This window comes from Strongylocentrotus purpuratus, unplaced genomic scaffold (assembly GCF_000002235.5).
Source record: "Strongylocentrotus purpuratus isolate Spur 01 unplaced genomic scaffold, Spur_5.0 spur5_scaffold_4, whole genome shotgun sequence".
Taxonomy (NCBI): Eukaryota; Metazoa; Echinodermata; class Echinoidea; order Camarodonta; family Strongylocentrotidae; genus Strongylocentrotus; species Strongylocentrotus purpuratus.
This window is the reverse complement of record NW_022145610.1, coordinates 35,278,601-35,566,958: the sequence shown is the minus strand read 5'-3', so window position 1 is coordinate 35,566,958 and position 288,358 is coordinate 35,278,601. Positions and strand designations below refer to the sequence as shown.

General features: G+C 37.6%; 9 protein-coding genes and 1 long non-coding RNA gene across 11 annotated transcripts; 5 read left to right on the top strand and 5 right to left on the bottom strand.

Annotated features, from left to right (window-relative positions):
• The first annotated feature begins 13,643 nt into the window (after positions 1-13,643).
• Positions 13,644-79,105, top strand: LOC105445661 (collagen alpha-1(I) chain). The gene is made up of 63 exons (XM_011681462.2): positions 13,644-14,309; positions 27,621-27,712; positions 29,720-30,339; positions 31,512-31,565; positions 32,941-32,994; positions 33,613-33,666; positions 34,220-34,273; positions 35,306-35,359; positions 36,111-36,164; positions 37,636-37,680; positions 38,695-38,748; positions 39,264-39,308; positions 39,941-39,994; positions 40,837-40,881; positions 41,207-41,260; positions 41,784-41,828; positions 42,105-42,158; positions 42,701-42,745; positions 43,909-43,962; positions 45,247-45,300; positions 46,127-46,180; positions 46,664-46,717; positions 47,306-47,359; positions 47,543-47,587; positions 49,059-49,112; positions 49,529-49,573; positions 49,856-49,909; positions 50,103-50,156; positions 50,686-50,739; positions 53,810-53,863; positions 54,113-54,166; positions 54,625-54,669; positions 55,204-55,248; positions 55,800-55,853; positions 56,154-56,207; positions 56,932-56,985; positions 57,294-57,347; positions 57,881-57,934; positions 58,510-58,563; positions 59,602-59,709; positions 61,700-61,807; positions 62,434-62,487; positions 63,780-63,833; positions 64,266-64,319; positions 64,704-64,757; positions 65,162-65,215; positions 65,777-65,884; positions 66,555-66,608; positions 66,976-67,029; positions 67,576-67,629; positions 67,828-67,881; positions 68,179-68,286; positions 69,227-69,280; positions 69,750-69,812; positions 70,280-70,351; positions 70,720-70,755; positions 71,437-71,463; positions 72,039-72,059; positions 72,512-72,592; positions 73,055-73,187; positions 74,034-74,143; positions 75,375-75,584; positions 76,057-79,105. Exons 1-63 carry the CDS (start codon positions 14,296-14,298, stop codon positions 76,210-76,212), a joined length of 4,470 nt encoding a protein of 1,489 aa, XP_011679764.2. The 5' UTR covers positions 13,644-14,295; the 3' UTR covers positions 76,213-79,105.
• Positions 79,106-115,492: 36,387 nt separating this feature from the next.
• LOC576824 lies at positions 115,493-128,499 on the bottom strand. Its single transcript, XM_777092.5, has 13 exons — positions 128,265-128,499; positions 126,661-126,771; positions 124,769-125,389; positions 123,836-124,086; positions 122,921-123,072; positions 122,414-122,583; positions 121,581-121,714; positions 121,098-121,256; positions 120,231-120,379; positions 119,346-119,529; positions 118,545-118,932; positions 117,112-117,162; positions 115,493-116,339 (listed from the first exon to the last, which is right to left on the bottom strand). The coding sequence occupies exons 2-13, from the start codon at positions 126,744-126,746 to the stop codon at positions 116,330-116,332; spliced, it is 2,355 nt and encodes a 784-aa protein (XP_782185.3). The 5' UTR covers positions 126,747-126,771; positions 128,265-128,499; the 3' UTR covers positions 115,493-116,329.
• A 1,733-nt stretch (positions 128,500-130,232) lies between these two features.
• Positions 130,233-133,833, bottom strand: LOC576887 (heme-binding protein 2-like). The gene is made up of 4 exons (XM_030997100.1): positions 133,667-133,833; positions 133,004-133,173; positions 132,320-132,492; positions 130,233-131,619 (listed from the first exon to the last, which is right to left on the bottom strand). The coding sequence occupies exons 2-4, from the start codon at positions 133,157-133,159 to the stop codon at positions 131,517-131,519; spliced, it is 432 nt and encodes a 143-aa protein (XP_030852960.1). The 5' UTR covers positions 133,160-133,173; positions 133,667-133,833; the 3' UTR covers positions 130,233-131,516.
• Positions 133,834-140,279: 6,446 nt separating this feature from the next.
• On the top strand, positions 140,280-146,213 carry LOC115929120. The gene has a single exon (XM_030997341.1). It carries the CDS (start codon positions 140,280-140,282, stop codon positions 146,211-146,213), a length of 5,934 nt encoding a protein of 1,977 aa, XP_030853201.1.
• Positions 146,214-149,393: 3,180 nt separating this feature from the next.
• On the bottom strand, positions 149,394-161,675 carry LOC577020 (delta-aminolevulinic acid dehydratase). The gene is made up of 10 exons (XM_030997751.1): positions 160,701-161,675; positions 158,795-158,988; positions 158,034-158,181; positions 157,015-157,150; positions 156,185-156,268; positions 155,420-155,508; positions 154,673-154,816; positions 153,182-153,268; positions 151,823-151,952; positions 149,394-151,282 (listed from the first exon to the last, which is right to left on the bottom strand). The coding sequence occupies exons 1-10, from the start codon at positions 161,583-161,585 to the stop codon at positions 151,221-151,223; spliced, it is 1,959 nt and encodes a 652-aa protein (XP_030853611.1). The 5' UTR covers positions 161,586-161,675; the 3' UTR covers positions 149,394-151,220.
• A 3,855-nt stretch (positions 161,676-165,530) lies between these two features.
• On the top strand, positions 165,531-200,574 carry LOC588833 (helicase SKI2W). Its single transcript, XM_030997512.1, has 24 exons — positions 165,531-165,732; positions 169,842-169,945; positions 170,969-171,075; positions 171,999-172,116; positions 172,627-173,061; positions 173,834-173,890; positions 174,911-175,036; positions 176,419-176,564; positions 178,200-178,346; positions 179,002-179,086; positions 179,805-179,911; positions 181,142-181,288; positions 182,608-182,701; positions 183,237-183,449; positions 184,218-184,328; positions 190,868-191,098; positions 191,523-191,705; positions 193,020-193,109; positions 193,792-194,180; positions 195,047-195,257; positions 196,482-196,592; positions 197,475-197,693; positions 198,024-198,164; positions 199,204-200,574. The coding sequence occupies exons 1-24, from the start codon at positions 165,675-165,677 to the stop codon at positions 199,402-199,404; spliced, it is 3,831 nt and encodes a 1,276-aa protein (XP_030853372.1). The 5' UTR covers positions 165,531-165,674; the 3' UTR covers positions 199,405-200,574.
• Positions 200,575-202,999: 2,425 nt separating this feature from the next.
• Positions 203,000-227,126, top strand: LOC588790 (whirlin). 2 transcript variants are annotated; one of them, XM_011678351.2, is made up of 15 exons: positions 203,000-204,373; positions 214,366-214,581; positions 216,419-216,544; positions 218,603-218,869; positions 219,493-219,708; positions 220,307-220,402; positions 220,993-221,142; positions 222,344-222,433; positions 222,829-223,151; positions 223,657-223,673; positions 223,707-223,915; positions 224,144-224,218; positions 224,595-225,149; positions 225,610-225,780; positions 226,425-227,126. In XM_011678351.2, exons 1-15 carry the CDS (start codon positions 203,498-203,500, stop codon positions 226,614-226,616), a joined length of 3,579 nt encoding a protein of 1,192 aa, XP_011676653.2. In that variant the 5' UTR covers positions 203,000-203,497; the 3' UTR covers positions 226,617-227,126. The 2 variants fall into 2 exon arrangements, with proteins under 2 accessions (XP_011676653.2, XP_793549.4); XM_788456.5 differs by having other exon boundaries at positions 203,002-204,373; positions 223,657-223,915; positions 226,425-227,125.
• A 4,805-nt stretch (positions 227,127-231,931) lies between these two features.
• Positions 231,932-255,986, bottom strand: LOC100894087 (nuclear receptor subfamily 2 group E member 1). Its single transcript, XM_030997920.1, has 6 exons — positions 255,121-255,986; positions 249,249-249,623; positions 248,461-248,721; positions 247,260-247,427; positions 246,946-247,102; positions 231,932-232,353 (listed from the first exon to the last, which is right to left on the bottom strand). The coding sequence occupies exons 1-6, from the start codon at positions 255,911-255,913 to the stop codon at positions 232,269-232,271; spliced, it is 1,839 nt and encodes a 612-aa protein (XP_030853780.1). The 5' UTR covers positions 255,914-255,986; the 3' UTR covers positions 231,932-232,268.
• Positions 236,600-246,355, top strand: LOC100894010. Its single transcript, XR_004066403.1, has 3 exons — positions 236,600-238,157; positions 238,636-238,933; positions 245,387-246,355. It is a non-coding gene; the product is annotated as an uncharacterized LOC100894010 (long non-coding RNA).
• Positions 255,987-258,873: 2,887 nt separating the features above from the next.
• On the bottom strand, positions 258,874-283,287 carry LOC586240 (dimethylaniline monooxygenase [N-oxide-forming] 2). The gene is made up of 8 exons (XM_030997919.1): positions 283,158-283,287; positions 278,658-278,887; positions 276,787-277,245; positions 275,040-275,095; positions 274,394-274,626; positions 266,000-266,160; positions 261,956-262,200; positions 258,874-261,007 (listed from the first exon to the last, which is right to left on the bottom strand). The coding sequence occupies exons 2-8, from the start codon at positions 278,770-278,772 to the stop codon at positions 260,690-260,692; spliced, it is 1,587 nt and encodes a 528-aa protein (XP_030853779.1). The 5' UTR covers positions 278,773-278,887; positions 283,158-283,287; the 3' UTR covers positions 258,874-260,689.
• Between the last annotated feature and the right edge of the window lie 5,071 nt (positions 283,288-288,358).

The window sequence follows — 288,358 nt, the reverse complement described above, 5'->3', positions numbered from 1 at the left end:
GACTACTAACAAATCAGGTATTTTCAACTTAAAACAAGATGCACACAAAATGAGACCAGTAATTTCCAACATGAATTGTACAAAATTCCGGGGTACTCTTCTGCAGAAATCCTCGGCCTTAATCCATGAGCTTAAGTCGGGTCAGAGGAAAGTCATTACAGGTGACTCAGTCTAGGTCTAAGCACGGATTAGCTGAGGACATGATCTCACAATGGCGTCCTGGTGAGAAACGTGTGGTACGAATCCGTCCTCTCACTCCCCTTTCCTAGTTTGATCTTTACTCATATTCTCATTAACCTTTTTTTTCCTTCTTTACAATTACTCTCATCTGCTATCAATCAAACCACAATGGAGTAAAGATGTCGTATTCGAGGCTTTGAGCCCTAGAGTGGTGATGCGACGGTCGTGGATTCGATTCCCTCCACGGCACTTGTGTCCTTGATAAAGACATTTCATCTGCATTGCTCCTCTCCACTAAGGGTAACAGGGCCCCGTTGCATAAAACTTACCATTGATGGTAACTTTGCCATCAATGGTGACTAACATGGAAACCTTGATTTTGATTGGCTGTTGAGCCCTGTTACCATGGAAGTTGTCATTGATGGCAAAGTTACCATCAATGGTAAGTTTTATGCAACGGGGCCCTGGTAGAATATGTACGTCAGTCTTGACGTATCACGTATGCCCTTGTAAAATGGCGCCTTGCAGTAATGCTTCCTAGTGGGGAGCGTGTAGTGTGTGCAGAATAGCAATTCAATCCAATGACCAAAGACTAATGTAACAATATCACATCACCATTCCCTTCCAAGCCATCTCAAAGTACAAGGCACTTACAGAGGATTGTAATTAATTTAACTGTAGCCGAGCTACCATATAAGGCGCTGAAAGCATTCAAGAAATTGCATGGTACAATACACCATTTAGGCTTTACTTCTCCTGGGTTAACCCTTTGCTAACGGGAACCTGGTGGTCCCCATGCTAAGCCTATGGGACCTATACAATTCAGAAGTCAACGGGTTAAGAGTGGCAAAATAGTCTTTAATGAAAATCTGGCTTCATGATAACAGCAATGTTACCAATACAACATCACCATCCCTATCAAAGCCAGCTCAATATTCAAGGCTTTTACAGAGGACAGTAATGAACTTAAATGCAGACGAGCTGCCAACCAAGGCGCTGGAAGCATTCAAGGAATTGCATGCTTCCAGGCACCATATACACCATAATAGTAATACTCCAGGGTAAAGAGTAACCACGCCGTAGTAAGGGTAATCTAAATGATCACGTTCGACAGGGTCTGTATCAAAAACTATATTATCGCTGAGTCTGTGCCATGTGCCCTCCTCACGTTCACAACATAGCTTATATCTGTCAAAGATAAAACATTCTGCTACATTACTTTCACCCCCCAAAAAACGAGTTTTTTTTGAAAATCCTCTGTTGGATTGGACGAAATACAATATGTGCCAGGAAAGCAATGACACGAACAATTCGAACAGCGTCAATCAACATATCTATTCTTAATTATTCAGTCGCGTCAAAGGCTTATAGCGAGCTTTAGATTCTGAAACCGAACGACCTGGTATCTCATTTTTCATTTTAGAAAAACAGTGAGGCTTATAATTTGTCCAGAGTATGCGATTGCGAACGATACGAGTATTTATTTTATACATTTGCACGCCACGAGTGATACAAAATATATTCAGTATCACGTTAGAGAATGTGGGTCATTCATCAGACGGTAAAAGATAATCGTGTAACATCTCAGAATCCTGCTCATAACATCATCCTGTTACTCTCTATTGTGAATTGATGATGATGATAGGTGATATTTTACACTTCATTGCTAAAAAAAACAAGCATTATTTTTTAAGATAGAGTAGTTACTGAATAAACGGCTTATTTCTTATGCGATGGATTTCGTAATTTAGGATAAATGCCTGGCCCCCCCCCCAAAAAAAAAAACTGCTACAAAGTAAGTATATGTACTATGCTGGAAGATAAAATGGCAGCTAGATATACGGCTTGAAGTCCTATCCATGGGACTTGGAAAATAAGGGTTAATGCCTTACCAAAGGAACTAACGCATCAACTTGGTTATGGCCCATGGACTGCTATACCATTCTCTCAATGGAGGAATCTGTTTGCATGGGGGTATAAACTGTGATCACGAAGCTTTGATGTAAGCTCTAAGATGTGCCATAGGACAGGTACCTAGGATCAGCGCTTGTTATGATAGACTAGGGGAGATCAGACGGACTTACCTCCCACCAGCCCCAGAGTGAGACGTTTTTTTCGGTATGAGACGGGCTTGCGTTTTTTGAGGCCCCATCTTCGGTCAGTGAATCTGTTTGTTGGGATAATAAATATGCATCTTTCTGACATGATAACGGTGACGTAGGTCAGCTGCGGAATGATAACTCTCTCGTATAATATTTAGGACTTGAGTAGCAGTAAAGGATGATAGCCGCAAATGGCACTACCGACTGGCGAATAAAAGTTAGATGTAAAGAATTTTGACGTATTTCAGTTTCAAAAAGTATTTTACCCGCTACCAAATCAAACAAGGAGGTCTACATAAATAGAATGACTGCTTTCCTTTCCTAGGTAATCGGTTCATAGACTTTATAAATGTTATTTGGAAGTAGATAAAAGCACTGGTAACTGAATACAATTGATTTTTATTTGAAACATGGCTCAAATAAGTATAATTTTGAATGAGAATAAACATTATGATTCTTGATTGCCAATTTGCATGAAAAAAGGCGAGCAAATGCCTTTTCCATAATTCATTTTTCGGTTACCTTTATATTAGACGATATTACTGTTCAATCATTCCTTGTCAAATCTAGCTTTTCCGAGTTATTTCACATCATTATGAATAGACCAAGGGATATGACTAACTGATTTATAATTGCTATTGGAAGAAATATGGTGAGCCGGTGTGCAAGTCCATAATACAGTTGTCGGTTAAGCCCACTTATCTCTTTGATGAACTCTCTATTGAAGATCAGAGGGTCATATTTTCCTTCTGCGACATGATTATAAACAGATCGAGGGATGTGAACATTACTGAGGGTTGACAACAACACCAACCCGATTGGGAACGCTTTCAGAATGTCATATATCAAGGAATGGAAGCTGATATTCTGAAACCGGTTTCATGCTAACCCAACTGCTACTGTTGTAAAGAGGGACAAGTCACTTGGACCATCTGTTGGGCAGTGATAATTGTCTGTTGTGCCCGGATAGTGTTTCATCCCGTTGTGGTAGGCACGTGAGTTTAGTTTAAGAAAGTTCATCTCTCGGAAGATGAGGTTCACCCGAAAGGTCAAGTGCATCTGAAGAGAACATGGAGTCTACCAGACCCAACATGGGAATTCTTTCCAACCCTTGCACATGATCAAAATATTTACCCATCGTTCATCTAAACGGGGCGAGGTGAGATTCACTGGAATATCGGAGATGGTTGGCTAGAGTTTTCTTTAAAAATGTGTGGTAGCAGAGGTTGGAACATCGGCTAACAAGTAAATCACGAAAGACTTGAAGAGAATCAGCACCGTGTCGATCGGATCCAACAATGGGATGGAAAAGAAAAGCGAGTATACAGTGCCTCCCAGAAAAAAAACGAAACCGAGATTTGTCGACGTTTTATCATAACTTAATCACCATTATAATTAATAAATGACACATATTTGCTTAGATCCTCCTCTTTTATTTCACGCATGAGTGATGAAAGACAATTTGAAGAAAGGGTACCAAAAAGTCATTTAGCGAACGGTATCAGAAAGAAAAGAAAAATCACATTTCCAGAAAGGTACTTTTCTATCCTTTCATATGACACCTCAATCAGGAAAAATGAGCCAGGAAAAACAAAGTTCTTTTTCTTTAAAGTAATGTTTGCATTTCCATAATTTTATCTAACGAATTCGTTTTCACTGGCTGCCTGCCGTAGCAAAAAACAACAAATTTCGTTTCGTTGACGATCAACCATGCATGAAGTCTTTCGTTTTCTTTGTTGTTGAATTATTTACGTATTTTCTGCAGGAAGTATTGCAGGAAACGGTGATGCTGTTGTAGACAGATATCGCTACAAATTGGGCTTTATCTACTAATTGATTGTTATGTTGATTCCTTGATTTAGAAGTAGCATGCATGGGGGGCATCGAACTGTCTGGCTATGGCATTCAATCAAATATGTTAAATGTATGCAAAGAATCACCGGTATACTATGACACAGGTAAAGAAAATCGATTTCTTACTTTTAAAAAAAAGTTAGTTTTCAATTAATTTTCATATACTAGCAACACAAAGAAATTGTAAAGAACTTCACTGTTTGATATTTGCGATAATAAATCCTTCTTCATATATTCATAAATATAAGATATTCCGGTTTTGATGTGTATTGACCATGTCCTTGGGAAGTTCCAGGGTTGGGATGGGATTCAGAAAAGCCAATCGAGATTTATTTAAGGGAGATCTGCTTCATCAGCACTCAGTGACAGGCAACTCTTTGAGCCGCTATATCCTAAAACGCATGAATCATTCTTCTTCTGCCTGAATTTAAAAGATCGTTGCGGTGAGACGAATCAATATCAGGGACAATATATCTTCCCATTCTCAGTTTTGAATGAAAGGCATTCCTGGTGAAAAGTTGAGTCAACCATCAATTTCCCCACAAATTACGGGTAGCACATCTGACAGAGACAATATTCATCTCGCATCCCGATCCTGCCTTGACAAAAATACTTGTTTAATTTGAATACTGCTCCTTATCTCTGTCATGATTGTAGACAAAACTTTTCTTTTAATCAGACACTGGAAACACTGATCAAAGGATAGAAAACAAAATAATATTGTTTGTGCAGTTTTGTAAACAGTTATATTTTGCTCGTATCGGGTGATATATGAAGCTCATTAAAGGTGGTTATTGAAATAAGATTAGAATATGGGGAACGATAGCCACAAAACAGCAGTGGGGAAAAGTGTACATTTTTATTTTTAATTAAAAACTGTTTCCGTAATTTCTTAGTGATGTCACAACATGAGATACTAAATATCCATCACTGTGTTCAGTGATTTCAATTATATCTATTTTACAATTGTGTAATCATTTAGGAAACACATTGGTATAACGTTGACAGCAGTATTATTGGATGAGCTCATAATGTCACAATTTGCCCCTCCCATTCTCTTCGTTCCCTGCTTGTCAACTTGATCTAGTTTTGGGCTCGTGTTTCCCCTTTTTAAAAGTTAACGCTCTTACCATTTTTTTCCTATCTATCTTTTCTCTCCGATACCATTTTTAAAGATAGAATTCTGTTGCCCTATCATTGCAACTCTCCTCATCCCTTTGCTCTCATTCTTAGACAATGCACCTTCGCGTATTTTTAAGATGAAAGCTCGTACATCCGAAGTTAGAACCCCCCCCCCCATGCCTTCACCCTTCACACTACCTATTTCCTTTTCTGTACTTGGTTGACCGATCCTTATGTCATCTCTTATCATCCTGATTGGGTTGCCTGGTCCACTAATCTCAAACATTCCATGACAAGGCAATTGCGTTTCATACGTGGTAACATCATCAAAAAGCCATTCTGTGCCTTTGCGGTCTTATTAGAGGGTCTAACTGTTGATGGCATTGTCGGGGACAACGTCAGGAAGTGCGAAGTGGAGGGCATTGCGCCGGTTAACCTCCCCCTGACACTATACAACACACTGCAGTGATTTCCTTTTCTTCTTCTGGATACACATATTCACACATCTGCACAAATTTAAATGCAAGGTGGATTGCGAATGGCCGCAAGTTAAACGATATAACGATATCTTAATTCAAAAGTTTAGTTCCCCATTTCTACGTGTGAATGAAACGTATTCGTACACATTTTATCTTTAAGAACCAAAGCCTCATGGACAAACTGTACTAAAACTTGAGAAGATAGACATGTATCATTTCAAGCTGATACACCTTCTTAAGACAGGGCAGTTTTAATAGAGCATTTTAAATGTTTTTCTTACCCCCCCCCCCTCCCGATAAAGAGTAGGAGGATGGAGTGCCTTTTATACCCGATGATATGAGAACCCAAATCCACCAAACAAGTCAGCAATGCTGAATCCACTTGATCTTTGTGCTCCACATGCACATGTCATGAACAAATGGGACGTTGATGCTTACAAGATGTGGGCATATTGTTTGACTCTGTAAAAATCTCTGGTAGCCATCATATTACACACGCAATTATAAAAGAGTTTCTCTTGTCCAACATTTATTGCAAACTAAAGGAAAACAGTTGGGGCCTGCAAAGCATTGCCAAGGAAGACGTTTCGCAACCCGAGGGAATGCAGGAATGTATTAATGCTTCCGATGGGAAGCTCATTCGGAATACTTTTAGTTTTATGAGCCTGAATCACATTTTGTTCAAGGCACTGCTTTGAAATTGAATCACATTTCTTTCCCAAGATTTAAAAGGACGCCCACCCTGCTTGCCCCTAGTTATACTGGGGGTCACATTGGTCATACTGAGTACCCCAAGTAAGTGTAATGTTGTGATTTACCTGAAGGGGATAACTGCTTTCATTGCAAAACTCCCACAAACTCTTTTACTTGTTTTTATGACAATTTTTTTCTTCTTCAGTGAAATGATTCCTTCGGGGAACGACTTGTATCTTGTTATATACACATGTACTTCAATATACATTTACGGTGTAGGCTTATCTGTTTTCTTGTACTAGGAGTTTGTAGTAGGCTATTCCATTGACAACATACCATGTAATAGGCATGTGCTCATACACAGTAACACATCTGACAGTTGCATTTGTGGTCTATTGAAGTATCATGTGCGTAACCCATTAATTAATGGAAAAACATCCACTCGCCCATGCATGCATGTATAACTCGCGCGCCACTCCCACACGCACCCGCCCAAATGCACGCGCGCACACCCCACCCACTGACGAACAAACCCAAAACAGTCAAGAAACAGGTCTTGAAATGACTCGCAAATGAAGGATTTTACCAAACTGAGAAAGAATTATCTCGAATTGCCTACTTCCTAAAGGAACTTCCCTCTTTGTGTCTGTAAACTCTAAGGCCCGAATTCACAAAGGAGGTTTGTAGACAAACCTTGGTTTTCGTACGTCATATGACGCGTTTTTACGCGTTTTTTACAAACCTGGTTTGTAAAAAACAAAAGGAGGTTTGACGAAACAAAAGGACGTTTGTCGACAAACCTCCTTTGTGAATTCGGGCCTAAATGGACAGGTGACCACACGTATTCAAATACACACTCACGCGGTGTGCCACCAATACTCACCATTCTCCTAAATAAAAGACCCGAAACTAAGATTTTTAAATTTCAAAAATTCCTTGAAATATTTTACAGCTACCAGTGCTATAAAGAGCACTAGAGCTTTTCTTTGATTTCGAACCCGGGATCTTCCGGATGCAAGCCCTCTGCTCTACTCCTGAACCATCGGTATCCATTTTGTAAGAATGTTATTTGATGTTCAACCTATATTTGTAAGACGTATAGAAATCTTCCATGTCTAGTATTTGAAATGAAAATATTTGATATAAAAACTAGAGTATTATTAAGACGTATATGAGACTTCCATACTAATTATTTGATATTTCAAACGGCTTTGGTAGAATATCTGTTTGAAATCTTTAAACCTGGGAAATGATGATGACATTGTGTGTAACCTTCGCCCCGTGAACAGCTGCGGGGATTAGGTTCATCCCCTGGTCAAAACGAGACAACTTCAGCGAAACCGAACTGTAAAGTGACGCCCTTCAGCACAGACGGTCTCGATCAATGATATATTAACTGGGTAATATGCCAATCCTTTGGGTAGCCCTTTAATTTAAAAGTTATTCAGTTGTGTTGTAATTGTTTATGATAGTCGATATCAAACGTGTCATCTTAATTTGTAAAAGGTTTATTAGTCATTTGGTAATTAAGACTCAATCATACTACGTATATGACGTGAATATCATCAAGGGACCACCACCATAGAAGTAGCCATGTAACGATGTAACAAATAAACGAACAAAAAAATCAATTGAAAAAAGCTCTCTTCAATCATGGAATAAGGAATCATAAGGAATTAAGTTTTTAGGGAGTTCCTGCTTTATTGGCTTTTTCTAGATCTTAAAACTTTGTACAAACCACAATATTATATCACGGTAGCTAATAATACTTATTTCCAACTGCTGTTCTTATGGACATAGATAAGATTTTGTTCATTAAGGCTAGACTAAAGAAGTGTAGTGTCTAAGAGTGACGATATGGTATGTCTTTAATACTACCGACAATAATTATCTGCAAGTTTGGTGGTGACTGCATGGCGCATCGGCAGCTCTAATGCTCATCATTAATATACTCTATCCATGTTATAATGCACCGTGTTTCAAAGTTTATGGAATGCAGAGAGACAAGTGTTGCGTCAAAAACTTTAAATAGCAATTCATCTTTCTATTGCAGACTTTAAAGGTGGAATATTGTTGTAAATATAACGAATAATGTTTCAGGAAGTTTTCCTTCATGAAAAAAAAACTTAGTTATCTGAAAGATGTCCCCGTCACGGCTTATTGAAATCTTTAATAACGTAAATACGAGAAGTAAATCTGACTCTATAACAATACCGTAGCAAGCACTGTAGCTAGGCATCGTTTATAAAATTGCGCCTTAACTTAATATTAGCATCGTCAGTAGACTAAAGTGAGAAGAAGTGACGTCATGGAGTCCTATAACCATGAAAATGTATGGGAAAGCAGGTGATCGGGCATTTTGATATTTACAATTGGAAACTTTGAAACGTATCCATATTTAATGAAATGGAAATCGTAAGATATTATCAGTATTAAAGGAATTTGTCATGAATAACATGTCTTGAGCCTACTAGTACTACGTCGCATTACATTTATACATGTGCATGTAAAAGTTTTATCTGAAAGTTTTACTTCTCTCTTTTACCCATGTCTTATGGCGTCTGTCCCCTGTTTGTTTACTTACAAACATATACGTGCTTTCTTTATAGCAGTCAGGTAAAGCAGTCATTGATCATGTGTTCTGTGTTTTTCGTATTTGTAAATCTATAATGTATATATTAAATTGGGAAAATAACGTTTCGAAAGTAATAATAGGCTAACGGAAACAACAACAACAAGTCTTTTTTTAATGGATTTGTCTACTTCTGCATGTTTTTGATCAATGCGTAGTCTTACTACCTCGGTCAAATATCTCGAGACTTACTCATGTTATTTCATCGTCATACATTCAAGGACACTATTACATCTCGAAATCATTTACGTGGGTTAACCTGTTATGACATGCTGTGATCTGCAGACTATTTCGGATACAATATCCCATCCTGAATATAGGCTCCATTATGAACTATTTTCTTAACAATGTTTTCAAGATCCCCGGCAAAATTTAAAGGTCAAAAAAGTGTCAAAAGTACACCGACATAAAGGAAAACTTGTGAATCGAACGTTAAAGAGAATAATAACACCGATATCTTCCATATTATAGTGCAAGATTTGTATATGTTTTAAATGTATAACGTGCACTGCTCATTGTATTACAGAAGTACAGATAATAATATTAATAATAATATATATTTTCCGAGAAGTAATAAGACGACATACAAAATAAAAAGTAAATGAAAATTGCCTGGAGAAGTAAACAATCTAATATGAAAACTTTAAGCTTTAATTTACAATTGACTATTATTATACCTGCAAACCCTCGCATATACTGACGATACATACATGGTGAGAAACGTGACGTCACATGTCGGTCGTGAATTCAAGCGTAAATTGTTAAAAAGTTTGGCTTCTACTCTCATGGATTCCTCTCAAACAGGTGTCACACCTTTAAAATGCACCACCCTTCACAGCCCTGCATGCATTCCCTACAGATACGGGGATTCCAAATGAAAGTGGCGACTTTCTGTGAGCATTTCGTTGGATGCCACTGCGAGGACGCCGAGAGGGTGTCAACCGAGTCCAAGTGTCCCTTGATGCCAGACGGAACGAATGCCAAAGATCACTGGCACATATAATTCGCTCGTTTTAAGAGGATAGCGCCCCGCCTTTTGTAGCCCTTTCCAGGGTATATCTCAATTTGATACTCGTCTTTTCACCTCCTCCTCTAATAACAGCCTTCATTTTCGGGTCGAGGGCTGTACCATAATCGTGTATGTTGGGTAAAGAAGAAGATACGAACCACTTTGCTGTTTTACAATAATTCCATCCAAACTGTTCCTCGATTCTTAAAGGGAATTTGTAACATTGTTCAGATGAGAGATAGTGGTGCTAAGGTAGTGACTTCAATGTTAGATGTACAATTAAAGATAATCTGAAAATTTGAGTGAAAACGGATCATTATTCATGGTACAAATTGGGAAAAACTGATCTGATCGATTCCTTAATTCTCCCAACTATATTTTTCTACTTCTATTCTGCTACTTGCCAAAGCCTGTTCAGCATCAAGACAAGGACAATTTAACTACATTTTAGGTGAATGTAAATCGTCACAAAGCAATAAAATGGCTCTATATTCCATTCCAGACAGTTGAGTGTCGACAGATTTTTATAGCCTGTTTTATATATTTTTCTCATGGAAAAACGGTTGGGAAAATTCAAAAATGGTTTGGGAGAATTTACTGTTAATCACTGTTAGAGGGTGCCTCACATCGACGCCTTCAAAGAAAACCGTAGATATCTTTGAGGTTTTAGAATTTGTTCAGGATTTTTTGCATGTCAGAGGGTTAGTATAGTAGAAGGAATATAGTAAGTAACATTTTATACCAAAATTAAGCAATTTTTTTCATAAACCTTCAACGATGTTACCGAGTCACTTTAACAGCATTCTGTCCTACCGGTCGTTATGGATGTCTCTTGTCCTATCTTTGCCCTTGTTTCCATTTCATCTCGCCTACGGTCTCAATGTCCCTCTTCATGGCAATCACAATTGCAGCTTCAGACAGGGTTGGTTAATGCAAAAAAAAAAAAAAAAAAGCGATGATCTGAATAACTTGCAACCCAGGCCATTTTATTACCATATTTTGTATTCTAATTAGGACCAAAATACTCTAATGGTATTATGTGTTTAAGCATTATATTGAGTCAGTGGTACGACACGTGTTTTTATATTTATTTGTCTAAAAGTAAAGTTCTATCGATTAGTTGAAGATGTACTCTCTCAACTTTCCCAAGGGGAGAAAAGGGATATCGTGAACTCCTTTTCGCTCTCTCAAACATGATCATCAAAGGAATCCGTCCAAAGTGTTTGCCAAGAGATATCTGAACAATTCTGACCCCTCGCTCAAAGGCACAACGAAGTATGATTATGAATATGTTGCCCAGATGGGGAGACACTTTTGCTTATCCCTAAATGCCATAAGGAATTCAGATAAGGGAGCATGCCATGACTTTTTGTGATTTCATATTTGGAGCACACCGGGGGAAAAAAAACTTTCTTTATACGATAAAATAAATACAAGGTTTGGGATAATTTCCCAGTTATTGAAGCCTAAAGCTAGAAGATCATTTACCAAACATGTCAGATCTGTGCTGAATAAAGAAGAAAACTGTTGGATTCGTTTTGTTAAGTGGAGGACATACCCACGTGGTCGGCACCTGAGTATTCGTTGAACGGTTTTCCCGGGCTATGAAGACTGCGGCTACAAGTGTTCTCTGATCTTGTACAAATTGGATTCAATGGATTTCTCACCGTCTGGAGGTTAATTGGAGTAAAGTCGGAGCAAACCAAGAAAGATCATGCGTTCAGGTACCTCATGGGTCGATACCCGGATACCATCTCGTAGAATAACTATGTAGAATTGTGGAACACATATGTGAGTACGGGTTTTTGTCAATGGAGATGCATTACTGTAGTTAAGAATGTTGACGTTAGTAATCAAGATATATGACATTCTAATCCTGTTTGAATGAATCGTTAACAAAGATTATTTTGGTGGGATGACAATTTAAGAGGAACCGTCAAGTCAAAGGCAAAAGCGTGTTCGTAAATAGCTTCGGAACGCATGACCCAAAAATATCGACAGATCTTTTACATTATTGATATGTGCCACTTGTGCATTTTAGAATAATCACTGTCGAAGTGATGGAGGTGCTTCATGAATACCTTTTGTTTGCCTCTTGAAAAGAATACTTCCACCTGTGTATCAGATAAATGTACTGTCGGTGAATAAATGAATACTGATTACATTACTTCCATGAGCACGGTACCAGTATTCGTCTCGGTGGGTTTTACAATTTGGGAACAAATGACCTTTATCTGCCCATGCGCAGATAATATTTATAAACTGGCTTATTGTACCTGATGAATTATAGACATTAGGGACTTTTAGATTTGCGTGGACTGATACGTGTGACGTCTATTCAAGGCAGTGCATTAAAAGGACGTCGACCGTAGCAATCCACGTTGTTGTTGTGCAAATCTAAAAGTCCCTATTACTTGGCCTAAGAATACCTGATTTGGAGTAATGTTACAAATGAGAAAATATTATAAAAAAGTGTGCTGACTATCTTCATGAGACGTGAACCTCGTATTGACGTAAGAAGTAGAAGAAGAAGAAGGGGGAAAGTTTTAGAAAATAAAGAAATATTGATTACACATGTTAGAGTAGTCCTTATGTCTGCATGTGTATTTTATATGAAGTCTGACCAAGAGCATACATGCGTACGATCACATGGACTCTTTGGACTGGTTTTACGATACACCACGTACCAATGTGGACCTAGAGGACCACCGACCTTGAAGTAGATGTGATACTAATCTGAATGCGAGTTGATTTGAGTGAATCACCACTACATTAAGTTCAACGTCATGTCAAGGGCATACCATACAACTTGGCCTTCTCCAGTGGCACGCGCAGTAATTCGAAATATGACGTTTTATTCGGAGTGGCGCGAAAACAAAAGATGCATGGCATTTCGACTTTCTAACCGTCTTTATCCATGGAGGTAGTTCGGCTCGTTGAATTTAGGTTATTCTGTTGATTCAAGGAAATGTTCGTTATATGATCCTTGTAAATAAATCATGCGAATTTAACTAATTATGTTTGATATGATTCGGCAATCTACTGGCGTATCCAGCATTAAATAGACCCGGTGAAGGAATGATTCCACCCCCCCCCCCCGCTCAACCGCCATTGGTATCTTACCCCTCGTTAACATTGCTTACATACAATTACATTTTGGACACATTTGGAAAACCCAGGAGTTGCTTCGTTCAGAAAGTGTATCTCAAGATTTATTTAGCGGTCTTCAGTTTGATTTTTCTTTTAGTATAATACCTTGATGTACAACATTTGTTCGCGCTTAATCTACCCATTGACCTAGGTCTATGATCTAACCACATACACATTTATATGAGACGAATAAGGAAGTCCACGGACCCTTTCATTTTTTAAAGCGCCGTTTGCCTTCGGAGTTGGGACAACTGTTGGTCTCGATCCTAGGGTAAGTAAGACCAGGGAATACTCTCCCTGGTAAGACCACGAATAATCAGGGGTTTCGCTTGTAGGTCAGTCTGTAAACAACATAATCAGTGCCACGTGCCTGTGTGTTACATCATGCTTCCAGTTAGGCTTCTAATCCTATAACGAGTTACTAATACGTTGTCTATTAGCAGCTCGTTCTCTCTTCCTTATATACACGGACGGTGAATCACTTCATGAGAGCCGTCTGTGATGCTATCCGCTGATTATGATAGCGTTATTGCATCTGAAGATAGTCATGTGAGCCGCGCATTGCACCAAATCAAGACAAAAGTGCTGGACCAGGTATCTCCTTGGACAAACTACGCGCCTATGGATGCAGTGTTAACGTTCCCTCTTGTTCTTCTTTCACCGTCATGCACACGCTGGCCTGGTCGTCTTTAAACGCCTGTCTGCATGGCTGATCAAGCGGGTATAATTACGGGAAGTTATTGGTTACAGTGTTCCGCATGTATCACCCTTACTGAACTCAAAAGTCACTTTGACTTTGAGGCATAAACTGTTCTTTGGAGAATAAGAACAGTAGATTGTGATGTGTGAAACAAGGGCTACCAATACAACTGGAAGAATCTATTGAAAGCAGTCGCATCGCAAAAATCAAATCATCTTTTGATACACGACGTTGATGGAATCGGAAAAGTAATAATGAAAGTTGGATATCTACATGTCACATGGAAATAATACGACGGATGTTTGCTTATCTTGAAGCCGGAGAGAAGATAATCTACCTCAAAGCGTCGGAATCAATCTCAATTGTGATAAAACATGGCAAAAAGCAGGTAAAATTAATGTTATACTTCTTCCTTCATTTGGACTTAAAGATAGAAACTAGATATAATTATACACGTGATAAGTACCGGAGATCTCACTCTTGTCAAGGTTCATCTATTGTGTAACCAACCATGTCATTCATATAAAACTGTATTTCAAATTGTAAATCAAATCGCTAATCAAATCTTGTTGTAATAATGATTTGATACATTAAATTTAAAGGATAAATATATGCCAACGGGGGCAGTCATCTTTAGATAATTATAATGAAACTTTCACATCGTCTTTTCATGTGATTAAAAGAAAGTTGAGTTTTTCTGGCATGTCGCTAGATTGGAGGGTTTCTTTTGAAAGATGTCCGCTCAGTAAATATCAGAAAAGGTTAAGAGATTGAGAGAAAAGGAGAGCATTAATCTTCTAAAGCAGGGCTCCCACTTAGCCGAGTTGGAGCCTCGAGTTGTGGCGAGCTGGCGCGATCTTATGGCAATTCTCACAGGTTCGTAAATCTTAGCACACTCGATCTTCCTAAGACACATTTCTCCGACTTTATACATATGGTCCAGGTCACCAAGCCCAAGCCCAGTAAATGGGGATGAAATTGCACCCCATACCCACCCTTCTCTCTCTCTCTTACTCTATGCCCTACTTCACCCTTATAAATAATGGTTTATTTATTCACAATATAACATTGCAGCCCAAAGGCTGAATAGCACTATTTTTTAAACAATTCTTTGACTTACAAACATTGTTAAAAGCATTACACAAAATAATAACTGCATATAAAATGTGTAGTATAAGATTTTCAACAAATATTTGTTTACATTTAAACCGAAATAGCTCGAATTATCAGATGATATAAAGGCACACAGATTAATAATGGATGATCAGATTGAGAGAGGGAGAGAGAGAGAGAGAGAATCAAGAAGGGAGAGAGAAAAGGTGGGAGTCGTAGAGAAGGTGGAGAGAGAAAGAGAAAGATATACAATGTAGAAAGGAAGAGGGAACTATGAAGATAGAGAAAGAGAGAGCGGGAGAGAGAGAGAGAGATGAAGAGATAGAAAAAGAGAGGGAAAGATGAAGATAGTATCTTTGTCTCTATCTTTGTTCTTCTTTTTTCCTCTATTTATATTTTGGACTACCCTGTCCAGAGGTCATGAAATTTCGTGAAATGCACTGGCACAAATAAGACCTTCATACTTCCGGGTAGGAGACCAATTTCTGTATTTTATTGCGTAACATGCAATAACCATTTCCTGACATATTACGTCGTTTAAATATCCACGATGTTGTACGGAATAGTTTAGTAGCTCCTCTACTGCATCCTCTGTAAACAACTAACTGGAGGTCCGACCTTGTTGGAAAATACAGAAACAGTATTCTACCTGGCTTTATTAGAGGAAAATTGTACTCAAGGGTATATCGCTATGTTAATAGTGACATTGAAAACGGTAGAAAAATGTGCTGATGTTTGAGTAAATGTTCATGTTTTAGGGGTAACAAAAGGGCAAATAAATGCATCTGTTCGGAAGCCCCATCTTGATTTCCTTGACATCCCGTCAACCCCTACCCCTCCCCGAAGATCCTTCATCCTTCATGTTGTTTTAAGATTTTCAATGTACATATTATACGCAGCAACAAATAAGAGATGCCTTGAAACTTTTTTGTTTGTAATACTATAGAATAATCACTGTTTAGGTATCTGCCTGAGAGGAATTTTTTGCAATTCCAATTATAGAATTTATTCCCCTATGCTGTGGAAGGAAACATTAAATCACGGAATTTGCACAATTATTATAAGGAGAATGCACTAAATAGTATAAAAGAGATCATTCAGAGCCTAACAGTTACTTCGTGGAGATGATGTATTTAAAAATAATGTAAAGGCTTGTTGAGAGTTGCATTACGTATGTCAAGTAGCGACCTATTTTAAAGGGATCGTTTAACATTGTTAAATCTGAGATACACGGCCCTACGTGTTATTAGTGTCTGTGATATGGTGTAAAATTGAAGCCCTAAAAAAAATCGCGCTTCAAAATGATCAAGAAGTGCCTCAAAAAAGTAAAAATCTTTGAGTGACCGGTTTTACCATACTCGTTTTCCCTAATAGACTGTAGTGTTATGAAAACCGTCAGGCGAACGGTTTTCAAAATTTGTAATTCCAATCATAAATATCTTGATAATAAGACAGGCGTTCGGCTTGTAAAAGTCATGGGGTTACCGGATCCCTTTAATATGCAGGTTTTTTATATCTGCATCTTCCCATGCAGACTTTGACTATCAAAACCGTTAAAGTGACTCGGTAACATTGTTGAAGGTTGATGACAAAAATTGCTTAATTTTTGTATAAAATGTTACTTACTATATTACTTCTACTTTACTAACCCTCTGACATGCAAAAATTCCTGAACAAATTCTAAAACCACAAAGATATCTATGGTTTTCTTTGAAGGCGTCATTGTGAGGCACCCTCTAACAGTGATTAACAGTAAATTCTCCCAACCATTTTTGAATTTTCCCAACCGTTTTTCCTGACAAAAATACATAAAACAGTCCTTGTCTTGATGCTGAACAGGCTTTGACAAGTAGCAGAATAGAAGTAGAATAATATAGTTGGGAGAATTAAGGAATCAATCAGATCAGTTTTTCCCAATTTGTACCATGAATAATGATCCGTTTTCACTCAAATTTTCAGATTATCTTTAATTGTACATCTAGCATTTAAGTCACTACCTTAGCACCACTATCTCTCATCTGAACAATGTTACAAAGTCCTTTAAGGAGACGAGACGGGCGGCCGCTGAAAGTTGTACTGATAATATGCCAATATTTCTATATAGTTTCGAGAAATAGACTACCGTTAGTCGGGTAGGCAACATTTGGATTTCGACGCGACAGGGCATAGCCTGCTCGCTCAGGTTTTTAAATCACGATATACTGAACATATTTCCCCGCGAAACCGATTTCCGATTTTCCCCAAGTGATGACATCAGAGCTCAAAGTTGAGAGGTGAATTTAATTCACCTCCTCCAAACATTGGCATTATAAAGTCTTGAAGTGCATCGTGTACGGTTAACTTTGTTAATACCATTGTCACTTCAATCTGATCATTCTTACGTGTGTCTCACTTGAGATCTCAGAACTGAGATCTCAAAAGTCAGCCGTGATCGTTATGATTGGTGACGTGGCATCTTCAATCACCCTTAATTGTCGAAACGAAGTGCGCATAGCGTGTATTCGAAAGTCAAGTCACGTGGGTTAGCTCAGAGGTGCAAGGATGGAATGTCTATGTACCTGTATGTCACAAACCTTTTTCCTTCTTGGCCCAAAACTAGACGCAGTCTAGATTTTCGCGCTCTTTTAAACTCAATCTTCTAGTTCTCTCTAGAGAGCGATCAGACACGGGAAGAGGTGATTTATCTTTTGGGTAATTTCTTCTCCACGTGGGACGAACTAGAAGTAGCCACACACGCATACGTCGAAGGAAAAGAACGTGTTTATATACAACGTGTACTTTACGTAATTTGAAACAATGAATTCTCAACAGCGAAGGAAGTCATGAATAATGACGCACAGGCGGTCGAATTTAGTAGGTCCATGGTTAAATCAATCCAGACTGCTCACTAATTAATCAGGTATATTTTATAATGCAACATATGTATTGTGCTTTGTCATGTCAAAACATTTTGAAGGATGCGGTTATAATGTATGGATGGAAGTTAGCAACAAACAGCCGAAAAATGTGTTTTCGGTTTCGAGATTATCTCGATAAAAAGTATGAATTTCCGGACTGCTTGTAATTATTATTTGATTGTCTGGTTTCAGTCTACCGTTGTATACGTTTTTTTTCTTAGGGTCTATCATAAGGTTACTATCGTAATTACATAATTCATGACGGGTGGTAGCGCACGCTGGATAGATCTTGGATTCATGAATATATATTATCTAGAAAGGAAGAATCAGTTTGTACATATAATTAAGATATACATGTTTTTGGGGAAAGGGACGTAATAGAAAAGAAAGTAGATTAGCGTTTAGAAAAAGATGACTAAAATGTAACAGATCTAGTCAAGTAGCACTCAACATATTTCTCGTTCCATGATCACTCGCCTATTTTTACTCTATAACCCTCTTTAGTCTCTCGGTTTTTGTCATTCGAATCGAGGGGGCTGGGGGGGGGGGGGGGTACAGAGGCCGCTCTATCACCGGCAGTCCGGTGCTTTCAAAATGCTACGTTATATCAGGGAGGTGAGCCCTGGTTATATCACTTCTTGGTTATATGTAGGTCGTGTTACGGACTGCATTTATGTAAGGGAACATCTTTAGGAGTCAAGAAATTCACCAAAAATTCGTTTGACAGATCGACAGGACTAAGGTTGTTTGAGGAAATTAGATTTACTTACTCTTACCATTTGGGATGCATTTAAATGTACTCTAAGTGACATTTTCACACCCTTTTTCTTCCCCAGTTCTGGCTGGGGTACTAAGCTGTCCAAATAATTTTCATTGGCGATTGTCGGATCAAAGCTAATCAAGGAAAAATTGTGAAGAAATGGAAAACAAGCAACTAAGTGAGAGAGGTCAATTAAAGTTTACGTGAACTCGAGACAGTACACATTATACTTTCATAATCAAAAGGTTGTTGTGTTGACAACGAATCTAGATTATTAGTGATTCTTTTTTGTTAACATATGAATCTTCTGGGTTGTCCATAACTTTTCTAGACAAAATTATGGAACAATTTCAGAAAAAAGTAGAGGGTGTTGTTTCGATATTCAAGAAGAAAATGTACTAGTTGTCTATTTCCATGCTGTGTGAGGAAACCCCAACTTGTAGAAACGTTGCATGAAGATAGTTCCAAAACAAAAATCGTTTTGGAGAACGTATCTTTAATGCTATGTTTTTATATTTGTGTTCTTAGCATACGATGGTACGCGTTCTTCTTCTTCTTCAGTAGCAGTACAGGCCACCGTCAGGTGTATTTTCGTACTGTTCGTGAGGCAAATAATGAAATTTCATATTCCCCTTGATATTAAAGAATTGTCAACGTATGTATGATAATTATATCAAAATAAAAGTGCAACAACTTTTTTCAAGGACATGACAGATATGCTGATTGTAACAGGACTGATATTTGAAGTCTTGGAGCATCGGGCAGATTTGATTATTGTAAGCAGCTCTGCAGTAGCATGCGAGGCTCTAGACCGAAGTCTGCAAACTCGCTTCTTGAACTTGAACCGTAGGCTAATTTATCATCATCAAATTTGGGCGCAATCCCCGCGTAACCCAACAAATCACTATGCGTTTGTTCTGCTGGCTAGAGATCCTTGACTCTTGACCAAACCCCGTTGCCCAGGTCAATTGACCAGCCACCGAACAGTAGGGTCCGAATTACCGAGGGAACTCCTTGGTATTACTCCCAAGAGAATGAGGAGAAACCCCTGTGTTGTAAGTAATCCACAATTTGTTACTGAAGCTCTCCTCATCAAGCCTTCAAGGGGGACGATCAGCGTTCCAGATAAACCTATAATTTTCCCCTTCGAATCAAACGAGACGGAGAAGAAGAGTCAAGCCTCAAGGTACATCCGAATAGTCGGTCCCGATAAGGAATCAGGAAACACGGAAATGAAGGACATTCCCAACAATTATCCATCATTTTATCATTTCAATAAAAAAAGGAACATTTAAAAGTAGTGTAAGAGATAAAATAAGATCCATGCCATACTTGTATTTGTTACAGTTACTATTTGTTAGTCTCTTCTCTCTATAAATATTAATTTCACATCATTTGGTTTTCACTTACATATTCATTTACTTTAATTACTCAACCCGATTCCTTTCTCCATTTATCTCATCTAAATACCAAGTCTTCTAGCTCCTGGAATCTTCCTTTGTTCTCTTCCCATTCTTTATTCATGGTAGTTTCACTCCTTACTGATCATTGGTTCTCTTCTCTTTTTCCTTTTGAATATTTAGTCTTTCTCTTGAATCCTATAATTTCGTACGAATCTCCCTGTTTTTCCATTGTCTTCCCAAATTTCGACTGTCTGAAAATCGTTCGTACGGCGTTCGTAGTAGTTCGTAATGGCATTTTTGACCGAGGCTTGCATAACAGCAGGACACGGTCTTCATACGTGTGTAATAGGGACTTTTAGATTTGCACAACGACAACGTGGATTGCTACGATCGACGTCCTTTTAATGCACTGCCTTGAATGGACGTAACACGTAGCACTAGCAGTCCACGCAAATCTAAAAGTCCCTAATGTCTACCGAAAATGCCATTCGGGTGATGGGTTTCTGGTGCAAGGGCAGGTAGGGGGGGGGGTATTGTTGCAACTACGATTTTTCTTTGTACAAGAACAGAACATTTGACGTTTGATATTCGTATAGAGGATATAGGCGTATATCATCATCAAAGAATTGTAACATCAGAATTACACACGTTGACATAACCTATAGGTTTTTATTGAAGCTTTAAGCCTTTATATAATATGAATCAATTTTTTTCAAACTTCTTTCGACTACTCACGATTAGTCACTGAATAATAATTGGTGTACAGCTTTGTACGAAACATGGCTACGAGTAATGAGGAGGTGGATGACCGGAAAGCCAATCGCATAAGGTCATATAAATATAAAATATCCTTCATATGTTATATTAAATCATACTTCTTCCTATCATATCCTACCTTTCAGAGCATTTTAACCTCGTACCAAAGAGATACCAGCATCAACTAGCATGATCCTACAATTTAGACCTGATCCTTCCAACTAACTGAGAGGGGGGGGGGGGGTATGAATTGAAAATTGTGAGGTGCGCATTATCTCATTTAAAGAGAAGGTTGAGTTCAGGAAAGAGGTGGAAAAAATTTATGAGCGTTATCATTGTTATTATGCAAGTGTGGAAGAACATCATATTAAAAATGTTCCCTGAAAAGCATTTTCATAGTTCTATAGTGAGTGATAACAAGTATAGTTCAAACTCTAAGTAATATATAGTGCGTCGACTGAACATGCAGAAAGGTATTTATTTGATAAACAGTATGCAAATGAAATTACTGTTCAGCACAGGGGCTTAAAGGTATAGACCAGTTCTGGTTATGCGATTGCATTGTGAAAGAAACGTTGTGGAATCGATCAGAAAAGGTTGAGCATCTAGCATTGGTGTTTATTGCAAGGTTCTGGAATCATCGAAATGATAAAATATTTGGCCCAGTCTTGGTAAAGTTACAAGCAATGTACACAGAAAGATGTATATGGGACTACTCTATAGATATAAAAACTTACCAAATATATCAATTAGTAGGCGGTTTCCTGGCAAAATTTGTATCACGTATTAGTCAAAACATATTCTTTCACATGATTGGTAATAAGAGCTTCCATTTCATTTTTTGAAAGGGGGGGGGGGGCGTTTCCAAAAATGGTCTATACCTTTAAGCACTACCAATAATAACGATATCATTTAGGAACATATGTCTGTTGGTATTAAGTCTAAATTCAATTTGAAAGTTTTTGTATCAATCCATGTTATCCTGCTGCACCTGAAAATTCTTTTCAATAAAAGTCTAACGAGACCGAGGGTCCCTTTTTCCAATCTTCCCCTTGACTCTAATGTTTGCGCCAATCGGATGATGGAAAATCTATTTTCCAGATTTCTTTTAGAGAGGGAATATTTTAAGAATGAACTCGTTGCAGACTTGAGGCATGCGGAAAATGGCCAAACCATTCTTGCCGGCAAACTTCGACCTATAGTTCCCTGACCCCAAAGTGACGAGAGCTCTTGAACAAAATTCATCTGGGATTTCATTTATTTTCGTAGTCTGCACATCCTTGAATTCTATGGATATTTTTAATACTTCCTCAAGATCTCCCCTTTCTGTTTGCGGTTATTGATATGCTCCATGAAAGAAATATGATTGCAAGAGCAAAAAATACCATTTAAACAATGGGTTGTGATGCTTAACCACGTCTGTGTGTATCCTGTCTAGGACCGACAGTAGCTAGTACCTAGCTCCACAGATTTCACCCCGAATACTTGGCCTTGATGCTTTATTCAATGCACATAATAAACTACATCCATTCCAGTTCGAAGGAGGATTGCATGTAGAGAAGGTGTATGTGCCAAGCACCTAAAGCCTATCATTTTCATTTCAAGAGGTTTAATAGACTGCTGTTTTCATTGCGTTTATATTTCCGAAGTCCCCATTACAGTTGCGACTGATCAAAATTGATCGCAAGTCCTCCAATCGGTCGTACATTTACAAGCTCTTAACAAAAATAGTCAACAACAAGTGCTAATATCTTAAATTGAGAAAGAGGAGTTTCTTGGGTTCTTGTGAGCTTATATTTGTCATCCACTGACGTCCAGAAATAAAGTAAAATTTCATAGGAACGTTCTATAACTACGGCTAATGGTTTTATACCTTTGTTGGCATTCCCCCAAATTGGTGTCATTGTACATAAATGAAGTGTTGAGATTATTGGTCATAATACTCGGTGGTCTATCGTGTAGTGTAGGCTAGCTTTAACATTAAAGCCTTTAGGAATCATTGCGTGAAATGAGGTTTTCTGAAATCATTACGATTGGTTTAAAACTTGTCACAATCTTATAGAATATCACAATATTAAATGCAGGGAATGCACATAGATGGAACCATACAAAGATTTGGCATCAGACATTTTGTCCAAAGTCAACTGGTAAATGTGAGAGCATTTTGCAATTCTCTTCATTTAATTTTGCTACTTGGCATCCTTCCACTTAGAAATTAAACGAATGAAAAGCTCTGTATCCCCACCCCCTTAAAAAAATATACTTAAACTTTTCATGTAATGTATAACATACAGCATCAAGATCATCTCCTTGTAACTCACACAGTGTTTGTAGATATCGTTCTCTGTCTGTTAGGCACGTGGCCGCAGGGAAAACAGATAAATTGAATTATGAATGACATTACTACCGCACCAAGGAAAAGGAGAACGGGAACACGCAACACGACGAATACTAGTGTTAGAATTGATGTGACGTGTGCCAAAGCAATCGGCAAAGATATTTGACAGATATATGTAATCTTCGCGATGAGAGCAACCCCGAACGTCACTGTGGTTTGTGAGCCTCCCTCGACAACGCTCCCAGATCTGGCCGTGATGGTGAACTCCGGTAGCCAATTGACCTTAACCCTCTCATCGTAACAATTCACTAATAGTTTCGCTACATGGGCGATAAGTTGTGAAAATTACTGGAGAAATAATCCAGGGGCTGTCAGCTGGGTTTAGTGCTAAGAAGTTACCACTTTAAAAGAAAGGGTGTTCGGGAATGATGTGTCTCCCGGGATGGGTTAAGGTTAAAGTAGTCTGATGAACTTGATTTTATACTGTTATATGTTACCCCAGGTCAAATGCGAGGTTACTGACCCAAGAATTGTTACTTTCCATATGTGACTGTACTATTACTTCAGCCGCTTGTACTTTTATATATCATTTTAAAGCTAATAATAGAGGCTTGGTCACACGGATGCTATCTATTAACATCACCAAATTTGGTAGATTATGGAGGAAATAATCTTTCTATCATCATTTATTATTTATAACGAATCCCGACATTGTTATTAGCGTTAAACAATGGCAACTATGTCTTTGAAAGTGTGGTATTAGTTCCTCCCCTGAAGCGCTGATACATTTTACAAACTTTTCTCATTTCTTTATAACACAAAAGACTATGAAATATTTTGTTTAGGGTGAATTTAATTTGGCAAGAGAAATATTTAACATTTCAAGCTTTTATAGATATAAAAAAAACACTTGTAGTTCACTTGTAGTCATACCACTGGGATCAGAGGGTACAATTTTAGTATGTTTAACGCTTAAAGAGATAGTGGAATATATCAGTTTGGCATAAGAAGTGTCGAAATACAGGAGTGAGAGATATTATTGCCGCTGGACATTGTCAAACGTATTTAAGAGCAAGATACATATTGACGCAAACCAGGATGAAGGTATCTTACTTTGTGTTGTATCCCTTTCACAATGCAGAAAGATTAGTTGTTAGTTGTAAACATAATCCTGTATCACAGCAGAAACAGAAATGAGAAAAGAGATGCCATTATAAGATTGTTACATATTGTTTTGCGGAAAAGTAATACGGGGACTTCCCAATTGACTAGCAGCCTTCGAGGCCGACAACATATATACACATTTTGTTCTTGATTTCATTTCTGTATTGATATTTTCGAGATTGTAGGAGAGGGTGGGTGTGTACGCGCACATGTATTTCGGGATATTCTTCAATCTGTACATTCTAAGTTAATTTTGCATTTCTACTTTGAATTAATTTAAAAACACGCAAATTACTCTGGACCCCCTCCCCCTACCCCCATTTTTTCTTTCACTCTTGAACCCATGGTACAGCTACTTTCTTTTTAAATTCTTTTTAACGACTTTCGCTTATTATGTACAGTTTGAAACAAAGTTCATACACCATGGATATTTCCCCGTTGCTTGACGGTTATCATTTAAGATTCTTTCCCACGTTCAAATAATTTTATTGTATTGTATTTATTTTCCGTCATTTGAAAATACATCAACATATATATATATATATATATACAATTATAAACACACACTTATAAAAAAGGAAGATGGAGGGATGGCCCTACTCAGCGTTGTTAGCATAGCAATGCTGGTTTACAAAGGGGTCCCTATGGACATAAAAAACATGAAAATAAATATTACAAAAGTAATAATGGACAGATGAATAGAAATAAAACACGGTGTAAGAATCAAGTACAACTTTATACTAGTAATCTTTAAAAAAAAATTATATTCATGTATTGTGAGTGCAAGTATGTATATTTTTCAGTCCCAATATTTGTTAGTTAATTCGCCGATCTCCACTGCTTCATGTAGGTTTATTTGGCAAGGTTGTAGTAAATCATATACGTTTTGTGCGAGATTCACACTAATGAACAAACTGGTAACAAATGATACGAGCTCGTGCGTTTCTGCATAATGATATTCCTTATCTTTGATCGACCTTTGATATCTAAAAACCAGAATTTACCGGGCAAGTATTAACATTTTATGAATTTGTGGGCGGGGATGGAAAATATGTGCGAGCATTTGTATGGTATACACGTCATTACCTTTATTCTATTTAAGAATATCATTTTTGATGAAATAAAACACGTAGTAATAATGGACAGATGAATAGAAATAAAACACGGTATAAGGATCAAGTACAACTTTAAACTAGTAATCTTCATTTTTTTTTTAAATAGTTTAAATTATTCCTATCGAAAAAATAAACCCTCCCTATCAAAGATGAGTACGGGAGTGTAGTAAAAATACATCGAGTGTTGAAGAGTTTTTGGTCTCTTGGGGTACCGCAGACCACATGGAAATCACCTTTGTAAACATGAACTTTGGGATTTGTCCAAACATACCGCGACCCCCTCTATCACCACTTACTACACTCTGGGGAAATTGCTCCAAAATATTGGAAGTAATGGGAAGTAAACAGCCGAGGGGGAAAGCCTGGTGGTGTTGAGGTCGCTGAAAACGAAGAAAGTTCAAAATCAATTTCTCATTTTCCTCAGATATCATGCTGAATATGCCCCGAGGTATGTCTGGCATGAGAACAGAAGTACGTCCATTGTAATTAGGATTCATCAAAGATATACTCAGTTGTTTTCATACGCTGCGCGCAATTGGAAACATTTTCAACCAGTTGGATACAAAACGATTTGTTATTTGTTGCTATTCAGACATCCCAAACACCACTTTGAAAAATTGTAGATTTTATTTCTACCATTTACCAATACAATACTGGAAAAAGCCGTCGAAGTTTGCTCACACCGATTTTTTTTTTTTTTTTGGGGGGGGGGGGGGGGGGGGGAGTAGGGCGCATGCGCACTATTCAAAAATCGGTATCTTACCGCAGTTTGCTATTACACTGCACACAAATCTGTGAAATTTCGGCAGGCGTTTAAAAAAAAAAACACTCTCCAGAGATGGATTTTCTGATTTCGATTTTTCAAGCCGGCAAACCCTCGGAATGCCAGAAAAATGTGTGATTTGTGGTTGCAGTGTAAAATGTAGCCATCATAATATTAAAAAATGTCAATACTCTCAAGATCGGGTAATCTCGGACTTAAAGGCCTACTGCACTACTTGTAGCTGCTTGCGCCCTCTATACAACAAACAATGCCTAATCGGTGACCATTGGTCCCCCATGATCCTCTTTTTCTTATGTTAACTGAGAGCTGAGTTGATGAGATAACCACCTGTCCAGTGACCTTGTAGGGCTGTCTAATCCCTCCTGTGATCTATGGTAGATAAGCTTTGATATACATCGAGTTAATGCTAAAAAGTACCTCTTGCGGATTACATTTTGATCTGAAACTGATACTTGTGAGCTGTAGTAAGTTTGTGCTTCATCAATAGTTTATTAATGAGCAGATGATATTGAATGGGAAGAGTTAAGAAGTACTCTATCGTGCTATTGAATGCAGCTGTATGCACTCCCAAAATTGGTTTAGAATTCGGCACATGGTCCAATTACGTGGAATTCGTACTGTGAATTTGTGCAAAAGAAGATTTATGTGTCTCGAATTCGAGTTTCGGAACTATCTTTGTTACGGAGCTCAGGTATCATAAATATATCAATTTATTCGTGGTTAAAGGACAGCTTTCAGCATTGGCAAATCATGAAATACCAAAGGAAAGAAATATTGGCCCCTGTTCGTACCTGTATACAGATATGTGTTAAGTAATTCACTTCGAATATATTGTTTAGGGATTCGAAATATATAATAACGAAAAATCGAAAAATATAATAACATGGACAAATCAGAAGTTAATTTATTCAGTATTCTCTCAGTACTGCATTCAAGGATTCCTTTTAAAAAGGATTATTTAAAAATTATTTATAATTACTTGTATTATACTTAATTATATTCATCACTTTAAATCATTGGGGTTTATCAGGGCTTACCTTAATGTAGGCCTGTGACTTAATTCATCAACATTAAGTTGTCCGGTTGGAAAAAAAACACAAAAACAATCAAACAAACAAAACATCCATGTGACAGGTGACGAACAGATCATTAAAACATGAGAACATTTGTCCCTTTTCCTTTTTGTTGACTTTACAATGACTGTAAAAACGTTTGTGTTTTTTTCATTAGTAAAGTATATGAACATATTATTATGCCTTTTACAGCCTGTGGTAAACTCTTTATGTGTATCCTGGTTTTTAATTTCATTTTAATGATGGTGACCTTTCAGCTAATGATATTTTTATTATTTCTTTTTCCACTTTCACAGGTTTCCGTGGTTGACGTGTGGCTTATTTTTCTTACTTGTACTTATAAGAAAAGTTCATCTTTCAGCAATATACCCCAATAATACTACAGAATGTAAGTATAATTTATTTTTGTTACCATTTGAAATGTAATGAATATTTGGGATATACTTTAAATAATTAATAGTATATTAAAGTTATCTCATTTCCCACTTCTGGTGAGTTATGTCTAGGTTAAGGCACTATTTCAGTTGCGGTGTAAATCGTAGATTTTGTGCTGAGAAGCATATGACATCTCTATGAAGTAATTTGCCTGTAAAGAAGGGACATTTACTACCTGATAAATACAATTGACAAGAAGGCCACTTTGGCATTTCCTGTTCATACATTTCGACTCTTGTTAATGCAATCTGATTTCAGAAACGTCATACTCGATAAACAGGAAACTGACCTATGGACCAAAAACTTGTCTTCTAATTGTTTATGTGTATGTGTAAAAGTACATTACATAATTAGGAAGCAAGTTGCCTGTAAAGAAAGAAATTTAGGTCATTTTAGCTTGAAACACTTTTCAGTCGATTGTTTACTACATGATAGAAACAGTAGTCAACAGGACCATTTTGGCATCTCGTATTAATACATTACTTTCCTAAAATGAAATCTGTTTTCAGAAACCTCACACTCGGCGGAGAGTAAAATTGACCTTACGACCAAACAGTTCAAAATTAAATTCAACCAGCCCGACGAGTGTGTTAACTGACATGTACATCCGAAAGTTACCTCTCTTTTTGTTTTACCCGCGTTCACAATCATGAACTCAAAGCTTTAAAGGTTATTGAACCAGCTGTATTTTTCCTCATCAGTTTTGGATATTGCACTGTAATTAGTTGATCCAATTAAGGAGGCTCCCCTTAATTTATTGGTTGATATATTATGTTTGCCAAACGCTCAATAGCCCAGTAAATCTAAACGATTGAAGGTAGATGTTATTGTTTTAATTATCGATGTCTTCAATTTACCATTGCTATTTCCATAAGAGTTTCTAGAACTTAGAAGCTCTTAATAATTGCTCATGTTAAGAACGTGTCAAACACACGGGACTCTTGTGGTTGTTCGTGGCCCATCTCTTTCACGAAGATTCAAACATATTCAATTTCAGACACACAAACAATCAAAACTTAGTAATTTCAAAGGTTATTGTAGTGATGGTGATATATAAGATTAAATTGGGAGTACATGTATTTATAATACACAGGGTGATATTTTATGGAAGGTCATGATTTTTTTTAGAAAGTTTATGTTCTGTGTTGCGATCTTGTTTACAGCTGCACTCATAACTTTATCCACACATGAAATACTTTATACGAATTTGTGAACACATAGAGAACCCTTTGACCATTTCTCACACAATATTTAAAGAGCTAATCAACAAATTTTTCATCAAAACTAAAAGAGGAAATCAACCCGCAAATTAGATAGATGAAACCTTTCCAACAAGTCTGTGTTTCTGTTGAGAGTCTTCCTTTAAACTAATGAGTCGTAGGCTAGTCAATCAGCAGAGCCGCGAGGGGTGAAACAAATTGCCAATCACGCCCCAGTAAATCCACTCGCCTAGGGGAATCTCTTTTCCCCCCATAATCATACCCGCTAGATTGATTTTCATCGCGGAAATCAAAACTTTCCGTACACAGCAGCGATGGATGGGAATGATGCATTCGGTCGATCCAGACAAAAACTACTTTATATCACAGTTCTGAGTCATAGAAAGTGAAATTAGGTTTAGCATCGTCTGAAAGCAGTCTGGATTCTGATTTGGTCGCAAATACGTTGCAGGAGTCACAAGTAATATTTGCGATTTGATGAATAAATTTAAGTTTCTGTTCCTATCGTAAAAATAGATTCGAAATATGTTTGTCTTATTCCCTACCTCCCTCTTAAAGTAGTTTTATGAATCTATATTACCCTAAACTCTCTTGACGCCAAGGATACATTCTGTCATTATAAAATCTGGACTTGTATTTTGATGTGAGAGACAGAACAAATCCTATTCTCTATTTAAGGTTACGACTTCTTTTTGAGTGAACCCGTGTCATAATTATCCAATTTGAAATCTATTTTCCAGATGAAGCAGCAACAAAATCCCACAAATATGAAACGTTCACGGCGGCTCCTTTCACGGCGGCTCCTGACGTCACAGAAAGTTCATCATCATCCACGAGAAGGAAAGATGTTACCACCAGCTCCCCTTCACCGTCCACGCAGTTGCCAACATCAAATACACCCTACGCTAATGCAACAGAAACGTATTGGGAGGAGTTACCCACAATTGAGGTGGAATTCACCACGGAACTCACTTTTACAGAAACAGTAACAGAAATTGTAGTGGAGGGAGAAGAAAGTTATGATATACGAACTCATGCGCCGGCTTCGGGCGGCTTAAAACAGTATACAGCTAACAGTAATGTATCACTTTCTCAGGGTGTAGATAAAGGCAGGACTTTACAAAATGGTAGTGGGTTGTTCTTGTCGGAGGATGTCCTTAGCACGGACGCCACTCCAACACTCGCAACACGTCGGCCGTCCCTTCCGAAGGATAGCCCCGAGACGTTAATCGCACTCACTGAGGCGGCGTGGGGGCGGTTAGGGTTCACCAGGGAGGCCATGGATTCACCTCTAGGCGAGTTCTTCAAATACTATAGTGTATTCCCGTACGCGGATGAGAAAGGATTCACAAGAACGTGGGTAAGTCAGGTGTATCAGTCGGTAAATGACTGACACCGATGTTGGGAAAAACATGATTCATCACATGTCCGCTACCAACCAATCATTCTATTTGGATCTACATCATCATATTATAAACATTCTTTAAGATTGAGAGATACTTTGATCTTCGCTGTACCATTAAGTAACTCTGAGTTAATGGTGGAGGTTGAAGTCATCTTGAAAGGTTCTTTTCATTATGTATATTATAGTGATATTGTTAGAAAGTGTTCTTAAGTCATAAAATCATCAGTTCATAGCGCACTTCTCTCTGAGAGGACACAAGTCCTAGGAACTTTCAAATCTCATCCCATTTCAGTCATTTCGATATGATTTATGACACATTATCGTAATATCAATCATCACATACATAGATAAAGAGGTAGACCACTCTTGCCTATCATAAACTAGTCATTGAACTTCCCGCCAAGTTTTAGGCTATGACATTTGTGGCTCCCTTAGTACTACTTTGCGTTGATACCCATGCGTGTCCCAACTGTAGGTGAGCACCAACAAAGCTTGGTTACGTGATAATGGAACTGGGGAGCTATTACAATATTGTTAATGTGTCTCAAGTTGATTGACATTGTAAAAGGCTTATGGTACGATTCCAAGGTGGTTAAATTGTTCGTCTGGAGCAGATGAATATGAGGAACGAATCATCAGGCGAAATCATTTTTCCCATTGCGAGCACCAGTAATTTAAAAAGATGGGGAGGAAGGCGGGCGAGCAAATTGTTTGGGGATGGGCAAAGTAATGTAGGCAACCTCTCAAGACTTTTTTTTCAGGAGATAGATAGGTGGGTGCTGTAACAGTATATAACTCGTGTTGAGCCTAATCGCTTCTCCTATCATCACTATTCGATGAATATTTTAATGTCTAATATAAATTGGCAGTTGTTTTTTGTAGTACAATATAAGGAAAAGAACTTGAAAGATGTTTAAGGTTTAAAGGTTTTAAGGTTTCCAAAATGTGTTGTAAAGGTAATACAAAGGGACACTACTAATAAACTGAATTCCTTAAGCGGTACCCATGTTAATTAGCTTACTAGTACACGCCTTTATTCATGAACTTCTGCTCACTTACTATTTATTTCAATGGCACTCCATTGTAATGACACATGTAATGACACTAACTATTTCAATTGTTTTCAGAATATTCGAGGAGACCAAGGTCCAAGAGGGCATCCTGGGAGAAGAGGGCCAATGGTAAGCTCTCATTTTCATACCCCAGTCACGCCCCCAGACTGACTCCAAACCCGCCGATGAACGACATGATCTTGGCCATGTGATGTAATGTAGATTGTGGTCAAGCTAGTGAAGCTCTGGGCCCTTCTTACAGATAGTTGCGATTAATCGCAACTTATTTACGATTTATATCAATCGCAACTATGTACTTAAGAGATAGGAGACTGTTATCTTACGATAGACGTACGATTTTGCAATTGATTCGGATCAATCGCAACTCTTCATAGAGATGGGGCCCCAGGCGTCGATCCTTCGGTGAAACTGGGTGTTACTTATTATTTAAGATTACGCACACATTATATGACAAATGGTCTGACGTATTTAACATAGAAGTTGTTTTTTGTCTCTTTTCTTTTTCTTTTATTCTTGGCAATTCAATCCAAAGCTGAAACGACTACTTCCGAACTCTGTTCTATCAATATCATCGGATCCTGGAAAACTGTTAAATTCGAACTATGCGACATCTTTAATGGCTCAAATACAATAGATCAAACATAATTCACCTAATAAGAAGCTGTTTAAAGAATGTTCTTCACGAACTAAGATCTTGTACACAGATATCTCGGACGAAATCAAATTAAATGCGCCTTCATACCAACCTAATTAGGTCATATTTTTAAAAGCTATTTGTTGATATGAAGCATACTTGGAATCCTGCCTAAAACTTCATAGACGTTTTAGCAACGAAATCTTTCAAGGCCCCATGCTGCCTTTCTAGTGTTTCTATTTTTGAATGTTTTATTTTTGGAAGACGAAATGAACTGGGTCATCATCGTGATACATGAATGCGAGATATTAAAGGTACTATGTCCTACTTGCAGGCCAAATATATGAAAAGGTTAAATTCCAACGGCATTTGAAAGATAATACTAATTTAGAACTTCCCTCAAAACGAAAGGGCTTGAAACTGTAGACAATTGCTCATGTACCGTTTACAGCGCATTTTATGTATGTAATTACCAAACAAACAAAAAGAAGTCAGTCTGTCACTCAATAGAGTGTGACGGTGAAATCTAAAAAGGAAACGGGCTTCCTTGCATAATTTGAATATTTGGACACTGCTAACATAAATTTCACAGATGGGATATACGTGACACGTTCATAATTCCTGCGAAGTTCTACAGAATTTGATGTTGGCTGCATATGGGACATAGTACCTTTAAGTTTTGTCACGATAAGACCCATTATAGAGAACAAGTGAATGGGACTTGTCTCCGGCTACTCATCAATGCATGGAACTTGACGTGTCCATCCCATTCTACCACAGTCTAATCAAACATTTCCTCGCAGATATCTTATCACCTCCCATCTTTCTTCTCTCATTGCTTCACCACAGGGAAGCATGGGGTATTATGGCAACAGGGGACCTCCGGGTGAAAAGGGGAGACAGGTAAGAAGCCTAAGTTTCCGTCCTCAATTAAAGCTTTAAAATCATTTGCATTATGGGCCATTCCCAAACACGTTGTAGTGACACACTACACAACCTTGAAACAGGTAGGTAGTGAAAGTTTTAAGCTCATTAAATAATTTGTGAAGAGGAAGTCCAACTTATTGGAACTTATAGATCTTGGGGGATGAGTCGGAAGGTAAGTGCATATTCCCTCTTCTTAGAAGATGTTTCTAGACTCGTTTATAATCTTAGTATTTTGTTTGTAAAAAGATGTGACACAGGATGGGACATTGCTCTCTTACAGAATTTTCATTTCAACGAATCACACCATATTTATCTCTTTTTTAAAGCAATAGATTAGTGTTACCTGACGTTTGTAATTTTAGATTATATCATGGTATTTTGAAAGGATTTTGGTATTCAAATTCTAGACAAAATGTATTGTATTGCTATTATTTGCGCGCTTGTAATTCTAATTCATATGGTATTTCAAATTGAGTTTCATATTAAAACAAAAAAAATGTCGCACTGTATGATATTACGTTTGATCAATCTTCGATGTTGAATGTTTTCTATAAATTGCATATACCAATAGTCTCATTTACGCTCTCTTTCCAGGGTTCACCGGGCCCAGACGGTGAAACAGGAAGGAGGGGGTATAGGGGTGAAACGGTAAGTTCCTTTTATGGAAATTATTTATGAATTGAACGATGAATAATAAGATACCCAGTTATAGATTGGTAGACTGAATAATCTGTAATCAAACTTACATGGGTAAATCGCTTATGTTGTCAAGTGTTTTGTCATTGAACTTTCTGGGATTTAATAGTATATACCAGCTGATCAACTAAGAATATATATATATATATTTGTTAATGTTTCATTTTGAATTGCCTTTCAAATTTTAATTATAGATATGAATGGGTCCGAAAAATATGACTTCACGACGACCTTTCATGTTCTAATTTCAGAGCGCCTCAATTTATTGTGTGGTTGACGATTTTAATGTTCATGTAATTGACCAAAACACGTCTTGAATTTGTTGAAGAAAGATTAAAAAGTATACTCCAATAATTGCTTCATATAATTAAATACTGTTAATAAGCCATGTTTCCCGCCCCTTTCTCTATGTGTAATATTTTATTTTCTGACTTTGAATAAGATGGTAAGCATGGTATGTAGATATGAACCGGCTTCATGTAATTTTCTTTCTCACAATTTGCAGGGCCCGCTTGGTTATCACGGTAACCACGGTCAACCAGGGTTTCCAGGCATTAAGGTAAATAAATATAACAGTGTCACGTGGCTTCCCCACATATTGAAAATCCATTTTTGTTTACTCCATATTTTGCATCGCATAAATAGATTATTAACAATGCAACATTATTTGAATAGTGTTGGAAACATACTTAATCTACTTATTCAATGTCAAGTCATAAAAGTTATTATTTAGACTTCGATTGACGATGAAATTCAGAATATAGCCCTTAGGACAAATAGGAATAAACGCCAATATTAAGGAGATGCTTTTCTGATGCCGCCTTCGGCTTATGTTCATCTATTCAGAACCTCCAATTTCCTAAACAGTGACTTGTTGAAACGCTTACTATGTTCCCTTAAGAGTGTCAAAAACTTGATTTAATTTGTAAACCCTATCTTGTACACTTATCAAGGAAATTCGCCATGATTGGCACTCGGCTAGAACACGAGGACCTTTATCGTATCCATATGTGAAGTTTGTTTATCTGTCTCTGTCCAAAGGAAATCTTATTGAAGTAGATTTCCACATAGTGGCAGGTTCATCCTATGCTATTGATTGTGATTCACTAATTGTAAAAAACAGCAGCTGCTGTCGAGTCCATCCTCCTAAATAGTAAACATCCTCGTCTCTAATTTAACCGGATTCATGATCAAGTTGATGTGTCACATCATTCGAGGACCAAAGTGTTTCAAAGATCCATTCTTATAAACCAACTAGACATGCATCACCTCCCAACAAGATAGGAGAGAAGGGGGACAGGGGATAGAGAGGCACAGGGATAAAGAGAGAGAGAAAAAGTGAAGAAACAAGTTAACATGTTATTCTTGGCTCACGAGTCCGCCCCTTTATACAACGATAACAAGTCAAAACCGGAGTCCACACCATTTACTAACGGACTTTTAGCCATTAGGGGTAATAAAGTTATTTTGTTCAGTCTATTATCGATTTGATGTTTGTCTCGTCAGTTTGATTTGGGTTATTATTACTTAGAAAAGTTCAGTATTTCTTTTCCTATGATGTTTGGTTAACAATGATGATTTTTTTTTCCAGGGTGAAAGGGGACATCCAGGGATTCATGGCTACAGCCCGAAGGAAGGACCCAAAGTGAGTTTTGACTTTTGTCTTCACTAAAAACGGGGTCATATCTTTAAGTCAATAAAATATACTTATACTTCATCTTTTGCAAATTGAACCAATTTAGAGGTTCATTTGCTTGTCCAATACTATATACAAACAGGAACAGCAAGGAGATTCTAGTCAGAGTGTAAAAAGCATTCTCATCCACAAACCTGAAACAAGTCAGGGAATGAAGCTGAAGGGGCTCTGAGGCACAAAATTATAATGGATGATGCATTGATAAAAATAATACCGGAGATCAGTAACAGCAACAAGCCATTAAAAGTACATCACGTTTTATATTTGTATTATAATATGATGACGTTGATCCTAATCAAATGATTGGTTGAAAGCGTACACGTGACCATTTATTTTGCCTAACGCGCAATTTGGATAATAGCCGGTCATTATCCAATTCTAATGGCCGGTCATTAGTAAAATCATGTTATGAAACATCATTTTGTAAAACAAATAAAACATAATCTAATGAAACAAATAACACACAGCATTTTGTTCGAGCATTAGTAAAATTACCCACACTCGGTACCTTCAAAACATTCCAAACGCCCTCACCTACCGTCGCGGGCGTGTTAGACTGTTCCAAAGGTACCTTGTGTGGGTAATTCTTACTAATGCCCTCACTGCTGTGTATTATTTGTTTACTATATCACCGTCGGTCAGACTTTTTGATCCACCCCCATTTTATTTACTTTATTTGATTTTCCTGTTTTCTTCCTAGGGTCATGCAGGTATCCCAGGCCCACAAGGTCTTCTTGGACCACCAGGGGAAAAGGTAAGTTCACATGAACCACATTCCACCTTAACCCTTACTGTACTGGGCTATTTCGAGCACTCTCTGACTGGGGGGGGGGGGGGGCCTGGGAGGCCCCCCCCCCCTATGATCTCGGTCGTCGAATGTCCGATGAACGCGAAAATGTGCATGTTTGTAGATATTTACGTAAGGAACAAGATGGTATTATTAGTTTTTTCCTAATATGCAAATTTTTGTCGTTATAGCCTTATTAATTATGCAAAATGCTAATTTTATGCATTTTACAGAAAACTCTACATATTTGTCCGTAGACTTGTGAAGAATCTTGAAAATGTATTGAATAAATGTTTCCTTCATCTCAAATTCATGAGGTTTCATTATTTTTATGATATTTGAAAATGCATAGGTTTATTTGCATAAATTATGAATACGCAAATTACGCATTCATGAATATCTAATCTAGAAATATACAGGGAACTAGAATCATTACAAAAATTGTCAGACTCCACTTTTGTAATGTTGAAACTCATTATTCATATGAAACTTCTTTTCTAACAAAAAATAGTTATTTGATGTAATTAATAATGATAATTTATGCAAATTTGATGCGATTTTCAACTATTTATTTTCTTATGTATTTCATTGTTTTTATTTCTTATTATATCTATTGTTTTATTTCTAATGTATTCTTTTGTTCTGAAATACATCAAGTTACTTTGAGAAACATATAAAAGCAATTTGATATCAATTCATATCTTCACATTTCTGCTTGTACATGAATATATGCAATTATAGCACTTTTTTGATGACATGCGTATACTAATTATTATGGAACACCTTACAGGTATATCCGATTTTGACGAAAATGGTATCAAAATGTGCGTAAGACTTGAGGGAAAAAAGTCATGAAACGACAATTCAAAATTCCGAGCGGTTGCGGCGCGATCTCCGAAAACGTCGAGAGCGGGGGGGGGGGGGGCCTCCCAGGCCCCCCCCCCCTCCCCCCAGTACAGTAAGGGTTAAAGAGTATAGATATATCGAAAATCGTCCACCCACATAACAATAAAAAGTAGCATGTCCCCTGAGTTGTTTGTACAAACACGGAAACTTAGCGACGGTAGCGAGTTCTATAACTTATCATTGATTATGTATGACTCCTCTATTAACATCTCTTCTTTTTGCATGGACTCTTCCATTTTAGGAATTTGTTTCGTAATCCTGTGTTATTTTAATCTATTGATGTTTTATACACTAATTCCCTTTACTGTCTTGCCTTAATTACATTGGTTCCCTTCCTTCGTGTATTAGAGTACGTTTTGTATGCTGTCTCTAATGCTGTTTTATTATTTTTTTATTTTTTATATTGATACAAATTATAGCTCTATTCATTTATATTGAAATCGCGCTATGCAGTTTAACAATAATATGATCATGTTGTCTATATACATTAGTATATTCTGTTGAAATACAATGTATCACGTCTGTCATACAGGGTGACATCGGACCGGCAGGAGGTCGAGGAGAAAAGGGCACTCTGGTAAGTACCCACATATTAAAGGCATCATTTAACAATGTTAAATCTGAGATGCACGGCCCTACGTGTTATCAGTGTCTGTGATATGGTGTTATATTGAAGCCCTAACAAATCGAGAAGTGCCTCAAAAAAGTAAAAATCATTGGGTGACGGGTTTTATCATACTCGTTTTCCCCAATAGACTGTAGTTTTTTAAAAACCGTTGGGAAAACGCAAAATTTGGTTTCGATTTGCAATCATAAATATCTTGATGATCAGACAGGCGATCGGCTTGTTAAAGTCATTAGGTTCCTGACTTATCATTGCAGCATGAGCTAACTCCAGGATTTTATTTTAGAATCTGAGACAAAGTTACCGGATCCCTTTAAATATAGGCCTTAGATTGGTAGGGTAGCTTGGTTTGATAGCTGGGTTCGATTGTAATCGCAGAAAGGGTGCGAATTTTTTTTCTTTTTCAATCAATCGTGTTCTCCGTCTTTTATTTGTGTTTGTTATCCTTCTAGACACTTCTTTTCATGAAAAAATTATCTGTTCTCCTTGTATTCTTGAAATATGACTGTTATCAAAAAGCCATTATGAATGTTTTAAATATTCACGGTTGGCCGCAAATAATCTTTTCATGAATCTTTTTGGTCCTCTTTACCAACAAAAAATCCTAGATGTGTAAATAAATCTATCGCAACTACTTCCGAAAATTCAAACTAAGGTAATTTGAATGGCCTTATGCGCCACCTATAGAATCCAGCGAACATAACAATGACGAATGACGTAATCCGACATGAATTCTTTGGAATATAAAGTAGGGTGTTGAAATAGCCCTTGGGTTGATTTTTGTCGAAAATATTTGCGATTGTGTTGATAATGATATGCTCGTGATATTAATTTTTAAAAACTCTATTATTCGTGATGATATGTAATCAAAAGAATCAAATATCTGAGTTATTATATTTCTAAAAATGACTGGTAATTTAGTATAATTGTTGTGATGATGATTAATTTCACAATTACGATTCGAAGGGATTGCGCGGTGAACAAGGACATCCGGGACCTCAAGGTGTAGAAGGACCACAGGTAAGAAACTTGTCCCTATTTATTTCATTTAATCACAGTAATAAAAAATTCTGTTATAAACTAAAATCTGCTTTTAACCATGGCCGCTAAATACATTTCAATACATGAAATCTGAAGAGGAAAAAAGATATACTATAAAGATACAGATAATAGATAATGTATCTGGCAATATATTCCATTTCAAGTGTCATTGATTATTTAATCTTTTCAACAGGCTTCAAGGCTTTTACATTGTCCTGATTATAACAAATGTCCTGACTTTAATTTCCGAACTTGAATACATTTCGGAAATCGCATCTTGCTGTGCCTTACTTGACGTATACAATTATCTTTGAATTTTCATAGGTCTTCAAGATAATTAAAGTAAACGTATCAGCATGATCAGTGAATGACAGTGAGAATTCTTAGTCAAAAGTATCGGCAAGGTGTCGTCTTAAAAAGCTAACTTGTAGTACTTCATCCTTCAATTTGAGTGATCTTCTTTTTTTATTTTCTTTTTAAATTCTTTTGTTCAGGGTATTCATGGAGTCGGGGGATCAACGGGGCCTAAAGGATCATCGGTAAGTCTACCAGTTATATACATATTGAAGCTGTCTGGGACTCTGGGTCCGAGCCCCCACCCCTGGCCAAAAAAAAGTTTTAAAAAAAGATGGTTACGACAGTTGATACCTTTAAAAAAAGTAAACAGGCTCCCACCCCTGGAAAAAAAAAGTATTAAAAAAAAATGGTAATTTACCTTTAAATCATTTTTTTTAAAGGGGGGGGGGGGGGTGAATTTTAGAAAATAGTGCTTTTTAACGCTCACTACCCCCCCCCCCCCCCCCCCCCCCCTCGCTTATGCGCCGCTAAATATTTTCTCACGAATTGGGTCCCTCCGTCGCCGCCGGCTGGATCGCCCCTGCTGCTCATAACATGCACTTTAGATGATATGATATAGGCCTACCCGTATCGCTTTTCTTAATGCATAATAATCAAGAACAGTGCTGGAATCGTATTCCAGAGAGGCATCAGGAACAAGTTATAAGACTCGATTATGGTCATTTTTTCCGTCCAGATTGATGGTCAAATTATTTTCTTTATTCAATTCATATTTGTCTATTTTCCCCTTATTTTGTTATCCCATTGTTCCTTTTCCATATTCTTTCTCAGTTTCTTTTAAAATCCTTTCTTCTTTTCTTTTTCTTTTTTGCAGGGAGATAAAGGCGCCCCAGGACCAGTTGGGCCACCTGGTGAAATCGGCAACGATGTAAGGATCACACGACATTATGTGACAAACTGAAATTCCAATAAAATGGCAATGCGAACCTTTAATATGTTAACAAGTATAAAAGCAGAAAATATTAGAAACAAAAAAGCGAAAGTTGGAAGTAAATCGGACAAATAATAAGAAAGTTATGGACTTTTAAAAGTATTAATCACTGTTTATTAAGGAACTTTAAATTGGCTGAATGGGATTTTTTTATATATTCAAGCACACACAATTTATGACACAGGAAGGTCTTTTCTTTCAAGAGGAACCACAATAATGAACTTACATAATATATTTAAGTTGTACCACGGGGAGAGGAATTAAATATATTTGTGTACACGGCAAGGCATCCGTGAGAGTTACATGAAATACGTAACTACGTCAAAATCCACTGAACAAAAAGATGTAGTATTTTCATATTTCAAATATTCATAGCTCTCTCATTATTGGTCTGATTTATTTCGAAGCTTTCGCAATTCTGTTCCTCTAATTCTTCTGCTTGCATACAAGTGAACTCATTGCAAAAGCTTGGGTTGCCTTTTAAAAGCAAAAATCAAAATACACATACACACTAAAGAATTTAACGACTCTGAAACAGCTATCTATGTATTGATTAAGTCATTGACGGATGAAATATGGAAACTTCTTGCCTAATAGTCAATAGAAAAAGTTAGAGTAATAAATGTATTATTGAATATTTACCAACCTCTCAAACTGCAATATCAATTTCCTTTTCTTTCCTTGATTTTATTCCTCACGTTCTCTACTTCTTTTTCTTGCATTCAATTATAAAAAAAGAGCATCAACTACATATTTCTCGTCTTTGATATTTCTTACAGGGATCGATGGGACCATCCGGTTTGCCTGGACAACGAGGTTTTCAGGTATGTCTTCATATCAAATTAAACATGGGACAAACAAATCAATATGAATTCGTTTTAGATGAATTGTATGCAATGTTTTAGTCTCCTTTCACATTCCTGCTTACTCCCTGCCTGGAAAATAAACTTCCTCTTATCTACAGTTTTACTTTGTTACGTTCAATGTATCATATACGGCCTAATCTCCCTCGTGAGTACTTGGTAATTTCATAACTTTTTAACAATATTGGCGAACGTGTTTCCCAGAGTTATAATGGTGGCATCGATATCTCAAGACGTGATTTATATGACATGAACGTCTTATTTAAATTCTTCATTTACGTTTTAGGGTTTTCCTGGAATTCGAGGTTCACCGGGCAAACCGGGACTGGACGGACAGCCGGTAACTATGCATTTCAAGCAATTTAATAAACTGTTATTATTTGTGGGTATGGTATATAGCGGTACTGTTTTTTAAACTTATATTCTTTTGCAATTTTATAGGAAATATGATGTTCTTCTTAAAATTGTTCAGTAGGAATGACGATCTTCTAATATAATAAATATAATAAATGGCGTAATTTTGTTTGCACTTTATTTTTTTTCTGCACGATCTTTGAGGATAAACATTGACCATTTTGTCTTTCTACTGTGTTATTGTTTTCGTGCTATCATGTACAAAGTTGTATATAGCCAATAGCATCACTCAGCAGTTGAGTATTATATTCCAAAATCATCGATTTCTTTTCTTACAATGTCAGGTACAGATTTTTTTTTTTAAATCTTTTACACAATACGATATATCGGGGGGGGGGGGTGGGGGACTGCTCAAATTAAACAAATATCGATTTTAATCAAGATATCTTCTTTTGAATGACATTGCTTATTTACTGTGAACTCTAACTTTGTCTTCAATTATTTGTCAGGGCATGAACGGTTACCCAGGAAATGTTGGACCGCAAGGTGAAGATGTAAGTCAACAATTAAATCATATATTTATATTTTTCATCTTTTCCTTCCATCGTAACTAAGTAATGAATTAAAGCCTTTGATGGACACATTAATTGTCCACACAAAATCGGAAATTGAGGTGAGTAAAAGTATCAAACTATTTTTTTAAATGTCAATTAAACCATCCCAAACTGGTGGAGGTTGTAGTTAGAGAATCATCTGCTACACCTTACCCTAATATGAATTTCTATGGGTAATATCATACTTGTGTGCTTTTCCTCTCTTCTCCAATACAGGGTGCTATAGGTCCTATAGGAGAATCAGGTCCCATTGGAACACACGGACCTAAGGTAATATAAACTATCCTTTACGCTAACTTGGATCCAATCATGATGATAATTTTTATATAAATCATGAGTTCGAAGTATTTGATCATTTCATGTCCCAAGGATTAAGGAGTATTCTGCGCAAAGATTGACGTCAGATTTCACATGATATAGATTTGGTCTTTCCTAAGCTCTTAACAAGTGATAGTGACTTAATATAATATAATATAATAGCGTACATACCGTACAGGAATACAATGATCAGAGTGTAACATCTTAGATGTGGTCAGTTACAAGTAACATATAAGACAAAATAGCTCAGACTTTTTACTTTTTGATCTCCAATATTTACAATTGTTTTCCCCTTAAAATTACAGCTTCAAATTAAAATAAACTTTGTTAAAATGATACAGTTACAATGTAATATATAACAATTATAGTCAGGTAAAAGTATGTGACTATATATAGTATGTATATTGCTACATGTATAATGATACAAACTGGTGTGTAGAAGTGTATCTGAATACAATATCCATGCCTTTTTAATTGTCTTCCAATCTAATCAGGGACAGCCTGGTGACCAAGGACTCCAGGGGTCAAAAGGTGAAAAGGTGACACGTGATTTAATGCATTGTTATACGTCAGTGTTTTTCAAATTATATATTTCAAACATATTTGTAGCAGACATAAATGCTTACTAAGGGTATATTCCTTAATAGTGTTCTGAAGTACTGCATACAGCAAGGATAGAATCTCGTGTATTTTTTAAACATAACATCAATTATTTGAAAGAATGTATAGGTTGGATGAGGAAGTAAAGAAATTCGCACTCCTCGTCACCCTGTTTTCCACGTTTTCGCATGTAGTCCAACAACATTTGGAGGTGATATTAGACATTTCTCTTTTTCACACCATATATTGCTTTTTTGGAAAATTAAACTGTAATGCCAACCTAAACGGCACCCTGTGCGACCTGGGTGGTGTCATTATTAATAATTCATTTACACCTCAAACCAGGGGGAGAACAGCGCCATGTGGAGGTGACAGGCTACATACTAAATTACGGTTTAATGAGAAACATACTTCAAAATGGAAGTCTCGATCGGATGGACATAAAATAGAAAGAACATCTTTGTATTTGCCATATTTTCACGCATTGTAATATATATTGTAGATGGTGAAAGAGGGATAGAGAAAAGTGTTAAAAGATCCTAAATTCGCTCAGCTCAACCTCAGTATAAATTATAATATCTAAGGTTGTCTGTTTGCCTGAAAAGAGAAATGGTTTACCAAATTACTACGATTGCTATCACAAGAGTTAGAAACTGCCGATTTTCTAGAAAAGCATACTCTATAATATGAAAGGGATCAATTGTGATTTTGATTTTTAATTGTCATCTTCAGATTAGAATAGAAGTGATGGAAACATCTTTTGATTTGTAAAGGAAAATGAAGAAGCAGAGCACCTAAGAGTTTATGAACATTTGGAAAACATTCTCTTGTTCCAAACCACCTGCTTGGTAACGCCTCTATGCCTGAAAAAGGGGGAAATAAAAAAAAATCAAAACATCAAGGAAAGCAGAACGCACAAGAATGTAGTTAACAGTGACACATTTCTTTCTTTGGGAAAAAGATTCGTAACCAATTAAACAATAACACGAATAGATCAAGATGAAATAGAAGTTCCTAACTACATAAAAGTTTAGGCATTTCTAATACTCAAGTGTTCTAGAGGGAATAACCTAACGTCTTGGTTTTTGGTGATCTTTGTCAGGGCAGTCGTGGCAGAAGGGGATCCCAGGGGGACGAAGGCCATCGTGGACCACCGGTAGGTACCTCCAAAATGATTTTCAATGGATTTAGTGGTATTATATATTGCGATGTGTGACGTAAATGTTGTAGAAGAGAGAAAAAACAGATTCGTTCCAAGTAGCATAGGGTGTGTGCGAGCGCCTGAGTGTGTGTGTGTGTGTGTGGGTGCCCGCGCGTGCGGGGGTGTCTAAAGCTAGGTGTGGGTTATCGTGTATTTCTTTCTGCGCGCTTTCACTAACTAATTGTTGATGTTTTGTATGATGTATTTGTTGAATGTATGTTGGTTTGTTTATGGGCCCGCAGGAAGAATGATATTTTGTATATTGATGGGGCTACCCTGTCAAAACTTTATCAAATCAATCAAATCAAATCATGCAAAGCGATGTCTAACTTTAAAATAGAATGAGATCTGTCAGGCTTAGACTATCCGCCATAGGTTTATTTTTATAACTTTACAAGTCGTACATATAGGTCTGGTTATTCCGGTAGTCATTCCATGTAGGTATTGGGTTAGTAAGTGGTACATGCCATACATGTGGCCACTGCTTCACGTAAAACGAGACGGCTGTTTCCTGTGAAGAATTCTCAGAAAGCCCCCTGCTGTGTGTATTAAGGACACCATAAATTGGGCAGTCTGTAAGAGTTATAAATGTGTGGTTTCTGCTACAGCCAAAACACATGTGAATGCTGTGCAACCGGTGGTTGAATTTGAATTTGCAGCATCTTGGTATCAGGTTTCTCGTAAATTGAGTCTCTCCATCCCACCGATGGAAGATAAACCTAACTCTTTGTCTCTTGCAATCCCAATTCAATTCTCGAGGAATGTTTGCGGCTGTGAAATGTAGGGTTATAAGTTCATGTATAAGTAGGACGCTCGTTCGTTTCTGGATTATTCTAATGTGATGTCTTCTGTTTCGAATTAAGAAACTTAAGGGCCCGAATTCACAAAAGGAGGTTTGAGCTCAAACCTTGCTTTGTGAATTCGGGCCAAGGGGTCTTGTAAAAGGTTTGGATTATGTGGAGGATCTACTACGTGTAATAGACCCCCCTTTTTATTATGGACATCATTTACAGCTTCAAAATTTCATAGAATTTCGTAACAATAATGAACAAAATACAAAATATGATTTTTGTTGTTGTTGAAGATTCCAAGTTGAAAATGTCAATGTTTTGATATATTAAAGTACACATAAATAAGTAAAGTCTCTTGAAAGCTATATTTGTTGAGAAAATGTTAGATCGATCTTTTATTAATTTCTGTGAGCATAATAAATATTTTCATTATTTGCTCCTAATACAGGGTGACCTTGGAATGCCGGGACAAGCTGGAGAGACCGGAGATGAAGGAGTAGCTGTAAGTTTCTTTTGTCATCGTCACCATAATATCATCATTATCATTATTATCATTATTATTATTTATATCATCTACATCATATTCATCATTATAATTATAATCATTATTATTATTATTATCATTAATACATGCATAATTATTACTAGTATTAGTAGTATTATCTATTATAAAGTAAGGATATATTGACTCTCAACTTACAAGTCGGAAAAGAGGTTCTGTGCATATTTTGTGAAAGCTGCTGTTATTTTGCTTTCCTACGTAAATAAATCCATTATCGTTACGTAGCAATACAGTGACAGTACGTACATAACTAAATTTACATAATGTGCAACATCTATCAACAAATTTGTAACCATTGACATAAATAAACTGACCTTTTCTAAATATTTCTTCGTGAACACGAACCCGCTTTTACTAAAATATCATACATATTTTCTTGTAAAATCAAAAATCGTTGATGTCATGTTGGCAAGTTCTTTGTATTATTTATATAACAACCATTACAATTTTGCCACAATCAGAGCAAAGTATAACTCACTTTGGTTTGCACTTTTGTATATATTTGTCATGTATTTTATCTTTTGCACAAGCTGCGCCTTGAGCATTTGATTGTCAAGTGGATTTGGCGCCCTATAAATATTATGTATTATTATTATTATTATTATTATTATTATTATTATAGAGAGTGAAAATGTGGGTCTTGGATTTTTGTTCAGTACTTAACGAAGACAGATGTTCAAATTGAATATTAGCAAAATAAGAAGTTCACAATGCAAGACAAATAAGAATCACTCTTGTAACTTTTGTTGTCACATGTTAATGACAGGGTGAAGAAGGCGATGATGGAGTACCAGGGCGTAAGGGTGATCATGGACCAAGGGTAAGCCATCAGGAACCATTAAGAAGGACATTTTTCTCTTGTAAACTTTATATAACAATACTCGTCAAAGACATCTGCCAGTAATAGGAAGAAGTTGATGCACATCTAGTTGTATTTCATATTTTGTGATCTAAGTGTTGATTGCATTTAGTATAACTTTGTAGATATAAGAAATAAAAGGGATTTGACTCGTAGCCCCTCCCATGATGAGATTTCCAATATTTTTCTAATGTGTATTAAGCATCATGTGATGGTGACTCTTACAAATATCAGGGATACTTTACAAAGGTCATGTGACCTGGCATTAGCCAGCAGGTGGCTGTACTTTGTGTACCAAGCGAAACAGGTATGTTTCTATTTTAATTTGTTAAGCAATTTTATGTTGTTCAGATACATATTGACAATATATTATTAGTATACAACACTGATGTTTTATCACCGTTTCACTTTCATCATCGCAAATTGAATACCTTCTTCTATCAGGGACTGATCGGGGAAACCGGTGTTAAAGGTCCTCCTGGTCCACATGGGTCAAAGGTACGTATTTAATATGAGAACATTTCTTAATAACAGCTACATTTTACTCTTGCATCATACAGCTGGCAGAGATGCTCTATAGAAATATAAAATAAAAACAGTAGAAAAGGGTAATATTATTCTAACCAAAGTTAGGTAACTATTATGTTTTAGAATTACTCATTTTTTCTCTCATAGTTGCCCACTCTGATTTGTATTCCAGCATGCTTCTGATAATTTCCTATATACTTGCTGCTTTGCTTTTATATGGACTAGCTTCCCAATGCTATTGCATTAGGGGTTTGCAGCTAGAATTTCTTTTAACAATAATGATGCTGTGGGAAGAATAAGAACTAGATGATAACATAGTAAACATCAATTGTGTTATTTGTATTGCGCTCATGTCCGTCACGCTGTGCTGAATATGGCTCTGGCATATTGGGTATCAATTAACACCTTTGTGGAGAGTGGCAAATGCCGAATGTCTTGCCAAAGGTCTTTAGTGACAGAATAGGATTGGGCGCCTCATTCTCCTGATTGAGAGTCAAGTGAATGATTAACTATATATACCCTGACAATCTCCATTTCCCTTTCTTTTATCCTATGTAGGGTCCTCGTGGTGCAAACGGACCAAGGGGCGAATTAGGACCAAAGGGGCAGACGGTGAGTATAAACTTCAGTCTTCCTTTTGACTAGAAGTCTAAAGGCTTATGGTATTATAATATTAAATATTCATACCAATTCAGTTTTGTTCTCAAGTTTTTCTTCTAAAAAAAGTACAGGTGTATTTAGTTTTGAATAATCCTTTTGCAATTTATTTAACGTGTTCATGTATTTCCTTCCTAGGGAGACCAAGGGCGACCCGGTGGACACGGTCATAGAGGTCCTGAGGTAAATGTTCCTCGTCTGTATGTCAACTTGTATTATTGAATTTAAAATTGTTAGTACCACATCACCCCAGAATCTTAAAATCATATGCACTTGAAGTCTGCGCTATCGGACGACTGCCCGCAGACTCCTTTACAGTACAATAATGTTTAGACGATGAAGGATACACATTATCTTGAAGAAGAAGATGAAGGAGGAAGAGAAGAAGAAAATATCTTGTTAATGTGCGATTATTATCTATTTTATTCGAATTTCTATAGGGTAACAATTTTGTTTCATTTGTCACGAGTATTGACGTCATCATCATGTATGTATTCAGTTTGAAATTATTTTACAAAAGGATTACGATCACAACACAACATCCTACGTGTAGGATTAACGTAGTCTCTTTAGGGGATATTTTGGACCTTTTGGAACATTAAGATGAAAATTGATTCATAGGAAAAGCTCAAAAACTTTTCAAGGAGAGAAAGCGACAACCCCGAAACGCAGAATAACATTGTAGTGAGGTATGCGAAAGGTATTCTAAATTAAAACTTTATATAAACAACTCAATTCTAACATAACACATTTTTGGGTCACGGAATCCAGTTAAACCTCTCAGAAAAACGACACCCTAATGTTAAGGGGTCACTAAATTACAAATTCATGTTGACGTCTGTTGATCTGTAATACTAGTTACATCATATATCTTTTGACATTTTGATGTAAATTTATGTCATACATTTTATATTATTTTTCTTTTACTTCTGTTCTACCTGCTAATTTCCACCCCTAAAAAAAACCTCCAGAAGAAAATGAATTTTGTGACATCATCATGCCAGTCATTCATCAGTCAGCTAGATGAACAAACTGACCACCTGTTCACGAAAGGCAGTGGTATGTCCTCATCCTCTGAGTACCTTATGCATTAGCATTGCATTTTTTCATATAATAGCCCATTGAAACCCTTCTTTTCATGGTGTTGCTTGGGGATTTCTGACATAGCAACTGCTTAAAATGTAATTGAATGTTGTGAGTGGGCATTGTTTAAAAACATGCAATGCTATTGTGAACAGGCGGTCAGTTGATGGGAATGGACATACCAATGTGTTTTGTTCATCTAGCTGACTGATGAATGACTGGCATGATGATGTCACAAAATTCATTTTCTTCTGGAGGTTTTTTTTTAGGGGTGGAAATTAGCAGGTAGAACAAAAGCAATAGAAAAAATAATATTTAAATTTTGTACATAAATGTACATCAAAAAGTCTAAAGATATGTGATGATACAGTATTACAGATCAACAAAAGTCAACATGAATTTGTAATTTAGTGACCCTTTAATGACCCAGGTACTGTAGGCTCAGTATTCACTTAAGACTGACACAATTATTCACTATTTGGATGTAATCGCGTTTATCATCTTATATTACATAAATTGTAATGCTCTCGATCGTTTACTCGAACATAAAATGATTTTGATGATGTTCCAGGGTTCAAAGGGTAAAGACGGCAGACGAGGAAAGAAAGGAGACGAAGGCGATCAGGTAAAAAAAAAAAAATAGTTTAGCCCACAACACTCGTCTAATCCACCTGACAATATAAATATATAAACAAATTATCAAATGTATCGCTCATAAAAAGATCAAAATGATTTCTGTATATATTTAAACATGGATACGCTTGTGATATAGTTATGGCGATGAATTTCGTACTTAATAATTTGCATTTCTTCTGGTACTGCCATTGTTTAAGTCAGTTGACTGGAAATTCGTGAAATTTTACTTTATTGCTAATCTGCTTTATTTTATTTATTCGCAATTTATGAGCTCATGTTTGAAAATTAATTCACAGTGAAGGATGATTATTATATTTTAATATTTGTTATGGTTTTCATGTTGAATAATTATCAAATTATTCATGCTTAACATTGCTTATTGTACATTGTCTGTTTGATGTAAAGGGTGGAAAAGGAGAACACGGAATACCTGGGGTATCAGGTGAAAAGGTAAGACATTTTGTCATATTTTAGCTCGGAATAATTTCATAACTTCGCTTATTTCCAAGAAATCATAGCCTGCTTTTGTGTGTGTATTACATCTTGTTGCAGAACGTTTAAACTATACTCCTTTAACTATTTAATGTACGTGGATTCAATAGATGTCATCAAGTTAAAGTTTAATCAGTTTCTATGTGTGACATTCTTATCCCATTAAGTGCTTAATGCACAAAGTCTAAAACGTATCTTGTGCATGAATAAAATATAATGGTCTGTACTTCTAACTTTCAGGGTGCTGTTGGGCCGCCAGGGAGAATTGGAACCACCGGACCAGTTGGCCCTGCTGTAAGTTTAAATTGATTTCCTTCAAATTCGCAAAGTTAAATCGTATTTTCTGTATTAGAATGACTTTCCTCACATTTACGTTTCATGTGTTTCGCGAGCTTACGGATTTACATAATACATGACACACGAGAAGTGTAGTGTATCCTTACAGAATCGCTTGTTGCAATAATTAATTTTGTTTTTATTCTGGCAGGGAGATGGCGGTATACCAGGTAGAAATGGACCACCAGGACTCAAAGGACACCAGGTCAGTCATCTTACATTCCCACTAGAATTGATATTATTCTAGGTTGTTTGTCGAATAAGAGGGTTGGGCAATATAAACAAAATAATGGGACAATTTTGAACTTGACATCCCACGGGACATTGCAAATAAACAATATTATACGGTACGGTATTTCCTACCCGTTTTCTTCTGTCAGAACTTTCTTTTTACCCAATCTGTGTATACAATTCATTTTTGCAAAGTGTTACTGACAGCTTGCTCCACCTGTCTTCCCACTTTTCTAACTAAGAACAGATCACAGATCACACAACACACACACACACACACAAGATGGTTAGATTTCAGGAAACAGCATTGTTCAAGCTCCGTTTTCAGCTCCCTTCTATACCGAAAACTTACTCAACTCGTCCACAGGACGAGTACGTACAGTGTATCACACATCACACAAAGTTAATGCGTGATGTTAAAGAATTAAATGAATTAATAATAAAGAATAAATATATGTATATATATGATTTTTACATTTCTGTAACCATTCTCTTTTTCCCAGGGATTCGATGGGTCACCAGGATCACCAGGCCCACCAGGACCAATGGGACCAGAGGTAATATCACAATCTATCAAAAATTTATGATTAGGGGCTTATCTGTGACTACTAGTTGACATAGTAATCAGGGGCGTCGCCAAAGGGGGGGTGTGGGGGGGTGCGACACCCCCCCCCCCCACCTGTCAGGATATTGTCGGTAAAATTGCGCTGCCGTCGGGAAAAAGAGAAAAGGGGGAGGGAAAAAAAGAGAGGGAAAAAAGAGAGGGAAAAAAAGAGAGGGAAAAAAAAGAGAGGGAAAAAAGAGAGGGAAAAGGAAAGAAAAGAAAAAAAGAAAAGGAAAAGAAAAGAAAGAAAGGAAAAGAAAGGAAAGAAAGAAAAAGAAAGGAAAGAAAAGAGAAGAAAAAAGAGTAAAAGGGAAACAAAAGAAACGGGGGATGAAGAAAGGAGAGAGAGGGGAGGTAAGAGTCTGAGAGAGGAGGAGTGGGAGTAAAAGAGAGAAGGGGGTTGTTGGGTGGAGTCGTCTCGTCGAGAGAGCAAGAAAGACACGGGTAAATATGTTGCTGTGTCGGGTCAGCTGTGTCGGTATTCTTCCTCGATCCTCGTGTACTATATCAATGCAGAAGTTTGAAGTCGGTGAGAGGTATATTGTCGGTCGCCGACAAGTTTTTTTTCCCTACGAACTGTGACTTCTTATCAGCTGTGACGACTTCGAGAGTGACTACAACTACAATACTTGTATTTTCTCGAAGTTTCACTTTCCTATAATGTCAGCTAAAGAAATCAGAGGTTTAACATTTTCGGGGAAACTAAATTCAAACAAGGTTTAAGAGTCAACAACGGTACGACGAATCGTCTTCCTTTCTTTATATTGTGATGAAACGCCAAAAATCCGCGCTTCGCGCGGAAGGGGGAACTTCATTTAGACGAGTCGAGAACGGTACAACGAATCGTCTTCTTTCTCTAATAATTTAAGGAAACGTCAAAGCTTCCGCGCTTCGCGCGAGAGTGGGAAACTGAATTTAGTCAAAATTAATAGGGCGTATTTAGAGTCGAAAACGGTACAACGAATCGTGTTCTTTCTCTAATAATATGAGGAAACGTCAAAGCTTTCGCGCGAGAGGGGGGAACTGAATTCAGATGAATAGGGCTTAATAAGAGTCGAAAACGGTACGATGAATCGTCTTCCTTTCTCTATATTGTGATGAAACGCCAAAAATTCCGCGCTTCGCGCGGAAGGAGAAAACTTCATTTAGACGAGTCGAGAATGGTACAACGAATCGTCTTCTTTCTCTAATAATTTAAGGAAACGTCAAAGCTTCCGCGCTTTGCGCTAGAGGGGGAAACTGAATTTAGACAAAATTAATAGGGCTTCTTTAGAGACGAAAACGGTACAACGAATCGTGTTCTTTCTCTAAAAATATGAGGAAACGTCAAAGCTTTCGCGCGAGAGGGGGAAACTGAATTCAGATGAATAGGGCTTAATAACAGTCGAAAACGGTACAATGAATCGTCTTCCTTTCTCTATATAGTGATGAAACGCCAAAAATTCCGCGCTTCGCGCGGAAGGAGAAAACTTCATTTAGACGAGTCGAGAACGGTACAACGAATCGTCTTCTTTCTCTAATAATTTAAGGAAACGTCAAAGCTTCCGCGCTTTGCGCGAGAGGGGGAAACTGAATTCAGACAAATTTAATAGGACATATTTAGAGTTGAAAACGGTACAACGAATCGTGTTCTTTCTCTAATAATTTAAGGAAACGTCAAAGCTTCCGCGCTTCGCGCGAGAGGGGGAAACTGAATTCAGATGAATAGGGCTTATTAAGAGTCGAAAACGGTACGACGAATCGTCTTCTTTCTCTAATAATTTAATGAAACGTCAAAACTTCCGCGCTTCGCGCGGGAGGGGGAAGCTTCATTCAGACAAAGATAAAGAATCGAGAACAGTACACCGAATCGTCTTCTTTCTCTAATAATTTAATGAAACGTCAAAACTTCCGCGCTTCGCGCGGGAGGGGAAGCTTCATTCAGATAAGGATTAAGAGTCGAGAACGGTTCACCGAATCGCCTGCTTTTTCTCATAATTTAATGAAACGTCAAAGCTTCCGCGCTTTGCGCGGGAGGGGGGGGAACTGAATTCAGAAAAGGACAAACAGTCGAGAACGGTACAGCAAATCGTCTTCTTTTTTATTATAATTTAATGAAACGTCAAAGCTTTCGCGCTTCGCGCGGGAGGGGGGAACTTCATTCAGCCAAGGATTACCAGTCGAAAACGGTACAATTAATCGTCTTCTTTTCCTAATAATTTAAGGAAACGTCTAAGCGTCCGCGCTTCGCGCGGGGGGCCCATCACCCACACCCCCCTAATGAGCGCGCTTTTAGGTGATTCTCTTGCTCACTACCGCCCCTCCCTAAAATAAAATCCTAGCTCCGCGCCTGCATTAAAATATATAGCTATGATGCTGACTAAATTGAAGAAATAATTCGTATATTTATGTCGCCGAGGAAAATGACCATTTTGCGCATATGCAAGTACTATAGATAGTCCATAGGGAAAAACAATTTAGCCTTCGGTCCCAGGTTTATAGGGTTGAATTTGTAGATATTCGACATTTAATTTTGTCGGTAATTGGGGGCTAGTTTTGTCGGTAATCGTTGGCCTCTACACCCCCCCCCCCCCCCCCCCCACTGAAAAAGGTCTAGCGACGCCCCTGATAGTAATAGTCCACTGGCAACCCCGTGACTTTAACCAAAAGATGCATTCGTTTATGTCTTAAATCCAAATTTTGCTTGATGTTATAATTAATAGAACTTGATGGTGGAAAGATGATGTTGAACGGTGTTGAAAGATCTCCGTAGTATGTAACTACAATTACTCAATGTCGTACACTTTAGTATTAAAGTAGTCGCCCTGAATTATGTTTCATGGAATTGAGTCGTCATCCTACAAATAAGTTGTTAGTCTGCTCTAATAATTACACTAAAATTAGTTTACAAAAGTTAGATCGTCGAACTAAGTATACTCGTCAGTGAGGCTTGAATTTTCACCTTGAATCAATCAAAACGGGGGTCTTGAATTTAATCGTCTTTCTGAGATAATTAGTCAGTTAACTATTTTCCAATCCTGCAGGGTAACACAGGACAGAAAGGAAGACCAGGACAAGCTGGAGATCCAGGCGCAGTGGTAAGTTTCTTGTCCAATTTCTAGTACCTCCCCCCCCCCCTAAAAAATAGGCAACCAAGGAGTGATAAGATAAAGCCTAAAATTAGGATAAATCGTCACAATCCCGTAAATGGTCCGAAGTGTCGATTCTTCAATAATTAGTTTTTCTCACTTTACGTTTTGTAGATATTATTTATAGTAATATTGGTTCTAATAATTTCTAAAATGATGACTGTAATTATAACTGTTTGACTCAATACTTTTTTTCAGGGGATTCAAGGGCATGGAGGTGAAAATGGACCGACTGGACTCCCAGGGCGAAAGGTATGTATGCCATATATCTTTGAATGATGATAAAGTGATGCTTTTCCAGAAATGCACGAACTACGTGTGATTTTATAGCTGTGATTGGCGACAGCATACCTTTTTGTGAAACTTGATGCATCGGTTTGTATTGTTTCCACTGTTATGAAACCAAGTTGTTGAGAAATTATTCAGAGAAGATGTCTTCTTTTCTATCCTCTCAAAGCTAAACCCACCGGGTCAAGCTTGTAGACTAATTATTAATATTCGGAAGATTGTTGTATTGTCTGTGCTATTGTCTCGCGTTATACAATTTAGATGCAAATATATCATTGTTGATTTCCTCTCTTTGAATGTGAGGTAAACGCTTGTTTAGTGTAGACAAAGAGGCGAGGCATGATTATTAAAGTAACGCACGTGTTTCTACGATCCTCTTAATTATAAAAGTTAGATTTATTTCTTATATTATTCCTGAACAGGGTTCGACTGGTGAACCCGGACTATTGGGACCTGCGGGTGAACAGGTATGTATACTTTTATCTCTTCTTAGGTCGGTTAACAGATGTGTGGTTCATCTTTTGCGTGAAGTAAAATTTCATATAGTCATCACATTGAACACTGATGTGAAGACAAAAACTCGTTCGTGGGTTAAAGTTATATTTTTAGAATACAGTATCACTTTAATCTAATTTACTAAAATGTTTTGCCTCGGTATGATGTACGTGCTGAGTAGATGTGTAACTGCCGATTCATTTGGAATCTTTTTCACTTGATATTATATACACGATAATCGTTTATATTATGACAAATTTTACTCAATGTTCGACTTGTAAACGCACATACTTTCGAGACATCAACTGAAGCCTATTGTATACTCCATATAAATCATGTTCGAGTTACGTAATACGTCATGGCGAGGTCCGCACATTTCAATAGCTGGTGGACAAGATTATTGACATCGCCATTCGCCAATAGAGGGATTGTTATAGGTGGAAAGTCTTTGCTTGATCTTTTAAAATGTATGACAGAGAATCGTTTGATGTTTTATATTCTTACAGGGTGGACGTGGACAGAAAGGAACGACAGGGGAAAAAGGATCAGTCGTAAGTTTACCTAGTGATTTCTAGAATTAAGACGAGAAATGAATTTCAGTTATTTTGAACGGTATCGTATGTATTATGAATCAGACATTCAAGTAATGACCCCCCCCCCTCAAAATTTTTTATATATATATATATATATATATATATATATATATATCTATATATATATCTTTGAATTACTAACCTTTCGGTTACATTCGACTGTTATGTTAGATTTTGTAAAGTGATATCATGTATAGTTGCACTTTCCTAAACATAGACATGAAAGAGTCTGAAAGTGCTTTATTTTTTCCAGATCTGTAAACTAACACTATAGTCATATTTATAATAGAGTATTTCATCATAATTATGAAACGTTTGCCGTATCAAATGATGTTGATTTTTACCAGATACGGTCTTAAATAGTATTCGCCATGATGAATAATCGACATAATTTAATATCATATCTTGAAGGCTTTAGAGATATTATTGAATTTAGAAGAAAACATTTTACCTGGACCAACCAATGTAACATACTTCATAAGTGATTTTTTTTCTATATTTGATCACAGGGCAAGCGAGGTATCGATGGTGCACTCGGAGATGAAGGACCTGCAGGGGGAGAGGTTAGTATGAACTGTTTTTAGAGCCAAGATTAGTCTTTGTTTTCCGGCTAAGAATCTAAACAGAGAGGCTTTGTACCTTTTTAAACTTTTTCATCGGTGATTCGTTTCATTTTTACGTGGAGACATGCGTTATTCTGAAAAAAACTTGATGAGAACTAAACTTTAAGGAAAAGTCTTTTTTGATAACTTCGAAATGAACGGGAATATACTAAACACCCCACATTGGTATCGTGTAAATGCTTTAATGAACATTGTTTGTATTAACTTATTATATGTTGTTATCTTTTCTTTCTTGCCCAGGGTATCGATGGGTTACCAGGCCCACCCGGATCTCACGGGAAAATAGGTTTAATGGTAAGACATCACTGTCTTTAATAGAAAAATATTGATAAATCTGTTTAAGATTCGTTTGTACCTATGTGTACACGAGTGACGAGTCTACTTCATTTGATTCTATAGTTATGAATAGTGTATATTTGCTAGTTTATCGAGGAATTAAGAAAGTGCCACTGTGCTGCTATGATATCACATTTAAAATTTAAAGTTAAAACCAGGATCAACTACTGTTCTGGGATTTGTTCTGACATTTAAGATACACAAATAATGTGTGACATCAGTGAATTATACCAAAGTAAATACATCGGATTGTTTTCCCCATATTGTAAGAATCTGTTGCTACTGCTAATTTAAATGAAAACATTCTTTTCTTTTGCAAAATTGCACACAATATTGAACACTTCATTCCCATAGTACTTTTTCTGCAATATATACTGATTTAATTATTGTACAGCTCGAGAGTCCTCAATTGATGTAATTGTAATGATGTATTCTTATTGTTATTGTTTATATGTCGTTTTTGCAATATTCAGTGATGATGATATTTCAACTTATTTTACTTATTTATGTACTCGTTACTGCTATTTTATTATGTATACTTGATTTAAATTTTATATTTTACCCAAGACAGTCGTCAGTCTTCGGAATGTTTGTTTTTTGGTTTTTCATGTGTTTTGATTTCAATAAATCCTATATATATATATATATATACTCGCTATTACTTGCTCATAATTTTTTACAGGGACTACCAGGTATACCAGGGTATTTCGGCCAGTCGGGAGGAAAGGGAGAAAAGGTATGTAAAGGCTTCTCGATTATCTTACTTATTAAGTTATTATTAAAGTTGGAATGAATCATTTGTACATGATCATTGAGAAACAGAGTAGATTTCTGGTGCATTTTCAATATGTAGTCACGTATTACTATCATTATAGTAATCATACACGTACAATAATTATCATTATCCTATGATCCATAGTATACATGTATATATATTGAGAGAGAAAGAGAGAATATTTAGATTCGTTTAACCACCACAAATAGCATTTATTTATAAACTATCGATTTTGATGTATTTTCTTTTAAATTGTCTTTTGTTTTCAGGGTGAGAAAGGAAAAGTCGGATCTGATGGACGAGATGGCGATCGAGGATCAAGGGTACGGTTTGAATATTTAAAACTCATTTGTTTCTTCAAAGTTTGCTTCGATCATACTGTAAGGTGAAAGCAAATTAGTTTGTCATCTAAATGCCAACATCAGAATGAATATTTAACAACTTATATGTTTCTTAAACTCAGTTACTGTGAGCTATTAATATTGTGCTGAAATCATATACTGCACAACCTTGCCATCTTGCCAATCGTATGCATTGTAAGCTTTTTATACTTTGCGATTTGACGTCCAGGTCAGCCTAGTCATTGATTTTTTTAGGTATACAGCTTGTGAAACTTTCCAAACATCACTACATGTCTACGCTCCTTCTCTAAAATAGCTAGATTTTTAAATATAAATGGGAGACACTATTTGCCAAGTTTTATTTCTTCTCCCAAATAGTGTATTTCTACATATTCACTTTACTTCTCCTTTCCTTCTGTATCTTGTCAAATCATTTGCACAAAGTTTGCAGTGTCCCTAATTCTGACTTGTATGTTTGTATCCTCTTTTTTTCCTTCTTTTTTGTTTATCCACAGGGAACAAGAGGACCGCATGGGGAATTGGGCAAACAAGGATCAGCAGGAAACAAGGTAGTTAACTGAATCACTTAAAGCCCATCTAAATTTTTGGAGCCCCAAACGTTTGATGGCAAAATTTCACCTTAATTGTATCATGATGTAAAGGAGAGTGTCATTTAAAATACATTTCTGCAAGGATTTTCAAAACAAATGTGTTTGAAGTCGAATATTGATAAAAGAATACAAAATTATACAAAAATACAACAGAAAACCCAAGTTATATATTCTTGTATCAATATTCGTCTTCAAACACATTTTTTAGGGGGAATCTTTGCAAAAGATTTCTCAAATGATATCCTCTTTTTTTGGTGCTCATTTAAAGAGTGAATGTATTTGTTCATTTTCTTGGCGGATACTTTTGTGGCAATATAGTTAAGGTCGTATTTTTTCAAAACCCTATTTTGCAGTACTGAAATTATGAACAAAGATAACATTTTGTATGTTCAACCCTATCTTTAAGGAGGACAATGCACTTGTAATAACTTAATTAAATATGAAACATTTCATAAGATCCGTTGTATCTAAACGGTCGCTGATGCTATTTGATACATTTTAGTATTAGAACTTGGTTTTGTTTTTTCTAACAGGGTTTACCTGGCATACAAGGTCTTCAGGCAGACAGGGGGGACTCTGGAGACAGTGTAAGTGATCGGTGTGTAGCATAGTTTTACTGTTTAGTTGTCAGTGTAGTCGTCAGTCATTGAGTATATTTGTATGTCCGTCAGTCCGTCACAAAGTTTTGAAATGATCATTACTTTGGGAGTTAGGAGGTGAATTGTGCATGATTTGTTATCTATTCAGTAGGTTTGGGAAATGGATTATATTTAATGGCGTGTGTTTGGCTAGAAGTACAGGAATGATTAGCCTTATCTTACTTTTCTTAATCAATGTACAGCGGAAAGAAATGCATTTATGTCATGTGTTTTTACTCCAATAAAATTGTGTTATTATTGTGTTGTCATGCAGTTATAGTTCTTGTTAAAATTGTCATTGGTGATTTCAGTCTCATTGTATATGTACGAATCTTTTTCTTCTCATTTCTGTCAGCGGACCATTTCCTTTATACATATTTTGCATTGCTGCCAAAATGATTATTGATCAGCTAGATAAAGACATTGTTGTTACCATTTCAGTCGTAATCTGTATCATGGATTCTGCACAGGCCACTCATTATATTCTAAAGCATAAATCTTCGGGCACCGCACGCTAAAGATATTTTTTCAAAAAAAGATAAAAATGCTCGGTGAAATTGTAGATAGGAATGTTCTAAGAGGATTCCTTTTTTAGTGTATTTGAGAGATAGATCAAAGGTAATCTCGAGCTCTGGTTTAGGAATCGTTTGTCGAGAGAACATAGCTATAATTTATTCTTGATTTGTTTTTGCTGCAGTAGATTGATTGTTTGAACCAGTAAAATAAAAACTACCTCACAAAAACTTGTTGGAAATTATCTTCAATAACAACCACAACTCTCCTTTGCACATAGTGACCTGTGGTAAGCCTCCTTACAATGATTTCCTTATATTTCTACACTTATTACTCAGCCCCTATATATTTCCCACAAAAATAGTTTGGCAGTGTACGTTTTGTTGGATTCTGTGAGAATTTTCTTCTTCTATCATTACCAGAACTAAAGCATGTCTTTAATAGATGCCTCTCTATTCATGTCTCTCCCAACAGGGACCGACTGGAAGCTATGGGGTAACCGGTGAGAAAGGGATGCCAGGATTCAAGGGAGAATCGGGGATAGTCGGAAAACCAGGACATAACGGATATTCAGGTGATAAGGTAAGCGGGCACAGCGTGATTTCCTTTTTTCTTTATACTTAAGTGTTTGATGTTAATATTTTTTAAAGAAAGACTAAATGTACAGCTTGTAATCATATGTCTTTACAACTCCATCGTTCTATTCGAGTATCACTGGTTTGTATACACTAACGCCACAGATGTGTGACAAATTACAGGGGATTATTAAAAGCTTTGCAAATCACTCGAACAAAAAGCAAGATATGAAGCAACACAAACAACATAATATATATGTGAGAAAAACAATTTTGAAACTCGTGAAGAAGATTGTCCTGATTTGCAATGTTTTCACGGCAAATCCTGTCTTCTTACAATTCATAAGCAGTCTAAGGAACACTGGTTTTTTTTAAAGTACGAGCCTACCGCAGCATTAGAAAGTGTGTTAGGTTTTGTAGTATTCGTTCTTAGATATAAAGATATTGGGCCGTATGCATAAAAAGTATCAATTGCTTGCAAGCAATTGCTTCAAGCACAAGCAATTCTCGCTACCCTAAATAGGTACGAAAATCTCGAAATTCGCGAGACGAGGTAATTTTCACTCTCTCGGGTCGTCACTACAACTTCCGGTATAGAGTCCCATCCCGCTGGCGCTAGCGCCTGTGTTCGCTGTGCAGAGTTTTCACGCACGCTAAAATCGATGCCAATCAGTGTAATTTGTACAGATTATAATATGCAATGGAAAGCTTCGGGCAGAATTAGTGACTTAAGCACAAAAGGCCGTTAAACTCTACCGTGAAAGAGAGGGTTGTGATCACGAACGCCTGCACAGGAAGCTGTAATGTCGAAAAGCTATCCCATAATGCAATGCGCGTTTTCAGGATTTTCCCCGGATCTCGGCAGAATCGCTATTTGGGGTAGCGAGAATTGTTTGTCAAGCAAAAGATCAAGCTCAAGCAATAAGCCAGTTCACGGTTGCAGTCTGAGCATGAGCAGATCAAGGTCATTGCAGAACAAATTTTGAAATACACGGAGACGGAATACTGGATACGTGCTCATGAAAGTTATGTAATCGTTATTCATTCTTGCACATTCAGTGCAATCCATGATACACAGGTGGAAGTATTCTTTGAAAAGGGGAAACAAAGACTAGCACCTCCATCGCTGTAGGAGTGATTATTCCAAAATGTAAAAAGTGGGACCTCTTCATGTTTTGAAGATCTGTGGATATTCGGGGTCATTGCAGTAATGTGCTAACCGTGAACTGGTCTATTGCTTAAATCCGTATGCATAACATTTTGCTTGTGCTTAAACCTTTTGCTTGCCTCCAGCAAGCAATTGCTTACGATCTCAACAATAGCGACGTCACGCCGGTGCGAACATCATTCATGGGAGAACAAAGGCGGGTTTCGCATACTAGTAGTGTATTCAAATGTCATGCGTGTGGGGTAGCCTTTCCTGACATGGCAGTATAACATCCTCCCCGTTTTTCATCATGTTCAGGTATGAACCTGTGTGCTAACCACTCAACGTTCTCTTTGTCGAAACGGAATAGTTTCCGATAGGTCTCGGGAGCAATTTCTTCTCGATTTATTCTACTCCTGTACAACTTTGGTTTTTCTCTTACGAGCATAAACATGATGCTTAACCGCGAACGTCCCGTTTAAGCAAGAGCTCAAGCTGCTATGACGGAGCTTGAAAAAACGTAAGCAATTGCTTATAAGAACAAGCAAAAGGTTCGTTTTATGCATACGTTTTTAAGCAATTGCTTGATCTTTAAGCAATTGCTTGCGGACATCAAGCAATTGCTTGTGCTTGCTAGCAAAAGCATTTGCTTGCAAGCAATTGCTTATGTTTATGCATACGGCCCAATATCATTCGAAGATTTACATATATGTTAAACATAATACAATGAACATGACTTGAATCATATCATAGAGATATCCCGTTCCGCAAAAAATGTTCATGTATATGTTTCTTACCTTGATTTTTCAAATGATCTTGAGCTATACTTGATTTTCCTTGTTCTTCTCAGGGAGCAACAGGCGAGAGAGGGCGGAAAGGTGATCCAGGATATCGGGGAAATCAAGGTCCTATTGGTCGGCAAGGCATCAACGGGGAAAGGGGAGACAGTGGCCCTGCAGTAAGATATCATGTGGAATTATTTTGAAAATATTTGTGTGATTCCGGTGACTGAGCACTTTGGATAGGTTCAGGCCCGTAGTCACGGGGGTGGGGGGGGGGCATGGGGTTCCCCCCCCCCCCAAAAAAAAATCCAAGATTGGTTGAACTTTTTTTTAGACCCTTCCCCAGGACGTCGATCAATTACATGTATGTGCCCCCCCCCAAAAAAAAACAAAAAAACAAAAACATCAAACTCTGGCTACAGGCCTGGATAGGCTACCCTCTGAAAACTAGTATGAGTGTTATGTAACCAAACTAACCAATTTTCATGTGCATAAAGGGTCTTTTTTAATTTGGTGTCCTTCCAAGTAAACATTAACTATTGCAGAGTTTAACATTACCTCCCTAATAATATGCACAACGAATGATACAGAAAAATTATTAGTTGGGTAAATAAAAGATTAATTTCAACGCTAAACATACCACACACATAACAAGGAATACTTTTTGTCATGGGTTACGCAATGAAAGCGCGTACAGTACTTCTTAGGAATTAGGGAAAACTTTTTAAGGAAACTGCTTCATTTTTAAAGAAAAAAATGGTTGCAATGGTGATATCAAGATTGATACCTTTTTTCATGACAGGGGGAGCGCGGTCTTCATGGACTCCATGGCACACCAGGTGAACCAGGAACAGCGGTAAGAAATGATAATGAAATACACACGGTTGAACAAATATCACTATGAACATGACTGAAAAAGAAAGCGGACAAAATATACAGTTCCTCAGGGAGACAAAGGAACATCCCTTCACTGCTATTATGTAAAAAGGTGAATATGCATGTGACACCTGTTCTACACATTTTTTACATAATAGCAGTGAAAGGATGTTCCTTTGTCTCCCTGAGGAACTGTATATTTTGTCCGCTTTCTTTGTCAGTCATGTTCATAGTGTATATAGTCCCTCTTTCCAATCAAAATAAAAAAATTAAAATAAATAAATAGATAAATAAATAAATCAAGAACAAAATCATATAATTTGCATTGAGGAACTATCTGAAACCAAGAATTAAAAAATTACGATCGTTGTACAAAACAATAGGCCATTTTCGTAATGTAGCCAAATTTAATACATACGTCTTTGTGAAGTGCCTCAATACAAATTATTTCATTTACCTGATAAGAATAATAGTATTTCAATAGATAGAATTCGAACTGCATACATTAGTTGTTGCAACATTATGGCTTGACCTACCTAGCAACACTTAGTTTGCATTCTGACTATTGAAATACTATTATTCTTATCAGGTGAATGAAATAATTTGTATTGAGGCACTTCACAAAGACTTATGCATAAAATTAGGTTACACTACGAAAATGGCCTACTGGACAGGAGAGTTTAAGATTAGTTAGGATTACCATTCTTTAATTGAACACTTAAATTATGTATGGTTAAAGGATGACTGACCACCTGTTCACAAAAGACAGTGGTATGTCCTCACCCACTGAGTGCCTTATTACATTAGCATTGCAGGTGTTCATATAATAAGCCCATTGAAACCCTTCTTATCGTGGTGTTGTTTGGGGATTTCTGACATAGCAACTGCTTAAAATGTAATTGAATTTTGTGAGTGGGCATTGTATAAAAACATGCAATGATATTGTAAATAGGTGGTCAGCTGATGGGAAGGGACATACCGATGTCTTGTGTTCATCTAGCTGACTGATGAATTGATCCCCTCAAAGCTTGCCTCCAAAATCGAAGTTAAACTAGTACTGAAATCAGCGTAACTAATCAGATTTATTTACTAGGTAGATGGCACATTATTAGTGCATTATATTATTATTGTTATCATTATTATTATTACTATTATTATTACCATTATTATCTATATTATTATGATTATTGTAATTTTAGCAGAAACAGATAAGTGTGAGTGTCATGATTTTGTTTATGCCTCCTATTTTCGTTGCTATTCGTGTTGCTATAGGGCTACCAAGGCACACAAGGAACTAAAGGAGAAGACGGAGATCAAGGACCAACGGTATGTTCTTTTACATTCGTATATCTGATAAAAATAATATATTTCTTGCAACTGCTCTCGTAATACTAATTTTACGTAAAGCGATAATTTTTTGTTATATGTTTCTATTTTTAAAAAATATTTTTCATTTGGCATTTTGAAATGTATCATACCTCAATAAGAAACTCTGTATCCGGGGTTTTTCCGAAAATGACTATGTACTAGATATGTTACCCTGCCTGTGACTTATACTTTCATTTGTTAATCACCGCAATCATGGGTTATTTATTCTTTATGTAAATATTGCATGTTTTTACAATGAAGATAAAATTTAAAAATATGTTGTTTAAAGTCATAGAGCGCTACTTCATTAGAAATAAAGTAATATTCTATCCCAAATGGTAGCCCAAAGTATCCGTTAATTGTGATCTGAATGGATGTTTCTATTTCTAGGGACAATTAGGTGAAGGGGGAACTGCAGGAACGAGTGGATACATTGGTGTTCCGGTAAGAGCAAATAATTTGTTTGATGTGATAGTTTTTCAAAGTGAAATTGCATTGTCCGACAATCGTGCGTTTGTTTGTTTTTCTTTCTCCATTACAATAGTATATTTGTAAAGCGCTTAGAGACATTTGTAGTAAGCGCTATATACAAATTAAATATTATTATTATTATTATTATTATTATTCATGATAATGTCCTTTATTTTATTTTTCATAGTTTTTTGCAACTGAAGTAAGCTTTCCTCCACAATGTATTTTGTAGAAGTAAAGTGCTTAGTCGGCTAAAGAAGTTGTTTATATTTCTTTATAACGTTTGATTTGTTTCAGTATTCTATAAAAATACCAAATCGAGTATATTATGAAGGTGTTGTTTTTGTTCGTTTGCAGGGCCCGGCCGGTGGACCTGGAGAACCAGGCCTTGCGGGGGACGATGGAGCAATCGTGAGTTCTTCAAATCCATTTTATATGACTCTTTTACTAGGAAGAGTGACTGGTTGTCATGTAAACAATGCAATATGCATTTGTATTTAATAGCAGCCAGACGAAAGGGATTCGTGAGCAACACGGTAGCCGATATTTTACCCCGGCGATTGGATGCATTTCAAGATTTGTATCTTACTCCAGGGATTAAAGCTCTACTGGTGTAAAAACTTAATTATGGGGTTACTTTCATTCCCATAGCAATTATATAGTTCTTAAGCTGTCATTAAAGACTTCCTCGAAGATGATTCCCAATTTGACAAAATCTTTGTTCCTTTTCAAGCGAAATCAGTCTCATTTTAAGATATGATATATGTGTTCACCGACGTTTTATTATCAAATTATATTTGTCTTCCTATTGTTAGGGTGAAGATGGCTTACCGGGCCCTCAAGGACCATTTGGGCTTCCAGGTAATCTGGTAAGAATCGTGGAGTTATGATTGTGATGATGATGATGGTGTAATGACAATGATGATAACTATTATGATATTGAAATGGTGATGATATTGATGATGCTAATGATGATGATGATGACAATGATAGTGATGATGATAACGTCAGTGATTGTGTGGTGATGATAATGGTGATTGTAAAGATGGTGGTGATGATAATGACGAGAATCATGATGACAATGTTGACAATAAGTTTGATGATGATGATCATGATTCTCATAACTGTGATGATGATGCTGATGATGCATGCTCACGACAATGTTAATGATCAGGCTGGTGATAGAGGTGATGATGATGATGATTATAATTAATAAGATTATGCAGATAACTGATAACGATAAGATGTGATATAGAGTGCTCAATTTGTCACGAATAGGAAATTGTCAAGGTTTGAACTTTGGCTAGGGTCTGAAAACGGGCATGCCTTATTTGTGCACATCAAATTTTTGTCTCATAGCTAATACAATAATGACTTTTTCCCATAGAAGTTATAATATGTTCTTCATCTAATAATCCTAATGTGTTCAGGGTCACCATGGGCCACCTGGACCTAAAGGACCACTTGGACCACAAGGTCCACAGGGACTGATGGGTGAAACAGGACTCCTAGGGGAGAAAGGACTACCAGGAACTCGGGTGAGCAGATGGTAGTCTTTAGAAGAAAAAATGAAACTAGATGACGAAAATCTCAGTGTTTGAGGTGTCATTCTATCCTTTGTATCCGTTTGTTTCATTGAACCCCATCGTGTCGTTGCATTCACTCCCATTCACCGATTGTCCCTCTTCTGCTCTCGCAGTTATAATTTTTTTTTTCTCTCTCTCTCTCTCTATATATATATATATATATATAAAGGAAAATAGGAAATAGCTCTGTGAAAAAAACATAATGTCCATATTTTTCTTCAATTGATTTTTGTCTATCTTTAACTGTTTCTTGTCTTCGGATTGATATGATGGGTTTACTTTTTAAGATCATGATAATCATGCTTTGTAAATAGCTATTAAAACATATTTTACTGCATTCGAATTGATCAAATGAGGTATATAGTCACAGCAGGGTTATTATGAATACTAAGATTTTTATGATGTCATATAACCTTCAACTCTTTCAAACTTTTCAAAAGTTACATCCTCAACTTCCATTGTGTTATTTAGTCCAAACTGCGAAAGTATGAGGCTACACAACAAGTTCAGAAATTCAACAATTGATTATTTGTCCGGGCAAGGTCGGATTGTTTTACTGGAAACAAGCTACTGTTCTAGATTTCGTTGAGATATGTACAGTGTGTTTCATTTTGATTTACAGGGAAGACCGGGATCTAAAGGACAACAAGGCACCAACGGGTGGATAGGAGAAGCGGTAAGATATTAGAATTGTATAGTTTTATAGAATATAAGCTCTAGTTTGTGTAAGTTGATTTAAGTTGATTAAACACGTAATCCTTTTAGGGGGTAATTGACAAATGCATTATGATTTGATATTTCTTGATCAAATCTTCAAAGGTTACCAAGATTATGTATTGGACAACCAAACACAAATTAAGGCGTGTTTTTTCCTTCTTTATTTTTTTGCGAGATTATTTGCCATTAAACAAGAGTAAAATATACATTAAATGATGGTATTATCGACCATTGGCATCTTTAAAATATTTATTTGTCATTAATTTCCAATATAATATGTTTTTTGTGACATTTTCCCACTTATTTCCCTTCTCTTTCCATCTTAGGGCAGTCCTAGTCCACCGGGCCTGCCTGGCACAGATGCACCGAAAGGACAACAGGTAGACATTGATTTTTGTCACAAAAGTAATGTATTTTATTCATTCATTTATTTCTGACATTTATACAGGGCAGCACATTTCACCAGAAATGGTGGTCTTACATGAAGCCCTGTTTATATCACATTATCTATCTAGTCTTAGTTCTACTCAAACAGTGCTTTTTACTTAATCTATTTCCTCTCCTCTCCATCTTATCCTTCTTCCATATCTCCTGTTGTTTCCTCTCCTACAGTTCCATATTTGTGATAGATGGAAATATGAGATTATTTGCAGTAGTCAAATTGGGCAGGAGCCAAGTGGTCCATAGAACTACCCCCCCCCCCCCCCCAGGAAGAGTCATTCGCGCACCGTGCAGAAACATATCTTGAGTGATATTTGTGACAAACATGCAGTGAGATGTGGAAATAATAATATATATATGTCTTCGCGGGGTTTTTCCTCAGTGGGATTCCAATTAGTAGTGAATCTTAAGATTCTGAATACTTCAAATATTGTGTATTGTCGTTTAAATGTTTTTTATTTTTGACCTTATATGACTTTTAACAGGGAACACCCGGCTTAGAAGGTGTAAAAGGAAGTCTGGGTTATGCTGGTAGGAACGTAAGTATTTAGCTTTCTTATTGGAAATGCAAAGATACTCAAATGAAAAGTCTTAATGGAACATTTCATTTTTAAATGTATATTCGTAATAAACATATTAGAGACAAAAAAACTGTATAAATACTTTTGTGATATATTGACTTTGTTGAGTTTACTTAAGAATATGTTTATAATGTTCAATGGTTTACTTCCACCTAGGGAGAGAGGGGACCCCGCGGACCACCAGGAGAGACAGGTGAAACAGGAAACTCGGTAAGGAGCAGATTAATATCTTCTTTTTGTTGTTGCCTGTTTAAACCCATAAAGATAAACTTCAATATGCCAATGTAAAAATAAATTCGAGGCAAGCTATATATGATAGTATAAGAGAGAGCGTTACATCCTCCAGTGCTTGTTTAGTAACGATAATCTGTTTGTGACCTTTGCTGCATATTTACGCATTATCATCTTCCATTTCGTCATAATGCATGTTGCATTTCTTAATAAATGGCATAAAGTCTAAATATTAACCATATTAATAATGATAATTGTCATACTACCTATTTCTAGGGCCCACGTGGATTTACTGGACAAATAGGACTAACGGGAACCAGCGGTAATCAGGGTGAAATGGGTCCAGAAGGGCCAAAGGGGCCACTTGGAAACCTCGGCGATCAGGTACAAACAATTATATTTTCCTTCGTGAAATATGTTAATCATAAACTTTGCAACTAAACATATCAAGTGGAAACATTATTTCATCACTGGATACTTAAAACGTTATATGTTTGTGAATGATTATGGATTCGAATTAAATGTTGAATTCCATTCCTGTTAAGGAACGAAATGATGTAAAAGTCTAACAGTTTCTGGTAACAGTTTCAACCACGGGAGCATCGATTCTTTGAAGGCACTGAGCATTGTTTCCCCACTTTGATCATGGGATTCGCTATGTATTGTGTGCCCTGTATGTTTGTTTTATACCACTGTTCCAAATTATACCAATTCAGTTGAACCCAACACTGGCTCTTTGACAAGAGGAAAACCCAGACTGACTTCCAATTATAAAAGCCTAAGCTTAATGTCGGGTCAGAATACGTGTCAATGTGCTTCCCCTTAACTCTACCCCTTCCACTCTTTATATTGCGCTTTGGCTCCCATAGCTATCTGCATAAGATAGAAACATGTTCATTAATCATTCTCTCCCCTACCCTGTCCCTTCATCCTGCCCTCTGTGTTTTACTCTGGTTGTCACCGGCGACCATTCCGATGTACATCTTGACTATGGTCACGGAAGTATTGATAGATGATATGCTTGATTTTACTTCATAATTCTCGTTCGAGAATATATGAGAGCCCGCCCGCACATGTGCAATCATTATCGTTCCGCAATATTTTCTTAGTGCGATCACTAGAAATTTCATAGCGCAAATCCGTCGAAATCTCCGCAATCGGAAGTTATTCGATTTTTATTTGGACATTTATTTGTTGATTGGACCTTGGTCTTCATTTCTACACGTCGATTTATATACTCTTCCCTCTAATTATTCATAAAATAATGATCAAACTTCAAACGTAAGTTCTCGTTTGATCTTACTATTATTATGGTTCATTGCAGGGTGGTAATGGTGAACCAGGAATTCTAGGGCTTCAAGGTTTCAAAGGCCCACCGGTGAGTTTACAATTCATCAATTATATTTTCTTTTCCCCTAAAAATGAATTAACGTGTGATGTTGGCTAGAAAGAGTATTTGATTATTAAACTTTTGGTGACACTAAGTTAAGGACCTGTCAATTTAGTGTTTTTTCCCTTTTTAAATTGAAAGTTTACTTGGTTCTTTCAATGTCGAATTACGTTTAAAACATTTTCGAGTAATCATTATATCAGTTTAAAAAAATATATATATATATCCATTTTCTGTCAATTCATAGACTACAATCATATTCTTGGAGGAGTTTTGGTGGCCTTGGAATAAAAGGGGAGTAACTTCATGAACGGAAATATTTTCTTTCTCTATTCTTCTACTTTACTTCACCGCTAACCCATGTTAATCTTGAGTTATGTCTTTACAAATATCGCCATGATAGTCATAAAGCATCATCAAGTACAAGTTTCTCAATCTCTGTTGACGTTTATTTCAGGGATATCTTGGTGATGTGGGAGATCTCGGTTTTCGGGGAGTCAAGGGACGAATCGGAGAGGCGGTAAGTTTTCACCTAGATAATGTCATTGTGACGTCTTGCTGGACAACTTTACCATTCGTTTCAACACACACAATGACTAAAAATGTTTTTTGTTTTCTCCAAAAGGTATGACTGAGGAAGGTCTTTTCTTCTTTATAGAGGATCTTTAATAATTATGTTTTTTATAATATATTTTTAGTAGAGCCCCCAAGCGAGAATGTGCATAGAAGAAAAACAGAAATTAATTATATGTTTGTACTCAACAAACGGAAGGGTTGTCAGTGACTATAGTCACAGTCCACTAACAAAATTGCCATTTGATAAACGTGTAGATTGGTGGTCTCATATTTCAAACATCATAACTCTCTTATTACTAAGTCCGATTTATTTCAAACTTTCGCTATTCTGTTTCTCTTATTTTGTCTACTTTATACAATTCTTTTAACGAAGGTTGCATTGCCCTTTAACATTCATTTGTATCATTACAGGGTTCTATTGGGGCAAGAGGTCCTGCAGGCTTTCCTGGGCTGCAAGGAATTCTTGGTCAATTCGGCATTCAGGTAAGATTGTCCAATTCAATTTAGATTTGTAAACGATTACATAACATAACATTGTTGTAACAATTATCCCAACAAATATTTAGACGTTTTTATCATGATTATTATTGTTATTGTTAATATGCTTATCGTATGGTACGCAAAAATGGGAAATGGCAACAGTGCGTGAAACAAAACAATGATTACTCATGTTTGTCTTAATACCTCTCTTTCTGGGAAAAAATATTATTTATACATTTTTGTTTACCATTAACCCTTTATGTAGAAGATTCATTCTTGTATGTTATATGCTTTGAACTCGTTTCCTTCTTTTCTTAACGACTTTTAACTGATAGGTAATTGTTTCTATAATTCAATCTTTATTCACACAGGGTCCAAGAGGAGATATGGGAGAAAAAGGCAGACTGGTAAGAATGTACACTTTTATTAAATAGTATTCCCGAACAATTATGAAATGATTACATGTGATCTGGATGTACAAGTAGTTATTAAGTTAACATTTTAACAACCCCCCCCCCCCCTCCAACAACAAAAAAATGTGTAAAAAATAGACCTCTAGATCTCCCACCAGTTTTATTCTGTAAAATGCTTACATCACAAAATGAAAACAAGCTCTATGAGAAAATTACTGTTTTCTTTATACATTATCTGTATGCAAACAAACTATGAATTGTACGTTTCCCGTCGTTTACCACCCTCGCCCACCCGCATATCAAATGAATCTACATGCGTGTAGGCCTACTTCTCTACAAGGAGCACGATAATAATTTCAGTTTTTGTTGATATTATGATAATGTGACATAGATAATGCCTTTAAGTTAAGTCGCCATGTCCAAAATACTTGAGATGGATAGGATGTATGTTGATATTATTCTTGGAAATTATTGTTATTTATAAAGTTGTGAATATTTTGACGCTTGCCAGAGTTTTAGATCAAAAAATCTTATTAATCTCTTCCCCCATATCCCTCTCTCTCTCTATCTCTATCTCTCTCTATCTCTTTCTCTTTCTCTTTCTCTCTCTCTCTCTATCTCTCTCTCCCCTTCTCTCTTTCTTTTTACACCTTTCCTTTCACCTTTCCTCAACAGGGTGATCCTGGATACCCTGGCCCACCGGTAAGAACATTGTGTCTTATATCTGTAAATTATTATTATTGGTATTATTAGTATTATTATTATTATTATCATTATTATTATTATTATTATAATTTTTATTATTGTTGTTGGTGTTGTTGTCGTTATAACTTCCCATTAGTGTTAATGTTATTGTTATTATTACTATATTCCAGAAACATATTTGTATACTTTCAAAAGTATAATTTCACATCAGCATTTTTAATAATTAAAGCTCGTGACTTTTTTAAATGAAATTACAGTTAAAGATACTGAAACGTAGATAGATGTTTTGACAAGGTCAATAAAAAAAAGATTTTAAGGCCTAAAATTTAAAAACAAATAATGCAATTTCAGCACAATGAGATTTGGCAAACATTTTAGAAAGTCACTACCGCATGTTTTTTTATAATGAATTTAAAATACATTTCATTCACGGCTGACATAATGAAAATAAAACTGTGAAATTATGCTTTTCAGTCCCCAACGGTAAATTTGTTTGTATTGATTAGCCACAAAAAATACCCAAGATTAATAATGCTAATTTTGTGTTTCATTTATTTATATTTCAAACACAGGGTTCTCCTGGTGGCTACGTGGTAAGTTGAAATAAAAAAAAATTCCATTCCTCTTGTGTGCTTTACTCGCGTGCATAACGCAATGTCCATGCCTATGCTAATTCTTATTATGGATCGTATTTGTCAACATTATTTTACCCTCAAGTTTTGATAATAAATTGAATTGAAAAAGAATAAGAAATTAAAATAAGAGTAAGGTAGAATAAACGTTCATGTGACACATGTTACACTTTATCTAAATCCGCCAAAGAGTTGAATTATCAAAATATTAAGTTGAAAATAGTACAAAATATACTCAAACAATTAAAATATGTTAAAGGCTTTAACCAAAAAAAAATGGTATCTATCTTTGGTAACTGCAATGGTATTATTTTTTCTTAATCATTCACTGCCACCTAATCAATTTGAAAATGCTTCCTACAATTTATGTTTGACTTTTGTTTATGTTTTGTTTATTTCTCTTTTCTTTCTAGGGCGAATTTGTTAATGACGCAGATGCTTTAGCCTCTCTTTTACATTATTTCTTCGTTTTACCAAGACCAAAACATATAGGAGTGAGTATGAATGTCCTACATCTCACTATTTTATGACAATATTTCGCCCGGACTGTCAAAACTTGTTGTTGTATGCTGACGTGTTCTCGATCCTTCGATAAAGTATTGTATTAGACTGGGAAATAAGTGTGATTGAATATCATGATGATAAAGGAAAATGCATGAACTGTATTTGAAACTTCAGTATAGCATTCTACTAGCATTCAAAATGCATATGATGTAGTAAAGTTAATATGTTCTAGGGAAAATGTAATTGTTATTTGTCATTCTACAGGGGATAGCTAGGGATTGCGGTATATATTTCCTTTCCTGTTTTTCATCGAATTTGTTTATCTTCTGCGGGATAAGAAATAATATTCCATTGTTAACAACAAGATATAAGAGGGTTATTTCATTGTAGACTTCAAAATCTGTTGGTATTGCTAATGATCCAAGCTTGCAATATTTCGTTTTGTTTTTCAGGACGTGGACGTAATACATATGATGAAGTATTTATACCGGTATATCGAGGGTATGAAGCACCCATTGGGCACCCAAGATCTCCCTGTCAGGACGTGTCGAGACTTACTGGATTGTCAGCCAGATATGGACGATGGTAGGTTATACGCAGGCATGACTTAAGGGCAACACAAATAACTATAACGAAATAAAGTTGATTACATACGGTAATCAGCTATCTAAGGTTTTGATCTTGATTTATTTGGGTGCAAATCACAAAATTAGATGTTTTTAAAGCATTACAAATCTTTGATGATCAACAAAATGCGAGAAAAGAAGATTCAGGAATTCAACAATTCGATTCCCTGCAATGAAGCTGCAAGGCTACTTAACTGGACAAAACGTAGAGAATACCTGATCACAGATGAATCCAATCGCCATGCAATTAATAGTCAGTGTCTTCTAAACCCAAGATCAGAGATCTTGTCCCATTTCTCTTCCCCACCTGGAAGTCATTTTGCCAAGATCTAGTTTACCTGCTGAATCATACCTGTTTTCCCATCGTTTGTACGGCAGCCATATCAAGCGTCAAGATAATTAGAAAATGATCTTGAAGAACAAATTATGTCATTCAATCTTTGAGTTGACATAATGTAACGTTTTTGTACCCTCGATCTCTCACTTCTTTTTGTCATTGTCTACTCTTTGTATTATGACCTTCTTCTATCTTTGTCGTGTAAAGTATTGTCTTGTCCCTTTCTCGTCTCTGTTGGCATCCTCCTCCCCCCTATTTTGTAGTTCCTTTTGTAGTTACAGATTAGTTAATTTAATTACTCATTATTCCTAAGTTTCATTTGAGGTGTTCACACTTGTACAAGTATTACTTAAATTTGTTTCAATCAAATGCTTATAATTGATTTGTAATGTTTCGTTGGAAACTTGAATAAACTTGAATTGAATTGTCAAATTTTACCCCATGAATGATGTCCTTTAAACTTGACAGGAGAGTATTGGATCGATCCTGATTTGGGTTGCTGCACTGATGCGGTAAAGGTTTACTGCGGACTGGCTGCCGGTGGCTACACGTGTCTCCTATCACGAGACACAAGTACGGTATGTATTTATTATTTTTTTTGTAAAATTAATTTATTGATTAGTATATGCTTTTGAACAATCAAACAATCATACACAATCAATTGAAATAACATCGTAGCATCTTAACATAGTTAAAAAAAAAATATGTTTCGTTTTCTTGAATAACAGTGTTTTCAAAACTGCATAGCTTTTTTGTTTTACAGTTCCTTTCGATCTTTAATCGGTTGTGGATTAATCTTTTGAAAATACAAAGAATAGAGACTTCATGAAACATGAGTTTGTGATTTTCTGCTTGCATAAATGTTAAATAAACTGCGTATTTTGCATATATGATAAGAAAGTACGGTATGTATTGATCAAAGATCCATTTGTACTTTAAGCGAGAAATAATATGGGATGAAGACTGATAGACTGATGTCCAAACCAGACTTTCAATAAGCAAATGCATCAATTGGCTATATGTAAGCAACCAGAGACCCATAGCTAATAGCTTATCTTCCGAAAGGTCTTGACTGACTTAAAGAGAAGGTTGAGTTCTGGGAAGAGGTGAAAAATAATTTGTGAGCGTTACTTATTCTTATTATGCAAGTGTGGAAGAACATCAGATAAGACATGTTCCCTGAAAAGCATGGCTCTTTAAATGCCTTCATATTCTAAATGTGCATGTAACATCGTAAAAATCGGGGAGGGGGCGGCTTTTTACGCCACGTGTTCGTGTAGTCCCATATACATCTTTCTGTGTACAGTGTTTGTAACTCTACCAAGACTTGGCCAAATTTCTTATCATTTGATGATTCCAGAACCTTTCAATACACACAAATTCTTATATGCTAGATAATCAACCTTTTCTGGTCGGTTCCACACCGTTTCTTTCACATGACCAGAACTCAACTTCATCTTTAATACCACTCTATGATTTCTAGGCCATAGCTTACCCTAATCCATCCATCAACTGCCAGGAAAGGTGCAGTGTTTTTACAAATTTGTGCTTTCAATCCGATTCTTTGGGGGTGGCTGCTCTTTGTCTTTTTGATTTTTATTTTGGTTGTTGTTTTAGAATTCAGGATTAAAATCTTCAAACTCATTATGGAATTGTACACAATACAACATCACTCCAATCTCTAAAAATGTTGCTACCACACTCAAGCACCACAGTCAATCACGCGTGTACTTATCTACTGGTAGACAACAGACTATATCCTCTGCAGTTGTGACATGCTTTTATTTTCATTTCATCTACCCCTTACAGCTGGATTATGACATCAGTAAGCCTCAGCTCAACTTCCTACATCTCTTGAGCTCTACAGCGTTCCAGGAAATCACCATCCACTGCAAGAACGTACCTGTGTGGAGAAATCGGAGGGGAGGTTACGAGAACGCGCTGACATTCCGCGGTTGGAACGGAGTCTTCTTTTCGTACACCGGCCAAAGACCAGAAATTTTAGAAGACAATTGCCAGGTGAGTTTGGGTTCATTCACGGTATCACTGCGAATACATTAAAAAAGTCGATAATCAAATGTAGTTCCAAATTTACTTCGGTCAAACAACCGCGCCGTGTATCGAGATCATGAAGAAAGAGAAAATGCCACAAACCTATTCCTGGCTTTTGAAGGGCCGACTGGATTCTGCGTGATTATCCCCCTTTAATTACTCTCCCTCACCCCCCCCCCCCCGGAAAAGGTGTAGATGGGAAGCGGGATTCTAGTTGAAATATAATTTCCCCGCGGGCAAAATTCGAGAATCTACATCAATAGTTATAAGAGTTTAAAACCAAAGTATACCTCTAAAAAATGTGTCAAGGATCCTTAATATGCCTCTGGTTTTTTGAAGTACACAGAACATTTATATTCGCCACTTGGTGAACGGGTCACCATCATGGAAAGTCAATACAATATTATCATAATTCTTCTTTTATCCTTTTGAATTTCAGCTTGAGGATTCAAAATGGAGGACCACACGCTTCGTATTCCGCGTTCATGACGTCCATAGGTTACCAATCGTTGACATCGTTACTGACCCGGAAGTGCATCGGATATCGGAAAATCATGGTTTTAAAATAGAAATTGGACACACATGTTTTGACTGAAAGTGAAGAAATATATATAAAGGGGATTATTTTTCACTTCTTTCCAAGAAATTTGTCAAACTTGCACTTTTCAGGGAAAGAGAAATTAAAACAAAATGCCAGCATATTTCTCAAACGAAAAATATATCGAGTTTTGTTAAAATTTACATAAATGAGGTTAACCATCAAGTAATATTCATCTTTTAGTAATTGTTACTGTCTTATGACAAGTGGGTGAAGATTGTGGTATATCAAGGAATGAAGAGCCGAATACAGCAACATTGTTGAATGCTTTTTTAACATTCCATATCACGTAAAATTGTTATTGTAGTTTTTTTAATGCAGTCTTGAAAGTGGCAAGTTTTTATTATCATCATTTATTATTCGTCCTTATTGTAGCTGTTAAAAGATTTGCGAGGATATCTTTAAGACAATAGGATTAATTGTATGATATGATTCCTTTGTTCGAATTCCTAAAGCCTTAACGTCTTTGTCGCAGGTAAAATTACTCCAAAAAAAATCTAGGTATTGATAGGTCAGTCGATAAATGTTTTCATTTTATCCTAAGTAGACCTACCTTGACAATTTTAGTGGCTTGAATAATCTGTTTTAGCTTTTAATTACGGATTTCATACTTCAGTTCAATAATAAATTGCAAAGTACAATGTACTACTTTCTTTCTCTTGCCAAATATTTTTTCTTCAAAAGTTTGTATGAAAACTTTTGAGATCCTATTTATCTAACTATAAAATATAATTTCTTGGTGCTGTTACATTATCTCAATTCATTTGATAAAATATGATGTCAAATTATTGCTCTTGAATAAGATGGAAAAAAGACGTGTAAGTGTGATTGTGGTGCTATATATATTTTCGTAAATGTCACATAACTTTAAATTAGTTATTATAGACTTCATACATTTCTACTATGGTGCTAACTGACCGACACTTATTAGAGGTCACAACTTTGTAAAATAGTTTCTCTTCGCTGTTAAAATGTATTATACTGAAACTCTGTGCTGTGAATGAACTTGATAGATTTTTACTTTCCTTTTTTGTATTGAATCATATCGTGCCATTAATTATAGCTAGAAATTGACCATGATGAAGGAAATATATTCACATTGACGATGGCTGGCGATTTTATGTAGTGCATAGAATACAGTAGGCCTACAACCGCATCAAATTACCGATTTTTGTACATTTTGAAATCATGGAAGATGTATTTATGTTTCTGTTTCTTTTTCGATGAGCGCAAAAATAAGAGTCCCTAAGCGTAGCAAATTAAAGGCCTACGTGTAGTTACATTTAAGCGCAAATAGATTATAAAATGCACGTCTGCAAACGAGAAAGTACAGCTGCCCGGAGTTTTGATTTTGATTTTGTTTTCTATGGAAGTCTTGTTTCTAGTCGTCGGTATCTGACGGTTGATTTTTTTTATTGATACAGGGTACGTGCTGGTACAGTTGTACATGTATCTATTTTAGTGTGCTTTAGTAGGTACTTTTAGATACTGTGATAGGTGGATAATTATGCGCGTATATATTAGAATATCATCATAGGATGACCTTAGATAGTTCCACACAGTAGATGTAGTCGTTTACGTTTTGGATTTATTTTGATACGATGTACAGATTTCACTATCTCTTCTGATTTTGTTTTTGTAAAGGCAGTTGCTGTAATATTAATTGTAGGTGTGTAGCATGGTTAGACAGCATGTTATGTTTTTTTTTTATTACTGTGTACGTATCAGTTGTAAATGTTTTAAATTATGTCGTGAGAAGGCGCGATAAAGCTACCCTTTCCTCTCTGTGTATATTTCAAAGAAAACCGTGTAGTTGAAAAATCGCCTGTAAGATCCCTCCTTACTTTTTTCTTTTTGATGATTTATATTTTGATATTCAGTTAACAACTAAATTATTCATACCATAACCAAGTTTGGTAATTTGTTAAATATGTGACAAATTAATTCGTCCAGATTTATGTTTCGTGAGATGAATCTGACATATAAAAGCTTACATCTAACAGTCTTCAACACAGACCCTCATTGAACAAGTCCACCTTTCATTCTTAAGTAACGAAAAACACATCGAATTTTTTTTTTTTACAAGAGGTATGAATAATTTAGTTGTTAACTGTATGCCGTGTGTAAGTTCTAAATCTTACTGTAAGCTAAGTGGACCAGATGTACAAATATTCAACACTATTCAACATTAACTGTAAGAGTATGTGCTCATGTATTATGGGAAGATCTTTAGGACTATTCTGGAGCTGAATTTCTCTACCTCATTAGGAAAATTTACAGAAAATTGCTGCATATACTTTACATACCAATTCTGTTTATATTTAGAATTGTGTTATCCTATAAGGGCCCCATTCTTGTGTGAATTATATTAATATTTCTCTACTTTAAAAAAAGTAATTAAACCCTACATCTGTCAAAATGTCTAGAATTTATCAAAAAAGGAAAATGCAGAGTGACCCCAAAAGTTAACGTTATTTTGAAAGCGACTCCAATTCGTTAAATGCCTATTTTATTTGCCATCATTTACACTTTGCCAAAGATTAAGATGGCCCAAGTGACGTTTCGATCATAAGAAAGTTCGAAATAGGTCAAGGATTATTTTATGGTTTAATATTTTCATGGCAAAAGTATGCCTTTTGACCTTCCTAAACCTAAAGTTATGTTTAAAAGAAGCATTTCCTTTTAAGAAGAACAGCAGAATATTCTAGTAACACATTAATATCTGTTTCAAGTCGCTGGAATTAGTGTTTTTCTTATCTGGGAGAGAAAGATCTCTGACTTTCTATAGGTCTGTATAGATTTGACAATGAGAATAGTGTTTGTGTTACAATATGTAATGGATTGTTCCAGTTTTATTTGTTGATAAATAGAACAAACAAAGTGATTTTCAGAAAAAGTTTTGTGTTTACTTTGTACGTGTACATTAGACTACTTTTTCTGTGAACGAATTAATACATTTTAAGACATCAACGGTTTTCACAATGCACAACCCAATGCATCAAAGCAAAACAAAACAAAACAAAATTAAGCAACAACAAACAAAAACAACAAGGAAACAAATCTCTAGAAACACATTCAAAGTGACAGCTTTGTTTGCATTAGACACTTCAACCTATATTTAAGAAATAGGGTTTTTTTTGTGGGGCGGGGTCTTATTGATGGAGGATTCTGCCGACCTTTTCATTTTAGACCTTAGTGGTCGGTAAACCGGCAATTATTTTAAAGATAATTCATAATCTGCTTCGGAAATCTACAAGATATGTTTAAGGGGAATACCGATAATGATGATACTAATAATATTATTACATATAGACAATCACTTGTAACCTGGCAGACCTGAAAAAAATGCCTTTTATTCCGGACAGTATAGGCTTTTAAGCTTGGCGTACCGTACAACTCACCGTCACTGTACGGCAAACCTCCGCGGAGAACGTCCAAAGAGATGTCGCCACAGTTTCCGGTGAATAAGTCCGAAGATCATTCCAACGGGAAGCTGTATAGAATCTCATACAGAATTGTGATTGATCGTCACGTATCTGTAGGTCTGACATTCATGTTATCGACAAGAAAAAGATATATAATATCCAGTTCTTCAACGGAAAAGCAAACTAAATCCTAGTTCGTTGAATGGACCCGCCCCCTCTCCCTCCCCCCTACTCCGGGAACGGAGGGACCGCATTCATGTTTCCAAAATCTCCGGAGAAGGGGTACTTTTCACGTCCGGCTCGTAATACACAAAAACCAGCCCGCATTATACACCGGACTAGCCCCGCTTTCAAAGGGAATGAACATGCATACGCGTACTGAGTGGATATTAGTTGAAATATTGCATGCATTATTGGGTGTGGTCTGCTAGCTGTATCTTAAAGATATAGACCGGTAGTGGTAAAATTGCGGTTTATGGGTTATAAGTTATGGGTGCACAATATCCATTCTATAGTGTTTAAATATTTCCTTCAGAGGTTTAGATTGTAATACTTCAACATAAATTCGCAAAAAAGAAGAAATATATGCCCAAATGTTCAATGTTGAAGTGCATTCGCGATATTTATCTATCGATATGATAGTTTACCAAATATATCAAATTAGTAGACGGTTTCCCAGGAAAATGTATATCATCACGTTTAGTCAAAACATATTCTTTCTCATTTTTTGAGAGGGGGCGTTTCCAAAACTCGTCTATACCTTTAACGCCAGCACCATGTCAATGGAGCTCGTTAGAATAGTAGACATAATTGTGATCAGACAATTTACGCTATACCTAAACCGAATAAATAATTAATATTATTGATATATCAGGGAATTCTTCTAAAAAAAGCTCGATTTGTTTGCATCCACATTCTTCTCCAAAGAATGAGAAATGTCTATGCACATGTATGGTCATTACACGATGGGTGGTATTCTGGTAGCGCGTACTAAGTTAGCGCGTACCGTAGTTAGTCCACACTTTTATGGAGTGCCAGTTGCCAACTCGTTTACCCTGTACAGATTATTTTAATCCTTCAATGAAAAGTGTCCAAAAAATTAATTTTGCAATGAAATGGGAAGAAAATGATAATATGAATATGAACTGAATTTCAACAAAGTATTTGGTAGATTATATTTGTCATGAATATTGAAGGAGGAAGATGAAACGTGGCATTCCATAGAAGTGTGAACTAAAATTCTTGTTTAGTCTGGACTTAGTCCCGGCTTAACTTATGAAAATACCACCCAAATTATGTTTTCCCAAGGAAGGTTGTCAAATTTATCTTCAGTATGTTTTATGAAATTTCCTTGAAATATTTATTTTTAAAAATACTCTGAATATCAAATTTGATTTTCAGTTTTAGAAAAGTCAAGGCCGTAAAACGTATGTGTAATAGGAGGTAAATCGGACTAAAACAATCAGATTATACGTTATAATTTCAACTCCGGAAGACCTCTTGTAATAATCTATCAAGAACGATGGTAAAATGTGGAATGGCTTCTGCTATTTTATCACTTATTTCCACTGTTGGATGGACTGCCCTTTCAGCAAGTTGTTTTTCAAAAGGGGTCCTCACGCACGCCCTTACACACACACATACAAACGCACACACACACGACCACACTCACTCATGCTTGTGTACACACACACACACACGCACCAACACAAAATGATGTCGCAATTCAATACTAAGAAAGAAGAGACAAAGAGTTATGAAGAAAGATATATATATATATATACATAAAATATAATGCGTCATTAACATAGATCCGAATTCTTTGTGGATATTAAAGTGGGATAAAGTGGGATAGAATTTTAGTCCAAGTCCATAACAACCCTTTTAAATTGCTGAAATGAAAATATGTATTCAGTAGGTTTTCTAATAGCGTTTCATAGGTTTGCCCCCCCCCCCAATATGTGAGTAATGCAATACTTTACAAAACATGTATGAGTGAACCATATTGAATTTGTTAATAGAGTAACCTAATATGTATAAATTAAGAACTTAGAGATGTTAACATCGAGAGATAAACATAATAAAACAAAAGGAGGGAGATGCAATTTTACCACGTCCAGTTGCATATAATGACAAAATAATGGCAGGGTTGCATGATATACACTGTTTAAACTTATGAAACACATTCCTACATTCTTACATGATCACAATCGGCTAATTAAAATGACTAATGTTGTGGGTTTTGGACAGCAAAACGTCTATCATCGTGACTATAGTAATTGTCAATAGCACTGAATTTAAAAACTGAATCATTTGTCTTACTATATTATATTGTGTGTATTTAACATAATCTGCTGATACTTGAATCACTATCTACGTATATGTTGTAGTTACCTGTGAATACCACTACTACGAATTTTGAGATAGTTTATGTAACTAATCAACGTATGCAACATACATGATACATGGCATAGTTTTCGTTTATTTTTTTGCCTATATATTAGAGAGTTTCTCATTGCTAAAGAGGCTGCCTCACCGCTGAAATGTTATTACTGTCATTGAAAGTACATGGCGTAAGTGAGCCGATGAGATGTACATTGTCGATGATCAATATTCAAAAAGCGTATGAGCTCCAACCCCCACTCAAATACGCACACAAGTTGCGTGCCCGCGCAGGGAATCTGATTACCCTGGACAAACCCAAGCTACGTCACTTTGGGCAGGACTAAGTTCTTACTAGCTTACTAGCTTAATTTCTTTATAATACCAATAGACACATCGTTCGCAATCCAATTAGTGAATAATATTACTTCCACAGCATGACGCTTTCATCTTCAAGATAATATTTTTAGATGCGATTCGGAATGGTTTATAAGCAATAGAGAGAATCAAAGGATTCCAAATGCAATTACAGAACTGGAGAAACAAATTTATATTTTTAAACCATTCGAAGCGATAGAGTCCGCCAATGGTTGATACATAGATTAAATAAGGCAACCATATGAACCAGAACGAGATGGTAATAACGCCAACGGTTTTGAGACCCTTCAGTCCACTTGCAGTAACGGCTCGATGATTTCCTGGAGGGTTGTTCACTTCGGGCTCTGCACGCTGTTGAAGAATAATGCGACGCATTTGTGCGATCTTTGTCGCCTGTTGTCTTGACTTGTAGAAAATTCCACTACTGGTTATCAAAATAACGGCAAACCCCAGTAGGATCGGTGCAACCACAAGTAAATTTAAAGCTGAATCAGATATGTTATTTTGCGGTGTTAGACCAGGACAGACATCTTCTCTGATGAATGGTGTACTGCCTAGGTTATTAATCACGACAAGTAAGGCAACTGTACTTAACATACCAACCAACAAGGAGCAGAATAGTCTCTTCGACGTCACCATTCTCTGATGCTGAAAGGGTCGCATGATCATTATGAAACGATTGACGTTTATCAGGACGATTATTATTACCGAAACATAGACGACAAACAGACTCGACAGAAATACCTGAAAACACCCTGTGTCAATCTCTAGCGAAAGACTGACAACAAGGACCATTTGGCAGAGGACAATGATGATATCATTGATGGCAAGTGCTTTGTACAAAAGACTCTCAGTCACGTGTAGGCTGTCCATCGTGTGCAATGTGTATATTGTGAAAGTGTTCGTCAGGAAGGATAATCCAACGGAGAGAAGTGATATAAATAATAATATGGCCACTTCGATACGTTTCGTAATATTATCATGACTGTTTTCAATGAAAGAGGATGGCGTGGCGTTCCCAAGAATGTCTAGAGAAGTGTCGGTTGAAAATACGTCGGCCATTGTTCAAAATTGGGGATACACGCAGAGAAGCGAGAAAATATTAAGTTCGTCACAAAGATACCATCCAAAACTTTGTGTCGTCCTTTTCAATTAAGAGGAAGCGAAATAGTTGTCCAATTTAAAACATCTAACATCTAACTAGTCATCATGTGAATCAGATAATTTGGCAGGATAAAAAAAATAACCAGCAGTTGCCATTTAGGATGAAGCGAAGTGAGAAACATGTCTATCCGCCGTCTATTATAGTTGTTGATACGAAACCTGTAGAGTGAACATCGAGTTTATGGGCACGAAGTTAATCACAAAAATTGATGGCGTTCAAAACACTTTTATTTAGCTGTAATTGTCGATATAGACGCAGAAAGATTACTGTCTAACCAGCGTCTCTGGTTTATGCGAAAAGTGAAAATGTTTGAACATTTGCTTCAATCGTTAGAAATCAAGCGACGACCGCCAATAATAAGAACATTTAGTCAATCAAAAAGGTTGGCTTTCTAAACAACTGTGCCGCGATTGTCGTTTAGAGGTGCAGTGAAATATATCGAACCGCCGACGTCTGTTATGGTTGTTAGTTCGAACGTTCAGTTATATAACTTGGCTTTTACAAAAGCAAGATGTCACTCTATATAATCATCAATCCATTAAATCTTAATATCACTGTCAATCAGCTTACATTTTGAAAAGATGAAAGGGTTGCACTTAACATGGATCAAAATTATATTGACTCCGGCCATTATTAACGTTTGACGGAATAACGGAGCGACGAAGCACCTTAATTAAAAGTGAAGTTAGCATTTATAAGCCCCCACAGCTAATCCAACATGGGAAAGTAAACTCGGTGACCCTGTTTTTATTTTACAGACAACCGATAATAACCTCATATTCCAAGGCTAACACGAATACATTACCTAGAATACACAATTAGAAATAATTGCCCTGTGAGACGGAGCGAGGAACGTGACTATCCACCATCTATTATGGCTGTTTATACGAAACTCATTGGGTTGAAATCGAGTTTATAGTCTCAGAGTTATTTAACAAAACAGGTTGCCATTTCAAACACTTTTATTTAGACGTAATCGTCGATTAAGACGCGGTCAGATTAATGTCAAACTAGCGTCTTTGACGCATGCGAAAGATGGGAAGAGCTGAGGATTGAAATGGGTTATATAAATATTGAAAAATTGTTTACTTTACTTGTATCAAAGAGAACTGTTGCTGAGCTAGCGCCATGGGCGTCCCTGGACGGTGTGTGCGCTCTAAATTTTACACTATCATTATTATTTATTTATTTATATCGTTAGAAATCAAGCGATGCCTGCAAAGAAATCGAAATAAAATGTAGTTTATCATAAAGATGGCTTTAGAAACACCTTTATTGAGCCGCAGCTATCGTTCATGATTAGAGACGCTGTGAAATATAGAGAACCGCCATCCTTTATGGTTTTAAGTTTGATCGTTCATTTATTTAACTTCAGGTTGTCACTCTATAATCATCAATCCATTAAATCTTAATATCACTGCCAATCAGCTTACATCTTGACAAGATGAAAGAGAATGCACTTGACAAGGATCAAAATTATATTGCCTCCAGCCATCATTAACGTTTTTCGAAAGAACGGAGCGACAAAGCACCTTGATTAAATGTGACGTAAGTATATTGAGATTTCATCTCCGATGTCGTTATGTACTCCTAATAAACGACATATTAAAAAAATTATGATTGGTGAAGAAAAATGAAACGGCTTATGTCGGAAGAAGACACAAATACATCCAAGGAGTATAAAAACAAGGATTTGATTTGACAGGAAAGATTTATTAGTTGAGTCAGCATGTTCTGATAACTTAAAATTTACGAACCTAGTTACAAATTTTTTTACGAATTTAGAAACTTAATTAATCGTGCAATATCTTACAAAACTGGTTGTTAAACTACATTATTTACTTACTGACAAGTGACAATTAGGAGTTCACTCTCTTTAATTAAATTCAATTCAATTCAAATCATTTATTTCCAAATTCCAACATCAATTAAAAACAATGCATAAAAACAGTCAATGGGCAATAAAAAACATTATAAAACTATTAAAAAGATATTAAAAAACCAGGTATAGCATTCAATGAGAAACAACGTACCGACTACATAAAAAAAACATAAATGGATAATTGGAAAATGGTGAACACAATGATGAAAGCCAAGTTTTTGGCTTGTTAGGGCGTGTTCACCTAGTTTGTGTATTTGTTTGTTTTTACATTATTATTATTATAACAATTAGACATTGGTCAAACAACACATAAAACATAGAACATGGGAACAAGAGAACATAAACTTGAAAAAACATTATTTAAAAAAACAACATATAAAAGCATCAAACAATATGGTATGGTTCTACAGGATAATTCAAGAAAAGATATTTAGCAAATTAAAAGTAATTAATATGAACAAATTAAATGTTTCTTATATCAGAGGAGTGGAAATTCACTCTTTAGGAGTTACATTAGGGATCACTTCGTTTTGCAACTAAAACCACTCGAAAATTGTCGCTTGCAAAAACTCTTTTTGAGAGTGAATCCCATTGTCTAGAATATGGCTTTCCATTCCAAGATGTAGTGATCCCTAAAATGGTTCATCTAAGGGTTAATTTCCACTCCTGTACATTACTAGAGTCTATAGATGTGTTTGGTTTCCAGACGAAGGGTAACGTTTTCAATCTGCATGCACACACAATAAAAAAGTTACTTGAAGCGATGTTGACATAAACAAATCCTTGTATAAAGAAAACAAGAATACAAAACAAAAATAAAATAAAAATAAAATACATCCAAGAGGGTTTAGAAAATATAATATCATCTGACAGAGTGACATAAGCATAAGAAAAACAATGGGAGTGGTGCAATTGTACCATGACTAGTTACCTATAACGACAACATGATAGCAGGTTTGAATGGTATTCACTGCTACGTAGACGTATGAAACACATTCCTCATCTTACATGATTACGACATGCTAATCAAACCAATTTATTACATAGTGGCTTATTTCTGAAAAAGGGTTGCCTCCCGTTAAAAGGTTATTACCGTCATCGACAGGGCATGGCGTGTCCTTGTGTGCAGTGAGCCGACGAGATGTACATTGTCGATGATCAATATTCAAAATTTCCCTCTTTTAGCCACCCAAAGTTAATCATGATGTCTCGCAAATGGGTTTTCTGATTACCAATCCCATCGAAAAACAGACAGTGTGGAGTTGGCAGGCAGCGGCGTAGTCAAAGAGAAATCTAGGGGCACCTGACAAACGTATCAGGACAATTATCCCCTGGGCAATCACCCCCCGAAAAATTACCCCCCGGAAAACTACCCCCGTAGGAAGATTACCCCCCGGAAAATTACCCCCCCCCCCGGAGAATAACCCTCCGAGGACAATTACCCCCCAAAGACAATTACCCCCCCGGAAATTACCCCCCGGAGAATTACCCCCCGAAGACAACTACCCCCCGGGGACAATTCCCCCCGAGGACAACTACCCCCGAGGACAATTACCCCCCATGGACACTACTGGGCACGGTGGCTCAATGGTTTGAGCGCCCGCCTCATGAACGGGAGGTCGTGGGTTCGAACCCCGGACGAGTCATACCAAAGTCTTATAACAATGGGACCTTCTGCCTTCTAGCTAGGCGCTCAGCATATTAGATTGGAGAAGGGTAGTAATAACATATTGTGTTATGTAGGGCCCGCTGGAAGAGCAGTTTCATAACTGAAGTGGCTACCCTTGGTAAATAAAACGTTATTATTATTTTTATTTTTATTATTATTACCCAATTCTCCTGTAGTTTTGCTACAGAATAAAGAACAGAAATTACATTTCCTAGAAATTAAACAATACATTGCGCGCAGATGAGTACGCGTTACAGCCTCTCTCACCATCAATGGCACAATAAAGAAATTAGGATGTAAGATTTCCTTTATGCATCCTCTGTAACTTTTTTAATCAGCTGATCGTGTATCTGTCTTTGTATGTATAATGGGCCCTCATCCATGCCATGACCCATAATTAAGGTTTTCTTCACGTTATCTATTATTTCTGTTGTCATGCTGAAGTATAATATCTTTTTGTGTACGTTAAATTATTTTGAAATAGAAATTGCCTTCAAGTTATATGTCCGGTGCCATGTCAAAAGAAAATAAATATCCGCTCTCTGGTAATTCATCTCATTTGATATTGTAACTCCAGCACAGCGTTTTTCAACCGGGGTGCCGCAAGAGAATGATTTTGAAAACGTTGATTTTGTAAAAAAAATCAAATACCAGAAACGGTTAAAATATGTAATTACATGAGAAAATAAAACTTTGAAATTACTAAAGTGTCTTCCTTCCTCGCTCGCTGACAATATTTTGACAGCAAGGTAAATAAGGGCAACGAGAGGCCCGAATATCATCATATTCGTATATCAAGGTCATGACCGAATATATCACTTTTTATTTATGTACATTATTTCGGCAAGGTTCCCGCATACAGTACTTAAAGTAGTTTCTAGTGTGTGGATTACAAACTAATTTTTTACCAGTTTGAAAATTTCTTCTCCTTTTTATTTTTCAATATGCCCATACGTGTGTGCATAGCACTTGACGAGAGCCAGAGTCATGCAAAATTAATAGTCTGTATAGACTTTGGGATTTGGGAGAAACTTTTCATTTCCTAAGAGGGTACCGTGACTAACAAAAGGTTAAAATAACGCTGCTCCATAGAAATGTATTTCTATGCATTGTGAAAAGCGCTGGACAATTACCTAAAACTAACATCCTTCGTGGAAATTAGCAACCGCACTGGCGTTGCATAAATTATAATAAAAGGGAAATGTGTAGTAATGAAGAAGACAACGTGCTATAGTATTTGAAAGAATATGGGTTCATGCAGGGGATCTTATGGTCTCGTAGCCATCTCTCAATGTGTCAGATCGTCTTTTGCTATTGAATCCTGATTGTCCACGGGGGTAGTTGTCCTCGGGAGGTAATTGTCAGCGGGGGGAGTTGTCATCGGGGGTAATTGTCCTCGGGGGTAATTGTCCTAGGGGGTAATTGTCCTCGGTGGGTAATTGTCCTAGAGGGTAATTGTCATCGGGGGGTAATTGTCCTCGGGGGGTAATTGTCCTCGGGGGGTAATTCTCCGGGGGTAATTTTCCGAGGGGGGGGGGGGGTAATTGTCCTTGGGGGTAGTTGTCCTCGGGGGGTGATTCTCGGGGGGGGGGGTAATATACCAGGGGGTAATTGTCCTAGAACCTAATCAGTGAATAATATTACTTCTACAGCATGACGCTTTCATCTTCAAGATAATATTTTTAGATGCGATTCGGAATGGTTTGTAAGCAATAGAGAGAATCAAGGGATTCCAAATGCAATTACACAACTGGAGAACCAAAACTACTATTTTTAACGATTCGAAACGATAGAGTCCACCAATGGTTGAGGCATAGATCAAGTAAGGCAACCATATGAACCAGTACGAGATGGTAATAACGCCAACGGTTTTGAGACCCTTCAGTCCACTTGCAATAACGGATCGGTGATTTCCTGGACGGTTGTTCACTTCGCGCTGTGCAGGCTGTTGAAGAATAATGCGACGCATTTGTGCGATCTTTGTCGCCTGTTGTCTGGACTTGTAGAAAATACCACTGCTGGTTATCAAAATAACGGCAAACCCCAGCAGAATCGGTAATACCACAAGTAGATTTAAAGCTGAATCAGATATGTTATTTTGCGGTGTTAGATAAGGACAGACATCTTCTCTGATGACTGAAGTACTGCCTAGGAAATTAAACACGACAAGCAAGCCAAATGCACTCGCCATGCCAACCAACAAGGCGCAGTAGAGTCTCTTCGGCTTTACCAACCTCTGATGGTGAAGGGGGCGCATGATCATTATGAAACGATTGACGTTGATCAGGACGATAGTTATTACCGAAACATAGGTTACGAACACACTCATCAGAAATACCTGAAGACAGCCTTTGTGAAGCTGTAGTAAACGAATGAGAACAAGGGTCAGTTGGCTGAGGGCAATGAAGATATCATTGATAGCAAGTGCTTTGTACAAAAGACTCTCAGTCTCGTGAAGGGTGTCCATCGTGTTCAATGTGTATATTGTAAAGGTGTTCGTCAGGAAGGATAATCCAAGGGAAAATAGTGTTACAAATAACAACATGCGGAAACCGAAACCTTTCGTTATATTATCATGACTGTTTTCTAAGAATGAGGGTGACGTGCCGTTCCCAAGAAGGTCTAAAGAAGTTTTGGTTGAAAATATGTCGTCCATTGTGCAAAATTTGGGATACACGCAGAGAAGCGAGAAAATATTAAGTTCGTCACAAAGATGCCATCCAAAACACTTTAAGCCGTAATTTTCGATTAAGAGGAAGCGAAATAGTTGTTCAAGTTAAAACATTGAACCGAAACAGAGAAGATAACGTCTAATTAGTCATCAAGTCAATCCTAAATTTTGGCATTATAAGAAAAAATATTACCTGTAGTTGCCATTTAAGATGAAGCAAAGTGAGAAACATGTCTATCCGCCATCTATTATAGATATTAATACGAAACCCGTAAAGTGAACATCGAGTTGATAGGCACGAAGTTGATCACAAAAAATGATGGCAGTGAAATATATCGAACCACCGTCTGTTATGGTTATTAGTTCGAACGTTCATTTTATATAACTTGGCTTATACAAAAGCACGAGCCCACTCAATAATCATCAATCCATTAAATCTGGATATCACCGCCAATTAGCTTACATTTTGACAAGATGAAAGAACATGCACTTAACATGGATCCAAATTATATGGACTCCGGCAATTATTGACAGTTGGCGGAATAACGGAGCGACGAAGCACCTTAATTAAATGTGACGTACATGTAAGTTTGTGGAGATTTCTTTTTCGATGTGTAATGTTGTCCATATAAACGACATATTACATGTGTTTCTGATTGGTGAAGAATAATGAAACGGCTTAATATGTCAAAAGAAGACACAAATGCATCCAAGGAGTATAAAAACAAGGATTTGATTTGACAGGAAAGAAAAGTTGGTTCAGTCAGCATGTTCTAAAAACTTAACAGTTACAAACCACGTTACAAATTATTTTACGAATTTAGAAACTAAGTTAATTGTGCGAGATCTTACAAAACTGATAGTTAAACTACAATTTGTATCTATTTGTATCTATGGTATCAATTTGTTTGTAAAAATATGGGAAATATCATGAAAGAAAATGGCAATTCTATGTTTTGTAATGGTGTTACGCGCGAAAACGCGCGCGCATGCGCGTGTGCGCGATTTTTTTATAAAATGCTTTAAATGACCTGAAACGTATGCAAAAAAAATCTGAGACGATTTTGAGCATTATAAAATTTTGCGCGCGCACTGACGCGCGGACGTACGCGCACGCGCGCGTTTTTTGACCTGAAATTGACCGGACCGATATTGACCTTGATCATAATAAATATGAATGAGAAATGATTTACCGTTATGAAAATATGACTATGAGTAAATTTTAAGAAAATTTCACAAAATGGCGCCTAGATGACGTCATCAGTCAAGGTCAAGGTTGAAAACCTTTCGGTATAGCCACAATCAGGGTGCAACTATTCTACGTACAGTGTACTTAACTTAACAGTTACAAACCACGTTACAAATTATTTTACGAATTTAGAAACTAAGTTAATTGTGCGAGATCTTACAAAACTGATAGTTAAACTACAATTTGTATCTACTGTCAACTAGGAGTTCACTCTCTTAATTCAGAGGATTGGATATTCACTCTTTAAGAGTTATATTAGGGATCAGTTAATTTTGTAATTGAGTCCACTCGCAATGAATCGCTTGAAAAACTCATTTTTAGAGTGGATCCCATTATTTAGAGCATGGATTTACATTCAAAGAAGAAGTAATCCCTAAAATGTGTTCTCAAATGGTTGATTTCGACTCCTGTACATATAGAGTTTTTGAATGGGTCTGGTTTAACAGGCGAAAGGTAACGTTTTCAACCTGCATGCACATAAATTGAATGAGTGAATTGAAGCGATGTTGAAATTTTAAAAGAAATGTTCTTAAGGATTAGGCTCGGTGGTGGTTATTTTTAACCTGACTGCTAAGAAAGCATAAATGCTTTTAAGTAAGCAACCAGACGGCCGACGGCTTTAGTTCCTCTCCGAGGGACCTGTTATTTAGGATTATTGCCTTACCCAAAGGACACTAGCACATCGACTTGGTTTCGAACCCGGGTCACCGGATTACGAGACCACTGCTCTACCGACTGAGCTATCACGGAGAGCAGAATACAATAAACCAAAACAACTAAAGTACATCCAAGAGGGTTTTTTAAAATATAACATCATCTGACAGAGTGAAATAAGCATAATAAAACGTAATGAGAGGGATGCAATTTTGGCACGTCAAGTTACCTAGAATGGCAACACGATAGCAGGGTTGCATGAGATCTACCACAGTATACGTATGAAACATATTTGTAATCTTACATGACCACGATGGGCTAATCAAACCATTTATTACAGAGTTGCTTATTACTGGAAAGGGTTGCCTCCCCGCTAAAAGTCCATCACCGTCATTGACAGGACACGGCGTGTCCTTGATTGCAGTGAGCCAACGAAACGTACATTGTTGATGATCAATATTCAAAATTTCCCTCTTTTAGCCACACAAAGTTAATCATGATGTCTCGCAAATGGGTTTTCTTAATTACTAATCCATCAAAGAACAGACACCTTCTGAAGAGGGCCTGTAATTATGCAACACTGATAACAGTGTGGATTTGGCAGACGGCGGCCGGCCGCGGCCTAGTGAAAGGGAAACCTAGGGGCATCTGAAACTTGCCCCCCCCCCCCCCGACAAGAAACCTAGAAACATATATAATTATATAAAGCATGGTATTTTTCCTTTTAACCCTTTCCGCGAACTTTATTTCACATTATCTGCAACGTTCACAATATCTTTTATACATTTAAAATCAAAACATTATCTAAGCATATCAGTCAAAACTCTAACCTGCTTTTCATTAACCTTTGCTTTTCTTTCCTTTGCTTTTAGAATTAAACGTGATATCAATTCATACTTCAAATATGTTAAAAGATTTCTACCATTCAAAAACTTTTTTTTTAATGATTAACGTAATTCATATAGATTAACATATTCAGCAAAATGTATCAAGATGTTTACCAAATAACTACCTAACTTGCCTATATCATAGCCAATAACTAAGGTCTTCTCATGTATGTTGATACTTAATCCAATAATAAAGCATTGTATATAAGCTCCGTAAAAAGTTAGTTCACAACATTAAATATTTCAATAAGCTATTTGTTCACTCTGTTGCTACACTCCGTCGCATAAAAAAGAAAAAAGCGTATAAGCTCCATCCCCAATGCAAATACGCACACAAGTTGTGTGACCCCACAAGGAATCTGATTCATTGGACGAACCCAAGCTACGTCACTTTGGGCAGGACTAAGTTCTCACTAGACTCATGGCATAATCATGGTAGGTATAGCTATATTTCTCCATAATACGAATAGGTACATCGTTCGCAATCCAATCAGTGAATAATATTACTTCTACAGCATGACGCCCTCATCTTCAAGATAATCCTTTTAGATGCAATTCGGAATGGTTTGTAAGCAATAGAGAGAACCAAGGGATTCCAAATGCAATTACCCAACTGGAGAACCCAAACTACTATTTTTAACAATTCGAAGCGATAGAGTCCACCAAGGTTGAGGCAAAGATCAAGTAAGGCAACCATACAAACCAGTATGTGAATGGTAATAACGCCAACGATTTTGAGACCCTTCAGTCCACTTGCAATAACGGCTCGATGATTTCATAGACGGTTGTTAACTTCGGGCTGTGCCCGCTGTTGAAGAATAATGCGACGCATTTGTGCGATCTTTGTCGCCTGTTGTCTGGACTTGTAGAAAATACCACTGCTGGTTATCAAAATAACGGCAAACCCCAACAGGATCGGTGCAACCAGAAGTAAATTTAAATTTAAAGCTGAATCAGATATGTTATTTTGCGGTGTTAGATAAGGACAGACATCTTCTCTGATGAGTGAAGTACTGCCCAGGATATTAATCACGACAAGTAAGCCAAATGTACTCGCCATGCCAACCAACAAGGCCCAGTAAAGTCTCTTCGGCGTCACCAACCTCTGATGGTGAAGGGGTCGCATGATCATTATGAAACGATTGACGTTGATCAGGACGATAGTTATTACCGAAACATATGTTACGAACACACTCATCAGAAATACCTGAAAACAGCCTTTGTGAAGCTGTAGTAAACGAATGACAACATTGGCCAGTTGGCCGAGGGCAATGATGATATCATTGATTGCAAGTGCTTTGTACAAAAGACTCTCAGTCTCGTGAAGGCTGTCCATGTGTATATTGTGAAAGTGTTCGTCAGGAAGGATAATCCAAAGGAGGGAAGTGATATTAATAACACTATATGCACATCGATACTTTCTGTAATGTTACCATGACTGTTTTCTATGAAAGAGGATGGCGTGACGTTCCCCAAAATATCTCGAGAAGTGTAGGTTAAAAATATATCGGCCATTGTTCAAGATTTTGGATGCACGCAGAGAAGCGAAAACTATTAAGTTCGTCACAGTAAGATGCCCATCCAAAACACTTTGAGCCTTAATTTTGTATTTAGAGGAAGCGAAATAGTTGTCCAAGTTAATACGTTGAACAGAAACAGCAAAGAGAACATCTAATTAGTCATCAAGTCAATCATAACATTTGGCATTATAAGAAAAAAAAGTAATCTTCGATTAAGACGCAACAAGATTATTGTCAAACTAGCGTCTCTGATGCATGCGAAGGGTTTGAATGTAAACTCTATATCGTTAGAAATTAAGCGATGCCCGCTAAAAATCGAAAGAAGATTTAGTTAACCATAAAGTTGGCTTTCTAAACACCTTTATTGAGCCCAAATTGTCGTTTAGAAGTGCAGTGAAATATATCGAACCGCCGCGCCGTCTTTTATGGTTTATTTATATAACTTGGCTTATACAAAACAAGATGTCACTCTATAATCATCAATCCATTAAATCTTAATATCACCGCCAATCGGCTTACAATTTTACAAAATGAAAGAAAATGCACTTGACATGGATCAAAATTATATTGCCTCAAGCCATTATTAACGTTTGACGGAATAACGGAGCGACGGAGCACCTTGATTAAATGTGACGTACATGTAGGTATATGGAGATTTCATCACCGATTTCTTCATGTTGTCCGTCTAAACGACATATTAAAAAAAATTGATTGGTGAAGAAAAATGAAACGGCTAATGTCGAAAGAGGACAAAAACAAAGATTTGAGTTTACAGTAGTGATTTATTAGTTGAGTCAGCATGTTCTGATAACATGAAAGGTCAGAACCTCGTTGTAAATGTTTTTAAGAATTTAGAAAATTTAATCATATATGCAAGACTTTACAAAACTGGTTGTTAAAATAAAGTATTTACTTACTGAAGATAAGGAGTTCACTCTCTTTCAGGGGAGTGAAAATTTATTCTTTAAGAGTTATTTTAGGGACCAATTAGTTTTGTAATTGAATCCAATCGAAATTTGTCGCTTGCAAAAATCATTTTGAGAGTGGATCCCATTGTTTAGAATATGGCTTTCTATTCCAAGGTGTAGTGATCCCTAAAATGGTTCATCTAAGGGTTAATTTCCACTCCTGTACATTACTAGAGTCTTTAGATGTGTTTGGTTTCCAGACAAAGGGTAACGTTTTCAATCTGCATGCACAAACAATTAAAAAGAAACTTGAAGCGATGTTGACAAAAAAAATTCTTGTAGAAAGAAAACAAGAATACAATAAAAAAAATATATATATATAAAAATAAAGTACATCCAAGAGGGTTTGGAAAATATAACATCATCTGACAGAGTGACATAAGCAAAAGAAAAATAATGGGAGGGGTGCAATTGTACCACGTCTATAACGACAACATGATAGCAGGTTTGCATGAAATTTATCACATTTACGTATGAAATACATTTGTAATCTTACATGAACATGATCGGTGAATTAAACCAATGTATAATATTACAGATTTGCTTATTACTAAAAAAGGGTTGCCTCTCGTTAAAAGTGTATTACCATCTTCGACAGGACATGGCGTGTCCTTGATTGCAGTGAGCCAACGAGACGTACATTGTCGATGATCAATATTCAAAATTTCCCTCTTTTAGCCACACAAAGTTAATCATGATGTCTCGCAAATGGGTTTTCTGGTTACCATTCCTATCGAAATACAGACACCTTCTGAAGAGGGCCTGTACTTATGCAACACTGATAACAGTGTGGAGTTGGCAGGCAGCGGCGTAGTCAAAGAGAAATATAGGGGCACCTGACAAATGCCCCTCCTCAAGAAAAATACAAACATATTATTTAATTATATAAAGCATGGTATTTGTTCCTTTTTAACACTTTCAGCGAACTTTAATTCACATATCTACAACGTTTACAATATCATACATACATTTAAAATCAAAACATTATATTAGCATATCAGTCAAAGCTTTTACCTGCTTTTCATCAACCTTTGCATTTCCTTGCTTTGCTTTTAGAATGACATCAATTCATACTTCAAATAAAAGGTTTCTACCATTTATTTTGCATTTGTTATAAAATGATTAACGTAATTCTTATGAATAAAATATTCAGCAAAATTTAACAACATGTTTACCAAGTAATTATCGAACTTGTCTATATCATATCTTATTACTAAAGTCTTCTCATTTATGTTGATATTTAATCAGATAATAAAGCATGGTAAATAAGCTCCGTAAACAGATAGTTGACAACTTTAAGTATTTTAATAAATTAAATTGTTCACTTGCTTGCTACACTCTCTCGCATAATAATAATACTCAGTTTTTATATCGCGCTTATTAAAATCACTAAGATTATTACCCATCCCCCTATCAAGCACGCACACAAGTTGTGCCCCCCCCCCCCCCCGCAGAGAATCAGATTTCACTGGATAAACCCATGCTACGTCACTTTTGGCACGACTAAGTTATCACTTGACTCTTTAGAAATCATAGTAGGTATATCTTAATTTCTTTATAATACCAATAGTCAGATACATTGTTCGCAATCAGTGACTCTACAGCATGACGCTTTCATCTTTAAAATAATATTTTTAGATGCGATTCGGAATGGTTTGTAAGCAATAGAGAGAATCACAGGATTCCAAATGCAATTACAGAACTGGAGAGACAACACTACTATTTTAAACCATTTGAAGCGATAGAGTCCGCCAATGGTTGATACATAGATTAAGTAAGGCAACCATATGATCCAGTACGAGATAGTAATGGTGCCAATGGTTTTGAGACCCTTCAGTCCGCTTGCAGTAACGGCTCGATGATTTCCTGGAAGGTTGTTCATTTCGGGCTGTGCACGCTGTTGAAGAATAATGCGATGCATTTGTGCAATCTTTGTCGCATGTTGTCTGGACTTGTAGAAAATTCCACTACTTGTTATCAAAATGACAGCGAACCCCAGCAGGATCGGTGCAACCTGAAGTAAGGTTAAAGCTAAATCAGATATTATGTTATCTTGCGGTGTTGGACCAGGGCAGACATCTTCTCTGATGAGTGAGGGACTGCCTAGGATATTAATCACGACAAGTAAGGCAAATATACTCGCCGAGCCAACCAACAAGACGCAGTAGAGTCTCTTCGGAGTCACCAACCTATGATGGTGAAGGGGTCGCATGATCATTATGAAACGATTGACGTTGATGAGGACGATTATTATTACCGAAGCATAGATTACGAACACACTCATCAGAAATACCTGAAGACAGCCTTTGTGAAGCTGTAGTAAACGAATGAGAACATTGGGCAGTTGGCCAAGGACAATGAAGATATCATTGATGGCAAGTGCTTTATACAAAAGACTCTCAGTCTCGTGTAGACTGTCCATTGTGTGCAATGTGTATATTGTGAAGCTGTTCGTCAGGAATGATAATCCAACGGAGAGAAGTGATATAAATAACAATATGCGCTCATCGAAACCGTACTTAAAATCATCATGACTTTTTTCTTTGAAAGAGGATGGCGTGACGCTCCCAAGAAAGTCCAGAGAAGTGTCGGTTAAAAATATGTCGGCCATTGTAAACAATTTGGCATACACGCAAAAAAGCGAGAAAATATTAAGTTCGTCACACAGATGCCATCCAAAAACACTTTGAGCCGTATTTTTCAATTAAGAGGAAGCGAAACAGAAGAACAAAAATACCGGTAGTTGCCATTTAAGAAGATACGAAACCTGTGGAGTGATCATCAAGTGTAAAGGCACAAATTTGGTCACAACAAACTTTGGCGTTCAAAACACTTTTATTTTGCCGTAATTGTCGATTAAGATGCAGCAAGATTACTGTCCAACCAGCGTCTCTGGTGCATGCGAACGATGGAAATGTGAATGTGCCCTCTATTTCGTTAGAAATCTAGCGATGCCCGTAATATCGAAAGAACATTTAGTTAATCGATGCCCGCAAAAAATCGAAAGAAGATTTAGTAAAGATGGCTTTCCAAACACGTACCTTATTGAGCCGTAATTGTCGTTTAGAACTGCAGTGAAATATCGAACCGCCGTCTGTTATGGTTGTTAGTTTGAACGTTCATTTATATAACTTGGCTTATACAAAAGCAAGATGTCACTCGAAAATCATCAGTCCATTAAATCTTCATATCGACGCCAATCAGCTTACACTTTGACAAAATAAAAGAGATTACATTTGACATGTATCAAAATTATATTGACTCAGGCCATTATTAATGTTGACGGAATAACGGAGTGACGAAGCACCTTAATGAAATTTGACGTAAGTACTTTGAGATATCATTTTCGATATCTTTATGTTGTCCTTATAAACGACATATTAAATGTTTTTTTATGATTGGTGACGCAAAATGAGCCGGCTTATGTCGAAAGAAGACATGAAAGCATCTGAAGATGACAAAACCGAGGATTTGATTTGACAGGAATGATTTATTAGTTGAGTCAGCATGTTCTGATAACTTTACATTTACGAACCTCGTTACAAATTATTTTACGAATTTGAAACTTAGTTAATTGTGCAAGATCTTACAAAACTGATAGTTAAACTACAATTTGTATTTACTGTAAACTAGGAATTTATTCTTAATTCAAAGGAGTGCAAATTCACTCTTTAAGAGTTATATTAGGGATCAGTTCATTTTGTAATTAAATCCACTCGAAAGGAGTCGCTTGAAAATTCCTTTCCATTATTTAGAGCATGGATTTCCATTCGAAGATAATGTGTTCCCTAAAATGGTTCATCTAGGGGTTAATATCTTCTGTACATTACTAAAGTCTTTAGATTGGTTTGGTTTACAGGCGAAGGGTAACATTTTCAACATGCGTGCACAAACACACAAAACAAATCTTGGTTTTAAAAAAAAAATCAGAATACAATAAACAAACACAACTTTATATCCAAGAGGGTTTGAAAAATTAAACATTATCTGTCAGAGTGACATTTAAATAATGAAACATAATGAGAAAAATTGTATCACGTCCAGTTACTTATAATGAAAAGTGATAGCACGGTTGCATGATATTCACTACGTAGACGTATAAAACGCACTCCTAATTTCACATGATTACGACATGCTAATCAAACCAATTTATTACATAATGGCTTATTACTAAAAAAAAGGTTGCCTCCCGTTAAAAGTATATTACCGTCATCGACAGGACATGGCGTGTCCTCGTTTGCAGTAGGCCGACGAAATGTTGGTGTAAATATTTCACAACGATTTATTGCCTACTCAGTACCTTCTCTCCCTCGAATAAAATTTATAGAAGCGTATAAGCTCCATCTCCAACCCAACGCACACACACACACACACACACACATACACACACACAAGTTGTGTGCCCGTACGTATAATAATTACGACTTTCAAAAATTCATAACTTTCTTATATTTAGTCAGATTTAAAGTGACTCGGTAACATTGTTGAAGTTTGATACAAAAGAAGGTGTAATTTTCTAATGAAATGTTACTTATTATATTCATCTACTGTACCTCCCCTTTAACAGGCACAAGATCCTGAGAAAATTCTCAAATCACGAGTATATACATGGTTTTCTTAAAAGGCGACACTGTGCAACACCCTCTAACAGTAGATATAGCACACCAAAAATGAGTACAACAAACACATGTTATTTGATGATTGCAAATGATCAAGCTTTATGAAAGCTTTATAAAACAAAAAAACAGAATTGAAATCGGTCAATGCGTTGTGATTTTATACCATTTTTTTGATATCGCAAAATTACCGAAAAACCTGCCAGAAATGGTCAAATTGGCAAAAATGGTAAAAATTCGACAAAGTTGACAACTTAATTCATCCCTTTCTTGGATACAAATAATAAATTAATTTATCAGACACTACAATATCATCTTTGTGGTAAAAAAAAATACAAAAAAGAAAAATTCAATTATCTATTACCGTTTTGAAAACAGAAGCCAACAAAATAAGTCTTTTTTGCAATATTTGCGAATCTGCAGATATGAAAAAGTTGTGAAAATAACTAAGTCCGCCTAAATAATATGCGCATATGTAATCAAATCAAAACTGAACATGATACATCAGTGAAACCTATGTATATCAGACAGGAATGGAAATATATTTTATTTGAAATAAAACAAATCATGAATATTCATCATATATGCAAATTAAGTCATTTCAGCTCATTATATATTCGCGCATTCATTATGCAAATTAGGAAAGTCAAACTGTTTATTTTTGGGGCATTTTTTTAATCATTTATTTATAGATCATATTTACACTAAATATTAACCTTAAATTCCAATCTTGCCCAATTATGCAGTGGCGTGCAGCGCTGGCGATGGAAATTACTTGGATCACCGTTACAGCTATTTTCTCATATGTTTCACAAATTATTCAGAAAAAACGATCATATGATAACAATTTGCAGACTTCAGCTACATCACAGTATATTTGTATTTTTAAAAAATGTCAGATTTGAGGATTTATGACGATTTTCCGAGAAACCATTCAACAGGCCATATCATTCCAAAGGGACTGAATTTCAGAGTTACAAAATATTTGGTGACCCCAGTACAGTTGTGACTACTTTGAGTGTAAACAAAAAATTGATTCAATGAGGGAAACAAATGAGGGTATTCCATTTTTTGTAGGGGAGTTTTAAAACTTGAGGTGCATTTTCACCACGCAGAATAACAGTGCAAGTCAATGGGCGATCAGCGGGCCATGTCACACATGGCTGAAAAGACAATATTCTTATTAAATAATGTAACATGTTTCCAACATGCCTATAACAATGAAACTACACAGAGTTGTAGTTAAAGGGATGCTTGAAATATATGTGAAATAAACATTTAAAAATATTGCTATTTCTAACAACTGACTGCTGTGGTGTGTGTGTGTGTGTGTGTGTGTGTGTGCGCGCGTGGGGTATACTGTGCGCACAGGGAGTGTGATCACCTTGCTAACAGTGATAAACAGTAAATTCTCCCAACCATTTTTTAAATTTTCCACACCGTTTTTGCTTGAAAATAAGACATAAGACAGGCTTTAAAAAATCTTTCAACACTAACATATCTGGAATGGTATAAAGAGCCAATTCATTGCTTTGTGACGATTTACATTCACCTAAAATGTAATCAAATTGTAGTAATATAGTTGTGAGAATTAAGGAATCGATCAGATCAGTTTTTCCCAATTTTTATCATTAATAATGGTCCGTTTTCACTCAAACGTTCAGATTATCTTTAATTGTACATCTAGCAATGAAGTCACTACCTAAGCACCATTTCGCTTATATAATGTGACCAATGTGACCAAGTCCCTTTAATTAAAAACTTTCATCAGTTTGCTTCTGCCACTGACCTAGGACAGCCAACACATGCTCTCACATAGAAAAATACAAACATATATTATAATTATATAAAGCATGGTATTTTTCTCTTTTCATTCCTTTCAGCGAACTTCATTTCATATATACATGTATATATATATATATATATATATATATATATACATATATAAAACATTTACAATATCATATATACATTTAAAATAAAAAAATTATTTAACCATATCAGACAGACTTTTACCTGTTTTTTATTGACATTTGCTTTTCTTTTAGAATTACATGTGACATCAATTCATCCTTTAAATGAGTTAAAAGAGTTCTACCATTCATTTCGCTTTTTATTTCCAAATGTTTAATCTTAAACGCAATTCTTATAAATAACATATTCAGCAAAATTTATCAAAATGTTTACCAAGTAATTATCTAACTTGCCTACATATATATCATATCCAATTACTATTAAAATTCTATTAAAAAGCATTTATGTTCAATCCGATAATAAAATATGGTATATAAGCTCCGTAAACAGATGGTTAATAACTGTAAATATTTTAATAAACTTTCTTGTTCACTCTGTTGCTACACTCCCTTGCATAAAAATGAAAGAAGCGTATAAGCTCCATCCCCTACGCAAATCTGATTTCACTAAACGAACCCAAGCTACGCCACTTTGGGCACGACTAAGATATCACTTGACTCTTGGCATAATCATACTAGGAATATCTCAATTTTTTTATAATACCAATAGTTAGATACATCGTTTGCAATCAGTGACTCTACAGCATGACGCTTTCATCTTCAAGATAATATTTTTAGATGCGATTCGGAATGGTTTGTAAGCAATAGAGAGAATCAAAGGATTCCAAATGCAATTACAGAACTGGAGAGCCATATTTAATATTTGAAACCATTTGAAGTGATAGAGTCCACCGAAGGTTGAGATATATATCAAGAAAGGCAACCATACGAAGCAGTACGAGATGGTTATAACGCCAACGGTTTTGAGACCCTTCAGTCCACTTACAGTAACGGCTTGATTATTTCCTAGACGGTTGTTCACTTCGGGCTGTGCACGCTCTTGAATAATAATGCGACGCATTTGTGCGATCTTTGTCGCATGTTGTCTGGACTTGCAGAAAATTCCACTACTCGTTATCAAAATAACGGCAAACCCCAGTAGGATTGGTGCAACCAGAAGTACATTTAAAGCTGAATCAGATATTATGTTGTCTTGCGGTGTTAGACCAGGACAGACACTTTCTCTAATAAATAATGCACTGCCCAGGATATTAATCACGACAAGTAAGGCAAATGTACTCGACATACCAACCATTAAGGCCCAGTAGAGTCTCTTCGGCGTCACCAACCTCTGATGCTGAAGGGGTCGCATGATCAATATAAAACGATTGACGTTTATCAGGACGATTATTATTACCGAAACATAGACTATAAACATATATGACAGAAAAACCTGAAAACATCCTCTGTGAATCTCTAGCGAAAGACTGAAAACAAAGGCCATTTCGCAGAGGACAATGATGATATCATTGATGGCAAGTGCTTTGTACAAAAAACTCTCAGTCTCGTGAAGGCTGTCCATCGTGTGCAATGTGTATATTGTGAAAGTGTTCGTCAGGAATGATAATCCAAGGGAGAGAAATGATACAATGAACACTATGCGAAAATCGATATCGTTCCTGATATTTTCATGACTTATTGAAGAGGATGGAGTGACGCTTCCAGGAAAGTCTAGAAAAGTGTCGGTTGAAAATATGTTGGCCATAGTTCAAAATTTGAGATCCACGCAGAAAGCGAGAAAATATTAAGTTCGTCACAAAGATGCCATCCAAACCACTTTGCGCCGTAATTTTCTAGTAAGAGGAAGCGAAATAGTTGTCCAAGATAAAACGTTAAACAGAAAAAGAAACAGAATATCTGATTAGTCATCAAGTCAATTATTACATTTGGCATGATAAGAAAAACAATTACCAGTAGTTGCCATTTAAGATGAAGCGAAGCGGGAAACATGTCTACCCGCCATCTATTATAGATGTTGATACGAAACCCGTGGAGTAAACATCGAGTTGATAGGCACGAAGTTGATCACAAAAACGATGGCGTTTAAACACTTTTATTTAGACGTACTTTTCTACTAAGACGCAGCAGGATGACTGTCAAACTAGCATCTCTGGTGAATGCGAACGATGGGAATGTGTGAATGTGCACTCTATATCATTAGAAATCATGCGATGCCCGCAAAAAATCGAAAGAACATTTAGTTCATCATAGAGTTTCCTTTCTAAACACCTTTAATGAGCCAAAATTGTCGTTTAGAGGCGCTGTGAAATATATCGAACCGCCGTCTCTTATGGTTGTTAGCTCGAAAGTTCATTTATATAACTTGGCTTATACAAAACAAGATGTCACTCTATAATCATCAATTCATTAAATCTTAATATCACCGCCAATCAGCTTACAATTTTAAAAATTGAAAGAAAGGCACTTGACATGGATCAAAATTATATTGCCTCCAGCCATCATTAATGTTTTACGAAAGAACGGAGCGACAAAGCACCTTGATTAAATGTGACGTAAGTATATGGAGATTTCATCTCCGATGTCGTTACGTAGTCCTAGTAAACGACATATCAAAAAAAAAATGATGATTGGTGAAGAAAAATTCAACGGCTTATGTCGAAAGAGGGCACGAATGCATCCGAGGAAGACAAAAGCAAGAATTTGAGTTGACAGTAATGATTTTATTAGTTGAGTCAGCATGTTCTAATAACATGAAAGGTACAAACCTCGTTGCAATTTTTTTTACGAATTTAGAAACTTAATTAATTGTGCAAGATCTTACAAAACTGGTTGTTAAACTACATTATTTACTTACTGACAATTAGGAGTTCACTCTCTTTAATTCAATTCAATTCAATTCAAATCAATTATTTCCAAATTCCTACATCAATTAAAACAATGCATAAAAAACAGTCAATGGGCAATAAAAACATTATTAAACTATTAAGAAGATATTTAAAAAAAAACAGGTAAAGCATTCAATGATAAACAAAGTACAGACTACGTAAAAAAACATAAGTGGAAAATTTGAAAATGGTGAGCACAATGATGAAAGCCAAGTTTTTGGCTTGTTAGGGTGTGTTCACCTAGTTTGTGTATTTGTTTGGTTTTACATTATTATCATTAAAATTAGACATTGGTCAAACAACTCATAAAACATAGAAAACATGGGAACATGAGGAGTGGAAATTCACTCTTTAAGAGTTAAATTAGGGTCAGTTCGTTTTGCAACTAAACAACTCGAAAGTTGTCGCTTGCAAAAACTCTTTTTGAGAGTGAATCCCATTGTTTAAAATATGGCTTTCCATTCCAAGATGTAGTAATCCCTAAAATGGTTCATCTAAGGGTTAATTTCCACTCCTGTACATTACTAGAGTCTCTAGATGTGTTTGGTTTACAGGCGAAGGGTAACATTTTTCAATCTGCATGCACACAAAATAAATAAATAACTTGTAGCGATGTTGAGATTTAAAAAAATCTTGTTTAAGAAAACCAGAATACAATAAACATAAATAAATACATCCAAGAGGGTTGGGAAAATATAACATCATCTGACAGATTGACATAAGCGTAGTAAAACATAATAAGAGAGATACGATTGTTCCACGTCTATAACGACAACATGATAGCATGGTTGCAATCGGACTGCGTACACTCCAATGTATTTGAATGAAGCCTTCTATCCTCCTCCTTCTTCCCCCCCCCCCCCCCTAGACACAGGTCATGACACTGGCTGTGTCATAGATCAGTAACATCCGTGTCACAGGTCAGTAATCCACAATTGGCCGCACTTCCCTTATTACACGTACACATATATTACATCAACTGAATAAACTCACATACAGCAACACACAAGCAAGGTAAAACACTTTGAAATTGCATAACCATTTCTAAGTTTAGTATTTCTCGTACTAATTTTTGCTATGGTCATGATGCATGGCTATGAATTAGTGATATTAAGTTTGTATGCCATGTATATTTATTCATACAATGAATTTGTTTCTGCATGTGTTGCAATTCAGAAACTGAAGAAGGCCTCACAAGCCGAAATCTCGTAATAAAATTGTAAAGTACAGCTACGTCGCACGTTCCTAGACCATTTTCTTCACGCCTATATATATATATGTATATATACAATATTCACAATATAATATAAATATATACATTTAAAATCAAAAAGTTATCTTACCATATCAGACAAACTTTCAATGTTTTTCATTGACATTTGCTTTTCTTTTAGAGTTAAATATGGCATCAATTCATCCTTCAAATGAGTTTAAAGATTTTTACCATTCATTTCGCTTTTTGTTTTCAAATGGTTAACGCAATTCTTATCAATAGCATATTCAGAAAAATTTATCAAAATGTTTACCAAGTAATTATCTAACTTGCCTACATGTATATCATATCCAATTACTATTAAAAGTCTTCGCATTTATGTTGATATTCAATCCAATAATGAAACATGGTATATAAGCTCCGTAAACAGTAAGTTAATAACTGTAAATATATCAATACACTTTCTTGTTCACTCTGTTGCTACACACATCACATAAAATGAAAGAAGCTACGCCACTTTGGGCACGACTAAGTTATCACTTGACTCTTATCACAATCATACCAGAATGTTTTAATTTCTTTATAATACCAATAGTCAAATATATCGTTCGCAATCAGTGACTCTACAGCATGACGCTTTCATCTTCCAGATAATATTTTTAGATGCGATACGGAATGGTTTGTAAGCAATAGAGAGAATCACAGGATTCCAAATGCAATTACACAACTGGAGAGAAAACACTACTATTTTAAACCAATCGGAGCGATAGAGTCCGCCAATGGTTGATACATAGATTAAATAAGGCAACCATATGACCCAGTACGAGATGGTAATAACGCCAACGGTTTTGAGACCCTTCAGTCCACTTGCAATAATGGCTCGATGATTTCCTGGACGGTTGTTCACTTCGGGCTGTACACACTGTTGAAGAATAATGCGACGCATATGTGCGATCTTTGTCGCCTGTTGTCTGGACTTGTAGAAAATACCACTGCTGGTTATCAAAATAACGGCAAACCCCAGCAGAATCGGTGTTACCACAAGTAAATTTAAAGCTGAATCAGATATTATGTTATTTTGCGATGTTAGACCAGGGCAGACATCTTCTCTGACGAGTGAGGGACTGCCCAGGAAATTAAACACGACAAGTAAACCAAATGCACTCGCCGTGTCAACCAACAAGGCCCAGTAAAGTCTCTTCGGCGTCACCAACCTCTGATGGTGAAGGGGTCGCATGATCATTATGAAACGATTGACGTTTATCAGGACGATAGTTATTACCGAAACATATGTTACGAACAGACTCATCAGAAATACCTGAAAACAGCCTTTGTGAAGCTGTAGGAAACGAATGACAACAAGGGCCTGTTGGCCAAGGGCAATGATGATATCATTGATAGCAAGTGCTTTGTACAAAAGACTCTCAGTCTCGTGAAGGCTGTCCATCGTGTGCAATGTGTATATTGTGAAAGTGTTCGTCAGGAAGGATAATCCAAGGGAAAATAGTGTTACAATTAACAATATGCGGAAACCGAAACCTTTCGTAATATTATCATGACTGTTTTCTAAGAATGAGGGTGACGTGCCGTTCCCAAAAAGGTCTAGAGAAGAATCGGTTGAAAATATGTCGGCCATTGTGCAAAATTTGGGATACACGCAAAGAAGTGAGAAAATATTAAGTTCGTCACAAAGATCATCCAAAACACTGTGAGCCGTAATTTTCGATTAAGAGGAAGCGAAATAGTTGTTCAAGTTAAAACATTGAACCGAAACAGAGAAGATAACATCTAATTAGTCATCAAGTCAATCATAAAATTTGGCATTATAAGAAAAAATATTACCGGTAGTTGCCATTTAAGATGAAGCGAAGCGGGAAACATGTCTATCCGCCATCATTCTATTATAGATGTTAATACGAAACCCGTGGAGTGTATATCGAGTTGATAGGCACGAAGTTGACCACAAAAAATGATGGCAGTGAAATATATCGAACCGCCCTCTGTAATGGTTGTTAGTTCGAACGTTCATTTTATATAACTTGGCTTATACAAAAGCAAGATGTCACTCGATAATCATCAATCTATTAAATCTTTATATTACCGCCAATCAGCTTACATTTTGACAAGATGAAAGAGAATGCACTTGACAGTGATCGAAATGATATTGGCTCCAGCCATCATTAACGTTTGACGGAATAACGGGGCGACAAAGCACCTTAATTAAATGTGACGTACATAGAGAATTCATTTTGGTGGTCTTCAGGTTGTCCATATCATCGACATATTTAATGTTTTTCTGATTGGTGAAGAAAAATGAAACGGATTGTGGCGAAAGAATAGACGAATTCTCCGGGGAGGACAAAACAAGGACTTCAATTGAATTGAATGATTTATTAGTTAAGTCAGCATGTTCTGATAACATGAAATGTACAAACCTCGTTACAAATGATTTTACGAATTTACAGTGTAGAAACTTAATTAATTGTGCAAAATCTATACAACAATACTTACTTTCTGACAACTAGGAGCTCATTCTCTTAATCCAGAGGAGTGGAAATTCACATTTTAAGAGTTATATTAGGGATCAGTTCATTTCTAATTGAATCCACTTGAAAGTTGTCGCTTGCAAAAACTCTTTTTGAGAGTGGATCCTATTGTTTTAAACGTGGATTTCCACTCCAAGATTTAGTGATTCCTGAAATGGTTTATCTAAGGGTTAATGTCCACTCCTGTACGTTATTCGAGTCTTTCGATGGGTTTGGTTTACAGACGAAGGGTAACGTTTTCAACCTGCATGCACACAAAATGAATAAGTAACTTATTGAGATGTAAACAGAAATCTCTTTCAAGAAAAGCAGAATAAGTAAAGAATGACAAATACAGTACATCCAAGAGGGTTTGGAAAATATAACATCATCTGACAGAGTGACATAAACAAAATAAAAAATGATTGGAGACATACAATTGTACCACGTCCAGTTACATATAACGGCAACATGATAGCAGGATTGCATAATATTTACCACATTTACGTATGAAACATATTTGTATTCTTACATGAACATGATCGGTGAATTAAACCAATTCATAATATTACAGATTTGCTTATTACTAAAAAAGGGTTGCCTCTCGTTAAAATGATATTACCATCTTCGACAGGACATGGCGTGTCCTTGATTGCAGTGAGCTAACGAGACGTACATTGTTGATGATCAATATTCAAAATGTTCCTTTTTTAGCCATCCAAAGTTAATCATGATGTCTCGCAATTGGGTTTTCTGGTTACTACTAATCTTATCAAAGAACAGACACCTTCTGAAGGGGGCCTGTACTTTTGTAGCGCTGATATTAGTGTGGAGTTGGCAGGCAGCGGCGTAGTCAAAGGGAAACCTACGGGCACCTGACACCTGCCCCTTCCCAAGAAAAATACAAACATATTTAATTATAAAAAAGCATTTTCCCCTTTTTTAATCCTTTCAACGTTCACAGTATCATATATACATTTAAAATCAAAACATTATCTTAGCATATCAGTCAAATCTTTTACCTGTTTTCATTAACCTTTGCTTTTCTATTAGAATTAAATGTGACATCAATTCATACTTCAAATAAGTTTAACGAGTTCTACCATTCATTCTACTTTTTATTTTCAAATCTTTAACGTAATTCTTACAAATAACATATTCAGCAAATTTATCAAAATGTTTACCAAGTAATTATCTAACTTGCCTATATCATAATCAATTACTAAAGTCTTCTCATGTATCTTGATATTTAATCCAATAATAAAGCATGATATATGTCAGATAGTTGACAAGTTTCAATATTTCAATAAACTTGTACACTCTGTTGCTACACTCCCTCGCATAAAAATGAAAGAAGCGTATAAGCTCCATCCCCATGCAGACATGCACACAAGTTGTGTGCCACCGCAGAGAATCTGATTTCGCTGAGCGAACCCATGCTACGTCACTTTGGGCAGGACTAAGTTCTCACTAGACTCATGGCATAATAATGGTAGGTATAGCTTAATTTCTCCATAATACGAATAGGTACATCGTTCGCAATCCAATCAGTGAACAATATTACTTCTACAGCATGACGCCTTCATCTTCAAGATAATTCTTTTAGATGCAATTCGGAATGGTTTGTAAGCAATAGAGAGAATCAAAGGATTCCAAATTGAATTACACAACTGGAGAGAAAAAACTACCTTTTTAAACCATTTGAAGCGATAGTTTCCGCCAAAGGTTGAGATATATATCAAGTAAGGCAACCATATTAAACAGTACGAGATGGTAATAACGCCAACGGTTTTGAGACCCTTCAGTCCACTTGCAGTAACGGCTCGATGATTTCCTGGAGGGTTGTTCACTTCGGGCTCTGCACGCTGTTGAAGAATAATGCGACGCATTTGTGCGATCTTTATCGCCTGTTGTCTTGACTTGTAGAAAATTCCACTACTGGTTATCAAAATAACGGCAAACCCCAGCAGGATCGGTGCAACCACAAGTAAATTTAAAGCTGAATCAGATATGTTATTTTGCGGTGTTAGACCAGGACAGACGTCTTCCCTGATGAGTGAAGTACTGCCTAGGATATTAATCACGACAAGTAAGGCAAATGTACTAGACATGCCAACCAACAAGGCCAAGTAGAGTCTCTTTGGCGTCACCAACTTCTGATGGTGAAGGGGTCGCATGATCATTATGAAACGATTGACGTTTATCAGGACGATTATTATTACCGAAACATAGACGACAAACAGACTCAACAGAAATACCTGAAAACACCCTGTGTCAATCTCTAGCGAAAGACTGACAACAAGGACCATTTGGCAGAGGACAATGATGATATCATTGATGGCAAGTGCTTTATACAAAAGACTCTCAGTCTCGTGAAGGCTGTCCATCGTGTGCAATGTGTATATTGTGAAAGTGTTCGTCAGGAAGGATAATCCAACGGAGGGAAGTGATATAAATAATAATATGGCCACATCGAAACCTCTCTCAATATTATCATGACTGTTTTCTATGAAAGAGGGTGGCGTGACGTTCCTAAGAAATTCCAGAAAAGTGTCGGTTGAAAATATGTCGGCCATTGTTCAAAATTTGGGATACATGCAGAGAAGTGAAAAGATACTAAGTTTGTCACAAAGATGCCATCCAAAACACTTTGCGCCGTAATTTTTTATTAATAGGAAGCGAAATAGTTGTCCAAGTTAAAATGTTAAACCGAAACAGAGAAGAGAACATCTACTTAGTCATCAAATTAATCATAAAATTTGGCATTATAAGAAAAAAACAAATTACCGGTAGTTGCCATTTAAGTTGAAGCAAAGCGCGAAACATGTCTATCCGACCTCTATTATTTAATGTGATACGAAACCCGTGGAGTGAACATTGGGTTTATAGGCACGAAGTTGGTCGCGAAAAAATGATGGCGTTCAATACACTTTTATTTAGATGTAATTGTCGATTAAGATACAGCAAGATTACTGTCCAAGCAGCGTCTTTGGTGCATGCGAAAGGTTAAAATGTTTGAATGTGTGCTCTAAGTCGTTAACAAATCAAGCGATGCCCGCGACAAATCGAAAGTATAATAGTTAATCAAAAAGTTGCTTTTCTAAACACCTTTATTGAGCCACAATTGTCATTTAGAGGCGCAGTGAAATATATCGAACCGCCGTCTGTTATGCTTGTTAGTTCGAACGTTCATTTATATAACTTGGCTCATACAAAAGCAAGGTGTCACTCTATAATCATCAATGCATTTAATCGTGATATCACTGCCAATTAGCTTAAATTTGAAAAAAAAAATGAAAGAGAATCCATTTGACATGTATCAACATTATACTGACTCCGGCCATTATTAACGTTTGACCAAATTACGTAGCGACAAATCACCTTAATTAAAATTGAAGAAGGCATTTGTAAGCACACACAGCTACACGAATATGTGATTGACAGCTCCGTGACCTTGTTGTTATAATAATAATAGTCTCATATTTGCCAACGCTAACACGAATACATCTAGGGTATAAACAATTAAGTTAGAGTTATCCTGATAAAAAGATAACAATGAGGCAAGGCGTTTTCGATCTTTAGGGGAACAGAATTTGGACACCACATTTACTCGGTGCAGGTGCTGCGATTTTTTTCACTTTGGAGTATACAAACTTTATATTCTAGAGACTTCCTTCATTAATTATGCTTTTTACGTGGGGAGCGATAAGAATTTGCGGTTTTTAACTTTTTAAATCGCTTTCGATAACTCAGCAAATCCAAATGTGATATTGATATTCAAAATATTTCTTACGTGAAATCACCATAGAGACAAAAGATTCTGATTTGTCTAATTGTCAGGGGGACGACCCCCTCGAATACTTGCAAGGAGTGTTGGAAGAAGTCGTAGCGCCCCTTTGCACCACCCTCTTTTCCTCTCTCTCTCTCTCTCTCTCGCTCTCTCTTTTTTCTTTTCTTTTTGTATTTGCCATCTATGGAATATGGGTCTCATAACTACGCCACTGATATTAATGTTATTGAAAAATTGATAGTGCCTAGGTCCAGTGGGAAAGATGAATGCGAATACCTCATTTTCGTATTATTACATGTTCCTATTTTTCTTTATCATTTTATATTATTTCATGTGTTCTAATGATAATGGACACAAATGGACACAAATGTAAACTTCCAAAAGTAAAATAGCAATAATGAACAGATTTGATATATGGATAATATATTCTGAGTGAGTCAGAAAAAATGTCACTCACACTTTTTAAAAGTTGTATTGTTTGAAGTATGAATATTTAATCATGGGTGTCATGATATATTTTGATAGAGTTATCCTCCGAGTACATTTAGGTACCATTTTCATTTGAATCTCTGCATGCATGACTGAACATCAGACACTCTTTACAAGACTGCCTGATTAAAGACAGTACGACAGACAGACACACAAACACACACCCTAACACACACACACATACACACACACGCGCACGCACAAACACACACACGCACAAGCACACGCACACATGGACATGAACACACACACACACACATGTTGGTACTCGTTCCCAGTGGCGTACCTATGGGGGGGCAGGGGGGGCAGAGTGCCCCCCCTGACGGGCTCCAGGGGAAAAAAAGAAAAAGGGGAAAGAAAAGAAAAGAAAGGGAAAGGAGAGAAAAAGAAAAAAGGAAAAGGAAAGAAAAAAGGAAAGAAAGAGAAAAAAGGAAAAAAAAGGAAAGAAAAAAGGAAGAAGAAGAGAAAAGGAAGAAAAAGGGGAAAAAAATAAAGAACATGGCCGTAAGCACCAGGGGGGGGGGGGCAGTTGACCCCAGATATTTTGAAATCGTACAGTTTTTTTCCTAAAAATGTAGTGTAGGCCTATACCAAATCCTTCAATTCTACTTTTGAAAATGCAAAAGTACCCTCATGACCAGTTCAGTCGCTCGAACTCCCTTCACTCCTTTTGCTTTTGAGATTCTTCGAAAACTTTTAACGCATCTTTCCCCCTTCCCCCATCAGAAAAATATTTAGCATACGGCCCTGAAAAATTAAAACAAATGAAAATAGGAAAATATAAGTGATATAACAAATTTGAAACTCTTCGCTGGCGCGAACTGCTTGCTAGCCTATTTTGTATTAAATGTTTTCACTTCCTCGTGAAGAGAAAAGGATTAGTATTGCCTAGAATACAATTGTGCCTGCCCCGACGGGCCTCGACCTGCAACCATGGCAACAATAACACACAATATATGTACCAAATGTTACTAAAAGAGACTAATTCATTTTTCTCGCTCGCTACACTCGCTCGCGAATAAAATGAATAGACATTGCTTTGGAAACAATTGTGCCCACCCTTGACCTGCAACAATATCATTAAAAATGGACGAGTTTTTTCGCCCTCTCGCCAAAAAGGCGTCCATCCTGACCTGCACCAATAAAAACAAGTTTATTTATTAATTTCTATTAAAAGAGAATTTTTTTTTTTTTGCTTGCTCGCTATGCTCGCTTGCCAAAATGGAATTGACACCGCTAACGTGCCCGCCCCAACCTGCAACAACCAGTTAATAATTATGTACGAAACGTTATTCAAAGAAGTTTTGGTGTGCTCGTGCTCGCCAAAAGGGAATTAACATCACCTTAGACATGATTGTGTAAGCCCTGCCCTGCAACAAAAAAATCTGAAATTTATGAACCAATTATCATTACAAAAATTTTGCTCGCTCGCTACGCTCGCTCGCCAAAATAGAAATAACACCGCTTTTAATAATCACGTCCCTGACATGGAACAATTAAACCAAGTTTATATACCATATTTCCCTATAAAGAGAAGTGATTTTTTTTTTTGCTCGCTCGCTACGCTCGCTCGCCAAAATAGAATTAACACCGCTTTTAATAATCACGTCCCTGACATGGAACAATTAAACCAAGTTTATATACCATATTTTCCCTATAAAGAGAAGTGATTTTTTTTTTGCTCGCTCGCTACGCTCGCTCGCCAAAATAGAATTAACACCGCTTTTAATAATCACGTCCCTGACATGGAACAATGAACCCAAGTTTTATGTACCATATTTTCCCTATAAAAGAAAAGTGATTTTTTTTTCGCTCGCTACGCTCGCTAGCTCGTGGACTTATGTGCCCACCACTAACCTGCTACAATATCATTAAAAAGAGAAATGTAGGGGGTTGCCTGCCCGCCAAAATGGGATTGACATTGCCTTAAACACGAGTGTGCCCGCCCCCTACCTGCAACAATCACCCTAAACACAATATTGTTCCCGCGCCCTGCATGGGACAATTGAACCAAGTTTAAGTGGCAATTATTGAAAAAGAAGTGATTTTTTTCTTGCTCGCTACACTAGTTTGCAAAAAAATGAAATTAACGTTGCTAACAAGTGAATGTTCCCACCCCAAACTTGCAACAATACCAGTTTATATACTAAACGTTACTTAAAGATTTTTTTTGCTCGCTCGCTCGCTCGCTCGCCAGAAGTGAAAATTAGCATCGCCTTTTTTGTTTGTTTCGGTCGCTTGCCCCCCCTGACGGAGTACCCCAGGTACGCCACTGCTCGTTCCTGTTCGATTGTATTTCTGAACATTGCGGAGAAAAGTCTTTTTGCCGGGACATCTAGGTAACGGCGGCAGAACTCTTGCAAAAAAACTGCTACACTCTGAGTTGCATACTCGGTGAGCAAAAAATTATCTATTTTGTGATGTAAACTGAGGACGAACCATAATTTGTGTACTTTTGCTACTGAAAAAGAGGCTCAAGTGACTGCTGCCAAATCAGGCAAGCCCTTTTGTAGGCAAGTACAACAAAAGCCAAGACATCCATTGTAAATTGTCATTGTTAACCAACAAAAGACATAGCCAACGATTGTTAATGCACCTACGTATTGAGATAGCGCATTGGATTCATGTGCACTTCATGATGATGATGATGATGATGAAGATTAAGATGATGACAATGATGATGATAATGATGATATGATGGTGGTAGTGAATGTGTACTAAAGGGAAAGATTGTCAGGAAAATGGCACTTAAACATTCAGCGGTCTTGATAAAAAATCAATGCTTAATCAGAAAAGGGGAAATTATGAAACAATTGTTACCGTGTGTTGTGTGAGTGTGCGTGCGTGTGTGTGCGCGTGTGTGCGTGTGTATGTGCGTTTGTGTGTGTGTGTGTTTTTGTCTGTCTGACTGTCTTTGTTCAAAACACTATTTTATTCCTCACCCAGCAACTTGGCGCAAGTGAGATCTGGCAGTCTTGTAAAAGATTGTCTGATGTTCAATACAACTTTTAAAAGGTGGAACATTTTTTCTGACTCACTCTGTATATTAACTACACAAAATAACATTTTACGGAAGACACAGGACCAAAAAGAAGTGATGATTGTTAAGTGTTTAATGGGTACAAATGTATTTAAGTATGGCTAAATATGATATATTGATGTATACAAGTTCACTATGACATGTTGGTAGTTAATCATATTGACGAATTGAATAAAAACTGAATTTTGATTTCATATCGTTCAGAGTTGGCTACGATACGGAATCAATAAACCAATTATTGATAGTACTTAAAGTCTTAACATTTAAAAACCATTCATTAATTGAACGTAAACAGGCAAGGATCAGATTTCACTCTATTGTATCTATACACCCGAACTAGTTTCTCCTGTCAAACTTGTTTTTATATCTGTGAATATCATTACACATCCTACAGTATATTGCTTTTTTTTAAAAACAAAACAAACAAATACATGTTTGTTACAATTTCATGTACACAAGTAAAATACTAAATATGCGTAAATGCAGGTGGCTCTTATTTTGTTTTGAGTACAAGGGGAAATCCGTAAAATTTTAGATGCATGTGAACGTATAACGTTCCCGACATCCTGAAAAATCTAGGAATGTCTGTTTCCCATTTTCTTTACGTTAAAGTATAACATTACAGCTTAATAGGGTATCTCTGACTAAAACATAACAATTGCCTAATTTGGATAATAAAACGGTGAAGAAATCATGAAACAAGATTAAACACAATACGATCTTACACGAGCGATTCAATATCACAGAATATATATGACATTCTAAAAAATTAGCATGTAGCCTTTTTCAAAGTCGATGGTATAAGAAATTAGTGTGGTTCGATACAATGTCCCAATCTGACGGCGTTTATCTCCCGTAAGTTCACAATGGCCTCACAGCGTAGGATATTTGCCTAGAAAACGCTGTGGGAGGAAGTTGAAAAGAAAAAGAAAAAAGGTTATTTGAAGAAAAAAATATAATTATAGAAAATGAAGCTGTTATTATTTCCATTTTAAAACATTATCAAGTTATGACTGCTATTTTCATCAATAATTTAATAGGAAATAGTAATCCACAAAAACTTTCATAGGCAAAATAAAAACAATTAGCCAATCCTCTCTCTCTCTCTCTCTATCTCGGCGCACCCTATCCAGTCCATTAAACCCCTTTTAGGGTTGTTGAACAGTGACCCAGAAGAAGGAGACGAAGGAAAGAAAAAAAAGAAGGAGAAGAAGAAGAAGAAGAAGGAGAAGAAGAAGAAGAGAAGAAGAAGAAGAAGAAGAAGAAGAAGAAGAAGAAGGAGAGGATGAGGAAAGAGAAGAAGTAGAAGAAGTAGAGAAGATGATGAAAAAGGAGACAAAGAAGGAGAAGAAGAAGAAGAAGAAGAAGGAGAAGAAGGAGAAGAAGAAGAAGAAGAAGAAGAAGAAGGAATACGATTTATTCTTGATAATCTTTTTATCTGGTGCTTTGTTCAAATATTTTGCTCGAAAGTATGTATAGAACGATCGCATCTATCCTATGGAAATCATGCACAGATTACATCATATACATATATACGTCATTTTAATGTCTGCACATTCCACTAGGTGTTATACAAGGCTATTGGAATGGCTATAGATTGATTTTTCGAAAGCAGTTGCGATCGATTTTTATTACAATGGAATCCGCTCCCCCAAAATCAGAATAAGAACTTACAAAATATCGACCGGAAAATCCTCTGGAAAATCTGTTTGATTCCCGCTAAATCTAAAGAAAAATGGAAATGAAAGAATGAAGAAGTTAGCAAAATATGCATTTGAAATAGATGTGGAAAGAGATAAGAAAATTTACAACATTTGAAATATCTCTAATGCATCTTTCATCGGCACCTCAATGTAAAAGATACAAATGCTTTCCACCTCGGAATATCGTAAAGTAACAGAGGATTCGGATATGATCCGAGTATAATAATTACAAATTAAAAGATTTAGGTAAACATTTTGAGGTAAACAATTTCTTCTCACTAAACATATCAAATTTTCCAATCACATAAGAACAGTAACCCCAAAATATTGTCGTGATGAAATAGACTTTTATGTAATACTGAACTTTCTTCTTACTTTTCTGACAGAGGCAATCTTTTGGAAGAAAAGTTCATGGCCGATATTATACTAATTCAGATAAAAACTGACGGAGGTCTTATTATGCTGCCTTACTCTTTGAGGCTGTTCACACCGGCAGAGATAGCGCGGTCTAGCGCGCGCTAGACCGCGCTATCTCTGCGGTGTGGAAGGTACAACGTCGTTTCGGTCCGCCCAACAGCGAGCCACGGGGGGCCAACACTGGAGCACCTCTTGGGGGTGGTCCACGAGAGATAGCGCGGTCTAGCGCGCGCTAGACCGCGCTATCTCTGCCGGTGTGAACCCGAGCTACGATAGCACGCCGGATTTCATCGTTCTACACGCGGGGAATTTTATACTCATTCTATTTTGGTGCGATCTGAATCTGAATCGGTACAATAGGCCATTTTCGTAATGTAACCAAATTTAATGCATAAGTGTTTGTGAGGTGCCTCAATACAAATTATTTCATTCACCTGATAGGAACAATAGTATTTCAATAGTCAGAATGCAACTGCATATATTAAGTGTTGCTATATAGGTAGGTCAAGCCATAATGCTTGTCCAACCTGACAACAACTAATGTATGCAGTTTGGATTCTGTCTATTGAAATACTATTATTCTTATCAGGTGAATGAAATAATTTGTATTGAGGCACTTTACAAAGACGTATGCATTACATTTGGTTACATTACGAAAATGGCCTATTCAGAACGTCACGCGTCATGACAACAGGACCTCTCAAAAAAGGGGGTGCAGTTAGACCGCGCTATCTCACTGCGGTGTGGATCCGGCGAATGCCAATGGGCGGACCGTGGGTCGCGCTACGATAGCGCGATCCATGGTCCGCCCACGGTCCCCCCTTGCGGTGTGAACACGCCCTTTGATAGAATACTTAGACCTCGGTTCATAGCTTCCATTGTCAAACCCGTCTTTAGACCACGCTTAAACCAAGTGTCGGATTACATTTCTAGTAGAATACAGGCAAATTAAAATTCGTTAATTATTTGAAGATTTTTTTTTCTCACCGGTAGGGGATGAGATCTCTATCCAGTTCAACACTGTTTGATTCCAGGGTCAAGTTGATTTCGATCAGCGGATTGCTCTGCGTGGTCGTAGCGCTAGTAGACACTCGATCGGGCTCCGGTGTTGTCTTTCGAACACTCGTCGTTTCATCTACCGCTGCCATCGTAGTCGAAGGCTCGAACTCTTCCTCAAACAATATCGGCTCTGTTCTTGGTGACTCCGTGGTCATCCTTGACGTCGACGAAGTCGGAACAGTTGAATCGACAGAGTCTTCTTCCGGTACATCATCCGTGATGGTTCCATTAAAATCGCTAGATCGGCATGGCCCGACTTTCTTGAAAACTAGAATCTCGTTGAGGTATGGAGGTCGGTTGAATGGGTGATCGTAAACTATCATCAAAAGGAATAAAGTACAGAATAATGAGATATTTTGTATATCAAGTGACTTAACTTCTTATTTATGAAAAGAAACCTTATAATTATTGCCTATTGATCAGGCTTAAATAAATAAGTATTGAGGCATGACTTGAAGTGTTCTAGACCCTCAAGAAAACCAGAGACACATTTTAATGTTCCACTTTCAACGTTGACTTTTGAAGAAGTCCACGAGACCATGAGATATTTAATATTACAAGGAATCGGAATCTGCTCACCGTAAGCATTTTACACCACAATGTCAAAATGTGCAGGGTCTTTTAAGAAGAAGGGATAAGAAACTGAGAGGGGGTGGGAAATTGGAAAATTAAAAGGAAGAAAGGAACAGCAGAGGAGTAATCGGCAAAACAATAACGGTTGAAACTCACCGGCAACTGCATATTTATCTCTCACTAAGCAGTGCCCCAGGCCCTGGCGTCCAAGGAAGTCCCGAAGTTCATCGACTTTGCTTTCCACAGTTCTTTGGTTCGGTCGGCCGCCGAACTTGAGGACGAAAGCCTCTATGTCAGGAATCGTCCTGATCCTCATATCTCTCCTATTCGAGCTAGAATACTGAGAAAGCAAACGGAGAGTCTAGTCATTGGAATAAAATAACAAAATGTCATGAAAGCGTTGAAACGATTTGGCATTATAATGATATCGTCTTCTTTACCCAGGATAACCTCATCAGTATCAATACTGCTTTTCCTATGGGCCATGCACTCATTAGGGACAAATATGAAATCACACAAGGCACTGAGCAAGGATCGAACACATGCAGTATCTGGTATGAGAAACAACAGCCCTCACAATTCACAACAGTGCTCCCACTTGGCGAAGCAAGCGAGTTTTAAAAGTTACGCCACTAAAAGAGTCTAATCAAACAAATAAAAACAAAACCCTAATATGGAAACAAAAAGGCTAATATACTAGCGTTGTTTTAAATACCAGGATTATGGATCAATTAGAAGTCTAAGTTTGTGGACGTCCCAGAGAAACTGGTGTTCAATACGGGATGCCCAAGAACTTAGACTTACGACGGTTTCGAGAACCTGACACCTTGGCCCGAATTCACAAAGCAAAGTTTGAGCTCAGACCAAGGTTTGACCTCAAACCTCCTTTTGTTTCGCCAAACCTCCTTTTGTTATTTACAAACCTGGTTTGTAAATAACAAAGGGAGGTTTGGCGAAACAAAAGGAGGTTTGAGCTCAAACCTTGGTCTGAGCTCAAACCTTGCTTTGTGAATTTGGGCCATTGTGTTTGTACGAGCATACCTCGGTTGGCTCAGCAGCGGTGGTGTTAGGTGGCAGCATGTAGGCAGAGATGGCGGTCAGTTTACAGAGACTTGTAGCCAGGCGAGACGGGAAGACGTAGTGGATGAAGGGTGCAGGAGATGGGTAGCGCTGCCCCTCGCTGTTGGCACCTAGATTTTAAAAAAGGAAAGGGATACACTTTACTAATTTCAAATGCTTTTCAATGTTTTGTATGGAGATCAATGCTAAATTTAAACATGTAAACACCCAAAGTAATAATTGGGGGATTGTCCAGTGTCGAATATGGAACAAGAAAATTATTTTGTAAGTAAATTAAAAATAATTTGTATTCTGCAAGAGCCTAAATGTTAGATTTTCTATGGCATTTCTTCGCTGTCGTATTCAGGTTAGAACAAGTGATACAAGTGATACTTAAAGATGCATAATGTAATTGTTCAAATATATGTTATTGTTCAAAGGCTCATAATTAAAACATTCTTCTATAGGTCTTGATAAACAAGTTTTAAAGGACTAAAGTCATGTTCAATTATAACGCGGTAAACCACCCAAAACAACATTGAGAATCTGAACGAGGCTTAGGAAAACAAGTAAATAGTCTGAATTACAAACTTCATATTTTAAAGCCCCACTGCACTACTAATAGCTACTTGCGCCCACTGTATAGCAAACAATGCCTAATGAGTGACTGTTGGTCCCCCCCCCCCCCCCCCCCATGGTCCCCTTTTTCTTATGTTAATTTGATGAGACAACCACCTGTAAATGACCATGCAGGGAGGTCTAATCCATCCTGGCCAAACTATACTGCAGTGAGGCTTTAAGATCACAACTGTGAACATAAGATCTTGATAAATTGAAATATATTACTACCTGCGAGGTATCTCTTTAACGAGCAGTGAGAAACGAATGCAGGCAGCACCATGGTGCAGGCGGGGGCTGTCCTGGTGATGTATGTGCCACCCTTGATCCGTCGTAGCTCTACATCGTCTCGTAGCTGATCGAGGTGCTCGTAAGTAGGGCATCGCGATTCTAGATGAGATATGAAGAGATAGCGAGAGTGGATGGGAGGGAGGGAAAATAGAGGGTAGAGGAAGAGGAAGGGAAGAAGGGAAGAGACAAGGGAATAGAGATAGAAATAGAACAGAAAGACACAGAGAATGGATGGAGAGGGATGAGATAGATAACGTATGAAGACGTAGAGAGAAGTACACCTAATGAAATTTCATAATTTGAATGAATTTTTTCAAAATAAACTGCCTAATGACATAGGGTGATAAAACTTGTTCACTGTACTATACATGTACACATCACGAAATATGAAATCACAAAACATTAAAAAGAAATACATCTAACCTCCACATTGCTCTATTCCATTCTGCGGACTTGGTGTTTCTTGGCGAGTGCAGACCAAGCTCTCTCCCGAAGCTGCAGGGATGAGGATCTCACCAGGCTGGGGTCTCGTAGATCCAGTCGCGATGTCAGCCCACCTACACACAACCAACAAAGTGAATTACAATCGACGTTATACATGAAAATCAAGGATCCAACAAAATTCTTCTGATATTGTCAAACATTTCTGGTCCAAGGGGATTTTATAACAAAAATGTTTGAAATGGGAAAACATATCATTATGTTGGGATGTAGACCTTACCTGGTTGATTGAAATTAAAAACCTGAAGAATAACATGGTAACAAAAAAGTATATGTATATGTGTTACAATTAAGGGTTCTAGGACACCTACCCCCTGGACATCCACCCCCGGATAACCACCCCAGTCAACTACCCCCAGACAACTACCCCCTAGGACAACTGCCCCCTAGGACAACTACCCCTAGGACAACCATCCTAGGGGGTAGTTGTCTGGGGGTAGTTGTCCGGGGATAGTTGTCCTAGGGGTAGTTGTCCTAGAGGATAGTTGTCTGGGATAGTTGTCTTTGGGGGGGTAGTCGTCCTAGAGGGTGGTCGCCCTAGTGGGTAGTTGTCCTAAGGGGTAGTTGTCCTAGGGGGTAGTCGACTAGGGGTGGTTATCCGGGGGTGGATGTCCCGGGTGGAGGTGTCCGAATACGACAATTAAGACCTACAGTATGGAAATAGTCTCGTCACTTCTAAAAAATGATAACATAAAAAACAAATGCTCCTTGGTCGCATTTTATTGTAAGATATTTATGAAATTATTGGCACTAACGTTTCATAGAATGCAGTGTGGTATATCCCATGTTCAAATAATTCTCCAGCCAAATCGGTTGCGTCCTGCAGCTGGAAGAACTCATCGTAAATTGCGAGAGTGCCAGGCCGGCGGTGGAGGCGAAAGTGTGTAGCAAAATACACCTGTCGTGGCTCGGAGCTGATATTCAGCTTTATGTAAAGATGGAAGGAAGCAAGAATTAACAAGTCTTAATTCATTTAAAAAAAATTATGAATTCCAACCAACATATTACCGGTAATCAACGGAAATGAATGACAATTTATAAGTCTTTCATCAAAGGTTGCTGAAGTAACAAGGAATTGAGGAGATAGAGTATTGTAGAAATGGGAATTTTGGTAATTGGGGGGGGGGGGTAAACAAAGTTGAATAAATTATATTATAAAAATAATGTAAAATATTAGAACAGTGTTTCTGATTCATGTATAGACTTGTATGAGGAAATAATGATTGGGTTGGGACCATGGGACCTAAAAGTGAGATAAATACCATAGGGTCGGTCGGCATTGGCGCCCTCTGATTACCAGTTGGTACCAGTGCAGAGAGTCTGAATTCTTCCACTGTATCTTCGGTATCACTGATGGTTCCGTTCACACCTGTCACGGTCATCCTCAGCGGTCGGGACATCAACATGATACGCACTAGAGAAAAAAAAACGTTTGATGCAATTGACACTATTTTTATTCCTGAAGTAGATTTTTTTTAAATCCCGTAAGTAAAACTCCCGACTCGGATGTTGATTGCACTCTTAGTCAACGTAAGGCGTTTTTTTTTCTTACCAGTTGTTTCCGATCTTTTATATTTAAACAGATTTTACGGCAGATTAATTACGATCATTATCAGCAGCATCATCGTCAGCGTTATTATCGTCATCATTATTATGCAACTTTTCAGCACTTTGATATAATTATTATGACTAACCAATCATTGATGGGGGCGGAGGAGGGGCGAGGAGGACGACACGAACTTGAATAAAAGACTTATTTTACTGAATAGCTAGAAAGTGACCTTGATAAGTCTTACAAGAAGCAATAACTGAACAGCGGAGAATATTTTGAAGCTCAGAGAAAAGACGAAAGTATTTTAACTGTAAATCATGTTTTTAAATATTGTATAGCTATATTATTTACCAAATTATCCTTTTGAAATATCTTTCCACAGATGTCATATCGGGAAATCGTTCTTATTTTTAAAAATCCATCATCAGCTGTAGCCGTTATGCTTTTACATAGTTGTAATAAGTCAGAGTGGCTTAAGCCCTTTGCGGATCTTCGTAACAGTCTCCCGGGCCTTTTGGCAACTTTTGTTAGGATTCCCGAGACTGACAGGTCACTTCGGCCCTTGGTCTACTCGGATATCCCGTTGATGAAATAGAATAGGCTCAGTATATGTTTTGTGACGTACCTTGGTCATTTGCGCCATTGAAGTATTCCTTTATACGCCTGAGGACATCCATGCTCGTACCGTTCACAACGGTTGCACTGACCCACGTACTAGACTCGTAGCGACGTGCAGAATAGTGGCGCCCATGGCAGAGGGAGTCATAGGAAGGACCAGCGCCACCAGGCCGGTGAGGAGGTTGAGCAATGGGGTGATGAGGAATGTGATGAGGATGATGTTGTCTGTCGGGGAAGGTATCCCGGAAGGTATGGAAGCTGATGTGAGAGAGCGATATAGGTATAATTTTTTTTTTTAAAGGGGGGGAGAGGAAATCATTATACACGTAAAAGCTTATACGGGATTCGACATAACAAAGAACTAACCAACAGGCAAAACATGAGACCAAAAAACAACAATATGCATATATAGATCTAGTTAGGTAGGCAAGTAGATAAATTACTTGTTCTGCATAATAGGCATATACACATGTATTCTGTTTGCTATATTGCTATAAATTTGTTTACTCGTTACCACAAACGGGTATATCATTAAGGTCTAGATATGTTATATTTCAACGTTGAGAAATCACCTTGTCTGTATATTCCTCCTCCAGACTAATTCGAAATATTTCAGTCAATATGTCCATAAATAATGGTGGAATTTGGCCACAAAAATCACTCTCGTCTTAATGTTATGTATCCAATTGACTGGTTGATATCATCTAGAAATCATTTCGGTTAAAGTTATATATAATAAAGCAAATTAAAGGAAATAAGAGTTAAGTTTACCTTTGATTAAAGGGTATGAAATAGCGTCACAATATTTGTAACAGGATCGGAGAGAAATGAGTGGCATAAGCCTAAACTTTAAAAAAATATGCACACTCGACTCAATAACAGAAATAATACAAATTAATTTAGGACAGTACAGACCTACACTTAGATATATTGAACTTACAAGGTATCACTGGGTCCGGGTCTTGGAAACATTGGTCTCATAGGGGTATGCCAACTCCCTGGTTGCCATCTTGGGTTCATTGCCCCTGCTCCACCATCCATATCTCGAAATGGCCATCCAACTCTCGATCCAAAACGGTCTCCACCTTCTCCTCGACCTCCAATCCCTGCGTCCGGGTGGACTGGTCCAGGTCTTGGTTTGACCTCTGGCCTCACCTCGGGTTTGTTGAACCATCCCCATGTCAACTTCCAGTCCCCTCCGTTATGTCTCGAGAAGGAGGGGTTGAATCTTCTATTACTGAGTTGACGAAACCATTCCGATACAGGCCTCAATGTGTCATGAAATTCTCGGACTGGGAAGTCTGATACTTCAACCCGTGGCACGTCTGGGACATGGATATCTGGAATGTCTGGGACATGGATTTCAGGAATTTCTGGGACCTTGATGTCTGGAATTTTAACGTCGGGAATTCGAAAGTCCGGAAGCTTTACATCAGGGATCCGAATCTCAGGAATTTTCACTTCTGGTATACGGATATTCGGTATTTGCGGTATCGGGCGCTTGGGAACCCTAACCGTTGGAACTCGAAAGTTTGGTCTCCATGAGATTTGTCGTCTATTGCTGTAATTAAATGAAAGAGATAAGAAGGATTTTATCAATTTAAATCAATGTTTAGTGTGTTGGTGTACCATACAGGGCCAATAGGAGGAAATTGTTTTTATAAATCATTTTCGAAAACAACACTTCTCGGATTGTAACCTTGATAAGACAAAACATTGATTAACTAAATATCGGCTCTTTGCTAATTTTCAGGGCCTCTGATTAGGAGGAGGATGTGGAACGAGTCATTTCATCTCCTTTTCTCGCCCTGCTCCCAAATTATCTCTTTTATATTTTGTCTTCGTTTACCTTTTTTTTCTGTCTACCTGTAGCTACTCCACTCAGATCAGAATAGAAAAATGGCACACCTATGGTCCTTTGTAATTAATTTTCAAAATATCCTTCGGCACATTTCAGATTCTTTAGGCAGTTATTACACTATTTGCCAACCCATGAACGTATTATATTATTTTGTTTTCCATGGAAAGAAAAGGAAGTGCAGCAATATTTGGGTTTACGTTTTTTTAAATCTTTTAATTCAAATGGATTTTAATACTTCTCGTCGTAGTCACATATGACAGAGTAACAAATATGATATCTAGACAACGTCATATTTGGTAATCGAACCCTGTTTGTGAATATCTTTCCATATTATTTCTCCAATGAACGCAAGATCTGGGACGGTTCCAGGATTGTTGACTGGAAAGATCAAGAAATCTACCCCCCCCCCCACCGTTTCACGACCATGTCACCGCCTCCCTAGCATCCATGAATCTACTTCTCCCGTCTTGTTATCAAGATAATATGTATTGTAAATTTACGTACCTAGCTTTATTTCACTTCAAATTTAAATAAATAAATTGGACATAAATCCTTTAGAATTTTGTGAGGGAAGAGAAATTTAAATAAATTTCCAGCAGCGATCGGGAAAAATCAGCTTTGGGAAATATCCCGTAGAAATTGGGTTAGGATGACGATTAAAGTTAATGTAATGTTCGCACCATTCGCTGGGTTATGGAAACTAAAAATTACTATTTAGGTTCATTTTACCAACGTCTTTGCGATCATGTTCAGGTCATTTGCGGGAAGTCACATTCTAAAACGAGTTTGGTAAAATCTTATCCACTTTGGGGTAAATTTTTATTTAATATTGTTTTAAGTGCAAAGAAAGGACGTTAACTCTGTATTAAAGTATATGAGTCAACGCCCTCCTGGCTCTAAACAACACGATTGTTTCCATTTTCACCCGATAAAGGAGCTAGAGAAAGAAATTCGATGAAAAGTCGTCTTACCGGTATGTATGACGGCGGCTTGCTTCAGTCACCCCACTCAGAGCCACCACCAGGAGTATGAAGCTAAGAACCTGTAGGGTGTGCATCTTGAGAGCTTGATCCAGCCACGCCCTACATCGAGAGAGAGAGAGAGAGAGAGAGAGAGACAGAGACAGAGAGAGAGAGAGAGAGTGAGAGAGAGAGAGAAATGTGTCATGTACAATCTTAAATGAGAATAATGATTTGGTTTGATTTATTTCTCTTTTTTGATCTTTTTTCAGATTTACTTTATCACTGATTACAACAAAACAGAATAATGTGATCGATACATTATTATTGAAAAGTAATTACATGCATGAAGCGTTAAACGAAAATGAATATACAATGACAAGGGAAAATGACAAAGAAAAAAAAGACAAAAGCACGTGTTTATCTCTTCTCTTCGAACAATCTTACTCCCGAGATATAGTTCATATTAGATCTTTCAGTTTCATGATGTCCTTTCATATTTCAGATTTGGTGATTAGAAAGTTTGTCTCTATATGGTATAATTACAAGAGCAATAGCTTTAGAAAGACCGCAGTACAGCACCACGTTGTCTGTAATAATGATAACATATACTTTATTTGATGGGCGCGGTAAAATGTGTCGCTTATCATAATATTGATAATTTACTGACATTCATTGCTTTTTTTACGCACTATAATGCTGCAGATGATGATATCGAGTATTTCTACAAGAAAAGAGAGGTATGAGGAAATGATCCTCGCATATATATTTTGTATTGCTATGAGGCACATTAATGATTCGGTCTGTTCAGTTATTTTGATGCATCTGGTGACCAGCTTTCATACCGGACATGTTATGGCGGATATAAGTTCACGGTGGGTTCAGTTATTTTATGTTTGTCTATCGAGGGTATGGTGTAAGAGCAGGCAACCCCCCCCCCCACACACCCACCATATTTTAATGGTTAACACATGTATCATCGTAGAAATTGGGAATTGGAAAAGCGCTTGCTAGCTAGACCCCCCTCACCCTCGTTATAATGTTAAGGGAGGAATCCATTAGCGTTAGTTGTTGTTTGTTTTCGTTAAAAGTAATAAGAAGTCCATTCCCACCCCTTCTCCTCTCTCTCTCTCTCCCTCTTTTCATGGATTTCTCTCATATATCATTAATTGTCTTAGATCGATACATGTGTAAATTATGGCTCTTTCCTCTTCATAGGCTTTTCTGTTGACCTAATATCGCCTGCTTTTTAAGAGATTTAAAATTTCTGAGTGACCTCATTCTTTGTCCCCATTTAGAGAGCAGAGGGTATAATAAGTTAATTAAATATGTCGACAAGTCCCGATCTTTCCCAGATAACGTGCAAGGTGTAAGCTTAAAATGAGTTTACAATAATCGTTTGAGGTGTCCCCCCCCCCCTCCCCCATCTACAGATGCAGACATTTGAGACTTTTCCATGCCTCCAAATTAATCCTACACGAATATGGGTGTTTATACAATGAATATAATTATAACATATCGTATGCAACAACTGTTGTAGTCAAAATGTAGTCAAAATGCTAGAAATAAATATTATTCCTGATTATGTCGAGATTCAAATAAATAAAGTCACTTACCTATATCAAAACCGCTCAAACTGAGATCCAAATCAGTCCAGTACTAGTACTTCTTTCTCCAATGAAACGGTTCAGTTAAAATTGTGCTTCGATCATGCAATTCACTCCCAGATTTAGTATCAAAGGCTTGCTGTTTGTCCAGCTCAGATAGCAGGAGATCCGTTCTCTATGCGCACACATATGAGTGAATTAAGCTTCCCGGAAAACATGTCCCAGTATTACAATTTGATAGAACAATGCGAATCGAAGTTTGTTAACCTTTTTGTCTCTGTTTTTCCCGGATATCTGACGATTGGCTGTGCAGGGTTTAATCCCTGTTATGGAAAAAAAAAAACATGCACGCAACAAAGAACGCCTATACTGAGTATATTGTGTAGGCAGCAATGCTCATAGGCAGTTATTCTTTCAAGGGGCAGCTCCAGTGTTTTGTAAAGTGGGGCCCAATTCCCCTCAAATGTGACCAGCAACAAAGAAAAGGGACCAATATACAAAAGCATATGTCAAGTCTCCTTTAAAAGAAAGAGGGGGGAGGCCTTTGGCCAATCTTTATGTCTTCAGTAAGAAACTTTGAATGGAATCCAATGTCCGAGATTTATCATGACGATTCTGAAGGTTCGATACTTATCTTTATTCTGATACGTACCAAGGATATCTGAGTTCTATGTGTCATGGTTGTTCTGATCTTTGTGTGTTCAACGGCCATTTGCACTAAACATTGAGATATTGCGAATATCACGACTGCACGGTGGCGGAACCAGGATTCTTGGGCAGCAGGGGAGAGGAGGGGAGGGGAGGGGACACAGGTTCGCAATACTATGACAACCAAAAAGTGTCAGCAGCCCCCTTCTCCCCCCCCCCCTTAATGGGAAGGGGGGGTATTGCACCCAGGTGCCAACCTGGATCTGCCCCGAAAATCACGATGTTAGGAATATGTACTGTAATTTGTCCGCCCCCCTGCCCACACCCCCCCCCCCCTCCTCCCCCTCACCCCCCCCCCAAAAAAAATGCCACGAATATGGACATAAATTATGTTGTCGACGGATTATTTCTATTTTCTTCCGTATTGTTTTCGTTGAGACCTTTTTCAACAGTATAATGCGCTATATAAGAACAAAAACTTATTTTCTATTATCAGCATGTAATATGGATTTGGTCTTACAATCGCGTTTATATAGTCAAATATGCTTTGTGCAGTATGAGAACATATATAGTCTTAAGCAATATAAGTAATGTGAGTTTTCGATATTCATTGAGTAATTGAATGTATGAAACAGTTTACAAAACAAAAGAAGCTTAAGTATTCTCTCAACAAACTAAGTTGATAGGATTTTAGTAGAAACTTTTTAATAAATTCTTTCTTTATATGTATTTATACACAGTGAAGTCACATTAGATAACCTTCCAAAATAAACAAAACCTTTCAAAACCAAACATACATTACATTTTATTAATTGTAGGAAGCACAATTCTGCTTAGCTATTACTTGATATACAATGTACAAATATTGAAGACAGGATATGTTATATATAAGAAAAGGGTCGTATCTTTAATTTATAAAGGAATTATAGGGCTTTTTTCAGTCGTTCACATTGCAAATTACATGATAACGCAACCACATAACAAACAAGAAATATAAAACAGAAAATTAAAGATTGGACGTCATCTCATATTTTTTCATAAGATAAACAAAATATTGTTCAATATAATAATACAACATGAATATAACAAAGCACGTAGAAAGTTTGAAATTAACAACATTAATGATAATGCTAAATATATTACTCATTGCGGATGTAGTATCGAAAATAATATCGCTATTGATATTCGTTTGTCTCGCAATGTGGTCAATAAGGAATCTAAAAGATCACGACGTATAAAAGACCCTTGCTTACATTTTTTTTATCACCTGACGAAGTGTTGCAGATAGCGCACGAAACGTCGTGATCTTTTAGATTCCTTATTGACCACATTGCGAGACAAACGAATATCAATAGCGATATTATTTTCAACATTAATGATTATAGGAAATATTGAGCCTCGTTCAGACATAATGCGGGAAAACCGCGGCGGATTCCTTTTTTTTGTCCATGATAAATGCAATATATTTCTGTATCTTATTACACAGAGCTTTGTGAATACACTCAGGATCCGTGTTGCCATTCGTTTACAAGTAAAAACACTGAGGCGGCATTTTTGTTGCGGTTTACTGCATCATATCTTAACTATAGCATTGAACTATATTTATTCAACCTCGTGTAATCACTTGACCCAAGCCTATATTCCTTAATGAATGGTTTGTATTTTTCTTTGAACCTGTACAGTATCCATCAACGCATATGGTGTACTCTTTAATCTCAAACTTTTTTAATTTGAACTATTGATCAACATTCCATTAAAAAAATGATTTAAGACATTACATTTTCATATTTTTTCCAAGCCCCCCTAAGAAAAGATGGTAGGAAAAAATGTGAAAAGGTAAAAACAAATCATATTTATAAGGATAAACGCTTACTGCTAAATTATAAGCTTACGTCTCTGATATTTATATCAATTTGAACCCAAACTTTATATTCCGGTGCTTTTTCTGATATTAAAATATGACATTTTGATATTCGTACATTACACGCCACTCTTTTAATACAAAATATACACAGGAATAGTAAATGTGCGGAGATATAAATCTCCATATATCTTTTGAACTGTCCTGATGCGTGTTTTTTAAATAGCATATAGCATAATACATATAATTCACATAATACAATAAAAGCTGCTCGATTATGCGATGATGCTATGACAATTGCTGCAATGAACTTTATCCGACTTTTCGCCAACCACGCAGAGTTGTGTTTCTAATGGAAACATAGAGGAGAGGGGCCAAAGACAAAGAAGAATGAAAGTAATCGTTCTCTTCATTAAATAAATGCATTATTTAGTCGAACTCTTCGATGTTCTAAATTACCTACCTAGGAAACATAAAGCATTCCAATCTCTTCAAACATTACGTGTTATTCATCAGACTCATTTTCATTATAAAAGTGAAAATAAAAAAATTATCGGTGAATTTTTTACCAAAAGTAATGAATTTATGTCAGAAATATGGATGTCGTCATTATTTGGGCAAAATAAGCGGGTGGCGGAGCAGTTGCTGTCGTAACAAGTATTATGGATGATAGCAACCGTGGGCGCTGACCCCATTTCCCCGCCCCTGACTACCGCCCCTAATAGGACATAATGATAAGATTATGTACTTTGTCACTCGGTCGTAGGTCCCGGGTCCGAGCACCAGCGTCGAGGAGTGTCATCCAATTTCAATGGAATGAGGATTTCGTTGTGGCGATCCGTCAACTTCATTGGACTGGACAGGAAAACAAAGATATGATGACAAAATCATAATAATAATAATAATAATAATATTCAGCTTTATATAGTGCTTATCACAAATGTCTCTAAGCGCTTTACAAATATACTTCATAGATGTGAAGAAAAAAAAATGATTAGTGCCTTACGGTGTCATAATTTCCGTACACTCTAATCAAAATCTTGAAAATGTGCATTAATTTCAAATAATCATACGATATAAATCATTTTAGTGAATTGAGAATTGCATTTCTTCGGATTGACGGAATGACGGATTGAGCATTGGTAAAATGGCGCCTGGTTGGAATGTTCCCTAGGAAGAGGAGAATGTTCTTGCATTGTGTGCTGACAATCCTCAATCCAATGACCAGGTAATAATACAATTTATTGAGCGCTCTGGTTCATAAAGTTATGAGCCAGAGCAATATAACACTGAGCTCCTATAGGAAATCATTTTATTCAGATGGTCATGTCTCAGCCAATACTTAACCTTTTTAACTGGTTTTCGACGTTTGGCCATTATTTCTTGTGCTCTTTCGGAAAATGAAGAAAAAGTTGAGAAATTCTAAAAATAGATTTTTTATATTGGACCACCCAGTTACAATGCATCGTGAAATCCCATCATTACCAACGAACGTTTTCACAAAGTGGTTCACATAAAAACACAAAATAAACCAAGAAAGGTGGAATAAACTTACGTATCGTACACATCAACGAAAAGGGACGACCCGAGTGAGTCCGATTGATTCCGATTAGAGTTCGGAAGAAGTCGGGCCAACCGATGGGCTTGTTTGTCCACTCGGTTGCTGATGGGAAATCCGCCGAACGACAAGGCGTAGAACCGAGACGGTCTCAAATCCTCAATGAAGATCTATACACAAAACAAGATTCAGATTTTGAACAACATGACTTGATAAATTCCTTTATCCGCTATCTCTTGAAAGAAACCAGGTAGACTGATAAATTGACGACGGGTTTTAATCCAATATCGTCTTTGCTGGAGACAGTTTAATCAATCAAAGAAATCGTCTTATGAATAGATAATACAGTATAAATTGACATGGATATATGAAAAGATATGAGAAAGCAAAAAAAAAAACGACAAAGGAGCAGGGACAGGCAAATAACATATAAAAGTGATCGGAAGCAATATAATATATACAGACATAGAACATGAAGAGAGAGCGAAAACCATGGAGGCGGACTTATGACAAAAATAACAGGAAAAATGATTGGAAGGAGTTGTCTGGGATCGTTTCACCAAGCCTTAAAAACGATTCGATAATACAATTCGCAAGTATCAGTTTTAAGCTAAAACTGATTTTTTAAATCTAAATAAATTCTAGTTGATGAAACATCCCCTTGATTTTGGAAAAACTTACCCGTCGATCAAGTGGCGTCGGGAAATCCACAGCTCGTTTGCGAGGCGTATAGAATGAGACAGTGTAGCGGGTTCGACCACCCCATCCTCCCCGGGGCTCCTCCGTGCCTCTCCCAGTAGTTGCTGATGTAACCTGTGTCCGAACTGGCTTGGCCATTTCTAGCTTTTCTCCTGGGAGACATAATTAAGAAGAGCGGAGAACTTAATCGGGAGGTCCCGGGTTCGAAACCAAGGCGATATTACTATTTCCGTTGCTTAGGTACAAGCATAGTTAAAGAAAGGAATTAGGAACTGACCCTAAGCATGTGTCATACATTATTATAAATCTATTCATTTTGTTTGCTCCTTTGTATTCGTTACGTAATACTATATCATCCATTATCTGTCCCTTTTTTTTTCTTTCCCTTATGTTGTTTTGTGTCACTTTCTGCAACGCCCATTTATCTCATTATTCAAGATTCTGTTTTTTTTAACTGAACAATATTTTGTGTTTAAACCCATTATAATTCCATGATCGCAGATGACAAATAGACATATAAAATGTGAAAAGCACAAAAAGTAACATCGAGAATAAACAACATGGTGTTAAAAGAAGGAAGGTAAATGAAAGGGGATCAAGATTAAAGATCTTTAATTCATTTTGTAATGCTGAAAAAAAACTCACCCCTTGTGTTTTCTCCTTGTATATATTTGAATAGCCGGTGAAAGCCGATATAAGTAGCGACGTCGAAAGATGAGGTGTTCACCACGGTCGAAATCCATGTCGAACGACGATACGATCGCACTTCGACGTCGCCTAATGAACATATTATCCTGTAATTTGGGAGTGACATCGGCTGTCTGTGTACAATTTTTTTTTATTTATTTATTGATATTTTTGCATTCACATGGATTAGGCCTAATAATATGGAAAATATTAATCCGTCTACATTGGGGCTATCAACTTAATACAATGAACAGATAGAATGAAACGGTAAATGTGGTCGGGGAAATAGTGGACAAAACAGTCTGTTTAATTCACCCCAAAAATTGTTAACTTAAACCTAAATTTACAGAACAACAGAAACACGCGTAATGAATTCTTCGATTAATATGTAATTATTACACTATTGTCTATTTAAACGTATTTTGCAATCATTCTAATTTATAAACCTCTCTCAATCCGGCCAGTGTCCGCTATTTGCAATATAATTTTTTCCTATCGATTCATTTGGAAATTTGCTCGCATGGATTAACAGATTAACAAGTGCCATTGGGTTATGAAACAGTAGGCTATAACTATTGGATAAACTAGCACTCACCCTTCTCCGTGGGGTCCCATACTGAACCCGATACTTCTAAACTCTTCCAAGAGATGGCTTTCGACAGATGTCCCTAGAGTCTGCAAGTACATCAGCAGTTCTGGAGGAAGTCGCTGCATGATAGAAGAGGTGCCGGGATCCTGAACAACCAAACCTGGTGCCGCGGAGAGTCCAGGTTGCTGGAAGTCCAAATTGCTTCTAGATGGACTTATTGGTTTGACTGCCAGGAGTTCAGGTAAGCGCGATGGAAGAGGGTGATGGTGTGTTGTCGGCTCGGGTTGGTTTGGACTTTCGGGTGGGCCGTCTGTTGAAGGACTAGGCCATAGTGGAAAGTTCACCCGACTCGAACTTCTAGGTTGGGCCAATTCTTGACTAGGGTGTCCAGATGAAATGGATCCATCGAGACTTTCGGGCACGGAGGGAACCGAAGTTGATTTTGCGGAGGGGACAGTCTCCAAGAGAAACACAGAACCGGGTACCTTTTGAGTTTGCAAATAGCGATTATGTTCAGATAAGACCGTCGTTAGCGAGTCGGCGCTGCCTCCGAAAACCAATCCTGGACCTTCATCCGCCTTACGTTTCTCAGCCGCGTAATCGTTCACCCCGTCCTCGTCGGATTTGTTGTCGAGATCGATTTTTCTAGCTCGAGAAGGATAAAACTCTTTGTTCTGAGCTGTATCTAAGATTCGACCCGGGCCTCCTGGTCGCAGACCACTCACAGAGCCGAGATTGTCCGTCGTTAGATATTCTTCGGCATTGACACTGATCGAATGATGTCGAGCGGGATCATCGAGATCTCCGGATCCCTCGATGACGAGGGTTGGTTTCTCTTTTGTTGGGCATCCTCGAGACGTTGTTGATATCAAGAGAACAAAAGTGATGACTTGGAAGAAATTCATCTTTAATGAATCTGTATGGCAAAGACCAAACATACAAAATGTACGAGACAAGGAACAGTTATTTGCTATTATTAGAACTAATATCTTCATAATTATCCTCGTATTTTGGGTAAAAAAAGTCTGTGAAATGGATTGAGAATATGATTTAACCCTATACATTTTTTAAAGGAACTAAACCTTAGTCTAATATATTTGTTTATGTATTCATAGCAACCAAAGGGTTGGTATGAGTATGGTATTTATTCATTTCCCTTTTAATCTTTGCGGTTATTTTGTTGCCGCTGACTCTTTTCTTCTCCTTTCTCTCATTTCTAAAAGAGCATTTTGTTAAGTTTCTAATTAGGCTTAATATTAACTTTATATTATCAAGATTATGTGTCGGCAAAAAGGCGATTCGTATATCAAAAGTAATGCGTGTGTCACCCTACGTTAAGATCATCTTCTCCTGACTAAAATGATATTGTAGCAATGCACAAAATCATCATCAAAATTAGCCTCAGTACGTATATAATGCATTAAGAATTATCCGGACAGTAAGTTTCTTAACAATGACGAACATTACTATGTCTAACATTTTCATGCTCAAATTAAATGACGAAATTCAGGTCAGACTCACCATTGGTTATCTTAACGCAAAATTGTTATAAAATAAGAGCACTTGAAACAGAATAGTACATTCACATTGTATCGGCTGCTCGGATCTCGTATCTAAAACTAATATATCTACAGTTTATTCATAACAACGAAAAATCAACTGAAGAACAAATGCATTAAAGATTACAGTGCGCGTACGACAATGATCAAAATTAATTGTGAGGAAAAGAAGGAGAAAATAATTACAAGAGAAAAAGTGAACAGAAACAACAATATAAAAAACATCTGTGAAATAAATAAATAAACTTCATACCTTTGAGTCTGGTTCTAAAATGGCACAGATAACTCAATGTTTTTTCCTCTCTCTCTAACCGAATGATAATGATAATGATAATGTTCGTTTCGGAAAACCTTTATATCCTCTGAACGAACCGGAGTTAGATGGGCGAAAAAATATGAATAAACTTTATGCACGTACACCAAAAATTACAAACATCACGCAGTCCAAGTACATGAAATCATTTAGAAAAGTGACGTCATTTAAAGGTTTAATAAAAAATAAAAAAGTAACATGTATAAATGGACGTTGGAAAGAATTCCTGGCTGTAATTGGTCATTTCTTCATCTGTCGTAGAATTATGGGCGTTACTTACAAGTACGAATCCACCTACTTTACTAATACTACAGACATTTCATGTTTGTAGTGATTGCTGTGATTGGTCGTTTATTAGAATTATGGGCGTGTCTTACAATTACGATGTCATCCAGTTTAAAAACACTAAGACGTTTCAAGTTTATTTACACTCCAGATATTGAACATATGAGCACATTTTACAAATTCTTTCTTGTAGCGTTCGAGAAAACTAGATCCGGCTGCAAATCTTTACACGCGTACTTCAACTTTTGAACTCTAAGCGGAATGCGTGAAAAAGAGCCCCTAAAAATGACGTTTGGAAGGGCGTTGGCACCATTGGCGTTTCCAGAGGGCTTGCGGGGTGCATGTCGCCCTATTAGGAAAATAAAAGAATCCTGGCGTAGCTAAATTACAAAACAAATGATGATATACACGAATTTGGGTTCCTGTATCCATGTCTCAAGCAAAATTAAACCGAAAAACACGTAAATACGCTAAAGCCATTCGTGTTTCTTTCTTTGCTTGATTTTTACTTGAACTGAAAAAGAACGTAAAAAAATGCGATAACCTTTTTTAATTATTTGTTGGCTTGTTGTTTTATTCGTTTGTTTCTTTCTTTCCTGCTTGTCAGAGAATTTTGGAGTAATATTGCAGGGATTCCAAAAAAAGCAAGATATTTTGGACTTTTGCTGCCTCCCTCCCCTACCCCAAGAATATCCAGCATCTGCCCCTAAGCAAGCATCCACTGCCGAATCCTACCCTCTCGGTGAACTTGGTAAACACACTCCCCTCAAGGTTCCTGTCATTTCATCACGAGGGATAGAGGGAGATCATCTCGTGAAACTGAGAAGACTGCCCCTCTCCGAACTTTTTAATTCGTAAATAAGGAGCTCAGTCCCGGTTCAAGAGCAAGTCAGCAACAAATCTTGCACGTACGTCATTCTTCTAAGAAAGACCTTCCCAAAACCATCGCCAGATGAAGCTCCTCTTTGTTCATCTCGTTTATCTGACATTGCCTTTTCTTGGGAATCTAATAAAAACAACAAATTCCTACGCCCAAAGACCGTTTATTGATAATTCTTCAACTGATATTGATGATGATCGGCTTTCATTTGGAATGTCTTAGTTTATATCCCAATCCCAATTCAGTTGCTTTTAAAGCAGCGAATTATCTTTGCCGTTTAATCCGACCCTCGACTGTAACCTATACTTTTCTGCGCAAAATAAAATCATATGGTAGGTCGTTCACTATAATATCGATCTTTTATCTACCAAATAATATGTCTGTTATTTCATTTCGACGTTCTACGTTCTTTATTTCTTCTTTGTTTACCTTGCTTTTCCTTGCCCTAAATTCAATATTCATATTATGATCACACGATTCATTTAATTTTGATGTATAATGCAACTGAGGTCAATGGAAATCTACAACAAATACAAAGTAAGTTCAAAAGAATACGATGGCAAAGTCTTTCGAAAAATTATCCTCAGGGAATTTCAGTCATCTAATAACATTAGCGAACATTACAATAAACATATCACCCAATCCGAACATGAATTCTACGGGATATTTAAGAGTGTGTTGAAATTGCCCTCGACTTCGCTTAAAGTTAAACATGTAGCAATGTCGTTTAATCTAAAATTGAAAATTGCTTACTACCCACCACCCCTCCCCCCCCCCGCGAATTTTTTTTCCGTACTCGAGAGGGCAAATACCCCATGTGCGCATGCGCGTGGACTTGTGATTTCTCTGCTACTTCCCATACGAAATGTACATGTATTCGCATGTACTGTGCACGATTCGCGTTCTACGAGTAAACGATGGCATAGTAGTCTTCAAACACAGACTCTGATTTGCCAGTTTGACAAAACAATTACGCATATATCGTGCGTAGCAATAGTACTAGTATTCAAGTCTGAGTAGTTGTATGATTCAGACATTTTAGTGCTTACAGAAATGCATCCCAAATTGAATAGCATGGTATAGTAGTCTGCAAGCACAGACGCTAATCGGACAGTTTGACAACATAGTGTCTTGAGTAGTGCTTTATATTCAAATATGTGTAGTTTTATGATTCAGACCCTACTGGTGCGTGTATTGGAAAGGCATCTCAACTTGCAGAGTGGCATAGTAGTCTGCAAGCACAGACGCTAATCTGACAGTTTGACAAAATAGTGCAAGTTGAGATGCCTTTCCAATACACGCACCAGTAGGGTCTGAATCATAAAACTACACATATTTGAATATAAAGCACTACTCAAGACACTATGTTGTCAAACTGTCCGATTAGCGTCTGTGCTTGCAGACTACTATACCATGCTATTCAATTTGGGATGCATTTCTGTAAGCACTAAAATGTCTGAATCATACAACTACTCAGACTTGAATACTAGTACTATTGCTACGCACGATATATGCGTAATTGTTTTGTCAAACTGGCAAATCAGAGTCTGTGTTTGAAGACTACTATGCCATCGTTTACTCGTAGAACGCGAATCGTGCACAGTACATGCGAATACATGTACATTTCGTATGGGAAGTAGCAGAGAAATCACAAGTCCACGCGCATGCGCACATGGGGTATTTGCCCTCTCGAGTACGGAAAAAAAATTCGCCCCCCCCCCCCCCCCCCTCTAAAAAAAATCTTTGTGAAATGACGCCCTTTTTGTTTGCTATCAGTCTCTCTGATTTCTTTGATAACGTAAAAGTATCTTTGAAATATTAAGTTTAATTTTTTGTTAAGGTTTAGTCCGACTGTACATCTGTCAACCCTCTCCTATTTTACTACTGAAAAAATATAAAAGAATAGTGGAGCCTTCAACCTTTAAATAGTAGAGGTTTAACTACCCCAAATACAGATATATAGTTGTCGGAAATTCAAAACTTGTGATACAAGAAACGGGCGGGGGGGGGGGTCCTTTTTCCATTCCAGTCACACTGATTTCAGTCAAACTAATAGACAGCTCTTTGGAAAGACAAAACAGTTTCGAATCTCTCTTAATCGGTTCATGAACATCTCGTTATAGTCTTAAGAAAGATTTGAACACCGAATGAACTTTCAGGCTGTCTGTACAGTGTACTGACCGGCCGGGTTAAGACACATTCACATTCCACGGTTCCCATTTGTTCTGCGTTATATGAGTAGTTGCGTGCCCTCAGTTTGACATTTCAATCGTAGGTTGAATTCCTTTATCATTATCTTCTTGTTGTGAAATCGCCCACCTAAGATTTCGCTTTTTTTTTAAAGCTCAACAATATTGTAAGGATCAAGTTATAAGAAGCCAAATTTAGTTTTTGTTTTAAGGATACCGTAGATTGACTGGAATTGTTGTACAAACGTAGCTAGGCTTGTCACATGGAAACTACAGATATGATATGATGTGGGCACGGATTCAAGGAAGGAAAACTTTGTTTTACCTACTAAACTACTACTACTATTGCTACTTTGTACATTCCGGTGTATGGAAATGATTGGAGTTCAGTTGAGTGTTAATAAACAAAGAACCATGAAATTACCACATTGTCTCAAGGATCATATGTAGATATCTCTACATTAGTAAAACAAAGTCGATTCTTCAACGGATACTGCATGGAAGAAGGAATTCGACACGGCAAAGCCCCCGGGCGTGATACTCGCGAACACTGCACAAGTACTAAAGTCTGACGTGACGTGACACAGTGAGTAATTCAATGAAATGAAACTCAGAAGTGAAATCGGCTGAATGAAATGAAACTCAGAAGTGAAATCGGCTGAATGAAATGAAACTTTGAAGTGAAATCGGCTAGACTCTATAGCTCTACACGTTACTGCTGATTTGAAAGGAATTTTTATCAAGTAAATTGCAATTATGCTGGATGGGAATACTACTCCCAAATCCCCAGGTGGGAAAGATAAGGAACTGAGCAATGCCAATGGCAATGATATCGATCATGTCGTGAAAGATAAGGAACTGAGCAATGCCAGTGGCAATGATATTGATCATGTTGATGATAAGGAGAGTGGTGCAACAAGGAGCTTTGCTAGAGAAAGAGATCTAGAGAATGGGAAAGAAGATCAAGATGACTCAGAATCCACATTGTCATTATGTGGATCATCGGCCTCTTCTGCCAGTACTGCAAAGAGGAGAGAAAGAGAGAGAAAGAAGGAAAGACAACTTAAAGCAAAGTTGATAGCCTTACATCAAACGAGTGAACTTGAGAAGAAACTGAGAACACTTCAAAAACAACATGAAATGGAACAAGCCGAACAAGAAATACGAATTGCAAAAGAAAAGGCTGAGAATTTGAGAAAGAGTCAGCTGTTGAAGGATGAAGAAGCGGAGATTGAAAGACAAAAGACTGCTATTCTCTTGCAAGCAGAATTGAAGCTTCTACAACAAGATTCAGAGGAAGAGCTACAGAAATGGAAAGTGGAAGGTGATTCTTTCCGTGATCGTGGACAAGAACGAGAACAAGTAATAGGTGATTCTTTCCGTGATCGTGGACAAGAACGAGTTAGAGGTGATTTTGTCGGTGAACGTGGACAAGAACGAGATCAAGTTAGAGGAGACTCTTTCCATGATCGTGGACAAGAACGAGAACAAGTAATAGGTGATTCTTTCCGTGATCGTAGACAAGAACGAGATCAAGTTAGAGGTGATTCTTTCCGTGATCGTGGACAAGAACAAGAACAAGCCTTTCGTAAGGAACCTGTGAGCAATGAAGAAGGAGCCACCAAACAGATGCTTAGGGAGATGATTAGATTCACTGCAGAAAACAGTCTACCATCGCCAGATCTCGAGCCGTTCAATGGGGATCCACTTGATTACCTTACCTTTATAAGGAATTTTGAATATGTGGTTGAAAAGAGAACTGATGAACCTTTCAGAAGACTAGAGCTTCTACTAAAATACACACGAGGAGAAGCGCATGAGCTTATTCGAGAATGCCCCCACATACAACCAAGTAAGAGGGCATATGAGACTGCCAAGTCCATGCTACACAGAGACTATGGAAAGCAGAGTAACATAATAAATGCATACAAGGAAAGGGCAATTGCCTGGGAGCAGATACGATCAGGAGATAGGCAAGGATTGCGAAAATTCGCAATATACCTCAATAATTGCTCACATGTTAGAGCAGCAGGGGACTTAGGAGGCATGGATAGTGCAAGTTTTCTGAGAGTTCTGGCAAGCAAACTACCCTTGTATCTCCAACAGAAGTGGATCTCACGAGTAGGCCTGACTCGTGATATTGCCAATAGGAATCCCACCCTGGACGACCTTGCACAGTTCGTCATACAGACTGAAAGAAACATTAACGATCCCATGGTACAGGGATTGGGATATCAGAGGACTGAGAAAAATGCTTCCTACAATAAAGATGAGAAAGAAAAACTACAAAAATCAAGAAGCACAAAGGCATTTGGTACAGCTACACAACAGGATAGGGAGCAGAAGGACAATAGGGAACCAAGTTGTACTTTCTGTGGCACCAACTCAAGGCATGTTATTGACGAGTGCCGAAAATTTGAAGCCTTGACAGTTGAAGAAAGATCAGAGCAATGTAAAAGGAAAGGCCTCTGCTTCCGATGCCTGAAACCAAAACATCTGAAAAAGGAATGCAAGAGTAAGATCAAGTGTGATGTCTGCGACAGGATGCACAACACTCTAATGCATGATCCCAGGTGGATGAAAGACGGAGAAGGAAATACAAGGAAAACCACCAATGATGCTTCAACATCTACCGATGTGCAAAGTGAAGCTGGAAAGATCTCTTCAGGGTCTACCAATGTGAAGAAAAGTGTTGGAGGAAAACCCCAGACATCGACGTGCATGACGATAGTTCCAGTCATCGTGAAGCACAAAGGAAATGACAGATGCATATCAACTTATGCATTCATAGATAATGGATGCGGAACAGTCTTCTGTGACACAGAACTTACCCAAAGGCTGCATGCAAGAACTAGGAAAACCAAGCTAATAGTCAAGACATTGAATCTTGAAGAAGTGATAGATACAGAAGTCACTGTAGATGAGCTGCAGATCGCAGGAGTAAAGGAGAAGGAATTCATCAATCTTCCGCCCATCTATGTCAAAGATGGTATACCAGTGACAGTTTCAGATGCTCCAACTCAAAAGGATCTGAAACGATGGAAACATCTGAAGGACATAGAATTGCCCGAAATAAGTAACCGCAACTCTATTTCAAGGGTAACTCTCATGATTGGAGCCAACGTTCCGTCAGCATCGATGCCTCTAGAAATTAAAGCTGGTGACATCGAAGAACCATATGCTATCCGCTCAAGGCTAGGTTGGCTCGTGTATGGTATACAAGCTCATGAGCAAGCAGATATTCACAAAGTCTGTTTTTGTAAACAGGAAGAAGTTTCCATCATTCCTAGACAAGAGGAATTAGAACGGAAATTCAAAGACTTCTGCAATATGGAATTTACAGAGAGACTAAGTGATCACAGAGAGGGCCTGTCAGTTGACGACAAGAATTTCTTGGACATAATGGAGAAATCTATCACTAAGAAAGACAATCATTATCAGATGGATCTGCCCTTAAAGCAGAGAGATGTGGCTATGCCTAACAACAAGGACCAAGCTGAAAGATTTCTTGAAAGACAAGGACAGAAGTTATCAAAGAACAAGGAAATCCATGAACAGTACACCACATTCATGAATGATCTGGAAAAGCAAGGCTATGCAGAGAAGGTTCCAGAAGCAGACTTGGACAGACATGATGGGAAGGTATGGTATATCCCTCACCATGGGGTGTATCATCCCCAAAAGCCAGGAAAGATTAGAGTAGTCTTCAATTGTCCTATCAGCTACAAAGGAAAGTCTCTTAATCAGGAACTCCTACAAGGACCAGATCTAACCAACAGATTGCTTGGTGTTCTCCTCAGATGGAGGAAAGAGAAAGTGGCTATAATGGCAGATATACAGTCTATGTTCTATCAGGTGAAAGTTACACCAGACCAATGCGACATGCTGCGTTACTTGTGGTGGCCTGAGGGGGATATCACCAAAGAGCCAGTAGCCTACAGAATGCTAGTCCATCTTTTTGGGGCTACATCTTCTCCCAGTTGTTCGAATTATGCCCTGAAAAGAACAGCAAAGGACAATGAAGGTTGTGCAAAGGAAGAAGTCCTAGATGCCATACAGAAAGACTTTTACGTTGATGATTTTCTGAAGTCAGTATCAACACCCCAAGAAGGCATTGATCTAGCTGAATCATTAAGACAAGTGTTGTCCAAGGGAGGCTTCAAGTTAACCAAATGGTCAAGCAACAGACGAGAGGTCTTGGATTCCATTCCAAAGGAGGAACATGCCGTTGAATTGAAGGATTTGGACTTACAAAGGGAAGTTCTTCCAACTGAACGAGCTCTTGGTGTGAGATGGGATCCAGAAAATGACCAGTTAGGCTTCAAATTGAAAGAAATGTCAAGAAAGGCTACTCGCCGAAACATCCTATCAGTAATGAGCTCAGTCTATGATCCCTTCGGGCTAGCAGCACCATTCGTTCTGAAGGCTAAGATAATTCTGCAAGAATTGTGCCAAGCTAAATTGGACTGGGACCAGTCAATCCCTGAAAAGCAGAAAATGGAATGGGAACATTGGATGAATGAGCTACAAAATCTTGACCAGGTGAAGACTGAAAGATGTCTAAAACCAAAGAACTTTGGTATAGTAACAAACAGACAGCTGCACCACTTTGCCGATGCTAGCATGGATGGCTATGGTGTTGTGACCTACTTGAGACAGACAGATGAGAATGAAGAGGTTCATGTGGCATTTTTGACAGCCAAAGCCAGGGTTGCCCCACTGAAGCCTCACACTATTGTTAAGATGGAGTTAACTGCTGCAACACTCGCAGTAAAGCAAGACAGTATGATCAAGAGGGAAATGAATATGGAGTTGGATGAGACAGTATTTTGGACGGACAGTCAAACAGTTCTGAAATACATTGCCAACGAAACTGCCAGATATCCAGTATTTGTGACAAACAGACTGAGTATCATCCGAGATGGATCAGAGACAAATCAGTGGAAGTACATTCCTACCAAGTTAAACCCGGCAGATCATGCATCCAGGGGATTGGATGCCAGTGAACTAACCAAGAAGAAGGAATGGTTTGAAGGCCCAGAATTCCTAAAGCGGTCTGAAGAAATATGGCCATCTGAGGGTGTGAAAGCTCCAGCAAGAATGGAGAAAGCTGATGATACTATGTCAGGAGATTTGGATGAGACTCACATTCATGCCACAATGATAAACAAGGAGGATCCAATAAGTGCACTCCTGTCGTACTATTCTGATTGGGATAAGCTGAAACGAGGAGTTGCCTGGATATTGAAGTTCAAGAAAATGCTACAAGGAAAGGGGAAAGGAATAGATGGCAATTCCAGTGAAATGTTCAGCCTGATAAATAAGGACATTGAAGATGCCGAAGTCGCAATTGTTAAACAATTGCAACTTGAATCATTCCCAGAGGAAATGAAACGACTGGCTGGTCACGGAGAAGAGAAAGGAGTACCAAAACGCTCTACCCTTAGTAACCTTGATCCAGAATTGAGCAATGGGTTACTTCAAGTAGGTGGAAGGTTGCAGAATGCCCAGATTCCAAGCAGTGCTAAACATCAATACATCCTACCAAAGAAGCATCATGTAACCACTCTTTTAATGCAATACATCCATAGGAGAGTTGGTCATCAGGGACAAAATCACATGGTAGCTGAATTACGACAGAAATTCTGGGTGGTAGGAGCTGGAGTTTTAGCACGAAACATAGCAAGGAAATGCATCATTTGCAGAAAGAACCAAGGAAAGGCTGGTCATCAGAAAATGGCAGAACTTCCAAGAAGTCGAGTTCAGAGTGACGAGCCGGCGTTCACCAGAGTTGGCATGGACTATTTTGGTCCTTTTGAAATAAAGTGTGGAAGAAGCATAAGGAAAAGATATGGCGTAATCTTCACATGCCTGTCCTGCAGAGGGGTGCACATTGAAGTTGCATCGAGTCTAGACACAAGCTCCTGTATTGAGGCTATTCGTCGCTTCATCAGCCGCCGAGGACCTATGAAAGAGATGTTCTCGGATAATGGTACAAATTTAGTAGGAGCTGAAAGGGAACTGAAGCAGGCATTAAAGGAGCTGAATCAAGACCAGCTGATCAACTTTCATGCAAACCATGGCATGAAATGGCATTTCAATCCTCCTGCTGGTTCCCATCAGGGGGGAGTATGGGAACGCCAAATTAGAACAGTCAGAAAGATACTGTGTGCAGTCATGAGAGAGCAGTATCTAAAGTCCTACCAGAATGAGGAGCAGCTCCATACATTCATGTGTGAAGTGGAGGCCGTCATAAATAGTAGGCCTCTTACCCGATGTTCAGACAACCCAAATGATCTGGATTTAATCTCACCAAACAGCTTGCTGACTATGAAGGGTTCAACGACGCTACCTCCAGGGATCTTCGACGACAAGGACATCTACGCAAAGAAGCGGTGGAAACAGATGCAGTACTTGGCAGACCTATTCTGGAAGAGGTGGGTGCGAGAGTACCTGCCTTCTCTACAACGCCGACAAAAGTGGCTGCAGCCAAGTCGTAACCTTCAGGTGGGGGACATTGTACTCGTCATAGACGAAACAGCGCACAGATGTTCCTGGTCCATGGCCCGAGTGCAAGAGGTTATGCCAGACAACAAGGGGTTCGTCCGCAGAGCGAAAGTGAAAACTGCAACAACATCGCTAGTAAGACCAGTAACCAAGTTGTGTATTCTACTGGAGCAGGAAATTTGAATGGAGTTTGTCTCAAATTTATGAAAGGATCTATATGTATAATATGTGAAAGTGCCTTTAAGTGGATGTGCTTTGAATCATTATTGGAGGAGGATATCAAGCAAATGAAGCAATTTGTGTTTGGATCAAGCGAACAAGTGGAATTCAGAGCGCCAGTGAAATTTTGTGTTTGTGTTAAAGTGAGAAGTAAAATATTAATAGCCCTTTGGCTAGTAATTGGTAATCATTTGTGATAATGAGCCAATACAGGATCAACACATATTTAATCGCGAATTTGCATTGGATCAACACATGTTTAATCGCGAATTTGCATTGGATCAACATATGTCAAGTCGCGAATTTACACAGGATGATTTTGTCAACACGCGAATTGCAAGAGAGCAAAGTTTTACGTGAATTCAAGAGAAGACGCTTCCATGAAAGGATGTCAATTTAAGACATTTAATTATGATAAGTCAGCACCGAATATTGTTTATGCTTTGCAAGAACGATAAAGGATATGAACATGAACTGGAACGAACTATTGAACTTTCAAACTGTTTAAGTTGAACTCTGTGAAATGCTATTCATGACTGAAATGTTTGTTTTGAAATTTGATGTTTTATATTCATACATGTATATATGTAAGTTTGTTGAGTTTCAATATTTCTTTGTGTTATCACAATTGGGATGTTTAAATTGAGGATGATTGAACATACATGTACACAAATAATTAAAAGAGAATATTTTGTTAAAAATTTGTTCAAGGTAATGATTGAATTAGTCTCAGAGTTAAAATCAGATACATTTTGTTAATATAAAACATACCAGAAAGAGAGAACTCAAATAGGGTTAAAGGGAGAAAGTGTTTTTGAAAACAGTGTATTTGTTGACATAGAAAGTTAGAAATTTCATTTCATTAGATGTTCAGAACATTAACATGAATGAAAAGATTTAAATATATGTGTCTGCACTCTGCAGTGTAGAGCATTATAAGGAAGTCCAGAGTGTTATATTTAAATTGAGGATTAACATGTTTAAGTGAAGTAAGGAATGTTATTTAGTTTTATGTGCAAATGGCAAGGATATTTGCATGTGCTTAGTAGTCAATCCACAATGTGACTTCAGTCATGCAGGTAAACTTCGGACAGATTGATATATGCAAATAGAAAGAACAAGGTTAATGTTCAAGCAGAAGTATAAGTATTACATGTATGAAGATGGTATTATGCACAATGCTAAATATTTCCTTTTCTCTATTGTTTGAAAGTACATGTGCATCTACGTTATTTGAATGTTCCTTTTATGTTGATGTATACATGTACATCAGTTCAGTTCAATTGAAGGTGTTCAGAAATTGTTTTATGTTTAAGTAAAAACAAAAGGAAAAATGTTAAAGGTAGTAAATACAGCCACTAATTATTCTTGTGTTTGGATTTCATATTACTGGTTTATTTCCAGAGTTATTTTTTGAAAGGCAATTATAACGAAAATGGTGTTTTGATAATTTAATTACCATAGGTATTACATTTTGACAAAAGTTTGACAGAAGTTTGACAGCTATGAGTAAACATTGAAAATATTTTGGTTTAAAGCTATCATTGATTCATGATGATTTTGTATTGGATGCCTTTGTTGAGTTGATACAGGAATGTTTATAGTAATCCAGGGATAAAGCTTGATTTTGCAGAATTTAGTGTATTCTGTCATTTCTGTGCATTTAGATAGTAGAAATTGGCAGAGTATAGAGAGATAAGTGTTACATCTCATTGTGATTACGATTTGTTTTGGAAACAGTTAGGTATTATATAAATAGAAAGTGTTTGAATTTAATGTAGAAACTAGGTTATGAGACAATATACAGAAAATGGTTGTAAACATTTGATAATACATGTAGATAACAGTTGGTATTTTGTTAATTTACATCAGTGATGGACAATTAAGTTTTGGTTAAATAAATGTTAATCGTTGCACCCTCTAGCTGCAACTGGGGGGAGGAATGTAAGGATCAAGTTATAAGAAGCCAAATTTAGTTTTTGTTTTAAGGATACCGTAGATTGACTGGAATTGTTGTACAAACGTAGCTAGGCTTGTCACATGGAAACTACAGATATGATATGATGTGGGCACGGATTCAAGGAAGGAAAACTTTGTTTTACCTACTAAACTACTACTACTATTGCTACTTTGTACATTCCGGTGTATGGAAATGATTGGAGTTCAGTTGAGTGTTAATAAACAAAGAACCATGAAATTACCACATTGTCTCAAGGATCATATGTAGATATCTCTACAAATATAATTACATGTATGTACCAAGAATGGGATGAATAGAGAACACTGCTTCTTCTAAATGTTCTGAAAGTATTTTGACCAGTTAAAATGTGACACAGCAAGATGGAAAAAAGGAAGAAGAGAAAAAAATATTTAGAAAACACAAAATTTACACAGACATATTTTGAGAGAAGCTGACCTTTTGTTTTATTACTTTGCTGTTAACTACATTGTTGTTGTTGTTGTATTAATATTTGTATCAATTTTATATATTGTTGTAGTTCCTTTTTGTATTTGATATTATTATAGTTCAAAATTCATCCAGATATTTTAAGGCAGATTTTGTTGTTTGATGAGAAAGCATACATACAAGTAAGACAGACATAAATGACATGCATACATGATTGAGATACCAAAATACAATTGTAGAAACAAGATGATTGATTTCAGTTTTGTTTTTTATTATTATTTGGTATACACTTCAGTTATACATTTCCTTCTTCCATGCAACAGAATGGTCATCAACATTATCATCTTTAAAGATAAACTCCAGTACTGGTAAAAAAAAAAAAATTAATTCTCACAGAATCAAACGAAACTTACACTGAATGTTCAAGATTACAAATAAATGACATGTGCCAAACAATTTTGGAAGAAAATGTATACTGGCTGAGTAATGAGCATAGAAAGACAAGGAAACCAAGGTAGTACCATCCCCGACACGATGTGTGTTGTCCCATATATAGCTTTCTATGTGAGTGTTTGTTACTTTACCAAGACTCGGTCAAATTTATTATGATTTTGATGACTCCAGAACCTTGCAGTGCACACCAATACTTACATGCTACATGATCAACTGTTTCTGATCCTTTCACACCTTTTCTTTCACAATGCAGTCGCATTACCAGTACTAAAGTTTAGCTTTAACTGTCTGAGTAATAAATTGAGATCAACATAGGTAATAATAATAATAATATTCAGCTTTTATATAGCGCTTAATACATCTCGGACGTCTCTAAGCGCTTTACAGATATATTATTACCCCAGTCATTGGATTCAGTGCTTGCCCGCACACACTGTGCACAATCTCTACTCACTGGGAAGCATTCCAGCCAGGTGTGACTCGATGCTCAAAAACTGTTTGACCAACAATGACGGTCGCATCCTACCGGGTATCCATTTTAACACCTGGGTGGAGAGTAGCAAGTATAGGTATTACAGCCATGTAAGTAGAATATCTATAAAACCGTCACACACTATGCGAACCTTCTGCGATCAGACTTTTAAAGAAATTGCTGTTGCTTTAAACAAATGACATCTTTGTGATGGAGGTTCTGAATAATGACATGAATACTAACAATCAAAATGTCAGTACATCTATTCATTGTAAATATTATAAATTGAGGTGCGATGACTCAGTGGAAGAGAAAGGTCCTCTTACAAAGATACACATGCTTTCTTAGCAGTCAGGTAAAACAAACAAAATACCAAATCAGCTTAAATCACCCAATTGAAATGACGTCACTATGATTCGAGGTTGTTCTGAATTTTAGTCCTTTTATTAAGCTTGCTATCAGATATTGTTACTTCATCACTATAAGTATTCTGAACCTCGATTATTAATATTGTTCATGTTTTTTGATTGCTCATGTTCAATGTGGATCTTAATTGGGTCAAATAGTGCTGGGCTTATTGCAAATAATATACATGAATATTTCATTTTTGAGATATCAAATACCTTCTTTGGGCAATGTTGTATGACATTGTACAGTGTGTATGTACGTTCATTTGTGAATGGTACTACACAAGGTCATGTAAATCCTTATTCTTTCAAATACAGTCAAAGGTCACCTACTGTAAGATTGAAAGTACAATGCGCATTGAAATGAAATGTTTGTTTAAAGCAAATCATTCCAACAAATGGTCAACAAAATCCAGGCCTCTTTAAGAACAAAATAACATAATTTGTGAAGGATATTCATACAAAGTTCCTTAGATTTTTAAGAATAATACATGTATACTATCTTCATGAATCATGATATATTCAAAATGTCTATTATAAACAAAAAGACATAGAAGAACAAAAGCTCAATTGTTTTTCTTCATGGACTTGGCCTTTTAAAAGCTATGAAATATTGCGTTGTACAGAAAAGGCCAGAATTAAAAAATTACACAATAAAAGGAAACTAAGCATTACATATTCTACATTCTCTATATTTTATAAAGATACAAGACCATAATCAAAGTAAATTTGATTACATTCATTAAAATTTCTACATGAAGTATTCATACCAATTGCTTGTAAATGTAAATTATCCATTTTTGGCAAGTACAGTGTGAATATGCTGTAATGTGCACATCACAATAATTGCATTTGAATAGAATAAAAATAAAAATTGAAAGATCATATATAAAATAAGAAAGATATATAATTGAAAACATGCTTTGCATGGAAAACATGATGTAGAGGAAAATCTTTAAAGTAAGTGAACATTGATCACATGTAAGCTCTTTAACCAAAATGCACAAATATGAAACATATGGAAGAACAGATATTGCTCAAAACCAAATGATCTTTACTTTTCTTCTCAATAATATTTATATCTCTCTTTTTTATGTCAATTTAGACAAATGTAATTTTCAATCACTAGGTCTCCCAAGAACATTTTGATCATAAGTACTCATACAATGTACCTTCACATAAAAGAACATATAAAAATAAAAAACTGCTTGAATCACGATGATTGGTCATTTCTATGTATTCTTGATCCACTCCAGAATGTCTGGCACAAAGTATGTGATGATGATGTCCGCTCCTGCGATAGGAGATGAATTGATATGCAGTTGCAGGTTATGATAAATTTAAACTATACTTCGTGGATTGCTGAACAATTTCACTAATCAGAATGATTTCAATTATTTGAAATGGGTTTTATGACTCAATCAGGTTCTGGTAAGACAGATACTAAATTCTCACAGAATCCAACAGAACTTACTCTGAATTTTCAAGATTACAAATAAATGAAACATGCAAATCAATTTTGGTAGAAAATGTACAGGAGCTGAGTAATGAGCATAGAAAGATAGGGAAATAAATGTATTATTAAAGTAGGCCCGACTCCATCCGCTTAATAAACACAGGTTAAATACTTAATAAACACAGAGTTGTGGGTTATATTGAAGATGATTTCCAGCAAGTTTTTTGTGAGGTTGTTTTTTTATTTTACTGGTTCAAACAATCAATCTACTGCAGGATAAACAATCCAGAATAGATGCCCATACCATACAGAGCTCAAGATTAGCTATACGTGTTGATTGAAGTCTGTACCTGTAGACTATTCATTACATTAGCTTACCTGCTCTCCTCATGCACTTGACCGCCTCCATGACGGCCTTGGAGAGGTCAAAGGCTCCCTGGTTAGCCCCATGGTACAGCATAGCATACTCCCCTGATACATGGTACACTGCTAGCTTCAGATCAGGATGCTGCAACATAATGGGGTTTAATGTACAATATTATTCACATCTAGATGTAGAGTGTGTCATATTTTGAGAGTTACATATAATAGATACGCACACATGAATCCCAAAGATCAGTAATACAATGAAACGTATCCTAGTGACCATCTGTTCATAAAGACCAAATATTTTAGTTTCCCTTGAACAATCATTCTTGGAACCTGTAATTTAAGAAAAATATTTGAATTCATATATATTTTAATTGGTTGAAAGTCCAATTAATGATTTTTTCTATTAAATCACAGTTTTCTTTTAAAGCCCTACTGTACTACTTGTAGCTACTTGCTCCCTCTTTATAAAAAAAACAATGCCTAATCGGTGACCATTGGTCCCCCATGATCATCTTTTTCTTATGTTATTTGAGAGCTGAGTTGATGAGATAATCACCTGTCAGTGACGACCCTGGGTGGTCTAATTCCTCCTAGCCAAACTACCCCCGGTAGTACAGACGGCTTTAACCCTATTTAGCCCGGGCTATTTTGAAACTGCAGAAGCCCCCCCCCCCCCCCCCCCCCAATGATCTCCGCCGTGAAATGACCAATCGCTGCAAAATTTGCATACATGTCAAGTAAAGTGTATAGAATACTATGAATACTATAATTTCTTATGTTTTTCTTTGTTTTTTTAACTTATGTATTTTATTGTTTTTGTTGTTTTATTTCATTTCCAACTATAATTCAACTATTTTGACCCCAAAATAAACACCTAAACTATAAACAAGACCAAATAACCAATGTTTTATCTCTTTATTTGAAAAATGAGATTTCCATATGTTTTGTACACAAATCACAAAAATGAGCGATTTTCGGGCTAACATGCAAAGACAAAAGGACAAGTGACTTTGTAATGGTAGGTCCGATTTTCAAAAAATTTCTTTCAAAAGATGTGCAAGACTCGAAAGAAAAAAGTCACAAAATTTCAGTGCAAGATTTTTCTTGCGTTAAAAAATTATCGCGAAAAATGTTGAGGGGGGGGCTTCTAAAGTCCCCCCCCCCCCCCGGGCTAAATATGACCCGCATTCATGACTCACCTTCTCCTTGGTATCCCTTACTATGTCAAGGTATGGCATGCCTGGCTTGACCATCAGATAATCAGACCACATTCATGACTCACCTTCTCCTTGGTATCCCTCACTATGTCAAGGTATGGCATGCCGGGCTTGACCATCAGATAATCAGACCACATTCATGACTCACCTTCTCCTTGGTATCCCTCACTATGTCAAGGTATGGCATGCCTGGCTTGACCATCAGATAATCAGCTCCCTCTGCTACATCACGATCCTGCAAAGGACAAACAAAAAGAAGGGTTAATCCCTCTCTCAATCTGGGCCATTTTAAAACTTCACAAATGAAGAGACAGATAGTCAACAATGAGTAATTTTGACAATTTGACATATACTTCAAAGGAATGCAAAGGTCTTATATAATCATTGATTTAGGGAGTTCGGGTATAATTGGCTACTTGACCAATAACTTGAATAAAAGCTGGCATACATGCACAACAGTGTAAAATACTTTTCTATTCGTGGGAGCTATTTAAGGATCTGGTGTGGTTAAAGTGTGATTTTCTCACAGTGATAATAACTTTATTTTATTGCTACATTACCAATGCTCTTTTACAGGTTACTAGAGATATTTTGGAGCTTTCTAGATTTAAATCGCTCACTGCTCTTGTGTATTTTTTTGTTAAATAAAATTCAGTCATGTTCATCACACTTCCTGTTTGTTACTACAGCATTTTTTCCAAGGTAGTTTAATGCCTGATACCTTCATGGGCCTTAAAGACCGTCAATACTACAGGGCCAGAAGGGATTAGATCACCCAGCCAGGTCACTGACAGGTGGCTATCTCATTAACTCAGTTCTCAACTAACATAAGAACTAGATGGAATTTTGACTGCGCGCAGTCGAAAATGATGCCTCCGCCATAGAGCAATTTAAACAAGTTTGGAGTTTAAATCTCCAGTGGTTCTTGAGATATCATGATAACAATCTCAATGTATGGAATTTCATAAGTTGACCTCTATGACCCTTGACCTTTGACCTACGTGCTCCAAAATGTAATAGATTGTTTTCCTATAGTGATACACACTATCACTAAGTTTGAAGTTTAAATCTCCAGTGGTTCTTGAGATATCATGATAACAATCTCAATGTATGGAATTTCATAAGTTGACCTCTGTGACCCTTGACCTTTGACATACGTGCTCCAAAATCTAATTAGATCGTCTTCCTATGGTGATACATACTATCCTTAAGTTTGAAGTTTAAATCTCAAATGGTTCTTGAGATATCGCGCTAACAAACTCAATACAAGGAATTTCATAAGTTGACCTCTGTGACCTGTGACCTTTGACCTACGTACTCCAAAATCTAATCAGATCGTCTTCCTATGGTGATAAATACTATTCCCGAGTCTTAAGTTTAAATCTTAAATGGTTCTTGAGATATTGTGATAACGGTCAAATGGGACGGACGTACGGACGGACGTACGGACGTACGGACGGACAACCCGAAAACATGATGCCTCCGGCACCACCTTCGGTGGCGGAGGCATAAAAAGAGGATCATGGGGGACCAACAGGCACCGATTGGGGAAGTTTTCTATATATAGGGAGCAAGTAGCTACAAGTAGGACAGTGGGGCTTTAATACATGTACATGTATGGTTTGGACTTGCATCTTACCACAGCTCTCATGGCAAGCCCCCTGGCCCCTGGGGGTAGCTGGTAACACCTCCGGTCTCCAAAGCTAGGCGCTGACTTGGCAGCATCACGGAACGGACCATAGAAACAAGAAGCAAACTTAGCACTGTAGCTCATCACTGATACCTGCAAGAAATCAAAAACATCTGATAGTAAATCAAATGACTAGAATAATGAAATCTTCTTTAACACTAGCCCAAGGCAATTAACTCAGTGATAAGCATACCAGGAAATAGGTGTGTGGGGGGATTCCAAAAGAATTCTAGGCAAGCAACAACAATTTTGTTTCAGTGATTATTTCTACAAGGCAAGGGGGAAATGATTTTCTGATTATTCAGCAGCCTTTTTTTTTTGGGGGGGGGGGTATTTTTTTCCTTTATGTACTTAAGTTATTGTTATGACACTGGTTTTGAAAGGGGGCAAAAATGAGTTGCTCCACCCTCTTAAATCTCCCACTGTTTATTATCACATCACCCATTGGTTATGAGATGATAAGACATTCTAATTACCCCACCTATGACACCACAAGGAGCCACAGCATCAATCTAGCCCCAAGCCAAGGACCACTAACACCTCATCAATCACTTGTGAGCATACTTACCGTATATCACCACACCGTTCATAATAACAAAATATTTGAGACTATTATTTATCCTTTCCATAACACCACAAAGAGCCACATCACCACCAAAGACCAGTAGCACCTCAATGATCAATGAGCATACTCACTTTGTTACCCAACCCATTGGTCATGAGGAGGTGCTTGATGGCGCCTACTCTTCCATCCATCATGTCAGAGGGCGCAACAACATGACAACCTAAAATGACAACAAATAAATAAAAAAGTAATTAATCAATGATGAAATGATGGAACTCTACAACTGTACAGATGATCTCTTCTTAGAGTTTAAGACTTCCTTTGTTCTTGTAAAAGCTGTATTTACATAGAGTGCAGTTGTCACTTCAAATACGTGTGGCTGATATGTCATCAGAGGTGCCATGGTCGAGTGGTTAAGTCGCTAGACTGTCGATCACAAGGTCCGCGGTTCAAGACCCGCCGTGGCACTAATGTCCTTTGGCAAGACATTGATCTACTTTTCCCACGTTCAACCCAGGTGATGTAAATGGGTACCTGGCAGGTATTAATTCTTTGAGGTAATAATCTCCAAGTTTGGAAGCGCTTAGTGATTCTAATAAGCGCTAAAATAAAAACTAAGTATTATCATTATTATTATCACTTTGTCTCTTCCCCCTCCCCCTCTCCCACCCAAATACCCAGACCCATGCCTGTACCATGAAAGCAAAGGACTGCTCTACTAAACTGGTCACTTGATATTATTATTACTAACTTGGCCATATATTTTCCATTTTAATTAGAATTTATGATTACATGTAACAGTAAGGTAGACCAAAGATGTTCTGAAATGTTGCTTGCAGGAGGGGAATTATCCCCCTTCCATGACACCCCTATAGATGGCAAGAAAGTGAACTTACCAGCCTGGGCATATGAGAGTGCGACCTCCGCCAACCTCTGAATGCTTGCCTCGTTGTCCAAGGTGCCGCCTTCATTGAGAATACCTGCAATGAAATGGTTGGACTTGAAAATTAAATTTAAGCAATAATCCTTAACATGAAGACATCTTATTGCCATAACAGAGCTTAAAATGGCATCCTAGCTTTATCACCTTCTTCACCTCTCTCTAGAGTTATCACGGAGTCCATACCCCCTTCCTCCCCTCGTCATTACTAAAATAAGAACTTTTACACAGATTACACTTTGTCTACATCTATGACAAAGGAAAGTTAGTCTTTCTTCTCAAAACTGTAAATTGCTTTTTGAATTGGGAATCATAAAATGAACAATAACCAAAGGCACTTGTTTGGAAAAGAGTCTTACAAATAATTAAAACACACTGTAAAAGTTATATACTTTTCTTCCACTGGGACTTTTGGAACTGCAAATATCCATTAACCTTGCTACTGGTCCAAGCACAGACTATGAAGGTCAAGGAGAGGGGTGTAGATGACTTCGTCGCCTGGGTGGCAGAACAGGGTTAGCTCGAATTTCAGGTAAAAAATGTAACTTTAAGCAGAAGGGCATTAGCACTAAATTGGCTCAAATTTTTTATAAAACTGACTTATTTCCACAAAAAAATTGTGGTCATGTTCTACTATAACATTTCTATTAGTCTATAAAGTTTTAAACCAATTTTTGGGACCCAGAGCAGTTTAAATATAAAACAAATCTTTAAATGCGAATTCGAAAAGTAGTTTTCGAGTCGCTCGCGCGCTAACGCCCTTCTGCCAGCCGGCCCACAACTTACCACAGTGACCATGACTAGTATAGGCACAGAGACACACATCACAAGAGATAAGGAGCTGGGGGAACTTCTCTGAGATCACATGAATAGCTTGAATGACGGGCGAGTCTTCAGTGTCTGCACTTGACCCTCTTGTATCCTGGGGTAAAAACCAAACAAAATAAAAAACAAGAAACAATTATAAATAAACAAACCAAGTGAGAACTATTAATGTATAAAAGCACAGGGAGAGAGAGAGAGGGGGGGGGCAGGAGAGAGAGAGAGAGGAGTGGAGGAAGGGCGATGGAGGGAGAGAGAGAGATATTATAGAGAGGAGAAAGAAAGAGATAGAGGAGAAAGAGAGAGAGAGAGAAAGAGAAAGAGAAAGAGAAAGAAAGGTTGAGGACATTGATACAGAGCAAAAAAACTATATATAAAGGAGGAGACACAAGTATATTGCTTCCTATAACACTTATATCCACAAAGCAAGGTACACAAAGGTGCTCCAAATATTACCCCAGCAGCCCAGCTCTATCTAAGCTACCAATTTCAGTGCTAAAAGCATCCAAAAAATTACTTTCTCCAAGGTACTTATTTAACCCCCGGGTGGAGAGTGGCAAATATAGTTTTATGCCTTACAAAAGGACATTAGTGCCACACAGGTGTTATAACCCACAACCTTCGTATCTCCAGTCAGGTATTTAAACCACTCAACTATGATACCTCTACAGATAGGGGAAGAGATAGAGGAGAGAGATACATGGAAGAATTGGGGGAGGGAGATACAGGGGAAGAAACAGAGGGGAAGAATTATATGGAAAGAGATAGAAGGGAAGAGATAAAGGGGAGGAGTTGGGAGGGGGTGGGGTTTAACAGGGGGATAGAAAAAGCAGCTGAGAAAGGATTTTTTTTTTTTAAAGAGATGTTAGACACAGACACACACACAAAATCAGAAAGAGAGAGACAAGGGCAATTTTTAGCGATAGATAGAGATTTAGAGAGAACAAGATGGATAAATTATAAACAAAAAAAATCATGTTTACCTTGGGTAAACCTGTTGGCACCCCAAAGAGTAAGACAGCTTTCAGGCCTTTGGCTACGAGTGGAGTGAGTGCTGCCTGTAAGGTGTTCACTCCATATCTATTTACTCCTGGGAGACTAGAAACTGGTTCTATCTGGTCTGGGTTATCTCTGAAAGACAAGTGTGACAGCAGAGAGGGATTTAAACAAATTAAATGGAAGCCTTGAGGATGCATTCTGTTAATTCATGCATAATTAAATCTTTATATTAATCATGTAATTTATTGTATAATTGATTGTTGTAAAGCGCATAGAGAATTTATTATTATGCGCTATATAAAAATGACTTTATTATTTATTATTATTATTTGAGAAATTGAATATTTTCTAATCAGTTGTCATGTGGCAAGCATTGAAAATTCATAATGAATACAAGCAATGAATGACCAATGGTGTTGGTTTTAAAGTGTTTAAGATAGGCTACAATTACTTATTCTCCTCTTTTACATGAAATTGAGGAAATAAATCTTACAAAGTAATAAAGCTGCCTGACAAGCATGACCGTTAATTTTAAACTAAGGAATTATTAATCTAACATAAAATTAATATAACAAGAAAATTTACTGAGAGGGGAATACTATTGTTGGCATAATACAGGAATCTTTAAATAAGTTTGTTGATTTTATTGTAGAGTATGGTACTAGAGTAAATTTTTTTGTATTCATTTATTCAATTATTTTTTACTTGAAATGTGTCAGCAAGTGTTACAGGCCACTATACTTACATGATAAAGAGAGGGTATACAAGATTGTCGGGTGTGATGGTTGTGTCAATGTTCTGCCACGATCGTAACACTTCATGATGGAAGGTGCTATGAAGAACATGCTTTGGGGGAGGGATCACTGGGGAACTCATTCTCTGTTTGGATCCAAAGAAGTACCGGTAGTTGTCAGTAATTCGAAGTCGCCTTTTCTTGTGCTAACATGAACAACAACAACAAAAGAGAAGTCAAAAGTTAATATTCCCATTATAACTTTTGAATGAGTAAAAAGTCCTAGTAAAAAAGAACCCATGCTACATGTACATGTAATTATTATTTTAGTGAGATATCAATGATGTAAACAAAAATACTAAAGGAATAACATATATATATATATATAACTTATGAATCTGAAGAAAAAAATGCTTTGAATTGGAATGTCTAATAGATCTATGGAGATATCCATGATTTGAAAAAGACTAAAACTTTAAAGAGTAAAATGTACATTCTCAGCACAGATGTACTAATACACAAGTAGGAGAATAACAAAGAAACACAGAAAAATGAACTCTGATATTAGGACAAAATAAACACTAGTACATACTTTACAGTATATTGCAGTATATACACCTGTACATGTATATTCCAGCATGTCTTTTGAATTTGTACAACTACATGTATTTCCCCTCTTAGCATTACAATCAGTTGTATGTTCCAGTAACACAAGAAGTATACAAATCTACGTGTTTTTTTTAAGGAGTTTGAAGTATATTTATTCATATATCTTGGAAAGTATAAACATTTTACACACAATTATTTGCCAAAGGAAAACTGATTGTATTTATTATTTAAAGCCTGTCTGCACTAGTTTGGCCAGGGGGATTAGACCTTCCTTCAAGGTCACTGACAGATGGTTATCTCATCAAATCAGCTCTCAATTAACATAAGAAAAAGGGGATCATGGGGGACCAACAGGCACCGATTAGACATTGTTTGCTATATAGAGGGCGCAAGTAGCTATAAGTAGTGCAGTGGGGATTTAAGATAAGATAAATTGTGTTTTAGCTTGTAGTTTTTTTCATTTAATGTACTTATTTTTTCAAATATGCTCTACAATAGAGGCAAATTGAGAAAATTTCTCACTGTAAGAAACTATCAAATTATCTTGAAGATGAAGTATATGTATTTGAAGTGTACATGCTGTCTGCTGTCATACTTTTAATTCAAAGAATATTTCAATTTTTCAAAAATCAAAGTTTAACTTTGAATGTGATAAAACCATTTCACATGATGTAAGAAGATCGTCTCTCCTTTATCTGACATACATTACATACACTATAAATAGAAATGCATGTGAGCATCATGCACTTATGAATTAAAGATATCTATTATCTATACCTAGACTACAGAAGGTCCGAGCCATATGGGTTGCCACATGTACAGTACATGTACACATTAATGGCTATATCAATGACAAATATTTGCAATTCCTCAACACCATATGGCAAGGACAGATAAGATCACACGAGATGCATGTATGTACCGTAGTGTGAGTCACCGTTTATCAGTTTATTGCGTGCCAGGTCCTAGGAGCTGGGGTAATGACACATGCCACCAAGCTTAGTGAAGACAGTGAGATTGAGTGGATGCAGTATTACATTTCTATTAAACATTTTCCATCATCTGTACATGCATTGTTTAAGTCCATTTTCATCACACAATGAGTTGTTGGAAATGTTGAGCTGTCTCCAACAGGTAAAAGATGAATGCATTTGGCACAAGAAATTGCTCTTCAGGGCACATGCAGAGTTTTAAAAACATGAAAGAAAGACAATTTTTTTTTTGTTGATTCACATGCAGTATTATTAGTAGTATGCAGGCAGCTCTAAGTCATCCAATTTAAAACTGATGCATTGTAAACCATAATCACCATTGTGGGTGAAGAAGTTGCGGATCGGACTTTGTTCTTCAATCTTGGCCTAGGAGCGATACCTCCGGCATCACCTAGCACCCTCTTTAAAGGGATCATGTTGACTTTAGGAATGTTGGAAGCACTAGATCTAGAAGAATTACTGGTAGGTAACACGTCCGTTAAGCCACTGTCTAACTCTAAGATAGGAGGATCTTTACAATCATTTTTTGCGATAGGAGTGTGGGTTGGGACAACATTGCCATTTTCTGTTGACTTCTCCTCAATCACTTCATCTATCTCTTTCTGCGGTCCTCTATTATTGTCGTCCTTTTTTGCCTTGGGTCGGCGTGATCTGTAGTGTGGGCATTTGTGATGGTGTAACCCTCGAGTGCCATCGCGTGTTGAATACTTGATAAGGCTGCGGCACTCAACACATGCTGTATATTCCTGTTTTCTACCATCGACAAAGATTTGGACGAATCGGTCAAAAACAGGGATCTTCTTGTCTGTGAATGGTTCAAAAGAGACACGGGAATCATTGATATCTTCTACCATGGATTGAAGTTCCTTTTTGTTGTAAAAGCCACTCGTTCTCATATTAATTTCGTCTCGATTTAATCTCCTTCTTAACGTCGGACTTGCAATACCCTCTTCGTCATTGACATTGTTGTTAGCCAATCCGAGCTCGTCTGGTTCACCAGCTGTTACACCACGCTGCGGGCAGTGCGGATCGTACTCCTCTTCCTCCGCTGATCCTTCGGCCCCGGTCGAGCCCGAGCAGTCCTCTCCCTCAAGCCAGCCTAGCCCTTCTCCCACCTCACTCGGACTTCCGACTTCTACTTTCACCACATTGACGAGAGCTTCATTAAAATGCATCGGATGATCGTCGAAAAGAGCAGACATTATTTAGGCCTTTACAGATTTGACTTTCATACAGGTATGCGTACTTTAAAATGGGTTATATGGAGCTGAGTCCGAACTGATTTTGTTAAGACTCACCGTGATTCGTTTCAGTCAACACGTAAGAGAGACAATTATGGAACGCCATTTGTGAAATCAGCGAGTACCGTGAACAAATAAAAGAAAGAAAGGGGAGGGGTCTAAAACCATATGATCCCTGCATGCATGGATGCCAGTGGCGTACCTGGGGTATTCCGTCAGGGGGGGGGGGGGGCAAGCGATCGAACCAAAACAAAAAAAGGCGATGCTAATTTTCACTTCTGGCGAGCGAGCGGGCGAAAAAATATATTTAAGTAACGTTTGGTATATAAACCGGTATTGTTGCAAGTCGGGGGTGGGCACATTCATTTGTTAGCCACGTTAATTTCATTTTTGCAAGCGAGCGTAGCGAGCAAGAAAAAAATCCCTTCTTTTTTAAGATTTGCCACTTAAACTTGGTCCAATTGTCCCATGCCGGGTGCGGGAACAATATTGTGTTTAGGGTGATTTTATACCCATTTTAGCGAGCGAGCGAAAATACACCTTTCTCTTAATGAATTGCTATATAAAACTTGTTTCATTGTTGCAGGTCGGGGCGGGCACAATCGTGTGTAAGGCAATTTCAATCCCATTTTGGCGGGCAGGCAACCCCCCCCCCCTACATTTATATTTTTAATGATATTGTAGCAGGTCAGTGGTGGGCCCATAATTCCACGAGCTAGCGAGCGAAAAAATCACTTCTCTACGGTGAGAACATGGTATACATAAACTTGATTTCATTGATCCATGTCAGGGACATGATTATTTAAAGCGATGTTATTTCTATTTTGGCGAGCGAGCGTAACGAGCGAGCAAAAATGTTGTAATGATAATTGGTTCATAAATTTCAGGTTTTTTTGTTGCAGGTCAGCGGCTTACACAATCATGTCTAAGGTGATGTTAAGTCCGTTTTGGCGAGTGAGCACATCAAAACTTCTTTGAATAATGTTCGGTACATAATTATTAACTAGTAGGCCTAATGTTGTTGCATGTTAGGGCGGGCACGTTAGCGATGTTAATTTCATTTTGGCGAGCGAGCGTAGTGAGCAAGAATAAAAAATCGCTTCTTTTTTAAATAATAATATTGCCAATTAAACTTGGTTCATTTGTCCTCAATGAATTAGTACATAAACTTTGTGTCATTGTTGCAGGTCGGGGGTGGGTACAATCGTGTTTAAGCCAACGTCAATCCCATTTTGGTGGGCAGGCAAAACAAAATTAATGATGATTGGTGCATAATTTTCAGGTTTTTTGTTGCAGGTCGGGGCTTACACAATCATGTTAAAGGTGATGTTAATTCCATATTGGCGAGGGAGCGTAGCTAGCGAGCAAACCAAATTTTCTTTGATTAACGTCTGGTACATAATTATCAACTGGTAATTTGTTGTAGGTTGGGGTTAGCATGTTTGTAAGCGATGTTCATTGTAAAGACAGCGTAGCAAGAGAGGGTAAAACAAAAAACAAATCAACTCATATATCAATCACTAAAATCAATCAATTCATCAATTCTGGCGAGCGAGGAAACAATATCTCTCAAAATAACGTTCGGTACTTATTTACTGGGATTTTCGTTGCAGGCAAGGGAGCGCACATATTTTGTTAGGAATGTCAATTCCGTTTTGGTGAGCGATCATAGCGATGCAAAAAAAAAATCAATTCTCTTTTAATAGAAATTAATACATAAACTTGGTTTTATTGGTGCAGGTCGGGATGGGCGCAATTGCGTTTAACACGATATCACTTCCTTTTTGGCGAGAGGGCGAAAAAACACTTCCATTTTTAATGATATTGTTGCAGGTCAAGGGTGGGCACAATTGTTTTCAAAGCAATGTCTATTTCATTTATTCGCGAGCGAGCGTAGCGAGCGAGAAAAAATGAATTAGTCTCTTTTAGTAACATTTGGTACATAAACTGGGTGTTATGGTTGCCATGGTTGCAGGTCGGGGCCAGTCGGGGCAGACACAATTGTATTCTAGGCAATACTAATCCTTTTCTTTTTTTTCAGGGGGACGAGCAAGTGAAAACAATTAATACAAAATAGGCTTGGAAGCAGCTCGCGCCAGCGAAGAGTGTCGAATTTGTTATATCACTTATATTTTCCTATTTTCATTTGTCTTTTTCTTTGCCGTATGCGGAATATTTTTCTGATGGGGGAGGCCGGGGAAAGATGCATAAAAAGTTTTTGAAGAAACCCAAAAGCAAAAGGAGTGAAGGGAGTTCGAGCAACCAAACTGGTCATGAGTGTACTTATGCATTTTTCAAAAGTAGAATTTAAGGATTTGGTATAGGCCTTCACTACTTGTGAGCTTTGTTAAACATTTTCAGGAAAAAAACTGTACGTTTTCAAAATATCTGGGGTCAACTGCCCCCCCCCCCCCCGTGCGTACGGGGGGGGGGGGGTCTTTTTAAAAATAATTTTCCCATTTTGTTTCTTTCCTTTTCTTTTCCCTCTTTCTTCCTTTTCTCTTCTTCTTCTTTTTTTTTTTTCCTTTTCCTTTTTTCTCTTTCTTTTCTTTTTTTCTTTTTTTTCTCTCCCTTTTTCCTTTTTTCTTTCTCTTTCCTTTCCTTTCTTTTCTTTTCTTTCCCCTTTTTTTCTCTTTCTCCTTTTTTTTCCTTTCCCCTTCCCCCCTTTTCGTTTTTTCTCCTGGAGCCCGTCAGGGGCCGGGGCACTCTGCCCCCCTTGCCCCCCTCAGGTACGCCAGTGATGGATGCCCCCCCCCCACCACCACCCCCCCCCCCCAGTTTTTAAATTGACTTGAACATTGTCATCAATTCGACCAGGGAGGTGTTTTAAGGGTTGCATCTCTGATGTAAGGCGATGATCCAATCCCATTCTTCATGCTGTATCTAATTATTATCAATGATAATATAGTCAATATATAACTCTGAATCCGTCATCCCGGTGAGAGCGTGTCTGTGTGTGTCTGTGTGTGGAGAAGGTGGGGGAGGGGCGGGAGGGGGGGGGGGGGCGGGCAGCCCTTTAAAACATCAATTGTTCCAATTAAGCATCGCTAGGAGGAATGTCCCTCTCGTTTTTTTATAATGGGAAATGTTAAAGGGAAAGTCCACCCTGAAATTAAGTTAGTTTTAATAGGAGTAGAAAAATGAGAGAAACAAGTCAGTGAAAGTTTGAGCAAATTCCGATTAAAAATAAGGAAGTTAGGATTTTTGAAGTTGTGATCAATCAAACACAAATTGGCAACTCTATGACGTATCATGCGAGCTCAACTTCCATTTGCTCAGTACTAAAAAAATCTAAAATTTTCATTTTCCCTCAAGAAAAATTTCAACCATACATGCACCCTAAATATAATAATTGCAAATATGTTTCTATACTCCCCCTGCAAGGAACAAATATATATTCCGTCATCAATAATGAAGAAAACATGATTTTATGGAATATTATGCACAAAGCAAATGAAGGAGAGCTCGTATAATAAGTCACAGAGTTGCCAATTTGTATTTGATTGATCACAACTTCAATAATTCATAACTTTCTTATTTTCATTCAGAATTTGCTCAAACTTTCACTCACCTGATTTTCTTATTATTCTGCCTCTATCGAAACAAACTTATTTTGGGGGTGGACTTTCCCTTTAAGGTCTCTAGGGGGAATTCGCTAAATGTATGACATAAAATTATAAAACTTTTGTAGACTTCGAATTGATGGCCTTTTTTTTTTTTGGAGGGGGATGTCTAGCGACGCCAGTGATCATAATTAGGGAATATGCTTAGTAGAGGATCCATACGTTATATTTTAGTCCATTCAGTAATAAGGCTATTATCATATCAAAATTATGAAGTTGTTCTCGATCGTTTGGTTTAAAATGATTTATTTATACCGTATATTTTTTGTTGAAAGGTTTACAACTGGCGATTCATACCCAATTGTTCTACCTACCACAACGTGTAGATAAACTCGAATGGAGATGAGTTTTGTGATATGATTATGAAGTCCACAGACGAGTATTCAAGGATTCATCATTCCCACGACATTCAAAACAATCAGGTTGGATGATGGCTTCACCCAATTTCGAGGAACTAGAGTCAAGGGTTTTGCCTTTAACATTAGGTATGAATATGACCAGTCCTACGTGTTACTTTTTGTGTAGGGCCTAATCTAATGTGAAATTGGCATCAGCACACAGAGGTGCATTACTATCCTGGCTGTGTAGAAAAAGCTGATTCTCAACATTTCAAACACCACTGTACAAAACTCAACTGATTTCACTCAAAATCGGTACTTTCGTGACAATTGATGACACCTAAATAGCAGTAAAATACATAATTTTTTTCATTTTACTGATGTTAAAAAGAATAATTTAAAAATTCAAATTGTAGAGTAAAGCCAGGAGCCCGTTTTCGGCCACTTAAGACAAAATCCTATTTTTAGGACTCTTTACTTCCTATTTATTATCATTTCTTGTTCAAATCATGAAGCAAATATTATTATTATTTAAACAAAAAAAGAATCCCAGAAAAAAATCACGAATTGCCATGACAATATTAGGCTTAATTGCAGAATACCCTACCATATCGTTAGTCTTCATATATTAGCCGTAGATATAGATTGTGATTTTATTATTTGTGATAACGGTGATACAGGTATTGAAGATTGTATAATGCAAGTGTTTGAATTCATTTGGTGGATGAAAAGTTGAATTTTACGCGGTTTTGTGCGTCATTGCAGCGCTGAATTTGGTGTGTTTGTCGCTAATTTGTGACAAATTTAGATGGCTTTCCTGATGGTATTTCATGCAAAATGTCTGTTATATTGATAAGCACTGATTCTTGTCCTTACCTTTGTCTTGTTTATTGTCTGTTATAGTCATTTAATAGATGAATTACTTGAATTCTAAGCACATTTCAGTAACACAAAATGTCCAGCCCGTACATAGTCCCACACACATATTTGTTTGTACCTTGTGCCCTCTCTTACACTGCTAGTCTGCTTTCTAAGACCCTATTAGATATTTTAATCAACAAGTAATGTCTCGTTCTAAAAATACAAAAGAAAAATAATAGTGTTGTGCTTTTTTAATCAACAAGTGATGTCTCGTTCTAAAAATACAAAAGAAAAATAATAGTTTTGTGCTTATAATAGTGGAATGTCTCGTGCTAAAAATACAAAAGAAAAATTAGCTTTGTGCTTAGACTAGACTAGTATTGGTGGGTGGTCGATGGTCGTTGGTCGTTGGCCTCATTTTTAATATTTGGGAGTCCTTGGTCGATGGTCGTTGGTCGTTGGCTTCTTTTTTAATATTTGGGAGTCCTTGGTCGATGGTCGTTGGTCGTTGGCTCTTTTAAACAAATATGCCTCACTATTTGGTCGATGGTCGTTGGTCTCTTTTTCTAATATTTGTCAGACTGTTGGTCGATGGTCGTTGGACTCTTCCATTCAATAGTATTTGGTCGATGGTCGTTGGTTTCAATTTCTAATATATTTGTCAGACTGTTGGTCGATGGTCGTTGGAATTTGGCTTCTAGACCTAGACTCTAGTTCTAGACTATATTTCTAATATTTGTCAGACTGTTATAGACTAGTTCTAGATCTAATTCTGTAAAACCGTGGTAGGGTATTCTGCAATTGTATTCATTTCAATTTTCACTGTTTTGGAGCCAGTTATCGGCCGAGCGTTTCAGTTTACGGCCGCATGTACAAAGTCAATAGGAAGCGCTCGCGCGCGCCGTGCGTTTCCGCGCTGATGTACAGCACAAGCGGGCGGAGCAGGTATCCCACGCCGGAGCTCCCTGGTGCTCGCCTGGCTGAAGACAGGCACAGCGGTGATCGGAAGTTGGAATCTGAATTAGACAGACATATCGTGTGTGCGTGGCAGGGTCCGGCTGCATTGATTTAATACATGCGATGAGATACTTTTGAGCTTGCGACTAACACAAAATCGGGCTCTTAATCTGAAAAATACTTGAAATAAAGCTGATTTTATGGTACCCATATTTCTTACATACACGCGTAAGAAACTCGATTTTTCAGATTTGGGTAGCGGGACCGGCGAGTACATCGCTAAAATGTGATTTTCCATTGCAAATGTGGTTCTTCAGTGACACTGGCATGGTATGGTATGTGTGGGATATGTGTTATGCTATTATGCGATGTATTTTAGAGTGATTTTACCTTGCATCCAACCAATCGGCCGAAAACTGGAGCTGGCCGATTACCGGCTCCTTTACTCTAAGTCTAGTCTAGATCTAGACTAGTGTCAAATTTGCCGATCGGTCTTATTGTGTGCAGTCTATGCAATATTGTGTGGTGTGTATATTTGTGTATAATACCTGCCTCACAGCAAGTATGCAGTGCTAAAGGTCAGTACGCATTAGCGTTGACCCTATGCCTTGCTGGAGTGGGCATCAAGGGCGCGGGCATGTCTTTTTTTAACCTAACCTTGCTATCCTATCGCTGCATTTGATTGGCTTAATAGGAACCAAGCATCATGCGCTAGTCATAAATCTTCATTTCTGATGCATTTATTTATCAAATAATGAGATTTCATACAAAAATTACAAGTGCAAAGCTATTTTTAGTGAAAATGAATGACATTGCGAGACAATCGGGTGGCTTACCCTAAGCCGCCTTAGCCTCTTACCGTAACGTAGACTACCCAGGTCATAAATTGTCCATTATCATTGCGACATACTGGTTAAGTCGAGAATCTGGCCGATTTAATTTTGATCTCCAACACACCGTACCAACGCAAATATTCATATATTCAAATATTAATATGCAGGGAAGCGTGGCAAGGTTAGGTTTAAACGGATCCCGTTTCTCGAAACCGTCATAAGTCTAACTTCTTAAAGGTACTATGTCCCTTTTGCAGCCAACCTCAAATGCTGTAGAACTTTGCAGGAATTATGAATATGTCATGTATGTCCTATCTCTGAAATTTAAACGTTAGCAGTGTCCTCTTATTCAAATTATGCAAGGAAAACCGTTTACTTGCTAGACTTCACTGTCAGACACTATTGAGTGACTGACTGGCTTTTTTTCTTCTTTGGTAATAACATACATGAAAAGAGTTGTAAAGGGTACATGAGTATTTGTCTACATCAATAACCCACTTTTTGTGATGGCCAAGATTAAACTGATTGAATCTTTGCGCAGCATAAAACGTATGACCATTCGGTACAATTGTCTGAAAATCAAGACTATTACTTTTGGGCTCTATAGCCCTAAAGTTGATTTTACAACTAACACAGTAATAGTCGTTATTTTCCCACTTGAAGACATTTTTAAGCCCCACTTTTTTAGGGAAGTTCTAAATTAGTATTATCTTTCAAATGTCGTTGGAATTTAACCTTTTTATTTTTTTGGCCTGCAAATGGGACATAGTACCTTTAATCTTGGACAACCCATTGAAACGTGTATTATATTGATTAACTCGCGTACCTATGGGATGTCTAAAAATTTTAATAATGGTTTCGAGAAACGGGCCCTAGGAAGTAAAAATATAAGAAAGAGAAAAAGGAGGAGAGAAGAAGAAGAAACAAGAGGGAGAGGAGCAGAAGAAGACAAAAAGAGAAACAAACAGTTTACAATTAATTGAACTGTTTTAATTTAAAAGTTAAAGGAAGGAAATGTTGAATTGTGCTAAAACAGTTAAAACTAGTTAAAAGTACACATAGATCTATATTAAATGTTATATTATTGTAAAGAATTGGGGATTAGCAGAAGACAGATACTGCCCCTAGTGTCAAGTGATAAAGGACATAAAGTACATGTGTTTATAGAATGTGAACAGAAAAAAATGTTTATGTCAAAAATGTTGTGATATATACTCTAATATTAATTTGATATTGATTTTTGCATGGATATCTGATCTCTTGTTTACTTAATAATAAGATTAATACTATCAGTACATATACAAAATATTAGTCTTCCGCGATAAATGTGAAAAGAGTTTTAAGCCAACATGATTATAAGAGAAATTTATTTTTAAAACAGACTTTGGTAAACCATGAATTAAAAAAGCCAGACAAAAGGTTGCCAGAGATATTGTTAAAACTAAAAGCCCTTTAAAAGATTTTAGAGGAGCAGAATATTGTTTAGTCAAAAGATTTTTTTTTTAAAACTCTATTTTGATTGTTGAATACTGAATAGAAATAAACACCTCAACTGAGGCACAAACTATATTTCATTTTTATCATAATTGTATTTTATTGTTTCAGATGATGACCCTCCATTTTCAGTTCTTGAGCTTGGACTCGGTGGGAGATCAGCAGCTGTTCCTTTGACTGGAAGCAGCCCAGAATCCCTACCATACACAACCACTGTAAGTATGGCTAGAGTGCCGTTGTCTGTGCAAAGTGTGCATACATGTAACTGAGCAATTCCGAGAAAGAATGATTAAGCACTAGGCATCCAACACAAGATATCCGTCTTTTTTTATAGCAATATGTAATTATTGATAAATCTAGTAAAACCCAGTGAGAAAAATGTAATTTTTTTCTACTTCTATTCACAAGCCCCAAAATTGTAATTTTGACATAAAATGTCCTTAACTGTGCATAAAGTGAAAGACGATAATAATTGCAGTCTCCTGCACTTTTTCAACATTTAGTTCAGATAATACTTTAAATTTATGATAATATGTTATGGAAATATTAAGTTTCGTTATTATATGAACATGTATTACGGTATGTAAAAAAACATTTTGACATGAAGAAATTATTGTTTGTATATGTTGTATTATACCTTACATGTATATGTTCTTTGTTATTCAGTTGTATTATATTTGGAAAAATGCAGAAATCAAATCAAATCAAAAGATCAGAATTCAAGTGAAAAAGTGTGCAGGCGTGGGAGCCTTTGTTTTTGCTATGTCAAAATGACACTGTCACCTTTTCTTGGGTTTCTGAATTGTAATTTGTTCCAGTATCAATTCATATTGGCCATTCTGCTCTTTGACCAACCAAAATATCTTTGGAAGTGAATGTGACTTTTCTATTTGATCTATTATAATAATAATAATACAAATAATAATAATAATAATTTATGTATTTATTATCATTTTTAGATTTAATATGGAATAATCATTGATATTAAATAATTTAGCTTCATATTTTGTAAAATGGAATCTGATATTACCTCTATAACCACCATATATACTGTGGCTTACACATCTCATTCATTGTATGTTTATCATATGTGTATGTATATCACTGTCCTGTAATATTTCTGTATATATATATATATATATATCTGTATTGTAATACTCTGTAACCAGTGGAAATCAAATTTCCTGAAAAGGACAATAAATTATTATACTTACTTATACTTATTTCTATCCCCACAGCTGCCCTTTGGTTTACCTCCCATTATCCCTGACCTATCAGAGAGGATAAGTGGCTACCTTGACTGCCCTGATAAGCTACCTATACATGATGTCTGTAAGGGTCAAAGGTGAGAGGTCAGAGGTCATACACACTATGAATATGACGGACAAAGAAAGCGGACAAAATATACAGTTCCTCAGGTAGACAAAGGAACATCCCTTCACTGCTATTATGTTAAAATGTGTAGAACAGGTGAATATGCATGTGACACCTGTTCTACACATTTTTACATAATAGCAGTGAAGGGATGTTCCTTTGTCTACCTGAGGAACTGTATATTTTGTCCGCTTTCTTCGTCCATCATGTTCATAGTGACAGGGACTTTTCATGCACTAGCAAAATCACCAAGATTCTTGAGATGGAAAGCCATACACAAAATGATAATGAAATCATTTGCATGTACATGTATTTGAAATGATAATCTTAATTTCTTTCTATAATCATCTTTTTATAATTGTTCACTTTAAAACCTCTTATCTTGTTGTTTTGAGTTATATTGAGCTAACACTTAGGAACTCATTGCAATTAGAAAAATACACAGGACTGGATCTCAAAGTAGCTGTGGAATACTTAAAGAAGCTTTAAAGCGGGACTGCACTTCTTGTAGCTACTTGCGCACTCTATGTATAGCAAACAATGCCTAAGCGGTGCCCGTTGGTCCCCCATGATCCTATTTTTGTTATGTTAATTGGGAGCTGACTTGATGAGATAACCACCTGCCTGTGACCATGCAGGGAGATCTAATCCCTCCTGGCCAAAATATTGCAGACAGGCTTTATAAAGCATGGAAGAATAGGAAGCACCCATAGTCTAATCTCATCTTTTCTATATAAATTCCAAAAAGAGCTGAGACCAACAACAAAAAACAGCAAATTATGACATGCCCAAAACTTGGCGATATTCTTGAAATGTATTGTTTGTCAGAAGTCGTCCATTTTCCCCTTAGTTTTTTGCTCAGTTGTCTCATTTGTTTATGTTTTGTTTATCCAGAAAACAGCCGAGGAAATCTGAGCCGACCAATCTGTACAACGTGAGCCTTTGCCCTCTGCAGACAACCTTACAGGTCGAGAGGCATGCAACAACAGGGGAACTTCTTGGTTATAAAGAAGTAAGTTTACTTGCCAGGAGGCCATGTACAGAACAAGTAAAATGATTTGAGAGGAGTGTGCTATATGGTCTGTTGAGAGCCAAAAGACAATAACACTGTGTTGAACGATGTGAGTTAATGTCTTTATGGCTTTGGGCAGAACCCTTACTTGCATTGATATTGTCCGTCTAGAGAGTACAATGTGATTGGTTCCTCTCTGTGTGAGAATGGTATTCTTCTGCAGTCCTCAAGATTCGTATTAGCACCAACTATGTTACTTTATTTACTGGAGAGAGCCTTGCATTGTAGGTGCTTGAAGTGCATTATCAGGAGCTCTTGTAGCGCAGTAGAATATATACTTAGTGCTGGATAGTTTCTGCACTCTATAAATGAATTATTATTATTATTATAATGCCTCATCGTCTTACTCAGTTATTTGTTGGTAGAAATGCCAGTGAGTTATGAGCCATGTCGATGGAAAGGGATGATTATCTAGAGTCATGTTGATATCCTGGCTGTTCATTGCTCCAGGTATTTTTAGGGGATACCAGTGCGACAGCCAAGAACAGCCTCTCCCTCAGCCGGCAGCCTGGTCCTCTCTCAGAGTCGGTCCGAGGGAGTACCACCAACTTCCCCTTCATGCCTGGAGGTCTCGCCGAAGAACCCTTCCTGGATGAAGACGACGATGCCTTGGTGTCCGACAGACCCAACGAGGCCAATGATATTGACGTTGATGATCTCCTGACAGTTCCTCCAGGATGGGAGGCTGGAATGGTCTTTGAGGATAGGATGAGACGGGATGAGGTGAAGGAAGATGAGGAGGAGGATAGAGGGATGAGCAGGCTGATTGAGGCCTCTGGTGAGGTTGGTCTTGATGACATCATGGGGATGGACGATCGCTTTGACTTCTTGGAGAAGGAAACGGAGGAGGATAGAGCAAAGGAAATAGAAAAGGAGAGTCAAAAGGCAAGTGAAGAGTAGATTTCGATATATTTTTTCTAAGTATTCAGGGATGCCAGTTTTCAGGCAATAGCCTGAATTCAGGCCCTGGCGAGTTATTTTCAGACCATAGTTTAGGCTTTTTTGTGTACAAAATAGCTCATTCTAGGCGATTTCCAGACCCTCCCCTCAATTCTAACTGGCATCCCTGAGTATTACAGTAGAGGGTTTTGATTACTAGATATTATAATTATAACGCTTCTATCTACATGGGTGAGTGAATGGACACTCTGTAGTTTCATTTTGGGTGGATTGGCATGTGCAAGCCAATAAAATAGCAACTGACAAGAATGCTGCCCTCAACTCAAGATGTGAGACTATTAAAGGTTAAGCTCCTTGAGCTCTTTCAAGTGAATATAAGTCTTTGTTTACCATTTTCTTGTTCTTGGAACTCTCTCTCTCTCTCTAAGTGCCATATCGTTTGACTTTGGTGATCATGCTGTTCCACAACCCTCGGCTCCTAGCCTTTTGTATGAGTACCAATCCCAGTTCTTTCACTCCTCTCTCTTCCAACAATTTCTGCAGACTGTCCATCCAAAGTATCCTTCTTCTTCCCCTACTCCTTCTTCCCACAATTTTCCCTGTCAAAACAAGATTCTCAGAACAGTTCTCGGAACCGTAGAATCAAACTAATGAGAAGAAATCAGTGAAAACATTTTGATCAGCTTGTGCTTAATGGTAGTTGATGGACACTGCTGAAATGTGGATGAAGCATCATTTGTTCTTTTATTATTCACAGGTTTCGCAGGAAAAGGCAGCTGCCAAAGATGAAGAACTAGATAAAGTTTTACCTGAAGTAAGTGTAAAAGAATTGTTAGCAAACATTTATTTATTTTGATAAGTAATGTAGACATGATAATTCTTACATAAACCCATCACAATAGATCAATGGATTAAATAGGGACACAGCCACTGCTGTGTTCTTTTTAGAAGTCCAATGCTAATGTATAACATTGTTTCTTTTTCTCTATATAAGTTTAGGATATCGGTTCATGGAAATGAGACAAAATGCTGTTTGTGAAATATTCTCATCATTTTAAAAATATTCAATTTAAAGCTTAGATCTCGTCTAGTGATATAATATTATTTTAGACTTAAAGTTTTGTGTAGAGTCTGAAATAAGACAGTTGAATCATGGTATGATATACAAGTCAACTGCCGTGACTCCAAGGTGGGGGATGGTGGTGTTGGTGCATATGTATATGGTGCATGCAGAAACTAAATGGCTGGAAGTGTTTCTTAATAAACAGGCTACGGTTGTTGATATCATATATAGAAAATACAAAATACTTATGATACCAAATATCCAAATGGAATTTTGCCAAATTCAATCATTCAATATGGCTCTTTCGTTTCTGCACAAGTATCGAATAAGACAAAAGGAAACAAAATATTTTGAAAATACCGTAGGTCACATCAACCAAAGGAGAGTTTTCAGTGTCATATGTAGGCAGTTCTTTATGGAATGAGTCATCCACATCCTGCCTCAGAGTAACTTTTGAATGAGTAAAATATAATAAACTGCTAGGTATTTGATATTTGACTGTTCATCCACTTATACAATTGTATTGCAGTTGTGTTTGTCATTAGTTTTAATATAATGTGTAACATTTCAAATATGTTTCATTTTATTTACCCAGACAACGTTTTTCATACGTTAGAAGGTACCAGGGTCGATTAGCAGTAATAATATATTCTGGTTCCTTTTATCCTTTTATGTTTAACTCTTTATACATATTGTTATATTGCTATCTGTTTATATTGGATAATACATTTCCATTTCAAGTTCAAGAATTAAATCTTGTTTCCTTAAAAGGCAAAGAAGAAAGAGAAAGAAGCCAAAAAGGAAGAACCACTGAAGGAGAAATCATGGGCTGTTAACATTGATGTCAGTACACCAGTTGATGATTTCCACAAGAAAGTTCCTGTTATGGCTCATCAGGTATTATTTCAGCTCCTTACTCTAGATCACAAAGTTTACAGATCATGTGTATCACAAATGTGACCGGGGGAGTGTTTCACAAAGATCCAAAGTTGAACTTATCTCTGTTAGACTTAACAATTATGGACAGCCGTTGGTATCTATGAAAATATTTTGTAAAAGTTATTTTAAAAGGCATAAAATGTTGATTCAAATCATTCATACTTTCTATTATCAAGGAGATTGTATGTTCTTGATGTGGAATTTATAAAAAGTCTAAAATACTTCAATTTTCGCTTTTGAATATATTTTATTTTAAGGCTACAAATGGCTCTTCAAAGTGAAGGAGTACATAAAGTGTTTTGTCCAAGGTTGAAGTTAGGAATTTGGTTAATGTAAGTAATAGACTGCAGAGCCGTTGTCTCTGCGGTATATGTCATAGAACTAAATCAATTCCAACTGCTGTATTTTAAATGGGCTTTAGATAAGAGATATAATCTAATCTAAGAGGTAATGTAGAAGAAATTGGACACCCTAGTCATACACATGTAATCTTGTTTCCCATCACATGTTGTAGTGATTTTGTAACATGTATATGTATTTCAAAAATCTTACATCTTAATTTTAATAGACACACATATACAGCCTTGATGGAACACAGCCATTTATCCGATCTGTATGTATGATGTTGACCAACAAAGTCGTTTTCTTTAAAGGGATCGTTTAACAATGTTAAATCTGAGATGCACGGCCCTACGTGTTATCAGTGTTTGTGATATGGTGTAATATTGAAGCCCTAAAAAAATTGTGCTTCAAAAGGATCATGAAGTTCCTCAAAAATGTAAAAATCTTTGAGGGGCCGGTTTTACCATACTCATTTTCCCCAATAGACTGCAGTGTTATGAAAACCGTTAGGAAAACGCAAAATTTGATTGTGATTTCCAATCATAAATATCGTCGCCTGGGTGGCAGAAGGGCGTTAGCTCGAATATCAGGTAAAAAATGAAGCGTTAAGCAGAAGCACGTTAGCACTAGATAGCCTCAAATTTTGTTAAACTGACTTATTCCCGAGAAAAAAATTGTGGCCGTGTTCTCTACTAAAACATTTCTATTAGTCTTTTAAGTTTTGAACCAATTTTCGGGACGGAAAGCAGTTTAAATATAAAACAAATCTTTAAATGCGAATAATTTGAAAAGTAGTTTTTGAGTCGCTTCCGCTCTAACGCCCTTCTGCCAGCCGGGCGACAACATCTTGATAATCGGACAGCTAATCGACTTGTAAATGTCATGGGATTTATGTACGCCTAAAGGTTTATAATTATCATTGCAGCATGAGCTAAATCAAGGAAAAATTTTAAGTTTCTGAGATGAAAGTTACCCTTTAATCCCATGTTTTCTCTCAGTACCCGTTTGAGCTGGACATTTTCCAGAAGCAAGCTGTTCTCCAGCTTGAGAATCACCAGAGTGTCTTTGTTGCTGCTCATACCTCGGCAGGAAAGACCGTAGTAGCGGAGTATGCCATCGCACTCTCAATGAGACATCTCACAAGGTACACTTTACCTCTTCCTCCAATCCTCTGTGACTTCATCAATACAATATGGTCAACGTTCTTTTGTTAATGCAGCTGCATTTCTTTGGAACAATCTCCCCCTTCAAATTCGCAATGCTAGCTCTGTAAATACATTTAAAATAATGCTGAAAACACATCTCTTTAAGTCTTGTTACTGAATAGCTCTTTTGACCTTTTGCCTTTTATTTTTTGTAGATTACCGTAGGATACTATTTATTTATGAACTATTTGTATTTTGTTTGTAAGTGATTTGTAATTATGTACATGTATTATTTTCATTTCCAAAGTTTTAATGGTAATTTAAATTGATGTAATTTGTAATGCAATTTCTGTTTCCATTACTTATCAGCTATTTTCTTCTAAACCGCTTAGAGGCAATTTGCAATTTGCGGTATACAAATATCTTATTATTATTATTATTATTATTATCATGATGTGCTTCATACTGCTACTCCTCTATTGACAATACCAATATAGTCAAACCTGTCTTTGTGGCCACCTCCCTATACATTGTGAGGCAAAAAAAAGATTACACTTGTAAATATTATAAAAATCATCTATGAACAGTAAATTATTATACATCTTATGAAAGAGTGTTTTATCCCAAATCATTTGGTATAATTTGTGTGTGGTATTGTTCGACTGCAAAAATTGACTTGCCCCAAAGTAATACATGTGATGTATGAATAACAAAATTGGGATTAGGGTATTAATTCGTTCTTTGCAGATCCAAATAACATCCCTACCAAAATTAATCATGCCACACATTTCAAATATCAAAGAACATTTGTGCATGTGTGTGCCAACCACTCTCGCAAACATGCCTCCTGTTCATCCAGGCGTGAACATATACCACATAAAAATGATACCAAACGATTTGCAATATAACACTCTTTCGAAACATGTATGATAACCTTTCGTTCATAGCTGACTTTTAAAATTAATAACAATTTCCTAAGTGTAAATATTTTTTTTTGACTGACACGGTAAAGGCTGCCCGTTAGTAGTGCAGGGGGGGGGGGGCGGACCTATGTCATCTTCCTCTAGGATCAATTGTGTGTTGTACAACCTGTCTATAGAGGTCATCCGTCTATGGCCATCACATACAAGATTGCCTCGTTCTAAACAAAAACATATGTTGTGGAACTATCAAGAAGGGCTACTTGTCTACTGTGACAGGTTTGATTGTACAGTCAAACCTGCTTTAGTGACCACCTGTCTACAAAGGCAACATTTGTTGTTTCCCTTGAAAATGGTTTCTCATTGAATCATGTACTAAAGGAACCTGTCTACAAAGACCACCTGTCTACAAAGGCCACTTTTTGTGTTTCCCTTGGGTGGTCGCTATAGACAGGTTTGATTGTATAGTACCTAAATGTATCTTGTACTTTTTCCAGTCTCTCAAAATGTGATATCAATGGAAATCTCATCTCCTCTCCTCTTCTATTCCCATTTCTTCTCTCTTGCTTCGTTACCAGTCAATCTTGTTTTTGTTTATGTTTATATACTGCTTGATCCTCCCTGTCTCAAAATATTAATTTCCTTTTAACTTCTTACAAAAATAAGTCTAAGTGATATGAAACTTTAACAGCGATTCTCATCGGTTGATTACAGAACGGTCTACACATCCCCTATCAAGGCTCTGTCCAATCAGAAGTTCCGAGACTTCAAGAACACGTTTGGAGATGTAGGTCTCCTGACTGGAGATGTTCAGATCAAACCTGAAGCTTCTTGCCTTATCATGACAACTGAAATATTAAGGTTAGTATCTTTTACTGATAATAACTCTGATTTGATTAGATAACTTTATATGACTAGTGGAAGTTCATAGCTTTCATAGATAAAAGCCAATGTTGATATTGATACCAAAGGCTCAGTAAAGTTGATATTCAATTGCATGTTACACCAATGGGAGTAGCAAATAACCATTCAAAAGATTGGTATAGAAATGGATACAATTTCAAGAAATTGCACTTTGAATGTGAGTAAGCAGTCATGAATTGTTTATATGTTTTGATGTTTGTACCTCACTTTTTCAAAATCTGAACCTCAAGATCAAGAAATGATCACTGTATTCATAGAGAAGTATATGAATAATCTGAAAGCTCAAATAATTTATTTATTTATTTGTTGTTTTATTTTGACAGGGTAGCCCTTTCAGTTATAAAAAACTGCTTGACCAAGGGGCCCTGTATCAACATAATCAAAAACATATTTACAAAATATATAAACATACATAAGTTATAATGAACACAAAAATTAAACAAGATAAAATAAAGGGCAATATAATGGAATTTGTTAAATTATTGTTCTGCATATTCAAAAGAGAAAATGTATTATTAGCAAAAGTCCAAATTCATCCATATTCAAACCCAAGTTCTTTGATAACAACTCTTGTTTTTGCTCCTGTGTACAGGTCTATGCTGTATAATGGTTCGGATGTAATCAGAGACCTGGAATGGGTTATATTTGATGAGGTCCACTACATCAATGATTCTGAGGTGAGGCAACATTTATTTGTTTATTTATTATTAATCATGCTAATAATATACAAATTATACACAGCTGTGAGGGCATTAATTAGAATTACCCACACTCGGTACCTTTGGAACAGTCTAACACGCCCAAGGCGATAGCCGAAGGTGTTTGGAGTGTTTCAAAGGTACCGAGTGTGGGTAATTTTACTAATGCCCATAACAAAATGATCTGTATTATTTGTTTTATAAGATGATGTTTTATTTGTTTTCATAAAATGATGTTTTATAACATGATTTTACTAATGACTGGTCATTGTTAGGCTTAATAAATACCATGTCACGTGTACGTTCTCAACCGATCATTTGATTAGGATCCGCTTCATCTTCTTATAAATGACAATATTTCTCTTGAACTAGAGAAGTGATATGCTAGTATATTCAACATTTATGTTAGCCAAACCTATTAAACAACAACAAAAATATCTTGCCAATCTACAATCAGTTACCCCTTTGAATTTGCGAATCTTCAGTATCCATTTCGAATAGTATGTATTACAACCAAAAAAAAAGAGCTTTTTCAGTCATTCCAGATGTGATTTTAAGGCTCAGTTACCTATTATTTGGCAAGCATGTGCTTACTGCAGTCTGTACACTGACAAGAAAAAGATGAGTAGGTTTTGCTACAGATTTATTCTTACAAGGTTTTTTTAATCCAAAATATTTGCAATTTTCCCCATTTTAGAGAGGAGTAGTTTGGGAGGAGGTTTTAATCATGCTTCCTGAGCATGTGAATATCATCTTACTCAGTGCTACCGTCCCAAACACCATGGAATTCGCTGACTGGGTTGGGTAAGCATCTGCACTCAAAATTACTGTATGGATCGTTATTTCTCAGGCCTGATAATTACCCAATTTAAATCGGTTTCCTGATTATTATTTGTTCCCGATTTTTTTTTCCCTGATTTTTATTTTTATTACCCAATTTTTATTTTTCTTCCCAATTTTATCCTGATTTTCCCTATGTTTCCCTAACTTCTATTCTTCTCTATTTTTTCCCAATGTTCTTACTCGAAAGGGGGGAATGTTGTTTGATGCCATTTTTTGCCCCAAAATCCTCTCTCTTTTTTTAAATTCAAGGGGGGCGTGGTTGATGGAAAAAAAAAATTGTTTGTTAGTGCTCACTATCACCCCTGATTTCTATGTAATGAATGCAATTGTTTTTACCCTGTTATTGATTCCGATTTGTGAATTAATCTAATCATGTAATCATGTAATTCAACTGAAGTAACAAATATTGCTGTTTCCTCAATCTTTGCTTCAATTTTAAAGCACATTGAGAGATTTTGTTATCCTTGCTCAAACGATGTTGCTCAGGATAATCTGCTTCGTGAGTTTCTGTAGAACTCTTAGTGGCCCTCCAAGGCTCCAAGGAAGCACTATAGTATGTTTCATTAGGATAATGTGGGGGGTGGAAAAAAAATTAAATAAATATATATATATTGAGGACTTATGGACTAACAATATCATGATAAGCGTGCATGACAGAGCTTTATGTATGACATCCCTCTGTCATATTGAGATATTTACTTGATTAATGATACATTCAGTTGACCAGGTTGATATGCAGCATTATCACAAGCCCCTATTGCAGGCCTCTTCAAGCTTTAGGGGGCAGGAAACATGTTAGAGATAATATCGTAAGCATGACCTTAGTATTAATGCAGTGAGAATTGAAGATTTGAGAACCATTCTCAATTTCAGGGAGCCAGTTACCAGTTAGACCTATGTTAGTGCATGTCTTGCCTATTGGCACACACACATGCTCATCAGCACATCCATTTGAGGAGGCGCGATAGCTCAGTTGGTAGAGAAGTGGTCTCGTAATCCGGTGGCTCAGGTTCGAAACCAAGGCGATGCGCTAGTGCCCTTTGGTAAGGCATTAATCCTCACTACCAGGTCCCTCAGAGAGGACCTAAAGCTGTCGGCCGTCTGGTTGCTTACTTACAAGCATTTATACTTTCTTAGTGGTCAGGTAAAAATTACCATCAAACATTCTATTCTATTTGTTTGTGTTGCTAGGAGAATCAAAAGGAAACACATCTACGTGATCAGTACCTTGAAGAGACCCGTCCCTCTGGAGCACTTTCTCTATACAGGCAACAGCAATAAGACGAGCAATGAACTCTTTCTTCTGGTGGATGCTCAGAAGACCTTCATGCAGGAGGGGTAAGTAGAAATATGCATGGGTTGAATGCATGGATGATGATGATGATGATGGTGATGGTGGTGATATTGGTGTTGGTGGGTGATGATGTTGATGATGTTGATGATGCTGATGATGATAATGGTGATGGTGGTGATGTTGGTGTAATTGTTAGTGGTGATGATTTAATGGTGTTGGTGTGTGCTGATGATGATGATGATGATGGTCGTGGTGGTGATGATGTTGATGATGCTGATGATGCTGATGATGATGATGATGATGATGATGATGATGATGATAATGATGATGATGATGATGATGATGATGATGGTGATGATGATGATGATGATGATGTTGATGATGGTGGTGATGATGATGGTGGTGGTGCTGATGGTGATGATGATGGTGATGATGGTGATGATGATGATGATGATGATGATGATGATGATGATGATGATGATGATGATGATGATGTTGGTGTTATGGTGGTGATTTAATGGTGTTGGTGTGTGGTGATAATGATATCATGATATGACGGAGTGGTGGTTATGATGATGATGTGATGGTGGTGGTATTGGTGTTGTTCTTAGTGGTGGTGATAATGGTGTTGGTGGTGATGATGATGGTGGTGGTTGTGGTGATGGTGGTGGTGTTTGTGTTTTTGATGATTGTGAAGGTGGTGGTAGTGGTGGTGGTGGTGGTAGTTATTTTAGTTGTGTCAGTGGTGATGATGATAAACAGCAATAAGTCAAGGAATGAACTCTTTCTCCTGGTGGATGCTCAGAAAAACTTCCTCCAACAGGGACAGTAGGAACATTCATGGAATCAATGATGATGATGATGATGATGATAATCATGGTAGAGATGATGATTATGGTGTTGATTATGGTGGGGGGTAAGAGGTGTGGCGGTTATTATGAGGAGTAGGATGAAGCGGATGATTAGAATAATGATGATTTTGTTGATGATGCTGAGGATGATGATGATGATGCTGATGATGATGATAATGATGATGATGATGATGCTGATGATGATGATGATGATGATGATGATGATGATGATGATGATAGTGATGATGATGAATGATGGTGATCATGATGATACTGCTGATGATAATGATGATGATGATGATGCTGATGATGATGATGATGATGATGATGATGATGATGATGATGATGATGATGATGATAGTGATGATGATGAATGATGGTGATCATGATGGTAATGCTGATGATGGTGGTGGTAATGAGGATACTGCTTCTGTGGATGGTGATCATGATGATGATAAGGAAGATGGTTCCCTTCTAAGGGAAATTGCTCATTTTTATCTCTCTGTGTATAGGTATAAACAGGCTGTCAAAGCCAAGAAGGCGAGGGCTACAAAAAGCAGCACTGCATTCGGTGCTAAGGGAAACAGAGAAGGACATTTCAAGAGTGTAAGGTTCTTACTTTATTTTTATGCCACCATGATCAAACCCTGACTGTAGAGTAAGAACCAGCACAAATTATGTTAGCAATCAAATAGCTCAAACATTTGCTCTCAAATTTGAGAGAACTATTTTACAGAATAGGCAAATTTAAGAAGAGAGGGTGTAGGAGAATAGAAATGCCCCATGCCACAGTTGGCCATGTACAGTGTGTATGTGTAAACGAGATTGCATATGAAGAAGCTTATTGTTATACATTGAATTAAATTGGGATTATTTTTCAGACTACCTATCCAGTCAATATTGATATTACATTGTTATTTACTTTCAAATCTGTTATCAAATAAAGGTTATTGTCCAAGGGATTAATTGTCTGGGTACTAGTTATCTGTGAAGATTATTGACCTCAGTAGTCACTGTTGTAGGGAAGTAATATATACATGTACATGTAGTTATAATGATTTCATCATACTATTGTTTTAACTTTGAGTAGAATTTTTGCTATATTTTTGCAAATGTGAGACTGAATGTTCTTACACTTTAGGACAAGAACGTGTACATGTCAGTGGTGGAGATGCTTCGTAAGAAGGAGCAGCTACCAATCGTCTGCTTCACCTTCTCCAAGAAGCGTTGCAACGATAACTCGTCTCAGCTGTCAAATCTTGACCTGACGACCAGCTCAGAGAAGAGTGAGATCACAGTGTTCATCAAGAAGTGTGTTGACAGGCTGAAGGGATCCGACAAGAAACTTCCGCAGGTAACGAACAGTTCCTTTCTCCTTCAGTTAAATACTTTATGATTCAGCAACTGCAAGAATTGAAAGAAGTTGCCAGTACGACTCTGGCTGACTTTTGAGAGAACTTGCCGTAGGATTAGATGTAAAGATATACATGTACTTGTCCACTATACTGATTGAAGTTCCGATTTATATGACTAGTGATATTGAAGGTGCTGAATATTTTGGCCTTCTGGGGAGTGTTTCACAAAGATTAAGACTGAATTTAAGTTGGACTTAACTATGGCTGGCTGTTCATGCCACTGTTTGCTCTCAACATTTACTGACATTGGCCTCTCAAGGGAATTACAAATCACGGTCACAAATCTACAGAAGTTACCTATTTTGATAGTTCATTATTAAACGAAAAAATATCATGTAAAGATCATAATTGAGATACCCATGGTGAGAGCAACTAGTGGCATGAATGGCCTGCCATAGTTAAGTTGATCTTAGTTTTTGTGAAACACCCCCTGGTCTGATGCATTTAAAGAGCTCTGCAAGCACGCCTCATGATAGGTCGTGCCAAACCTGAATTTTGGCTTGATTTCAATTTCATGATAATATTAATGAATGTCATCATGATTTGAAAGGCTCTTTGCAATAAATTTTGATCAGGTAATAAATTTAGAGGGAGGCATTGCAGAACATTACCTGCATCATATCTGCAAAATTGTGTCATTCATGTTTGATTTAAACATATATTACAGAAGTATTACTTACTGATTCTTTTCTCATCATGTTGATCAGGTGGTTCATTTAAGCGGGCTGTTGAAGCATGGCATTGGAGTACATCACAGTGGAATCCTACCTATACTCAAAGAGGTGGTTGAAATGCTCTTTCAAAGAGGACTTGTTAAGGTAGGAATTTTTTAATTGAAATTCATGTCTACATTATGATTATATATATCATTCCTCAAGCCCATGTCGAGTTGCTGTTAAATAAAAAAAAAATTGACTGCTGCTAATTCATTTTTTTAAACAAAGGATTTAAAAACTATGTGAGAGCTGGCAGTGGACAGGTAGCAACACTACAAATTAGCTTTTATGTATCATTATTTTTGTAACTCCTGTCAATTCTGTACATATGCATACATGCCAACATTTGAAAATCAGAAATCTGTACACTATGTGCGCGAAGCGCACATCACGGGCACAAAGCGCGAAGTCCTTTTAGCCGGGGCACAGGGCCTGCTTTAGGGCCCTGGAAGCTCTGGGTTTCCAGATGCTCTCTGGTGCAATCTGAGCCTATTTTAGGGACCATTTCCCCTAAAATTCAACCCAAGTTTATGGGTAATTTTTGTGTCATACCAAACAAAAAAGTGATTGAAGTGAATTCCACATTTTAATTTATCCTTGGCAGAGGCAGAGCAGATAATAGACATAGATTTAATTAGCCACTCATGCAGAGTGATGCATTTAAGTCTAGTTACCTTTTAAATAATTATACATGACATAGATCTATGCATAAAATGAGACTGGCAATAATGGTATTCAACTTTCCAGACAACAGTCAACAATCCAAAATTATTGTAACTCATTGAGCTACATGTAAATGAGGTTGTCAAAATCAATGTCAGCAGAACAAGACATCTGTTGAAAAAATATAATTATTTCTTCATGAAAGGAAGGAGCATTTGGCTATGGGCACCACATACTTTCAAGTTTCAAAACAATGAATTCAGTGCAGGTGTTAAACACCCCTGAAGCTTCTAAGTTTCTGCATGTTGTGAAACCCCATGATGCTTTTATTTTATGGGTATATTTAAAGTTAAATAATTATACAAATACTTGTATTATAATGTAGTTGATGGATAACCCATATAGAATGGTACCAATGAACTGTTTTGCGCATATCTTACCGGTTAACACTGTTCAGTGTTAGTTTCAAGGTACCCTGTAACAGTAATTAAGTCATTCTGATTATTTGGAGGTAGAAGCTCCAGCATGAAGGGCCAAGTATGTAGACTTCTTTGCAGCCTGCAAGACATCATCACTGTATGTTGTGGTATAGCATGTCAGGTTTCTGTTCTGCATACTTAGTTTGTGTGTGAGAAGGGAGCTCATAGTTCTGGTGCTCATATTACAACGATGTTTAGTCTTGATCTTATCTACCATCGAGAAGACCCTCTCTGCATCACTGTTGCTGTGAAATACCACCAAAACACACTTCATCACTTGGGAGAGCAGGGAATACTTTCTCTGGTATCTTGACAGTTCCATCATCTGCCCAATTACATGCCACTTCTGGTCAATTCTTGTCACATCTTTGGTGCGGTCATCTATTGTTTCATCTATTTGATACAGATTGAACTCGTCCTGAAGTTGATCCATCTTGTCATCTGGTATTAAGCTGAATCTGGAGGTAAAATATTCCACTGTAGTGAACTTGGCTGTGCTTCTTTGAGAAATGTCAAGCACCTCTGCATTCACAAGGAGCTCCTCATTGAAAGGATAGTTGTGAATCATGTAGCTTGCTGCAGCAATGTAGAAATTCTTCAAACCTTGGAAAAATGTCTTCAAATCCAAGGAGGCCTCATTCTCTTTCAAGAACTGTCTGCATTCAAACCCTATTTGAACCTCATCATTGCTCTTGTGGTGTGCTTCATTGGCTAGATCTATCTGGGTGATGTTTTTTGCTTGGCGAATTACATTAGGTTTCACAAATCTGGACAGAAGTCTAGACAGTTGACTTACAAGAATTCCATGCATGTGATGAATTAGTGGTTCGTCTCTCTGGAATAGCTGGGGATAGAGGAATAGGAAGACACATGTAGAGCTATTGATCATAGAGCCAAATAAACATTTGTATTACGCAATCAGATATATTGATATTTTAATGACATCAGTGACTCCACATAGGCAATTACAACTGAATACATTCTTGACAATAATCAAATTCCATGTTAAATTTTTATAGTACATTCATATTTCTGTAACAGGGATTCCAAATCAATGATTGATTACAACTGAAAACATTCCTATCAATAATCAAATTTGAAGTATTAAATTCTAATCATTAATCATATTCATGTTTTAATGACATCAGTGATTCTGAATCAACAATTACAACTGAAAACATTATAGTCACTAATCACATTAAATGCAAACAAATAATACTCTGCAGAAGAAATTGAAAATGAATTAATTAACCAAAAACATGAATGTACAAATATTTTCATTTAACCCTTACTGTACTGGGCTATTTTGAGCACCCACTGACTGGGGGGGGGGGGGGGCCTGGGAGGCCCCCCCCCCCCTATGATCTCGGCCGTCGATTGTCCGATGAAGACGAAAATTTGCATGTTTGTAGATATTTACGTAAGGAACAAGATGGAATAATTAGTTTTTTCTGAATATGCAAATTTTTGTCGTTAGCCTAATTAATTATGCAAAATGCGCTAATTTTATGCATTTTACCGAAAACGTGTCAAACTCCACTTTTTAAATGTTGAAACTCATTATTCATATGAAACTTCTTTTCTAACACAAAAAAGTTGTTTTAATGTAATTAATAATGATAATTTATGCAAATTTTGATGCGATTTTCATTTTTTTTTTTTTTTTTTTATGACATGCGCATACTAATTGTTATGTAACGCCTTACAAGTGTATCTGATTTCGACGAAAATGGTATCAAAATGTGCGTAAGACTTGAGGGAAAAAAGTCATGAAACGACAATTCAAAATTCCAAGCGGTTGCGGCGCAATCTCCGAAAATGTCGAGGGGGGGCCTCCCAGGCCCCCCCCCCCCCCCCCAGTACAGTAAGGGTTAAAACAGAATAATAATCATACAAATATTACTCATCAAATTGAACTCCACATTCTTACTGCAATCAAATCCTTCAGCTTTCCCCAAAAGTTGTAAATATCTACAGAATTGAAATGGAAATGAAATAAATGTTAGTACTGAACACATAACACAATAAAATCAAGGGTACATGCATCTTTGTAACACAAATAATGAAACTACTTTCAAGTAGAATAACACAACAATAAAATCAAGGGTACATGCATCTTTGTAACACAAATAATGAAACTACTTTCAAGTAGAATAACACAACAATAAAATCAAGGGTACATGCATCTTTGTAACACAAATGATGAAACTACTTTCAAGTAGAATAACACAACAATAAAATCAAGGGTACATGCATCTTTGTAACACAAATAATGAAACTACTTTCAAGTAGAAAGATGTAAGATTAAATCAATGCATGGAACCAAATGTTTTAGTTTAAACCATGTAACATTTTAATTTAAATAAAAAATACAGTGTATTACCCACCTCATTGGTTTCTTCAAAGATGGGCGAACATGCTTTCAGGAATAGAGCTTCCAGCTTACAATTGGGGTCAATCAACTGCTCATACACAAGAGTAGGTTTGTTTTTCTTCAGAGGCTCCTTGGCTTTCTTACTCGAGCTTTATGAAGCACTCGACTGTCCCTTGTTAGCTTTGATTTTACCTCCATGTAGCTTTGGGGTTTGTGAGTGTTTTTTACTTAATTCTTGCTGACTGAAGAAATATTTGCTAAGATCACATTGTCTGTGAGCTGCACTAGATGTAGTATTAGTCTGTCCAGAGTTGCTACCTTGGTGAACATTTTTGCTGCTTGCACTTGGCGTGGAAGTCTGTGTAGCTTCACCCTTTGTAGAGCTTGCAGGCTTGATTTGTGCTATTCTGCCACTTGTAGATGAGGTAGTGGTAGTCTTAGTCTGTGTACATGGAGTTCCACCCTTTCTAGAGCTTGCGGGCTTGATCTATGCTGTTTTGCTTGAAGAGCTACTCGTGGTGGGCATCTCTGAAGTGGTATTGCCCTTCACCTTGGTATCATCACAAGTTCTCAGCTTCTTTGGATTTCTGGTAGAAGCTGAAGGTGATAATTCCCTTTTCTTGCCGACTTTGGCTACTTTTGTTGTACCTGTACTTGCTTGAGCTTTGAAGAACTCCGTCAAGGGCTGCCAATTCTCAAGAAGCCTTTGAAGAGCTGTTCCAAGAGAGAGCCACCTGGGGAGAAAAAAAGGAAAAACAGTATCAAAATACACCATCATAATTATCTTTAAAAAATAAACATCAAGAAAGAAATACCATGCATGAATTTATATAGCTGTTTTCTTGTGAATTTTGTGAAAATGTCATCACTAGAGTGTCCTCTAACCCAATACATACTGAATTTTGTTTTCTAGCTTCTTACATGCTATTGCTATTTATTTGTTTGTACATGCATGAACATTATCTTTTTAATCTGCACAATAAGAAAAAGTGAAATTTGTTTTCCCCATTCTGCTGATTAATGTGCCTCACCATCCTAGCACTGGGAAGAAAAAAAAGACACTCTAAGTTCCATTTTTCATTTCTAATATTAACATCTCACTATCAGCTAAGTGAGTTAAAACTAATTCAGTGCCATAAATGTCTCTCAAAAAGCCCTCAATGCAATTTTGAAAGTCAGAAGTGTAAAATTTTTCATTCAATTGCAAATCTAGATTTAATTGATTCTTTAGACTTTACTTACCGTGTCGGTACATGCTTTAGAATTTTCCTGATTTCAATGCCATGCTGTGCTTGAAGCTTTATGATTTCCTGGTGCCATAGGCTGCTCTTGTCCATGTAGTACCAGATGTCAATGAGAAGATCATCAAACTGAAACTGAAGACTCTTTCCACCTTTCTTTGCAGACAAATGCATGAGGTGACAAGAACAACCAGAAATGTACACATTGGGATTTTCCTTGTTAATGTATGCTGCCACTCCTTTGTGTTTTCCGAGCATTACCGATGCATTGTCAGTTCCGAAACTTACACAATCTTTCCACGAAATGCCCCAGTTTTTCAGTTCACTGTCCATTATTTTGAAAATATTCTCACCGGTGGACCTTTCAGAACATTCTCTGAGTGACAGAAGTTCACACACTACCTTGCCAACATTCTCATCAAAGGTTCTTAGTAGAACAGGGTAGAGTTTGACTGCGCCTTGGTCCGTGCTACCATCGGTAGCGATGCTGTACGGATGATTTTTCACATTAGCTGCCAGTCTTTTAGCATCATTGTCTGCTAGAGAATGCATCACATTTGTTGTTTTTGTATGAGCAGCAGCATATTCCTTTGCAATTTTAGAGTCTGGAAACATTTTGCGAAACAATTGTCCAGCATGATCAGAAGCATTTAAGGCAATATTATGCTCTACTAAAAAATCGGTAAAACAAACCTCTGCATTGATAACGGAAGTGTCTTCCTTCTTGCCGAAGAATGATGTCAATTGCTTTGATGTCTTGGACGCATTCACTTCGGCTTGCTCATTGTCTTTATGCTTTTTATTGGATAGGTGCCTCGTAATGTCGTTGGCTCCTCCACCACTGATCTTTAGATCATGCCGACAATAAATGCAGTATGCATATTCCTCCCCTTTTGTGCTTGCTCTAATAAAGGGAAATCGTTCCTTGTATTCCTGTTTGTACTTCTGAATTTGTCTTGCTGCTGTTCCGCTCATTTTGACAGATTTTCTTCCGAGACAAATCACAAAGTATACGGTACCTCGAAACACGTACTTTGCATGGGGACCCTATGCATATACGATGCGCTAGCCGCGATAGCGAATGCGTGCATGCTGATATGCGCATGCAAACGTATAGAAATTATACTTACGAGATTTGCCAGCGCAAGTATTTACGTACGGAAATGTTACGTACGGAAACACATATCAGAGTGCACGTGGCGCGCAGCAACACGCTGCCACTGTACGTACATATCAGTGCACGCTGCACGCACCTTGCGCAATGCAATCCGTTCAGCACTCGATCGGATCAATGCTATGTATGGAAAGCCAAATTCCCCAAAATCGGAACGTTCCGTTTTTTAGGGCTATAAAAACTTCAAAAACGGAACAGTTCCGTTAAAATCGGAACGGTTGGCAAGTCTGCATATGAGGTCTTTCAGGCAAACTGTGTAACTCATCTCCTTATGGGGGTGCCTGCAAACAATTACCCAGTGCACTACTGACTGTTACCTCATTCTCATTCCTATGTAGAGGTGTCGTGGTCGAGAGGACATGTCACCGGACTGCCGATCACAAGGTCCGCGGTTCGAGTCCCGCCACGGCACTAATGTCCTTTGGCAAGACATTAATCTACATTTGCCACACTCAACCCAGGTGATGTAAATGGGTACCTGGCAGGAATTAATTCCTTGAAATGCTAGAGTGCCTTAATATCAGCCGTGCTAAAGCCAGGGTAATAATCTTGAGCGCCAGGGTTGTCAAGTCTGACAGACATGAGCGCTATACAAGATCCCACTATTATTATTGTTATTATGTTGGCCTCTCCCTCTGCATGCCTCACGAACAATCCATGTTCATGAAAAATATACCACTTACCTCATCTTTTCTCCCCCCCCCCCCTAGTTGCTCTTTGCCACTGAGACCTTTGCAATGGGGGTCAACATGCCAGCCAGGACTGTCCTCTTTGATTCTATCAAGAAGTTTGACGGCACCAACAAGCGTCACCTTCACCCAGGGGAATACATCCAGATGGCGGGCAGGGCGGGGCGTCGTGGGCTGGATACGACTGGCATGGTCATCATCCTGTGCAAGGGGGATGTTCCTGAGACGTCTGATCTGCATTACATGATGAAGGTGAGCACTAACATTCAGTCTAGAAGGAGGCGCTATAGCTCAGTTGGTAGAGCAGTTGTAAGGCATTAATCCTCATTACCAAGTCCATCCGAGAGGACCTAAAGCCATCGGCTGTCCGGTTGCTTACTTACAAGCATTTATGCTTTCTTAGCAGTCAGGTAAAATAAGATTTAAGTGCAACTTTGCCAGTTAATTTTAGATAGACTTTTAATTGAATCAAGGCAATCCATCTTGATTTGAATATCTATTATTTATCAGGCAAATTCATTTTTACGATATTCTTTTAAAAAGGTTGTTCTACCAACCTTGAATCCCAGTTGTCTCCATCCTACTCGATGGTCTTCAAAGAGCTGTCATCTAAGTATCAGACATGGGTATAATAGAATCAGACATGTAATTAATTTCACTGTCTTCTCTCTTATAGGGTCGTCCCACGAAGCTTGAATCTCAGTTCCGTCTGACGTACTCCATGATCCTCAACCTGCTTAGGGTGGAGGAGCTGAGAGTGGAGGACATGATGAAGAGAAGCTTCTCCGAGTTCACTACCAGGAAAGATGCAGATAAACACAGGCAACTCATCAAGGACCTCCAACAGCAAGTCAAACAGGTATCCAATGCTCAAATTGTTTACATTAGGCCTAAATAAAAAAAGATGTTGTATTGCCCTTTAGGTGCCAAAACACGGGTCGGTCGGTCAGAAATCTATTTGTATGCCTCCGTTACGAAGTAGCCGGAGGCATTATGTTTTCGGGTTGTCCGTCCGTCCGTCTGTACGTACGTCCCGTTCTCGTGATCGCGTTATCTCAAGAACCGACTGATGGATTCCTACTAAACTTTGGTCAATAAAGGGCAATACAACACTTTTTTTGTTTAGTAGATGTGAATCACAGTTTAGAGGGTATTGGTCATATTTGTAGCTTACAATGCATAGAAAAAAAATCAAGATTCCCAGAGTCCCAGCAATAACACTAAAGGTAACTGGGCATTGTGGCGTGCGCCTGTAAATCCAGCTTACTATGGAAGTCACAAACTGATTCATTGTTGGTCAAACAGTTTTTGAGCATCAAGTAACGCCTGGCTGGAATGCTCCCCAGGGAGTGGAGATTGTGCACACAGTGTGTGCGGGCAAGCACTGGATCCAATGACATGGGTAATAGTATATTTGTAAAGTGCTTAGAGACACACATGACTTGTATTAGGCGTTATATAAAAGCTAAATATTATTATTTTTATTCAGCCGAGGACGCGGGTTCGAAACTGAGTCACGTCTTTTGGATGGTGACGTTAAAAGTCGGTCCCCAAACGTAAATAATCATATCTGATTGATACACATCTGTAAAAACCCAATTACACACACACATACAGACATTGTTGCTTGAGAGGTAGTTTCCAACTTTAGACCAGTTTAATGACGTGTGCTGAAGGAAGATAAAGGGTTGTACGTTTTGTAGGTATTTGATCTAAAAATTCTGCATGTAAAAAGATGCGAACAGACACCAGCAGATCTTGTTAGAGATCTCCCACGACAAGCCAAACATGAATTAGGATTGACATATACTCTGTAGGATACCAATAAAGGGCTTCTCTTAGAGTACCTGTTGTTAATAATAATAATAGGCATCTATGTAGCGTTGTCTATCTAGACAGTTCTATTCCAAGGCGTACAAATTAATTATTATCCCGGCTTTAGCCTAGCTGCCATTTCAAGGAATTAATTCCTGCCAGGTACCCATTTACCTCACCTGGGTCGAGTATGTAGATTAATGCCTTGCCAAAGGACATTAGTGCCGTGCCTTCTATCGAGTTTGTATAATGCATAATCCAAATAAGATTTAGCTTCTTTTTGTCTTGTCTGAAATGTCTTTTGCCTGCTGAATATAAATATATTTTTTTCTCTCTCATTTATTTGGTTCTGATATAGATTCGTGATATTGATTGTTACATGTGCTCTGATCTGGAACCATACTACAGCACATGTAAGACGCTGAATGAACTCAGACGAGAAACTCAGGTTCGTAAAAGCTACTTGATGCTCTCCACCTTCAACAGTATTTGTTTATTTTCACATCATTTCTTCTCTCTAACACACAAAATACCTTGATGCTATTATTGGAACGAAAACAAGAAGTCACATCTTCCTGTCCAAGTTGTCAAGGTTGCTAGTTCCAACAAATGTTGAGCTAAACAATGGTGTGGTGATCACACCAGCCCCAAACACTGAATTTGCCCTGTTACAGCCAGTTTCTTGAATGGTTTCGTGTTGTATCTCATGCTCAGGCTATGTTGTTTGGAACCAGTAAACTGGAAGACGAGCAAATATGACGTTAGCATTTTGGTATTATTTAGGGAGGAACTGTAAAAGGAAAATATTTAAGTATGCAATAGGTTATCTGTGTGTTTCTATTGGGGAGTAGTATAATCATTTTTTTCTGCCCAGGGTAGCCTCTTCAGCAAAAATGCTGTTCTTCCTGAGGGCCCTGCAATTAATACCCCAGCAATTGCTAGGTTCCCATTTACAGCTGGGTGGAGAGTGGTAAATGTGGATTAATGTCTTGTCAGAAGACGTCAGTGCCGGGCTAGGATTTGAACCCTTAACCTTTAATTAAGAGTCAAGTGAATGAACCACTATACCAAGACACCTGTATGTTACTGAATGAAAGAACACACTTTCTGTCTCTCACCCTTTCATGTAGAAAATAGTCTTGTCCCATCCTGCTGGTGTGAAATCACTGATACCGGGCCGGGTCATCATCATCAGGAACAAGCGTTACCGGAAGAACACCCTTGGAGCCGTCCTGAGCACCTCGGGCGCCTCCAAGGACAGGAAAGTAAAGACACTCATTCTGTGCAACCCCCAGAGCAATAAGGACTCAAGTAGCAATAGCGGTGAAACGGGAGATGAGGCGGATCTTCATGTGCCTCCCATCATTAAGGAATCCTTTTGGAGACCAGAAGGGGAACCGAGCCACATCGTGGAGGACTTCATAGCAGATGATGTTGTGGGAATCACCATTGTTACCATGAAGCTAGATGCCAACAAGATTGTGGAGAATTTTAACAAGAGGCAGATCCCTAGATTCAGGTAGAGATATAGGAATTTTAAACCTATCCATACTCCTCGCTCTCCACTAATCTGTGGAACACAAGTATATATTTCAGTTTTTATCTCTTTTTAATACCCGTTGGTATTTCGAAGATCTTTGATTTAATCTACTGTTCAAGCCTTATATCTATACAATCATCTATCTCATAATAATGATGATAATTAGATCAATTTATATAGTGCTCTACTATATAGATATAGTCTACTTCACTATGATGACAACAAAACAGTGCTACTTTACAGACACACAGTGAAAGAGCTCATCATGTTTCATATCTCATTACTCATTTGAAGCAGGAACTTCAAACTTTTTACCAGTATTCTTCTTCTCAGAAAGATGTACTGAATTGCTTAGAATGTATTTAGCTTAAAGTTTAGAGCAGAAATGGGCATAGGAAGATGAGCTGATCACACTGGTCATGCTTAGCAATCTAGTTCATGGTCCCAAATGTCTATGTTGGAGCTTTTAAGGGTACTTGATTAGAAGCAAATTGTCAATTTATTTTACATTTTACTAGTTGAACAACCATTATACTACAGGTGTTAAATAAGTCATTGTTGGTCAAACAGTTTTTGAGTGTCAAGTAACGCCTGGCTGGAATGCATCCCAGAGAGTGGAGATTGTGCACACAGTGTATGCGGGCAAGCACTGAATCCAATGACCAGGGTAATAGCTAGTATATCTGTAAAGCGCTTAGAGACATTTGTATTAAGGGCGATATAAAAGCAGAATATTATTATTATTATGATCAAAAATGCAGACTCACTCTTGTGTAGCTTCTATCAAATTAGTTCAATTTACCTGAAAATCAAAACTCAAAATCAGCTTTAAATTCTTGATTTAGGAATGATCCCCCTGGTCAGTCAGCTGTGTCGGCCACCCAAGAACTCCTAAGACTGACCGAGGCCAATCCCGATAGCCTTGATACTCTTGACCCGGTCAAGGATCTCAGTATCCGGGAGATGGACCTCGTTGAAAAGTTCATCAATAGGGCGTATGTGGAGAAAACCGTTGACCAGTTCAACTGCATCCTGTGCTTCAACTTCCAACAGCACGTGAGTCCATGGAGTCAGTAGATTATCTGGAGATTAATTATCTTATCCAATCCAATCTAATCCAGGGATTTGTATTAAAAACACCATTATTTCTTCCTTATTTCTGAAATGTTATTTTTGTAACCTTTCCGGGGCATCCCATTCACTCGAACATTTGAAATAATTCACTTATTTTGTTTTATAACGACGTAGAAAAACTTTCTGTAAAGCAATATTCTGAAGAATTTCTATGTCAAAGTATATGATGTATTATGTATGTAAACTTATTTTGATTCTTTGTATGTTTGTAAAATTTGAGCAAAACAAATTTCCAATATTGGACAATAAATTGAAATTGAAATTGAAACTTAATTGAAATTACTAGTTGCCTAGTCGAAAGCGTTGATGAGACTGAAAAATGACTGAATATACCATTCATGATTCAACTGGTAAATACTAGGGTAGTGGCTAGTTGTATAAGCATAGACTATTTTCTTTATCTTGGATTATTTTACCTGACATTGATGCCTTGAATGCTCTATATGAATAGAGGGTACATCTTATCTTCTCATACATGATACACATTGGTTATCATTTTGTTAGTTGTGATAATAAATTGGATACACATGTGATCACCAAAATAGGGTGCACACTCGAAACTTTCGGGCAATTTCAGGCATGTCTCATTCTCATTGTATAATCTTTCTGATCATATTGTGCGTGACATTTGCTTCTGGGTTTATTTTACGGTCAAAGATATAGGATGAATTGGGCTTTGGTTTTTATGCTAGGTTTAGGATTAGGGTTAGGTACTTTGATGGATTGTAGTTACAAATTGGACAAGTGTTAGAAAGTAGGAATCATGGAGCAGAGCTCGCATGCCTCTGGGCAACAGTGAAGCATTTCACTTTTTTTTGCGAACCCTGGCCCATAGGTAACCATTTCTTTCCTCTTCTCCTTGCTTCTCATTTCCTTCTCTTTCTCCATATTTCTAAGATAATTGTATTCATTATGTTGACTTTGTATATACTGTGAATTTCTGATTTTTATGGCCAAATAAATAAAAAATAATAATAAATAATAATAATAGTGGTAGCTGCATCAAATGTCATACAATGGAAGCTGAATGATGACCTTAAGCACTACCAATAGGCCTATTTTGTGTTGGACACGAATGGGCATGCCGGTACATGTTATCCTAACATGCTATTTAATTTATTGATTTGGGATATTCTCCATTTCCAGTATGCTAACATGTGCCATAAGATGAAACTGTTGGAGGACATGAGGCACTACCGGTATCTCCTGTCTGATAGAAGTCTCCTACTCCTTCCTGAATACCATCAGAGAATACAGGTGAGTGCATGAAGAGCATCTTTGTTCCTTGCTTTGAGTGACACACGATTAGCCTCTGAAGGTATCATAGAGGCGTGACTCGCTTTCAAGACCATTCTGATGGGGAACGTAAAATAATGTAGAACATATTGAGGGTTCAGTGAAACAAAGACGTAACTCCATATTTTGCCAAAATGAGTATTTGATATCAAAATGTTCAGAAAAATGTGGGCTTTCCAGAAAACACAAAGACTTAACTCCACTGAATACCCCATTGAAGTCAATGGCTAGTCACTAGTGAAACATAGACTTACAGTAACTCCTTATTAAACGCCCAAGTGCTCAGTCACACATAAACCACTTTTTCTAAAAATGGCCAAAGTGTCACTGACCCCTCGATATTTGGGGTGGGAATGCCTTTTCTGAACTCCTGGCTTTCTACTCTGGTGCACTTTAAACCTGTCTGTCTCTTGGCTGCTGGTATGCTGTATTAGCGATGGCCATGTTCTGACACCTTCAGACTAATGCATAAAACATATGCATAGCATGGTTTATATGTATAACATCAACATAGAGATATCAGTCCCATCAGCTTGCCCCTGTTCACTTCGTATCTGATTGTGTTTAATGCTGGGAAGAATAAGAAATGCATTTAAAGCCCCACTGCACTATTTATAGCTACTCGGCCCTCCATATAGAAAACAATGCCTAGTAGGTGCCTGTTGTTCCCCCATGATCGCCTTTTTTCTTATTCTTATTGAAAGCTGATTTGATGAGATAAACACCTGTCACTGACCTTGCAGGGAAGTCTAATCCCCTCTGGCCAAACTAATACAGACAGGCTTTAAATGACAATGATTGATATTTGTCAGTGCTTGTACTTTTCCATCCCATGCCTGATAGGTCCTGAAAGAACTGAACCACATTGACAAGACCAACACCATCCAGCTAAAAGGCAGGGTAGCCTGTGAGATCAGCAACCATGAACTTCTTATCACAGAACTTGTCTTCCAGAACATCCTTTCGCTGTACCCGCCCAATGAGATCGCTGCCCTGCTCTCCTGTATGGTCTTTCAGGAGAGAAGGTGCAGCGAACCAGAGCTTACAAAGGAACTGAATTATGTAAGTATTGTGGTATATTCCAATACAAAATATGTGCCCTCAAATATGTGTTCTTTTGCTGCCCTCCCCTCTCTCCCCATCACCCTGGCGCAGTTTATACCCAACAGGCAGTGACCTGACATTTGAACGTTGAATGGCTGCATGATCGAGCAGCGAATTTTTATTCGCTTTTTGGTACATATTCACTGCTTATTGCTAGTTACACTGCTGCTGCAAGAGCGATTTCTTATTTTCGAAGGCATACCGTGCTAAAAATTCCTAATTCTTATTTTCAAATGTTGGCAGGTATGGTCTATACATCTATGTAATTCATTTTCTCTGTATATCCAGGGTGTGAAGAGGATCCAGGAGGAGGCTCTGAGGATAGGGACGCTACAGCATAGATGTGGGGTTCAGATGCCTGCTGAGGACTACGTGGAACAGTACCGCTTTGGACTCACGCAAGTCGTCTATGAATGGGCTAATGGCATGGTGAGTGGTATGCCTGCCTGTAGTGAATCCCTCATGTCAGAGTCATGTGATGGAGTTGCCAATTTGTCTGAGAATTTGGTCTTCATTTTTTGTTGTTGAGATAAATCTTTATTCAGATAAAATCATGGATAACATCGTACATAAATATTCAAAACACTTAATCACATGTTTAAATGAGATCAAATCAAATTATATATATCTCTATTTACTTGATAGCAGATTGTAAATCAGCAATTATCTTCCTCCACTTAGTAATATTCAAATCTGTTGTCTTAGTTTTATTTTCCTCTACTTCTAGTTTGTATTTCAACATAAACAAAAAATATATGCTTATTATTCTCGTTACTACATTTTTATTAAATAGATTTCCAACACTCGCTTTATAGATTGCAAATAAAGCAGAATTTGGTCTTCATGACTTTACACAAACTTCATAAACTTCTGGTTATTTTTCTGATTTTCTTCAAACATTTTTAAAATGTTTTTCCGATCATTCTGTTTTTAATCTCAGCAACAAGTCATTTGAAATTGTGTACATGCGGTGTCAAAAGATGCTTATAGACTTTGAGACAATGATATCGCCAAAGATCAGGATGGAACAGTATTTGCCTCTAGCATATCATGGCAAATATACAGGGTCCAGATAGTTGTACGACTCCTGTGACAATTGTTCCGTCGTAATTTTCTACAATAACCAAATTCCCAACTTCAGCCCTGGACCCAACAAGGTACCTGACCCCAAGCCTAACATGAAACCCAATTGCTACCCTTACCCTAGACCCAACCCTATACATGTACTTTTGATGAAATAAAGCTGATGAAATAAAGTACGGAGCAATTGTGGCCAGAGCAAATTTTGGATCACCATCTAGATTCCCCCTCACATGGTTCATCAAGGATAATCTTCCTTACCGGTAATTAAATATATAAAAGAGGAGATGAAACATTCACTGAAAAGCAACCTCTTATAACTTTATCATTATATTTTTCTCATGATATACTGTAAGTGAAATTGAGCTCTGCCTTCTTTCTTTTGCAGGAGTTTTCAGAGATCATTGGCCTGACGGATGTCACCGAGGGGATCATTGTCAGGACGATCCAGAGATTGGATGAAGTCTGTCGCGATGTCAGGAATGCAGCACGCATAGTAGGTGATCCCATCCTCTTTAGTAAAATGGAGGAAGCATCACAACTCATCAAGAGAGACATTGTGTTTACTGCAAGTTTATACACACAGTGAGCTTGTGTAGGGTACAACAGTTGATGACAGAGCTGATGGCAGAATTTATGACAAACTTAATGGCAGATCTGATAGTTGAGTTATCTATAAAGACTGATAGCAACATTAATGGCAGAGTTTATTGCGCTTTTGATGGCAAACTTAATGGCAGATCTGATAGCTGATTTGTCTAAGACTGATAGCAAAGTTGATGACAGAGTTGATGGTTAAATTGATTGCAGAATTGATGGCAAAACCGATGGCAGAGTTTATGACATAGTTGATGGCAGTGTTGGTGGCAGAGATAATGGCAAAGGTGATGGAAGAGTTAATGGCATAGTTAATTGCTGACTTGATGGTAGAGTTCATTGCAGATTTGATGGCAAACTTAATGACATATTTGATAACATATGTAATGGCTGATTTGATGGCAGATTTGATAGCAGGGGATAGCAGATCTCGTCTGGTTAAAGCAGTGGTCCCATCAGTGTATGTCAGTGAACATTACACACTCTTTTGAAAATCAGGAATTAATGCTATGGAAACAGTATATTGATATTCACCAGATCTCCAGAATTCTTCATAAGTGAATACATAACTCCGTATGAAAACTAGATCCATGTGTACATCTTATCAAATAGTTTATATGGGTGATTACCAATAAGTTAACAATATTTGATAAATGCTGCAATCTTTAAGTATACCTTGTGGCAATATCTCCTAGGATCATAGATTGTTTGATATATTGTATGATGTAATTTGCAAGAAAGTGCCATATATTTATACGAGGTACTGGTTTCAAAATTAATTTTTCTACAGCTATTGGTGCAATCGACTTACTTATGTTTAAACAAAAATCATCATCTTAGAGTTGAGGGATAAATGCGCTCATTTCAACATTCATGTACCCTAAGCTGGCAAATAGTATATTCGGTGTGTTATGATGAAAATCAAAGAAGAAAATACTGAAGTTTCATACGTACACATGTAAGACAGTAAGAGCGACTTTGGGAAATTCAATATCTGTATTTTTGTTTATTGTAGTTATTTTATGAATATTGGTTCCCTCACAAAAATAGTGATTTTCAGTCCTTAAAGTGACTTGGTAACATTGTCTCAGATTCTGAAACAAAATCCTGGATTTAGGTCATGCTGCAATGATAATTAGAAACCTTTACGTCGGTCAGGAACCCCATAACTTTTACAAGCCGATCGCCTGTCTGATTATCAAAAATATTTATGATTGGAAATCAAATTTTTTTGTTTTCCTAATGGTTTTTATAACACTACAGTCTACTGGAGAAAATGAGTATGGTAAAACTGGTCACTCAAAGATTTTTACTTTTTTGAGGCACTTCATGATCATTTTGAAGCGCAATTTTTGTGGGGCTTCAATATTCCACCATATCACAGATGCAGATAACACATAGGGCCATGCATCTCAGAATTAACATTGTTAAAAGATGCCTTTAATAGAATAATGAAATGGTTCGTTTAGAGATGGCAACTTACACCTAGATGTGCAGTACCAGTATATAAAATGATTTTAGTGACCATGTTGATAATATGGTGTGATTATATTGCTTGAAGCATGTATTCTTGGAAAATTGGGATTGGTAAAAAATAAAAATTTGCGATTGGATGATTCATTTTGATCGTTTGTTTTGATATGATTTCAATGCAATAAAGTTTGCCATCAAAATGCAATTCCGAACATAAGAAATTGTCTACTTGGAGCAAAAAGTACATGAAGTCATATGATTTTATTCAATATATTTTAAGCTTACCTAGTTCTTAAAGGAGCTAGCAGCTATTTGTAACTTTGCAGTTAATGAGAGGAGTTGCAACTGATATAATGAAATATTTGCTACTCTGTAAAAGACAGGGCTATAGGCTTATATTCATAACCATGCAGTGCCTCATCATCACCTGACTACATACCATTGTATAGTTGTCCGAGTGATATTTTATGGATATGGGCCTCGTTCCAAACTTTCCACACAGAAAAAGATGTACAGCAATGAGACATGTGCTTATTCCTTGATTCTCAAAGAGTTTTATCCACAACATTGGATTTTTATTGCATAGCTATATAAAAATCTTCTTGTATTGTATACACATAAACCTTTAAGTGCTGTATTTGTCTTTTTTAAGTAGGTTTTTTTTGCTAAGCAAATAAATATTTCAGTGTGACTCTGCCAATCTTAATCTGTCAACAGTTTTCCTGAGTTTCATCCAAGATGATCTATCCTTTTTGTAACATGCTGTTTTTTGTTGTCCTTTTAAGAAGTAAAGAAGATATGAAATATTTTTGGTTAAAATAAAAGTCTTATAAATTAGCAATTGGTGTGCTGTCATTGTTATTCTTACATGGATCCATTGCAGTGAAAAGTGAAACCGGGAGGACATTGGGCAAGAGAGAGAGAGGGGGAGAGAGAGACAGAGAGAGGGAGAGACACAGAGAGACTGAGAGAGAGACAGACGGAGAGACAGGCAAAGAGAGAGAGAGAGAGAGAGAGAGGGAGATCACAATGAGAAATGTTAGGATGGAGAAAGGGAGAGAGATCGAAAAGGATTTTAACATGAAGATTGGGAAAGGGTAGAAAAGAAATGAGAGGAAAGAATGAGAGAGACACAGAGGAGAGATGAAAAGGCAACTGAAAATTGAGATAGAGTTGAGATGAAATTAATCATTGAGAGGGACATGAGATGAAATCCATTAAAATAATAAGAGAGAGAGAGAGGGTAGGGGAATGATTTTTAAAGGTAGAGACAGAGAGATACAGAAGGAGAGAGAGAAAGAGAGAAACGTATTTAAAGCATCTATCAGGGATTTGCAAGCCTCAAAAACTCATCTCAAAATATATCTGTAGCAGCAAATTTTCAGATCAAAAGACTAGTGTTCTCTCTATGAGTGAAAATTGAAGCCCTCATTTTGTACTAAAAAAATTGGGTGAATAAAACACTGCCAGTTGTAAAGTTCAAATTTGAAATGAAAAATGACTGTAATTTTGCTAATGATGAGTATTTTTTACCACCATACTTGTAGGAACGTTTTTAATTATGATTTTGGCCCTTTTACAAGTTTTTGAGATTTTCACCATTCAACACCCTTTAAATGAAAGAATTATATATGTTTACAAGAATAATAAAAGAAAAGGATAGAGGTTTAATCAAAACATGCAGAGGATTTGTTAACCCAAAGTCTAAGTGACTTGACACTTTTAACCAACACTGAGTCATATCACGTCATATAACATATGCATTTAACCTGCACTTGTTATGCAATCAATGTTATTAACTTTGATTCATAGCACAGTATTGTTCCCTTGTCATGATAGACCTTATCCCGGATACAGTAAATGTATGACGAAAATACTGGCTCAAGTAGAAACAGTTCTGCATGGTGAAACGTCATAGGGGTGTAAGGATGTCAAGCATGAGATATCGGCATTGTCCTAGCTCGCATCTATAGAAAGCTACAGAGGCGAGTATATCCCACCCTAAACATGCAACATAATATGCCTACTACTTCTAATCCCCTTTATCACCTAATATCATACAATTAACAAAAGATATTATAAACTGTAACAAACTGCAAGCGAACATATCAACACTGCAATGGAATGCACGAAAACAGACATACTACACCGCACAGACAGCGCAAATAAAACTCATATCGCAATATCTGCAATACAGCTGGTACGAGTTGTCATGGACGCGGTGTCCATTCAACCAATCAGAGCCCAGTAAATTATGGCTTCCAGCTATCCTGGTCTTCGCTTTTTACCGCTCCGATGCCCGTGCTTACGAACTACGTCGAGTGTATAATGCATACCGATATATTCCTATTTACATGGTGTAATGTGAAACCGTATCAGGATTGCTGTAGCATCGTGATTATATACTGTTCTGTTGAAGTCTTTTTTTAGGTCAAAATCGTGTCTACTTCTTGTTGAAATCATGGATTATCATTGGAATATACCAACGCTCAATAACCGTGAGTTATAGTAGGATTGTTTTGTTAAGAGAAAGTGGGAAACCGCAACAAACTTCCCCACTTGTCGGGTAACTGTATGTGAAACTGAAAAGCAGCTGAATTGAAAGCGAAAATATGTCACTTCATCACCCAGTTGCGCCCCCGCGTTCCCGGTCTCGGGTTTCCAGCGGCCATGGCTCGGCGTCGCGAACGATGTCGGCAAATGTTCTACGCCTACACGAATCTTTGACGAATCTCCTGAACGGCCAGGACAAGGCCCATTTCGTTCACGCACTTAACGATTACAACTCCAAACGAAATGTGTACACCCTCGTGCACAACCTGATGGGTATTTTGAACACCCCCGAGAAGAAACAACTCTATGTTTTGCTTGGAAAAGTAATTCCGTCTTCAGATCAGACACTCTTTTGGCAACATGTTGATGCCTTGTGCATGGGGGCTAGTGTCGAAAGACCACAAAGTGTCGTCAGTAATGTCAGTCCTAATAATGTGAGCTCAATGAATGGGTCTATGTCTAGACCCGAATCAAGACTCTACCAGCAAAATACCAGGACTATTGGAAGACCATCTTCCTCGTTGCAATCGCTTAACCATCCATCGAATGTTAAACAAAACTCAGAGACGAGTTTTCAGCATCAGAACCAAAGCTACCGGGAACAAAATCATCTGCAGCAACCGCATCACCACCACCAGCACCTCCAACCTGGTGGAGATGAACTACATGGAAAGGTCGCAAGAAAGACAACAGACGTGCAATTACCGGTGGAGCAGAACAGAGACTTGAAGAGGATAGTATTGAGGAAGTCTGACCAGGATGGGGGTGGGTTGGGGTTCAGTATCAGGGGTGGGGCGGAGCATTCGGTGGGGATCTTTGTGTCGCTGGTGGAAGCAAACAGTTTGGCAGAGAAAAGAGGGTTAATCAAAGGAGACCAGATTATGCAGGTCAATGACATTCCATTTGAGAAGGTAGCCCACTCTGATGCAGTGAAGGTGAGATTATGTTTTTATTTGTTTATTTTATAATTATTATTTTGTAATCATCATCATCATAATCATCTTCATCATTGATTATTTTAATATTGGTTCTGTTCATATCTGTTAGATTATTATATTACATTATGTCATTATTGATTAATATCCCACAATCCCATTATCATTGTGTTGTGTTATTACTTGTATATTACTACTACTTAAGTATAATACTCACTTTTACAAAACAAAAACAAACTCATGCACTGTATGTTAATAGTTGCTTTCTATGCATCAATTGCATTGTAAATGCCACTAAATGTATACATGTACATGTGTACAGTGGTGTACCGGTATGTCTTATATCAAAGAGTGGTCCTCACTCCTCAGATTCAAATATGACCAAAACCGTCTCTACCCTGTGCATGTGCAAAATAAAGACACTGATTCCCCATCGATCAGAGACTGAAGAACCTAGCTAACCCTGAAGAAGTGACCAAGGATTACAGGATCATCTCTAGCTCTTCAAACATGATGATTATTATGATGGTGATGATGATGGTGATGATGGTGATGATTATGATGATGATGATGGTGATGATTATGATGATGGTGATGATGATGGTGATGATGATGGTGATGATTATGATGATGGTGATGATGATGATGATGATGATGGTGATGATGATGATGATGATGATGATGGTGATGATGATGGTGATGATTATGATGATGGTGATGATTATGATGATGGTGATGATGATGAAGATCATGATGATGATGATGATGGTGATGATGATGGTGATGATGATGATGATGGTGATGATGGTGGTGATGATTATGATGATGGTGATGATGATGAAGATGATGATGATGATTATGATGATGGTGATGATGATGAAGATGATGATGATGATGATGATGGTGATGATGATGAAGATGATGATGGTGATGATTATGATTATGATGATGATGATGATGATGATGATGATGATGATGATGAAGATGATGATGATGATTATGATGATGGTGATGATGATGAAGATGCTGATGATGATGATGATGATGATGGTGATGATGATGATGATGATGATGATGAAGATGATGATGATGATTATGATGATGGTGATGATGATGAAGATGATGATGATGATGATGATGGTGATGATGATGAAGATGATGATGATGATGGTGATGATTATGATGATGATGATGATGATGATGGTGATGATGATGAAGATGATGATGATGATTATGATGATGGTGATGATGATGAAGATGATGATGATGATTATGATGATGGTGACATGCATCACATCTGGATCTGATGGAAACATATACTGTAAAAATCCAATCATGGTTGTAGTCACTAAGATTGTACCCTTCTTGGAGGAAATATAGTTGAATGGTGTAAGTCTGTAAGACCTGACTAGAATTAAGGACCACCTGTCTGAAGTGGTCACATAGTGGTCGCAAAAGTAAAATTACATTACTTCATATTTTGCAAGGATAGATGACGGTAAAAATCATTTCTTATAATTGTACTCTTGTCACAATGTGTGTAGACACAAAGCCATCTCTGTTGAAATATTTTGAAAGGGTAACAAAACGATATAGAATTCATTATCATAATCATTTTTACTTTAAAAAGTTCATACAAGTGTAAATCAAGTAGTACATAAAGATCCATGAATGATTATGGAATAATACATGACTAAACATTGAAAGAAGATCAAACATCATATTATATTTACTATTAAAATGGAAGAGTCCGACACAGCTTTGTATTAAAATTGTAGGCTAAAAGTCTTGCAATTTCATGATAGATCGATATCCTACAAAATGATGCTTGAGTAGCTGTGTTCCATGAATTCTAATCCAATTAGCTTCATTGACTTTGTTTGCTTGCAGTCCATCAGTGTCAAAATCAATCATTGTACCGGTGTACATGTATATATTTGGGGGTAGAGTAGTGGCCTTTACAGATGTATCTTTAACTTGGTCCAAAGACGTTTTATTCTGCTCACTTTATTAGAAGATTAATATGATTTATGAATAAGTCATAAATTAATTTGGTGTTGGGCATCATATGCTAAGATGTTATACATGGAGGTCAACTGGTCTAGGGGGTTGGAATAGTTATGTGAAAATGTTTTGAAGTATTGACTGGCATATATCAATTACGGTACAACAAAAGTAGGCTTGTAACAAAAGACAAATCATTGTTAATTTACATAACCTATGTATTGCTTCCTTCATTAGATTTTTTTTTTAATTGAAGCATAAAAAACAAGGAAATAATGTCTAGACAAAATCAAATACATGTAAAGCATGGTTGAACCATCGTAGTAGGTCCATGGTTTAACAAGCCAGATGACTAGAAGTGGAGTACAAGACAGATAGGGCAATTAAAAAAAAAGAGCAATAATAATGATGATGAAAGTAGTATTCTAATCAGGGGCATACTTAGAGGAAGAGCAGAAGTAGCCTGTGCCCCCCCCCCCCCCTTTAAAACTAAAACGATACACTTATAAAAGAAAATGAATGTGCTTCCTTCTCAAATTTAAACTGTCTAGAAAAACAGAGATGTGAAGAAATATCAAAGTACATTGATCTTCATGTATTTATGATCAGTGGCACATTAGGGGTATGGGGCACAAGTGACTAGTGTGCCACTCACCCATTTTCAAAGTACATTGTAGCACAGGTCTGTAAAAGTTGATATGTGATCACTGATCACTTTCTCTTTTCCTTTCCTTCATTCTGTTTTTTTTTAATTTTGTTTAGATTCTTTTCGTTTTTGTCTGTTTTTTTCTTTATGTCTGTCTTTCCTTCTGTTGTTCTTTCTGTCTGTCTCTCTTAACTACATGTATGTCTTTATGTATGTCTTACTTTCACTCTTTTTTCTTCCTTTCTTTCTCTCTTTCTTTCTACTCATAGTGTCCCTTTTACACAAACCTGAATCGATTCTGGTAATGAGATAATTGTTACTCTCACTTCCCAGTTTCTTCCATTCCAAGAATTCAATTTTAAGTGTTTAGTCTTGACCTAATGAAGCTCGAAGGTTGACAAGATACCCCTGCCAAGGACCAGTTCAATTCACACAGTTTTACCCGATCCTGTACCAATGTATACTATGACTGAAAAGTGAACAAAGCTGTGAATTATGTACAGCCACCAGTCCGCAAGTAAACACCTTTATCATCTTACAGTTTACAGACAGGTCCTTTGAACTCTCTTCAATACCATGCAAGTTGGTATGAATGCATGTACACACAGTAGGGGTGTATAGATTGTGAGGAGAAGTAAGGTTGAACAAAGGTAGACCAACTTTAGTCTATGGGAGAAAGGCAGAAAGCCCTACAATAACTTCAGTGCCTGTTTCATTCAAACCCATTTCAGACTCGTCAGTATCCCATTTTCAAGCCAAATTACAATGAAGTAATTCTAAAAGCTGAAATTGTTATATTAGTTATTTTATAATCACATTAATGGAATGTTATAGTGTATCTTGATTATTCTGAGGGGAGGGGGGGCTTTAACGAATATATATATTAAAACCTTTAGTGTATTATTCAGAGCTAAAACGATGACAGGAACACGTACATGTATACAAAAGAAATCAACATCCAGACTTAAGGAGAAGAGAAGATAAATACATTTTTTTAAGGACTAGGGAGATGATTCCCAAATTTGGCAGCAAGACAAATAATTTTTGCATACACCTGAATTGTATGACTTCAATTTCTTTTTAAGGACAAATATGAAAATGTAGACTGTGTTAAAAATGACTTGGGTAATCTTTAAACACTTTCAACAAAAACAGAATTGCAAGGTCCCTAAATTGGGTAATCATCCAAAAATGGCTGGGAATACAGTCTACAATGCAGCCTCCATACCCAAAGCCACGTGTGCACCGTTACCATAGCAACATGTGACTCATGAAAGGTGACGAGAGGCTTTCAGGCGGTAGCTTGGGGTAGTGTAAGCTCGCTCCCACACGTACTGCTTGTGTTTACATGCGTGCCTTCTATGTACACAACCAGTGGGGTAGTATCTGTCCAATTTCAAGTATTGCTTTGTCCTTGGTTATTATATTTTCCCGCTTACAATGGGAAATGGTCTTCCATGCCTGGGAGTCAGGTACATATGTAGATATTTAATGAAAAGTTGAAGTGGCGAATGGATGATTGAATTAATTTGATAGGCAGTGTATGGCAGTGCGAGACGGTCATAAGTGGATAAATATGATTACTGGTCTATTATTTACTCTGTAGAACACTATGAAAGTAAAACATGACATCAAGAAGATTGTTCATTATTTTTAATTTCAAAGTATTTAAACAAATTCAGTTTGATAAATTTTGTAAAAAGTTTGTTATTTACACTGTAGAATTGAATTGAAATCCCTGTTAATGTAGATTCATTAACAAAAACATATGGGCAGTACCCTATAATATTCTTAGAGCATTCATTATTTCAATGAGTTGGTTCATCACTCAATCTAAAGACACAGTACATGTAGTTTTATGAATTGCAGAAAAAATAACAAAATGACAAAAACACAATATGTATTAGTCCATATAATGCAATCAGTCTAAATTGATAATACTTTTACTATTGCTCAATTAATGTATAGTATCTGCAATTGATTCTTGAGTTCTTGGTATTGGACTAAAGATTATAGAATTTTCCTTGGAAATCAGACTTGTAAGCTCCCTTTTTTATTACCGGTATACAATGCTGCTTTTCTTTCTTTTTTCTGTTACATTCTTGCCAGATTAATTATCCAAATTGAGCTACATGTAGGTCTAGAAAATGTTGAAAGTATCCTTGTTTTTTTTAATTCTTTCTCTTTTATAGAAAAGTGGATCAGACATAATATGTACAAGTAAAAGTAAATAATCCCATTTTTGCATTTGTTAGTTTTTTTCCAAAATACATCTGATTTCATTCAATACTCTGTTAGCTTTGTTTGACTTAGTGTAAGCTCGTGATTTTCACCCACTTTCTTTTCATGTTGATTTGAAAGGTGGATCAGAAGTAAAAATATCCTGCCTACATTTCTAATCTCTTAAAGTCAAGACCACTTGTTGTGTGTTGTGTCCATCACAAAGACATCAGTTGGGTAAACATTTCATCAGAAGAGAATCAATACCAGCAGCATCTGGCGTGACAGCCATTTCAATGATTCCATGTTCACACTACCCTAAATTCATCATTTCACTAAGGCACTATATGAGAATCATATACTGTACATGTATTTATACAAAAATTATTGGTTCAGTGGAAGAGCAGTGGACTCATACATGTAACCAAGAGGTCTCAGGTTCGAAACCAAGGTGATGCACTATAGTGCCCTTTGGTATTAATTCTCATTAACAAGTCTCTTGGGGAGGACTTAAAACCCGCTGGTCCCCTGGTTGCTTTAACATGCACATGCTTTCTTAGCAGTCAACCAAAACTCAAGAAACATAGTGCATGTATATATATAGTGAAATGTGTAATTAGCATCTTTTCAAACAAAACTTGGGTCCTGTTCTAGTCTGAGCATTGTATCATACAAACACTTCATAACTGGGCATGCAGGGCTTACCGTGAACAAGCACTGATGATTTGCTTGCGGTCATACCAACTGACCTCTTCAAAAAAACTTGCTTTATACGATTCAACATTTCTTTATACAATGGGAAAGTCTAGTGTAAATGCCCCCTGTCTGCTAGATGATGATTCTTATACCGTAATACATTTGTTTATATGAGTTTCATATGAATGCCCTCTCATCTGAACAGGCTTGGCTTCTAGTCTTTGTACACTTCCATTGCTATAACCCTGGCTTAATTGTGACGTAAATTGTACTAGGGTATTCAGTCCCTATTCTAAAACCCCCTTTGTCATGCAAACTGGGCTTTTATCATTTTATGGTCAGTGGTTTTTTTTACCCTTGCATTCTTCCATTCAACTGAGAGACCCCCATTGGGAATAAATCAATACTGAATGGAAGAAGAGCGCACAAAGGAAAGTTAACTGAACACAACATGGTAGTTAAATAATGAGACTATTGTTAAGTGCAGTGTTGACTGTTGAGTAAGCTTACATGTACATCTAGATGGTGTATGCTATACTGGTTAAAATAAAAATCACATGAAAACAGTATTATGCATGGTGCATTGACAGATAAATGCTTTCTTGGGATTTAAAATTAAAAAAAACTTCTGATGCATAAATACCAAAACCAAAACAAAGAAAATCAAAACTGTTACCAGCATACATGTAGTGGTTTACCTTTACATGTACATGTATCATCAACGGACCAATTAAGGCAACCAGTTAGGTAATTGTCATCCTTGCCCTGATTATCCAGGCAGAACATTAATTACCATGGCAACAGGTTTTCATCCTCTCTGCATCTGTATAAACACATGTACTGTACATGTAGCTTGCAGTTTTGTAATACAAATTATACATTTTGAGCATTATCTTTTAATAAGATTCTTTCTTTCACATTTCACACCCAGCTGCTTTGGAACATCTTAATACATGAACATGTACAGTGTCCTTTTGTTTGTAAGGCCTATATTCTTCAGTTTGAGTGAATTTGACAGAGTGGATTTGGCGCGATATAAGTTACATTATCAGGTGGGTTGTATAACGTACAGACCACCTTATAATTTCGTAAGAATTGCCTTTATTTATTTATTTATTTATTATTCTTTATTTTTCTTATTTCGAACCACTTTTTTGTAAGCGCGATTACTTGAAAATGGCTCAATAAAATGCCTCAATAAAATGCCTTCAAATTTGGCACACATATGTATAGGCATATGTTCAAAGCACAATAATGTTTTTAACATTGACCTTCACTGATGACGTCATCTAGGCGCCATTTTGTAGAATTTTACGAAAATCAACACATGATCATATCTTCATAACCAAAAGCTATTTCTCATTCATATTTATCATGATCAAGGTCAATATCCGTCCGGTCAATTTCAGGTCAAATAACGCGTGCGTGCGCGTACGTTCGCGCGTCAATGCGCGCGCAAAATTTTAAAATGCTCAAAATCGTCTCAAAATCATTTTGCATACGTTTTAGGCCATTCTAAGCATTTTATAAAAAATCGCGCACACGCGCATGCGTGCGCGTTTTCGCGCGTAAAACTATTGCACAACATAGAATCGCCATTTTTTTTCTTCCATAATATTCCACATATTTTTACAAACAAATTGATACCATGTTTATCTCTTTATGACTATTAATTTTCATTTTCATTTCATTTCATTTCTTTATTGAGTCCATATAGGATAATTGTTTATATGCACATGAACAATCTTGCTTCAACATATAAATGAACATAGGAACAACATATAATTGACATTCATAGGGCCCTGTTTTAGTATACATTTGATATAATATACATGTACATGGTCATGATGAATATACATTTAAATACTCTTTCTTCTTCTTCTTCTTCTTCTTCTTCTCTTTCTTCTTACATACCCTCCATTTTTTAAATTCTTATATGCTCTAATCTAAAGTAGGTATTTTGTGTTAAAAATTATTTCTTGATATGGTATAACAGTAGAGGTACAACAGTAAAGTAAGTATACTAAAACAATATATATATTCGTGTAACATGTCAATGAGGGTATTTTGCATGGTTTTCACATTCTCTATTCTTTACTGGGTTTCATTAACTACTCTTATGGAAAGTGGTATGAATGAATTAATGCGGCGACTAGTTCTTGCTTTAATAGATCTCAATCTTCGTCCGCTCCTCAGGTGTATGTACTGGTCATTAAGGGGGTGGGTAAGATCAGACATAATGGATAGGGCCTTAGATACTACTCTTTCCTTACAGACTTCATCTAGGTCAACAGTATGGTTCATTATTTTGCTGGCTTGTTTTACAACCCTTCTCAGCTTTTGTTTGTCACTTTGCCTTGCATTGTTAAACCAGATAATGGAATCAAATGTAATAGTACTCTGGATTATCGACTGGTAAAAGAGAAACAGAATTCTGTCGTTCACATGAAAGTACTTTAACTTTCTAAGAAAATATAAGCGCTGGTTGCATTTTGTTAGTGTGCGCTTTGACTTGTCTTCCCAAGACAGCTTATTGTCGATTTCTGTACCTAGGTATCTATAACTGTCAACATTCTCAATAGTATCATCATTAAAGTATACAGGTCTATCAATGGGTTCAAAAGCTTTCTTTTGCCTAAAGTCAAAAACAATTTCTTTTGTTTTCTTTGAGTTCAGCAGTAAATAGTTTTCCCTACACCAATTTTCGAACATGGAAATGGTAGCTCTGTAATCAAGTTCATTTTCATTTTCAATCAATCCTACTATTACTGTATCATCTGCATATTTAAGTATGTGAACAGATGGAGAATTAGATATACAGTCATTGGTGTACAGGGTAAATAGGGTCGCAGAGAGGACACACCCTTGTGGGGTACCAATTGTTGTGATAAGTTCGTCAGAGAGAACACCGTTGACCTTGACCTTCTGTGTCCTTTCATGTAGGAAGTCTTGCAGCCACAATATAATAGATGGCTGAACTTGTAGATGTTGAAGTTTCTGTAGTAGGATGAGGGGTTCTATAGTGTTAAATGCCGACGAGAAGTCTATGAAAGTTGCTCTGGCATAACACCTTGCCTTATCTAAGTGTTCGTACAGCGTGTTTGTCAAGGTAAGAACTGCATCGGTAACGGAACGCTTCGCTTTATATGCAAACTGGTTTGGATCTAGTAGCGGAAGAACTGAGCTTGTCAGCTTTTCAAGTACTAGTCTTTCCAGACTTTTCATAACAACCGATGTCAGTGCGATAGGGCGAAAATCCCCATTCGCGCTGGGGCGATTGTTCTTGGGTACTGGCGTAACTACGGACGCTTTCCAACAGGCAGGTACTACTCTTTCGGAGATCGACGTCTGGAATATCATAGCGTATGGGACGGCGAGTTGGGACGAATGATCGACGGAATGATCGACCGTTAAACATAAATTTCCGTGCGTGCGAACTCTTGTAATACATAGCATATATGGGCAAAAACATGCCTAATCAAAATCCATAGTAGCTCTTTAGGATGCAAGGTGACCCCAATTTTTTTTCATATTTTGATAGAGTATGAATCGGAGATATGATTTCATGTCTCATTTGACCCTCAATTAACTCATGACGTCATCATAATGGCCTCCGAACTCAAAATTTCAATTTGCATATTATGACGTCATCATATTTTTGGAAAATTGATTGTATCTCTGTAAATATTGATCAATTTTCATCCAAATTTTAATATGTTTTAGCTTAGACGATTTTCTACAGATGCAATTCAACGAATTTTCATTTTGACGAAAGCATCATGGCGTATTTTTGCGATTAAAGGAGGCATGTCAATTTTTTTCATTTTGCGTGTATTCTCTATAGGACATGACTTTTTCTGAAAACTGGATTCTACATTCCCGTCTTTCACGAGCAATATCTCCGTCGTCTTAGCTTCGTTTTCGCTGAGCATCGAGTATGTTGTAGCTGAGACAATAAGCTATCACAAGTGTGCCATTTATTTCTCGATCAGATGCTGGGATCATGCTCATATTTCACTTGCAAAGTGGGATCGCTATGGGAAATGTTTTGGTATATCGGTAACACACTTGATTTCGGACCTCGAGATCCCTGGTTCGAGTCCGGGAGTCTCCAACAATTTTTTTCTTCATTTTTTTTCTTTTTTGACTTTTCAATGATCATAAAATTGAAAACAGACCACCTAATTCGTCCCCATGACGAATTAAATTTCTAGTTATTATTATTATTATTATTAAAGATGTTACATGTACTTGTACTGGTCATAATTTATACCGGTAAACTGATTTTGTCGAATGGAATAATAAATGTTTCACCTTTCAAGTCAATTATGCTTACAATTACAAGTACAAGTATTTATCCTTAAAGTTATGATTTTCAAAAAAAATAAAGTTGTAGTAACAACATTTGTTAATTTTTCCTTTGCAGATCTTAAAGGCGGTCAACAAGCTGGTCTTGTATGTCAAGAGTGTTGGGCGTGTCCCTGGCTCCTTCTTCTCCCACCAGACCTACACATGGGTGAACCCCAAGGGGCGCAGCGTGTCCCCTCCACCGGACGTCGACCCCCTTGGTGGGAGGATGCTAAATGATACACAGAATAGAAAGAGTGGTCTCAACCTCCTTAAGAACGGTGATGAAAAGAAGGTGAGAACTTAAACTTAGTTATTTTAAAACTAGATAAATGCTTTTTTTTTTTATGGGTAAATATGAAACAGGAAGCCCAAAACCTTACATGTAATCAAAGATATATAAGCCAGTAAGCCTACTAAATAAACTCAACAAACTTTATCCTTTTATGAATTAATGAAAAACTAGCCCCAGAAAAAAGAGCCCCCGAAAGTTGAAAAGTAGCCCCAGAAAATTTCCCCCAAACTGGATATGGAGCCCCCGAAAAAGAAAAAAAGAGAAAATTTCCCTGTTGAGAAGATGGGATCGAGCGTAGAGGGATAAAGATTACAATTCAACTTAAATGTCAATAAACCTGTTAACTAATTATATACCGACATATTTTTAGAACTGAAGTTTCTATTGATGACTATAAAGCTTGCCTGACATAGCAAAAACCAATGGATTCAAAGTGAATTTCAACCAAGAAGATGTTGTTTTGCATTGGGAAGGAAACAAATACATGCAGATGGTAACCAGTGGTACAGGGAGAGAAAGATGCAAATATGGAAATACACATTAAGCAACAGGTCTATTGTGTTTTTGCAGTTATTGATAAATCGTTTGCAATAAATAACACAATTGTACATGAGTAGTGTATGATGTCGAAAAAAGATTTGATAGCAATTTTACAAAACATGCCATGCAGTTAATACTTGCAGATAGGGAATGTGATGTGTAAAACAGCCATTACCATCCTATATTTAGGCAATGTGCTCATCCAAAAACCCTGAAAGTCAATATTGGGCTGTGAGAACAGTGAGAATATGGTTAAAATCAATATCTGTGTATTTGCTGAGCAGGATTTGTGTAACAGATGTTATCAAGACGACTTCAAATGTGAAGTTAACCCTTTCAGTGCTCTTACAGCAAGTATAGAGAACCTACATGTACATCTACATACGTGTACTGTATATTACAAACTCTGAAGAAGAAAACATTTTAGTTCCCCAGCTTACTTTTCTACAAACGTATGTACTACATGTATGTAGACATGTACCGTCTCACTGTACATGTACCGTTTTACTATTTCACTTTCTGTCTCATGATTGATTTGCATGTTTCCGTGTTTATTTTATTCTATTACTCTATTAAAGGATTGTGCAGAAAGATAAGTAAAACAAAGAAAAAGAATGAATATCAAAAACAATTTGTTAATGAAATAAACATGCAGGGATGGATTTTTGTGATGAAAAGATCTGGAAGAGTGGTGAAAAACTCAGAAACAGCTCTTTTTAAGAACAAAAGAATACTGGTTGTCACTCTGATGATATCTCACAATTAACTGTAATTGAAAATGAATACAATGCCCAAAAGGTAATGTTCACACTCTGTACATTCTATATCACTGAAATAGCTTAACACATTTATGTTTCTGCCATTTTGTACATTCAGGACACATTTAATAGTAGAGAGCAAGTCCAATCTATTGTCTCGTGCATCACAAACCACATCTAAGGTTTGAAGTATCTGATGGTTGTATAAATTTAAAAGCCTCACTACAGTAGAGCTTTTATCACACCAAATACGAAATGGAAAGACGCATTTGATGTCAATATACATGTATGTTCAGAAATGTACAATACTTTGTAAAGTAAGGGACACAAAATTACCAAAAGATATCTTGGACTTGCCATGTATTGAGGGGAGAGAGCCTCAATTTCTTGGTATAAAAGCTATGATGTCATAAAGGTTCCCATGTAAACATATACAGTGTATGTAGGAAACTAGGAAAACATTCCATAGTTCTCCTGATACATCAAAATGTTCGCATAAGGCATTTCTAAATTTGAGTTGGTACTTTTGTTTTTTTCAGGTGAATGTTGTAGTGAATGAGGGAGAGAGTCTTGGTTTGATGATTCGAGGAGGAAAGGAGTTTGGTCTTGGTATCTACATCACTGGAATCGATACTTACTCTGTGGCAGACCATGCTGGTCTTAAGGTAAGTCAACATTTTCTGTACGCAGAGGGATTAAAGGGGAAGTTAGTAATAAAAGTAGACATATAGACCAACAGATTGGTAAAGGTTTGAGCAAAACCCAATTGAAAATAGGAAAGTTATGAATTTCTGAAGTGGTAACACACAACTTGGCAATCTGTGACATAGATGAACATGTCCCTTGAGGTTCTTTTGTTTTTGCTCTGTACAGAAATTGTATAACTTTATATTTTATTGATTATTGGTGATGGAATAGATGTTTCATGCATGTGTTGTTTTTACAACATATTGTTATATAATGATAATACTAGGATGCATGTATGACTGAATATTTTCTTTCGTGAAAATAGAAATTTGTGAATGTGTTAGTAGAGCAAATAGAAGGGGGACCTTGCAAGATACATTACAGAGTTGCCAATTTGTGTTTGATAGATTGCAAGTTGAAAATGGCTTTAATAAGATTTTGTTTAAACTTTCACTTCTCTGTTTCTTTAATTTGTGTGCTTCTATTAACTCAGAAGTTAAATGAACTTGCCCTTTTAGGGAAATACGACAGGAACTAGAATTTGTGTTTAGAATAGAAGAGAGTGAAAGAAACAGATTACTGGTTCAGTCATATTAACTATTATAATTAACAATGGTTTCATTATTTTAATATGGAGGTTCTTGGTTTGAAACCAAGTTGATGCACTAGTGATTGGTAACATATTAATCCTCAATTTAATCTGTTTAAGATAGAATGACTGAAAGTACAATGAAGTAGGTCAATTGGTTTCTAATCTTCAAGCATATGATTTCTTTTGTAGCAGTCAGATAAAACATCAACATCAAAGGTTACATGTACCTTTCACAAAATCAAAACTACATTTTCTAGACTTTAAAGATTGTGTTTCTATGATGTTTCTTTTTTCAAGCTATACATTCATTTACAAATGATTCTCTTTTTGTGTGAATCATAACCAATAACCATATGGATATATATTCTCAATGAAATGGGTGTATTGTATGTATGTTGAACTGTAATTATTCTCAGTGTTCACAGCTCTTTTGGAGCATGCGATTAAGATGATACATTTCATCCAATTAAGAGAGATATTGATCAAGGATAGAATTATTGTAATATGCCTTGGTCATATCATATCCATGACTCCATGGCTCCATGTTCATATCAAGGGATGACAAATTTGGCTGCATGCCATATCAGAGATGCATTTCAAGTGATGCAATAATTAATTTTCTCCTAATTCAACATTGCATATTAGCTATTTTAATTCAAACATGTATGTTTTGGTACATGTAACGTCATTGATACTTTTGGAATGGATTTTGATTGGCTTGGTATTTCAGAATTCATCTACATTAATGTGAAATTATGTAATAAAAACCCCCATTTACAGTACATGTAGGTTCATCTATAAGAGTCAACCTAGAAAGCATTCAAATCTACCAGATGGTATCGATTTAAAAAAAAATTAACCTTACCAACCTAAAGGGGCAAAGAAAAGAATAAGTTTTTATATTAAACAGACTAATCAGTATCATATTAAAAACTCCATATCATCAGAAGATATGAAATCACCCCCAAAAACAAACTATATGAGGCATTCTGAAAATGGAAGATCTAATAACATACATGTATTAAAGATAATGTATGACTTTACATGTATATCAAGGCCCACATAGAAGTTACAGTAACTTTGATTTAATATTGGTGTTGGTTTGTGTATGGGTGAGTGAGTGTGATGACTCTTCTACTCATGAGGCCTAAAAAAAAAGAAAGTTGTATTGCCCTTTGCGACCGACCCAAAAATCTTAAAATCTATGGTCATTTTTTGTATGTTTTAATGTATTAATGTATTCAACCATTCAAAACTGAGAAATATCAGCCCAGAGGGGGAGTAAAGAATGTTTTTTTTTTAATTAAAAAGAAAAAAGATTTCTGACTGACCGACCAATGTTTTGGCACTTAAAGAGCGATACAACATCTCTTTTTTTAGGCCTAAATTGCAATCATATTTTCATGGCAAATGATTTTAATCTTATACATTTTTCATCATTCAGGTTGGCGATCAGATCCTCGACGTCAACTCCAGGAACTTCCTCGACATCGAGCACCAGAACGCAGTGGACATCCTCAAGTCATCCAAGCTAATGATGATGACCATCAAGGACGTCGGCAAATTACCGTACGGCCGGACGACCATTGACCGGACACAGTGGCTGACCGGGAATGAGGTCAAGGATTCTCCGCCGACCACCAGACCGGTTAAAAGGGATCAGGTGGAGGAGACAGACTCCATCTATGCTGATATTCCAGAGAGGCCTTCGGTGAGATGAATTTTAAAAGTCTTTCATGAAGCATAACTTCATGTTTTTCTCTTCTAAAACCATTATTTCAATGATAATTGCTGCCGACTAATTGAAATGGATACAATTTATTTGATCTTTAATGAATTAACTTATTCTAACTTTTATTTATGACTTCAGGGTTATGACTTGGAATGATCAGAAAGGTAAACTAAATAACAGTATGTGGGGCCCCCCGTCCATGACTAAAACCAACCAGAAAAAAAATCAAATACCGGTAGCTTTTTTCTTGTTCCTTGAATTGTCCAGCATGTGTTCAGCAATGTCACTTGCTCACAAAGATCTACTTTTCTGCCATTGCCTATGGTTATTGCATATTAATTTATTAAAAGACAGTTAAAATAGTCTTCCAATCATTTTCGCCCCATAGTACATTCAATTGTGGAATCAGCTCCCAAGTGATGTGCAAAAAGAGCATGGCAGGGGTACATAACTGGAGTATGCTAGAAGACCAGTCCCGGAACCTCCTCAGTGAGAACGAGAGAAGCACTATATATATTTATATAAGTAGATCAATATGAGACCATATTCTTCCAATTTTGTTAAATTCCCAAACATTATTCTTTCCTTTATCCCTGGAACAGTCTGCATTCAGTCGTGGTATCGGGTCTCAGGTGATGTACAACAAGAGCATGGCTGGGGTCCAGAACTGGAGTATGCTCGAGGACCAGTCTCGGAACCTCCTCAGTGAGAATGAGAGAGGCACCATGATGTACTACCTGGAGGAGTATCAACGGAATACCATCACCGTTGAAGCCCTTGTGATGGCGCTCTTTGAATTATTTGATACTCATGCTAAGGTAGGAATCTTGTCAAACAGGGGGGTGTTTCACAAAACTTATCATCAGTGACAAATGACAGTTTTTGTTATAAGCTACTGAAATCCTTGCTTCTGATTGGTTATCAGCAAATTTGTCACTGATTTTTGTCATTTTTCATTGAAAAAAGGCTTTGTGAAACGGGCCCCTGGAGTACATGTCTGGGGGGTTATGGTGTCAAATCCAATTTCTCAAGAATTTTAGTTTATGATAAAGATTGGACAAAGCTTGACAACAAAAAATGGCAAAAAGTAAGCCCACAGAAATACAATAGTTTGTGCCAGAGAGTTGCCATTTAATTTGAGTTCGCTGTATGATATTCCAGAGAAAGGGCTACAATTTTTTATACACTACCCATTATGCCTATGATAGCAATGTTGTTTATAGACCGGAATTATTCAACAATATTATCCCGAATTATAGGAGTTGTTGTTTTATGGCTCCACCTGTACAAGAGGCTCAGTATGAGTGGAAGGGTTGGTCTTTTAGGATGACTATCTTATTGAATTCATCTAGAATCATGTACAGTATTCCACATCAACATTTCATTTATATCACAATTGTTCTTCTCTTTTCACAGTTCTCTCTGCTATCTGAAATCCGTGCCTTTATCTTCCCTCGAGACATTGACAGGTTTGATGGCCTGGTCTTGAAGAGAGAAGTAGAAGCCATGAAGGTAAGCTTTATCCCATTTTGTATTAACTAAACGTACATATATAGATTTCCAACTTTATTACTTATTTTTTACTGAAATATAATCTCTATGCATTAAAACAGTTCAATATTTTGGCAGTCAACATACTAACCTTTTGAATAAGTTCAAGCTTTCTTCTTTGTTTCCATTAAATCATCAGTTACGAGTAAGAGCAGATTAACCTAATGACCTAGTGAATTATGACATGTGATATTTAAAGAAAAGTAACGTCTCTAAGTTGACTTAGTTCATTAGTGTTTCTATTTTTTCAATTATATGTAACTAGGATTTGATACAAAGTACTATGCTGCATTATGAAGAAACAGACATAGATGTATTAAAGATTAATTATTTACCTACTTAGATATGCTTTGAAACATGCAGCCGACTGTTTAATTCCAATTTCTCTGGTGTCCGATGTCTGTGGAGCTTATGTTTCAAATATTTGGTAGTCCTGGGGTTTCAGTTTATGCCAAAAAGAAACCATCCAGTATATTATGTTATCATCAATTTTCCAGTCATGCTTGGACTAAATTAGTGATTTATTGTTTTATGTTTGTATGTACTCCCAGGCAAGACAGCGTGGCTATTTCATGAACGAACGTGAGACGTCTTTCACAGACACCATGTCAAACAGCAGTCGTTATAACTCCTCCAGCTCCATCGACTCCAGACCTCTGACTCCTCCTAGAATACCTCAGCATCTTCCACCAAACATCAGGGTACGTGATGCCTTCCTGACAATTAAACATCACAAACATAGAGTGGGCAAGCGCTCAGTGACATTCTGTGCTCATACACTGTCCCATTATTCATTTATTTATTTTTCATTGTGATGCCTCGAAAATGCGCTTACATGTTTTCTATCATGTGTTTATGGTCAGAAATTAAGGCTCAAACATCCCTTCATTATAAACTAAGCAACATATTTTCATTGTCCACTATTACGCATTTCAACATTTTCCCATAACATTTTTAAATTTTGATAGAGGTGGTGTGCTTTGTTTTGCAGACTCTAGTAGCTATACAAATTCCATTTATATTTCAGTCTGAATTACTACTCATTGTACTCTTTTTAAAGTTTCAATATTTTTCTACTTTAAAGTGACTCAGTACATTTCCTCAGATTCTGAAACAAAATTCTAGATTAAGGTCATGCTGCAATCATAATTATAAACTTTTAGGTCAGTCAGGAGTCCCATGACTTTTACAAGTCGATCGCCTGTCTGATTATCAAGATATTTATGATTGGAAATCAAAATTTCATTTTTCGTTTTCCTTACGGTTTTTATGACACTAGTCTATTGGGGAAAATTATCATTTTAAAGCACAATTTTTTTAGGGCTTCAATGTTACCCCATATTACAGACACTGATAACACCTAGGGCCATGCATCTAAGATTTAACACTGTGCCTTTAAGGCAATTCCTCCAAGATTTTTAACATATTTTAGACATGCTGTGTACCATTTGAGTAAAATAGGAAATACATATCCCACCGCTGCCACCAGTATAAGAGAACGCATTCAGGTTTTGATGATTACAAGTAGCTTTAAAAAGAAATCCTTTTCACCATGTAGTTATATAAAATCATGCTGGGATGTGCCAAAAAAATTTGAACATTATGAGACATTTGTGTAGTGTCTGGCAGGAGGGAGTAAATGGATGGATGGACAGCTTACGTACATATGTGAAAATGCATTTTAAAGTTTTGAATGTTTGAGATTACATCTAACATATTATGCTAGTCTGTATGGTGTCAAATTGTTTACCGAGAAAGCAAAACTAGCATTTGTAGAAATTGGACTACAATTGTATTATATTATCTACTAGGCACATATCTATTTGTTCTTAGGATGTGATAGAAAAAAATCCCTATATTTTACTGTTATGATATTCATTCCATGTTATTGCCTATTTACAGCTGACTAACGAACCAGAGGAGAGATACCGAGGCTTAGATACCAGGCAGATAAATGATGATACAAACGGGCTTCCAGACTTTGCTTTACCAGTGAGTATTGAAAGAAAACTTTTAATTTGTCAAAATTTGTACTCTATAATTTTTGTTCACCCTTTTGAGTTGAGATGAAAATTAAAACTTTCCAGAGACATTTCATTATCATATTGAGCCGTCATCTTACATAATGTCAAGGTATGACTTTTCCATTTTTTATTTAGGTCAATTGTATGACTAAATGTCTGAAATTTTAAAAAGTTCCATTTTCTTATCGTTCCTGGTTTGTAGTAGATAGACTTTTTTAACATATCTGGAAAAGATACTACAAGAATTACACCTCACAATCTTTAACTTATATAGATCCTTCCTTGACCCAAACTGTATAAAATTTCAATGATTTATTTGTTAATTTCCCTTTTGTACCCCTTTTATCTTCTTTTCCTTTTCAGGATTATGCTATTGGCTCACCAAGCAGCAACAACAACACCATCACCCCAAACAAGAACAAATCTCTTAATCGCTCCTCCCCCTCCATCCTCAAATCCTCTTCCCTCTTCAACCCTACCAATGGATTTGACTCTCCCAACCTCAAGCATGTAACTGTGGATGTGCACCACCACAATCATGTCAACCAGGAACCTTCCACTAGCGGCAGAGGGGTGATCCTACCTGGGTTGGAGTCCATGTATATAGGGACCAAGAGCCCCAGTGAGGATAGTGGTGTGGATGTGAACCTGACCAATGGGTTGCACAGTCTGGTCAACCTTGAAAGGTGGGTTAGCCTATTCAGTAATTGATTTTTAATTTTGATTAATTCATTTTAATTAATTAATTAAGTGTCAGTTTTGCCCATTGAACTTCTCAAGATCAATAATTTTGGCCAGTATGTGACATCTTATATTTCACCCCATATGATCTTGATATATGCTCTAGTACTTTTTTGTGTGCTTTTCATTGGTCAAATGAAAATTATAACAATGATGTGAAATATACCTGACATGTGTATTTTTCTTCATTACGTAGATATAAAATGGGACTTTGGAAAGAGACTGAAAATTTTCTTTTCTGAAAATCATTGGTCAAAAGGTTTTATTATTTCAGATCAAACACTGATGTTTTGGTCACATTTTAAGAATCTTAGACTAACCCATTCTTTCAATGTCTGATAATATTCATTTGATGTCATTATTCACTACGAAATAGACAGACTACAAAGACCATAACATTTATCATATCAACATGGGCTTCATTTTCTTTATTTGTATTTATCTTTGAAGATACAAGATGTCAGATTCCAATGACCGCTACCACAATATGACCAGTGACACAGATTTCAGCCCCCGGTCTTCAGAAGAGAGTCCCCGCTCCCCAGACAGCAGCCTAGAGCCCTCCCCAAGTAGAGTACAGGAGGAGAAGAGAGAAGCATCCTCCTCCCAAACCAAGGATGATGCAAGTGATCGCCATAGTGAAAGGTCAGGAAGCAGACAGAGAAGGATGAGCTTGGACAGTGTGTCAACAGAGGGCTCTGCCTCAGTGGTGAGTTCATCCATGAATTTGATTCAACTCAATTTAAGCTGAGTTTAATTATTTGGCAAAACCATTTTCGTTATCAAATTTTGTTGTCAATATTTAGCCTGGGTGTCAAAAAACAGGTACATTCTTTTAATTATCCAAATCGAATTTGCTAATATGAATCTTTGCCATAGAAATGACTGGTGACTTTTTTATCATATAAATGTTTATTAATCTCTTTCTTTCTCTTAGATTGGAGAACTGATTAGCAGACAGAACAGTGGAAGTGAACATGGTATTCCAAGGAGGATAAGTGATCCCACTCATGTAAGTAAAGAAACTTCTCTTATCTTGAGATTTATTCTGGAAATGGTATTCTAGATCATGACCTGTTGCTAGTGTGGGACTACTAAAGTTGCCAATGGTTAAGGAAAGAGTTTAAATATCTCCATATATACTGGTGTATCTTTGGATTTTAGAAAATCAATGTATTGAGCAAGTTGTGTATTATTAGGCAGACTGAAAAATCATTTCAAGTATGATAGAGTATTATCATTGTATTAATAATATATAAGGTATGTTGTTATAATTATATGTAGAGATGATATCTTACACAAATAGATCGGTTGTAGTTTTACTTAAATTGGGACTATGATAGCTTGATATTGATTATGCACCATTCTCTTCTATTTTTGTACATCAGCACACACCCAAAGACCAGAGGCGTAACATTGACCAGACCAAGAAAGCCAGCGAAACCCTGTATGAACTTAGGAAGAGTACACCAACATCACCTCATTCTCCAACAACCACTTCCAAAACAACATCAAACCAGAGGCTCTCATCATCATCATCATCATCATCATCACAAAGAGGTGCAGGCAATGGTGGAGGGCGAACACGTCCCATCTTGCCTCCCCCTCCTCCACCTTCTGCAAAAGAGAATTCTAACCAATCTTCAAATCCTTCACAATCTTTACCATATCAATCCGTAGAGGATCTGCCTTTACCCCCGCCCCCTTTGGATTTCCTCTCAGCAGCACCTTTTGATCTGCCACCCCCGCTGCCCTCCCCTCCAGTCAATAGATTCCCAGATGATGCACCCCCTCTTCCCCCTACCACGCCCCCTCCTCCGCCACCGGGGTTTGAGACGGAGGATGAAGACGAGGATGAGGTGGTGCTCCCCAATCCATCATCCTTTCCTTTGGTCGCTACCAGCCGTGCTCCGATGAGTACTATGAGCACATTCAAACCTCAGGTAAGTCAGGTGGCTTTTTTTCATTTTGTAGACGACTAGTGTCAAATCATGTTCCTGTGGAATTATTTACAGATGTGCTATATTGAACTGATTGTGAATGCAATATGATGTATAGGTTTTAGTGCATAAAATTAATATTTGAGATAATAAAAATGCTGAGATTTTAATTGAAGAAATAATATCATCACTTGAGAGCCAGAATAGAATTAAATCTGTGATGATGGTGATGATGAAGAAGATGGTGGTGGTAGTGGCAATGATGTTGGGTAGGAAAAGGAAGAGGAAGGGGCAGGGAAATAGAATAAAGATTATCTGAAAAGTTATGGAGAGTAATAAGTATAGTGACAATAATGATGATGACCTCACTTACATTGCTGCTTTTCCTTTTATTGGAAATTCAGCATACCTTGTCTGCTCACACAATTTTAATTGATCCAACTTTCCTGTCTACGTTCCACAGGGCTCATCCACCCCTGACAAGCCAACTCCAGACATCATTGTAAACACACGACTGGACAGACCTCCATACTGTGAGGCCATCCTTGTGAAGAAAACCCAGTCTAACCTTGGCCTAGCTGTAGAAGGGGGCTCTGGGACCAGACAACCTTTGCCAAAGATTATCAAAGTCCAGGTGAGTCTTCCATCCGATCAGTCATCTCTCCGGTTCTGTTAGGCTATTGTCACATGAGCTGGTGATTTTATTGCCATTATGCCTTTAAAAAAAAGATGTTGTATTGCCCTTTAAGACCAACCCAAAAATCTTGAAATCTAGGGTTGGCTCTTTAAAAAAAGTTTTTTTTTTAATGATTTTTTAGAAAACTGAGAAATATCAGCCCAACGATAGAGTTTTAAAAAAAAAATCCTGACCGACTGACTCATGTTTTGCCACCTAAAGGGCAATACAACATTTTTTTTATAGGCCTAACTATTCAGTCACATTTAGGCATAGACAAAGCCTGTAAACACACAGCCTCTAGAAGTTTTGTATTTCTGCTTGTTGTTTTGGCACAGCAGCCTCTTGCTCCTTATATGGGACAATTTGCTTTCTTTACTGTGTAGCATTGCCCAGTGACGTGACTTGTCACGATGAATCAGTTAGTCCAGTTTTCATTTTTCTCACATAATTGATAAATAGTTGCCAATTCTCATCTGTTCATTAGCAAGAAGGGTGTTAACTCTGTATTAAAGTATATGAGTTAATGCCCTTCTGGCTCCAAACAGATGCTTTCAAACTTCAGAAGAAGCTAAAAGAAACTTTTTTATTCACTTTGTCAGAATGGAGGGTCAGCCTACCAGAGCAGCAACCTGAAAGTTGGTCATGTGATCCTAAAGGTCAACGGCCGACCTCTCCATGACCTCTCTCATTCCCAGTCAACCAGGGTCATTGCTGAAGCATTCAAACAGAAGTCAAGCAATACTATGGAATTTCTGGTATTGGATTCCAATAGATTCAAACTTGTGTATTAGATTTGTATAGATTTCTTCATCTAGATTTGATGGTACTTGTGACCTATCACATCAGAATGAGGCAGAAACTGGTAAAATCCTATTTATTTTTATACCATATTCATATGATCTATTTCCTATTCTTCAAGTAAGTACAGGTATTAGCTTTCAAGAAGAGGGGCACCTCAGACAAAAACATGTCAAATAAAAACTGCAAACGATTATAAAAAAAAAAACAATTTACAAGCTTTTTTCTGCTTTTTTCAAATGATGGAATGTACTGGTAAATAAAGAAAGTTTTCATATTTGTCATCTTTTTCTCATGTTCCAATTCAGACACATCTTTCTCATTCTGATGTGACAAGTATGGTTCGTGGTAAACTGACTGATGAAATAGGCCATCATTACACATTCATCATATCAATTTTAGCTGATTAATTTGTATAGCTTAAAGGTACTATGTCCCTTTTGCAGCCAACCTTAAATTCTGTAGAACATTGCAGGAATTATGAATATGTCATGTATGTCCTATCTGTGAAATTTAAACGTTAGCAGTGTCCTCATATTTAAATTATGCAAGGAAACCCGTTTACTTGCTAGACTTCACTGTCAGACACTATTGAGTGACTGACTGGCTTTTTTTCTTCTTTGGTAATAACATACATGAAAAGAGTTGTAAAGGGTACATGAGCATTTGTCTACATCAATAACCCACTTCTTGTGATGGCCAAGATTAAACTGATTGAATCTTTGCGCAGCATAAAACGTATGACCATTCGGTACAATTGTCTGAAAATCAAGACTATTACTTTTGGGCTCTATAGCCCTAAAGTCAATTTGACAACTAAAAGTCATTATTTTCCCACTTGAAGACATTTTCAAGCCCCACCTTTTTTAGGGAAGTTCTAAATAAGTATTATCTTTCAAATGCAGTTGGAATTTAACTTTTTCATTTTTTTGGCCTGCAAATGGGACATAGTACCTTTAATGTACATCAATATGAATATTTGTTTATGAAGTGATAAGGATGGTATTGGAAATGTGGTAATTCTAATTTTAGACGAAATCAGGGTGCTAGTGTCCAATGATACCGCATTCATACACAATGTACCCGATCCCTCAGATAGGAGTTGAATCCATATGTCCCCTGTTCCACCTGTCCTATGGTATACTTGCTAAGCATGCAGGTAGAGAGAACGATTAATCTTAAATTACTCATTAGAACTATTGGTGTATTTACACCATATTTTCTACTTACATGTTAGGTCATGTTTACACCATTAGTGTTTAAGTGTTATGTTCAGTGTTTGCTTGTATGCTACTTCAAACATCTGGTGCTAACACTGCATTTGCAATCACATTATGTAGAATTCAGGGACTTTTTTTATTTTGCAGTCCTTTTTTACTAATTGTTTGGTCTTGGTTAATTCACTTGTCACAAAAAATGTGTAAAAGTAATATTTTTTAAGAAATGATGCCAATTAGATGTGATTTTGAAAGAAATTTTAAATTTGTAGTTGACAGATTCTAGTGAAATAATACATGCATGTTTCATTTTGTGTAATTTTGACTGATTGAGTGAAAAAAGTTACGATGAGAAAGTGGTATGGGGTCAGTACTCCAACAATCATTCTGTGATAAAACGGCTTATTATTTAACAAAAAACTTGTTTCAGTTATATAATTGTTTCATTCCACAATAGCTATCTGCTATCATGCTATGTAAAGGTAATCAGTATAAGAGAGGTTTAAATGAATAGCCATATTTCAGGATGTTTGACGGTGGTAGGGTCCATGGTTTGACAGATTGAATTCTGTACCGGTACCTCCATTGAGTTAGAGACAGGATTCATGAGGATTAATGCCTTACCAAAGGGCACAAACGCATCAACTTGGTTTCAAACCCAGGACCTCCTGGTTACGAGACCACTGCTCTACCACTGAGCCATCGCGTCTCCTGCAAAATATATACCACTAAGAGCATAAGTAAGAGAAGGAAATGTTGATGAATTCTTTATTTATGGAAGTCACATATTTTTTTTCTTGCCATTTACTCATAGGCTGATATAATGCCGGCATTTCTTAAAAGATATTAAGAAAAAGTTATAGAATATTTGTTTTGAAAAAAATTAGCAAATATTGCTCTCTGTAATGTAGAAATAATTGACTTGAATGTTAATTCATGGTTTAAAATAAGTTGAATCTTATTTTTGACATATTTCATTTTGTACTTGGAGGGGTAAAAAGTAATTTTTCAGTCAAGAGAATGTTAAAACTTAACAGTCCATTATTACCCTTCTGGTTTGATGTATTGAACAAGAATTGCCAAGGTGGGTAAAATCCAGCTGGTGTCAGCAGATGATATGCTTATGTTCCCATTTCCACCTGAAAATCGTAATCAGTTTTTAATCATCACTTTCGGTAAGATCGTGATTGTTGAAGAAAAAAAGCCTAAAATGTGTATTTTTTAGATGGATTCTGATAACATGCTGATAGTCTGCAAGTAATGGAAATATGGAATGTTTTGTTGAAACAAAAACACCTGAAGAATTTTTTTAATGTGATATTGATAATTCCTTTTCATTTCATAAATGCAATGTCCTTTGATTAATTTCATATTTATCTTGTGTATTGTAGAATAGTAATTGCAAATTAAAAAACTTTTGTAAAATACATGTGAATAGTTGTAATTTTAAGTACATTTAATGTATATATGTATATTGCTGCTTGTGAAACATTAGTACTGATAAGTTTTTTCATGAAAAATATGTGGCCATATTAGTATATATCCTGGATTATTAATGACAACTAACACTTGTGCTTTCATATATCACACCTTGTTTGCTGAATGACTTTGTAAATATGTAAAGAGTGTTTTTTTTTTATGTATTTTGATATTTTTCAATGCAATATCTACCCTTCCTTATAACTATCACCTTGCTTTTTTCCCATCCAGTAAAAGAAAAAAGTGTGTTTTTTGTAATAAGTGATTACTATATGGGTCAACCATATTTATGTCTTTTCTAAACATTCTCTGAACAGAAACAAATACCTTATACAACTGAGATAAAGGTACCATAAGGTTGTATCAATGTATTGATAGATATCTTTTTAATTTCCATGAAAGATCAATTTATTTGAATGATTATCACCTTGCAATTGTTGAATAAGTTGTATAGATACACGTAGCCTTCAGGGAACCTGTTTCACAAAGCCTTTTTTCGATGACAAATGACAAAATCAGTGACAAATCTGCTGATAACCAATCAGAAGCAAGGATTTCACTAGCTTTTAACAAAAACTGTCATTTGTCACTGATGACAAGTTTTGTGAAATGGGGCCCAGGCGTGGAGTTCATTCCTATATTTCTCTAAAATAATATAAAGTGTATTCAGATAATTGATTAAGATGCAACATGAAGGCATGGAGTTGTTTAAAAGAGGTTGCATGTGCTGTGAATATGCTCATAGCCTTTGTAGCTAACTTATGGAGGAAGTGTCTCATTGCAATTTTAAATAAACAAATGACTTTTCAGTTGAATTGTTGCTGAAGAATTACACTATTTACTACTTTTAAAATATTATACTGCTGGTGTTCTTCTTTGATATTATTCTTTTAAAATGCTTTTGGGCATTTTGTGTATAGTGAATTTGAATTTTGTGATACTGAAAATCATTATTCTTGTATTTAATTTATAATTCTAGTGTATCATTTTTGTGAAAGTGTTATGTATAGATAATTGTGGCTTCAGCTTTTACTCATTTTGTTTTGTAAGATTTGGTATAAAGTATATCCTGTTCTATCTGTGTGTGCTGCTCAGTTTACAAAGTGTGTTAATATGATATTTTTTGGTGGGTTATGGCATCATGTACATGTATTACCAGATTATATGAGATTAAATGACAAATATTTTTTTTTTCCAAAAAAAAATATGAAGAAAAGGCTAACATTCAAAACAGTACATGATGTATGAATGGATAATTGTAATATTACGAAAGAATGTGAAACAAAAATGTATTAGCTTTTAAATATAATGATTATTATCAAAAATAAACACTAACGTATATGTTTTGTTTTTTATCATAAAGAAATTTGGTTAAACCGTCATACATGGAGGATAAGTGCATGTTATTTTTGGTATATACATGTACTTTTCAGAAAGGAAAGGAGCTGCATACATGTGTAGAAAGTAAACAGATTAAAAAAACAATTCTTTGTTTACATGTATATATCTGTAACCAGCGCTTTTTGATATTTTGAAGTGCGCTACACACATTCAAAATACAAATAAATATCAAACATTTGAGTCGGTATATATTTGATTTGTTTTTACCGTTTTGGTGAGAGAAAGAGAGACAGAGAGAGACAGAGATAATGGGCCTATTGTTACATACACATTAATCATGAAACTCACGTGATATAATATAATCATGCATAACCATCACATTGTTCGTATTAGATTCATATTTATTTACATAATGAAAGTATTTTGGAAGAAAATTTTGACATAAAGAAGAAAATTTCATGAAGCATACTTTTGAATACAAATACAAATGGAAGCTTGCAGACACACCATACTCTGAAATCTGAATAAAGTATTAACCTTTGTTGGTATTCAATGGAGAAAGAGAGAGGGGGAGGTGGAGTAAAATGAACGTGATAATACTTCATGTGCAAGAAGGAAAGAACAAAGAGAGGGGTCGGAAAGATTGAGAGGGAGAAAGTGGGAATAGAAAGAAAGTGACAAGGAGAGGGGAAGAGGAGATGAGAGGTACAGAGAGAGGGGTGTGAAGGGAGAGGGAGATAACAAAGAGACGCAAAATAAAAGCTGGTTAAGTTATTTGCTCTTTCCTAACTATAATGTATCTCAATCCTCGGTCAACAATGGATAGGACAGCTAGCCCCCTAGACCATTTTGATGGGGGGGGGGGGGGGCAGATGTATCTTAATCGTATCGGACCATATTGTCGACAAGCTATCAAAACAAAATACAAGAACTTAATTTCAGTGGTCCGTATTTCATTAATTCAGTTAAACCCGACCAATGATCTAAAATCACGTATAAATGAAAATGTAGACCTCATACTAACTCCATGCGTTTAACCCTACTTAAAAAACAAACAGCGTATGTTTAATTGGAGTTGAATTTGGGTCACAGGAGTTCCCTTGTTCATAGCGCAGGTTATGTCAAGTGGAAAAAACTCCGTCCCTCGGATAGGACGTTAAATGGAGGCCCCGTGTAGAGAAGAGTCATCACCTTTGCACGTTAAGAACCCACTGCACTATTCGTATAAGAGTAGGGGGAAACCCCGGTGTAGTGGTCCACCTGCACACCCCCAGTATATAGTACGATAATACTCTGTAAAAGAGGTCTGTACTCAAAAGGAAGAAGAAGAAGAACATGCAAAAACAACAGCAAGAACAAGTCATGTGCACCAATTTTTCTCTCCGATTTGCTGATAAGACTTGAATTTTTTTCGAATGACCGACAGAAAGTTTTGATTGTTATACTCTCCTTAAACAACATGATCGCATGCAACGCAACTCTTAAATAAAATTAATTCAAGAGCAATCCCATAGAACTCATGTTCGGATTACGTCACACGTCAGGATGATTGAACATGACTTGAACATGTCGCAGAGAAGACGCTCGATCGTGTTTCCCAGAGACTTGCTAACATGACTTGAACATGTCGCAGAGTAGACGCTCGATCGGGACGCTTCCAATGGTTCGATGAAAGTACAGGTTCTCAAGGGTCCTGAAAATTATGGGGAAAAAAGAGAGAGGAATAAGTAAAGCAGGAATTTTCCGTCTGAGAGGCATAGCCCCGAAGAAAGTAGCAGGCGCGGATCCAGGATTTCTCTCTCTTAAAAAAAGGAGTGAATTTTCACTCTATTTTCACTTTCTTGGGAGTGACGTCCGTGATCACTTGTTTAGGAGTGAAAATCGATTGATTTTAGAGTGCTCTCTAAGAAGAAAAAAGTGAATGTTCACTCTATTTTCACTACATTTTCACTCTCCAGAGGAGTGACGTCCGTGATCACTCGATTTTTTTAGAGAGCCAAATATTGGTACGTTATGGTGACCAGAAAAGACGTAATTGGGGGGGGGGGGGTGGGTGCAGGGCGAGTTTCCCCCTCCCTCCTCCGCGAAGCGCGGAAGCTTTGACATTTCAATAAATTATTAGAGAAAGAAGACGATTCGTTGTACCGTTCCCAAATATAATCCTCGTCTGAATTATGTTTCCCCCTCTCCCGCGCGAAGTGTGGAAGCTTTTACGTTTTATTAAATCATTAGAGAAAGAAGACGATTCGTTGTGTCGTTATGACTTTTAATCCTCATCTGAATTATGTTTCCCCCGCGCGGAAGCTTTTACGTTTCATTAAATCATTAGAGAAAAAAGACGATTCGTTTTACCGCTCTCGAAAATAATCCTAGTCTGAATTAAGTTTCTCCCTCCCGCGCGAAGCGCGGAAGCTTTTAAGTTTCATTAAATCATTAGCGAAAGAAGACAATTCGTTTTACCGCTATAAAAATTTTAATCCTCGTCTAAATTCAGTTTCCCCCCCCCCCTCCCGCGCGAAGCGCGTAAGCTTTAAAGTTTCATTAAACCATTAGAGAAAGAAGACGATTCGTTGTAACGTTCTCGACTCTTAATCCTTGTCTGAATTCAGTTCCACCCCCCCCCCCTCCTTCGCGAAGGGCGGAAGCCTTGACGTTTTGTTGAATTATTAGAGAAAGCAGACGATTCGTACCGTTCTCGACTCTTAATCTTTGTCTGAATTTCAAAAATGTGCTTTGTCTACTCCCTTTTCTTTCTACGTCCTTTTCCTTTTCACTCTTTTTTTTTTTTGGCCGGCGTTTTTGGGGGGACCACCCCACCGCCCCCCCCCCCCCCCCTGGCTACGCGCCTGCGGTCAGATGAACATACCTTGTCTGCCCCCGGAAGCTCAGGGGTTTACGGTCAGATTAGCATTCAGGGGTCCGCCTTTGGGCCCTAGGCGGGGTCCAGGGGGCAGAGCCCCGGAAGTTCAGGGGTTTTAGGCATTTAATTACGGTCAGATGAGCATTATTTTGATACCTAATTGTGTCACTTATTGGCGTGGGGTTCAGGGGGCGGAGCTCCCGGAAGCTCAAGGGTTTTAGGCACTCAATTACGGTCAGATGAGTATCAAGGGGCCCGCCTTAGGGCTCTTGGTTGGGGTCAGGGGGCAGAGCCCCCGGAAGCTCAGGGGTTTTAGGCGTTTAATTACTGTCAGATGAGCATAGGGCCCTAGGTGGAATCCAGGAGGCAGAGCCCTCGTGATTTTAGGCATTTAATTTAATCATGGTCAGATGAGCATATTTTGATACCTCAATATAAAGTGACACTGGCAGTTAACTATTTTTTTCTTTCTATTTCTCTTCTATTTCGACAAACGCATATAAATGTACAATTTACTTAAAAGTGAGGAAAAATCTGGGAATATTATGTCATTTCAGCATTATTTGTAAACCACCCTTACGGAATTAGAAATAAACCACGTTTGAATTAAATTTCCCCAAAGCCCCCCCACCCCCTCCCCTATCAGTACGCCAGTGCCCCCCCCCCCCCCCGATTTACACCTTGTTGACGAGAAAATTACAACTGATATCTCCTACCTTTCTTCATTCTATTTTTGTTCTTTCCCTTTCTCTTCTCTTTCCCTCTCCCTTCCCTCCCTTCTCTCTCCTTTAGGTTTGTTGGTGGGGGGGGGGCAAGGTCATTTTGGCCCCCACGCCGCTCCACACATTGTTGACTGATCTCCCCTTCTTTTCTCCCTTTTCTTTTCTTCTTCCTCTTTTTTGTTCCCTTTTAGCTCTCCTCTTTTCCTTTTCCTTCCTTCTCTTTTTTTTTTAGCGGGGACGGGGGGGGGGGGGCAAGGGCCTTTTGCCTCCCCCGATCCACAACTTGTAGGCGGAAAAATTGCAACTGATATCCCCCTTCTTTTCTTTTCTTCTTCCTCTTTTTTCCTTCTCTTTATCTCCTCTTTTTCTTTTTTCTTTCCCTTTCCTTCCCTCTCTTTTATTTTTTGATTGGGCATGTAACAGTGCAGGATATATTTGATTTATATGCTTTATTTAAAATAAAATAAAACAGCTACAGTGAAGCTTTTTAAATAATTTACCACTGTGGTAAATTATTTAAAAAAGCTAAAAATATAATCAAATCACCATTTTTCCGAATTAATATTCAATAATGGCAAGAAATATATGATTTAACTCCATAATTTGGGGGTTAATTTCAATGTTATTCATATCGCTCAGTCACATTAGTGTATTGAAGGACAATACACGCCATTAATGGAGGTCCAAATAATGGTTTCCTCCCACCTACAAGCTATCCGTGAAAACGTACGTTTGCGCGTGTCACATCTATCTCTTTCAATACGCTATGGGTTGTAATATTGCACGCACGTGCACATAATTATATAACCCCGGGGGGGGGGGGGGGCTACTCACATATTAGAACATACGAGGGTGTGCCTCTCTAATGGGTCACTTTTGCATAACAAATCCCTAAACATGGGTCCCACTTTAAAAAAAAATACCATTAAAAATGGGTCCGTTTTTTCAAACTTTGCAAACACCTTAAAATTTTCGAGAAAAATTACCCCAAATTACCCCTAATAATGGGTAGGGGTTTCGAGGCTTGAGCGACACACTCCCATCCAAACCTGAGCACCCCCCCCCCCTCCCCCTCCCCCCTTGGGTATATAACAAATCGTTGACACTATCTTCAGCCAATAGAATACTCGCTATTAACAATAATATTTTGAGCTATAAGGCTTCAACCATAACTGTTTGACCTTTGAGGAAACTAGACCGCGCACTGGAGGAACTGAATGGATAAGTATAATCTAATGGAGACGGAGGCGCAAGCTTATAAGACAAAAACATAATCATAAAAAAACCATAAACAGACATGCAGGCATAATCTGCATTTAGGTTTGGAAACAGTCTCCACAATATAAATGTTACGACTTACAAAGCTGCATGTATTGACAAAATGTGTCATGCATTGTAAACAAAGTGCAATTATTATCCTAAGCATAAAAGTGCAAAATGCAAAAGAATACTCGCTAACAATAAGATTTGTCCTATTTGTTTTTATAGAAGCTAGAGGAACTGAAAAGATATTACAATTTTTTATGGAGACCGGAGACGTTACGTTATAAGAATAAAATGTTATGACGTATAATAAATTAATAGCTGAATATATTGACAAAATGTGTGATTTAATGTGAAGGTCGGCTCAAGAACAATGTTATGCATGAAAAAGTGCACTTATTATCTTGAGCATAAAAGTGCAAATGCAGTTCATTGTAATTTGCCATTAAAGTCGATTTCAGAGAATATTGATCCTTTCAAGGCAAAGGTTTTCTTCTACAGGTAAGCAACCGATTCATTTACCATTTACTTTGGGCTCCAAAAAGAATGCAACGAATTCTAATTTTAAAGGATTCTCAAATAACGTTAGATTATTTTGGTCTAATCCAATGACCGGGGTAATAGTATATTTGTAAAGCGCTTAGAGACATTTGTATCAAGCGCTATATAAAAATTAAATATTAAATATTATTATTAATATTGGCAGATGAACAAGCCACGCTTATTAAGTCTGTTAAAGATATTATGTCCCTTTTGCAGCCAACATCAAATTCTGTAGAACTTTGTAGCAATTATGAATATGTCATGTATGTCCTATCTGTGAAGTTTAAACATTAGCAGTGTCCTAATATTCAAATTATGCAAGGAAACCCGTTTACTTGCTAGACTTTACTGTCAGACACTATTGAGTGACTGACTGGCTTTTTCTTCTTTGGTAATAGCATACATAAAATGAGCTGTAAAGGGTACATGAGCATTAGTCTACATCAATAACACACTTCTTGTAATGGCCCAAATTAAACTGATTGAATCTTTGCGTAGCATAAAACGTACGACCATTCGGTACAATGGTCTGAAAATCAGACTATTACTGTGGTATAGTGAGAAAAATTTGATTTGTTATCTTTAAGGCCACCTTAGACTAGACAGAGAGGGGCCTGTGTATTTGCCTCATTACACATATTCAGAACTCACATACTAAGTAGTTCAAATTGAGAGAGTTGTAATTATCCTGAATCTGGATTGTTTATGGAAGTGTAGGTTATTGATAGTATGGTTTGTTAAACATATCTTTGTTTAGACATATTAGGTTGCAGAAAGACTAAATAATTGATTTAGGCGGAAGGATATTAAGAGAGTGATTAGGCAGTTTGGGAAGAACTTTCTTGTGTCTACAGAAAGTTTAGTGCATTGTTCAACCAACTCAGTGAGGAGAGCTGATTGGCAATCAGAGTTTCGCAGTAGAGTATTCAGAATATTTCATGTTTCTGTCGAGGTATGTTAATTGATTTTTGTTATAGTGTAGAATAAGGACTATAGTCATGTTATTATTGATATTGAGTAGAAAGAATGAAGGAAAATGAAGTATTAATAGTGAAGGGATCGCATCACTGGTTAGAGGTCATGAGCACATACAGTGTATGGCCTAGTACATGATACACAATGTACACACGTGTAGTTCGTTGTGCATGAATGACCATGCGTCATCTCGTTGTAGTGGCTTTGTAAACGATGTAAGGCAGAGAATTTTATGTTTATTATAATGTTGATGAGTGTAAATACACATTTAATGTACTTGTATAGCTAAGTGTTATTTAGTTATGGTATTGAGTACTGTAGCTTGAATATAGTGCACTGAGGGAAGTTTGGAGGGATTTGATTAGATAGAAATGTTTGGGTAAAAGTCGAGTTAAGACTGTGTTGTGCTGTGTAAGTAATATTCTCAAATAAGATGGCAGCCTCCATGGGAAGGGTTTATGGTGCAGTTAGTTAAAAATAGGAGTCTACTTATTTCAGTAGATTGGTGTTGGTGCTTGATATAAATTATATCATACTATTATTAGAGAGTAGAGTTTATTAGGAGTTGGTGTATTATTCATTTAATTGATAGGAGTTCCTTTCGTGGATGGGGCTAGAGGTTCAACAGTTGTCGAGGTGTCGCTGATTGACCACGTTTCTGATTGAGAAATAGTTCTGGTGCTTGTTGGAGGTATGACAAATTGAAGCATTTGTTTACATTTCTGTATCTCTTAATCTAGATTCTTTAATACTCAATGTCTGAAGTTGAAGTAATATTGTCATTTTACTTAACGTTTGACTCTTTTATTTCATTGGTTTGAGTCTTTGATTTAATTGGTTCAGTTATTTGATAATGAACAGTGACAATTTTAGTAGAGTATAGATACCACATTATTCATCTGTGTATTGATATACTTGATGCATTTTTACGTTCATAAATAGGATTTAAATTGTTATGATTACATTATCGCATTATAATGTTTTGATGATAACAATTTGATGATATATAGTTGACTGGTTATTCATGGCAAGTAGTGATATTGTCTTTGTTCTAGATTCCAGCGTTTGAGTTGAAGAAGCTGGTTCCATTGTTGTCGTCGTAGCAACAAGTAGTTGTTTAGCAGTCCTAGTTGGGTGAGTCAGGATGGTAGAGCGTGATAGATAGTTTTGAACACGAACACTGCTTGTTATATTACTTCTGTTTCAGGTGTTGATAACAATGTGTTATAACGAATTGTAGGTAGGCAGTCAATGTACATTAATTAGACATTAATTAGAATGAATATCCATGACTATGCATATTTCAGGGGATTATTCTGATGTTAATCTTTAATAGAGTTGATGCTTTCATATTTTAGTGACCTATATTCATACTTTCAGTGAAGAGATTAGTTCGTCATATTTCACACCAAATAGAGGGAATATTTTGGAATGATAAGAAATACATTTTCTTCTTTTACATTGAATTACTCGCTCGATGAATATTGAAGTATCATTGACTTGGTTTTAAAGTGATGTACATTATTGTTGACTCTAAATTGTTGCATGAAAAGATTTTGAACATGTAGTTACTGATGTTCTTTCTTTTGTTGTTTCTTTTCTGCCTTTGCAGAGGTTTTTCTTCTTGTATCACACTTTATGCAGATAGCTCAAGTGGGAAATAAAATCCCGCTCATATCCTACAACCTCGAGTCGTGTCATTGTGTTCTGGTATTGCATTCTTCCTGACAACCGCCCCCCCCCCTTTCTCTCGACTTACCAAAATACTACAGTGGTGTCAGAAGTGGGATTGAACTTGAGCTACAGCGACGAGCATCGGAGGGAAGATTCGCTGAAGGAAGATACGACTTGGAAAACCTCCAGACTACAGGCGATGTGGGAGTAAACCATTAAATAGGTTTATCAGGGATGTAAGCTTTTTACAGTAAACGTAGTTAAAGTTTTGGATTGAAATATTGTTGTAAATGGATTTCTTTTCACAACTGTAAGCCAGCAGGTTCTGTCAATAGATTTCTTTTCACAACTGTAAGCCAGCAGGTTCCAATTGTTTTGAAGGGTAGTCAGCATTCAACAAAATTGACAGACGTACACAAGACGCAAGATGCCAGGTGGTGTTGAAGATGACCCAACTACGTCGGCAGGAGCTTCAGCTCAACCTCCAGGCCTCGCTGAGATGGTGGCAGCCCTTACAGGGGCCTTTCAGAACTTGTCGTCCCCAAGAGGTCTGCCAGCTGTGAAGTTAAGTAGGTTTAGTGGATTTCCCCATAAACAAGGAGACCCGACAATCAACGAATGGCTGCAGGAATTTGATGAGTACTGCAGTTACTACAAACTAGGAAGCAGAGAAGAAGCGAAGGTTCTGCTAACCCATCTTACAGACTCAGCCAAAGATGAAGCAAGATGTTACGACTCTTCAGTCAGGGAGGATAGTAAGGCTTTAAAAAAAGCATTGAAGTCACGTTATGGCCTGAAGGAAACGGTACAACCACTCAGCACAGAGTTACATGCTAGGGTGCAAAAGTCGGGGGAGACCTTAGCGGATTTCAGCAGTGGGCTTATTCGCCTTTACGACCGTATGGAGTCGGCAGCAAGCGGAGATGAAAGAGCGGCCCTGACCATGTTGCGGGACAACACCCTTAAGGAGCGATTTGTCACTGGAGTGAGGGACAAACAAATCCAGAGGGAACTCCGTCGCATACTGTTTTCTGCTGAGGGCAAGCCCTTCATTGACATGCGGAAGGAAGTTCTCCAAACGTTCCAGGATGACGACACAGTGACGTCAAGGCCCAGTATCAGAGAGTGTGAGGTAGAGACAGCGAGAGCATCAGTGACGGCTGAAGACCAAACTATCAAAAGCATGAAGAGTGAGATCACTGAGCTAAAGGAGACTTTGAAAGAGGTAGTTCAAGCCATGAGAGGAATGACCAACAATCCTAGGCAGAGTTCCACATCATTCTGCTATAACTGCAACAAGAAAGGGCATCTAAAGCGAGAATGTAATTCACCCACTCTCTGCTACGGATGTAAACAGACAGGGCATATGAGGAGGGATTGTCCAAGGGAAGTAGGGGTTCGACAATCGCCAAGCACTCCACGGATACAAGACACAACATCTCAAGAGGACCAGATGCAAGGGAATATAAGGAGCTTAGACGCTGGTGGGAGCAACAAAGTACCTAGCTTGGTGTCTACAAGTCCCAAGTCTGTAGTAGGAATAGCAGGAGTACCCACAGGCTGTATTTTAGACACCGGAGCAGAGGCTAGTTTAATTCCTGTATCCTACTATGAAGAGCAGTTGAAGGAAGTTCTTGGTCCCCTTGATGGTAGTGGGGCTGGAATCAGAGTTGTCGGCATCAATGAGAGCAGAGTGCCAGTGATTGGGTACATCCACACCTTCATCACTTTGAATGGGCAGTCCATTGATGTTGGGTTCCTAGTGATCAACGATGAAATGCATACCAAGAAGAAGACCGACTATCCTGTTCTCCTTGGATGTAATGCACTCCGGCCAGTAATACGAAGGAGAGCTTTTAAGGATGATGACGAAGATTGGAGACTTGTCGAGATGACCCTCAATCTGGCACGTGAAAACGAGAGCACTGCAACTCAAGACTCACTCTTGTCATCCAAGGAAAACAAAGTCCTTCCTCCACTGACGGTTCATCGAGTGGAATGTTTGATAAATGATGCACCCTCCTTCAATGAGAATATTCTGATAGGGCCAGATGAACAGGACAGCAGTGTAAACCCTCTAGTGCAGAAAGGACTGGATGTCTATGACACATGTACCAGAGTTGATGGACCAGACTTCCAGGTTACTGTTGTAAACAGATCCACCCAACAATTAGAGATCATGGAAGGTATGGTTTTGGCGTCTGCCACTGAGGTTAAGGAACACCATGAGATTATTGTGCAGGAAAAAGATGGGGTCGTTGAAGTCGATGTAATGAAGATAATGATTGAACCTGGTGCTGAGGTAGCTAGTAGTAGTACACAGAATGACTCTCAAACTCAGACTCCCCAAGAAGGCATGGAGCACACCTGTATGGATGGCGAGAGCATTGAATTGCCAGTAGGTGTGAAACTGGATCATCTCTCGGGAGAAGAAGCAGACTCCATAGCCCAACTTTTAGCTAAGCATCGATCAGCCTTTGCCAAGAGTGACATGGACCTCGGAAACTGTAAGGTGATCCCACATCAGATCCGAACATCGGATGGACCACCTATTCGCCTGCCCTATCGTCGAATTCCCCCTAACCACATGCCAGAACTGAAAGCCCTGCTGCAAGAGATGCTAGAGAAGGGAATCATCAAGCAATCATGCAGTCCCTATGCGAGTCCGGTAGTACCAGTGCGTAAGAAGGATGGATCGATGAGAATATGCATCGACTACCGGCAGCTGAATGCTCGTACAGTACGGGATTCCTTCCCCCTTCCGAGGATTGAGGAGACTCTGGAAGCCCTTGGAGGAGCTAAATTCTTTAGCTCTCTTGACCTCGCTAACGGTTATTTCCAAATAGCAATGGATGAGAACTCCATCGACAAGACAGCCTTCAGAGTTCCATGGGGTCTATTTGAGTTTTTGAGAATGCCCCAAGGATTGGTGAACAGCCCAAGTACCTTCCAGAGGGTAATGGAGCTAGTATTAGGAGATCTCAACCTGACCCAATTGGTGATCTACCTCGACGATATTCTTGTGTTCTCAAGTACACTGGAGGAGCACTTGACTCGACTGGAAGCAGTATTTAGACGACTAACAGAGTATGGTCTGAAGCTGAAAGGGAGGAAGTGTCAGTTCCTTCAAGAAGAAGTCCACCACCTCGGGCATGTCGTCACTGCCTCGGGCATATCCGTTGACCCTAAGAAGATAGAGACTATCAAGACATGGTCCGTACCCAAGACTACTTCTGAGTTGAGATCCTTCCTTGGACTTGCGTCCTATTATCGTAGATTTGTTCCAGGATTTGCAAGCATTGCTACTCCCATGCATGCTTTGATCGGTCATTGCCAGCCTTCCTCTAAGAAATCCAAGAAGCGACACGGAAGCACTTCTAGTCACACAAAAGACTTTGTTTGGACAGAAGAGGTGGATAAGGCGTTTTGTACGCTGAAGGATGCTCTAACGACCACACCAGTCCTTGGATACCCACAGTTTGGCAAGAAGTTTGTGGTGGAGATAGATGCCTCCCTCAAGGGACTAGGTGCATGCTTATCACAACACGGAGAAGATGGGGGACTACACCCACTTGTATACGCAAGCCGAGGACTTCGCCAGGCTGAGAGGAGTTATCCCGATTACTCAAGTTTCAAGCTAGAGCTGCTTGGTCTGAAGTGGGCGATAGCTGATAAGTTCCGGGAGTACCTTATAGGAAGTCAGGTCGAAGTACTCACTGATCATAACCCTCTAGCACACCTAGGAACTGCAAAGCTAGGAGCAACAGAGCAAAGGTGGGTTGCTCAGTTAGCCCCATTCGACCTACAGATCAGATATCGACCAGGAAGAACTAACAAGTGTGCTGATGCTCTCAGCCGTCGACCAGTTGAGTTAGAGCATGAAACCATGGAGCCATTGGTTAAGCAGGTTCTTCACTGTTCAGTGATGCCAGTCGAAGTAGAACAGAACATAAGTAATGATCAGCCAGTATCAGAGATGATGACACCTGGTGTGCTCCCATCGTATGACCTTGAGCAATTGTCAAGACTCCAGCAGGATGACGGAGGGCTGAGCGTTGTGTTGAGTCTATGGAGAGCTGGATGGAAACCAGGGGAGTTGATACCAAATAACACAGCTGAAGTGAGAGGTTGGCTTCGAGAATGGACACAAATAGTGGAGAAGCAAAAAGTGTTATTCCGACGAGTTATGATACAAGGGGATGTTGTTGATCAACTTCTTGTCCCAGTTAGTATTCGACAGACTATCCTGCAGGCCGTGCATGAAGGATGGGGCCATCAAGGTGTAACCAGGACTCTAGGCTTGTTGCGTTCAAGATGCTTTTGGCCAGGTCTACAAGGCGATGTTCGTCGACATATCAAGAAATGTTTCAACTGTACAGTGGCGAAAGCACCTACCCCCACAGTAAAGACACCAATGAGGCATCTGCTCGCATTCAAACCACTAGAGGTCCTTGGAATTGATTTTCTCAAGATGGATCGGGGAAAAGGAGGTTATGAAAACATACTCGTCATGTCAGATGTATACACCAAGTACGCGCAGGCTATCCCTTGTAGGGATCAAACGGCCCACACAGTAGCTCGAGTCCTCAGAGACAGCTGGTTCGTCCACTATGGAATACCACTACGGCTCCACTCAGATCAAGGGAGAGATTTCGAAGGGAACTTGATCCAGGAACTATGCGTCTTGTATGGTATTAAAAAGTCAAGGACTACGCCTTACCACCCAGAGGGAAACGGCCAGGTGGAGCGTTTCAATAGGACGTTGTGCAGCATCATCCGATCGATGGAGCCATCAGATAGGAGGAAGTGGCCCGAGACATTGTCCCATCTAGTGTTTATTTATAACACTACACCACATCGATCCACTGGATATTCTCCATACAGACTGATGTATGGGAGAGAACCATCCCTACCCATAGATCAACTACTGTCTCGTACTGAGCAATCATGGGACGAAGACTTTGTCGAGACACAGGCAGCTGCATTGAGCAGGATGAACAAACTTGTTGAGAAGAATCTTAAGGAGATAGTGTTAGGGAATAAGATCAAGCATGACAAGCAGGTGAAATCTTCTCCCTTGGAGGTTGGGCAGCAAGTACTACTGAAGAGGATGGCCTTCACGACGAGGCATAAGCTAAAGGACAAGTTTTACCGAGATCCGTATGTCATTGTTGATGTCAATAGAGAAGGTGATGTCTATAGTATTCGTCCAATTCATGGCGGGAAGGTAAAGACAGTAAACAGAAAACTACTGATCCCTGACCCAAGGAGTAGTAACGCAGTAGTTGAACCTCCCATTCAGATATGGCAGTCGAATGATGAAGATAGAAGCCAGTCCAGTGATAGTGGAACTGATGAGTCCAGCAGTGAAGAGGAAGGACATGATATATTCCAATTTTATCCTCTATCTTTAAATGAGCAAGAAGCAGCATGTCAAGTACAGACTCAGAATACTCGTCGTTCAAATAGATTAACAAAGGGGGTACATGGGAATCCTTACCATCTTCCACGGTCAACTCTTCCTAACAGTTGAGATATATATCACTTGTGAAGCATGATTTTGTACATTGTATAGTTTTTGTGCTATGTTTCGATATTTTGTGATATTCCAGCTATATCCTTGTATAAATGATGTATTATTGAGGGCAATAAGTGTTTGTCAGGATGGATTGTGGTATAGTGAGAAAAATTTGATTTGTTATCTTTAAGGCCACCTTAGACTAGACAGAGAGGGGCCTGTGTATTTGCCTCATTACACATATTCAGAACTCACATACTAAGTAGTTCAAATTGAGAGAGTTGTAATTATCCTGAATCTGGATTGTTTATGGAAGTGTAGGTTATTGATAGTATGGTTTGTTAAACATATCTTTGTTTAGACATATTAGGTTGCAGAAAGACTAAATAATTGATTTAGGCGGAAGGATATTAAGAGAGTGATTAGGCAGTTTGGGAAGAACTTTCTTGTGTCTACAGAAAGTTTAGTGCATTGTTCAACCAACTCAGTGAGGAGAGCTGATTGGCAATCAGAGTTTCGCAGTAGAGTATTCAGAATATTTCATGTTTCTGTCGAGGTATGTTAATTGATTTTTGTTATAGTGTAGAATAAGGACTATAGTCATGTTATTATTGATATTGAGTAGAAAGAATGAAGGAAAATGAAGTATTAATAGTGAAGGGATCGCATCACTGGTTAGAGGTCATGAGCACATACAGTGTATGGCCTAGTACATGATACACAATGTACACACGTGTAGTTCGTTGTGCATGAATGACCATGCGTCATCTCGTTGTAGTGGCTTTGTAAACGATGTAAGGCAGAGAATTTTATGTTTATTATAATGTTGATGAGTGTAAATACACATTTAATGTACTTGTATAGCTAAGTGTTATTTAGTTATGGTATTGAGTACTGTAGCTTGAATATAGTGCACTGAGGGAAGTTTGGAGGGATTTGATTAGATAGAAATGTTTGGGTAAAAGTCGAGTTAAGACTGTGTTGTGCTGTGTAAGTAATATTCTCAAATAAGATGGCAGCCTCCATGGGAAGGGTTTATGGTGCAGTTAGTTAAAAATAGGAGTCTACTTATTTCAGTAGATTGGTGTTGGTGCTTGATATAAATTATATCATACTATTATTAGAGAGTAGAGTTTATTAGGAGTTGGTGTATTATTCATTTAATTGATAGGAGTTCCTTTCGTGGATGGGGCTAGAGGTTCAACAGTTGTCGAGGTGTCGCTGATTGACCACGTTTCTGATTGAGAAATAGTTCTGGTGCTTGTTGGAGGTATGACAAATTGAAGCATTTGTTTACATTTCTGTATCTCTTAATCTAGATTCTTTAATACTCAATGTCTGAAGTTGAAGTAATATTGTCATTTTACTTAACGTTTGACTCTTTTATTTCATTGGTTTGAGTCTTTGATTTAATTGGTTCAGTTATTTGATAATGAACAGTGACAATTTTAGTAGAGTATAGATACCACATTATTCATCTGTGTATTGATATACTTGATGCATTTTTACGTTCATAAATAGGATTTAAATTGTTATGATTACATTATCGCATTATAATGTTTTGATGATAACAATTTGATGATATATAGTTGACTGGTTATTCATGGCAAGTAGTGATATTGTCTTTGTTCTAGATTCCAGCGTTTGAGTTGAAGAAGCTGGTTCCATTGTTGTCGTCGTAGCAACAAGTAGTTGTTTAGCAGTCCTAGTTGGGTGAGTCAGGATGGTAGAGCGTGATAGATAGTTTTGAACACGAACACTGCTTGTTATATTACTTCTGTTTCAGGTGTTGATAACAATGTGTTATAACGAATTGTAGGTAGGCAGTCAATGTACATTAATTAGACATTAATTAGAATGAATATCCATGACTATGCATATTTCAGGGGATTATTCTGATGTTAATCTTTAATAGAGTTGATGCTTTCATATTTTAGTGACCTATATTCATACTTTCAGTGAAGAGATTAGTTCGTCATATTTCACACCAAATAGAGGGAATATTTTGGAATGATAAGAAATACATTTTCTTCTTTTACATTGAATTACTCGCTCGATGAATATTGAAGTATCATTGACTTGGTTTTAAAGTGATGTACATTATTGTTGACTCTAAATTGTTGCATGAAGAGATTTTGAACATGTAGTTACTGATGTTCTTTCTTTTGTTGTTTCTTTTCTGCCTTTGCAGAGGTTTTTCTTCTTGTATCACACTTTATGCAGATAGCTCAAGTGGGAAATAAAATCCCGCTCATATCCTACAACCTCGAGTCGTGTCATTGTGTTCTGGTATTGCATTCTTCCTGACAACCGCCCCCCCCCCCCCCCCTTTCTCTCGACTTACCAAAATACTACATTACTTACTGGCTCTATAGCTCTTTATGTCGATTCGACAACTAATAGTTGTCATTTTCCCACTTAAAGACATTTTCAAGCACCCTCCCCCCCCCCCCCCTTTTTTTTTTTTTTTTAGGGAAGTTCTAAATTAGTATTATATCTTTCAAATGCCGTTGGAATTTAACCTTTTCATTTTTTTTGGCCTGCAAATGGGACATTGTATCTTTAAGGCCCACACATCATTGATCCAACTCAATGTGTTTACCGTTTATTTTCGCAGTACGATGTCAACCTGGTCAGGCACGTCAAAGACTATTCCAGACTGTGACGCAGACTTGCATCAGTCCAGTGACGTCTCGTGTACAACGGGCAAAATCTAACATACATACTTACTTGGAGCGCACACTGCGTACAGAGGGTAGAAGCAAGAGCAATTTTCCAAAGCGTGCCCTCTGCGTCAAGTAGTGAGCATGGTTATATTCAGCTAAAGTGAGTTGTGTCTCGTCCTGTAGTCTCTCGACTGTCATCACTTCACGAAGACCCCGAGAATCTATTAAAACAAAATATATTGAAAACAGTATTTATGAGTGCCCACAGTGAGATGCGATAACTCTATTTTGCTTGTCAGTTCTTTTTCAGCATTTTGTGATATATACCGCCTTCGGAGAATCCTGAATATGCCACTACCACAAAATATGTATATATACCTGGTCTAAACAAGGTCAAAGCTTTGAGGCATGCGAATTCCATCGGGTCTGCCTGTAGCTCCCTCACTCGGCACACGATGTCTTGCAGGATTCTGACGTCATGCTGAATTGACGTATCTGATTGGTCTTTCTTTAGCGAGTTGAGCGTCTCCGCGCTGACTAGCTGCCCTGTAAATCAAGTGAAAAACACATGAATGATAAGATTGTGGTTGATTTAGGGATTACAACCGGCCCATCTCCCTCCTCTTTAAACGAACGTGGCGTACCCTAAGTTTACAAAAGAGAAATGTGGCCACATCTTTCAAATTCTCAACCCCAAAAGGCCAACAGGATAGTTAAGAGAGTTTATTGTTAGATTGTACCCCGGATTGTAGCCTCCTCTCTTTACAAAACTACCTGGATCCGCCTCTGGTGGAATGAGAAATCAGTGGAAAGCATATCAAGATTTTTTTCATCAGGCCTTTCTATTTCATAACCAATTACATGTTACTGCATTCGTTAAATATTTGAAGAAGACAACAAATTCTTTGCTTAATGGAAGTAAACACTGAACACTGAAAGTAAAAGCAAATGAAACAGTGAGCTGATTACACGACGTGAGTTATGTCTTGTGTCTTGTTCTTCAGATCATACCCCAATTTTCACATTTTCGGTAGACAAATTTCAGAAGGAAACATGGTAACGCTCATTATAAAAGAAGTCACATTATTTACATGAGGTTGCCTTATTGGCATCTTTATCATGCTTAGATGTGAACGTGCTGATGAGGTGACGTGGAATGTATAATATGGGACTCTCTTTATACTGCGTTCTAAAAGTGGAAAAGAATTAATCCCAATGGACATATTAAGAAAGATAGGCTACTGTAGCTTGGATATGGGGCGTGGGGCATGCCCCCGCCCCCAAGAGTAACATGAATAAATACCTGAATGAATACATACAAAAATACGTAAACAAATAAAGAGGAAAATTAAACACAATAGAAAGTGAAAGAAGTAAGAGATTAGGCCATAGAAGAGAGATTACACACCCCTACCATTTACCCCCTATATCCTCGCTTTTATCACCTAAAATAATGGTCTTTCACCAGTGCCACCCCCTCCCCTTTCACGCTGTTCTCGTGATATTTTGTGCCACCTAACGGCTATGCCCACATTACACCTATGGTAATAGTCACTTTCATCAAATGAATTATGCATACCGCATTCTGCAGAAAGTGACCACTGGCAGGCCCCCAGGACGAAGAGTTCTCCCCACGACTCCTCCAGTAAGATGGCCTGATCGCTGAACGGGAGGGTCAAGAACGCCGGCATACCCCGCGCCCACTTCACCGTCATGAACAGCAGACGCGCGGCCCCCTCGTACAGGAGGTCATGTGATGTCAATGGCGTGTTCCTATTGGGCGAGACGGAGTAAGGGTGAATGATGGATGACCCCGGAAGTGGTAGATAGGTGGGCTTGCCTGAAAGACAATATAGCATGAAATCTTTATTTCGAATCATGACTGTTACGACATAGTCACATTACGCTGACAATATTTTCACCAATTTATTAACGGATATAGGTGCTGTCATCTGAGACGGTTGTTCACCTATGGGTGAGTGTTAAAATCTCAATGGTACGACACTTAAAGATAAAGTTGAGTTCTGGTCTTGCGATTGCATTGTGTGTACTGCAAGGTTCTGGAGTCATCAAACTGATAAGAAATTTGGCCCAGTCTTGGTAGAGCTATAACCACTGTACACAGAAAGATGTACATGGGACTACACAAACATGTAGCATAAAAATCTGTCCCGATTTCATGCTGTTACATGCCATATTTAGAATATTAAGGCATTTGAAGAGCCATGCGTTCCAGGGACCATTTTTTATCTGATGTTCTTCCACACTTGCATAATAACAATGATAACGCTCACAAATTATTTTTCACCTCTTCCCAGAACTCAACCTTCTCTTTAGGTCGATTATATAGATAAAACTTTGCCTTACTATCCTGTTTCTCCGACATGTTGTCCTTGGTCGCACAGGTACCCGTTGCTAACCGCTGTACGTCCATGAGGTGAGGCAAATGAACCTGCTGATTGGTTAGTGTTGTCGGAGGTCCGAACATTCCTGCAACTTGATTGGTCAGTTTTGGCGGGAGTCGAGACATGTAATCTGGCACGACGGGAACGAAACAAGACGGCTGCTCCGGTGCGAAAGGCATCATGGGACGTTGGTGCTCGGCAAGCGATGGTATTCTGGGGACTTGGAAGCTGGATTTCGCTGACGAGCTACTATCTTCCATAGGTGAGCTGTGGGAATGGGTAACGGGAATGTTGTAGGGGCGAGCGAAACATCGAGGGGCCCGCTCGTGCTGTACGGCTGGTGTGAAAAGATAGGCAGATAGAGGGAAAGGGAAGAAAAAGAAGATGATGAATAATAAACTTAATAGTAATGAAATGAAGAAGAAAAAGAAGTAGAACAAGAAGGAGAAGAAAAGGAGGAAAGGAAAAGGAGGAGAAGAGGAAATAAGAAAACGAGGATAAGCGATATAAGGGGGGTAAATTAAAGAGAGAGGGAGAGTAAAGAGGGAGAGGGAGAGGCAGGGAGAGAAAAGGGAAAGAGAGAGAGAGAGAGTGGGTGTGTGGGAGAGACAGAGAGAGAAAAAAGAAATAGAGAGAGGGGCACAAGAGAGAGAGAGAGATAAAGAGACATGCAGGTAGATGAGAAAGACAGATAGAGAAATAGGTAGACAGTCAGGGAGAGAAACAGGAAGCAGAGAGGATAAACGGGGAAAAGATAGAAAAGGAAACAGAGTGAGACAGAGAGAGAGAGAGAAAACAAAACCCAGATATATTTCACATGTGGCTCAAACAGTTAATGATTGACTGTCAGCTATCACCCTCATTCCGCTACTACAAGTGTTAAATTATTGTATTGACATGCAAATATTGGAAATTCATTGTTTGTGGGGGCAAAAGACCGAAGCATACGCTAAATGTTAATCAATAGAAGTGAACGAACAACTCTGCAATAACCAACCAACAAACTGTAGTTAACACGAAACCAATCGATTCATCTATATTCCACATCTGTTCCACAAGTTGATAATAACCATAATTAGTACAAAAACACTATTCTGTGGTTCTCAGGTCAACTCACTTTAGCACTCTTTTTTCAAGCTGAAGATTCCATGATGGTGTTTTAAAGGGGTTACACGTGATTTCTCCTTCATTCTTCCCTTCTTTTCTTCCGTTTCGGCCCCGTCGGCCTTGTCGGAAAATCTAAACAAATATATGTTTTCTTCTGAATCTTCTTTTGTTGGATGTTTCCCTTCTTTTGGCGAACACTTGTTGGTAATTGTGGTCCAAAACCTTTGAATTTGATTTACTTTTTTTTTCTTCTTACACATCCACAGCTAACCCCCGCCCCACCCCTTATCGCCCCATCAACGCTCAAAGACCCGCTGCAAAAACCATATACCATTTTTCACAGTCAAATGAATCCCCCTTTGTCAAATCCATTATTAACACCTATTATAATATTTGATAGTTACAGTATTAGTGTTTGCAATTCGCAGAGCATACTTGAATATAGTATTTCATATTTAGTACTGATATAATATGGGATGACTGATGGCTGGAATATTGATCGCTAATAATGAATTGCTCGCGAAACAGTAACAAAGTATGAAATGCAATATGAGCCAGTGTATTATATTGGTTTACCATGAGAGCCAGGCAGTGTTGAAGGAGTCATTAATAAAACTTAATAAGTATTATACGGCCAATTCATATTGAAGGTAGCTGCAAAATTGAGCATTTTATAGATATTTACCTGGGGTAAAAAGAAGTTTTGATCAAATTTGTGGACACATCTTTATATCGAATACACTTGATTTCAAATAAGCTCGTCGTTGCAGCACTAAACCTGAATTTGAAATAAATCAATTCGTGATTTTGCCCCTCGGAATGGCAAAATTTCGAAATTGTTTCAATTCTAATTCTACCTTTCAATATCTCAATTATCGTTCTGCTCACAAAATTTAATAAATATTGCATAACCTTTAATTTACTTCGATGATTGTGACACAGAACGATAATGTAGAACAGGTATGTGCCTACTTCTCATTTTTCTTTATTTTAAAAATGTATAAATATAAAAACGCCTTTTGATATTCGTCCTTTTAGTTACATGTTGGAAAATTTGGAGAAAATGTAATTTCGGTACATTTGGGCCGACACGCATATTCCTCCCCTCAAGCAATTCAAATTACTGTAGCTTCTGTCTCAAGATAATGGAAAAAGAAACATAATGTTACATCGTCTTTATCTTCAACCTTCGATCTCTTTACATTGCTCAAAGACTGCGCCTTACGATGATTTAATCTTAAAGAGTATATAGGCATTGTTTTTGTGTTTTTTTGCAACAAAGATCCCTACATGATTGTATATAACACAATTTCTTTCTTAAATCAATAAAAGTGTGTACAGGGCATTGCCACGTTATGAAAATTATCTTTATCAACATGGTATATCGCACTGTATCATAATAAACTTAAAAATTAAAGTCAAAATGGAAGAAGAAAAAATGAGGAGAAGAGAAAGAAGGGGAATGAAAGAAAGAAGAAGGAAGAAGAAGAAGAAGAAGAAGAAGAAGAAGAAGAAGAAGAAGAAGAAGACGTATATCCAGAAAATGAAAGAAAGGAGAGGAATTAAAGTTGAATAAAGTAGAAGAGAGGAATGAAGGAAAAAGAAAAAGAAGTACGAGGAGGAGAAGAAAAAGAAGTAGAAGTATCAAAGCCTATAACAATAAAGAAGAAAATGAAAAAGGAGACGATCAAAAGAGAGAAGAACAACAGAAAAAGGGAAAATAATACGACAATTACAAACGATAATAATGACGACTAATGTGATGATGAAGAGAGGATGGATGAGAGGGGAGGAAGAAGGGGGCGGGGTGAAGTAGTATAAAAAGACGGAAGGTAGTGCGTCAGCAGACAAATTCAGCTTAGCTTAAAAGAGAAATATTCATCTTTCATTTGTTTGCGGCAACTGTTGGAGATGATCATCAAAGCCATGTTAATCATTAAAAATATGTTGCGATGTAAATCCCTATTATAAGTTGTTATTGCATGGTCAGGATGGTTGTAAATATAATTGTGGTGATATCTGAAATAAATACTAGCGGGTAAAGGAGCATTGAAATTGGAAGATAACATACCATCAAACATTGGGAACGGGGCACCCCTACCCCTCCGCCGCTCTCCGCCACAAATACATGTTATTGGCACGTACAATGTGGCAGCTCGTACTTGGACGCGTGCCCTGCATAAACATTGATCACATTAATCCGACTTATCTGAACGATAAAGATTGACGTAAGTGATTACATCTCTTTCCATCTCTCTCTCTCTTTCTCTCTCTCTCTCTCTCTCTCTCTCTCTCTCTCCCTCTCACCTTCTCAGTCTATACTAATCATTGGATCTTTCCATACAATACTTTATAGTCATAAACGTGTCCATCACTTGTTTTAAAGACTCGGTGCGTCGATGAAATATTTAGAATGAGGGGGAAAAAACAAAAAAACAATGGAAGACAGGGGGATAAAAAAAGGGCATAACATATTACAAATTGCCGAGAAGGGCAGAATGTATGTTTGCAAATATTCCTACTAAAATCTGAATGGATGTGGTGGTGCACATGTGCACGTGATAGTAGCAGTTAAAGGGGTGGGTGAGAGGGTGACACCCTTTCTACCAATCTTCTTTTTTTTTTTACATTGGCCATAATCATACATAACGTCCTAAAATTTCTCTGAAGCAGTGGCGGTTCTAGGGGGTGTTGGGAAGGGCTCAACCCCCTTGTAAGACCCCACCCCTCTCGATTAATCTTCTAGAACCGCTTCTGTTCTGAAGAGTCTTGTGATTGGCTTCCGAGTCAGCACCCCAAAATACTTCGCAATACCAAGGAGCTTGCCAAGGATTTCCTTTGGGAATACTAAGATTTCTGCAGAATGGTACAATCTAATTCAAGACTTTTCATGTTTTGAGGTCTGCAAATAGTAGAGCTATTACTGTAAGTAGATAACAAAAGAGTCGCGTGCGCTTGAAGATTACAAAGCGCTTATATCATTAAGTAAACACACCCTCTTCATTGTTTTTTATTATTATCAAAGTCACGGAAATCTTAAGCAAATTTGCCTCTCGTTTAGTATAACCGCATACTTATTATCAGCAAGAAAACATGTTATGATCCCACGTCCATTGACCGTTAGACTTTATTAAGTCATCTGAAACCAATAACAGTTGGCCACAAGCTAGCTATTAAGCTAATCGTTCAAAGACTAATCTTAAGATGATGTCGTGTATCGAAAATAGTTTTTTTGAAAGTTGACAGCTTGATACGAAAAAGTAACGAGGAGTATGAGAGATATTGGAAGAGAAGATGGTTTTGAGTTCTGCTTTGACCCGTTAAAGTTCATGTGAAACCACACAGGCGTTGCCTACATACTATATCTATTAACCTAAAGCTACGGTCACAAAGGTTCGTACGATGCGTTCGTACGAATCTCCCTGTTTTTCCATTGTCTTCCCGAATTTCCATTGTCTGAAAATCATTCGTATGGCATTCGTAGCAGTTCGTAATGGCATTTGTGACAGAGGCCTAACCATGCTAACTGCTCAAAGACTAATCTTAAGACCCCATCTCTCCTCGAAAATACCGAACTTAGATGACGACCAAAAGATTCTTAGTAATACAAGATGAAATTAAGAAATACTGCAATGATGAAATATTTAGAAGAACAGTTCGTCCAGAACAAGTTAGGGAGAGTCTCAGAAAATGCCATTAATACAACAGAGGAGGTAACATTGGAACGTTGGAACAATTTGACTTGACATGAGTCAGTCTAAATATAGCTATTAACGTAATCGCTCTAATTCGAATGGATGATAATATATCCGAAAATATCGAATGTAGAATACGAGGAAAAGTTATGTAAAATCCGAATGTAAGAAATACAGCGAGGGGGTGGTAAGAGTAATACAAGTGACCCGGTGAAGTCATCTAATCAGTCATTATGCAGCTCTTAACCACATCGCTCGCAGAATAATGTTATTATGAAGTCATATTTCGGAAATACATACATCTCCTTTTATATTTCAAAATTAGAAAACGACAAGATGTATGGCGAGTGTAAGAAAGAACCAGATGAAGTCCTATAGAACAAACTAGAATTGGCCAGAAGGTATAGCTATTATATCCTAATCGCTCAAATACTGAACTATATAAAGACGAGATCGAGAATAGCTTCTTCAGAATTACTTGCCAAAAAGAATGTTTAGTAAAAATGACGAATTCAACAAGGATGACATTGTTAGAACAATAGTTTGACACGGTAAAATCATCTAGTCATAGTAATGAGAACAAAGACAACTCAAAGATGTATGGGAAGTTGTATGGAACTTTTACCATTCTGTCACTTTTAACATGTTCTTGCAAGCGTCCATTGGCAAGATAGTAATTACCTACTTTTGCCACTCTTCACCCAGGTGTTAAATAGGTACCTGGTAAGAAGGATTTGTTGAAGTGCACTAATTTTGATAAACACAATAAGCCCTAGCCTCGGACATTTTCGACGGCGAATGTGCTCTATATCTGTATAATAACTATTGCACCAGACAATTAAAGAACTACAAAAACAGTGTGCCCTCATTTGGCGATTTAGATCAAAAGTAATGTATTTAAGATTCATTGCTTTGATACGCAGTTTTGGAATAACATAGGTCTATATTTTGTATCAACGGACATTTCCTGTAAAAATCATAAAGCTTCCTTTAATTGAAGGAGGAATATTCATTTATTGTTTATTTCCTTACCATCTCGGTTCATGTTGACAGCAAGGCATTTCCGATACCTGCAGGCCTGGCACTGGTTCCTCCTTGGGACATTGACGATACACCGGCCGCCATCCCGACAGACATAGGCCAGGTTTCGCCTCACGCTCCGCTTGAAGAACCCACGGCATCCATCGCAGCTGTACACGCCATAGTGGCGCCCTGAACTCCTGTCCCCGCACACTTGGCATGGAATGTCCAGTCCTCGCTCACCTCGCACCGCTGCTCGGCCGGGGTGGACTGATTGCGCCTTTCCGGTGGTGGGGTTGATGATCCCGCTGGGGTTGCTGATGCTAGTGGTGCCTAAACCTACGAGAGATGACACCGTGAATTGACTTGGTGGTGTGGGAAGCTGCGGGTCGACGGAACTTACAGAAGATGCGTTACCAAGGTGGTGGATGCTGATCATGTTATCAGCCACATCTATGCTCGTTTCACTTGCTGGAGTATTTGCATTTGCACTTCCACTCGATGAACTAAGGTTCGGAGACTGTCTTGGGGAGATGTTGACGTCACAATGGTTAGGTGAACCATTCTCACTCCTGCAAGTGGTCTCTGTGGGTGTATCATCACAATTCTCTGGAGAAACATTCATGTGTCCCTCACGAATTTCAGTATCATGGCCTTTCTCCTGTAACATTGTAGGTTTGCAGTCTGCTTCAGGTGGCTGCACATCAGTCTTACTTTCTAGAGAAGTCGAGTCCTCGTCTGGTTCTTCTTGATGAATGGTCGGAGATTGGCCTTGCAGCGAACAACTAGATGAATCAGAAGACATTATGAAGGCCAATGGTTTGTTCCAAAGGGAAAGGAAATTGTGATACACAATTAAAAATAAATGTCACAACTGAAGTTTCTTGAAGACAATACTGAAAATGAAAAGTGTACGTTTGGAAGACATAAGACTGACAAGCGAGTTTATGAGTACATTTGCAATAATCAAATGCATTTGAAATTAAATCTGATACACAGCATTTAATTGGAAAGGTTCGAAATTCCTATGCACATGTCACTTCAAAGCTGCACTTCAGAGTAATGAACCAGGCACCAATCGGCAGAAAGAAAAAAAACTCGAGTACACAAACCTGTTGGCAAAGCTCGAAGTGTCAGCTGCAAAATGAGCAGCTCCACGACTGATTTTATTCATAGATTTCATTCTGTGTCTGGATTCTCACCAGGGTACACAATCATCATCGATAGAGCAATGATGAAGAAAAACAAAAGGCACCCGATTAGAAATCTATGGATGAGCTGGGAGAAATCTAGTCCGGCTTTACAACGGATTGTCCCAAAGATCAAATTGTACTTTTTAAAGATTTGGGTAACGATGTTGATGATAACAATTAACGGTATCATCACTAGTAAAACGAAGAAAATAATGATGATGGTGATCATGATGATAAGGTTTTGAGAATAAAAGTGATGAAGACGATGATGGTGACGACGAGGATGATATCTTTATAAGAAAAACTGATACTGCTTTCGTTACGAGGATGACAAAGTCAATCAGGAGAAAGAGAGAGAGAGAGAGAGGGTAGACAGGGAGGAGTAAGATAATAATAATAATTATTATTATGTTGATCTTGTATCAAATTCATGTTTCATTTTACTTGTTTTGTAAATAATATATATGTATTTTAAAATGGAACAATAAAGTCCCTCTGAAGAGGTAAAGAGAAACAAAAATAATAGGAATTTGAATAGCGCCGTCTATCTAGACAATGCTATTCCGAGGCGCACAAGAAAAATAGAACGAATGAGAAAGTTTGGACGAGAAAGTTCGGATGATATTGAGAAGGACGATCCCTCGACGATAATGTTGCTAACTGCTGCTGCTCGTGCTGGTGATAGTGGTTCACTTGATTCAACTAATTCAATAACATTGATGTTGCAAATGATAGATAAGAATGCAAGAAATATAGGTTTCGTAGGGTCCTCTCTAAGTAACTATAGTCAGGTGATAGTAGAATACAGATTATGTTGATAATAGATATTTTGAGAATGATGGTTACATCTTTGACCAGGTTTCGTTGTATATATCAGAGTATTTCAAAGTATCTGGATCAAGGACAAAGTATACTCCTTTTCATTGGAACAATGTTCAGTTCGGGGATTAATACATTTTAAAGATAACACGGAGACTAGTTTAAATAGAGGAGGACACCATTTTACGAGACAGAGGTTTTGTAATAGAACGTGGGAACTATGCAATGTGACGCCGCGAGACCAGCCTCTGACTGCATGCACTTTGGTTATACGTATCGTGATCGGGACTACCACTGACTACGAGAGATGAAGGGAGGGAGGGAGGGAGGGGTATTCCTTCTGATTTGGGGTTGCAATCTATTGGGGGTCAAGGTGGGAGGGGTTTATTCCACTACGAGCACTGGCGAAATTAAGGGGCACAACCGGCCCGTACCCCCATTTTGAAACCTTAGTGCTATACCTAATGTCAACCTTCACCCAATTTACAGGCAGTGGATCTGTCTCTTTTTAAATTATCTATCTGTTGTAGTATATTTGACAAAATTACTGAATTGTAAATGCATACACAATATGCGCACCGAAATGATAAGTTAATTTAATGAATAGGGTATATGGCAAAATGATCGCTCGCTTCGCTTGCTTCGTTTTCTCCCAAACCTTACAACCTAAATAGTTGCTATTTTTGGGCAAAAGACATCAGACCATTGCGAATTTTGCCCATATGTCCACTGGGATACCCTTGTCCTTTCCATTTTATGGCTACGCCCCTGGTTGATTGAAAAGGAAAATGGAAATGAATGAGAGGGGGCGGAAATATTCGAGAGACACGGAACGAGACCACAAGACAGAAAAATAAGGATACTCTCAAAAACTATGTATAGGAACTGAAATCACTTTATGGAGGAGTTTTATTACATTATAGGGATCCAACGCTCTAAAAGAGGGGATTTTACTCCCAAAGACGATTTCAAACCACTCATTTGGACCGGGTTCACTACAATTCGGAGTGGATTCAACTCGAATGGAAGTGGTTCCCGATAAGATTCCTACATAAGTCAATTTCGAACCCTTTGCATAAAGAGAGTATATAGAAAGGAAACAGAAAGATATAGATTCAAAGATCAAGAGAGACGAAGTGAAAGAAAGGATATGCTCTATTACTCAAATTCGAAAGCGAAAGATCGTTGGGGAAATTTATCATCAAACTAATCTGTTGTCATTTCGCGAATAACAGTTTCACTTTTTTGTTGGTAATTTGTAAACTAATATATGGTATGTAATCAAAGTTAAATGGATAGATAATCAGAGAGGTATCGTATATAGTTTCAATTGTCGTAGGACAAAAAGGCAAAATCGGGTGAGGTCTCTATGAGAGAGGTTCGTTGTAAATAAGTAGATATGCTAACATCTGTTTCTCGTGATATCAATAATATATTGTTGAATGAAAGGAAACAAAATACGGCAATTAGGAACAGAACCGCTTATAGATTGTTCACTTGTTAAAGACGGCTGTTCGTAATGTTCTATGTTTCTTCTCCAATTGCCTATAATTACATTATTAACTTCATTTCGCAAATGACGATTTGCATTTCACTGATAATGATTATAACTATCCCATTAAATTACATTACTCACCCAATCATTTGAATCATTTTGGGAAATAGTGAAAGAAGATAAGAAAGTGCAATTAAAACGTAGCAGAAACAGGAAGGAAAAGAAACAAACAAACACACAAGATTTCACACGTAATGCTGTATTGTGTTTACATAATTCTTGTAATGTTTAATTCATTAAAATTCTGTTTAATATAACAATATGGTCTCATGACTATGAATCATATTTGAACATTCCCCATCCTCTGTTCGCTTTTTGTATTTTCATTCCATCTTTCTTTCGTTTTCAGAAAAACTGATCACCTATCCTTCTGTTTTTTTTTCTATTCCTTTCGTCCAGATTTTGTTCATCATAGTGTTGATAATTAAAGACATACAATGACTATCAACAAGAAAAGTACTGTCAAATTATGATTTTCATAGGAAATCCAGAGAAGGCCCCCATTGGAATAAAAAGACATTCATGAACTTCATTGTGTTTCAAAATTGAAAATATCGTTGGAGAATATCAAATGCGAAGAATGTTCAAATTGTAGTCATATAAAGTGCATAAATAAAACATCTACGGTAAGTATCATCTAATCGTTGATGCGTCACCAAGCCATGTATTAAAAGTCGTAATAACAGCATCATGTATTCTATATCTTTCTTTCGAACTACCTAAAATTCTATTTAGATATTTGACAATTCTGAGATAAAATGATAAAAAGAGTATCTTCATGACAATAACTGATATTATACATTGTATATAAAGAAGTGGGGGGACATAATATTTACCCTTTTCACAAATAGTACTCTCATAGAATTGTCCTGCTTAATGTACTTTTAAAGCACCTCTACTTGTTTAAAAGGCTCTTCGAATATAGCACAAAATTAACTATTCATATTCTTACCAGTATCTATTTTACGATATCATCAAATAATTAGATTTCTGGAATTTGGTATAAAAGACACATTAATGAACCATTAAAGGCAAAATCATATATGCTAGATGTAAAATTATATTATTTACACACAGTCTTTGGTGCACTGCTGGAAATGACTTTGCATTCCAAGGAACCATGAAATTAGCTTCTGAGAATTAAACGATAAAAACGGCATCTGTTTTATTTAAAATTATCAGATATATCAGTATACGGAGAACTTCTTGTTCGTACCAAGCACTGTGTCCAATATCCCTACCTGAATGAAATTTACGACACACCCCCTTTATTGTTTAATACTGACTTTAATACTGACTTTTGTTTAATACTGAACAACAACAAAAAATGACCACACACAGTGGGAAATAAAGTTTCAATGTATCCATGTTACTATGTGGTTTCAAAATGACCACATGGAATCTGGAGATATCAACCCTAGGTTTTTTTTCAGTACCTATCGTATATCCTGTAGAAATCATTTTCTGATTAAATAACACACCATTTTCGAATGTTCACACACTTTAAAAGATGATGGACGAGGTTATTTAAATTGCCTTAGGCTAATTATCTGAACGTATTTCCCATCGTATTCTTCATATTTCCGATGTAAAACAATCTATTCACACTGAGAACATGTTGTGATACACTTCATTCTCTTTCTTTAAAAAAAAAATGGGGCAAATCATTTGATACTCAAGATATGACTTCTAGAACCAGTTCAATTAATAATTGAGAAAATACCGAGGGTGGTATTCTCGTAAGCAGACTTTAGTCCATGGTTTAATCCACCAACTAAGTATGGAATGCGAAGTGTCCATACGAATATGTTTTTGAATAATGTAATCTGTCACTAAATTAAAAATAAAATGTAATAACATAATTAATAAACAACAATATAACTATTATATAATTAAGTTATCATGGTAGTTAGGGCCATGTCAAATCATTTAAAAAATATATTCTTATGGACACTTGGTATTCCATACTTAGTCGGTGGATTAAACCATGGATTAAAGTTAGTCCCCTAAGTATTTACATCATAACAAGATAGAGCCCAGCTACTATGCAAACCAGGAAGATGAGCTTCAGTGCAATGGGGTATCCTTCGGGACCGTTCGCGATGGGTGTGTCCCGAAACTTGGTTCCCGACACCGTGTTCTGCCAGACGTTCATGATGGTATCCCGCGCGCCGCTCCAAACATGCGGTCCCTGGAGCCGGTAGCTGGCCGGGACCGCTGGGCCGAAGAAGCATTTAAGGGCCAGGATGGGGTCTTTGAGGAAAAGCGACTTGAAGGTGGGTTTGGCGCCGATCTTGGTGGCGATTCCATCCTGGTAGGGGATGGGAGGGATCTAGAAAAGAGATAAAGGAAAAGTATCACAGTCAAAACGAAGGTTGCAATTAACATAAATGTTTGATATTCGATCTATATAGAAGAAAATGATGTTTTTTTAAAAGTAGTAAGCATGATGATACGTTGATGACAATGATGGTGACGGTTGGTATTGATGATAATGGACATTTAGGATGCATAGACAAGTTTTAGAAAATTTAGCCAATCCAGTAACCTTAAATGTCGAACCGTGTCTATATAACATAAACAACGTATGGTACACTCAGTGCCAATAAACGTATTCCAATCAACTTGTTTGTATTCGGTTATCATTTTGGACGGGTCAGAAAAAGGAACCAGCTCTCTTATTTCAAAGATCTAATATTGAATCAATTTCATAGGCCTTTATCATATTACAAAGGGAACCATTGGTAGATTTATTTTATATACCATCAACCGTGCAGCGTAGCTTTGTTCGGCGAGACAGAGAGAAGAATAGGAGCCAGAAGGTGTCTAACTCTGCTAATAGTTTTATTTGACGCCTTTCATAATCTAAGAAGACGTTGTAAAGGTATTGGAAACGCCCCAATTTCAAAAAATGAAATGGAAGCTCTTATTACCAATCATGTGAAAGAATATGTTTTGAATAATACATGATGATACAAATTTTGACGGGAAACCGCCTACTAATTGATATATTTGGTAAATTAGTTTATCTATTGGAATGTGAGTTATAAAAACGCACGTGTCGCGCACATGTGCGTAGTCCCATATTCATCTTTCTGTGTACAGTGTTTGTAACTTTATGAAGACTGGGCCAAATTTCTTATTATTTTGATGATTCCAGAACCTTGCAGTACATCTATGCTAGATGATCAACCTTTTCTGATCGATTTCACAACGTTTCTTTCACAATTTAATCGCATGACGAGAACTGGTCTTTATCTGTAATGTTCTTTATACTCACGAAGATGATGTGTTTGCCGAATTTCTGATAGAGAAACTTCTTCTTCATCTCAATGTCCTTCAGCATGCCACTAACAGGGGGTAGAGATACGTTGCCTTTGAAGACCTGCGTGGCCCAACGTGCTTGGATCTCGAAGACAGGCGCATGCGCACCAACTGTCATGACAAATCCCACGCAGGCGAACGTAGGATGTTTTTGTTTTGCCGGGAAAACGTACTGGTAGAGCTGCAACTCGTCAATTTTGTCTGAAATTGAAATATTTTTCGTGTTTTAGGTGATTTGATGTAGTTAAATGAAAGAAATTTGTTAAAAATGGTACTTCTACTGTTCCATAGTTTGACAGGGAATACACTGTGATAGAGTGTGTTCACCAGGGGCGTACGCAGGATTTTTTCAAGGGGAGGGGGGTTTTAAAATCTGGCCCAAAATATTTTGCTCCCGAAAATTTGAAAATCGCGCCGGCCGAAAAGTCGCTCAGTGGGGGGGGGGGGGAAGCGGACATTTTTTTTTTTTTTGGTAGTCCAAAAAAAAATCGCAACGACTCAGCCAACCGAAAAGCGAAAAGTCGCTCAGTGGGGGGGGGGGGGGGGGGGGGGGGGGGGGGGGGGGGGGGGGGGGGGGGGGGGGGGGGGGGGGGGGGGGGGGTGGGGGGGGGGGGGGGGGGGGGGGGGGGGGTAAGAGGACACTTTTTTTTTTTTTTGGTATCGAAATTTGAAAATTTGACATTTTGCTCCGTTGGGGGGGGGTAAGGTCATCTTTTTGAGGTCGGCCATGGGAATTTTTTTTTTTTTTTTTTTTTTTTTTTATTTAAAAAAAAAAAAAAAAAAAATCCAAAAGGGGGGGGGGGGGGGTTTAGGGAAATTTAGGGGGGTTTACACACAAAAAATTACCAAAGGGGGGGGGGGGTTTAACGCAGAATTATGAAGTGACCACACCACAATGTCGCCACAAAGATGATCTGGAACATTTTTGTTGTTTTAATGTGTCATGCGAAATGTGAATGCAAAATTTAGCCACATAGAGGAATTGTTTTTCTTGATTTTAACTTTACGTGGCAACAAAAGCATTGGACATTGAACACACCAAGGTGGGGAAAAATAGTGAATTTATTGTGAATATACTGTTCACAGATTTAAGATTCAAGATTTAAATGATTTTATTTCTCATGCAAAACATAATACAATGAAATGGCAATGTAATTTGCAATTTGATATAAGTATATTACACAAAATATACAATGAAACAAGACAAATATAATAGACATGCTGTATTATAATCCGTCTTGAAACCAAAGTATACATAGAAAATCGATAAGTAAAGCCCCAGTCCCATATAAAGCCGGACCAGCACGGACGAGCACGGACCACTCCGGACCATCCCGGACCATGGTCTGGGGTGATCCGGGATGGTCCGGGATGTTTTGTTCAAAAAAGTGTGATGCTTTAAAAGCTACAGTCCCATATACGTCCCGGACCGTCCCGGACCATCCCGGACCCCATCCGGGGTGATCCGGGATTCGGTCCGTGTTGACACCGTGTTGGCACCGGGGTGGTCCTGGATGGTCCTGGATGGTCCTGGATGGTCCTGGATGGTCCTGGGCGGTCCGGGAGTCGACCCCGGATGTTTTTGACGGTCAAAAACTGCCGGGGTGGTCCGGGACGGTCCGGGACAATAGTTTGATCCGGGTGATCCGTGTAGCCACCGTGCTGGGTCCGGGGTCATCCGTAGTGGCGCCGGGGCGGTCCGTGTTGATCCGTGGCAGTCCGGGAGTGAGTTATTGACCGCCCAGGACCATCCAGGACCATCCAGGACCATCCAGGACCATCCAGGACCACCCCGGTGCCAACACGGTGTCAACACGGACCGAATCCCGGATCACCCCGGATGGGGTCCGGGATGGTCCGGGACGGTCCGGGACGTATATGGGACTGTAGCTAAAAAGCCCCAGTCCCATATAAAGCCGGACCAGCACGGACGAGCACGGACCACTCCGGACCATCCCGGACCATGGTCTTGGGTGATCCGGGATGGTCCGGGATGTTTTGTTCAAAAAAGTGTGATGCTTTAAAAGCTACAGTCCCATATACGTCCCGGGCCGTCCCGGACCATCCCGGACCCCATCCGGGGTGATCCGGGATTCGGTCCGTGTTGACACCGTGTTGGCACCGGGGTGGTCCTGGATGGTCCTGGATGGTCCTGGATGGTCCTGGATGGTCCTGGGCGGTCCGGGAGTCGACCCCGGATGTTTTTGACGGTCAAAAACTGCCGGGGTGGTCCGGGACGGTCCGGGACAATAGTTTGATCCGGGGTGATCCGTGTAGCCACCGTGCTGGGTCCGGGGTCATCCGTAGTGGCGCCGGGGGCGGTCCGTGTTGATCCGTGGCAGTCCGGGAGTGAGTTATTGACCGCCCAGGACCATCCAGGACCATCCAGGACCATCCAGGACCATCCAGGACCACCCCGGTGCCAACACGGTGTCAACACGGACCGAATCCCGGATCACCCCGGATGGGGTCCGGGATGGTCCGGGACGGTCCGGGACGTATATGGGACTGTAGCTTTTAAAGCATCACACTTTTTTGAACAAAACATCCCGGACCATCCCAGATCACCCCAGACCATGGTCCGGGATGGTCCGAGTGGTCCGTGCTCGTCCGTGCTGGTCCGGCTTTATATGGGACTGGGGCTTTAACAAATATGTAACAATAGGCGGTGTCACACAGAGGCCAAAAATCCGGATTTTAGTTATCCTCTTAATTGCTGTCTGTCATCAATTATCCCATTAAAAATCCTCTAACAAAGCAAGAAAATTCTCCCTGGAAAGGATTTTTCAAGGGATTTTTTAAGGGATTTTTTTTTGTGTGACGTCACCTAATGCCTCAGTCACACCTTTGCGTATGATGCTGCGTATTGCTGCGCTGTACGGGGTATATCAATACGCAGCCGTTCCCAGCAATACGCGGCAAATTTGAAGGTAGCAGTCACACTATTGCGTATCTAGCTCGTAGGTAGCTCGTATGCCGCTCGTACTAAGACTGCCTATGGTTGCCTATGACCACGCTATAGCTCGCTGTTGCTCATAGCAGTACGATTCAATAAGCAGTTTGCTCGCCACGTTGCGTATGTAACTGGTTCTTTGCTCGTTTGCTGCTCGCACCAGTACGTCTCGTTGCGTCTCATTGCGTGTTCGTTCGATTTAGCTCGTCTGTTGTTCGTACTGCAGCGTGCCAGCTCGCTCTACAGCGTACCAGCTCGCTTGGGCTGCGACGGCGTATAAATAAAAGTCATTTGCGGACTTCTGACGAGTCTACATCTACAAGAAAAATCAATCTGATGAAGAAAAAAAATGGCCAAGCAGCAGAGCTCTGCCTTGCAAAAGCTTAAGCTTTTGGTTCAGCTGGAAGAAGCAGAGGCGAAAGATGTTTATTTATTAACGTTATGAAGCGCAGCGACGGTGGTTGGTGCTATAGGCAACTAATCGCAGTGAGAGAGAGATCTAAAGCAAATGGCGTACGAGCTAGACTCGCAGCGTAGCGAGCGGCAATTGCAACGGTTCTTGCTGCTGCGAGTGGTAGGCGAGCAATAGCGCAACAATACGCGCAATCATGCGAACGACAACGAGCTCTGGCGAGGTAAATCGTGCAGGGAACGCAGCTATAGGCAGTGACACGCGCTCCAAAAAAAGAGGTGCGTATGGTTGCGTATACTTGCGCTAAGCCACTCGCTGTTGCTCGCATTCACTGGTTGCCACTCGTATCCGCTCGTAGGTGATTTGACCTTGCGTTTGCTTGCGATAGTTTAGAAAATTTTAAAACTAGCGAGTGGCAAACGCAGGCCTTTGCGCTAGTCTGCGTATTGAGTACGCAGTGAGCACGTTTCGTTGCGCTTTATTGGGTATGACTGCCTATGTCTGCGTTCGGGCAATACGCAGCAATACGCAAGCCCAATACGCAAAGGTGTGACTGAGGCATAATGAAGAAATTATGCATTTTCCGTCAGATATATTCAGCGATTAACAAAGAGCGAGCCAAATTTCCAACGCACCTGATATAAGATGCGTTCCCACAAAAGGGACTTTGATGTTGTAACCTGTCGCATATATGACTGAATCCAGATTGTCGATTTTAGTTCCGTCTGTGAAAACGACCCCCTTCTGTGTGAAGTGTTTGATACCGGGTTTGGCCGTCAATGCTCCACAAAAGATCCTGCAGAGTAAATGAAAGTACATGTACATGTAGTTGTTTGACATTATCTATCAGAGAACGAGAGTGCATTTATCTACAGGGTAAACGTATTATTCTCTAAAGTTCTTTTCACATGTTATTACGACAAGAAGGATTTGGGGCACTTTCTTAATGTTTACTGTGAAGAAGAAAAAAGACATTGTTTTACAGAATGCTACTTTTTAATCATGTAATAATAATAATAATATTAATAATAATATTTCTTGTTCACCCGGGGTATTAATACTGTTCTCCCTGAGGGCCCTACAATCATAATCATTACCCAGGCTTTAATGAGAAGGCAAGGCGCATCCCTTTAAAAAAAAAATACACTTTTGAGCTTTAAAAGCTAGGATATGCTGGTATCAATCTATTTAAGATGTTCGTAATATATCTAAGTTAGCGATGCAAAAAAAAATCAATTCTCTTTTGATAGAAATTAATACATAAACTTGTTTTTATTGGTGCAGGTCGGTATACAGTAGATATGCAATCAAAATCTACTGGTGTAAAACTGTGTGCAATAATGATCTCAATAATAAATTATTTCATCATGAAGTTATTTATTGTTTCTTAAAGGTATAAAGATAAAAATGTAGACTCTTTATGTTTTTCATACGTGCAAGAGTCATTAAGATGTGTGCGAAATTTTGAACGGTAGCAAATAATCTACTGGTACATGTTCTTAGCACTGGCGTACCTGAGGGGGGGGGCAAGGGGGCAGAGTGCCCCCCTGACGAGCTCCAGGGGAAAAAGGAAAAGGGGGAAGGGGAAAGGGAAAAAAGGGGAAAGAGAAAAAAAGGGGGGGGAAAAGAAAAGAAAGGAAAGGAAAGAAAAAGAAAAAAGGAAAAAGGAAAAAAGGAAGAAGAAGAAGAGAAAAAGAAGAAAGAGGGAAAAGAAAAGGAAAGAAAAAAATGGGGAAATTATTTTTTAAAAGACCATGGCCGTACGCACCGGGTGGGGGAGGGGGGGAGGCAGTTGACCCCAGATATTTTGAAAACGTACAATTTTTTCCTGAAAATGTTTAACAAAGCTCACAAGTAGTGAAGGCCTATACCAAATCCTTCAATTCTACTTTTGAAAATGCAAAAGTACCCTCATGACCAGTTTGGTCGCTCGAACACCCTTCACTCCTTTTGCTTTTGAGTTTCTTCAAAAACTTTTCATGCATCTTTCCCCCTCCCCCATCAGAAAAATATTCAGCATACGGCAAAGAAAAGAGAAATGAAAATAGGAAAACATAAGTGATAATTATAACAAATTCGACACTCTTCGCTGGCCCGAGCTGCTTGCTAGCCTGTCTTGTATTAATTGTTTTCACTTGCTCGTCCCCCTGAAAAAAGAAAAGGATTAGCATTGCCTAAAATACAATTGTGTCTGCCCCGACTGGCCCCAACCTGCAACCATGGCAACCATAACACCCAATGTATGTACCAAATGTTACTAAAAGAGACTAAATTCATTTTTTTCGTTCGTTACGCTCGCTCGCGAATAAATGAAATAGACATTGCTTTGAAAACAATTGTGCCCACCCTTGACCTGCAAAAATATCATTAAAAATGGAAGTGTTTTTTCGCCCTCTCGCCAAAAAGGAATTGATATCGTGTTAAACGCGATTGCGCCCATCCCGACCTGCACCAATAAAAACAAGTTTATGTATTAATTTCTATCAAAAGAGAATTGATTTTTTTTTGCATCGCTATGCTCGCTCACCAAAACGGAATTGACATTTCTAACAAAATATGTGCGCCCCCTTGCCTGCAACGAAAAACCCAGTAAATTTTGAGAGATATTGTTTCCTTTGTTTTTTTGTTTTACCCTCTCTTGCTACGCTGTCTTTACAATTAACATGCTCACCCCAACCTACAACAAATTACCAGTTGATAATTATGTACCAGACGTTAACCAAAGAAAATTTGGTTTGCTCACTAACTATACGCTCCCTCGCCAATATGGAATAGACATCACCTTAAACATGATTGTGTAAGCCCCGACCTGCAACAAAAAACCTGAAAATTATGCACCAATCATCATTAATTTTGTTTTGCCTGCCCACCAAAATGGGATTGACATCGGCTTAAACACGATTGTACCACCCCCGACCTGCAACAACAAAACAAAGTTTATGTACCAATTCATTGAGGACAATTGAACCATGTTTAATTGGTATTTTTTTAAATAAAATATAAGCGATTTTTTTTTCTTGCTCGCTACGCTCGCTCGCCAAAATGAAATTAACATCGCCAACGTGCCTGCCCTAACCTGCAACAACTAGTTAATAATTATGTACCAAACATTATTTAAAGAGGTGTTGGTGTGCTCGCTCGCCAAAACGGAATTTACATCACCTTTGATATGATAGTGTAAGCCCTGACCTGCAACAAAAAAAAATGAAATTTATGAACCAATTATCATTACAAAAAAAATTCTCGCTCGCTACGTTAACTCTCCAAAATAGAAATAACATCGCTTTGAATAATCAAGTTTATGTACCATGTTCTCACCGTAGAGAAGTGATTTTTTTCGCTCGCTCGCTACGCTCGTTAGCTCGTGGAATTATGTAGGGGGGTTGCCTGCCCGCCAAAATGGGATTGAAATTGCCTTAAACACGATTGTGCCCGCCCCGAATTGCAACAATGAAACACGTTTTATATACATGTAGCAATTCATTAAGAGAAAAGTGTATTTTTGCTCGCTAGCTAAAATGTGTATCTGATAAAATCACCCTAAACACAATGTTGTTCCCGCACCCGGTATGGGACAATTGGACCAAGTTCAAGTGGCAATTATTAAAAAAGAAGGGATTTCTTTCTTGCTCGCTTGCAAAAATGAAATTAACGTGGCTAACAAATGATGTGCCCACCCCAGACTTGCAACAATACCGGTTTATATACCAAACTTTACTTAAATATATTTTTTTCCCGCTCGCTCGCCAGAAGTGAAAATTAGCATCGCCTTTTTTGTTTTGTTTCGATCGCTTGCCCCCCCCCCCCCTGACGGAGTACCCCAGGTATGCCACTGGTTCTTAGGTGCTAAAGTTTGGTCTCGAGCAGGAAATTGATTCTTAATATTTATAGGTTTATTTATTCAACGTAGGGATATGTAATTAAACCGACTGGTATCAATGATAAGTTATTTTGTATGGCGCCATATATCTGTTTCAAAAAACATTCAATGGCGCGAGCTCCTCCAAAAAAGTTAGCATTTAAATGTCTGAAGGAAGATGTGAATTTTGAGAGAAGCTTTGAAGTGGTCAAGGTTGTCTATTTTGCGAATAGATGATGGGAGGGAATTCCACAGGCGAGGAGCAGTAGAGGAAAATGCCCGGTCTCCATATCCCTTGAGATGAGTAATGGGCATCTGGAGAGTAAGGCCAGATGAGCGAAGTCCAGGGCGAAGATGGCGCCGCTCAATTAAAGATGACACGTATCATGTAGTTATTAAGGTATTAGGTAACTTTGCCTCTGATTTTTAACAAATCCTGGATTTAGCCCATGCTGCAATCATAATTATAAACCTTTATGTCAAAAATGAATTCCATGACTTTTACAAGCCAATCGCCTGTTTGTTTATCAAAATATTTATGATTTGGAATTCGAAATTTCAGAAGCCGTTTCCCAATGGTTTTTAACAGCTTTTATTACGCTAGTCTACTCGGTAAAATGAGTATGGTAAAACCGGTCACTCAAAGATTTTTTACTTTTTTAAAGCACTTCATGATAATTTAAAAGCGCAATAGTTTTAGGGCTTTAATATTACACCATATCACAGACACTGGTAACACGTAGGGCCATGCATCTCAGATTTGTAACTCAAGCTTGGAACTCAAGTTCGCCTCGGGTTCCATGTGCGGGGTTTCATGTTATGTTTTATTTTATTCAAACTCCTTACCCGCTAACCCATATAATATCTGATAAAGTATTTGAGGTTTGCTTTACCAAACAAAATATCTTTTAGGTGCCCTTAAAGATACCCTTTAAAGTACTGTATTTTCAATCAACGAAGACTTAACCTTAATTCGACTCGTGAATAAGTCAAAGATGCTTCAATTATATCAGAACGTGCAATTCATGCTGATGGAAATAGGGAAACTGAATGATATATGATAACAGACATCTAATCCGAGGCATGACTTTGCGAATATGACGAGCTGACATACTTGGAATTGTCCTTGTATACTGAGTCACTGACTGTAATTTATGTGTATTAACAAATGAATTAACCGTATATATAATATTTGTGATTGATGAATTTCTATATAATTATGTAAATCGAGAAAGGGGTAATTGACCTTTGCTCGAATCTCAACGTACTTTTCTAAAGTTTATTATCTCAGGGATTTTACGCCCATATTATGTGTTGATACTTTTAGAGCCATATCCTACTAAATACTTCAAGAACATGATCTCAAAGTATTTTGCTCACAGCTTAAAAACTTAACTTCCCTTCAGCACTACTATAGTTTCCAATGAATCAATGGATGGTGGTGTCGGGCGTTAATGCTCAAAGGAAGTTCAAGTGTAGGGTAGATGCCAGGTCTTTGCCCGCCCCGCCCCCCCCCCCCCACTCAGTGTTATTTAGGGTACCCTATCTGAGGACTGCCAACATTTCCGAACCCCCCTTTCGCGGGCTTTTCGCGGCATTTTCGCGGGCTTTTCCTGCCTTGGAGACCCCCTAAATCATGAAAAATGCTCAATGTACCCCCCTTAATTCGGAATAATTTATCAGGAGTCCAAAGAGATGAGAGAAAAAAAGAAAAAAACACCCCTTTTTAAAGAAATCTCTGGGTGAAAAGTTAATACACCCCTTTTTTTAAACAATTTTCGGGCCAGACTTTGTCCCACGAAAAGTACCCCTTTACCGGACATTTTGGTAGCACGCATGGGGTCCTTCCGTTCTCGGACTGGGGGGGGGGGGGGGGGGGGGTCTTTGTTTTGAAAACGGATGAGCTCGCATTATTTTTAATGACAAGTGAAAGTGCACGTAGACACTGGCCCTCTGAACTTTATTTGCAGATACTAACATTGATTTATCATTTGTGGAAAACCACATTCATAATATTTTGAGCTTTTGGTTTGCAAGTAACACGATCTCATATGCTTTCGATTCATCAACAGAAAGCAATTTCAATAGCCTCACATACATATCGCTTATTGAACGTGCGAACATTGCAATGAAGTGTTACGTAATGTAAATGTGATTGTTATGCCTTGTGCATTAAGGTATTCAAATTGTCCTTTTTCGAAGTCTTTGTTATCATGGCAAGCTATTAAACCAAACAGAAGATTACACAAAATATGATCTGTGTTATCTAAGGTACTGTATGGTGGCATGAATCTTGAAAACGATCGCAAAGTCTTTCGAGAAATCAACTCAAGGGAATACCCTATTTTATTGCCTATAGAAATCCTGCTCGAAATTGTAATTGTCATGTTCCCACATTTTAGAAGGTGATGTACAAGGCCATTGAATTATCCTCAAGCTGATGTACAACAAAAATATTTGCCATAGCGTTTTGAGAGATAGTTGTGACACACGCACGCGTACGCGGTCAAAGGTCAATTAATGCAGCTCTAAAAAAAATTACCCTCCCATAGAGAATGGATGTGGGCAGGGGCGTAAATCTGTACCGAGGAGTGGGGGGATGATCGGCGATAGCCATCACATACTAGCACGAGCACACGCCCACACTAATTTACGCAAGCGCGCGCGATCGCGGACGCACAAAAACACAACACACACACACACGCACGCACGCACACATACGCACACATACACACGCACACACACAAACGAACAAACAACAAACAATATTAGAAAAAGAAGACGATTCGTTGTACCGTTCTCGACTCTTAATCCTCGTCTGAATTCAGTCCCCCCCCCCCCCTCCGCGCAGAGCGCGGAAGCTTTTACGTTTCATTAAATCATTAGAGAAAGAAGACGATTCGTTGTTCCGTTCTCGACTCTTAATCCTCGTCTGAATTCAGTTCCCCCCCCCTCCCCTTCAGCGCGAAGCGCGGAAGCTTTTACGTTTCATTAAATCATTAGGGAAAGAAGACGATTCGTTGTACCGTTCTCGACTCTTAATCCTCGTCTGAATTCAGTGAGTCCCCCCCCCCCCCCCCCCGCGCGGAGCGCGGAAGCTTTTACGTTTCATTAAATCATAAGAGAAAGAAGACGATTCGTCGTTCCGTTACTCTTAATCCTCGTCTGAATTCAGTTCCCCCCTCCCCTCCCGCGCGAAGCGCGCAAGCTTTTACGTTTCATTAAATCATTAGGGAAAGAAGACGATTCGTTGTACCGTTCCCGACTTTTAATCCTCATCTGAATTCAGTTTTTCCCTTCCCCCCACCTGTGCGAAGCGCGGAAGCTTTTACGTTCCACTAAATCATTAGAGAAAGAAGACGATTCGTTGTACCGTTCGCGACTTTTAATCCTCATCTGAATTCAGTTTTTCCCTCCCCCCCCCCCCTTCCCTCCCGCGCGAAGTGCGGAAGCTTTTACGATTCATTAAATCATTAGAGAAAGTAGACGATTCGTTGTACCGTTCTCTACTTTTAATCCTCATCTGAATTCAGTTCCCCCCTCCCCTCCCGCGCGAAGCGCGAAAGCTATTACATTTCATTAAATCATTAGAGAAAGAAGACGATTCGTTGTACCGTTCTCGACTTTTAATCCTCATCTGAATTCAGTTTTTCCCTTCCCTCCCCCCTCCCTCCCGCGCAAAGTGCGGAAGCTTTTACGTTTCATTAAATCATTAGAGAAAGAAGACGATTCGTTGTACCATTCTCGACTCTTAATTTCTTTAAAAAAGGGGGGGGGGATTTTTTTCTCTCTCTCTTTGGACTCCTGAAAAATGTAAAAAGGAGGTTATAAAATATCTTGAATATCATAGAAAAATTGATCAAATCCCGGGATCAAATTCCTGAAATTCCTGCTAGCTTTGAAAGCTCATTCAAGATTATTTCATTTTGAAAAGTAAAAGCATTGGCCCCCAGTCCCCCTCGATCGACTAGAGCTCACCTTTTAATCCTCATCTGAATTCAGTTTTTCCCTTCCCTCCCCCCTCCCTCCCGCGCAAAGCGCGGAAGCTTTTACGTTTCATTAAATCATTAGAGAAAGAAGACGATTCGTTGTACCATTCTCGACTCTTAATTTCTTTAAAAAAAGGGGGGGGGGATTTTTTTCTCTCTCTCTTTGGACTCCTGAAAAATGTAAAAAGGAGGTTATAAAATATCTTGAATATCATAGAAAAATTGATCAAATCCCGGGATCAAATTCCTGAAATTCCTGCTAGCTTTGAAAGCTCATTCAGGATTATTTCATTTTGAAAAGTAAAAGCATTGGCCCCCAGTCCCCCTCGATCGACTAGAGCTCACCTGAAATTGGGGGGGGGGGGGATCATTTAGCAGTGTTACGGATTTGGGGGGGGGGTCTCAAAGGTAGGAAAAGCCAGCGAAAAGCCGGCGAAAGGGGGATTCAGAAATGTTGGCAGTCGTGACTCCTGAGATAGGGTGGGGGGGGGGGGGTGCTTTCAAAGGGAGAAAACGAGCGTACGCGTACCCTAAATAACACTAAGTGGGGGGGGGAGCCGGGCATCTACTGTACATGATTGCACTTTTTAAGCGCTCGCGCGCTGGCGCACTTTACGTCTGGGCTATAATAATACCTTGCAAAATAACGAAATATTATTCTGAAGTTTATGAAGTGCTTGTTCGCGCACGTCGCGCAACTATTCTTAATGATAGTGACATACTGTATACGTGTAGGCTATACAGTTATACATAAATAAAAAATAACTCATTTCTCATGCATTATGCTAAAATTGAAACAATCACATTTTTTCTTCTTCTTCTTCTTCTTTTTCTCTCTTTTTTTGGGTAATATCAGCGGGGGATGATTGTACAGGCCATCCCCCCTACTTCGAGCCAGGGGGGATGCAGCCCCCCATCCCCCCGGGGATTTACGCCCCTGGATGTGGGAGTGATCTATTAGGAACTCCATGAAATGACATTTGATTTGTGTGAATGTAGTGCAATTCTTTGTTTACAATAAGGCTGACAGATGCAGCAAAGTGGGATGCTACGACTTGGGGAAAGGATCCTGCATGTCTTCCCTCTTCTCCTACCACTCTGACGAAAGAAAGAGTACCGGGGAAGAAATAAAAGTAAACACGACGAAACAAATCAAAACAAAAGAAACAAAAGCAACAAACCTGTTAGCAATATCATCGTTCACCATGACCTCGGAGCAGAAGAGCTTCCGGGTCGACCTCAGACCCAGGTTGTCCACGTTGAAGCGTGTTGCGAGATCTTTCTCGACCATGTTGCGACGATACCATTCTGGGAGCAGGAAGTTAAACCGACGGTTCAGAAAGAGATCCCTTGGCCAACCCATCGGGCCTGCTCTGGTGATCACCCAGGTTCCGTTGCGCATGCTAATGTACGTCTAAGGAGAGGAGAGGAGGGGTGATAGTGAATTACGTAAAGGATACATGCACACTGACTTGGTCTCGAACCCGGGACCTACCGGTTCAAAGACAATACATATGACCACAGATCTATACCGACTTTATAAATGCCCAGTATTGAATAATATAAACGATGCATAAAGGTAACCTTGATTAAACGAAATTAATTACCGCACACCGATAAAAATATACAGACGTCCTCGCCTTCTTTACTTCTCAAAAGGAATTATTATAAAGTAAGTGTCATATTTATTACCTTGAATAACGAAACATATTAATGCCTGGTATATATTTGTGGATCTACAAAATCAATGATGCTTATATAATCACCCTCATGTCTGCATTTATTAATTTTGTGATTGGTTTTCGGTTTGCTTGGAAAAGCTATTACCTTTTTCGACTTTCGACTGGTATCCACTGCAACATCTCCAGCAGAATGGGAGCCACCTGTTGCAAAAAAGAAAGAATGAAAAAGGTATACTCTTGTAATAATTGTAATAGTAATAACAACAGTGATACCTGATATTCGTATGACGCTTTACGTGAATGCTCCAATGCGATTTCAGTTTCAGTTTCAGTTTCAATTTATTTTCATATTTCACATGTTGTATAATACATCATCACATTTGGCATGTTACATTTTTGTAATTTTTTGGATGCATTTATACAAACAAAAGAATAATACATAAGACTAAGTTACTAAAGGAAGAAATATGATGGAGCCTAAAGAGAAAGCAATGCTTGTATGTCATAGGCTCCGGAAGTTATAACAATAATATAGTCTTGTGTTTATTAAATAACGTAAATGAATTAAATTGAAACTTATTATGAAGAAAAAATAAACAATGTTCATATACTTAGCAATATTTGTACTACATTTTCATTTGAAATGTTATACCAAGGAGTTTTATGAAATGGAGGCCCAACTGGCATCATATTATTTCAAGCTGTTGCCGTTTTCTATGGTTGCACAATCAAATATACTGGTGTGCTGTTACCATTGGAAAGCTTGAGTAGTAATTTTTTTCACCAAGAAATATCCTTAATATTTCACTTTTTATTTGAACTAACAAGGGGATATCGAACCGATGATAAACATTTGCTTGCAATGTATGATAGCAGCTTTAATTTGTGAAAAATATTAAAATTTTACAGTCCTAAAACCTGCAATATTATTTGACACTTTTCCGATTACTTCCGGCTCACGAAAATAAAAAGCAAATTTGTTCATGTACAGTTCTTTACGATGTTATATGTCAGATTAGTGCCCACACATGCCCAGTCGAGTAATTTTGATTAATATTTCAGGAAATTGTGCTCCATTTCCTTTCGCTTGCCTCCTGTAAAGGTAAGCACTGTGTACTGCTCGTATTATCAGACAAGTGGTAGCGAAAAGTATGTATCATTACAAAAGCACAATTCCCTTTGAAAGTGGCCCGTTAATTTGCAGCTTGACAGGAATCTTTTGTCTAGGTATCTGCAAGGAAGGTCCAGTTAAGCACATGCCTGACATATTTTCTTCTGGCGACATCGAAGATGGTTCAAAGGGAATGAGTCCATCTCTTAATAATTCTTGGTTATACCAACTGGATACTGGATTTAAAGCCCGCACGCAAGTGTGCACCATCTTCACTCCCGGGGGCGTATTCTAGCCTGAATTTGCACTATTTACCACCATGCATTTTAGCAAAGCAAAGATACGTTCTTTCAGATATCCTCACATTCAATGGAACTATTACCTCTAGAATATTATTAGCAACATTTTCTCCAAAGTACACAAGTGCCACCGCTGGGACTCGAATCACGGGCCGTTTGATCCACCGCTCGGAGAGCACTTCTACGTTTTGGGGATGACGTGTGGCTTTGCGTTTTATAATTTTCATTTTTCCATCATCGTAACGTAGAAGAGAAAGAAATCCGATCTGTGAGATATTCTGATAAGAATAATATCTAACGACCTTTTAAATCGGGAAAGGTTAACCTCTTTACCAAATCGTAACTTTCTTCATAATATCTGTCTGTAGGGTTTGTAAGGCCTTCAAATCGGGCAAAAGACTGAACGCTGGCTTCCCTGAAAAAAAATTTATAAAAAGGTTTTACTTAATTTTGCACGGATGGACATAGGACGCGGCACTCACCGACAACCAGGACAGTCTTGTTGGCGTAGGAATCCGCCTTCCTGTAATCATTACTGTGTAGGATCTCGCCCTCGAACTCGTCCTGCCCCGGGTAGGTCGGCATCTTCGCCTGGCTGAACATCCCCGTACACACCATCACGGCATCGAAGATATCAGTGCTCTTCCCGCCTGGTCCTTCCGTGGTCACTGACCACCGCCCCGTGGTGTCGTAGTCCTCGGCTTCCTCCAGCTTGAGTACCTTGGTGCTGAACCGGATGTGCTTGAGTAGACCAAAGTGTTCGGCGTAGTCTTCGTAGTACTTGCCTAATCGTTTGCCGGGGATGTAGGGCGGACAGTCCTTGGGGAAAGGGTAGTCGCTGTAGCACATCATTTCCTTGCTGGAGTTGGTGACCAGGGCGTGGTAGAGGGCGCTCTCCTCATGGTCGGTTCTCACCTCGTCTCTGAACACCCAGACACCACCTGAGAGGGGATTGTTTGAGAAACAAGGATGTTAAGATTTGGATTTGCGACACCCCCCCCCCCCCCCCCCCCCCTCCCCAACCTGTCAGGATATTGTCGGTAAAATTGCGCTGCCGTCGGGAAAAAGAGAAGAGGGGTAGGGAAAAAAAGAGAGGGGAAAAAAAGGAGAGGGAAAAAGAGAGGGAAAGGGAAAGAAAAGAAAAAAAGAAAAGGAAAAAAAAGAAAGAAAGGAAAGAAAATAGAAGAAAGAAAGAGAAAAAGAAAAAGAGGGAGGAGAGGAAAGAAAGGAAAAGAAAGAAAAGAAAGAAAAGGAAAAAAGAAGAAAAAAGAGTGAAAGGGAAACAAAAGAAACGAGGAATGAAAGAGAGGAGAGAGAGGGAAGGCAAGAGTCGGAGAGAGGAGGAGTGGGAGTAAAAGAAAGAAGGGGGTTGTTGTGTGGAGTCGCCTCGTCGAGGGAGCAAGAAAGACACGCATAAATATGTTGCTGTGTCGGGTCAGCTGTGTCGGTATTCTTGCTCGATCCTCGTGTACTATATCAATGCAGAAGTTTGAAGTCGGTGAGATGTATATTGTCGGTCGGCCGACAAGTTTTTTCCCCTACGAACTGTGACTTCTTATCCGCTGTGACGACTTCGAGAGTGACTACAACTACAATACATGTATTTTCTCGAAGTTTCACTTTCCTATAATATCAGCTAAAGAAATCAGAGGTTTAAAAATTTCGGGGAAACTATATTCAAACAAGGTTTAAGAGTCAACAACGGTACGAGGAATCGTCTTCCTTTCTCTATATTGTGATGAAACGCAAAAAAACGTTAAAGCTCTCGCTTCTCGCGGGAGTGGAAGGGGGAACTTCATTCAGCCAAGGATTACCAGTCGAAAACGGTACAATTTATCGTCTTCTTTTCCTAATAATTTAAGGAAACGTCTAAGCTTCCGCGCGAAGCGCGGGAGGCCCATCACCCACACCCCCCTAATGAGCGCGCTTTTAAGTGATTCTCTTGCTCACTACCGCCCCTCTCTAAAATAAGATCCTAGCTCCGCGCCTGCATTAAAATATATAGCTATGATGCTGACTAAATTGAAGAAATAATTCATATATTTATGTCGTCGAGGAAAATGACCATATGCAAGTCCTATAGATAGTCCATAGGAAAAACAATCAAGCCCTCGGCCCCAGGTTTATAGGTTTGAATTTGTAGATATTGGAAATTTAATTTTGTCGGTAAATGGTGGCTAGTTTTGTCGGTAATTGTTGGCCTCTACCCCCCCCCCCCCCCCCCACTGAAAAAGGTCTAGCGACGCCCCTGCCCATGTGCTCGTCTGTAGTGACATTTAAACAAAAGTTTAATGCATAAACAGAAAAAATATACATACGTTTAGCATGACTTGTAATACAGTATTAGACTTACCGACTTTCTCGTCCCTCTCGAAGCACACGGGTTCGAATCCCTCCTCCAGACAAGTCTTAATTGAGGCCAAGCCACTCACACCAGCCCCTATCACGGCAACCTGCTTAACAGCCATTTTGACTGCACTTCGAACTATGCACAGCTTGCAGGAAAACTGTAGAAAATGTCTGATCGATCGACGTTGATTCCAAGAGATGATGGCGAAGGCACTTCTCCTCAGTTCCGTTAATCTATTTAAAATTTAAAAAAATGAATAATACTTATTTTAAAAAGAGCACATTAGGATTTATAGTAGTAGTAGTAGTAGTATTGGCGGTGGTAGCGTTGGTGTTACTCGTAATAGTAGGAGGAGAGGAAAAAGGAGAAAACTGAAAAATAATTTGAAAGACCAACAACAATAGATGCAACAAAGACCGAGTCCGGTAAAATAAGTGTGACCGTACTACCTGCACAAAGCTATAGAATCAAATAGATTAAATTAAGGAGCCGGGTGGAGTACAATTAATATGTTAACTGGTGCGTGTACCGGAACATAAAAAATACTAAACACCCTCTTATAGAGTCTGGTATAAAGTAGAATTGGTTTATGGATAAACAACTGACAAAAATGGAGGTAGAGAAAGACAAAGAGATTACGTCGACAACAGAAACAACTTATGATATTAAATTAGTCAACCCAACGATGGGTATATACAATCACGTTTGACCGAAATGACACTTACTTACTTTGTTAAACCGGACTTTGAACAAAAGCCTAAACCACAGTAAATGTGTGTGTATCGACTATCATCTCCATGTTATACTGCATGCAAACGACAATAATTTTGGGGTTTTATCGAGCATTTCGTTTTCTAATCTGCACGTATCTCTTTTCAATAATGAGCAAAAATATTATATTAAACAGAAAGCAAAATTAGTTTCTTTTCTTCGGAAGATATTACGTGCATATCCGCCACGCACTGCAAAAATGATTTGGGGAAAACCTTAACTAGACTTTAATTCCCCGGGTGCCCTGGTAAAGAGGATCAATTTCAACGCGACTTCCGCTCAACATTTACAATGATTTTATTTACGACTCTTGATACAAGCATGACATGCGATATGGAGCTGCGTTGATCAATGTCATAGTTTGAGCGGAAAATAGGCTGGTATTTAATACGTCTATCACAAAATTCATGATTTTTTGCTTTTATTTCTGCTATTGTTCTGGTTGCATCATTATGGGTAGTTGAGAAATTGTACAGTACAAATTATTATTAGTAATAGTAGTAGTAATAGTGTAAGGTTGTAATTTTACCGATCCAAATGATTACTTGTTTATTTTACATTTAGCTTTCCATTCTGTAATGCTTTAGGACACTCTTGACCTACATTCATTGACTGATGTCTGTCAAGCTTTTGGCTTCTATTGTTCTATCCCTACTCATTCATACTCATTCATCCTCATTCAACATTACCTGCCATAGCACCACACACACACACACACGCACACACACACATACTCTTCCCATCTCCAAAGCAGGCACTATGAATATGACGGACAAAGAAAGAGGACAAAATATACAGTTCTTCAGGTAGACAAAGGAACATCCCTTCACTGCTATTATGTAAAAATGTGTAAAAACAGGTTTCACATGCATATTCACCTGTTCTACACATTTTTACATAATAGCAGTGAAAGATGTTCCTTTGTCTACATGAGGAACTGTATATTTTGTCCTCTTTCTTTGTCCGTCATGTTCATAGTGAGGGCTTCCACTAATGCTATGGTCACATTACCCCAAAGTACCCTGCTCGGCGGCCGAGCGGCGAGCTTTTAACCAATTCTGCCCGGCGGCTGCCCGGCCACCGAGCGGCGGCCGCCCAGGCACCGCTCGTTTTTAGGGCATCGCTCGGTCGCCGCTGAAGTTTTAGCGCGGAGTTAAAATTTGGCGGCGCCTGCTCACTTTTCACTCGCCGCCCAAAATACGCTCGGTGCCTGGGCGGTCGCCGCCCGGGCACCGACCTAATCGCTGGGCGATGCCTAATTCCAGCAGCGACCGAGCAGGCTACTGATCGGTCGGTCGCTGCTCTGATTTGTGACCATAGCTTTAGCCGAGTTGGAGCCTCGAGTTGTGGCGAGCTGGCGCGTTCTTATGGCAAGCCATTTTATCATTAAAACATATTTTTTGATATCAAGAAATAATTTTACGTTGTAAAGCAATATTCTTGATATCAAGAATTCGATTTCGTGATATCAAGAAGTCTATTCTTCTTTCGCAATTTGTTTCATGACTTTGTACTCTTCACACACAAAAATCGACCCATCACCATAACCTTTTTAGTGGTATAGGCCTGTAGGCCAGAAAAGGATCTCTTTGCAAATCGAGACTGATTTTTCAGAAAATCATGGTCAAGTTAATTTATCAACCCTCCTTTTTCGCCTTGAGCACATATAGATGTCCAATATTATTATTATTATTATTATTATCGACAAAAAGCTAATTAGGCCTGTAAAAATTATGGCTAGAATAGTGTATAAGTCTGATTTAACGGAAACTGCATGTGAATATACATTTAGATTGAAAATAAACTTCTGATATCCACATTAATACGAAATTTGAAGAGGTAAATTTGAGCATGAGTATGATTAATATCTAAAAATAGAAATGATTGAAGTTGACATAATTTGGCTATAAAATTTGTTTTTACAATGTTACAAATTAAGTGTGCTGGTTGATGTTTTAACCGCAACGCATAAACATGCATTTTAGCCTTGTACTGTTATGTATCAGTGACAGATGCCTCATACACGCAGAGAAAATTAGTTTAAATTAAATGTTATTTCATGATAGTGATGATAAGTCTGCGTCTACGGTCTGCGTCTGCGACTGGCGCAGTATTTGACGCACCTTGTGAAAGTGACTCCATGAACATTCATGTTTGTGCAATAATTGGTGCAAAGATACATGTCTAAAACACAGGCGATAAAAACAATATTATATAAATATAATGTTCAAAGTGCAAACATATATAATAAGATATCTGAAGTGGAATGATTATGAAAAAGCACATAGTAAATGGCTTTGAAAAATGATCTTCACAAAATATACAAATTAACAATAACTTTGGTACATACTTTAAAATCAAGATTTCAAAAAAGAGAAGATTAAAATAATAGAAAATGAAGGATGAAACTTTGCGTAAACATATCGACATTATAAGTTATTCGAATTTATTTTAATTGCTTACATAGTTATTTAAAGTGGTTTTATTGTGTAACTATTCTCAATTGTTATAGGAAGGTTATTCCATAAAACTGAATTCGTTATAGAAGATAGATACGATGAAATGGGGGATGAGAATGTTGGGCATTCCTGATATTATTTTACGGAGAGAACAATTTAAGGTGAAATAATTATCAAAAACTTCAGGAACCATATCGTTCAGTAGTTTGAACAAGAATATTACAGTTTCCAAAGATATTAATCCATGGATAGGTGAAATTTACATTTTCGTTTATAGAGAGAGGTTTACTAGAGGATAAATGCGTCATTAATCAACTACCACGTTTCTGAAGAAGAACAAAAATGATATATTCTTTAGATATTCTTATTGCTGTAAAGCCCCAAACAATATTACAATAGTTGATATAGGATGACACAAGACAGTGTGTAATATAACATTTTAAAGATTCTTTGAGGAAGAACTTGTAGTTTGTAAAAAAAAAATCCAATACCTCTTGATTCAGTTTTACATAAAATATGAACATGGTGGTTCCAAAAAAGTCATCTATAAAAATCCCTAAATCTATTTACTTATTTTCTATTAAGCATAACATCTGTTCAATGTTGGTTTGAGTACCAAATAAAAAATCATTATTTTGTGTATCAATGTTTAAAAATAAGTTACATTGCTTCCATCCAGTTACTGATGTTGGTGAGTTTAACATAATTAAATAACATTTTGGGATCTTGCCTTTACAAAAAACACATGTGTCGTCTGCGAACAGTTTAATTGTAAATATTTAGTGGGATATAGTAAATCGTAGAATATAATGATATAGACTAAAATAGAAGGGGGTCTTATTAAGTACTCCGCTCTTTAACATGCAATGAAATTCTAGCAATAAATATTAACTGTTTATGATTTAATAACGGTAACTTGAAGAAAAAAAATGGAGTGCCCCTAATACCTTAGTAGTGTAATTTGCATGATGACATTGAATGATCTGTAACATCAAAGGCTTAAGTTAAGTCAATCAAAATTGTCAGTACATATTCATTATTGTTTGTTGACCTATTAATGTTATTTAATCAAATCAAATATGACAGTTACTGTCGAATGGCCCTGCCTAAATCCAAAATGAGGTCTTAAGAAGTATATTGTGTATATCTAAAAAGTCAATTAATCTTTTGTAGATGCATTTTTCTAATATTTTAGAAAAATTGCATCTGATATAGGCTTTTTCCTTTATGAACAAAATAACAAATAGATAAAAGGATAAGAGGAATAACTCACCTTGTCCCCTTTATATACAACCAAATCTAAAGACCAACTGCTCCCAAACGACGCTCTCTATTGGAATGCCGTGAACTGTGGAATGCCCTTTGATCTTACATGACGTGCAAACTAACACACAAGCGTTGCATAAATTCCTTATAATTACCACTCGGTACCAGTATAATTTGTATTTTGCAGCTAATTCTGCATTTTTGTTGGTCTTGTTCCTACCAGCACCTGCTTCTACCAGCACTTCAGTAACTTAGCCAGGGACCCTAGTGACTTGTTCGGAAGTAGATGATAATGATAATCAAGAAGAAGAAAAATACTTTTCTAACTTTGATGACCCCCCCCCCCCCCTCCTAACCACATCTGCATTGAAAGCTAAAACGAATGAACTTTTGAGGTAAAGAAATTGTCGTGAGCCAGCAAGTCAACGAACCAGGCGCGTACACAGGGGGGGGGGGGGGGGGGGGGGGGGGGGGGGGGGGGGGGGGGGGGGGGGGGGGGGGGGGGGGGGGGGGGGAGTTTGGGGGTTAAACCCCCTTTGGTATTTTTCTGTGTGTAAACCCCCCCCCCCCATATAACCCCCCTAACCCCCCCCCCTTTGGATTTTTTAATTTTTTGATTTATAAAAATAAATAAATAATTAAAAAAAAATATTCCCATGGCTGACCTAAAAAAGCTGACCTTACCCCCCCCCCCCCCCCCCCCCCAACGGAGCAAAATGTCAAATTTTCAAATTTCGAGCCCCCCCCCCCAAAAAAAAAAGTGTCCTCTTACCCCCCCCCCCCCCCTCCCCCCGCTTATTCAGCGGCTGGCTGAGTCGTTGCGAAATTTTCGGCCCGATTTATATATATTAACCCCCCCCCCCCCCTTGAAAAAATACTGCGTACGCGCCTGCAACGAACTAACCTAATTTCCTTTTTACCCGAACCTTTTAACTTCATTTTAGATTGATTTTTTTGTAGGGAGCAGGATACTATTGTTTGTCTATAGTATAGCCGTCCTTAATCAATGGCCTATCCACAAAATTGATAAGTAGGGCGGGGTGGGAGGGGGTGGGAAGAGGAATTCTCTCTATTTTAGAGAGCTGCACAGGCCCTTGCATACCTTTTAAACCAATTTTATGGATTTTTGTTCATGTTTTTTCTGTGTGCGGATGATCTTCAAACTACACTTGTTTCTTTCTATTCAACACACACACACACACACGCACACACGCACGCGCGCACACATACGCACACGCACACCCCCACACACACACGCGCAAGCACTCACATTTTGTATGTATATTTATATATTTCGTTATATTTTATGTTATGTTCTAAATTTAATAAGCCCCCCCCCCCCCCCGTTTTTGCCAATGTAGTTGTCTCCAATTTTACGACTCTAAGTAGAGTTGCTGTATTTTTATATATTGGAAGTTCACTTTCCATTTCATTTTCTAGTGAAGAAGAACAGTTTTGTCATACATGTATTAACAAAGCTGAGTGGGCTATCCAGCCATTCACTCATAATCTTGATGTAATATGTACTTTTTTTATTTTGTTTGTATTGTGTTTTTATTGTGATTTGGAAAATTAATACCATACCCCCTCCTATACCATATAAGGTATTAAGTATATCATGGGAAATAAAGTTGGTCTAGCTTTCCGGCATCGCACCCTTACCCTGCATGGATAACTCGACTTGGTCGAGCTGTCAATGGTCATGATTTGTCCTGCTTCTTCTTCTTTTTCCCCCTTTTCCCCTTTCCTTCTTATCTGTTTTACTTCTCCTTGTTCGTTTCGTGTTTGTACATTGTATGTTGTTTTGAAATATTCAGGTCTTGTGTTTTCTAAGTCTTCGTAGGCAAAATTTAAAACATTTGTATTTTTATTTTTTCTGGGGAAACACAAACTACAAGCACTGCTTTTTAGTGGACCCCCCCCCCCCCCCCAATTTCCTCAGAAATTAAGAAATTCTTGTAATAATTTTATTATGTGCAAAGTTTATTTGTATAGTTTTTTGAAAAAATGAATTATGTATGAAATCAAATGTAATATCTTTGTTTACCTTTCTGTTGTAAATGAAATAAATTTGAATATGAATATGAATATGAATATGAATATATGAATGGTATGTGAACGAGTTATTCAGGTTGTCTGTCGGTCAGGCTGTCTAGGAATCATATACATTATAAATAACAAATATCAATGAAAATATTGAATAGTGATTATCTGAAGCTGATTTTTATTATCAACGTAGGAACATATTACATTTTATATTAGAACTTTTGAATTGACTATGGACTAATATATTTCCCTCTCACATATATTTACAGATCTAGGTTATGGTAAACAAAGTAAGTTTGCGCGAAATTAAATAGTTTTTCTACAAGTCAAATATTCTATAATCTTTCCGATTGTAGACAAACCGGAAAAAAATTCTCAAGATTTTAAAAATAGCAAGAGTGTAAAATTGTATAATGAAGGTCTTCTCACCTCGAAACTTGAAAATAGTTGAAAGTTAAGCATTTTAACCCTCCTTGCTTGTAGTCAAGATACAACGTGCTTCTTTTTATTTTTTCTTTACCTCGCCATAGAAATTTTAAAGCAAATCTCATCAATTTCTTTTAAAACCGATTTAGGTAAAGGAGTCAAAGAGCTTACATAAATTAGTTTGCCTTTTTTACGATACTGAAAAGATTCGCAACCCTGGCTCATTGTATTTCGTTCACAGTTCACACACACATAAACACATTCAGGGTAAGTCCTCGGACTTTATATCTTATCGCTGATTATTTGCGATATATAGTACCAGCATATTTCAGTGTAAACGAGAGAAAGAACATGCTAAGGCAGCTAAAAAGCCAGCCGCCCACCCACCGGCTGGCGAGCAATCACCGATCCCAGGGGGACGAGGGTCACGATCGTTGCCCTCCCCCCCCCCCGCCTCTCTTTTTTTTTGGGGGGGGGGATCTTCCTCCCCGGAAAATTTGAAAAAGTGCAACAAAAAAATGTTTAGCTAATACTGACTAAAGACTGCAACACACATACAGGCTCTTGAGGAGTGCAGCGTTTAGACTAACAAAAATGCACAAAAACTTCTCGCTCGGTCGCTAAGCTCCCCCGCATAATATCCTTAAAAATGTTCAAGTAAATATTGTAGAAAATCTGTATTCTATTGGTATCACGTAAGCACCGTTTACACAATGCTCCCTCGTCCCTCGCATTTCGTTCCCGCCCCCCCCCCCCAGGTCATGAAAAGAAATCGCAGCCCTTGTCGATATATAAAAACCAAGTTCCTTGATTGAAATTAAGACATTGTCTGTAGATTTGAGGATAAATTTACTGAAAATTAAAAAGTAAAAATTAGCATCCAAATTCATTTTCTATCAGGCTAAACGCTTTTAATCATTATTTTGGTTTCCTATTTATTTCATAATAATAATAGTTTTCAATTAATCGTGCAGAAACCATACACCTCCTCCCCCCCCCCCCCTCCAATTAAGAAAAAGAATTAGCATACTTCTAATAATGTGGAAAAATATTTGATTGCATGTGCTGTTTAATAATGAGGGCAAAATTAATGCCACCATCATAAAATAAAGGTGAGGGTAAAAGCAGCATACTTTGTACTATTAAAAAGGCAAATATGTCTGCACCTGTCATGAATAGTGACCGAGGGGCCGAGAGGGCCCTGCCTCCAAGGCTGTTCCCCCCCCCCCCCCCCCGCAAAAAACAGAGAGCAGGAAGGAAAGAGAAAAAATGAAAAGAGGAGATAAATAAAGAGAAGGATATTAGTTTTTTGCAGACAGAAAACAAAAAATGCAAAAATGATCATGCATTGGCATGTAAGTGTATCATTAGAATTATTCATATTGCTTTATATAACTCACTTTAGAAATCCAGCCATTCCTGTAAAGAAACGTAAAATGCCAAAACCAGTCAATAGTCTTTAGAAAAACGCCCTAGGGCACTTTTCAAAAGACTATTGGCCGGTTTTGGCATTTTACGTATATGCGTGCAATCTCAATGTAAAGGATTTTAGCACACAAACTCGAGTGGTGCGCGATCAGACACCCTATTAAGACTAGGTCTCGATAGCGTAAACAAACTTGAATACCATGATTGGTAAGTCGCACATGTATTCTATGACCCTTTTGGGTATATAAAAGTTATAATGACTGCTTTAATATTCGAGGCAAAGTTGTTTTGATAGGCTCTCGTGGAGGTTACATCGTGTTATCACCCTTCGGCACGCCTCGGGGCGATAGCACGATGTAGCCTCCCCGAGAGCATTTAAAAACAACTCTGTCTCTCATAGCAGTCACAAGTACTACATTATTACATCTTGTGAAATAGTATGCATATGCCCTACAAGCTTTTAGATTTTATTTTGTTTGTATTTGTATGAAAGAAAGTATTTGAAACTTATAATGCACATGATGCAATTTCCTGAGTGAAACGCTCTGTCGCCTTACAACTAATCGTACAAAGACTAAAAGTTGTCTTTATTGGCATGTTTGTTCCGGCAAAGAACCTGCTACGTATACATTTTTAAAAGTGATATATAGTAAACAACTAATCTTTTCACTCTGGTTCTGAAGGGTATATTAACACATTTTTTAAAATCATATTGTAGTTATCATATTACAGGTCAATAAAGTCTACTTTTTGAAACTTAATACCCAGCCCGAAATCGTTATTATCACGTACGACATCGGACAATGACTTGTTTTCACATATAAAATATTAAGGCTGATCCTATTGAAAATGGTTTTTGATTATATTGAAAATGATTATTGATTTACAGTATCTTTCCATCTCCGATACACAACTATTTGATATGATCGCCGAGGAATAATGCGCCTTGGCTTTGCGGCTCCTGCAAGAGCTGATGTATGCTGATAAGGATTCACAAAACTCAGTGTTTAGAGTGGGTTTCGAAGGAGTGACAGGAAGGGCGGCTGTGGGGGCGTTCACCCCCTCAAACGCCGGTCAATAGAGAGAGAGAGAGAGAGAGAGAGAGAAAGAGAGAGAGAGAGAAGAGAAAAAAAAAGGAAAAGGACGTAGAAAGAAAAAAGGAGGAGGCAAAGAAATATTTTTGAAAATTCAGACAAGGATTAAGAGTCGAGAACGGTACATCTTCTTTCTGTAATAGTTTAATGTAACGTCAAAGCTACCCCTCCCTGCACCCACTACCCAAAGGAGCGCTCTTCGCGCACTATGTAA

What these genes read in the sequence shown, in the direction of transcription:
- LOC576824 (XM_777092.5), bottom strand. Translation starts at nt 126,746, where the DNA reads ATGCACACCCTACAGGTTCTTAGCTTCATACTCCTGGTGGTGGCTCTG. An exon ending in TGGAATAGAGCAATGTGGAG is followed by an intron (nt 121,257 to 121,580) that starts GTTAGATGTATT and finishes TATCTCATCTAG; the next exon opens with AATCGCGATGCCCTACTTAC. An exon ending in AGATAAATATGCAGTTGCCG is followed by an intron (nt 118,933 to 119,345) that starts GTGAGTTTCAAC and finishes TTTTGATGATAG; the next exon opens with TTTACGATCACCCATTCAAC.
- LOC576887 (XM_030997100.1), bottom strand. Translation starts at nt 133,159, where the DNA reads ATGGCCAAGCCAGTTCGGACACAGGTTACATCAGCAACTACTGGGAGA. An exon ending in CGACGCCACTTGATCGACGG is followed by an intron (nt 132,493 to 133,003) that starts GTAAGTTTTTCC and finishes TTTTGTGTATAG; the next exon opens with ATCTTCATTGAGGATTTGAG. An exon ending in TTCGTTGATGTGTACGATAC is followed by an intron (nt 131,620 to 132,319) that starts GTAAGTTTATTC and finishes TTTCCTGTCCAG; the next exon opens with TCCAATGAAGTTGACGGATC.
- LOC586240 (XM_030997919.1), bottom strand. Translation starts at nt 278,772, where the DNA reads ATGGCTGTTAAGCAGGTTGCCGTGATAGGGGCTGGTGTGAGTGGCTTG. An exon ending in AACGATGATATTGCTAACAG is followed by an intron (nt 266,161 to 274,393) that starts GTTTGTTGCTTT and finishes TTTACTCTGCAG; the next exon opens with GATCTTTTGTGGAGCATTGA. An exon ending in GGGAACGCATCTTATATCAG is followed by an intron (nt 262,201 to 265,999) that starts GTGCGTTGGAAA and finishes TTTCAATTTCAG; the next exon opens with ACAAAATTGACGAGTTGCAG.
- LOC577020 (XM_030997751.1), bottom strand. Translation starts at nt 161,585, where the DNA reads ATGTCTGCTCTTTTCGACGATCATCCGATGCATTTTAATGAAGCTCTC. An exon ending in GTATACCCTCTCTTTATCAT is followed by an intron (nt 158,182 to 158,794) that starts GTAAGTATAGTG and finishes CTTGTCTTTCAG; the next exon opens with AGATAACCCAGACCAGATAG. An exon ending in TACTAGTCATGGTCACTGTG is followed by an intron (nt 156,269 to 157,014) that starts GTAAGTTGTGGG and finishes ATTTCATTGCAG; the next exon opens with GTATTCTCAATGAAGGCGGC.
- LOC588790 (XM_788456.5), top strand. Translation starts at nt 203,498, where the DNA reads ATGTCACTTCATCACCCAGTTGCGCCCCCGCGTTCCCGGTCTCGGGTT. An exon ending in GAGAAGTAGAAGCCATGAAG is followed by an intron (nt 220,403 to 220,992) that starts GTAAGCTTTATC and finishes ATGTACTCCCAG; the next exon opens with GCAAGACAGCGTGGCTATTT. An exon ending in GGATAAGTGATCCCACTCAT is followed by an intron (nt 224,219 to 224,594) that starts GTAAGTAAAGAA and finishes TTTGTACATCAG; the next exon opens with CACACACCCAAAGACCAGAG.
- LOC105445661 (XM_011681462.2), top strand. An exon ending in GCCCGAAGGAAGGACCCAAA is followed by an intron (nt 35,360 to 36,110) that starts GTGAGTTTTGAC and finishes TTTTCTTCCTAG; the next exon opens with GGTCATGCAGGTATCCCAGG. An exon ending in AAGGTGTAGAAGGACCACAG is followed by an intron (nt 38,749 to 39,263) that starts GTAAGAAACTTG and finishes TCTTTTGTTCAG; the next exon opens with GGTATTCATGGAGTCGGGGG.
- LOC100894087 (XM_030997920.1), bottom strand. Translation starts at nt 255,913, where the DNA reads ATGTCTTCTGATTCATCTAGTTGTTCGCTGCAAGGCCAATCTCCGACC. An exon ending in CATGTCGGAGAAACAGGATA is followed by an intron (nt 248,722 to 249,248) that starts GTAAGGCAAAGT and finishes ATTGTCTTTCAG; the next exon opens with GCAAGCCCACCTATCTACCA. An exon ending in GTACGCAGTGTGCGCTCCAA is followed by an intron (nt 232,354 to 246,945) that starts GTAAGTATGTAT and finishes CATAATTTTCAG; the next exon opens with GACCCTTGAGAACCTGTACT.
- LOC588833 (XM_030997512.1), top strand. Translation starts at nt 165,675, where the DNA reads ATGATGGCTTCACCCAATTTCGAGGAACTAGAGTCAAGGGTTTTGCCT. An exon ending in TTCCTGTTATGGCTCATCAG is followed by an intron (nt 175,037 to 176,418) that starts GTATTATTTCAG and finishes GTTTTCTCTCAG; the next exon opens with TACCCGTTTGAGCTGGACAT. An exon ending in GCTTCAACTTCCAACAGCAC is followed by an intron (nt 195,258 to 196,481) that starts GTGAGTCCATGG and finishes CTCCATTTCCAG; the next exon opens with TATGCTAACATGTGCCATAA.
- LOC115929120 (XM_030997341.1), top strand. Translation starts at nt 140,280, where the DNA reads ATGCTGGATGGGAATACTACTCCCAAATCCCCAGGTGGGAAAGATAAG.